Raw genomic sequence first — 288,358 nt, 5'->3', positions numbered from 1 at the left:
AGGGAGTGGTGTAAAATTCACTATTCATTCAATATTAGAATGAGGTTTCTCAGGATCTTTTATTTAATTCACTCATGGGACTTGGGCATTGCTGGTTGGGCAGCATTTATAGTCCGTCCCTAGTTGTTCTTGAGAAGGTGGTGGTGAGCTTCCTTCTTGAACAAGTTCATATGTGGTAGGTTAACAAGCAATTCTCTAAGGAAGGTAATTCTAGGATTTTGACCCACAGACAGTGAAAAAATGGCAATACAAATCAGGATGGTGAGTGACTTTGAAGGGAACTTGCAGGCGGTGGTGTTCCCATCTACCTGTTGCACGTGTCCTTTGAGGTGGAAGTCATCGTGGGTTTAGAAGGTGTTCTCTAAGGATCTTCAGTGGATTTCTGCAGTGCATCTTGTAGACAATACATATTGCTGCTGTTGAACATCAGTGGTGAAGGGTGAAGACACTTACAGTGGTGCCAATCAAGTGGGCTGCTTTGTCAAAAAGTCATAGAGGTGTACAGCATGGAAACAGACTCTTTGGGCCAACTTGTCCATGCCGACCTGATATTCCATATTAATCTAGTCCCATTTGGTAGCATTTGGCCCATCCCCCTCTAAATCCATCCTATTCATATACCCAACGAAATGCATTTTAAATGTTGTAATTGTATCAGCCTCTACAACCTCCTCTGGCAGCTTATTCCATACATGCACCACTCTCTATATGAAACAGTTGCATCTCTGGTCCCTTTCAAATTTTTCCCCTCTCAACCTATACCCTGTAGTTTTAGACTCCCCTACCCTGGGGACAAACCTTGAATGCTCACCCTATCCATGCCCCTCATGATTTTATAAAATTCTATAAGGTCATCCCTCAGCCTTTAATACTCCAGGGAAAATAGCCCCTATTCAGCCTCTCCCTATAGCTCAAAACCTCCAACCCTGGCAACATCCTTGTAAATCTTTTCTGAACCCTTTAATGTTTAACAACATCTTTCCTATAGCAGGGACACCAGAATTGAATGCTGTATTCCAAAAGTGGCCTAACCAATTTCCTGTACATCCACAACATGACCTTCCTACACTCAATGCGCTGACCAATAAAGGCAAAAATACCAAATTCCTCCTACACCACCCTGTCTACCTACAACTCCACTTTCAAGGAGCTATGATCCTGCACCCAGAGGTCTTTTCATTAGGCAACACTCCCTAGGGCCTCACCATTAAAAGTTATGCCTTGATTTGATTTACCAAAATGCAGTATCTCATATTTATCTAAAGTAAACTCCATCTGCCACTCCTTGGCCCATTTGCCCATCTGATTAAGGTCCCATTGAATCTGTGGCAACCTTCCTTGCTGTCCACTATACCACCAATATTGGTGTCATCTGCAAACTTATTAACCATTCCTCCTATGTTCATATCCAAATCATTTATATAAATTATAAAAAGCAATGGACACAGCACCAATCCTTGCAGCACACCGCTGGTCACAGGCCTCCAGTCTGAAAAGCAACTCTCCACCATCACCCTCTATCTCCTACTTTAGATCAAATTTTGTATCCAAATGGCTAGATCTCCCTGTATTCCACACGATCGAACCTTGCTAACCAATCTACCATGTAAAAGCTCGTCAAGCACCAAGTCCATATAGACGATGTCCACTGCTCTGCCTTCATCAATTTTCATCACTTCTTCAAAAAAAACTCAATCAGGTTAGTCAGCCCTAGATGGTGACAAGTTTCTTGAGTGTTGTTGGAACTGCACCCATTGAGTCAAGTGGGGAGTATTCCATTACGTTCCTGACTTTTAGTTGGTGGACATGCTTTGGAGAGTTAGGAAAACGTGAGGACTGCAGATGCTGGAGATTAGAGTCAAGATTAGAGTGGTGCTGGAAATGCACAGCAGATCAGGCAGCATCCGAGCAGGAGGAAAATAGATGTTTCAAGCAGAAGTTCTTCATCAAGAATGAGAATCAGGAATTTTCCTGCTCCTCAGATGCTGCCTGACCTGCTGTGCACTCCCAGCACCACTCTAATCTTGACTCTAATCTTCGGGGAGTTAGGAGGTAAGTGACCCGCCGCAGTATTACTAGCCCCTGACTTGCTCTTGTGGCTACTGTGTTTATGTAGTGCGTCTAGTTGGGTTTCTGATCAATGGTAACACCAAGAATGTTGATAGTGGGAATTCAGTGATGGTAAATGCCATTGAATGTCATGGGATAGCATTACATTGTCTCTTACTGAAGATGGTCATAGCCTGGCATTTATGATGTTTGCCACTTGTCAGCCCAAGCCTGGATATTTTCTAGATCTTATTGCATTTGAACATGAAATGCTTCAGTATCTGAGGAGTCATAAATGGTGCTGATCATTGTGCAATCAATGTCAAACTTCACTACTTTTTGATAGAGGAAAGGTTATTGGTGAAGCAGAAGACAGTTGAGCCTCAGACACGATTTGAAGAATTCCAACAGAAATTTCCTGGAGCTGAGATGACTGACCTCCAACTACAACTGTCTTCCTATATGGCAGGTATGACTCCAACCAGCTTGCCCCCATTACCATTGATTCCAGTTTTGCTCGGGCTCTTAGTGGCACACTTGGTCAAATGCAGCTGTGACGTCAAAGGCATATTACTCTCGCCCCACCTCTGGAATTCAGCTGTTTTGTCCCTGTTTGAATCAAGGCTATAATGAGGTCAGGAGCTGAGTGACCCTGACAGAACCCAAACCAGGCATCATTGAGCAGGTCATTGCTAAGCAGGTGTTGCTTGATAGCACTGTTGGTAACACCTTCCACCACTTTACTAATGCTTGAGAATAGACTGATGGTGCGGTAATTTGCCAGGTTGGATTTGTCCTGCATTTTATATAATGGATATACCTGGACAATTTTCCACATTGTCTGGTAGATGCTAGTGCTCTAGCTGTACTAGGAGAACGCAAGTTGCTGGAATGTTGTTAATGCTGATGGCCTTTGCAGTATCCAATGCCTCTGACTGTTTTTTTAAAAATATGATGCAGAATTAATAGAGTTAGCTGAGGATTGGTATCTGTAATGCTAGCAACCATTCGAGGAGGCAAGACAGATCATCCACTCAAATTGTCCAACTGAAAATTGCTGGGAATGCTTCAGCTTCATCTTTTGCACTGATTTGTTGGGGGCACAGGGATATTTGTGGAGCCTCCTCTAGTGACTTGTTTAATTGTTCACGAATGTTCATGACTGGATGTGGCAGAACTGCAGAGTTCAGATTTGGAAATTATTCAACAACAAAAACATGCCCCTTGCAGCATTCCAAATATAATATAGTTTCCTTACAATCTGCCTTCTCATTGCATATGCACTGCTCCCTTGATGCTCTGCACTTTGTCCCCACCAAAAACCTCTCCCCAATCCCCACAAACTCATCAGCTTCTCACCCTCTTCCCCCACATTCATTCACATTTTCTTCTGTCACTTTGTCATCCCTACTAACTAACTGAGCAGCCCCTCTTCGTGAATCACTCCTCCATCACTGTTGGGTCTGCCCAACTCCTCTCCTGCTCCACTCCAGTGACTGACACACCCCAAGAAGCCCCCCTCACTGACTCATATCTTATTAATGTTGGACTCATCTGGGGGCTCAGGCTCCTCCCCATCCAAGGCTTGCCAGACCCCTACTGCCATCCTAATACTTGAGCTACTCCTTCCAGTACCAGGTTCAAATTCCAAAAATACAAGGGCAGCAACAAGAGGAAACTAGCCAGGAATGTCCCAGTCACTGTCCTGAGAAGCAGTGTCCTGGAGAACTAACCAACAAGACACAGGACAAAATATAAAGTTACAAGAGAAGCCTATAATGGACAAAGTGGTTAGTGACCCTTATTCTAACTCCAACATTGTACAAACATTGCCAAGTCAATAATGTGTGTTCTGGCTTAATCACGATGACTGGATGGATGAAAGCCATATACACAAAGATATTCTGCATGGTGAACTGGCTACTGGATCATGGCTTCTTGGGTATCCATTCCTCCATTACAAGTTCACCTGCAAGCAAGACATGAAGATGGCTGACATAATTGTCATTAACTTTCAGTTGAGGCAGGTTATCAGTCACTGGTGGCTGTGATCTGGAGGCTGACTGTTTGGTCTGGCGTTGGAATAGAGGGGCACATAGGAGAAGTTCAGAAATAAAAACCAGAAGCCATCCACTTTCTGAACTCAATATTTCCCTGCAGCAAGTGCAGATTGCTATGCTGAAGGTCCTGAGCTACGTCAGGCACTGGTTCACACACTGCAGATCCTGAGAACCTACAATTAAAGATCATTGTCACAGAGTCACACAGCCCAGAAACAGACCCTTCGGTCCAACCAGTCCATGCCAAATATAAAGATAGTTCTCCTATAATGTAGTAGTTGCATTACCATACAAAGCCATATAACAGAATGGGGCCTATGGGAAAAACAAGGTTGGGGCAGACCACCAAAAAATTAGTAAAAATTGAAACAAAATAAGTAATTTAATGCAAATGATAGCACAGTCTAAGTAAATCTTTAAATCATATATTTTAATGAAATAATACAGTAGATTTAACACTAAAATCACTGACTACAGCACTGTACCTTTCACAAAGCTCTTCACCAGAAAGTATGCAAGCTGATTGACCACATCAGATGCTTATCTGGAAGTCCAGTCCTCAAGATTCGCCCCCAGATTGAAGTAAAGTTCCTTCTAAACGTAGACTACAATTCCCAGTTTCACGCTAAGTTTCAAGGCTTGCAACACCGATTGCATTCCTGTTTCAGCTGATCACACCGAATTTGTATTTCACAAACAAAGGGTCCTTAGGTTGGGTTTCGCTGTTCAGCTAGTGTCGGGGGTAGAATTGTGTAACAGCGAACAGGAATTTGCTTTATAAATGGAAGTGCACAAATCACAAATTAGGAGAACTCCCTGTAATCCCAAACTAAACTAGTCCCATCTGCCGGCTCCTGGCTCATATCCCTCAAAACCTTTCCTATTCATGTACTTATCCAAAAATCTTTTAAACGTTATAACTGTACCCACATCCACCACTTCCCTGGGAAGTTCATTGCACACGCAAACCACCCTCTGTGTAAAAACAAAATTGCCCCCCTGTCATTTTTAAATCTTTCACCTCACCTTAAAAATGTACCCCCTTGTTTTGACATCCCCCCATCCAAGGAAAAAGACAACTGTCATTGACCCTAACTATACCCCTCATTGTTTTATAAACTTCTATAAGTGATGAACAGTAAAGCCTAACAGAAATGCTTCCAACAACTGACCATCCCACGATAATGAAACCAAATAGCATTTCTCCATTACCAAGATGGCCGCCACCACGTTCGGGCAAATACCACGTGATCCCAATAACACCGTAGCTGATTGGTGGGTACAGGAGGGGGGCGGGGAATAACTCTGACATTCCACGGTGGTGTGCGCGACGAGACGACCGGGCATGCGCAGTAATGTGCAGAGGATGGGCCTCCGTGGGGGGTTGTTTACAGTCGGAGGTCGCGGCGTGTGATTCGGGATGAGTGAGGGACAAAGCGAGCGCGATCGGAGCAGCCAGGGTGCTGTTGCCACCAGCACCACGCAGACGACGGGCGTGTCCCCTCACACCGCCAGCCCCCAGGAGGTGACCACGGTGGCTATGGACGCGGCTCTCTTCGAAAGTAGTCAGGCGAGAGGAGCAGAGGAAGCCGTGCGGGCTCCTGATACTACAGAGAACTCCAGGCAGGCTAACGGGGAGGAGGAGGAGGAGGAGGATGAGGAAGAAGGAGAAGAAGAGGACGATGATGATGATGAGGAAGAGGAAGAAGAAGAAGAGGAGTTGGAGGAGTTAGAAGATGAAGAGGAAGATGAGGAAGATGATGAGGAAGAGGAGGATGAAGAGGAGGAAGAAAGCGGCCACAGTGAGACGGTGATCCGGAAATGTGTGTACCAGGATTGTACTGAAACCACCAACCTGGTGGCTAAACCTAGGAAGCCTTGGATGTGCAAAAAGCACCGCAACAAAACTTACAAGGACAAATACAAGAAGAAGAAGAGCGTTCAAGCTATGGTCAGCAGGAACAAAACTTATATGAGCATAAACTACATATGCTGTGCAAACAGTTATTTTGGGGTTTTATTTCCACTCTGATTCTTTTTTGAAAGGTTACTGGGTTTCTTGCTGAAGTGCAGACCTTTGACCATGAGTAGAGGCAGAAGTGGACTAGTGGAGTTCCACAGGGGTCAGTGGTGAGGCCACAACTATTCACGCTATTCATTAATGATTTGGATGAAAGATTGTTGCTAAATTTGCAAATGAACACTAAGATAGGTGGAGGCACAAGTAGCATGAGGAAGGTGGGAATCTGCAGATGGACTTGGACAAGTTAAGAGAATGGGCAAAGAAGTGGCAAATGGAATACAGTGTGGGAAAGTATGAGGTTATGAATTTTGGTAGGAAGAACAGAGGCATAGACTGTTTTCTAAATGGCAAAAGGCTTTGGAAATCTGAGGACAAAGGGGTTTAAGGTTACTGTGCAGGTTCAGTTGGCAGTTCAGAAGGCAAAGGCAGTCGTAGCATTCATTTCAAGAGGTTTAAAGTACAAGAGCAGAGATATACTGTCTCTGGTCAGACTGCATTTGGACTATTGTGAGCAGTTCCTGAATACTACTTGTCCCTCCAATCACCTGTGTATCATCTGCAAACTTAGCAACAATCCCCTTAGTTCTTTAGCCCTGATTATTAATGTGTAACATGAATAGCTGTGGTCCGTACATGGACCCTTATGGAACTCCACGAGTCAACAGTTGCCATCCTGAAACAAACTCCCTTATCTTGACTCTTTGCCTTCTGCCAGTTACCTGGTCCTCTGTTAATGCCATTACAGTGCCCCAACACCATGGGCCCTGAACTTATTTAGCAGCCTTTTGTGCGACACCTTGTCAAAAGTCTTCCGGAAACCCATACAGATCATGAAATGTGAGGTGCCGTGTTTAGGTAAGGCAAATCAGGGCATCACTTATACACTTAATGGAACAAAGATACCTTGGGGTGCAGGTTCATAGTTCCTTGAAAGTGGAGTCACAGGTAGACAGAGTGGTGAAGAAGGCATTTGATATGTTTGTCTTTATTGGTCAGTGCATTGAGGAGAGGAGATAGCAAGTCATGTTGTGGCTGTACAGGAGCAACCTTTGGATTACTGCATTCAATTCTGGTCTCTGCTATAGGAAAGATATTGTAGAACCTGAATGAGTTCAGAAAAGATTTATAAGAATGTTGCCACGATTGGAGGGTTTGAGCTATACAGAAAGGCTGAATAGGCTGGGGCTACTTTCCTAGAGCATTGGAGGCTGAAGGGTGACCTCAGAGAAGCTTATAAGACCATAGATAGGATGAATGGCTATGGTCTTTTCCCCAGGATAGGGGAGTCTAAAACTAGAGGGCATAGGTTCAAGGTTAAAGATTTAAAAGGGACTTAAGGGGCAACTTTTTCATGCAGAGGGTGATGCATGTATGGACTGAGCTGCCAAAGAAAGTTGTGAAGTTGGTACAATTACAACAGTTAAAAGGCATCTGGATGGGTATACGAATAGGAAGGGTTTAGAGGGATATACACCAAATGCTGGTAAATTGGACTAGATTAATTTAGGATATCTGGCTGGCATGGACAAGTTGGACTGGAGGGTCTGTTTCTGTACATCTCTATGGCTCTATAACTCGACTGAATAATATTTCCATTTCTTTCATCTTCCCGCAACTTTGTTTCTATCTTTCCTACTATTTGACCTGTAGAATACACTGAGTAATATATAGTACCTCTATTGTTTCTTCTAATTATGATAACAGAAACTTTAGTGGCTCCTGCCCTAAAATTAGCAAATTTGTTGAATTCATGTTCTTGCGATAGTGAGAGTTGAACTTGTGATCACTAAACTGTGGTACATTTAAAGTAATTTATTGGCTGGGCTGTAAAGTGCCTTCAGACTGCTAATAAAATGTAATATATATGAAACTGTATAAATGTACATGTTTATCTTTATACTCTTTGCTTGTTATCTGCATGTACTGGAGTAAGAAATTAAGTTAAATATCCCCATCCTTTACCCCTTCCAGCTCACGGTTGTTGAGTCAGCTGTTGTGTATTGCCCAATACTCCAGACAGACCAGGAATTACACTTGGCCAGTGGTTTTGTTAATTGTGATGAGTTCTCAACCTCAATAACTTGGAAACAAAAATGCATAAGCATGAATGTAACTTCAAATAGTCTTGAATAATAAGCTTTAATTTCTTTATTTCCTGTCTTAATTTATAGTTTATAATTTTTATTTGAAAGATTTTTTTTATTCATTGATGGAATGTGAGCATCACTGGCTGACTAGTGTTTATTGCCCATTCCTGCTTCCCCTTGAGAAGGTGGTGGTGACCTGCCTTCTTGAACTGCTGCAGTCCACCTGCCTAGTCCACCAAAAAGGTCCACTTTGCCTTTTACTGTACAAAAAAAAAGGTGTTTGCTGCTTTTCTGAATGCTGTATTCTAATCCAACAACTTTCACAATCATCATATCTTGTACAGCCCACAAATAACTAGATTTATTGAATTTCCAGCTCTTCATGCCAGCAATAACTGTGAAATAAACATTGAACAGTCTTTCTTCTAAGTCAGTTCTGCACCAGATTCAGTAGTCAAAATGAGGCCACAGATGGATGTTGTTATTTATGTTGAAATAATATACACCTTCAGATAAGGAAAAAGGGCATTGTTAAATACAAATAGCTAAATGTTATTGTCTGAGGTGCATCACTCAGCTGTTTGTTTTGTTTAAATGTTTTTTGTGGTTTTCCATACTACTGGTATACATTGAACATCATGCATTTGCCTTTTTAGCTGAGACAATAAACCAAGGTATTGTCTGCCATCTGAGGTGAATGTTTTTAAAAAAAAGGCCATGCACCCATTTCAGATAAGAGCCGAAGCATTTCCCTGTGTCCTGACCCTCACCAACATCATTTTATAATGCTGTTTGAGGCTTTTATGAAAACTGGATGTCCATATGCTACATAATTATCTGTAAAGTATTTTGGGATGTGCCGAAAAGGTGAAAAGTTCTAATAAATCCACATTTGTTCATTATTTATATGTCAGATATTCACCACAGATACCTCAGTCCAGCGATTATAAGTGTAAGCAAACCTTTAAAAGCATTAGGGGTTATTAATTGCCATTTCATTGTCTCTGGCACTAAAAATTCAAATGTGGAGCCTCATTCCTTCAAGTTTAATTGTTGGTGATGTTTTAAACATCCTTCCTCTCCTTATTTTTCTTTCTGCACCAGATTTGACATTGATTTCACTGATTCCAACTTACAGTACCTTCTTGGTCTTTATGGTGTTAATTTCATAATTCTTCAAATTGATTAAAGGGGTTTACAGTGCTTGTCTTATTAATTAACATCCCAGATGCCCTCTCCTGGACAGTGTCACATTATTGAAATTCTGCACTTCCAGCAACTTGTAGTGCAAAATATCACTGCTTTGAAGCCAATTCATTTTTGGTATGTTGAAGACTTGCGTTTTTAAGGATTGTGGTAAAAGAGGTCATGTTGGGTTTTGAAGAGATAAACAGATTGATTCCCTTGAAAGAGATCAGTGAAAGGTCATTATGACCTTGAACAATGACTAAATGGGATGTTTAATGGCAGGTGATATTTTTTAATGTGTAAAGCACTTACGTATTCTCGTTTCTGAACAGGATGATACAGATGAAAGACCTACATCTGCCACCAAACAACGTTTGAGATGTATGACAGTGCATCAAACGAGTCGTAAGGCAAGCCTTCTTGAGCAAGTTTTAAGTCAAAAGAGATTGGTGAGACAGGAATTATTTGATTCTTTTATTTTGAGGAAAATATATGTTGTATTTTTTATGTGATAAATCCTTGTCATACCACTGTTGAAATATGATTCAGTTTTTTTTCCATTTATGGAAGATACTGTTCGGTACATTCTGTATACGCCACAGTTGCTGATCTATTGCGGTTGGGTGAACCCAGTCTGTAAAGACCAATCAGTAATAAATGCTTGAAATTGTGAGTTTTACCACCACAAATTTAAGGATGAACTGATGTGAACTCTGTGGAAAATTGAATATTCTCCTGTTGAGCAGGATAGTTGAATTTTTACAAGGATTCTCCTATTTGTCTGCTGTAACTTTAGCAGTACAGCCTCAGAACCAGAATCACATACCACAACCTCCGGCAAAAGACAAAGCTGGAACATTTGTATCTAATTTCAGCTAGAAATGCTGAGTCAGTGATCAGTCTCAGCCTCCTCAAGTCCCATTGATATAAATGCCAGTCTTCAGCTATGTTTCAATCATGTGATTTGAAGACTTGAGTCTAGGCAATGTATTCTGTAAAAGTTATGGGCCCTGGCAAATGTACTTGAAGTTCTGTGGTCCAGAACTTCCTGTGCCCCAAGCTAATCTGTTTCAGTACAGCAACAACACTAGCGTCTATCTGGCAATGTGGAAAATTGCTCAGGAAAGTCTTGTACTTAAAAAAAGGACAAATCCAAATCATCCAACATTAGTCTGTTCTCACTTATCAGCAACATTGTGCAAAGTGCCATTGACAATGCAATCAAGCTGCACCTGTAAAGAAATAACCTGGTTTTTGATGCTCAGTTTAGTTTCTACTAAAGCTACATAGCTCCTGAAACACTGAAGGTGAGGTGAGAGTGACTGCTTAACATCAAGTCAGCATTTGACTGGGTATGGCATTAAGGAGCCCTACCAAGATTGAACTCAATGGAAATCAGAGGGCAAGCTTTTCACTGGTTGGAGTTGTACCCAGTTTATACGCTTAATAAGCATAGCAAATAAAGACAGACCGTTTTACCTTGGTAATGCAAATGCTTTCAGAAACTATCATCTGGAACAAAATCGTCACTTAACTAACAGACAGGTCTATATTTATAAATGTACGGACATCTTCTAAAGCTGATAATTGGCAAGTAACATTCGTACAACACAAGTACCATCTCCAATGAGAAATGTTGCAGCATTGTGTCTCATTTACGTACTGCTCTGCAACAACTTATCAAGGCTCTTTTGATAGCATCTTCCAATCCTGTGACCTCTACCAGTTGGAAGGAGAAGGACAGCAGATACATGGGAACACCACCAGCATCTGCAAATTCCCTCCAAGCATCCTGACTTGAAACTGTTTCAATATTCTTTAATTCGGAATGAGTGAAAATCATGGCACTCCTTAACAGCATTGCCAATGTATCGCCACCATATTGATTGCAATGATTCAAGAGTGCAGTTCATCAGCCTCTCCAGGGAATGGCAATAAATGTTGGCCTAGTCAGCAGTGCCCACATAACAAGAATGAATAAAATTAAAAAAAAACTATTTATTTCTGATGTGGAAGTCTAACTGCGAACAAAAGACTGTTACTATGTCTAGACATCCATTCTAATGCACACGTTCTAATGGGATGGTTATTGTATCAAATCAGGCTGCTCTGTTCTCCAGCTCACACTGAAAGGAGTTGGACACCTCGTTTTTTTATGTTTGCCTTTTGTTGATGCAATGTAAGGCTAAACTGGGTAAGTACATAAGAGAGAAAGAAATAGAAAGAAATGTTACAATGCAATGAAATAACGTCACAGGTTTGTATAATGTATAGAAAGCTACACTGTTCCATTGAACTGAATGGCCTGTGCAGCTAATTCTTTAAATATATTGTGCACATTATAGGATCAAAAATACTGTCTAAGATGTTTTGGATAGTTTATCCATGAAACTTGTTTCAAGAGTCCATTTGCCATGATAATCAGTCAGTTAGTAAAGAAACAGATATGTCACAATGTATGTATGTTTGTAGGCTGTGTCCCAGCACTGCTTTGATTTGTTCCTTTTAAACAAAAATAATTTTGCTTTCAGAAATGCTACGGAGTACCCAGTTTGAAGAGTTCAATCAGAAATGTGGCTGAAACATTAACATTTAGTTTCTACTCGTGGTCTTCAAGCTTAGCTTTCTGTTGTGAGCATGGGAGGGGAATTTGGTTTGTGCTGTGAAATATAGAATGGGAAGTTTGCAGAACAAAAATTCTACTTGAATTTAAAAATTTGTAATAGAGTACAAAAAAACTTCTATTGCAATAGTATTTGATAATATTGGATGAGTAATGCAATTATATTTATTTTTAGTCATTATTGAGAAGTCCAGAAGTTGTCCAGTTTCTACAACAGCAGCAACGATTGCTGAGCAACCAGGCCCTTGCTCAAAGGCAGCAGTTTCCAGAATCACCAATGTGATGCTTTCTTTGCAAATAGGATGGTAATGTACAGGAGGATGATGCTAATGAAATGTCTGTAAGTCACTGAAGGTTTTCACATTTCAGCTGCTTTACTTCATTACTGTGAGAACAGAGTTTTCTAACACCATTTTGAAAAAAAAATGTTATTAATTAGGCGTGATGATTGTGATATTACCATATGAAAGACTTTTTTTGTATTAAAGGTATACTTGGATATTTTGAATATTCCTGATTGGTAATTTGACCCTGGATGATTGTGCAGATGAGGTTAAGGGATGATGGTATAAAATGGAGCAGTTTACTATTACAGGACCCAGTCTTGTCACTGAACATTTTAAAATTAGGTACAGCAGCTGAGTGCAAAATAAAGCTCTGTTGCTCCTGCGCCATCAATGTACATGAGCCTAAACAAAAACTATCATTTATGTAATGTTGTATGTGAAGTCATCTGAGGAAGTATTGTGGTGGAGGTAGAAAATGTAGTGGATCCTGACTAAGCAAAAATTAGAAAAGTTGGAATAGCAAGTAAATTTTAAAAGAAAAGTCTATATGGCTTCTGAAAGCAGAAGGGTGTGGAAGAATTTCAAGAGTACCTTTATTGTTTGATACTGTATAATGGAAAGTCTGTGGAGTTTGTAAGGATATGTAAGGGTTGTAACGTTACAGAAAAGCACTGCTATAGTTTTAAAGCAAATTGCAATCTGAGCTGATTTCTGCTGTTCAGAAATTAAAGTTTGAGCTATTCATTTTTTTTCTATGTGTCCAAGGCATTGCTGGCTAGGCCAGGTTTTTGTACAAATTGCCCTGAAGATAGTGATGAATTGTCATTTTGAACTACTTAGTCCTTGTGTAGGAAGTACTGTTAGGAAGGGAGTTCCAAAATTTTGACCCAATGAAGGAATAATAATAATAGTTCCAAATCAAGGTGGTGAGTGGCTAAGAGGGGAATGACCATGTGGTGGTGTTCCTCAATATTTGTTCTTCTCCTTCTAAGTGGTGGAGGTTGTGCTGTCATCTTACAAATCCTACTGATGTACATTCACTCCACACTCTTATTTTCAATTAACAAAGGTAAAGTTGGCTGCAGGCACTACATGAATAATCACAATGCAGACATTGTAGGAATAATGCTCTGCAGGATTAAAATTTTTCTTCATCATCCTCTCAATTTTTCAGCAGGTTCTTCCTCTTTTGCCTTCACATAGCCAGCCTTCCATTGTTATAAATTAATAATTATGGCATCCAAATAGAATACAAATGCTGTTTTACAGATGCAAGCATGATTTTTAATTCCCAGATGCCTCTCAGATATTAAACACTGCAGTCAACTGTTACACTTATTCAGTTTGAAATTGGAAATGATTAGGTTAGAGGACATTTGAATTTCTAGAAATGTATGTTTACGAGATTATTAAATGTGTTAAATATCTTCAAAAGTGATTTTGTTTGAAGATCTAAAAGGTGAATTTTAATTACAATGTATTAAGCCTGGTCTTTAACAAATTTTGGAATATTGATTTTCAAATAAAGTATGGATATGTAGCTTTTCGTGTCTGGTTTCTTTGTTAACTTCAAAGAAATAGATTCTGACATTTTAATACTACCCTCTGGTTGTGTTGATGAGAAACTCCATTGTTAATCTGTGATTCTTAAATTGTACTCCAGCCAGGGAAGCCTGGGAAGAATCATTATTCTGCAGACCTTAAAGCAGTCTATGTGATTAGCATAAAAATTTAGACATCATTGTGCCGTTTGTTCACAGTAAGACATAAGCCACAATGTTTCTTCGCTGGAGTCTAATTACCTGCCCAGCCCCAATACAAACACACCCACATCTTGTACAACAGTATATCCCTACTGATTAATAAGATGTTACTTAAGACGGTATATGAATGCAATCACCAAGTTCAATACTGTCTTAAGATATGGATTCTGGAGAGGATTTAGTAGTGGAGAGTTGTGATATTATTTTATTCCCTCTCTCATTTGTAGAGTCCTGGTATCTGATTGTGATGAATTTTCAGGTCTGCACAAATTGGTAACATAACCTAACTGCCTAACAATGGGATAAGTTTTTCAGAGAGTATTGGAAACAATTGTTTTTAATATCTAAAATAAAATAAAGAAATGCAGATGCTGGAGATCTGAAACAAAAACAGAAATTGCTGCATAAACTCAGCAGGTCTGGCAGCATCTCTGGAGCGGAAAAAAAGCAGAGCTAACATTTTGAGTCTGGTGACTTTTCATCAGAACTTCTGATATATACATATTCTCATCCAAACATCAGCTCCTATTAAACATTCTTCAAGAAAAGGGCATGAAAGAATTCAGGAGCAGACTTTGCCTATATCTGAGGGACTGTAGCCATTTGCGGATTGCATCCAACAGTAATACTGACTCAAGGTGATCCGCATTGTTCATGAGTCAAAACATGTGGTGCTGGAAAAGCACAGCCGGTCAGGCAGCATCCGAGGAGCAGGAGAGTTGAAGTTTCGAACAAAAGCTCTTCATCAGGAATGGGGGGGTGGGAAGGGGGCTTCCAAGGGGTCTGAGAGTGGGGTGGGGCTGGGGGGGAAGGTAGCTGGGAATGCAATACGTGGATGATGATGGGGGGGTGATGGTGATAGGTTGGAGTGGAGGGTAGAGCGAATAGGTGGGAAATAAGATGGACAGGGAGGATAGTTCAAGAGGGCAGTGTGCTGGATTGGAGCGTTAGATCTGGGATAAGGTGGGAGGAGGGGAAATCAGGAAACTGGTAAAATCAACATTGATCCCATGTGGTTGGAGGGTCCCAATGCAGAAGATGAGGTGTTCTTCCTCCAGGCATTGGGTGGCTAGAATTTGACAGTGGAGGAGGCCCTGGGCTTGCATGGCCTTGGTGGAGTGGGAGGGGGAGTTGAAGTGTTCGGCCTGAGGGTAGTGGGGTTGATTGGTACCTGTGTCCTGGAGATGTTCTAGGAGCGAGGCTCTAAAATCTTGTGTTTTCAAATAAACCTATTGGTCTATAACCCAGTATTGTGTGATTTCTTTTTACATTATGAAGAAGCCAGAGGACCACCTTGGTTCAATGATGAGTGTCAGGAAGCAAGGTAGGGGCAGCACTATGCATACCTAAATGAAAGCTGCTAACCTGGTGAAGTAATGATACAGGATCACATGCATGCAAAAGAGCAGAAGCACTAAGCTTTGGACAGAGCTATGCATCTTGCAAGTAATAGATCATATCAAAGCTTCACATTCCCACCGTAATCAGTTGTGAATAATATGAATGCAAACAATTAATGGAAGGAGATGGAGCCTGAGGACTGTCTCCATTCCCATTGGGGATGCCCAGCTCATCAGTGCAAAAGATTGTGTCTTGGGCAAGCAAGCTGCAAAAGCATACATAGGAACAAGGACCAAGAGTAGGTCACTTGGCTCCTCAAGTCTGCTCTGCCATTCAATAAGAACTTAGCTGATCTGACCTTAACTTCAACTCTTAAGTTTCTGCACATCCCTGATAATCTTTTATTCTCTTGGTAATCACAAATCTATACTTCTGCCTTCAAAATATTTAAAACTTTTGCATTCACTGCCTTTTCAGAAAGGAAATTCCAAAGATTCTCAACCCTCAGAGAAAAACATTTCCTCATCTCTGTCTTAAATGGGCTAACCCTTTCTTTTTGAATTGGTGACCCCTAGTTCTAGATTCTCCCACAAGTGGAAAAAGCATCCTTTCAACATTCACTTAATCAGGTCCTCTCAGGATCTTGCATATAGTCACCTCCGACTCTTCCAGAGTTCCAGAAGATGCAAGCCTAGCCTGTATCGTCTTTTCACATAAGGCATTCCACTCATTCCAGGTATTAGTCCATTAAACTGTCTCTGTACGGCTTACAACATATTAATATCCTTCCATAAGTACAGTGAACAGTACTGTTTATAATATTCCAGATGTGGTTTCATGAACTGTTAGATTGAGTTGCTGAAATGTACAGGATTATATTTTAAAAACATCAAATTGGTATTTCAAGTTGTTACATAATTTAACACTTAAATCTAATTCATTCAGAATTCTCTTTTTTTAAATCGCAACTTATAATAAATATATGAACAGGTGAGTACCTATCATCCGTATTTTTTTTCTTTCTCAGCTGTTTCTAACAAGGTTAAGATATGTGCATTTAAATGTACCCTGAGGAATAATTGTAATCGCCAACAATAAGACAAAGCATCTCTTGATTTTCCATGGTCAACTAATTTAACAAAAGTTGCTTGTATTTCATATGGAAAATTGCTAGACCATAATTGACAGAACACCATATTAGATATGAAGGTTAACAAGCCAAATGTAACCATGCAATAATTTAAAAGAAATGGCCCATATAAAACTAGGAAAAACCCATATACATCTTACGCATTAGTTTTAACTTGCCAGTTTTATATTTTACGGATCAAGGGAGTTAATAAAGAGCCATACTAAGAGACTGAAGATATGGGATTGTGAGGTGAACCCATCTGTGTTAAAACTTTATCCAGCCATTGTAAGGGTCCATGCAGATGAATCTCTATCCAGCAGGGAGTGCTTGTAACGTCTTGACGATGGTACTCTGCTCCCCATCCCTGAAATGATTAAAAAGAAGTCAGTTTTATATGAGCAGATTTTGTGTTTAATCTATTTAAATTTCATTTTTATAATGTTTAGTTATTTTGATACTTTTTAGGTTTTCAAAGCCATGCAACATTTCTTCATAATGACGACAGGCAGGCAGGCTTTTATGAGGTTCCTGAAAATGGTTCTCCAAAAGCAATCAAATGGAAGCATGAAAATTATTTACATGGGGAATCACTGGGAAATTATTGATCTTCAATTTCACAAGACTGACCACATGTGGAACTTAAGTACTAGCTTATGCCAAATGCTGTATTCAGAGTTCACAAATAAATTGCATGGAAACAGACCCTTTGATCCAACTTGTCTACTCCAACCAGTTCCTAAACTGAATCAGTCCCATTTGCCAGTCTTTGGCCATATCCCTCTAAAACTTGCCTTTTCATGTATCCATCCAGATGCCTTTAAATGTTATAATTATGCCAGCCTCCACCATCACCTCTGGCAGCTCATTCCATACATACACCACCACATGAAAAAGTTGTCACTTGGGTCCCTTTTAAATCTTTCTGCTTCACCTTAAATCTATGTTGTCTAATTTTGTAAATCCCTACCCTGGGAAAAAAGACCTTGGCTATTCACCCTATCCATGCCCATTACAATTTTATATACCCCTATAAGGTCACCCTGAGCTTCCGATGCTCCAGGGAAAAAGTTCCAGTTTATTCAGCCTTTCCCTTTAGCTCAAACCCGACAATCCTGGCAACATCCTTATAAATCTTTTCTGAACCCTTTCAAGCTTAACAACTTCTTTCCGATAATAGAGAGACCAGAATTAAATACAATATTCTAAAAGTGGTCTCACCATTGTCCTGTACAGCCGCAACATGACATATGATCTCCTGTACTCAATGCACTGACCACTAAAGGTAAGCATGCCAAATGCCTTCTTCACCACCTTGTTTACATGTGACTCCACTTTTAAGGAACAATGTACTTAGGTGTCTTTGTTCTGCAACACTCCTCAGGCCCCACCATTAAGTCCTACCCTGCTTTGCCTTAGCAAAAGGCAACACCTCAGATTTATCTAACACCTTGACTATTAGTTTTGCTTTATGCTGTTATGGTCAATTGTGATCTGCATTTTCTTATCTTTGCTGCTGCTTTTGGTAGTATAGCTATCTGCGTATAACATTAGAAGCCATACTACTCATTGACCACTTTCTTTGCAGCTTGTCTTGGCATAATCACTTAGTTCTGTTCTACTTACTCATGTCAATTTACTTTCAGAAATAAGCTCTGATGTTTTTCCTTGGCCTCTGCATTGAATGGCATAGCCCTTAATGATTTCAGCCTCCATCTCAACTCAACTCACCCCAATCTGTGTTCACTGCTCTCCATTAACCTCCAACTCTACAAACTTGCTGATCCACATTCAGGGCCACTCCTTCGATCTTGCAATTTCATGTTTATTCCGCTCATACACAACAACAACAACAAAAAGTCTGATCCCTTCCTTGTAATCCACAAACCCCCTTTGGATGGTAGAATCCCATTCCATGCCTCTTTTAAATGCATTTCTTTCTGTATTCAACCTACCTCACTCACTTACAATGGAACTTTCAAACTTCTAGCTGTCTAGCCTCTCTCCTCTATTTCTCACGGCTGCAGCTACCTATCTGCTCCATTACATTCTTCTCTTTACTGTTGATGCCTCACTCCTAGTAAAACCATTATATTCTCCAATTCTACTTGTCCCTGGCAAAATACCTATCTACATTCTCTTGACCAAGCAATGCAGGTAAGAATTTCTACAGCATACAGTTTGTTACACTCATTATTTCCAGGTCTGGCTTGATTACATTAAGCAGCATTAAGACCAGCTCATCTTGAATGCAACTGCTTAATACTTCTGAAATCATAGAATTCCTAAAGTGCTGATAGAGGCCATTTGACTCATCTGCACAGACTATCCAAAGAACATCCCACCCTATCCCCATAACTCCACATTTACCATCGTTACCCTACCTGGCTGAATATGCCTGAACACTATGAGATAATTTAACATGGCCAATTGATCTAGCCTGCACATCTTTGGACTGTGGGAGGAATCCAGAGCACATGACTGAAACCCATACAGACTCGGGGAGAACATGTAAACTCCACACAGTTTTCCAAGGCTGGAATCAAACTTAGTCCTTGGCACTGTGAGGCAGCAGTGCCACCAGGCCACCCATGAAAAAGCATGTCTTGCCTCTTCCTTAATTCCTCTTCCTTACCTTCTCAAGCCTCACCTCCATTAAATGAAACAAATTGTAAGCTGCCTTCATCTCGATCTCACTCACAATTTGTTCAACTGTCAGTACCAGAAAGCTGAGGTTCCTCTTCTACCCCACCCTCAATCTTTCTGTAGTTTGTCTTCTGTCTTGCCTCAAGCTCATTTTCTCCATGAGATCCATCTCCTTTTTGATCTTATTGATCTTCCTAACCCTAAAGTGCTGAAAAAAAAACTTTGCTACCTGGATCCCTATTTAAAGGATTCAGCACCTTCCACAAATGTAATCCACTCTGCTGCTGGCTCGATATGTTCAAATTCAGAATGAAGTGTGACTGCTTGCAAATTTACTCCTCACCTACCACTGCAGCAGCCTCAAAATGATGGACTGAAAATGGACATTGCTTCAGGCATCAGCCATTAGTTTGTTTGGGATGGGGGTGAATGGGAGTTGCATGTGAGTGAAATCCAAAAATCTACTCTTCTGTTAGTTTGGTTTATTAAAATAAGCTACTGTTAAGTCTAGAAGATCTAATGTCCTAAGATACATAGCAACCACTGAATGAGGATTAACAAGTTATATACAAATTTACATTTTATATAATTAATAGTTGCAACCCACCATTCAGCTTCTATTCCCCAAGCATGTTGTGGTCTGTTCGCCGAGCTGGGAATTTGTGTTGCCGACGTTTCGTCCCCTGTCTAGGTGGCATCCTCAGTGCTTGGGAGCCCCCTGTGAAGTGCTTCTGTGATCTTTCCTCCGGCATTTATAGTGGTTTGTCTAATGGCGGAGGAAATATCACAGAAGCGCTTCACAGGAGGCTCCCAAGCACTGAGGATGTCACCCAGACAGGGGACGAAACGTCTGCAACACAAATTCCCAGCTCGGCGAACAGAACCACAACAACGAGCACCCGAGCTACAAATCTTCTCACAAACTTTGAATTCCCCAAGCATGTTAAACAATGACTAAATACTTATCTTTTCTTAAATAATAGAGCTTCTAGTGAGCAAAAAATAAAATCCACAAAACAGATTAAAAACCACTAATTGTTACTTACAGCTATTCTTTCTGAAAACTAAGCTAAATGGCATCAATGGAATTTTTTTTTTAATGGCATGAATTCCATAGTGTATTAACAGCAGTTAGCAACACAACCAACATTTTGGATATTGGATATCATCAACCATGCATAATTTTTAAAAACCATCGCTCTATAATAACGATTAGGTACTTACTTTCACAAAGCTCATGCGGATTGTACACATTTTTGTCAATTCATAGACCACCTCAAATCCATGATTTACAGATTGTGCTAGAAGCTGGGCAAAGAGCTGATTATTGAATATCTTGAGGCTACAACCACTAGGAATCTTGCAAACAGTAGTTGGATGAAAGCCATGTTGATAGTTGCAGTTGCGACTCTGGACAAAGATACTGCTTTCACTCAAGCATTCGGCGTAAACCTCACCACCAACATAATACAGGTGAACACCTGGAAGATTTTTTTCATGAATTGTTTATTACGTCTGTTTGCATAAGAATCTTTCTTTCAAAAATGAATACTAAGAGAACTCCAAAAACATGTTTTTTACTACGTGATTTGTTTTAAGAGTATAGAGCTACAGCTTATCTAACTCTCTGAACTTTCAGACAATCAGGATAATAGATCAAAAACCCTAATAATAAGCCTATTGATAACTTTTCCCTAATACCATCTGTTCTTATATATACACTGTTTAGAAAGCAGTGGTAACAACTTCCACTCTATTCTAGAGGCTGAATTACATATGGTAGAGTATTGTCATGACAAAGCATGCAATAATTCAGGAACACCTAACACTATCTTTTCAGGACATCTAGCAATTTTCATTGAATGCACACTGATCAGCTATGTCTGCATTCTGGTTAAAGGATGAGTAACAATTTGCAATTTATAATGCAAACAAGAATTGAAAATGGAAAAATATTCCCTTAATTTTAAAGGCTGAATGAAGCAGCCCTGCTTTCTAACTATATATGATATCCACCAATTGCCAACGTGTGAACACACTATACCATGAAGCTGTCCCACTGTATTTGCAATTCTACAGCTAACCCTTAGAGCAATATATAATTGAGAATCAAATCCCTGAATTAAAAGTTTATTTTTCCAGTGAATTTATGCAGTTCTATTTTATGTGTTATATTCTGCTTATATTTCTAGTCAAATTATATGGTGGAATTTATAGTTTAAACTGAACTACCTGGTGGACATTAGGAATCCAACAGATTTATTTGAGGAGGAACAATGAATTCTCCCAGTATGTTCCTCAATCACCATTACCAAGTACATTCATGTCATTGTTGTTTGTGAGGAGTACCTTTTTGTATAATGGAAGCTACATCCACTTCCATAGTAACAGTCATTACAGTTGAAAGCAATTCATTTTATGTGATGTGCACTGGTACAGCTCGAAACACTGCTTCTAACTGCATAGTTAAGTGTGCTGCATTCTTGTGTGTCATCCAAGGCACACATTGTCAGACCAAGTTGTTATGAAGTTAGGATGAGAATTCGTTAGCACTATTTTTCATAACTTGCCCATATTTCTCAATCCTTTTTTACACTCTCCCTGACGAATGCCTGCTGTGATCAAGTTGCTTTTGGAAAGAGTAAGTACATTTCTCAACAGATTTGAAGAGAAAAATCCAAAGAGACTAAGAAAATTCTAGTGTTTAACAACAAATAGCCTTTTAAAGACAAAAAGCATTTATTTATGGACCTGACCTTTTCCAATGTGCCGCCTGGTGTTTTCAATTGTAGAATTTCGATTTACATTTGACAGAAGCCCAAGGCAGAACCTGTTCTTATTATTGGAGGGGTCTGTGAATCCATCAACCAGCAAACTTGTTGCTGATGCATGGAAAGCCTCTCCAACTCTATTGTTTAGTTCATAATAGACGATGGAGCACCAGTGATCTGGCTCTTCATAGCAGACAGGTTGCAAATCTGAAAGGAAATCAATTGACAGGGTTTGACGTATCTCCAGGATCATCTCATCTGTACTTATCAACATTACAGTAATAAAAAATTGTAGTAAAAATAAACATTCTTTGTGAGTGTAAATTAGTATTGTAGCTAGAGACATTTGTGATTGCAATTTTCATTCAGTCGGATTTATATTTTTATTCAAACAGTTTAACAGGATTTTGCCATTGTTTCTAACCCTAGAAGCTGTTGTCCCCAACAGAAATCCAGTAGAGGTCTGGAAGAAGTTATCAGGCAAAAGGGAACAGCAGAAGAACAGGGCAACATATTTGTATGAATAGAATATTAGCAGAGAATAGGCATAAACAGATCATTCTTGGGTCAACAGAGTGTAAATGGGTGGTGTGCCACAGGAATCAGTATACTGGCATCACCTTGTTATTGTTTACATCAATGATTTGGATGAAGGGACCAAATGCATGGTTGCTAAATTTGCAGATGATAAAAGGACAGATAGGAAAGTATCTTGTAAAGAGGACATGAAGATTCTGCAAAAGAATTGGGATAAGCCAGGGGGCAAAAAAAGGTAGATAAAGGGTAACTTGGGAAAAAGTGTATTTGTTCTCTTTGGCAGGAAGAATCGAAAGGCAGTATGTTATTTAAATAAAGGTAAATTATTGAATTCACAGATACAGAGGGATCTGGTGGTCCAGTTCACAAATCACAACATGTTAATGTGCAAATACAGCAGTGATTAGAACGACACATGAAATGTTGCTGTTTATTGCAAGGGGAATGACATGAAATTAGGGGTGCTTTGCTATTGTTGTAAACAATGTTGGTGAGATCACATCCAGTCTACTGTGTACAGTTTTAGTCTTATTTAAGAAAGGATATACACGTGCTAGTTTAGGGAAAGTCCATTTGATTTATATTGTGAAATATTAATTTATAAGAATAAAGTTGCACAGGCTCGGGCTGCATCCATTGGAGTTTAGAAGAATGAGAGGTCATATAATTTAAATATTTGAGATCCTGAGTGTACTTAATAGGGTGGTTGCTGAAAGGATATTAATAATAGCTTCAGTTTTTATTTGTCAGTCAGGATCCCAACACTCTTTTACTTTACATGTACATTATTTTCTTTTGATACAAGTACAGTTCTTTCCTGGATTTTTGATACCCATGCGAAGCACTCTACATTCAATTTGATCTAACATCTATTTGCTCAATCCGTAAAGGTATTTAAATTCCCCTGTAGCCTATTCTGCTCAGCTTTGGAGTCTACCATCCTGTTAGTCATGTAATATATGTACATTTAGCCACTCTATTAATGATTTGCAGCAGAAACTCATGAACATAACTGATGATAACCCCTGTATCACCATCTTGTGGCAGAGGTTGGAACTAGGTGATATCTTTCGAAAATAAGGATCACCCAATTAGAGCAGAGTTGACAATGTTTTCTCTCACAGTGCTTACGAGACTTTGGATAGCTCTTCCTCAGGGATCAGTGAGAGGGCACAGGTAGTTAGAATTTCATATAACAAGAGAATCAATGATTGACGGGGTGGGGAGCTTGGAATATGGAGTTGATGCCGCAATCAGATCAGCCAAGATTATATTGAATAGTGGAACAGGCTAGGAGTGGTCAAAGGACCTGCACATATTCCTAAATCATATGTTTGTACAGCACAATCATCAGTTGTTGCACTTTCAATTTACATCAGTCACAGTTCCTGTCACATAAATTCTCCAAATTTCTCCTTCGTTGTGTGAATGCACTAATTTTTATGGTTTATATCATGACAACAGCCTTTCAATACAGTACTCTAGCAGCCACCTTTCATGTATTGCCCAAGATAATGGCCGAGAAGCATGGAGAGGCACACAATTCTGTAAAATTGTCTTTAATGTGATAACGAGCAGACACTCTGTTTGATGTCTCCCTTTCCTAACAAGCCTGGGAATTTGGACATTGATTGCTGTAATTTCAATGCCTCCTTGGCTGAAATGAATAAGGATACTTGATCAAAACTAAGTGAAATTTTCTACTCCCTTGAGCAGAGTGAGTGTTGGTGAGAAAGCTGGACAACTACAGAGAGAAAGGAAAAATCAGAACCTCAAAGATTTTACGATTTTCCCCTTAGGGAAAATGACATTAGCAACTCTGCAGGTGCTATCCCTGTGGTTGCATGAGGGGTAGTCCTATGATCAAATAGGAACTGGGACAGTTTGGTATCCAGTGAAGCTGTAAGCTGTTTCTGTAAGCTTGCCTTCACAGTTTGGACAGCTCTTTCTGCCAGACCATTAGAGGATGGATGGTATGTAGCTTAAATGTTAAATGCCATTCAATTTTAGGAAATACCCAAATTCCCTGTTGGCAAATGATGGCCTGCTATCCGTCAACAACACTTCCAGGAGTTCTTGTCTTGCAAAACATTTGTGGAGTTTTTCGATCGTTGGCCCTGTGTTTGACGAATGAACTCTATGCACTTCCACTCTGAGTGATGACTAAGAACATTGAGCCTGTGAAAGAACCTGCATAATCGATGTGTAACTGAGTCCACGATTTACCTGACCACTCCCATGAGTGTGGGGGCGCTGCTGGCATAATTTCTGTCCTTGTTCACACTCTGGGCACTGCCCCACCAACGTGGCTATGTCAGCGTTCACTCCTGAGCACCAGACATAACTTGTTGCAAACATCTTCATTTTGGAAACCCCTTAATGACCCTGGTGGAGTCCAGCCAGTATCTGACAGTGACCTTTGCTTGGGGCAAACACTTTTGCTCCCTATAATAATATGCCATCCTCTACTGTGATCTGGTCTGTCTGGGTCCAAAAAGGTTTGAACAAGGATAAAAATTACTGCCAGTAGCTCCCCTACATTCATGGGAATGGGTGGGTAAACCCTGGATTTAGTTACACCTTGACTATGCAGGTCATTTCATGGGCTCAAAGTTCTTAGTCATTGTGGTCCAAGAAAGTTTCAATTCTGGTTCAGATGGTCCTTTCGTTTCACCCATCATCACCAGCTGTTTCAGTTTTGCCAAGACCAGATCTTTCTCCATCCAAAGTGTGATATTGTCAGCTGTGACTGGTTGTGTGTGCAGGAAGTTTTAAAACCATTACTGACTCTTCCAATGGTGGTACCAGCAGCATCATGTCTGCCAGTGAGAGATGGCTCAATACATCCACATTCGCTACTTGGCCTCCTGGACAGTGTTCCAACTTGTAATTATATGCAGTTAGTATGACAGCCACCACTGAATTTGGCCTGAAGCTATAGGTGGCACTTTCTTGTTCTCTAAGTAGACCTAGCTGGGATTTGTGCTCCATTTTTATGACAAATTTACATTCGTGAAACTATTGGCAGCATTTCCTGATTCAAAATATGACTGCCAAACATTCATTCTCTATCCTGCCATATATATGCTCTGCATTAACCAATGCCCTGGATGTATTCACTATTGGGCATTCCATTGGGCCACCTATGAGCTAATACCACCTGATGCCGAATGGGGAGGAATCGCATATCAATACCAGATCTCGCTAGGGCTCATACTATGCCAAGACCTCAGAGGATGATAGCTGTTTCTTCACCTCCCTGAAAGCTGTAGCTTCAATTTATGACCATGTCCAAGGTTTTTTTAAGACTTGATGCAAAGGTGCCAGGATGGAAACCAGGTTATGTAAGAACTTTCCTTAGTTTCACCAGCCCAAGGAAAGATCTAAGCTCCTGTACAGATGTGGGAACTAAGGCAGCTTTGATCACCCTCACTTCATCTTCCAATGGGTATAACCTTGTCTTATTTACTCTGTAGCCCAAGTAGGTCACTTGGGGTGTCTGGAACACACATTTTTCCCTTCTAAAGCATACATCCACCAGGAGGACACGTCTAAGGACTATCCAAGTCCTCTAAATGCTCCTTATTGGCCTTCCCTGTTATTATCACGTCATCAAGAGAAATGGTGACCTCTGGCAAACCTTGCAAAATGTTTTCCATTGTCCACTGAAAAATTGCAAAGGCTGATGACAGTCTTGTATATTGGTACAAACCCCTATTAATTGTAACATACATCTGGAAATCCTCAACTAACGTGACTCTTTGCAAGTACAAATGGCTCCTGTCCAGCTTCGTCAAGGACAGCCCCTCCTACCAGCTTTGTATATAAATCCTCTTTGGGAGGTTCTGGGTATTTATCAAGCTACAAAAAGTGGGTTAGTGTTTGTTTAAAATCTCCACAAACCAACACATCGAGCTTCACAATCAGTACGATCAATGCTGCCCATTCTGCTTTCCAGCCTCTGGATTTCTGCTTCTACTTTTGTTGTAAAGTAAATGGCACTGGGCAGGCCTTACCGAATCATGGAATTGCTACCTGGCCAACATGCAAGATGGCCTTGGCTCCTTTGACAATCCCTTGACCTTCCTGAGAAACTTCCAAGTATTTAATCAGAACTTCACTTAGGCAGTCATTTTCTAATCAAAAATGTTGAACTAATCTAAGTGAATCTTTCTGAACTAACTTCACCCCATCAAGCTTGGGCCCAAACCTTTTACTACAATCAGTGGTAACTGAACCAGCTGCTTCTCATAAAAGACCAGAACCGAAGTTGTATCCTTAATCTGTAAAGGTACCCCTGGTATAGGTTTTCAGTTTAACTAAGGTCTTGCACAAACTTAAAGGTTGGCATCGAGAGCAAATTTTATTAAAGACTGGTTTGGCGATCACTGAAACAGCCTCAACAGTATCGACCTCCATTAGAACCAAGTGATCATTTGAAGAGATATTTATTTTGACTGCTTCTGATTTGGAGGTTGCTAAACAATTTAACTGTTCCCAATCGGATACAGGATGTGCATTCTCCTGGATACTGACCAATGAGTTTTCTTAAGCTTTGTTGGTCCAGTGGGACTCTTTTGCCATTTTGAGTCAGCATACTGGTAACAACTACAATGGCTTGCCCACCCTAGTCATGGTGAAAATGTTAACCATTTGGCCAAGGCTTGGCTTTGTTTTAGGGTTTTGTTGTGGGCTGACCTAGAGTCCCTCTGTTCAGGATGTTTCCTCAGTGAAACTATGCAATTGCCTTCACTCAAGTGGTCTTCCCCAAGCTCAGCTGGACTGGCAAGTGTGTCCATTTCCATCAGAATACCCTGCATCTCATCTGCTCCACTTGCTGCATTTCCAATGATAAAGCCAGTTGTAGCGCCAGTTTGAAGTCCAGTTGGGCTTCAGCTATTAGGTGCTTTTGCATAGTTACATTATTAATCTCACATACCATGTGGTCTCTCTGAATCTAATTAAGGGTTAAACCAAAGTCACACACCTCTGCCAGTTGTCTTAACTTAGTCAAAAAATCCCAAATGGATTCGCTGGTTCTCAAATTGCTGAGTAAAACTGATAGTGTCTCAGAGTTAGAGGATGCTTGGGATCATAAAATTCCATAACTAAATCCGTCAACTCTTGAAAGATTTTAATATCTGGTGCCTCAGGGAAATAACCGATAAAGCTATGGGTCCACAAGCTGTCAAGAGAATTACTCGTTGCTTTTCATCTGCTGCAATGTCATTTGCCTGGAAAAGATAATACGTTCTTTCCATACATTAGGCCTAGTCTTTGATGGGGACCAAATGAGTCAAACTTCCCACATAATGGCATGATGTCAGAAATGCTTACCCCAATTCAAAGCCGACTGTTGTAAGTGAATTCCTTCAGGAGTGTGCTTTACTCTCAGCGTCAGTGAAATAACTCCACAGAGGTTGGCATCCTGTCACCAAGTCACCCTTTATTTACATGTCGATAAGTCCTTGAAGTTGATCCAGTTTCCTCAGAGCCAGCTCTCAGCGTGACAGGATGTCCAAAACTCTTGTTTATATCTGTCAGGCAGGGCTCCCTGATCATGCCAGAATAACAGCCCCAATCAGGGAACTCCTATTCCATGAGGTCCACTTGGCTGATAGATATAGATATAGAATCCCGACAGTGTGGAAACAGGCCCTTCGGCCCAACAAGCCCACACCGACCCTCCGAAGGGTAACCCACCCAAACCATTCCCCTACATTTACCCCAGATTAATACACCTTACCTATACATCCTTGAACACTATGGGCAATTTAGCATGGCCAATTCATCCAACCTGCACATCTTTGGATTTTGGGAAGAAACCGGAGCACCTGGAGGAAACCTACGCAGACATGGGGCGAATGTGCAAACTCCACACAGACAGTCGCCTGAGGCAGGAATTGAACTCAGGTTCCTGGTGCTGTGAGACAAGTGTTATCCACTGAGCCACCGTGCCGCCCATAACAATCATGACATCTCGTTACAATCACTACAATTTCCTTTTAAATGCCTGTCAAAATTCTGTGATTTAGAACCATAGAGTCACAGAGATGTACAGCACGGAAACAGACCTTTTGGTCCAACTCGTCCATGCTGACCAGATGTCCCAACCTAATGTAGTCCCACTTGTTAGCACCTGGCCCATATCCCTCCAGACCCTTCCTATTCATATACCCATCCAGATGCCTTTTAAATATTGCAATTGTACTAGCCTACACCACTTCCTCTAGCAGCTCATTCCATACACCTACCACCTCTGCATGGAAAAGTTGCCCCTTAGCTCTCTTATATATCTATCCCCTCTCACCCGAAACCTATGCCCTCTAGTTCTGGATTCCCCCATCCCAGAGATGACACTTTATCTATTTATCCTATCCATGCCCCTCATGATTTTATCAACCTCTATAAGGTTACCCCTCTGCCTCCAATGCTCCAGGGAAAATAGCCCCAGTCTGTTCAACCTCCCCCATAGCTCAAATCTTCTAACCCTGCAACATCCTTGTAAATCTTTTCTGAACCCTTTCAAGTTTCACAACATCCTTCCAATAGGAAGGAGATTGAAATGCACACAATATTCCAAAACTGGCCTAACCAATGTCCTGTAAGGCCGCAACATGACCTTCCAACCCCGTAATCAATACTCTGACCAATAAAGGAAAGCATACCAAACACCTTCTTCACTATCCTATCTACTTGCGGCTCTACTTTCAAGGAGCTATGAACCTGAACTCCAAGGTCTCTTTGTTCAGCAACACTCCCCAGGACCTTACCATAGGTGCCACACGGCAGGCTGCTGAGCAAGGTGAGGGCCCATGGTGTTCGCGGTGAGCTGCTGGGATGGATTGAGGATTGGCTGTCTAACAGGAGGCAGAGAGTTGGGATAAAAGGTTCTTTTTCAGAATGGCAGCCGGTGATGAGCGGTGTCCCACAGGGTTCGGTGCTGGGGCCACAGCTGTTCGCATTATATATTAATGATTTGGATGAGGGAACCGGGGGCATTCTAGCGAAGTTTGCCGATGATACGAAGTTAGGTGGACAGGCAGGTAGTACTGAGGAAGTGGGGAGGCTACAGAAGGATCTAGACAGGTTGGGAGAGTGGTCCAGGAAATGGCTGATGGAATTTAACGTGTGCAAGTGCGAGGTCTTGCACTTTGGCAAAAAGAATAAAAGCATGGACTACTTTCTAAATGGTGAGAAAATTAATAAAGCCAAAGCACAAAGGGATCTGGGAGTGCTAGTCGAGGATTCTCTCAAGGTAAACATGCAGGTTGAGTCTGTGATTAAGAAAGCAAATGCAATGTTGTCTCTTATCTCAAGAGGGTTGGAATATAAAAGCAGAGATGTACTACTAAAACTTTATAAAGCTCTGGTTAGGCCCCATTTGGAGTACTGTGTCCAGTTTTGGTCCCCACACCTCAGGAAGGACATACTGGCACTGGAACGTGTCCAGCGGAGATTCACACGGATGATCCCTGGAATGATAGGTCTAGCATATGAGGAACGGCTGAGGATACTGGGATTGTATTCGTTGGAGTTTAGAAGATTAAGGGGAGATCTAATAGAGACGTACAAAATAATATATGGCTTGGAAAAGGTGGATGCTAGGAAATTGTTTCTGTTAGGCGAGGAGACTAGGACCCGTGGACACAGCCTTAGAATTAGAGGGGGTCATTTCAGAACAGAAATGCGGAGACATTTCTTCAGCCAGAGAGTGGTGGGCCTGTGGAATTCATTGCCACGGAGTGCAGTGGAAGCCAGGACGCTAAATGTCTTCAAGGCCGAGATTGATAGGTTCTTGTTGTCTAGAGGAATTAAGGGCTACGGGGAGAACGCTGGTAAGTGGAGCTGAAATGCGCATCAGCCATGATTGAATGGCGGAGTGGACTCGATGGGCCGAATGGCCTTACTTCCACTCCTATGTCTTATGGTCTTATGGTCTTATTAAGTGTATAAGTCCTGCTAAGATTTGCTTTCCCAAAATGCAGCACCTCACAGTTATCAAAATTAAACTCCATTTGCCACTTCTCAGCCCATTGGCCCATCTGATCAAGTTTCAAATTTCAGCACTGCATCTGCATTGGTTTGATCTCTAATCTAGTGTGCCAGTTCATTTTCACGTCCATATAGTTGCCCTTGTTTAGGTTTAAATTTCTATAATACTAGGCTTCTATCTCTTTCAAACAGGTGTAACATTCAATCATATTGTGATTGTCAGTTGCGTCTTAGCTCTGAAATCATTAACTAATCCCAACATATTACATAGTATCAGGTCTAATATAACCTGCACTCTGATAGTTTCTTAGAGGACCACTTTCTGGAATGAATCTTGAAACCACTCTATGAATTCCTTATCAAGGCTACTAACCTCAGAGTCTTTTTTGAAGAGATTACAAAGGTGGTGGGCAGAAGTAAATCAATGTATATTGTTTATATGGACTTTCAGAAGGCAGTTGATAAAGTCCTACACAAGAAAGTGTTCACTAAGGTGAGATTACTGATATGGATAGGAAATTGATTGAAGAAACAGAACGATGATTAAGCATTCAAATTGTTTGGACTTGACTATTGGTGTCCTAGAGGGATCTGTGTTGGAAGCTCAATTATTCATAATAAACAAATTAGATAATGGAATAAAAGGTCAAATATCCAAATTAACTGCTGAAAAAATTGGACAGCATTATGGACAGCTTTGGCAACAGCATAAAATTCTAACAGGATATTGATAAATTAGGTGAATGGGCACAGCTGTGGCAGATGGATTTTAATATAAGCAAATGTGAGGTTATCCATTTTTGACCAAAAAAGAATAGATCATAGTTTTTTATGTTAGAAAGAGCAAAATTAAATACAATGGATATCCAATGAGATTTGGTGGTTCAGGTGCATAGCTCTTTAAAATGTCATGAACTGGTGCAGAAAATAATGAAGAATGCTAATGGAATGCTGGACTTCATATCTAAAGGGTGGCACGGTGGCTCAGTGGTTAGCACTGCTGCCTCACAGCGCCAGGGACGCAGGTTTGATTCTAGCCTCGGGCAACTGTCTGTGTGGAGTTTGCATATTCTCCCCGTGTGCGCCTGGGTTTCCTCCGGATGGTCCGGTTTCCTCCCACAATCCAAAGATGTACAGGCCAGGTGAATTGGCCATGCTAAACTGCCCATAGTGTTAGGTACTTCGTCAAAGGGAAATGGATCTGGGTGGATTACTCTTTGGAGGGTCGGTGTGGACTTGTTGGGCTGGAGGGCCTGTTTCCACACTCTAATAATCTAAAGAGCTAGAGTATAGGGAAGCAGACATTATGCAGCAGTTATACAAAACCCTAGTTAGACCCCATTTGAAGAACTGAGGGTAGATCTGGACACCAAACCTTAGGAAGCAGGCTCTGGAGGTAGATCAACACAGGTTTACAAGGATCATCCCTGGACTTCAGGGGTTAAGTACTGAACAGGGATTAGAAAATTTGACATTTATTCTCTAGAATTAAGAAGTTAAAGGGTATCTAATTGAAGATTTCAGAATATGAATCGGGAAAGGCGTGGTAGACAAAGATAAACTATTTTCACTGGTTGAAATTTCTAGAACCAGGGACATAGTCTAAGAATTAGGGCCAGGGCATTCAGGAGAGATGTTAGAAAACACTTCTACATGTAGTGGAGATTTGAAACTCTCTTCCTCAAATGGTGGTTGATGCTAATTCAATTATTAAACTTAAACACTAGAGAGACATTTTTTATTAAGCAAGGTTATCAAGGGATACAGGCCCAAGATAGGTATATGGAGTTAAGCCACAGGTCAGCTATGATCGTGTTGACCAGAACAGCAGTATCGAGGGGCTGAATGGTCTACTCCTGACCCTACGTTTCTGTTGCCAATTTGATTTAAACAGTTTAAATGTTGATTTAAAACAGCCATGTTTATGGCTTCCCCTTTATTGCAAACGCACAATAGTTCTTCTTGTATTCTTTGTACTACATTGTGGTTACTGCTATGGCACCAGAAGATCACTCTCACTAGTGACGACTTCTATTACTCATCAGCTCCGTGATTCTACACTCTGATCTCCTGGACCTCGGTCATCTCTAAATATTACATTAAAGTCTTCCTTGATAAACAGTGCTACCATTCCACTTTTCCTAGCTTCCTACTCCCCTTGAATATCATGTACCCCTCAATAATCAGGACCCAGTCCTTGCCATCCTGCAGCCACATCTCTGTAATGGTTTTCATAGTTACTTGTTGTGTGTTATCAATTCATTTATTTTGTCATGAGATAGGAGAGTGACTCCCCTTGACATTACAGCTGCAGTTGACCAAGTGTGACTGAGAGGAACTTCCTGGGGGTCTTTTGTGTTGTCCCTCCTCCTCCCTGTAGATGCCTGTTGGCACCACCCTCTCTGAGAGGAAGAGACACATGGACTGAGGCCAAGCCCTTTTGTTCCCCCCACTCACCTTGACTCTGATGCTGACTGTCAATGGTTACAGCGATGGAGTTTTGGTCTATGTGTATGTCTGTGTCCAGTGAACTCATGTCTACATGACAGTCACCAACCTGTCCATGAGACAGACAGAGGTAGACAAGCAGGAGGCTGGAAGAACACAGCAAGCCAGGCAGCATCAGGAGGTGGAGAAGTCAACATTTTGGGTGTAACCCTTCTTCAGGATCCTTCTCCACCTCCTGATGCTGCCTGGCTTGCTGTGGTCTTTCAGCTTTCTGCATGTCTGCCTTGGATTCCAGCATCTGCAGTTTTTTTTTACTCTAACATGAAACAGACAGATGGCATGCATCAACCGTGCAGTCCTCCATCATTTGATCTTGTTTACTGACTGCCTTTGGCAAATCTGCCTGCGGTTCATGTGCCTGTCTCTGCATTTTTACAAAGTCCTTAATGGCCAAGACAATGGAATCATCTTCTTACTGGGCCTGAGCAGGTGCCATGTCTTTGGAAGTCCCTTGTGTGCCAGTGACCTGATCTGTGCCATCCTCAACCAGCTGCAGAGACGTGTCAGTGGTGGGCTCACCAGATTGTGCTTGAGTCCAGTCGAGATAGAGAATTCACTGGGGTGGAAGTGGAAGTCTCTGAAGTGGTGCAGGGTGCAGGTGATTGGTGCATCATCTGAGGGTTGTTTGGCGTCCTCCTCAGAGATGGAGGTGGAGCTGAGGATTAGTGGTGCTGGCCTCTTCTTTGCAGTTCTTTGCTAGGTTCCATGAGAGTTTGCATAAGAGAAGAGAGGGAACTCGTTGTCGAAGAGAGCTGAAAGCTTGTACAAGTTAAGGATGTGTTAGTAATGGGAGAGCTGAATGGCACAATGAAGCTTATTGGTTTAGTTCCCATTGACGTTTCTGTGACCCACTGAGCAGTTGTGTTCTTCTTCGGCCAACTGCAGCATTTTCTTCTTCATATGAGGTGAGAAGCTTAATGTATGCCATTGTTCTTCACCCACTCTGATTGGTTAGGAGACATCTTTTCCTGCAATGAGACAAAGAAGGGATTGAATGAAAGTGTATTGAAAAACAGTTACTAGTGATGAAGGAGCAGGAGAGGTGTTGAGGATTCCCTAATGAGTGAGTAGGAAATTAGAGGACAGGAAGGGTTAGTAGTTTGTGAGGCTGAGGTAGGCAAGAGCCATTGAGTGGACATGTGTCATGCATTAGTGAACAATGTGTGAGCACAACATGAGTGCTGGTAAGAAGCTGGTGTGCAGTGTTAGATTCCTAGTGAGTGGTTGCTCTATTAGTATGAGAGACAGCAGAGAGAAAAACTTGGTACTTACCTTTGCACAGCCCAGATAGCCATTAAACTGCTTTCAGCTCTATTGGTTGTTGTGTTTATTCCTGGACACCACATTAACACAGGCTGTTCTCTTCTTCCAGGCTGGTTTTGGTGTGGCCATACAACAGACTTCCTTTCCACCACCCCATCCACTAACTCCTCCAGGTTCCTGTTGGTGAAACAGGGGCCAGCTTCCCATTTTTGGGCAGAAACAGAAAATGCTGGAAAAATTCAGCAGAATTAACGTTTCGGGTCGAGTGACCCTTCTTAAGTCCTTTTCATACAGTTGCTTGGTTACAGTGGTGGAGTAGCAGAGTGGAGGGTACTTTTTGACTTGCAGCATCTGAATTGCTGTAGAGTTGGGGATTAAATATGGCACCAACACTGTGGACATCACAAAGTCCTGGCAGCTTCCACCAAGCCTGCTGCATGAATGCATAAGATGGCGGGGGGAGAAGCCTATTGTATAGTTAATGAACAGAGGATTATATGAGAAAGGTTGACATGGGCTATGACAGACCACTCGCCATGAATCTCACCAAAAAATACTCTGCCAAAATATATGAAAATTCAACCTCATGCCCTTCTTGGCTGCACAGTTCTGTATTTAAGCTACAAAGTTGGTTTATGGTGAAACTTTGAATCACACCATATGGAGAAAACTTTAACCACTGTGCAAATCAGTTCAGGAAAGTTCCCCTCATTTCCCTTTCATATCAAAGCAACTGAATTGCTTTCATGGTTATTAGCACTGCCAAAGTTAATGACAAGTAATCAATACAATATTTACTAACATTTCTCTTGTAGATAGAAAGGCAAACCCAAGCCATCGAAATTGCCCAAGTACAGAAAGATTAAATGTAATCAATAAAAACTGGAAAAATTCAAGAATACCTCCCAATATTTATCATTCAAAACAAACTAAAGCAAAGTAGTCAAGAAAGTAACAGACACGATAACACTACATTTAAAATAGTAAGAGACAATCAAATCTCATTGTAAAAGTATTTGCTCTATGTCGTAATTATCCTGAACGTTAAGACCATATTCTACATTTCTCTAATTCCACCAACTACATTTTATAAAGTAAATGCATATCCCAGATCAGTTCCATGTGATGTTTAGACGTTGTGCTCCACTGTGTTATTATGTGACCTGTATCTGTAGATCTGTTTATTGCTGCTGTAATCTTAATATGATGTGGAGGTGCTGGTGCTGAACTGGGGTGGACAAAGTCAGAAGTCACATGACACCACATTATAGCCTGATGAAGGAGCGTCGCTCCGAAAGCTAGTGTGCTTCCAATTAAACCTGTTGGACTATAACCTGTTGTTGTGTGATTTTTAACTTTGTACACCCCAGTCCAACACCGGCATCTCCAAATCATGACAAACTGGTGTGTCGGCTTACCCTTACAATCAACCAGCTCTGGAACAAATGAGGAATCACTTGAGATGTCCATTGGCTGAACGTCACGCATCACTTGTTTGTCTGTGGGCCCATACAGAGGTGGTGGTGTCTTGGCTGCAAACAGACCATGGTCAACATTAACAATTGGAAAAGTTAACTTTTACTTTTTCGATCAGATAAGATGTACCTGTTGACCCTTTTAAAAATAATTTGGATTCCCCAAACAAGTAAAGTAATGCCCAATAAAAATAGAAAATGCTGGAGAAAATCAGCAACTATGACAGCAATTTTTTAAAAATTCATTCACAGGATGTGTGTGTCACCGTTCAAGCCAGCATTTATTACCCATCCCTAATTGCCCAGAGGCCAGTTAAGCATCAATCAGATTGCTGTGAGTCTGGAGTCACATGTAGGCCAGATCAGACAGCAATTTCTTTCCTTAAAGGATATTAGTGAACCAGATTTTTTTTACCTGACAATAAACAATAGTTTTCATTAGGCTCCTAATTCAGCATTTTTACTGAATTCAAATTCCACCACCTTCTATATAGCAGAATTCAGACCTATGTACCCAGGACATGACCAAGGCGTCTAGATTAATGGTGCAGCGATAATACTACTAAGCCATCACTTCCCCAGATGTGGATAGAGAAGCAGAGTTAATGTTTCACGTCCAATATGATTCCTCAAATGTTCCTTCTCCAAAGATGCTGCATGACCTACAGAGTTTCTCCAGCACTTTCTGTTGATATTTCAGGTCTCCAGTATCTACAGTAATTTCCTTTTATTAAAGTAACAGCCAAATCATGTTAGATCTAACACAGGAAGCGCTAGACAAAAAACAAACAAACATGCATCTATTTCTCTGTCGTGGTAATCACATGATACGACCATAATGGAATTTTGGAGTCATCAGAACGATAGATTGGTCAACAATAAATAAAAGGAAAGAGCAGCCTTGAGCTTTAAGAACCATAGGCCCAAAGACATATGTTCCTCAGAAGCATGCTTTTCTGTGTGGAATTTGCACATTCTCCCAGTGTCTGCGTGGGTTTCCCCCAGGTGCTCTGGTTTCCTCTCACAGTCCAAAAATGTGCAGGTTAGGTGAATTGGCCATGCTAAATTGCCCGTAGTGTCAGATGAAGGGGTAAGTGTAGGGGAACGGGTCTGGATGGGTTGCTCTTTGGAGGGTCAGTGTGGACTAGTTGGGCTGAAGGGCCTGTTTCCACACTGTAAGTAATCTAATCTAGTCTAACCTTAACACGTGCATGTTTCAAATTATGCACTCTGTGACCCTCAATGTAACAACATAAAGAAAATACTAAGAAAGAATACAGGATACTTTTCTCGAATAGGTCAGGCACAGAATATGAAGCAGATAGGTTCTGACAGAACTGTATAAAACACTAGTGATGCCACAGTAAGAGTGCAGCATATCATTCTGCTCTCCACATGAGAGGAAGAATGTGATCACATTAATGAAGGTACAGAGAGGATTTGTGAGGATATTGCTAAGAATAAAAATGACTGAATAACTGAGAGTTCTGAAGAAGGGTCAAGGAACCTGAAATGTTAACTCTGCTTTCTCTCCACAGATGCTGCCAGACCTGCTGTGTTTTTCCAGCATTTTTGTTTTAGTTTCTGAACAACTGGGGTTGATTTTGGAACAGAGAAGGCTGTTGGAGAGCTTTAATTGAGGTGTGTAAAATCATGAAGGGCTGACTGTATAAGGAGGATCTAATTCCCTTAGTGAGAGATCCCTACCAATTTGGAAATAGATTTAAAGTAATAGAAGGATGAGGGAAGACATGATAATATTTTTCACTGAGGAAACTAGAGATCTGGAACTTGCTGTCTGAAACAGTGGTAGAGGCAGAAGCTCTTACTGTATTTATAAAGTACGTAGGCATCCACATGAATTACTAACTTACAATAAACCATTACAGTACAGTAAAAGGCCATTGTGTTTGCACTAGCTATGCATTCTAATCCCACTTTCCTGAATCTAGTCCATAGACATTCCTGGCTACAAGGTTTCAAGTGCAGATGCAGGTTTTGCCTTGAAAACCAAACTAAGAAATGAATTCCAGACACCTATTACCCTTTGGTCAAAAACATTTTCTTCGTGCGCCCTCTAATAGAGTCATAGAGATATACAGCATGGAAACAGACTCTTCGGTCCAACCAGTCCATGACGCCTATCCTTCTATGAATTTCCTGTACCCCCTGGTAATTGACCTCTCTGCCAGGGAAACCAGGTCTTCCTTTTACACTGTACTTAAGCTGCTCATTATTTTTAACACCCCAATTAATTCACCCCTCAGCCTCCTATTCTCTAAGGAAAACAACACTAACCTATCTGGTTGTTCCTCATACCTGAAATTTTCAGACCCCGACAACATACTTTTAAATCAGCTCTGTACATTCTCTACAGCAATTATGTCCTTCTTGTAATGTGTATAGAACTGTATACAACATTCCAGCTGTGGTCTGACTAGTGTCTTGATTGATTCTAATATGAATAATTGAAAATAAAGCAAACAAAGGTGATGACAATCCCTGTACTGCCATTTTATGGGTTGTAATGGTCAACTAAACAGATATCTATTATGAATTATTTTCAATGAATGTCACTGTATTTATTTTCAGTACCAGCCTTAAAAGGAATTATAACAACAGTTCTACTGAAAGCCAAGTCTACTGTTGTACTCTTACAGTGTTTCTTTGTCATACTCTCAAATGAAAGTAGTAATTTAGATTGCTAAGCCTATTGGCTTTCTTTTGGGAATGTGTTTCTAATCAAACATTACAGTACGTTATCTTTCACTCAGACTTCTATAACTTTACCCTCAATAAAGGTTGTAGTTCACTGGGTCACTTTGCTCCCTTTTTAATTAAAAAAGTAGCATCAACCTTTGACTAGGTTCAGTATTCAGTGAATTCTATAAGATCTGTACCAGAGTTCATAAAACATGTTCTGTTATTTCATTAAGACTCCTTACAGTATTTTATCTTCAAAAGTGTTTCATCTACTGTAAAGTGCTTTCAAATGTTCTCAAATTGTGGCAGATTAATTCCCGTTAATATTATTTGAAATGCTACCTGAGAGTTGATATGAGGCTCGTGAACCAGAACTGGCAGGAGAACTTGGATAGTTAATGTTGCTCGATGATTGAGGGAAAGCATTGTTTGGTGAAGGCAGATAAGGCGGATTTATTTGCTGATGAAAAGAGCTTGGGAAAGTAACGTTGTGCGGCATCAATGGTTCATTCTGATGTGACAGAGGCACATTGCGAAACTTGACAAGTAGGCTATGTTGCGGGTTAAATTCACTATGACGTGGCACAAGTACAGGCGGTAGCACTGTAAGAGAACACACAAGTTCAGATGGGCAGTAGACTTTGATCATAGTTTTCTCTTGTATCACAACAAAATCATTGAAAGTTACCTATAAATCTCAGTCTTAATTGCATACCTATGTTCAAACAAAATATGGTAATTTACAACATTAAAGATTTGTGGGTGATTTTAAAATTCTATCACAAATACTTTTTTTTAAATCTTTGCAGCGCCATTGTCCTTTTCAAACACTGGCATTAATGTGCCCAATCGCCTTAAGAGCTAGATAGTAATTCCTTCTTTTAACTGTTTGCCTGCTGGCAGTTTCAGTAAACTTGTCATTATCATCATTGGATACTTGCCATGGAGTAAAACCTATGGCTAGAATCTGTGCATGGAATTTTAATGTGTGGAAGGTGCAGGAAACTTCCACTCTTAATCTCCTGCATTGGGGCTTTGGAAGGACTTATGATTTGGCAATATCATGAACACATCTGTTAGTCAAAATGTTGATAGGGTTGATAGATTAATGTGGAGACAATGTTCCCTCTTATATGCAAATCTAGAGCTGGGGTCATTGTTTAAAAATCAGGAGTTGCCAACTGAAAACAGAAATGATGCAAATTTTTCCTGACGGTCATGAATCTTCAGAACTCTCTTCCTGAAAAGTTGATAGAAATAGACTCCTGGAATAGTTTTTAAGACAGTGGTAGACAGATTCTTGTTCAGCAATAGGCTGAAACATTGTCAGAGGTAAGCGAGAATGCAGATTTGCAGTTACAATTTGAGCAGCTATGATTTTATTGAATGATGGAGCAGTCACAAAGGGCTGAAACAGTCTACTCCTGCTCTTTGTTCACTTATTCCAGGTCATCAAGTCTTGGACCCAAAGAATTCTGGTTCAGAAAAGGAGGAGCCAAAAGATTTCCCCAGGTCAATTTAACTGTTAAGGTTTTAGTTCAGCTAGTGATGCTGAAAGATGACCATTTTATCATCGGCTCAGTTGTAGTTGTTCCAAGCCACCTCAATTACTAGTGAACAGTTATAACAGGCCTGCTTATGTTAATTTCTGAGCAACTGTTTTTAGTTTTTATTTGACAACCATGCGTATTCCTTTATCTCCAACGTTCACTCCTCTTCTTCTACCCTGTGCAATTATTCCCTTTCAATTTGAGTGTTAGCAAGACATCCATAACTACATATTCAGTCCCATTGTACAAGTCAACTTTTACAAATTGTAGAAATTTGAAGCCCCAGCACTGATTTCTGTGGGTCAGTGTGTTCTCCTAATTCAGCTGCAGTGGGGACCATTGTGTAATGATCACAGATGGAAATGTACAGCAGATCTTTCTCCTATTTAGATTAGATTAGATTACTTACAGCGTGGAAACAGGCCCTTCGGCCCAACAAGTCCACACTGACCCTCCAAAGAGCAACCCACCTAGACCCCTTCACCTAACATTATGGGCAATTTAGCATGGCAAATTCACCTAACCTGCACATTTTTGGACTGTGGGACGAAACCGGAGCACCTGGGGGAAACCCACGCAGACATGGGGAGAATGTGCAAACTCCACACAGACAGTTGCGTGAGGCGGGAATTGAACCTGGCTCTCTGGCGCCAAGAGACAGCAGTGCCGCCCATTTGGTCAAATGTAAGCAAACTAAGAAAGTTTTTGGGCAATTCTACTTGGATTAGGAATTCTGGTAAAGAACCTTTTTAATAAGGAAAAACAAACAACGGTGATACCTTGACTATTTGAACAAGATAATTAGGAAATGAATCAAGATCTTCTGATTTGTTCCTCTGTCCCAACAATCTTACTTTTTAAATTTACATTTACAAAACTGACATGTATGTGTAACATGCTGAGTTATTTATCAGTTTTAATCATGGTGTACACCTTCATTACTTACATGCACACAATGACTATTAGTACTGCATATAATTCTGATACAAAAGAAGAGGTTGAAATTAGCTCTTAAGGAATAAGTTGTTAATTATTCTAACTGCACAGAATTACTACCTATTTATCTTAAAAATAAGTTATCATTTGATAACTAAATATCATTTGATTTTTTCCTAAGCACAAGTCACAGCAGTTATATTGGATCTAAACTTTCTCTGATATTTCTAATGCTGACTAGCCATTAAAGTTTAAAAAGAACTGAGTAAAGTTTTATTTTCTTAGCACTCTCAGTAAACATTCAAAATCTGCCCACAAATAATGTCACATATAACAGAATGGAAGAAAGTAACAAAAGTTCATAACAACATTAGTATAAATTCAGCTATAATTCATGTAATGCTTCAGTTGTTGAGCTCTCAATCTCAGCTCGACCATCATGGTTCATAAGGGAGACAACTGTTCTAGGTCATCTTCCATTGGTTACAAAGTGACAGGGGTAAAGACGTGAGAAAAGTTCATTTGCCAGCGCTTTTGACCCTGAATGAATGGTAATAAGAAAGTAAATATATTTAAAGATATGCTAAGCAGCAAGTCCCATTATTACTTAAGAACTATGTGAGCTATGGTGCACCTCACATGCGCATTGCTCATTACACAGAGGATTGCTAGCAACAAGCACGGAATGATCAGCCTGGAACACCTTCCCCCTCCCAGCTAAGAACAGTCCATGTGAGAGTGGGACTAATTGGAGAGAAAAAAATGAAGAGGTAACAGATCCAGTTTTGTGTTTTAAATTATATGTCAAAAATCTTGTTTCCAGAAGGCAATGTAATGTCAGGATTTAGTCCTCAGGAAACATTTGCTTGGTAATAATTTGACATTGGTGAAAGTGATTTCGCCTTAGGGTATCTTTGATAACTGAAGATTAGAAATCAATCCTGGAAGCTAATTGAAACTAAATGATAACATCCAATTTCCCTACCTTACCTGAACCCACCCCACCAGACTGTAACATGTGATTGAGTTTGTGGGCTTCCATCCCCACTCACATTCTGTAGATTTTTGGCCAGTTTAAAGAAAATTTCCATATCTATTGGTCATATCTGCTTTGTCCCATTTCTGTAGCCATGAAAGATTACAGATGTAGGAAGTAAAAAGTGATAGGTTAATCAAAACTCTAAATCAGAACCAGAAATGAGAAGTAAACTAATTCTTTAGCAGCCAAGTGTGTTGTGAAGCTCCTGGTAAATGTGATTGTTTTACTAAAAACTAATTAAGACTGGATACTATTAATTAAATACTCATTTACAATAAATCCTTTTGTGCAAATAATAAAAACAAGGCACAAACAATAATATTTATTGCAGATTGAATTAAGCAAGAACATGATTCAATCCTTAATTGTCATCCTTTGCAATAAAGTATGTTTATTATGCTCAATCTTGGGATTGCTCTGGTAGTTTTTGAAAACAAGTCATTGGAGTTTCAAGAATAATATATTAATTTTCAGTTGATAATGATATTAAATGGGAAACCATTTAATTTCAATTAAAGAAGTGCATATCTTACAAGCTGTTTATTGCAGCCACTTATGATCTGCAGGTATTTAAAATAAACAGTTTTTATAGGAAAATTGGACAAACATACAACTAATCTCACCAGTTTCTACATAAATCCTGGATTAAATAGGAAAGACTCAACTGCAACTCCAAAACAACAGGTGTAAGAAAAACCAGACTTCTATTCAATGAATTAAGTTTTGAAAGGGACACATATTGATGATTTTACTGGGTAAAATAAAAACAACATATTGACTAAATGTTGAGACATTAAGATGCAGAGAGGTTTTATAAAGGACAGATTTTGGGCTTTTGATATTATCAAGTAATAAGTACTCATTATTAAATCTCCAGGGCAACAGGGGAACCAGATTAAATGAACTACCATAATACATACCTGGCATTTCCACCCTCCTGTAATGATATGGGTTAATGCATACTTCTTTCTGCTTTGAACCAAATGGGAATTCACAATACTCGAGAGGTTTTAACTCATGGTGAGACTGTAAATCAGGCCATCGCCATACCCTGCAGTAAATTACATGTGGTAAGCCTTTACGGTGAGATACTTGTAATCTCCCATCCAAAGACCTTGGAATGGTGACACATTTGCTGAGTTGCCCTGGTGAGCTGAGGGCTTTCTCCAGGTCCTCCATGGCCCCTTTCTTTTTTTTCAGCTTTTTCACAAGCGAATCCACAGCCTTTTCTGCCCATTTTTCCTCCTCGTCTCCTTGTTTCCATCCCAGGAGCCTTTTCACTGCAGGACTTGTGAAGGAAAACAAGCTAACCATAGTCATCATTGAAAATACAGAGGAAGAGCTTTTTTTAAACAGTTAGGAAGCACAAAGAAAATGTCATCAAGATCTTCGAAGCCCGTGCAGTTTGATAACTGTCCAGGATAAAGTTCCTGTGATATCTAGAGGTCAGCCACAACAAATCTCTTCAATGCTCTGAATTTAGAGCTGGCCACTGGGAAAGTTTGAGAAGCTTCCAGGAATGGATGCTTTTCTTCTGTAGTCAGATGCCAGCTAGTATTAATTTCACCTGTTAGAATAATACATAGCCATGTTAAAGATCAGATAGCTCTCTCTTTTGAAGGTGTCATTCTTTTCAAATGTAGTTCACATTTCAATGCTACATTAATTGCTATGAAATACAACACCATCTGTTTAGCCTGTGGAATTGTGTTGCAGTGTAAAAAAATGTATATATAGATGTACACATACACCTCCACAGTCAATCAAGATTTAACATATTTAAAATATACAATTTGTGGCAAAATGTCAAATATTTGACTACTAATTTTTAATTTCTGTAATTAGAGGCAAATGATATGAGCATAACAACATCTTGAAACTCTGAAATCAGTTGCACTGAAACCTGAACATTGTAGGTTCCTCATCAGCTATCCTAGGGTATGTTTCATTCTTTCATCATTTTCAAAGCATGAAAATTGTCATTCAACAAAATAAGCCATATTTTCTGATTCATTTCTCAGGGTAATGCCCTGACCAATGTAAACCTACTCGGTTTCAAATCTAAATAGAATTTGGCAGTTAACAATTGACCATAAGACCATAAGATACAGGAGTGGAATTAGACCATCAAGTCTCCCGATCGTTCGATCATGGCTGATCTGCTTTTCCACCCTGTTCTCTTGCTTTCTGTCTGTAACCTTTTATTCCCAATTCAAGAACCTATTGCTGTCTTAAGTACACTCAATTACTTGGCCTCCACAGCCCTTTGCAGCAAGGAGTTCCACACATTAACTACCTTGTGGCTGAAGAAATTCTTCCTCATCTCAGTTCTAAAGAGCCATCCCTTCGCTCTAGGGCTGTGCCCCTGGATTCTCATCTCTCCTGCCAGTTGAAATATCTTCTCCACATCCAGTCTATCCAGGTCTTTCAGTAAGTTTCAATTGCAGAGACCTATATCAACGCTGGGCAAAGGACTCCCAAGCACTGGAAGTAATTTCTTTGATAAAATTTCCTCCACCTCACATTGATCTGCACACTCTGCATTTAATTTGCAAAATAGTTCAGTGTCCTTGTACACTAACTAATGAAAGTAAATTGGAAGGTGCAGGAAGCATTTAGGAAGGCAAATGGTTGACTTTCATTCCAAGAGGATTTGAATACAAAGTAGAGATAAAAGGTGAAAATGAGGACTGCGGATGCTGGAGATTAGAGTCAACGGTGTGGTGCTGGAAAAGCACAGCAGGTCAGGCAGCATCCGAGGAGCAGGACAATCGATGTTTTGGGCAAGATTTGCCCAAAATATCGATTGTCCTGCTCCTCGGATGCTGCCTGACCTGCTGTGCTTTTCCAGCAAAACACTCTTGACTACAAAGTAGGGATGTCTTACTGCAGTTATGCAGGGCCTTGGTGAGACTGCATCTGGGGTATTTTGTGCAGTTTTGTTCTTCTTACCCAGCACTGGATGTATTTAACATAGAGGGAGTGCAGTAAAGGCTCACTAGACGAACTGCTGTATGAGGAATGATTGGCTTGACTTAGCCTGTATCCAGTTTAGAAGGATAAGGGGGAATCTGATTGAAACATAAAGTCTTAATAAGGCCAGACAGGCTAGATGCAGGAAAGACTTTACCCCTGGCTTAAGAGTCTAAAACCAGGGGTTAAAGTCTCAGGAAATGGGATACATTGGAGATGAAGAAATCTTATTCTTTATACAGAAGGAGGTCAATCTTCAAAATGTATAACCACAGAAAGCTCTGAAGGGTGGGTCACTGATTATATTTAAGAAAGAGTTTTTTTTGTTAAAGATATTAAAGGCATCAAAGTGTATAGAGAGAAAGTGGTAATATGCCAGTAAAATAGAAGATCAACCATGATCATATTGAATGGCACAGTAGGCTTAAAAGGACATTTCCGGCCAAAGCCCTTCATCAGGAATGATTCCTGATGAAAGGGTCTGGCCCGAAATATCGATTCTTCTGCTCCTCCGATGGTACCTGACCTGCTGCGCTTTTCCACCATCACACTCTTGACTCTGACCTCCAGCATCTGCAGACCTCACTTTCTCTCAGTCTTAAAGGGTAAAATAGCCTATTCCTGCTCCTCCTTTCTATGTTCCTATGAAAGCTGTCCATCGAGCTTTCCAGTTAGTGAAAGATTTTTGTATTGCATTCACTGGTGTAATGTCAGAAAAATGACAGCCAAATATGCAAGCACCTGACAAGGAGCAATGCAATAATGATTAGCTAATCTCTTTTCATGTTTGAGAGATAAATGTTGGCCCGGACATTGGAAATAACTCTATTGTTTTCTTGAATGCTATGGCATCATTTACATCCACCAGAGGGAGATCAGACCAGTTTAACATCTCATCCAAAACGCAATGCCCTCTGAAAGTGGAGCAGTCACTCAGGTCTGCCCTTAAATATCAGCTTTGATTTTTGTGCCTTGTCTTTGGAGTAGGATTCAACTCCATAACTGTCTGACTCAGAGGTGAGTGCCAACAAGCAAGTGACCACCAAAATTGTTAACATTCCCGTCATGTAATGGGAGGAGGCTGCTGGAAAAGGATTGAGAAAAAAGTCAGAGTAGGATTCAGCCATGAAGTTGTTTGAAAGTGGGGACAAAGATACTAAAATTAGACCATTGGAATTTGGATAGAATGGTTCATTATTACAGAGAATGCCATTTGTGCATTTGATCAGGGTTCTCAGTGCTTTAACTGGAGCAGAGACCTAAATAGAGAGTTTCAAACTTGGATTTGGGGTGGGAAATTCACACAGATTTAGGAGGCAATAACATATTAAAGGAGCTCCTTTGAAAAGGAGAACACAATCAGAGATGCGATTCGTCCTGTTTCCAAGACAGATGGGAAGGAAGCAGTGTACCAGGGTTACAATTGGCTTCAATATTAGTGACAAAGACAAGGTGAGCTCTTCACTTCTGTGGAGAAAAGAAAGGGTGGAAAGGAACTGAGGGGGAAAGTTTGAGTTTGGAGATTGCAAAATTATTTGGAAAAAACAAGCCACAGTTCACAATCCACTTTGAAAATGGCTGTTTGGCAGTATTGGAAAGATGGGTGAAAATGAAAGTCACGTTACAAAGCCAAACAAACAATCTTAACGCTAGTAAGAAGCTGATATCACACCCTCACTGCAGGTCACATTTGGAGAGTTGATCCTCAGCTGTAGCAATAGCCACAGTGCCAGGAACTGACTTGAAAAATATTGCATCCAACCAGGTCGACCTGAAGGCCCTGCTTTCTCTCCTGTATAACTCAGAATGGCGGAGCTTTAAACTACCAAAGATTAAAAAAAACATCTTTGACAACAGGGAAGTCTTGATTGCTCAGACCCCACTCAGATTTCAGTTATCCTCAAATTTCCAACTCATGGGAGACTTTTTTCAAATGTTTTGGCAGATTGAGTAACTCGTTCGACAAAGTAACAAACATCGACGAATCCTTAAGCTGGGGAGAAAAAATCAACATTACTTACAAATAAAACAAACCACATTTATGGTTTAACTTACTGACCCTTCTGAGGTGCGAAGATTCCGTCAGCACGTCTCATGTGACAATCTTATGGACAACCAGAAAAGATTGAAGAGAAAACTTCATTGCGACTTACGAAAAGCTGCGGTGAGTGAATGAGAGACAGACAGATTGGTATCAGGGACCTGGATAACCTTACTTCTCGCACCCAGACAAAGAATTTCTCAGTCACAGAGCACCACTGTCAGAGTCATGGAGTCCGAATCAGTGAAGTGCCAAAGAGACAGTCAGTCTGAGTCTCTCCGCGCATAGGGATCAAGTTGAGAGAATGCCAATGAGGCAAAGCCACAGAACCCAAATGACATTCACAGACAAGTCAGAGTGTCACAGTACTAGCGGGAAGACAGCCAGAGTGCCAGAATGAAAGCTTCATGTTTGAATATCAGTCATAGCTTGCTTTCGCAGAAGTCAGCGTCACTAACATCCTAGCCTTATGCTTTCACCACACTGATTTTGGCAACAGTACAGCACTGACATAGTCATCATGTCAGGGTCAAAAGTGCAGTATTATGTAGCTGGTGCCAGCACAGTCTCATCTGTATTACGAGTGACACCACCTTAAAGAAATTGCCTCAAATACATTTTTTGATTAGTTGTGAAAACCACTCTATGTTATTGCGGTGGGAGAGCTTTCAACAACTGCAGATTAGCGTACAGTGCAGAAGCCTGGAAATCACAATCAGCATAAATGTATCTATGTACACAGCTAGAGCTGGTGGTGTGAACGGCCAGGGCACACTCCCCACAAATAATGCTGACACAAATCATGAGACTCATATCAGTCAATGTCAGCCAGGGACACATTCAGTCTAAATTGGCCTGAGTGATGTGAGAATATTGTGGACTCAACCAGTCAGGTGCACTCTTAGTAAAGTGTCATTTCACACATACATATTACAGGAAGTGTGACGTTTGTGTTCATTGACCTCCAACTGTAAGTGAAATTTCGAAAGTACAAAGAAAGCAGCGTTTCTGGTCAGTTTTTTTCAATCAGACTATCCTATGATTTGATTTTAAAAATGACAGGGCTTCAATTGGGTAAACTGGAATTGGTGTGATTATGGAGACCTCACACTGTTATTAGCATGAGACCCACTCCATTTTAACTTGTCATTTTGATATCCTCAGCTTTTGTTTTGGTAATGACTATGAAAATATCAGCAATGGTAACAGCAACTTCAGGAGTTCTATCATGCATGGAATAAGGTAGAAACCCAGACATTGCAGCCAGTGAGGGTATACTTCTCCACAAGGTAGCCAGGTTATACAGCACAGAAACAGACCCTTCGGTCCAACTTTTCCGCACCCACCAATATCCCAGTCTGAGCCAGTCCCATTTGCCAGCATTTGATCCATATCCCTCCAAATTCTTCCTATTCATATATCCATCCAGATGCCTTTATAAATGTTATAATTGTAACAGCCTTCACCACTTCCTCTGGTAGCTTGTTCCATACATGCGCCACTCTCTATCTGGAAATTGTTACCCCTCAAATCGTTTTGAAATCTTTTCCCTCTCACTTTAAACCTATGCCCTCTATTTTGCCCTGGACGAATACATGGATAGGGAGGGAATAGAAAGGGATATAAATCCTGTAAATGAAGACAGTTTTAATATGGGAGGGCAAAATGTGTCAGCACAGACTTGGAGTGCCGAAGGGCCTGTTGCTATGCTGTATTGTTTTTTATTCTTTTGGACACACCCCATCTTTTGCAATTGTGAATTTGTGAGATGTTGCCCTATAACACTTAGGCTCACCGCAAAAACCCATGAAAATGTTGCATCTTGTTGAAAGAGGGGGAACAGTTTATCAACTGCACAATTACCATAAACATCCTACAACCCTGAAAAACTAATTTTGTATTTACATAATGTCAAATTTCTCCCAATTATATAAATTCCATATTCTTTCTATTTTTAAAAAGCATATTTTTAAAAGACTTCTTCTTAGTTTTCACATCCCTCTGAGGCAGAGCATTCTGAAGATTCATTGCTTTCTGAGTAAAGAAATTTCTCCTTATCTCAATGGGGTTTCCCTTGTTCTGAGATAATGTCCCCCGATTCTACATTCACTCTCCTATCTACATCCACATGCAAGAATTTATCAATTTCAGTAGAATCACCTTTTGCTCTTTGAAATTCTAAAGAATACAGACCCAGTTTTCTCAATCCCTCCTCACGATCCTGCTACCCCAGGAAATAGTTTGGTGAATCTCTGATGGACTCCTTCTGTGTGAAAACCATCCTCCAATAAGGAGACCAAAACCATACACAGTAATCCAAGTTTAGTTTCACCAAAGCCTATACAATCACATCAAATTATCTTTACTTCTGTACTCAAATCTCCTGACACTGGAGGCCAACATATCATTTCCCTTCATTTTTGCTTGCTACACTTGCATGCCAGTTTATAGAGATTAATAAACAAGGTTGCACAGCTCCTAATGGGTACCAACATATTCCAACCTCTCACCATTTAAGAACTGTTCTATCTTTTTTACTACCAATGTGGACTACTTCATGTTCATTCACATTATGTTCCATTTGCCATTCTTGCCCATTCAATTCACCTGTCCATGTCTGCTTGAAAATTACTTGAATCTTCCTTATGATTTAAATTGCTACCTAGTTTTGTGTCACTGGCAAATTTGGAAATATTGGTCCCCACATCTAAATCATTTGTTTAGATTGTGAATAAATGTAACATTGATCTTTGTGGTACCCCACAAGCAGTACAAGTCCCATCTGCTCAGAGGTGAACGCATAACTGAACAGGTTGATTAGAAAAATATATACAGCCTGTCATCCTGAGAATGGCCCATTTATTCCTACTCTCTGCTTGCTGCCTGTTAACCATTTCTCAGTCCAAACTAATATATTGCCCCCAATCTCATGTGTTCTGGTTTGTTTACCAACCTTCTGCATGTGGCTTCATCAAAAGCCTTAACACAGAGGGTGGTACGTGTATAGAATGAGCTGCCAGAGGAAGTGGTAGAGGCTGGTACAATTGCAACATTTAAGAGGCATTTGGATGGGTATATGAATAGGAAGGGTTTGGAAGGATATGGGTCGGCTGCTGACAGGTGGGACTAGATTGGGTTGGGTTACCTGGTCGGCATGGATGGGTTGGACCGAAGGGTCTTTTTCCATGCTGTGCATCTCTATGACTCTATCTACTGTCTTTTCTTTAACTGTGCGACAAGTATCATCCTCAAAAAAACCCAACAGATTGTCAAATATGGAGTGGAATTGAGAAAGGTGGAAAATGTTGCCCCTCAAATCTTCTTTAAATCTTTTCCCTTTCACTTTAAACCTATACCCTTTAGTTTGCCCTGGATGAATACATGAATAGGATACGAATCCTATAAGTGAAGACAGTTTTAATATGGAAGGACAAAATGTGTCGGCGCAGGAGTGGAATTGAGAAAGGTGGGAAAATATGGCGAAAATGAAAAAAATCAAAACCTCGTGCCAAGAAAAGTTTTTGTGATTTTTATCCTCAGACCTATATTGGTGACACCAGAATCTCACCACTTATGTGGTGACTACCTTATTTCCATGATTGTGCATCAAATTAAATTCCCAACTCACGTTATTTATTTGTCACTTCTGATTCTCCACTCTTTCCCTTAGAAACTATGCAGCACAATTTCATGAAATATAACTCTGAGCCAGTACTTGGTTACTGCACCTTACTGAATGCTTGTTCTGGTCATCATCCAACAGTTTATTTACCACAACATTTCTGTATGCTCCTTGACCACTATCCTCTTTGATTATTCATCCTCACAAATCAGCATCAGTAAACTATGAGCCTTAACATGTTATCATGCCTGCTCTGGATCCAACTCACACAGCACTTCAGCCTTTCAATGCTACTTTGGAGCTTAGGGACACCTATCACTTACATGCTTCTCCCAAGTTGCTGTGCATTCAAGCATAGACATACATCTCTTGCATCTGCACATGTGCATCTTATGACGCCTAGCATGCTTTCTTAGCACTCATTTACTTGAAGACAGCCAGCCTATTTCTGGCTGACACTGCTTTCTTATTGCACAGTCACTGACCTCAGCAATGACCTACAGTCAGTTTCTGTGTGGTTGACATTGAATTTCAGCACATAGGGTCTTTATTGCTCAATTACAAATTGCCAGTCTCTGTTTAGAGCAGGTGGAGAATCAGATAGCTGCCATGCTGGGCAGCTCTGTCCAGTTAAATAGAGGGTGAATATATCATTCTGTGATATTGTGCTACATCAGTGTCACACCTGCAGCATGTGCCAGTAGTATACACGCAAATACACTGCACGTGCTTCAAGAGAATGACAATGTGTGAAAGTTAAGGTTGTGCACTCCTGTGGGGTGAAGGGGAGCAATGGTCAATCAGCTCATCCATTTCCAGTTCAGGTGATGCCCACAGTCATTCAGGCACCTACGTCTTACCAAAGTTTGGGAATCTGTATGTGGGTAATCCAAAGAGTAGGCCCAGACCAGCTCTACAGGTCAACTGCTTACAGTTCAAAATGTACAGGTACATTAGTCAGATTTCTGTGGAAAGATCAACCTGGGGGTGCCTACAATGAGACAAAGAAGGGAATTGAGTATGATGCAAGTGGATGAAAGAGTAGTTAGTGGTGGTATAGGAGCAGGAGAGGTGGTGACATGTCCTTAGTAAATGATAGGAAACACAGAAGGAAGGCAGGGTTAGGAAGGAAGGATGAGGTGTGTGACAGCCGTTGAGCGGACATCATGCGTACAATCATAAGAGTTGTGGTCCACAAGCCTTGGTAGGAAGCTCCTGCAGTGGTAGCATTGTTATTATTTTGTGAATTTATGATGTGGAGGTGCCAGTGTTGGACTGGGGTGGACAAAGTTAAAAATTACACAATACCAAATTATAGTCCAACAGGTTTATTTGAAAGTACAAGCTCTTGGAGTGCTGGTCCTTCGTAAGGTAGCTAATAGGGCAGGGTCATAGGACACAGAATTTATAGTAAAAAATAAAAGTGTCATACAACTCATGCCAGTAGTTTTGATTAATAATAATTTAAAACCTGCATCCCCATTTGAAGTGATTAAAGACTTAACAGCAATCTATGTTTGTTCAATTCATCACATCAGTTGTATGACATTTTGATCTTTTATTATAAATTCTGCATCCTATGATCCTGCCAAAGTAGCAGCGCTCCAAAAGCTTGTATTTTCAAATAAACCTATTGGACAATAACCTGGTGTTGTATGATTTTTAACCTTGTGAATTTGGCCACTGTACTTTCAGTCCCCCATCTCAGTCATTTCTGTAAATTATATAAAATTGAAGTCCCAGCACAAACCCCTATGTGATTCCGCACATCGCACACTGTCAATCAGACAAAGACCTACTTATTCATTCTCTGTATTTTCTGCCAGTCAGACAATCTTCTGTCCATGCTAATATGTTACCCCACAACTTGAGATTTCATTTTTCACAACAACCTTTGATGTGGAAAGTTAACAAATGACCTTTGGAAACCTAACTACTGACTCCCCTCTCTGCATCCCTGTTACTCTCTCAAATGACTCCAATAAATTGGCTAAACATGACCTACCTTTGACAAAATCTTCCTGATTATCTTGAGTTTTTATAGAGTCATAGGCGTGAAAAAGTTGCCCCTTAGTTTCCTTTTATATCTTTTCCCTTTCACCTAAACCTATGCCCTCTAGTTCTGGACTCCCCCACCCCAGGGAAAAGACTTTGTTTATTTATCCTATCCATGCCCCTCATAATTTTGTAACCTCTATAGGGTCACCCCTCAGATGCTCCAGGCAAAACAGCTCCAGCCTGTTCAGCCTCTCCCCGTAAGCTCAAATCCTCCAACCCTGGCAACATCCTTGTAAATCTTTTCTGAACCCTTTCAAGTTTCACAACATCTTTCCGATAGACCAGAATTGCATGCAATATTCCAACAGTGACCTAACCAATGTCCTGTACAGCCGCAACATGACCTCCCAAGCCCTGTACTCAATACACTGACCAATAAAAGAAAGCATACCAAACACCTTCTTCACTATCCTATCTACCTGCAATTCCACTTTCAAGGAGCTATGAACCTGCACTCCAAGGTCTCTTTGTTCAGCAACACTCCCTAGGACCTTACCATTAAGTGTATAAGTCCAGCTAAGATTTGCTTTCCCAAAATGCAGCACCTCGTATTTATCTGAATTAAACTCCATCTGCCACTCCTCAGCCCATTGGCTCATCTGATCAAGATTCTGTTGTAATCTGAGGTAACCCTCTTCGCTGTCCACTGAATCTCCAATTTTGGTGTCATCTGCAAACTTACTAACTGTACCTCTTATGCTCACATCCAAATCATTTATGTAAATGATGAAAAGTAGTGGACCCAGCACCCAGCACTGGTCACAGGCCTCCAGTCTGAAAAACAACCCTTCACCACCACCCTCTGTCTTCTACCTTTGAGCCAGTTCTGTAAACAAATGGCTAGTTCTCCCTGTATTCCATGAGATCTAACCTTGCTAACCAGTCTCCCATGGGGAACTTTGTCGAACTTTGTCGAATAGATCACATCTACTGCTCTGCCCTCATCAATCCTTTTTGATACTTCTTCAAAAAACGCAATCAAGTTTGTGAGACATGATTTCCCACGCACAAAGCCATATTGATGATCCCTAATCAGTCCTTGCCTTTCCAAATACATGTACATCCTGTCTCTCAGGATTCCCTCAACAATTTGCCCACCACCATTGTCAGGCTCACTGGTCTATAGTTGCCTGGCTTGTCCTTGCTACCCTACTTAAAGAGTGGCACCACATTAGCCAACCTCCAGTCTTCCGGCACCTCACCTGTGACTATCGATGATACAAATATCTCATCAATGGGTCCAGCAATCACTTCTCTAGCTTCCCACAGAGTTCTCAGGTACACCTGATCAGGTCCTGGGGTTTTATCTACCTTTATGCGTTTCAAGACATCCAGCACTTCCTCCTCTGTAAAATGTCCGTATTACAGAGGAGGAAGTGATGGATGTCTTCTGAGAGCACAGCTATAATCTCTTTAATGATTGATTCTGACTCCTTCTCCATGAGGAATGTCAAGGGAACTGACCCATAGTTTCCTGGTTTCTGTCCCCTTTCATGAATAGAGGATTTATATTTGCTATTTTCTAGTCTGCTGGAACCTTCCCCGAAGGGCAGGAATTTTGAGACATTAACACCAATGCATTTATTAGCTCATTAGCCACGTCATTTAAGCCACTGGGATGAAATTCTCGACCCAGTGACATCTCAGACCGCAGCTCCATCAGTGAATACTTAGAACCATTTCTACCATGGCTGAAATTTCACTCTTTTTCTCTCTCCATTCTGCCTGATTTACAGTTATTATTGGATTTTCAAAATATTTGTTTCTGGGATGTGGATGTCACTAGCTAGGCCAGCATTTATTGTCTGTCCCTAATTGCCAGAAGTGAATTGGGAGTCAGGCACATTGTGTGTCTCTGGTTACGTTTAGGCCAACTGTGTAAAGGTTTCCTTCTCTAAAGGACATTCATTAATCTGATGGGTTTTTATGACAATCAGTAAAGGTTACATGGTTGCTATGAGGGCTAGCTTTTTATTCCACATTTTTTTATTGAATTCAGAATTCACCATCATCAATTTTGGGATTTGAAACCTTGCGTCGAGAGTGTGGTGCTGGAAAAGGACAGCAGGTCAAGCAGCATCCGAGGAGCAGGAAAATCAATATTTTGGGCATAAGTCCTTCATTAGGAATGGGCTAATTTGAAATCTTGCCTCAAGCACATTAGACTGGAGTTCTGGATTATTTGTTCACTATTTTTTATAATGAAGCCAGAAGCAAATTGGTTGTTTTTTCTTCTGCCATTCTCTTTTTATCTGCTATTGATTTTCCATTGTCAACCTCTGGAGGATTTACTCTTAGTATTTTTTCTTTTTAGATACCTATGGGAACTCTTGATATTCCTGATTTACATTTATTGCTAGCTTCTTCTCATACTCTAATTTTTTCCTCCTGATTAATATTTTAATCATTCTCGTCCACTCTTTGTATTCTGGCAAGTTTTCTAACCTGCTATTCATCTTTGCACAGTTGTATGCTTTTCTGTAGGTTTGATGCCTTCCCTAACGTCCTTAGTTAACCACAAGATGTGGGTCCTCTCTTTAACATTTTTCTTGATAATAGGAAAAATGTATTCAAAATATATTGAAATATACACTTTAAAAGTTTTCTACTGTCACCATCAATCTATCCCCTAGCCTAATGTGTCAGTTCACTTCAGCCAGTTCAGATTTCCTGCTCACATAGTTGCCTTTATTCAGGTTTAATGCATTAAACTTAGCCTCATTCTTCTTCCTTTTTAAATTAGTTGTAAAACTCCTCATATTGTGATTGCTGTTACTTAGAGATGCCTTTATTCTGAGGTCATTAATTACACAATACCAACTCTACTAAATCCTGCTATCTTGTCAATTATTTAGAAAGTATTCTATGAACTCTTCATCCTGGCTACTGCTGCCAATTTGACTTTTCCAGTTCAAAGGGAAGTTAAAGTTGTATATGATTATTGCCATCCATTTATCAAAGCACCCAATATGTCTATTGTAGAAGGGGTACTGTAGACAATGCCCCTAGTGACATGTATTTGGAAGGGCAAGGACTGATTAGGGATAGTCAACATGGCTTTGTGCGTGGGAAATCATGTCTCACAAACTTGATTGCGTTTTTTTGAAGAAGTAACAAAGAGGATTGATGAGGGCAGAGTGGTAGATGTGATCTATTTGGACTTCAGTAAGGCATTCGACAAGGTTCCCCATGGGAGACTGGTTAGCAAGGTTAGGTCTCATGGAATACAGGGAGAACTAGCCATTTGTTTACAGAACTGGCTCAAAGGTAGAAGACAGAGGGTGGTGGTGAAGGGTTGTTTTTCAGACTGGAGGCCTGTGACCAGTGGAGTGCTACAAGGATCAGTGGTGGGTCCACTACTTTTCATCATTTACATAAATGATTTGGATGTGAGCATAAGAGGTATAGTCAGTAAGTTTGTAAATGACATCAAAATTGGAGGTGTAGTGGACAGCGAAGAAGGTTACCTCAGATTACAACAAGATCTTGATCAGATGAGCCAATGGGCTGAGGAGTGGCAGATGGAGTTTAATTCAGATAAATGTGAGGTGCTGCATTTTGGGAAAGCAAATCTTAGCAGGACTTATACACTTAATGGTAAGGTCCTAGGGAGTGTTGCTGAACAAAGAGACCTTGGAGTGCAGGTTCATAGCTCCTTGAAAGTGGAGTCGCAGGTAGATAGGATAGTGAAGAAGGTGTTTGGTATGTTTTCTTTTATTGGTCAGAGTATTGAGTATAGGAGTTGAGAGGTCACATTGCGGCTGTACAGGACATTGGTTAGGTCACTGTTGGAATATTGCATGCAATTCTGGTCTATCAGAAAGATTAGATTAGATTACTTGCAGTGTGGAAACAGGCCCTTCGGCCCAACAAGTCCACACTGACCCTCCAAAGCGCAACCCACCCAGACCCATTCCCTGACATTTACCCCTTCACCTAACACAACGGGCAATTTAGCATGGCCAATTCACCTAACCTACACATTTTTGGATTGTGGGAGGAAACTGGAGCACCCAGAGGAAACCCACGCAGACACAGGGAGAATGTGCAAACTCCACACAGAGACCCGCCTGAGGCGGGAATTGAACCTGGGTCTCTGCTGCTGTGAGGCAGCAGTGCTAACTGCTGTGCCACCGTGCCGCCCTAACCCTAACCCTAAATGTTGTGAAACTTGAAAGGGTTCAGAAAAAATGTACAAGAATGTTGCCACGTTTAGAGGATTTGAGCTACAGGGAGAGGTCGAATAGGTTGGGGATGTTTTCCCTGGAGTGTTGGAGGCTGAGGGGTGACCTTGTAGAGGTTTATAAAATCATGAGGGGCATGGATAGGATAAATTGACAAAGTCCCTTCCCTGGAATGGCAGAGTCCAGAGCTAGAGGACATAGGTTTAGGGTGAGAGGGGAAAGCTATAAAAGAGACCTACGGGGCAATGTTTTCACACAGAGGGTGGTACGTGTATGGAATGAGCTGCCAGAGGAAGTGGTGGAGGCTGGTACAATTGCAACATTTAAAAGGCATTTGGATGGGTATATGAATAGGAAGGGTTTGGAGGGATATGGGCCGGTTGCTGGCAGGTGGGACTAGATTGGGTTGGGATATCTGATTGGCACAGACAAATTGGACCGAAGTGTCTATTTCAGTACTGAACATCTCTATGACTCTATGGCTTCTTTCTCCTACTATTCCTTATTTTTATCCAAAACAGGTTTACCACCTGAACCAAGATAATCTCTAACTATTGCACAAATGCAAATTTAGTTAACATTGCTCCCCCTTCACCCTTAGCAAGCTTTCTGTTCTTGTTGAATGTCATAAAGACATCAACATTCAGGCCCCAAACCTTGTCATCCTGCAGTTTCATCTCCATAATGGCCATCAGAGCAGATTTATTTACTTCAATGTATTGTATCAATTTGTTGCTTTATTATGAACGCTCTCTCTGGGTCCCTGCCCAGATTTCTGGAACATTTTTTCTCCTATCCTCATTATGATGTCAGACACAAGCTGATTATTTAGTTTCTTTGACATTTCCCTGTCTCCTCTATAAATTCTCTTGCCTCAATTTGTAATGGATCGACATTTGTCTTGGCTAATCTTTTCCTTCTCACATGCCTAAAGAAGATTTTACAGTCCACCTTAATGTTTCACAATAGCTTCCATTTTAATTTTCTTTTCCTTTTATGAATAGTTTCTTGGTCATGCTTTGCTGGCTTCTAAATTGCTCTCAATCCTCAGTCTACTTACTTTATCTGGCACCAAAATGAAATAGCAAATACAAGAAGCAAAGGGGGATTAAAGAGAAAAAAAAACTGGCAGGTAATATGCAGCAAAATTCTGTAGTCTTCTATAAGAATATCAATAATTAAAGATTGATTTAAAAACAGGGAGTAGGGACAAAATGTGTATCTGCACATGGAGTTAGAAGGCATGGCTAACATGTTAAATGAATAGTTTGCATTTGTCTCTATCTATGAGGCAGCTGCTGCCCAGGCCATAGTGACAGAATAGGGAACTCAGTCACTAGAACAATTCACAGTCAATAGGAAGGGTATATTGAATAAACTTTGACTTCAAGTTGATAGGGCGCCACAACCAAATGAGATATGTTCAAGGATATTGACGGAAACAGTAAAAGTGAAAAGTGGAATTGCAAAGATAGTGGCTATCATCCTGGACTCAGAGCTGGTACCAGCTGACTGGAGATTATGTCCTCATTCAAAAAAAAAAGCAATGTTGGGCCTAACAATTATAGAACGTTCAGTTTAACATTGATGATGGAGAAATGTAAGTTATTTTGGAAAAGTCAGCATTGATTTGCTAAGGGAAAATTGTAATTAACTAACTTGCTGAAATTTATTTGAAGCAGTAACACGGAGAATTGATAATGGTAAGTCTATTATGTGGTGTACATGGACTTCCGAAAGATGTTCCATGTAATGTCACACAGATTTGTGAAGGAAGTGATAGGGTATGGAATAAAAGGGACAGTAGCTATAGGAATAGAAATTTGGCTGAATATTAGGAAGTAAAGAGTACTGATTAATAAATATTCTTCAGTTTGGAGAAGGTTTGTAATGGAATTCCTTGAGAGTCTGTAAAGGGACTCTTGCTTTTTCTGAGCTGTTAAATAAAGCAAACTGTATTCTTGGCTTCATTAATAGAGCACAAGAATAGGGAGGGTTTGCTGAGCTTCTGGGGAAATAAGAACTAGAAACAGAAGTAGACAATTCAATCTCTTGAGCCTGCTCCACCATTCAATGCAATCATGACTGAACTCATCTCTGCCTCAGCTCCACTTCCTTGCCCACTACCCAAAACACTTTGGCCTATTATTAATTGAAAAACCTCCATAAATTTCTTTGGCGTCCCAGTCTCTGCCTTACTCTAGGGTTGCAAATTTCACAGCTGCACAAACCTTTGAGTGAAGTAATTCGTCCTCATCTCAGTTTTAAATCTACTATCCCTTATTCTAAAACAATGCCGCCTCATTCTAGATTGCCTGACAAGAGGAAACATCCTCTTTGCCTCTACTTTATCAATCCCCTTTGGGATCTTATATATCCCAAATAAATCTGCTGTTATCCTTCTGAACTCTAGCTAGTATAGGCCTAAAGTGTTCAATTTCTCCTCATAAAACAAGCCCTTTATCTTTGGAGTTAATCAAGTGAACCTTCTCTGAATGATTAGATTCCCTACAGTCTGGAAACAGGCCCTTCGGCCCAAACCGACCCTCCGAAGAGTAACCCAATCAGACCCACTTCCCTCTGACTAATGCACCTAATACTATGGGCAATTTAGGATGGCCAATTCACCTGACCTGCACATCATTGGACTGTGGGAGGAAACCGGATACACAGAGGAAACCCATGCAGACACAGGGAGAATGTGCAAACTCCACACAGACAGTTGCCCAAGTCTGGAATTGAACCTGGGACCCTGGTGCCGTGAGGCAGCAGTGCTCACTACTGAACCACCATGCTGCTTCTTCAATGCAATTACATCCGAGGACACTTGTTTGATCTCAACTGGAGTATTGTGTACAGTTCTGGTCTCCACACTTTAGGAATGATGGGAATGCATTGGCAGGAGTGCAGAACAGTTTTGGAAGAATGGGGGCTGCAGGGATGAGAAACTTTAGTAATGAGGACAGATTGGAGAAGTTGGAATTCTTTTCCTTGGTGAGGAGAAGGCTGGTGGGAGATGTGATGGATGTTTTTAAAATCTTGAGATGTCTTGTGAGAGTAGAAAGGAATAAACTACTCCCGCTCAAAACAGGATTGAGAAAGAGAGGGCACAATTTTACAAGGTTTTACAATGAAAGAAAATGCAAATTGAGAAAAAAAATGCTTTTACACAGTGAGTGTTCCAGATTTGGAATACAGGCCCTGGAATTGTGGCAGAGGCAAGTTCAATTCAGGCATTCAAGAGGGCATTGGATGATACTTAAATAGAAACAATGTGCAGGATTACAGAGAAAGGGCAGGAGTTTGAAATATGTTAAGATACTCAAGAGAGCCAGAGCAGATGCAATGGACCAAATATCCTCCTCCTCATATAACAATTCTGTGATTCTTACTGTGCACTGTGAAGCACAATGGAAGTAGTGGAGGGTAGTATATAAATTCACAACATTTCTTCATTCTTTCTTTAGCATTATAAATTACTCTCTGTGCAAAGATAATGACACTTATTTTAGCCTCCCTGCCGAAGACGTACAGTAACAAAAGTTTATAAAACAATATATCTAATAGAAAAGAAAGAAGAAAATAATGGAATTGTTAGAGGAGGCATAGTTACAATGTTATCATTTAGATCCTCACTATTTCCTTCAGTTGTGTTCTAGCATCTGGGCAGGTTGAGCTGTTCGAGAACTGTAAGAGGCGTTCATTCTTAATTACTTGTGTTTTCAAGCGACCTTAGTTGAGGTTGCTGACAGTAATGTTGGTGCAAGATGTATATGAACAAAATGGACAACAGTACCTGACATTAGTAAAACAAATGAAATATCTTCTCACCATTTAGTATGCAAGACAAACAGGCATTTGTCTCAAGAACCACTTTGGAAAATATTTTCAATGACACTGTAATTTTAATGTAGCTTCCACATGAACAGTGTTTAACCTGTTCAAAAATTAACATTATTGTAAAGCCTGTAGCAGACTGGCAGACTCCTACTGATGAATCAATCAGTTTTTATTTTGCATGGCGGTTTAGTTACATGAAGCATACTGTAGATTGTATGAGCATTAAGATTTATTTTTAAGGTTATGTTTACAAGAGAGGTAGAAAAGAGTAAACACAAGATGAAAGGATAAGAGCAAGGATAACATTAATTGCACTTCATATTCGGGAAAAGTTTGAACTGCTGAGATTAGTACTTGTGAGCTGCTGTTACTTGTATTTGTTTGTCAGCTGAAATGTCATAGCTTTAGCTTGTGTTGATTGCTGGTACAATCCAATATAGTATATGCCTGTAAGATCATGCTAATGAGTGAATGGTACAGTTTTTCTGTCTAAAATGGAGATTGTTGTTTGACCTCTGAGAAAGTTTTTGGTATCATGGTCTCCAAATATGAGAATGAATGGGTTTTCATGAGATGATGTCTGATAAATCGGAAATATAGATTGCAGAGGACAGAGGGTGAGGGACAGAATCTTATTTGTTCTTTTTTATTCATTCATGGGATGTGAGAATTGCTGGCAGGACCAGCATTTATTTCCCACCCTAATTGCCCTTCAGAAAGGAATGGTGAGCTAGCTTCAAATACAGATGTGTTAGCATGGACTGAGGATTGATAAACAGACAGAAAAGAGAGGAGTAATAAGTCAGCTCTCCACACATCAGCATCAACTCAGAGTGATTAATGTAGATGGTTTTTAACTATTTAAAATTGTCCCTAATGCGTTTTTGATAGCAACATCTTTGGGTTCCCTATCTTCACAATGCTGTCCTTGGGAGAGAGAGGGGTCATTGCATTGACATTTTATAACCATGTTGTTAGGTTAAAGCATCTTATACAAGTACATTCTAACCGGTTAATGATGTCAAAGCACGATTCTTGACAGTATTGTCTTTTAAGTCCTGGTGATCCACCTAGTGCAACCTTAACCATACCTATAACATCCATTGTACCAATTAGAGCTGTTGGTCTTCTTTCCTTTCTTTAAGCAGATGCACATAATACCCAGAATGCAACAGCATAAACAGGTGTTAATAATTGATCAGGACACTTCCTCTTCTTAAAGGGAATTCTGTGTTACTATTTGTGCAATTTTGCTTGGGAGCTTCTTAGATGGTGACTCCTGGGCAGCTCAATTCCTCATCTCTGTCTTCACACATACACACGATAGCTACCTCTTGTTTTGGGAAACAATTCTAACAATATGTTTTGTTGTCTCATTGTAATCGAGTGTCTTTTACCCCACAACGATCTGTCCTAAATTAAACACATCCTGCGAGTCACCATCTTCTCGTTCATTTACTGTCTGATAAAATATTAAGAAATGCCCTTGAAACAAAAGGAACATTCCTATTTCGTTCCAGGCATTAACATATTTTGCTTGTTCATTCTTTATCTTTATAAAGGTAGACTAGAAATACTCAAAAAAAAAACAATCCAACGTCTCTCTCCTTCCTCCAATGAACTCCTTAAGATTCTTAGCTCCTGTACTCCATTGTAAGTCATATTCCAAATGCTCAATCAAATGGTGTTTGATATTTGTCTATGTTCTAAACGCTGTAAATGAGGTTCCAGTTTCAGCCTGCTCTTGATTAGTCTTCAGTTTGCGTTCAGCTCTCAAAGCTAGTTTTAAAAAAATAGCATTTTAGGTATAAGATTGTTTTTAGTGCATTAAAAAAGAAAAATAACATAAGAGCAGGGAAACTTTTAAATTCTAAATGGTAAGTGATTTTAAATAATATCTTCGTTAAAATGGCAGAGGCAGAGTGCTGGACACTTTGCTCCAAGAGGCAGTCACACTCTGTAAATTAGGTTATTCAAATTTCTTGATTCAAATACATTGCTAGTTGTTTTGTAAATAGAATATAAGGAAAAAAAATGTTTCGGCACTTTGAGACATGTGTGAAATCTAAAGTGATACTTTTGCTGGCATTAAGCCTCCGGAGTTGATAATGGTAATGCAATGTCTAGAACTGATATTTTTAGAGCTTACGATCTCAGTTAATACTGTACAGCTGCAAGCTGTTTAAAATTCATTTAGGTTTAAGAGATGTCCTGTAAGTTTTATAAATAGCCGATGACATACATTATGAAATCACACCTAATCATTCAGGCATCTAAACTACATATAATGCATCTTCAACCTGACACTGCTTAAAGCTGTTCTGATATGGGTGCATTGTGAGGATTCTCTTCTATAGGGATAAGCATTAGTCAGACAACATGGGCTCTCGTGTCACAGTGTTAGTGTTCCCACATCTGAAGCAGGAGGCCCAGTTTTAAGACTCAGCTGCTCCAGAAATGTGTAAAGGCATCTCTGAGCAAGTTGAATTGAAAGTATCTAGACAGGACAATAATTATGTGAGCAGTACTTAAACATTGTGCACAATAAAAAAAAATGAAGAACCTAAGTGGACTTTCCAGTCATCTCCTCTGTAACTGTCGAGATAAAGGGAGATGCTGCAGTTAAATAAATCTATGGATGGCCATTGCTGAAGGAGAGATGGGTGAACCACACTGCACTTTAATGTGAAAACAAAGTGACTCTTAACTGAGGTTTGAACAAATACAGTTGTTGTAAAGGGAAAAGCTTGAATCTTAGGGCTGAACTTTCTCATCTTTGGCAAAGGTGAGAATCTCATAGGGGTCTGAATGATGTGGGCTATGGCAAAATATATGGCAGAATTGGGCAATAAGTACAATGAGGCCCATCTCAATGTCAGGAGCAACTCGTGCCACATGTTATACTTTACATAGGTGTTATGGTGAGATTCTCACAAGACAATAGCAAGATGCCAATTAATGTTCATTCTTAAAAACCAAAAGAACTGTAGATGCTGCAAATCAGTAACAGAAACAGAAATTGCTAGAAAAACTCAGCAGGTCTGGCAGCATCTGTGGACAGAACTCAGAGTTAACGTTTCAGGTCGAGTGGCCCTTCCTCAGAACTTTGTCTGATTTACTCTATCCGCAGTTCTTTCGGTTTTAAATTTAGTATTAAACTCACTGCCACTTCTCTTCTAAGTATGCCCATCTTGAAGAAGTTCTGCTCCATTCTCCAATGGGATTCCACTGCAATCTTTTTTTCTTATCTACTGTCATCAATTTCACTGTCATTCCTGGTAGTTGACCAGGTATTTGCTACAACTCATTTCCATAGCCACTTCATATTCCTCACTGACTGCCTCTGGCTCAGACTCACCCCACACTGATTTCAACTCAAGTTTCATCCTTCGTGCTTTGAATCCACAGGATCATAGGTATCTTCTCAATGCTCAACGTTCCACAGACAACTGTTCCTGCTGTATCTTGAGATCCACAATCAGGGCCATTTTGTCATCATATGCAAACTCTTGACCTCTCTTTCCAACATCACATCATGCTGGCCCAGGGCTGCATTACTCCCCAGTTCCACTTCATCGTCGGCTCATTTGACACACTAACAAGAAACTATTTCTTTTCCTTTCAGGCATCAAGGCCCACAAGATGAAACAAGCCAGAGATGCCCATGGTCCCCTGGAACCTTCCTCCCCTCTCCTTCCCTTTAACTCCATCCCCTCTCTCAACCTCACCTGCTGTCGTGAATTCACCATCCCTCCTGACCATCTGCTCTCCAATGTACATTACTGGTTGTTAAACACCTTGTTTAACAGCCCAATTCACTTAATTAATATTCAGCCTCATCAAACTTGTTCAATGTCAAGAAAATTTGACAAAGGAAACCAGAGTGGGTACCAGTCGGATTTAATTCAACACTTGCTACGACTAACCTCCATGGGCATCAACATCACAGGTCACACTCCATAGGCATTGATCACACACACCTCACATCCAAGAACATTGGCATGTGACATGCTCCAGTCTCTGAGAACCCTCATGGTACATCTCCAATTGACCTCCAGGATGCTTCAACACTTCAACGCTGCACCTTGAGCTGCACCACCAGCTATCATTATAAAACTACAGCAAGGACACTCTGCATTCAGGGATATGCACCCAGCTCATGGGCTAGACCAGGCTGCATTTCTGAGCTTTTTGTTTGCTCTATTAATGTTTACCCTTTCTGAGTCTATCTGGACACTCACAGCATCCCTGCCTTGTCTTGCCTTTTAGCACTTTCACCCTTAGACAGAAATACTCGGCTCATATTAGTGCTGTCTAGGATTGTCTAGAACAGCCAGGCCATTTGTCGTGGTTGTCAGCAGGCCTCAGTCATTTCAAGCAGGATAGCCTCCACTCAAAAGTTCCTGATATAGCAAGTCGAGGGCAGCCTTCAGTACCAGTCCAGGGCTTGCTTGGAGAGAGGTTTGGGGAGGAGGGGGCAGAGTCAGGAGCGTCTTCACATAAAGGACGAGCTGAATGTTGGGAAGCCCGACAACAGCTCGGTTCTTTTTGCCCTATTGGGCGCTGTTTTCCTCCTGGAATGAAAGAGGGACAGATTTTATTCATTAATGGAATGTGGTAGACCAACATTTATTGCCCATCCCAGTTACCTAGGACAAGGTGATGGTGAGCTGCCTTCTTGAACGGCTGTGGTACATTTGCTAAAGGAAGACCCATACTGCTGTTAGGGAATGAATTTCAAGATTTTGACCCAGCAACACTGAAGGAACAGTGATATATTTCCAAATTCAGTGTGGTAAGTGACTTGGAGGAGAAATGGTGTCCCCATTTATTTGCTGCCCTTGTCCTTTTAACTGGAAATATATGTGGGTTTGGAAGTTGCTGTCTAAGGAGCCTTTTTGAAATTCTGCAGTGAATTTTGTAGATGGCTCTCACTGCCTGCTACTGAACTTCAGTGGTGGGGGAGTGGATGTTTGTGGGTTTGGTGCCAATAAATCGGGCTTCTTTGTCTTGGATGGTGTCAAGAATTTTGAGTGTTGTTGGACCTGCAGCCATTCAGGCAAGTGGGGATTATTCCATTATACTCCTGACTTGTGCCTTGTCAATGGTGGACAGACTTTGGGGGGGGGGGGGGGGGGTCAGTGGTGGGAGATGGGGCAAAAATTGGATGTGAGGAACACCAGATTGGGTAATTAATGAGGTGGGTTTAATAAGATGGGGTGTTTCAGTGACAAACCTATCAAAAACTTGACGTAACTTGGACTTAGTTTTAAAAAAAATCAGCTTTGGCCCAAAATATTTATTCCTTTGAGATTCAAGAAGGGAGCTCATGGTCCACGTTAGCTTTATTCACACAGTCTTCCAATCCTTAGCTTATTAGTTCTGCAAATGGTGTCTTATAAAATTGTGCTGCAGTAGAGATGGAAGTGCTGTTCACTGCAGGGACTTGCTGCCATTCAAGCTGCTCGTGCCATATTTAAACCCCAGCTCCACAGCATTTCGATTACTGCCAAGCAGGAATTGGCTTTTAAACCCGATTACTCTGCTGTTGTAACCAAAGACATGGCCCAGACAGGGAAGCTTACACCCTGTTTCAATGACAGGGACCTGCATATCCTGGTGGAAGGGTTGGCCAAAAGAATGCAGTGCTGTTTCCTCCAGATGCAGTCAGCCTAAGAGGAGATAGTGGACTGAGTTAGCGTAAACTTTTGGATGAAATGCAACACTTAGCTGCGCTGTAAAGAGATTAATGAACTTGCATGCATCTGTAGTTGCTGTTTGCCAATCATTCCTTCCCTTGCCCATGTGTCAAGATAGAATATTTTCAGCTTGCTGTAATTGGTTTCAGATACTTCAGTGAAATATATCTTGTCACAGACAACGTTACATTTTCAAGTACCTATCCAACGTACAGCAGCTGATTGCAAAACTATTTTTCCATTAGTAATATTAGATCTATGTGTTACAATGTTTAAAAGACATTTGGATAAATACATAAAAAGGAAAGGTTTGGAGGGATATGGGTCAAATGTGGGTGGGTGGGACTAGTTTAGTTTGGGAACATGATCAGCATGGACTGGTTGGATCAGGGAGTCTGTGTTTCCATGCTGTTTGACTTTAAGTTGCACAGGGTATGTGCCACCATTTTCTCTTTGCTACCTCACACTCATAGGGTCATCACTCACTCTGCCAGTGCAGTAACTTCTCACCAAGTTTCAGGGACTACAATTCTCTGTATTGCATGCATTGTGTCCACTCAATGGCTTTCACCTTTCTCATCCTCACTTTTAGCCATCCCTGTTCTCTGCACATCCTACTCACTCAGTGGGGTGGAGACAATGAGGACCAGTGGTACAGTGGCAGACATTAGGCCTCTAATCCCATCTGAGGAAAAATAGTGGAGGTAGCTGAAGAAGAACACAACTGCTCAGTGGGTCATTGTGCTATTCAGCTTTCCCATTGACGTTTGTACTAATTCTTAACCTGTGCAAGCTTTTAACCCTTTTGCACAACTCATTCCCTCTTTTCTCTTTTGCAGACTCTAGTGAGACCCAACAAAGGATCACAAAGAGGCCAGCACCTCTGACCCTCAGCTTCATCTCCATCTCTGAGGAGGAAGCCAATCAACATTCAGAGGATGCACCTATCAGACTATTAACTGCACTCTGCACAATCTTAGAGACATTTATTTACCTCATGACTTCTCCAGCTAGATCCATCAGCACACACCATTACAGACTGAAATGTTGTTCCCACCTTGCTGCCTATGAGAGATAGCATTATTAACACTTGGGAATCTCATGTTGACTAAATCCTAACGTTAGTGCCTCTTGATGTTATTGCACTGTCTCACTGACTGCTGCCTCCTTCCTCACAGTCAGTAAAATCTGTGTAATTGTGGCCATCCCAATGAACTGAGATCTGATGAACCCCTTTGACAGCCTGTGGTTGTACTCTCTTGACTGATCGTTGTCCCCCTTTATCAGCCAAGCAGAGGCTGATAGCCAAGTTTGATACCCATGAGGATGGCCTCAATTGGGACCTTGGGTTCATGTCACACTGCAAGTGACCCCACTACACTATACACTCTCTCTCTTTCTCACTATCTCTCACACACACGCGCACTCTTACATACTCACACACTCACGCAGACCCTCTCTCATACACATACATAAACACCCCCCCACACTCACACCCTCTCACAGGCTTATACTCCATCACACTCGTGCACATTTTACCAAGCATGCACCCATGCAAACATACAGTCTCACATGCACTCACACTCACACGCACACACTCATTTGCAGATACTCTCACTCTCTCTCTTTCTCTCGTGCAAACACACACACATATGAGTCTATGGGGTGAATGTGCATTTGCAGGTTTATATGTGCAGATATATTCTATTTTGCTCAAAAAGCGTACAATCTGCAGGCAGTCAATGTCAGAGAAAGACCCATTTGTACATACTGTCCATTTTCTGTCAGCCAGTCAGTCTTCTGTCCATGCTAGTATTCTATCCTCTACATGATAAGCTTCTATTTTCCATAATAACCTTTGAAATATTTGTGTATAAAATACCTTCTGGAAATCAATGTGTCATAATACATTTATTTACTCCACTTTATACACAGCACCTGTTACTCCTTCAAAGAACTCCAAGAAACTGGGTAAATCTGATCTCAATTTGATGAAACCATGCTGACTTTTCTCAATTACTTTGATTTTCTGTATGTACAGTGCTATAACCTCTTTAATGATCGATTTTACTATTTTTCCATGACAACCATCAAGCTACCTGGCTTATCATTTCCTGTTTCCTGTTTCCCTCTTTTCTAGAAGAGTTATACTTGCTACTTTCTTGTCTGATGGAACACCTAAAATTTTGGAGGGAATTTTGGAAAATTAACATGAATGAATCAATGATCACATTAGCAACCTCTTTAAGGTCCAGGGATGATTTGACAGAGTCCATATCTTCATCAGTTTGCTTAGTGCCACTTGTCTCAAGATTATAATTTTGCTACATTCCTTCCTCTCTTCCACCTCCTGATTTATAGCTTGCATTATAATACCTTTTTTATATGCTCTATCATGAAGACAAAATAAAAACATTTGTCTGTTTCATCTGCCATTTTCTTATGTTCCATGACTAACTCCCCATTCTCACTCTCTCAAACACCAACACACACTTTACCTACTCTTCTTCTTTTTAAATACCCACAGAAACTCTTGCTATCTGTTTTTATGTTCCCAGCTAACTTTCCCTCCTACTCTAATTTCTTCCTTCTGATTAACCTTTTAGTCATTCTCTGCCATTCCTTATATTCTGACCAATGATCTGATCTGCCACTCATCTTTGCATGGTTGTATGCTTTTTCCTTAAGTTGGATACTTTTCCTGACCTATTCAGTTAACCACGGAAAGTGGGTCCACCCTTTAGAATTGTACCTTATAATAGGAATATGCTTCTTGTTGGTATGCTGAAATATGTCCAGAAATGTCTACCATTGCAGCTCTACTGATCTTTCCCCTACCTTAGTGTGTCTGTTCACTATAGCTAGCTCAGTTTTCATGCCCATATAGTTGCCTTTATTTAGGTTTAACATATTAATGTTAGCCCCATTCTTGTGCCTTTCAGATTGAATGTAAAATATTGTAGTTGCTGCTATCTACAGGTGCCTTAACCCTGAGGCAGTTTATTAATCCTATCACGTTACATGTTGGGTACAAGTCCATCACTCCCTGAAAGTGACAACATAAGTGAATAACGTGGTAAAGAAAGCATAACACATGTTTGCCTTCATCAGTCAAAGTACTGAGTATAAAAGTTGGCAAGTCTTTGTACAAGACTTTTGTTCGGCTATGTTTGGAGTATTGGGTGCAGTTCTGGCACACACACCAGAGTCTTAAATATATTCAGTGACCTGTGGCAATGAATTCCATAGATTCCCCACTCTCTGGCTGAAGAAGTTTCTCCTTATCTCCATTCTAAAAGATCTTCCCTTTACTCTAAGGCTGTGCCCTTGGGTCCGAGTCTATCCTACCAATGGAAACATCTTCCCAATATCCACTCTGTCCAGGCCACTATGGTAATTTCCAAAATGTGCTGCTCTAAGAAATTATCTTGCAAGCATTCTATGAACTCTTCATGCAGGCTACTATTGCAAATTTGCTTTTTCCAGTTTAAATTTAGATTAAAGTCACCCATGATCATTGCAGTCTCTTTGAGACAAGCTCCCAGTATTTGTTCTTGTATATTTTGTCCAATGTTGTGGTTATTGTTAGGAGGCCTGTAGACCACTGCTATTAGTGACTTCTTTCCCCCGAGTGTTCCTCAATTGCACCCAAATTGATTCCACCTCCTGATCTCCGGCACCAAGGTCACCTTGAACTATTGTACGAATGCTAAACTTAATTAACTAACCTTACCCAGCTTTTTATTTCTCTTGATTGTCATACATATCTGAATATTCAGGACACAATTCTTGCCATTCTGAAGCCATGTGTTTGATGATACTGCAGATGTGTTTACCCTGGAACTCAATGCAGGAGCCCCCATATGCTGCAGCCTTGACAGGTCACCGGAACTGCCATCCATTATGGAGTTGAAGTATTTAATTATAATATTGACTTACTTTTAAATGGTTCCTTTCATATGTTATTAACTTCAATACAAATTTGCATACTATGTAAAAATTTAAAAACAGAAAAGACCTTAATTTCTTTCCAGAGACTCACCAAATAACTAGGTCTGTTCATTATAGTAGAACACAGACAAATTCCACTGATTTCTGATGAATTCTAGGTCTGACTGCCTGCCATGGGACCCTCAGCTCACCCACTCATCTCAATCTGTTTACTCCTGAGAAAATGAAATCTTGGTCTCTACTTTGTTTAAAAGGCTAGAGTGAAAATATTCACATTATATATTAATTATGGATATCGTCACTATAAAAAAGAAACAAATTAGACTACACAAAAAGTTAGAACTGCATTAGAAAAGTGACATTAAAGACTCCATGGGAAACCACTGAATCATTTATTCTTCTGCATCTGCAATATTTTGGTGGGTTTTAATTTGCAGAGAGAATTGGACAATGTGAGCAGAATCCAAAATGGGTGTCAAAGCAACAACTGGGTGACATCAGTTGATTACTTAAGTGGAGACAAAAAGTCTCCGAGTCAGGACTTTTACGATTATATTAGACACAAGGTGATTTAGAAAGGGTGAGGTTACACTGGTGATTTATAACATGATAAATCTATAGCCAATAATTTAAATGTCTGAAGCATTTCATCCTGTCATGAAGAAAAAGAAAAACAGGTAGTTTGCAGTCACATGCTGTACAAAGAACTTAGAGTAATGATGCCAAATTGAGCTTACAGAGATATTCAACAATCAGTAACAGTAATACTTAATGTGTAAGGCAGGATTGGGATAATCCTTGCTCCAGAAGAATTGCTAGATGGCTGATTAGCTGGTACACTATGCCCATATTAATTTCCTCTCCATTATTTTAATTGTTATTGATAAATTCATTAAAATAGACAAAAAGAGCAAAGAAAAGAATTTCATAGAACACATGAATTTTTTCATTAACAGGGGACATGGATTTTGTTGGCTGGGCCAATATTTATTGCCCAATCCCAATTACCCTTGAGGAGGTGGTGGTAAGCTGCCTTCTTGAACTGCTGTGGACCATTTAGTGTCAATGGATGCCCAATACACTTCAAAAAGCTGAACAAATGGATGATGTATTTCCAAGTCAGGATGGCAAGTGGGGAACTTAAAGGTGATGCTGTTCCCATCTAGTTTATGCTATTCTCTTTCTAGGTGGTAATGGCCATGGGTTTGAAGGTGCTGACTAAGGAGCCTTGGTGAATTTATGAAGCGCATCTTGGAGGTGGTATGCATTGCTGCTGTCTGCACTGGTGGTTGAGAGGTGAATCTTTGTGGATGAGTTGTCAACCAAGTGGGCCGCTTCATCCTAGATTATATCAAGCTTCTTTAGTACTGTTGGAGATTCAGTCATCCAGGCAAGTGTGAGTATTCCATTACACTCCTGATTTGTGGTTTGTAGATGGTTTAGCTTTGGGGAGTCAGGGGGTGAGCTACTTACTGTGTGATTCCTAGTTTCCACAGGAATCTGTTCTTATAGCCACAATATTTATATGTAACTGGAGCAGTTCAGTTTCTGATCAATAGTAAACCCCCATGAAGTTGGGATTCAGAGATGGTGCCGCCAATGCACTGATGGTTAGATTCTCTCTTGTTCCAAATGGTTATTGCCTGATACTTGTGTGGGGTAAGTATTGTTGTATAATAATGGCATATCTAACAGTAATTTTCATCCTTTAATGTTTTACTCTAGGTCTAAAACTGTACAGTTTCTTGACAGTCAGTAGGAGAATTATTGAAGAAATGGAATATAAGGTAACAGCAATAATTACATATTGTTTTGATATGATAGTAATTGTGTCTTCAGACAAAGGAAAAGAAAATTAGGTGAGAATACTTGTGGGAATAATTAAGAAGTTCCACACACTATTTGCACCTAAATTCCTGTCAATCGCACTAAAGTATGCCAAAAATGGTCATTATCTCATCCTGAGGTCTTCATTATCACTGAAGCAAATTTTCTGTCAAATTGGTTCAGAAAAATTGATATTGAGAAACATAAGAACACAGGAAATAAGAGTATGAGAAGGACATTTGGTCTTTGAGTTTGCTCTGTCATTCAATAAGATCATGACCAATATTCTACCTTAACTCTACTTTCTCACATAATGCCAATATTCTGTTAGTATCCATAATCTATCAACCTCTGTTTTCAACAGATGCTAACTCAAATACTCAGCATTCATAACTTCCTTAGGTACTGAATTCAATAGATTCATTACTCTCTAAGTGGAGAAATTTCTCCTCATCTCTCCACTGAATAGACAATCTCATATTCTGGATGTAAATCTTGTTACAGCTTGGCACAAAAATAGACAAAATATCTTGTTATAACCAGGTGAGGAGAGATCAAATTGTCCTCCTCTTTTCCCTCCTCATTTAGAGTCATAGGGATGTACAGCATAGGAACAGATTCTTCAGTCCAACTTGTCCATGCTGACCAGATATCCGAAATTAATCTAGTCCCATTTGCCAGTATTTGGCCCATTTCTCTCTAACCCGTCCTATTCATATACTCATGTAATTATGTAATTCAACCAGCCTCCACCAATTCCTCTGGCAGTCCATTCCATACACACACCACCCTCTGTATGAAAAGGTTTCCCCTTAGGTCCCTTTTAAATATTTCCCCTCTCACCTTAAACCTGGGCCCTCTAGTTTTGGACTCTCCTACCCTGGGAATTCACTCTATTCATGCACCTCATGATTTTATATACTCCTACAAGGTGATCCCTCAGCCTTTGATGCTCCAGGGAAAATAGCCGCAGTCTCTTTGTGTAGCTCAAACCTCTAACCCTAGCCAAAATCCTTGTAAATCTTGTCTGAACCTTTTCAAGTTTCGCAACATCTTTCCTATAGCCGGGAGACCAGAATTGAATGCAGTATTCCAAAAGTGACATAACTAATGTCCTGGACAGCTGCAACATGACCTCTCAACTCCTATACTCAATGCACTGACCAATAAGGGCAAGCGTATCAAACACCTTCTTCACTACCCTGCCTACCAATGACTCCATTTTCAAGGAACCATGGACCTGCACTTCAAGGTCTCTTTGTACCCCAGGGTCTTATGATCCTGTCCTAATTTGTCCTAGCAACATGTCGCACCTTACACTTATGTAGATTAAACTCCATCTCCATTTGTCCACAACACATCTTGTGTAAAATAATAAAAGTACAGTCTGACTTGGATGCACATACACATACACTTGAAATTCACATACCCAAATAGATATTATAGAGTCCAAGAGGTTAGACTTGGCCAAAGTATAGTCCATAAGTATTAGAAGAGGTTTTCACTTTGTACTTGCAGTCTCTGTTGGTGCACAGTGAATCCAATAGTTTGGCTTCTGGTTCTGAGGTGGATCTAAAGCTATAGGGCTTCATAGGAATATAGATAGGTTAAATGAATTGGCAAGAACCTGGCTGATGGGACATATATGGAAAAACGGGATGTGTCCACTTTGACATTAAGAATAGAAAATAAATATTATTTAAGTGGGGAGAAACTGCAGAATGCTTCAGCACAAAGGGATCAAGGTGTCTTTGTACATGGTCCACAAACTAAAACTTAGAAGCAAGTACAGCAAGTTTATTTTATTTTAGCATGGGATGTCGGTGTCACTGACCAGGCCAGCATTCATTACCCATCCCTGCTTGCTCTGGTGAAGGTGGTGACAAACTACCTTGATGAAACACTTCAATTCTTGGGGAGTAGGGAAAGCCACAATGCTTTTAGGAAGGAAGTTCCAAGATTTCGACCCAGTGACATTGAAAGAATGATAATAAAGCTCCAAATTCAGGGTGATGAGTGGTTTGCAGGGATGGTGGGTATCCATGCGCTTATTGTTTTTCTCCTAGGTGGTAGAAGTTACAGTTTAGAAGGTGATGTTGGAAGTGAGTTACTGCAGTGCATTTTGTAGATAGTAAACACAGCAATCACTGTTTGGCAGTAGAAAAGGGACGGAACATTGCAGGGATGAATAAATGCCAATCAAGCGGGATATTTTGTTCTGGATCGTATAAAGCTTCGAGAGTGTACGTGTGCCTTGTACATGATGGAGAGGCATTGGTGAGACAAGAAGCAAGTTACTGATGTTGAGATTTCTTAGCTTCTGACCTGCTCTTGGAGGCAAAGTATTTATATATCTGGTTCAGTTCAATTTCTTGTCAGTGGTAACTAGGATGTTAATAGTCCTGATTCTATGAAGGTGATGTCCTTGAACATCAAGGGGCATTGTTACATTCTCTCTTCTTAGAGATGGTCACTGACTGGTACTTGTGTAATGAGAATGGCATGTGCCACTTATCAGTCCTGGATATTGACTAGGTCTTGCTTTTGACATGAACTGCTTCGGTTTATGAAGTGACACAAATGGTGCTGAATGTTGTACAATAATTGGCAAACAGTGCCTTTTCTGCCCTCCTGATGGAGGGAAGGTCTTTGATGAAACAGTTGAAGATAGTTGGTCTTAGGACACTAAACTGCAACTTCGGAAGTAATGTTCTGGGGCTGACGTGATCGACTTCCAACAACCACAACCATTTCTTTTGTGGTATAACTCCAAACAGCAGAGAGGTTTCCTCTTGATTCCTATTGACTCTAATCTTGTTATGGGTAGTGGGTAGTTGTGGAGAGATGTTTTTCTGACTGGAGTTCTGTGACTAGTGTTGTTTTGCATGGATCAATGCTGGGAGCTCTCTTGTTTGTAATATATATAAAAGATTTTGATAAAATGTATGTGGTTTGATTAGTACATTTGCAGCTGACATGAAAATTGATGGAGTTTTGGATATTGAAGAATGATGTCAAAGGATACAGCAGTTACAAAAGTGAAGGGAGAAAATGACTGATGGAGTTTAATCCAGACAATTTGAAGTGACACATTTTGGGAGGTCAAATGCAAGAGGAAAGTATTCAGTGAATGGCAGGAGCTTTGGGAGCATTGATATACAGAGGGATCTTGGGGTAGAAATCCATACCTCCCTGAAAATGGCTGCAGGTGGTGAAGGCAATAAATAAAGCATATGGCATGCTTGCCTTCATTGGTCAGGACATTGAGTACAAAAGTTGGTTAGTCATGTTGTAGCTATATGTAACTTTAAATCGGCCACATTTAGAGAATTGTGTGCAGTCTTAGTTGCCACGCTATAGGACATATGTGGAGGCTTTGGAAAGGGTGTAAAAGAGGTTTACCAGAATGCTGCCAGTATTGGAGTGTATTAGCTGTAAGGAGAGATTGGACAAACTTCGACTGTTTTCACTAGAATGTTGGAGGGTTGGGGGGGGCGCGACCTGACAGACATACATAAAATAGGCACAGATATGGGGGGTAGCCAGAGTATTTTTCTCAAGGTGTAAATGTCAAATACTAAAGGGATATAGGTTTAAGGTGAAAGGAGGTAGGTATAAAGGAGATAGGTAAGGCAAGTGTTTTTTCTGCAAATAGTGGTAGGTGAGTTTTTAGAAGATTTACAGCTCAGGGCGAGGTTGTGGATGTAGGTTTGCTCGCTGAGCAGGAAGGTTAATTTTTCAGACGCTTCATCACCATACTAGGCAACATGTTCAGTGAGTCTCCAGCCAAAGCACTGCCAATGATTCCTGCTTTCTATTAAAATGTTTGCGTTTCTTTGGGTCAGTGATATCATTTCCTATGGTGATGTCATTTCTTATTCTTTTTCTCGGGGGGTGGTAAATCGGGTCCAAGTCAATGTGTTTGTTGATAGAGTTCCAGTTGGAATTCCTAGAAGCATGGCAATCCAACTGGAACTCTATCACCAAACACATTGACTTGGACTCGATTTACCACCCCCCTGAGAAAAAGAACAAGAAATGACATCATACATTGCCTTGGACAGGAAATGACATTACCAAACAGTTCATTTTAAAAGGGTTTTACACTCAAACACTGAAGTACATAAGACAGGGTATACAGATGCTATTTCAATCACGCCAGCTATCTGCGTTGACTAAAGACTGAATAAAATTTGGGTTTTATAACCTGGAAAGAAAATGTTGACCTTGTAGATATATATAAAAGATAATTTAATATAGAATTCTGGTTTAGTTTTGTAGCCATTAACAGATTAGGATGAAAAAGAGTAAAGGCAACACGGATGTGGTCAGGAGGCTCTTCTTCATGATTGCTCACCTTCAACATTGCGCCTCTTGCTAATTGTTGCTTTTTTTTTACATTTCTTGCAACTGCAAACATTGTTTCTTTAGACATATTAAAGTTCAAATTGAAAATACGAAATTGGCCAGATTTCATGTTAAAATATGTCCATTTCTTGCATTTTGCTTTGAATGTCAACATTACTTTGAAGTATTTACATACTGTATCAGATACTGAACAATACAAGCACTTTGGAAGTAGAGTTTCAGCCAGTAAACCACATGTACATTTTGAAAACAGAAGGTGTGTCAACTTTGTGTAGACATCTGGCTGCCAAATAAGAGTCCGTGGTGTTAGGGGCAAGGTTCTGGCACGGATAGAAGATTGCTTTACTTAAGGGAAAGAGTGGGGATAAAGAAGTCAAGTGGAGTTCCGCAGGGGTCTATGTTGAGACTTCACAACTATTCACATTATACATTAATGATCTGGTTGAAGGAACTGAAGGCATTGGTGCCAAGTTTGCAGATGACACAAAGATAGGTGAAGGCACAGGTAGTTTTGAAGAAGCAGGTAGGTGGTAGACTACTTGGACAGGTTCGGAGAGTGGGCTAAGAAGAGGCAATTGTAATTCAGTGATGGAGAACGAGAGGGAGGAAGAATAGAAACAGAGAGGAGCTTTGGCAATCTGAAGCACAAAGAGACTGGAGAGTCCTAGTTCAGGAATCTCTTAAACTTAACATACAGGTTCAATTGTATTTACCTTCTAACTACCAATGTTAGCATTCATTTCAAGAGGGCCAAAATAGAGAAGCAAAGATGTACTGCTGTAAAAGGGTCTGGTCAGACTGCGTTTGGAAGGATGTGTTAATATTGGAGGGGGTCCAGAAGTGATTCACAAGAATGATCCCAGGGATGAAGGACTTATTATATGAGGAGTGGTTGAGGACACTCTATGTGTACTCGACAGAGTTTATTTGGGGGTGGGAATCTTGTTAAAACTTATAAAATACAGAGATGCCTGGTTGAGTAGATGTGGAGAAAAGGTTTCCACTCTTATGAGACACTAGAACTCAAGGTCACAGCCTCAGAGTGAGGGGTGACCCTTTAGAATACAGACGAGGAGGAATTTCTTTAGCCAGATTATGGCTAAGCTCTGGAACTCACTGCTGCAGAGGACTGGAGGCCAAGTCATTGAGTGCATTTAGCAGAGACAGGTTCTTGATTGGTGAGGGGATCAGGGCTAAGGGGAGATTACAGGAGAATGGGGGTTGAGAAATACATCGGCCATGATCAAATGGCCTAATTCTGCTCTATATCTATGTTGTGTTGCAATTCTTGTATCTGTAGGTATTAAAGCGAGAAACTTAAAATATATATGCATTTGTTAAAAGTACAGAGATAGATGTTTTACAAATGTAACTTTTAATTAAAGTACGTGAATAAAATATTAATTCAAGTTTAAGGACTTCAGATAAGTTCTGGTTTTTCAAATAAAAACTAACTGAATCAACCATTGCAGTAACCCTCCATTAATATAAGTCTCATTATACTGGCTTTCCATCTTAGCCATTGAAAATTGCGCTTAGGAATCAAAACTGCTCCAGAATTAATGATAAAACTGAAGCATCCATATACAAAACAATTGAAAGAAATAAGAACAAACATAATGAGTTAATCATTTACCCCATGTCTCATCAATAACCTGGTATGGCAATTTCCTGCCATCTGACAACCATAAAACACCAAAGAAAGTATTTTTAAGGATAGCCATTAAATACACATCATAAATGTACATTTTGCTAATGTAGTCTCATTTACAGTCTGAGGTAAACCAAAATACTTCCTTGTAATAATATTGTAGACAAAACCAGTAAACCATTACTCAAACATAATCCTTCGGCTGTCTCAATCTGGTCATTCACGACATTTTATCTTCGATTTAACCAAAAATACAACCTAGATAGAAAGTTTTCACTTTATTCACCAGGATGCAATGTAGAAAAGCAAAGAAAATACTGCAATATGTATGCAGAAAGAACAAAATATTTTACCATCCATCATAAAACATTGTGTGTCCACCATGTCCCTTGATTATATTTCAGTAATGATATATGTCCTTTCATCTTCACGAAAAGATACAGTGCAATAATTTAGTTGACTTTTTTGGACATTTCCACATTCCAGGCACCCGTGAGGTAACGTAAGCGAATGAAGAGAAGATCTTTACCCATTTGTAACCAACTCCAGAATGGAACTAACTTTGATCCTACAAGGCAATGTAAAATAAGAGGAATTCACACTAATGCAGCATTTGACCTGCAAAAATATATTGCTACTTTACAAAACACTCAGTAATTTTACAACACAAGACTGTAAAACCGTTAAAAGGTTATTATGAATTTTGTTCACAAAATGTTTATTTATATACATCAGAATAATTTAGTTAAAATAATTTTTATCACTATAAATTGCAACTCGCATCTCTGGAGTTTCAAAAAACATTATGTTTTGTTTTTCCTTTTAGATGTAATCCTGTTCCCGGCCAAGATGACCCAACATCTAACAATGACTGCAGGACTAGGAAAATTATATTTTTCCCCAGTTTGAACACAAATATTCCTAAGTTACATGTGCAAAGCTTCAGATGTAGGACAAAACAACTGACCATCAAAAGGCACTTTCTTTAGACCTACATGTCATTTAAATCTTACACTTGATTATCTTATGGTCAATTAGATTAAGATCAGAAATTTGATTTTCTACTCTTGCAGCAATTCTGACGTTGGAATAGTGCCAGAGCATTAATGGTGCATTTAACTAAATATCTTCAATTTTCTGTCATTAGCCATTTTGTCCAATAGCTATGTTAGCTACATCCATCTTCCACTAGGTTCAAAGTTAGTGGGAAAAGCTGTACCTTGTAGGTCCAAATTGAAGGGTTGTGTGCAACTGAAGAGAAGTGGCTACACATAAGGGAAAATACTATTTCAACCTGAAGTTCAAAACAATTTTATACATACGTCAATCTTCATTAGGGCACAGCTAATAGAAACCAACGGGTTTATCAGTAATGCCACCAAATGGAATGCATAGAAGTACTGCTGCAGTGCTACGTCACTGTGAAATGATCAAGCAGCAGCCACATAAAGATGGCACTGCATATATATTCACAGGGCAGACACAAATGCTAGGAATGCAGGGACGTTCTGCCAGACAGGGAGAATTGAAGATTTTACTCCTTACTGTTTACAATACAAGTAACAGTTCTCATTCTGCCATTTAATTACAGTAGAAACCAGTGTACAAGTCACAATGTCATCCACTTGCGCACACACAAAGGCATACTGGTGCACCTAAGATCCTTGTCACAGGAGACTGAAGTCACTAAGCCTTGCAGATGTAAATGCCTCCTGACGGCCATCGTGAATGGTGGTCTGCATAATGTGGTTAATGCTGGTGTTTGTTTCCACCCTGTGAATAGATGAGTGGTGCCACCTAGAGAACAATTAGCGGTTGCTTGATTGCTTGACATGGCACTACATTGCTCTGTTTGAGTTTACAAACTGAGTGCTCCACCTATCAGTGGCATTACCTATCCCATTCAAAATACCAAATTTAAGACAAAAAAGATATACTTCTGGTGGAGGAAAATAAACAGATTGAGCTGAATATTCAAACTAATGTAACAGTGAGGGTCAGTAACTAAACAGTCAAGTTTTTCAATATTTCAGAATAAGAAAGTTATAGTCTGTCTAGAATTATGTTGATCATTTATCAAGGCAACTCATTGAACATATTGGTGCATAATAAATTGTTTGGACCAGGTCAGACTCTCTCAAAACACTCCAAGAAAGTAGCCTGGATCCTAACTTTGCTAGTTGTTTAAGCAGGTGTAGATGGATATTCCAGGAGAGATGCAGCTGGTCCAACCACTTAGTTTTAAACAAAACAATTTATTTGCAAGGTTACTGAATGAAACACAAACAAAAACGAACAGAATAATAGAATAATTTAACCCTACCCAAAAGACCCAACGGATTATCCCAACTTAAATGATATTATTCCAAATTCCTCCAACAATCCCCATAAACACCCCTTGGCAAAAAGGTGAAATCAAACACAGGGTCTTACAGGAGAGAGAGAGAGAGAGAGAGAGAGAGAGAGAGAGGGGGAGAGGCCAGAGGGACTCAGCATGGGACACCTTCTTCCATGGAGCAGTTTCTTGGACCAGCAGCCTCAAACTGAACTGCCTGTTTCCAGAGAACAGCCAGACTGCTAAAACCAAACCAAACCAGAAAAAAGCTGAGCCACTCCTGTTTCATTGTACAAGTGTTTGTGTTTTAAAAAAACTTGAAAACATTCTCAAGGAGATCAACTCCAGACACTTCGGAGTCTGTGTCTTTACAATCTCCTGGGAAAAAAACAAGGACATGCTAACCTTGTTAAAGGAGCAGCATCATCACAAAACATATACTTGAGTTCTTTACAAGTTTTTTTTTTCAATTAATAGGTAGATGGTATGGGTTTCAATTGCATCATTATTTCATCGAGCAAATAACATAGAACCAATTTCACAAATTTAATAGATGGCTGCATTCATTCCATTGGAGTGCCATACACTTAAACCATCTACGGTTCATTATCTAAGGATATACAAGCATCGGAGGCAGTCCAGAGTAGGTTTCCGAGGCTGATACCAGATATGGAGGGATTGTTTAATGAGAAGAGGTTGAATATATTGGACCTGTACTTGTTGAGATATAGAAGAATGAGAGGTGACCTTATTGAAACGCACAAGATTCTCATGGATATGAAAAGGTAGATGCAGAAAGGTTTTTTCTCCTTGGGTCAGTCTAGGACCAGAGGGAATTCTCTCAGAATAAGCGGTTGCACTATTAAGACAGAGTGCCTTGGCATTCTTCTTAATATGACTTGACAAGGACATTTCATTGCCCCTTTTAGGCTTATTTGTTTCTTTATGTTCTTTCTGCTTCCTTTATATTTTCTAAACCTTACGTATGTTTTTTACTTTTTGACTAACTTTTCAATATTATCATCATCCAGTGTCCCCGAATCTTGACATCCTTATCTTTCATCCTAAAGTTGAACTCTGATCAACTGGCCTTTTGAAGACTCCCACATGGATTTACCCTCAAACAGCCACCCCCAATCTTATTTCTCCAGCTCCTGCCTAATACTGTTGTAATTCACCTTCCCCTTACATGATCCACCTGAAAAAACAAGTATTGCTCACTTCCAAAGCAGATTCTAAACGGATTGCTTGGAGTGGTAAACAAATATCCTTAGATTTTACTTCCACTTTGATACCATTCCCAGATAAAATGCTAAAAACAGGAGCAAAAACCCAGTAATTTCCAAATTAGTGCATGAATGTTACACAGTTAAGCATAAACCACAGCTGCATTTATGGCGTGGCTTAAGTAATGAAACGATATAGCTTCATGCTTATGACCCAGTTGCTAGAAGTGATCCCATGTCCTTGCTTTTTCTTCTCTGGTGTAAATAACTTACCCTCTATTTCTGTCCATTGCACAGCAACTTCGGCAACTGGAATCTTTAAACACTGGGCAATGTAGAGGAGTTCCACATCAAAAGCCCTAAAATGCAAAAACAAAAAGGTTGTGAAAACATTTTTAAGTTCACTGTTTAGGAATTTAAGAAGGAGCACTTTCACAGAATACGCAAAAGGAAATAGTTAAAAATGGGACAATACCATATTTCCAATTTTTCTGCCCCAATTCCTCTTTGCTACCTATCCACCATTTTAAGGCCAAGCAAAATGTTTGCAGGTCTATCTACACAAGTCATGTACAGTCCGTCAGAGAAAATCAGTCACAATATTTCAATTCTCTTCATGTTTGCTCTCCCCCAACAGATGAAGTAATTGCTGCTGTATTTAATCAGACTGAAAAGACAGTATTCCCAGGCACTTACTTAATGAAACAGTCAGTTCACAGGATTGATGAAAGAAAAATGTTGTGTGAAGGGAACAGCAGTTTCTACAGAGGATGTGCTAAGTGTGGTAAATAAGTTAGTTATTAATAGCTATGGAAGCAGATTTATACTTGCATAAAAAGTTGTGTGTAAATGTATGTTCTGTCATTTTTTCATTTAACAATACCATTTGATTAAACACGAAAACTGATCTAATTTCTCTTTCTAATGTGTTGTTTGGAACCCAATCTTTGACACTGTTTCTCCTATTGTACCAGAATACATTTGATGTGCTCCATTTGTTTCTTTGATTAGATGTTGCCTATTGCTATTCAGTTTTTAATTTTTCCTTCAATTTGATATAGACAAGCTCACATTTGGACTAGGTAGATGGTAGCTTTGTTATCCAGGCTAAAAGGCTACAGAATTGAGCTACTCACAGTGTGGTATATCAAATAACTATAAATTATTCTGTGAGATTACAAAGTATTGGCAACACAGTTAAAAGCTACTTGGACGAACAGGATAGTGTCTGTGATTATGCTCCAGTTTATGCTTCAAAAAGAACCTGCAAAGCCTTCCTTAATAACATTTGGGGGCTATTGCCAAACAGCTGTCTCACAAACTAGTCAAGCAAGAGCCTGATGCAACCATACTCACAAGAATCATATTTAACAGACAATGCCCCAGTCACCATCATCACCATCCCTGTATATGTCCTTTCCCACCAGCAGGACAGACCCAACAGAGGCGACAGCACAGTGGTATGCAGTCAGGAGGGAGTTGCCCTGGGGGTCCTCAACATGGCTTCAAGTTAAACATGGGCAAGGAAACCTCGCGATTACCACATACTGCCCTCCTTTGGCTGATCAGTAATCTTGCATGTTGGACAACACTTGAAGGAAGCACTGACTATTGAAAGGGCACAAAATGTACTCTGGGTGGCAGATTTCAATGTCCACTACCAACAATGGCTTGGCAGCAACACTACTGATCAAGCTGGTTGGATCCTAAAAGACACAGCTGCTAGACTGAGTCTGTGGCAGATGGTGAAGGAACCAGAGAAAAATGTACTTGACATATTCTTTACCAATCTGCCAGCTGCAGATGCATCTTTCCATGACAGTATCAGTAAGAATGATGGCTGCACAATCTTTGTAGAGACCAAGTTACATCTGCACAATAAGAATACTCTCTATTATGTTGTGCGGCACTGCAACCATACTAAATGGGACAAAGTTTGAATAGATCAAGCAACCCTCCCAAGATTGGGCATCCGTGAAACACTGGGGGTCATCAGCAGCAGGAGAATTGTACTCCAGCACAATCTCAACCTCATGGCCCAGTAGATCCCCACTCAACCATTACCAGCAAGCCAGGGAATCAACCCTGGGTTCAATGGAGAGTGCAGGAGGGCATGTCAGGAGCAGCACCAGGCATATCTAAAAATGAGACATCATCCTGGTGAAGCTACCAAACATGCATGCCAAACAGCATAAGCAGCAAGTAATAGACAGAGCTAAGTGATCCCACTACTAACAGGTCAGATCTAAACTCTGCAGTCCTGAATATAAATAAGAAAAAGAGCTACAGATGCTGGAAATCAGAAACAAAAACACAAATTGCTGGAAAAGCTCAGCAGACCTGGCAGCATCTGTGGAGAGAAATTAGAGTTAATGTTTCAGGTCCTGAGACCCTTCCTCTGAGCTTTCTGCTCAGCAATAAATCGCTTAGTGACTCTCAGATTAGGCTCGCCAGGGCCAGTCAGCTCCTAACTCAGTACAGACTTGGTTCAAACATGGATGAAACAGCTGAATTCCAGAGATGAGGTAAAAGTGACAGTCCTTGACATCATTGCTGCATTCAACCAATTGCGGCATCAAATAGTCCTAGCAAAAAATGGGCATCTGGAAACAAATTCTCTGCTGGTTGGAATCATACTTAGCACCTGGGAAGATGGCTGTGGTTGTTCAAGGTCAGTCATCTCAGCCCCAGGACATCTATGCAAGAGTTCCTCAGGATAGTGCCCTCAACTCAACCATCTTCAGTTGCTTCATCAATGACACTTTGTCCAGGATAAGGTCACAAGGGGGACGTTCACTGAGGATTGCACAAAGTGCTATTTGCAGTTCCTCTGATACTGAGCAGTCCATGTTCAAATGCAACAAGATCTGGATTGGGGTGACAAGTGCCAAGTAACATTTGCACCATACAAATGCCAGGCAATGACCATCACCAATAAGAGGCAATCTAACCACCACCCTTTGACATTCAAAAGGTGTTACCTTCACTGAAGCCCCAACACCCTGGGGGTTACCCTTGAACAGAAACTCAACTGAACTCATCATAAACACAGTAGCAACAAGAGCAGGTCAGAGGTTAGGAATACAGTCGCAAATACTGGGACGGCACGGTAGCTCAATGGTTGGTACTGCTGCCTCACAGCGCCAGGGATCCAGGTTTGAATCCAGCCTCAGGCAACTGTTTGTGTGGAGTTTGCACATTCTTCCCGTTCTGCATGGTTTTCCCCGGGTGCTCTGGTTTCTTTCCACATTCAGGTGAATTAGCCACACTAAATTGCCCATTGTGTTCAGGGATATGTAGGTTAAGTGCATTAGTGTGGGCGGCACGGTGGCACAGTGGTTAGCACTGTTGCCTCGCAGCGCCGGAGATCCGGGTTCAATTCCCGCCTCAGGCGACTGACTGTGTGGAGTTTGCACGTTCTCCCCGTGTCTGCGTGGGTTTCCTCCGGGTGCTCCGGTTTCCTCCCACAGTCCAAAGATGTGCAGGTCAGGTGAATTGGCCATGCTAAATTGCCCGTAGTGTTAGGTCAGGGGTAGATGTAGATGTAGGGGTATGGGTGGGTTACGCTTCGGCGGGCGCAGTGTGTAGTTGTTGGGCCGAAGGGCCTGTTTCCACACTGTAAGTAATCTAATCTAATCTAATCTAGTCACGAGTTAGTGTAGAGTAATAGGGGAATGGGTCTGGTTGGGATACTCTTTGGAGGGTTGGTGTGGACTTGCTAGGCCGAAGGACCTGTTTCCACACTATGGGGATTCTATGAGTAACTCACCTCTGAACTCCCCAAAGCCTGTTAGATTAGATTAGATTCGATTACTTAGTGTGGAAACAGGCCCTGTGGCCCAACAAGTCCACACCGACCCGCCGAAGCGCAACCCACCCCCCTACATTCCACCCCTTCACCTACGGGCAATTTAGCATGGCCAATTCACCTAACCTGCACATTTTTTTTGGACTGTGGGAGGAAACCAGAGCACCTCGAGGAAACCCACGCAGACACGAGGAAAATGTGCAAACTCCACACAGTCAGTCGCCTGAGGCGGGAATTGAACCCGGGTCTCTGGCGCTGTGAGGCAGCAGTGCTAACCACAGTGCCACCGTGCCGCCCAATCTACAAGGCGCAATTGTTAACAATCTACAAGGTACAAGGTCAGGAATGTAACAGAATACTCCCCACCTGCCTGGCTGGATGCAGCTCCAATAACATTCAAGAAAACTTAACACCATCCAGAATAAAGCAGCCTGCTTGACTGGCACCACACAAATAAGCACCCACTCCCTCCAGCAAAGAAATTCACCAAAGATCCTTAGACAGCAACTTACAAACCCATGACCACTTCCATGTAGAAGGATAAGGGCAGCAAATAAGTTCACCTCCAAGCCAAACAGCATCTTGACTTGGAAATACATCTCTGTTACTTCACTGTCACTGAACCAAAATGCTAGAATTCACTCTCTCAGGACATTGTGGGTCAATTTACAGCACGTGGACTGCAGTGGTTCAAAAGAGCAGCTCATCACCACCTTCTTAGGAATGCACAATAAATACAGGCCAGCCCACAATCTTTGAGAGAATTTTTAAAAACTCCCATCTCTCACAATCTAGCCCAATATGCTACTTTCCCTTTCTGTAGTGTGCATTTATCTAGCTTCCTTTGACTGTAACAAAGCTGACTGCCTCAAACTACCCTCTCTATTAGTAAGTTGTATATTCTAACTACACTCTTGGTAAAGAAGTGCCACCTGAATTCACTGCTGAAATTATTATATTTCAGTCCCTAGCTTGGATCATGCCTGAAAACAAACATTTTGTTTGCATCAGTTAATTAATTTGATACCTCTACAAAATGTTTCTGATGGAGAGCACTGTATAATACAAGACATTTTCTTAAGAAAAAACTTTGAATCAGATAAAATGAATTCGATTCCAAATATAAAATGTTCCAAAGCATACTTTTGTAAAAGTACAATTTTCCACTGTGCATGCTATAAGGTCCTGGTGACTATCTTGAACTGCAGAAAAATGTGCCACAAAATGAAACATCACAAAATATCTATGAAACTACTGTGATCTCCTGTGCTCTATTATTTGTGCATTACTGGATTTTTAAATGGTCTCACAGCAATATATGAGATAATAAATAAATACATCGACAATACACAGAATTATCATTTGTGTTAAATTATGGAACTTGCATTGATGGTTGCAGGCTCCCTTCACCTTTCTCAAATCGGAGTTCTGAAAATTGTGATAACAGTTTGGCGAAGTATCAAGGGGAAAGTGACAGGTAGTTCTGGTATAATGTGTATTTCGGCAGTACAATTTGGCTATAATGTCACTGAAGAATAGGGAACAGTATTTTGGCAATAGCACAATTCTTTTGTGATCGAGTTTTAAAATTTGCACTATTATGCAAAATCTCATTAAAATTCCATTACTGACAATGTGAGTAAAATGCCCACAATAAGCCACAGGTTTAATCATGTCATTACAACTCAGTGGATATATTGCACTACTGGAACTGGACAACTTACTATTTTCAATCTGCTGAAATTCAGGTAGACAAAATCAAATTCATGCAGCAGTTAAAATGTTCATTTTTCACAATTATGTTAATTCTTGAATCGGACAGTCTGAATTGGAACGGAACACAATAAATCAGGTTTTTCAGGGGTGGGGGGGGGGGGTTATCATGGCATTAGTTAGATTGCCTCCTAAGCATATGTGAGCTCACAAAACACCACCCCCATATAGTTACAGAATGAGATTTGATAACGGGGCAATGAGGGAAACAGGTCACTTTGGACCTCAATCAACTAGGCCACTAACAAGCGTACTTCCATAGTTATTGAGATTTAAGGGGGAAAACACAGAAAGGACTGAGAGACAGATAACTAAATCTGATGAAACAAAAGTGAAATTAGGCACATAAAGAAAAATTGAGAGGCAAAGAAACCATTGAAAGACAGCAAGTGAAAATAGGATTTTTTTGATATTACAACTTTTAAAATCTTCTGAAATCTCAAAAGTGATGAAGTAAAACTCTCCAGTTGTAATCATTACCATTTGATTCCAGAGCACTAGGATTGGCAGCCATTAACACTTATCACATTGTTAAAATTATGCTTATAATGTCAACATGAAGTGGTGGAGGTGGGTACAATTACAACATTTAAAATGCATCTGTTTGGGTATATGAATAGGAAGAGTTTAGAGGGATATGGGCCAAATGCTGGCAAATGGGCCTTCATCAGATTGATGGTTGATGAGCATGGATGAGTTAGACTGAAGGGTCTGTTTCCATGCTGCATGACTCTATGTAGCTTTCTGTGACAAGTTTAATGAACAAAATGGAGAAATGTTCTTAACAGGAAGATCAAATACAAGCTGTGATGGTTATAAAGCTCACAGGAGAGGGTTGCAACTCAAAGCAACATTTGATGCTCTGCATGCATTCACCCACTTGCTTCTTGTCTGAAGTTGCTGCAGCAATCATCCAGATTGAATTGCAAGTACTATTTGCCTTTGATCATTTGGAGAACAAATGTGCCCCTCTGCTCTTAGTCAAGTTGCCATGTGGGACTTTTCATAAAGTCATAAATGATGTTTTGATTTTTCTTTCTGAAGCACAATTGTTTAGCCAAATCAAAGGACATTTTCCAGTGGAGAATTGTCTGATGTCTATTCTGTTGGTAATGAAAACTAATTGCAAACTTACATTGGTACAAATTCCTCTACTTCTTACATGAATACATTAGTTCACTCTTGATGTTTACTCACAGGATTTTAAAATTCATTCATGAGAGGTGGGCATCGTTGGCTGAGCAAACATTTATTGCCTGTCCCTAGTTGCCGTTGAGAAGGTGCTGATGAGCTGCCTTCGTAAACTGCTGCAGGCCACTTGATGTAGGTATACCCACAATGCCATTAGGGAGAGTTCCAGGATTTTGACCCAGTAACACTGAAAAAACAGCGATATATTTCATAGTTAGGATAGTGAGTGACTTGGACAGTAAATTGCAGCCGGTGATGTTCCAATCAGCTGCCCTTGTCATGGGTGTGGATGGTGCAGTTCTAAGGAGCCTCTGTAGTGCATTTTAACAGATGGTACATACTATTGCTGCTCAGCATTAGTGGAAGAACCAGTGAGTGTTTGTGGATGTGGTACCAAGTAAGTGGGTTGCTTTGTCCTGGAGGGTGCTAAGTTTCTTTATTATTGTTGAGCAGTATTTGTCCAGCCAAGTGGCAGGATCAGTCTTGATCATCCCTCAATGACTTTGAGAAGCTGATGCAGAACCACTAGGAGAAAGTGAAGACTGCAGATGCTGGAGATCAGAGCCGAAAAATATGTTGCTGGAAAAGCGCAGCAGGTCAGGCAGCATCCAAGAAGCAGGAGAATCGACGTTTCGGGCATAAGCCCTTCTTCAGGAATGAGGAAAGTGTGCCAAGCAGGTTAAGATAAAAGGTAGGAGGAGGGACTTGGGGGAGGGGCGTTGGGAATGTGATAGGTGGAAGGAGGTTAAGGTGAGGGTGATAGGCTGGAGAGGGGGTGGGGCGGAGATTAGATTAGATTACTTACAGTGTGGAAACAGGCCCTTCGGCCCAACAAGTCCACACCACCCCGCCGAAGCGCAACCCACCCATACCCCTACCCCTACATCTACCCCTTACCTAACGCTTCGGGCAATTTAGCATGGCCAATTCACCTGACCTGCATATCGTTGGACTGTGGGAGGAAACCTGAGCACCCGGAGGAAACCCACGCAGACACGGGGAGAATGTGCAAACTCCACACAGTCAGTCGCCTGAGGCAGGAATTGAACCCAGGTCTCTGGCGCTGTGAGGCAGCAGTGCAACCACTGTGCCACCGTGCCGGGAAGAAGATTGCAGGTCAAAAAGGCAGTGCTGAGTCCGAGGGTTGGGACTGAGATATGGTGGGGGGAGGGGGGGGAAAATGAGGAAGCTGGAGAAATCTGCATTCATCCCTTGTGGTTGGAGGTTCCTAGGCGGAAGATGAGGTGCTCTTCCTCCAGGCGTCGTGTTGCCATGGTCTGGCGATGGAGGAGTCCAAGGACCTGCATGTCCTTGGCAGAGTGGGAGGGGGAGTTGAAGTGTTCAGCCATGGGGCGGTTGGGTTGGTTGGTGCGGTGTCCCAGAGGTGTTCTCTGAAACGTCCCACAAGTATGCAGCTTGTCTCCCCAATGTAAAGGGGGCCACATCGGGTGCAGCGGATGCAGGAAATGATGTGTGTGGAGGTGCAGGGGAATTTGTGACGGATATGGAAGGATCCCTTGGGGCCTTGGAGGGAAGTAAGGGGGGAGGTGTAGGCGCAAGTTTTGCATTTCTTGCGGTTGCAGAGGAAGGTGCCGGGAGTAGAGGTTGGGTTAGTGGGGGGTGTGGACTTGACGAGGGAGTCACGGAGGGGGTGGTCTTTCCGGAACGCTGATAGGGGAGGGGAGGGAAATATATCCCTGGTGGTGGGGTCCGTTTGGAGGTGGCAGAAATGACAAATGATGATCCGATGTATCTGGAGGTTGGTGGGGTGGTAGGGGAGGACCAGTGGGGTTCTGTCCTGGTGGTGATTGGAGGGGTGGGGTTCAAGGGCAGAGGAGCGGGAAGTGGAGGAGATGTGGTGGAGAGCATCGTCAACCACGTCTAAGGGGAAATTGCGGTCTTTGAAGAAGGAGGCCATCTGGGTTGTTCGGTATTGGAATTGGTCCTTCTGGGAGCCGATGCGGCGGAGACTAAGTAATTGGGAATATGGGATGGCATTTTTACAGGGGGCAGGGTGGGAGGAGGTGTAATCTAGGTAGCTGTGGGAGTCTGTCGGTTTATAATAAATGGCCGTGTTGAGTCGGTCACCCGAGATAGAAATGGAGAGGTCTAGGAACAGGAGGGAGGAGTCTGAGACGGTCCAGGTAAATTTGAGGTCGGGGTGGAAAGTGTTAGTAAAGTGGATGAACTGTTCAACCTCCTCGTGGGAGCACGAGGTAGCGCCGATACAGTCATCGATGTAGTGGAGGAAAAGGTGGGGGGTGGTGCCAGTGTAGCTGCGGAAGATGGACTGTTCCACATATCCGACGACGAGGCAGGCAGAGCTGGGGCCCATACGGGCGCCCATGGCTACTCCTTTGGTTTGGAGGAAGTGGGAGGATTGGAAAGAGAAGTTGTTCAGAGTGAGGACCAGTTCAGTCAGTCGAAGGTGGGTGTCAGTGGAAGGGTACTGGTTGGGTTGGCGGGAAAGGAAGAAGCGGAGGGCTTTGAGGCCTTTGTGATTGGAGATGGAGGTGTATAGGGACTAGATGTCCATGGTGAAGATAAGGGGTTGGGGGCAGGGAAGCGAAAATCATGGAGGAGGTGGAGGGCGTGGGTGGTGTCCCGAACATAGGTGGGGAGTTCTTGGACTAAGGGGGACAGGACCGTGTCGAGGTATGCAAAGAGGAGTTCAGTGGGGCAGGAGCAGGCTGAGACAATGGGTCGGCCGGGGCAGTCAGGTTTGTGGACTTTGGGCAGGAGGTAGAAAAGGGCGGCGCGGGGTTGTGGGACTATGAGGTTGGAGGTGGTGGATGGGAGATCTCCTGAAGTGATGAGGTTCTGGATGGTCTGGGAGATGACGGTTTGGTGGTGGGAGGTGGGGTCATGGTCAAGGGGGCAGTAGGAGGAGGTGTCCGCGAGCTGGCGTTTAGCCTCAGCAATGTAAAGATCAGTGTGCCAAACTACCACCGCGCCTCCCTTGTCTGCCGGTTCGATAGAGGGGTTGGGGTTGGAGTGAAGGGAGTGGAGGGCTGCACATTGCGAGGGTGAGAGGTTGGAGTGGGTTAAGAGGGGTGGACGGGTTGAGGCGGTTAATGTTGCGGCAGCAGTTGGCTATGAGGAGATCGAGGGCAGGTAAGAGGCCAGTACGGGGTGTCCAGGTGGATGGGGTGTGTTGGAGGCGGGAGAAGGAGTCGTCAGAGGGTGGGCGAGAATCCTGGTTGAAGAAGACAGGCCACCTACTTGCGGAACGTTTCAGAGAACACCTCTGGGAGACCCGCACCAACCAACCCAACCGCCCCATGACTGAATAGTTTAACTCCCCCTCCCAATCCGCCAAGGACATGCAGGTCCTTGGCCCCCTCCATCGCCAGACCATGGCAACACGATGCCTGGAGGAAGAGCGCCTCATCTTCCGCCTAGGAACCTCCAACCACGTGGGATGAATGCAGATTTCTCCAGCTTCCTCATTTCCCTCCCCCCACCTTATCTCAGTCCCAACCCTCTGACTCAGCACTGCCTTCTTGACCTGCAATCTTCTTCCCGACCTCTTCGCCCCCACCCCCTCTCCGGCCTATCACCCTCACCTTAACCTCCTCCCATCTATCGCATTCCCAACGCCCCTCCCCCAAGTCCCTCCTCCCTACCTTTTATCTTAACCTGCTTGGCACACTTTCCTCATTCCTAAAGAAGGGCTTATGCCCGAAACGTCGATTCTCCTGCTCCTTGGATGCTGCCTGACCTGCTGCACTTTTCCAGTAACACATTTTTCAGCTCTGATGCAGAACCACTGCCTTGAATAGAACCATGTGATTTCCTAGGCCATTTTGAAGGATACTTAAGAGTCAATATTGTGTTGTGGGTTGTAGAGTTATAGAGCTAGACAAGGGTTGTAGAGCTAGACAAGGGCAGCAGACTTCCCTCCCTAAAAAGCACTTAGTATGGCAATCTGATACTTTCATCGAAATAACTACTAATACTAACTTGATTTTTGTTTTATTCCTTATTTTTGTTTTAGTTCCTTGTGGTGAATTTAGGTAGCCCAGTTGCTGTGGTGGAATTTGAAGTCATGTCATCAGATCATTAGTCCAGCAACACAGGTCTACTGTACCAACACATAATATCATCGTTAAACTGACACCAGTTCATCACAGATAAATCATATCGAAGCAAGAGTGCTAAATTGTGAAAAGGGTTTGGTTTTATGTGCTTCTCAAGTAGCTAGCACAGATACCACTATAACCTACAAAATCATCTTCAAGACAAGGGAAACTTTGCATCGCTTACCTTTGTTGTAGTCACACTCAGCAATGCTATACATTAAAACCTACACTGCCAAAATGCAACTATACCTCAGCTTCTTGGTAGCAAGGCTTTAGAATATAATTTCAAGAAACACTATGATAATATATCATGGACAGAATTATCTAAGAGTATAAGGCGATTGTCAATTTGGAAACGCTGCGAGATAAAATATACAAAATTTCCACTGTATATCCTATATAAATCTTTGTATTCAATGCGGATACGTCAAAGTAATAATTTACTGAACTGGTGTTTTGGTCCATTTCAAAAATATTGGACTTAAAATAATGACAAAAGAGTTCCCAGTTTCCTTTCTTTCCCTGCCCATTACAGTAAACTCTTAAGAGAATGAACTTGTTTTTATCTTCTTTCCTTTCATTCTTTGAACATAGCTGGCAGCAAGGTTTGTTTTTATGATTCATACACTACAGTATGGCCTTTTTGCCCATGGAGTCTGCACCGACTCTAGATCTACACTGCTCCCACTTTCCAGGATTTGGTCCATAGCCTGAATGCTTCAAACACATATCCATCTATCCTTTCAAGGTTGTGAGGTGCCTTAGCTCAACTGCCTTTCTAGGCAGTGCATTCTGGATTCCCAACATCCTCTGGGTGAAAACATTTTCCTCAATTTGCTTAGTCTTTTGCTTTGCACCTGAAAACATGCCCATTTGTTACTGACTCTTCAACTAAAGGGAACAGCTGCTTTTATCTAAGCTGTCCTTGCCCATCACCATCTTATACACCTCAACCAGAAACCCCCACCCCAGTCTTCTCCACTCTGAAGAAAACAACCTTAGCTTATTGACCCTCTATTCATACCTATACTGTTCCAACCCAGGAATCAATTGCTCTGCACTCCCTCCAGTGCAGTCACACCCTTCCTTTTATGCAGTGACCAGAACTGCACATAATACTCCAAGTGTGGCCTAACCAAACCTAACCTCCCTGCTCTTATAATCTATGCCACAACTGATAAAATCAGGTGTCCCTTCTTAACTACCCTATTAACTCTTATTACTGCCTTGAGGGATGTGGACAAGTATGCAATACTCCAGATTTGGTCTCACCATAGGCCTGTATACATACAGTAAGAAAACACTACTTCTAAACTTAAAGTATTTTGCAATGAAGGCCAACTTACCATTGGTCCTGCTAAATGCTTACCGGACCTGCCTGTCTATTTCATTGATGGCTGCACATGGACATCCAGAACCCTTTATAAATCCACTTTGTCCAATATATCACCATTTAAATACTGAATGACTTCACTTCTAGTAATGTTGTACTGCATCTGTCATGATTCAACTTGTTTAAATCCCCTTGAAGGCTCCTTACCTCCTCACAACTTTCAATCCCACCCAGTTCAATGTCATCAGCAAAGTTGGAAATGTTAGATTTGGCTCTCTTAAATAGCTCATTAGTAGTGATATAATGTTAGAAAATGACCCATTTATTCCCATTCCGTTTCCTGTGTCAACTAATTCTCAACCCATGCTGATGCATTACTCCCTATCCATGTGTTTTAACTTTGTTCAATAATTTCTAATGAGGGATCTTATCAGACGTCTTCAGAAAAGCCAAATACACCAAACCCACTAGTTTTCACCAACCTATTCTTCTAATTACATTCTCAAAACTCCCGTAGATTTGGTAAGCACTTGTCTCTCGTAATCAAATGCTAGCATTATTCAAACCCTTGAAGGCTTCCCAAATGTTGCTCAGAGGATATTTTAAGAGTCAAACACATTGCCATGGGTCTGCAGTTGCATGTGGATCAGAGCAGATAGGATAGCAGATCTCCTTCCCTCCAAGACTAGATGTTTCTCCCCCCAACTGATGATGGTTGTCACGGCTATCAACATTGAGACCAGTTGTTTTCATAACTGAATCTAAACTCCTCTATTGCCATGGCAGAATTTGAATTCGGGAACCCCCGAAGCTTTAGCCTAGACCACTGTATTTCTCAGACATGATACTACCACTATGCCATGATCTCTCAATGCTTCTCATTTGCTTACAAGTATCATTTCTTGTATTAGAACTATGTCTCACCTCTAGCTAAGCTACAATACAGTTACAACCATAGAATCTATCCATTAATGTGGAAAATTGCCCAGGTATGTTTCATATACAAAAAGCAGGACAAATTCAACCCAGCCAGTTACCACCCAGTCTACTCTTAATTGTCAGTAAAGTGATGGATGATGTCATCAATAATGCTTTCAAGCAGCACCTGCTTAGCAATAACCTGCTCACTGACACATGGCTTGGATTCTGTTATGGCCATTCAGCTCTTGACCTTCATACAGCCTTGGTTCAAACATGGACAAAAGAGCTGAATTCCAGAGGTCAGGTGATTAGGACTGCCCTTGACATCAAGCTTGCATTTGACTGAGTGTGGCATCAGGAACACTAGTAAAATGTAAGTCAGTAGGAATCAGGGGAAAAACTCTGCTGGCTGGTGTCCTATCTGGCACAAAAGCAGCTCATAAGATATAGGAGCAGAATTAGGCCATTTGACTCATCGACTCTGCTCTGCCATTCGATCATGGCTGGTATGCTCCTCACCTTCATTTTCTGCCTTCTTTCCATACCCCTTCAACCCATTACCAATTAAAAACCTGTCGAATTCATCCTTAAATTTATTCACTGTCCCAGCATCCACTGCACTTTGGGGTGCCAAATTCCACAGATTCATAATCCTCAGAGAAGTAGTTGCTCCTCAACTCTGTTTTCAATTTACAATCCCTTCTCCTAAGACTATGACCTCTTGTCCTCAAATTGCCCACAAGAGGACGCATCTGCACATCTATTTTATCCACATCTTTTATCATCTTGAATACCTCAAGTTGATCTCTCCTCATTCTTCTAAAAGAATGGTCATGGTTGTTGGATGTCAGTCATCTCAGCTCCAGGTCAGCATGGCAGGAGACCATCAGGGTAGTGTCCTAAGCCCAACCATCTTTAGCTACTTCATCAATTATATTCACAAGGTCAGAAGTGAGGATCTTCACAAACGATTGCACTATGTTCAGTATCATTTGCAACTCCTCAGATGCTGAAGCAGTTCATATTCAAAATGAAATAAGATCTCGACAATATCCAGGCTTGGGCTGAAAAGTAGCAAATAATATTAGCCACATAAATATTAGACAATAACCACTGCCAGTAAGAGACAGCCTAACCATCATTTCTGGATGCTGAATTCCCTATTGTCAACATCGTGGAGGTTATCATTGACCAGAAACTGAACTGGACTTCACATATAAACACAGTGGCTACAAGAGCAGGTGAACTGCTTGAATTTCTGCAGTGAGTAACTCCCTGCCTGAATCACCAACCGACCACAATCCACAAGGCATGAGTCAGGATTGTGATGGAATACTCCCCACTCGTACAACCATCATATCCCTCTGCCACCAAGCTCTGTACCACCTATAAGATGCACTGCAGAAATTCAGCAAATCTTAGACTGCAGCTTCCCATTACTAGTTCCATTAAGGAGGACAAAGGAAGCAGATACATAGGAACACAATTTGGAAATATATTACCATTGGTGTTGTTGGGTTGAAATTCCAGAATTTCTTTCTTAACAGCATTATGGGTATACCTACAACACATTGACTGCAACAATTCAAGGAGGCTGTTCACCACCATCAGTGTGTCATCTGAGGATGAAGAAGAAGGGCTCCTGCCCAAAACATCAATTTTCCTGCTCCTTGGATGCTGCATGACCTGCTCTGCTTTTCCAGCACTACACAGTCTTGACTCTGATCTCCTGCATCTGTAGTCCTCACTTTCTCCATCACCATCACTGACCCAGCCAGCAATGCCCACCACCAACAAGTAAATTTTTAAAATTCTAATAGCTAATTGCATTTCAAGATATTGAGATTGCTGCAATATTCTGGTGATTTGAGACTCTAAATTCACTAATATTGAAGAACTAGAACAGAAAATGGAAATATTTACTCATCATTCCCTCACTAGCTTTTTTTTTATTATTTGCCATGACAGCGAAATGGATAAAGTGTGGATGATTTTTCTCCCTCTTTAGTCCAAGGGAACAGAAGCTAATATTTTTAAAAGCACCAGAAGACGACAATGAAAACTGTATAATTAAAACAACAGAATGAAAAGGACAACATAGTGTTTGCCAAATGCAGCAGGCAGGTTCTATTAATTGCATTCAGAGTGTTATTCATGAGTTAATCTCACTACTATAATGAAATATCTTTCCTTTCTGCTTCCTCAATGTCTGATATCTTAAACATCATGTATCTATTGTGAATGCACTATACAATACTGGCAGTCTCACCATGATATCTAAATTTTGCTCACTAAGTCCTAATTTTAGTGACTTTTTCATTCTGAATACTCTGGGTACGCCCCCAATGAATCTGGATTTGCAGTAAACTTGTATACCGCTAGACAGGTTATATTTATCATTTGGTGTGGATTGTTAAGCGTGCATCTTTAGTACAGTTTAAGATGACAATGGAATGCATATCATATACTTCTTCTATATGATATTATGACATTTATACGGCTGCCATACACACTGGAAAGGTTAGACAAATGAATACCAACTCATCTATCACCAGCACAGCTAACTGCTCTCAAATATCAGTTCATCTGCTTTGGTGGACAAACAATTGATCCTGTTTATAAAATAAATGCACAGAATTTATCACACTTGAGAAAGTTTAGTTTCTTGCCAATTTACTGCATTTCCTGCATTAATGAAAATGCTTGAATCAGATAACACAATATCAAATTCTTGATAGAAATTTCTAACAGGGTTCCACAATAATTTAATACATTATTGCAAAATGCTTATCTTTGAAGTGTGCACTTTCAAAATTATCTCCCTCCAGTGCCAACCATATAAAAGCAAAGCTCATAAACCATTGCTATAACCTTTTTCATTTATCTGTAAAGTACACAAAAAGTACTGTATTGTCAAAATTAAACAATAACAATACTCAATACTGAAGGATTCAGGAAGAGAAAAAGATTCATTGAAGATAATCAATTTCACAGAATTACTTTCTTTTCAATCACTTTCCCCCACCATGCACCCTGTGACTATACAACAGTAGTGCCAAAAAAGGGATAAGCCAACTGTAACAGCATGCTGGGAAAAAAAAAGTGTACCAAAAATCCAGTCAGAAACTGAGAGTGTGATCAGCACAGACATCAATATAACAAATCACTTCATTTCAAATATTGAATTGATAGAATTTTTCCAATAATGTGAATTACTTGAATACAACTCAAACAGGAGATTTATGAAGATAGTCAAGACAAAAAAGACAATTGCTGAGCTCACCTACGATATTGTTTGGTAACAGAGTTGCCTAAGGGATTAATTGTCACTTCAGATGTCCACTATTCTCAAGAATGAAAGGTCATTGAAACCTGTATTCTCGAGGCAGCGTGGAGACTTTTGACACCACACTAAGAAAGACGAGGATGCTAAAACCATTCTAGTTAAAAACGATAGAGAAGGTCGAATACTGCCCAGTCCAAGTATCAAATAAAGCTTTTTAGCACAACTATAATAGCCTAATATGCAACTTGCTGGATATTGCCAACAAATTAGAAGCTTCAACATGTCAGCAGTGGAATCTATTCCAAAAGATTTACAGACTTGAAGGTAGATCCATTTCACTTTAAATTGACCAACCAGAAAATACCTATTAAGAAGCACTGATATTAGAATTATGATATTCCTATTCTAGACTTAAATGATCTATTTAATAATCTTTTTCTCCCTTCAAGCAATGGAGATTTAAAATCAGATTTTTGCTGCTTTCCTGTTGCCTTGATAAGAAGCCCTTTAATTAAACTATTTGAGGGCACCTTTAATGCAGATATTTTCCATTTTGTAGAATTTAGTTGGAAGCAATTAGATATCAAGGTTATTAGCAATTTTATTCAGTTAAATTCGTGAAGTGTTGTGAAAGGTGCCAAAAAAATTTCAAAAAAATAAATGTAGTTAAAAAAAAACTAAGCTGTGTTTGAGAGCATGCCAGCAATAATCAAATCACATCATATTCTGCACTTTATTTTTCTAAATAGTTGACTGATTAAAGTCATTCTTTTGCAATGTACAATTATCTAGCAATAAGGGGAAAGTGGAATAAAATATTGTGATGCCAATTTGATCCATCTCCTCATTCAAATTACTTAATCTCAACATGCAAAACGTAATAGTATTTTTCAATCTTAGTACAATTCACCATTTTATAAAGACACAAAAAAACATACCAGCGATCTACGTGCAATGTTGAGAATGTCCTTTGAGCTGCTTCTCGAGTCAAAAGCTTAAAGCCACACTGTGTATCCTTTATTCCTCTTACACACAGAAACCACACCAAAAAATGGAAACCATACATGAGTAGAGTTCGAAAATAGGAACGCTAGAACAGAAAAATTATGTTTACAATTGTTAGGTCTGAACATTTGTCAAAGTTTAATATTTCTAACAAAATTTACAAGCTAAATTGCCAGAAGCTCTCCTAGCCAATGGACGTGGAAAACTCCCAACCATCAATCCAAATGCACATTGATTCACACTCAGATCCTGGGTTTGAGTGTCATCTACATAAAAAGGGGAATTGAACCTACATCATTTACAAACTCCCTGGTCAACCATCCTGTAGAAAATATGTCAAAGTGACTCTTTTCTCCCAATGTTTAACCATTAAAGAACCTGTTTCTAAATCTCAATTAATCAGTCACTAAGTTGACACCCATATTGGCACATTACCGATGGCTGGCAAGACTGCCTTGACGATTAAGCTCTTTAGATGGTACCAAGATAGAAAAGATGTCCATCCCACTTCAACTTTATATCATCTACCAATAATTGAAAGGTTTGAAACAAGCAAAGTAAAAGCTTTTTCAAAAGTTTGTTTTACATAATTTCAACTGAAATTCACACATAATTAAAATTAAGCAACTTTGATTTGAAGGAATAAATCATATAACAGTCAAAGGTTTTTAAATGTAAAATGCGGCTTTGTTATAGTTTATATTCTAAAAAATGAACTCTACTATACAAGTGAAATTCTGGAACTCAAATTTATTCTTGAAATTCACTCATGACAACTGTCATAATCATTTGCCATGAGCATAAGACCACAATTTTTCAGCTACACTTACTTTGGCTATTGCTTCCTTTTCCAAATGAGCCCTAGACCCACACGAGATAGCCATGTTATCCTAAAGAGAGATCAAAGTAAATTTAATTAGCTGGTTTCACAGAGCAGGATTTAAGTTGCTGAATTCAAGCCATATTAGTGTCACAAGTAGCTTCAGAATAAACATTCATGAATTTCCCTGCAATCATGCAGCAGATTAAATTATCTAAAATAGATGAAGTAGCAGATGTATTAAATAATTTGCAGGAATCAATTATGGCGGTCACAATTCACAAAGTTAAATGGCTGCGTAACAGTTTTAGAACATTTTTCTTGGAATGCTATCATGAGTGCATAAAAAGTATAGAGTTCAGAATTTTGGACAACGGGCATTAAGGGAGGTTTGGAAGACAATGAGTGCGATGCCAGTAATTACAGTTCAGATGCCACTCAAAACACAATCACTTGGGATTATAATGACATTTAAATGCACACTTGCATGGAAAATGTAAATAATGTTTCTAAAATTTGGCTTTTCAATTACTATAATATAGTTTGCTACAAGTAACATTTTCTATTTACATAGGTCAAACTTTATGCCTTTGTCACAATACTCACAGGCCATGGCTGGAGATCTTTCAAACCAGCTTCTACTTTTTCAATATCAGCAAACTTCGTAGCTCCATCAGCATCAGCCATTAAGATGTATTTCCCTCGGCATTTCAACACACCCTGAACAGAATTAAACTGTACTGTGATTTCTGTTATATTACTACATGAAATGAAGCAATAAAATTATAAACTCCAGAATGTCATAGAGAACCTTTTGTGGTGGGGTCATCCTTTGATTAGTCTGTAAATTGCATGCAATCATGGTGTGTTATAACATTTTGTAATTACAATACAAAAACATGCGAAAAACTTGTTTTTTTTTAAAAAACATATTCATAAAAAAACAAACTGGACATAGCTTCACTATAACATAGGATTTTTTTTCATGAATTACATTGTATACTAACATGAAAAAGAATAGGGATATGAATAAGAAGAGGGAAATTGTTAGCACTGCTGCCTCAGTGCCAGAGACCTGGGTTCAATTCCTGCCTCAGGCGACTCTGTGTGGAGTTTGCACATTCTCCCCGTGTCTGCGTGGGTTTCCTCTGGGTGCTCCGGTTTCCTCCCACAGTCCAAAGATGTGCAGGGTAGGTGAATTGGCTATGCTAAATTGCCCATAGTGTTAGGCAAAGGGGTAAATGTAGGAGAATGGGTCTGGGTGGACTTGTTGGGCCGAAGGGCCTGTTTCCATACTGTAAGTAATCTAATCTAATCTAATCTACTTGATTTCAATTTCAGATTTCAAAACTCTGGCAGCTAGGTGTGAATGTTGCAACATGCTGGTACATTATACACAGCAAATCTTCTGCAAAAGTTTGAAATTAATAAGATGATTCACACTCCCTTAAATATAGAAGATTAGGGGGCATCTAACTGAAGTAAATTATGATTAAAGATTTTGAGAGGATAAATAGAAAGAAACAATTCTGTCTGGTTGGCAAGTCCAGAAAAAGAACCCATAGCCTTAAAATTAAAGCCATAGTATCTCACAGGTCAAGCTTTAAGAGGTGTACTTTGTCCTGGTTTTGTTTTTATGAAGAAAGGTTGAGACAGAGGTGCTGAGTAGTCTGCTCCAAAGCCAATGAAAAGTTAACAGCTTCAGAGAGTTGTTTTTTTTTAAAGTGGGAACAATAAAAGCAGCCTGAATCGATGGGGTCAAGTTCCCACAGAACCAGGTTTTATTTTAGATTTAGACTTCAGTTGTAGTTGCTGGGGTCTTGAAGCAGGATGTGGAAGCTCTTATTCCTCTCTCTGTCACAGCTAGAAGCTGGGGGTTCTCTTCCAGCTACTAGAATTGTACGTTAGAATCTATTTTACTGAATTTGCTTTTGCCAAGAGTGCGATTTTGGAATGTTACTACATTGGAACAGTTAATTAGTTAAAATATCTGCTATTTTAAGTATTTCAATAGTTACAGTAAAGCTTTTTAAAATTTTTCTCTGTATTTTAACTGTAGTATAAAAATAAAGTTATATGTCGCTTAACAGCAAGTAGTTAGGCCAATCAAATTGCATCTGGAATATAATGCCTAAGACTTACCTTTAAAAATGAAAAAGTTAGAGTCTAGGCTATCATCTTAATATATTTTGAGGGGGTTCGGTCTGGTCTGTAACAGGCCATTGGGACATCATTCAGGAAGCATACAAAGAGTAATAGAAATTTAAAAATCTCTCTCCCTAAAAGCAGTTTCTACTAGATGTCAACTGAATAGTACAAATATGGATTGATAATATCTTTACCTGTCAAAAATTTAAGGGATTTGGAATCAAGGTGGGTAAATGGAGTTAAAGTACAGAGCAGCTATAATCCAACTGAATTTTGGATCAGAGTAAAGAAACTAAATGCCTTCCTTTAGTTTTATGCTTCTATCTAAGTTATCAAAACAAAATTAGAAAACTGAAGTTAGCTGTATAGAGACAGATTCCATCTTGAGGTTTTACACTATTCACTGTATTAAACATATACAACTAGAATTATTAACTGTAATGTACAATTAGAAATCATGCAGGAGTCTCAGAAGTATACCTTTGCACTACTTCGAAGTTGAGCTGTGAGTGATCTCTAGTTTCCTGGCTAGTATTTAAATATCAAATCAAGTTTTCTTTCTATTTAAATTTTGGTCATCAAAAGGTCTGGTTAAACAAATTTTGGCCCAAAACTTACCATTTTAACAGCTCCACCTTTCCCACGATTTTTGACAAATGTTAATACGCGGACTTTATCAGATCCATATGCCTTGGAATAATTCAGCGCAACCTAAATAAATAGATTTGGGCATTGTATGTTAGAAAAAATTATTATAAAATTCAGCTTCCCTGCAAAAAGAAACAATTTGAGAATTCAGCCACCTGGCGAAACTTTCACATCAACTTCAATAAAATCCTTCATTGCAAGAGATTTAGACTTGTCCATAGAAACCAAAGTCACCATGATGTACAACAATTCTTAATTTCACAATAAATAGAACTTGATTGACAAACAATTTAAATTTAATGCAGCCCGAAGCAATGTAAATTCATTGTTAATGATTTTACTTAAAGGACAAGTTATATAGTCTCTCCAATAATTGTTATTTATTTCACACAGCTGCTATGTTAGAGCTTGGGTTCTAATTATTAATGTTTCATGTCTCATTTTTACTTATTAAACTCTAAAGTAAAAGAGTATTACGTATTAAAGATTGGCTTGCTTTCAACTCAGATTATGCACTGAAATAGTCAGCAAATTTTTCTCAATAGTCAATCACACATTATTCTCTCTTTCAAAAAGGGAACTGCCTATTTTCTAAACATAAAAAGAACCCGAGTCTACCATTCAGTCTGTTGAGCCTGCTCCACCAAAGTTGAGGTTAAGACAACTGTAACTGCAATTCCACATGCTTATCCATCCCTAATTTTCAAGATCTTACTTCTCAAGAATAAATCTAACTGTGCTATAAAAATATATTCAAACACTTACTTTTACCACCTTTTTAGGAAGTTCCAAAGATTAATATCCTCCAAAAAAAAACATTCATCCATCTGTTTTAAGTGGGTAAGTCCTAAACCTTCAACAGTAACACCCAATTCTAGATTGTCCCTTAAAAGGAAATAACCTCTTCATATCTACCCTGTCAAGACTTTCTTACAACCTTATATGTTTCAATCAAGTCACCTCTTACACTTCTAACCCCCAGTAGAATACAAGCATAGTCTGAATAACCTTTCCTCATTAGATGACCCACTCATTACAGGTTTTAGTTTGGTAAACTTTCTTTGGATTGCTTCCGATGCAAAATATAAAAGAAGTTGACAGAGTTGTGAAACGTTTCTTTAAAAACATACTTTGGCTTTGACAGAAATTAATAAAATGGGACATGCCCTCACGATGTTTTTGTGACATAAGGTTTTAAGTCCATTTCTAATTTTGTTTCCCCCTCACTTGGTACTTGCTTAAAAGCTGTTCATCTTCAGATTGATCACCTGAAATCAAAGCTGGAAAAGTTTACTCTGCTTCCCCTCTCCATAGATACTCCCCACCTTGTTGTGCACTTTTGGCATTCTCCTTTTATTTTAGTTTAAGTACAAATTGGTTTAGGGTAATTTAAGGCATTGACAGGCTGTGACACAGTGGTATTGTCCTTATCTCTGGGCCAGAAAGTCCAGGGTTAAGTTCCACTTGTCCTGGAGATAAGTTTTTACATGTTCAAATTGGCTGCCTAAAAGATTTATTTCAATTTAGGATTGCCAATCGGTGCTTCTGCAAATCCCCATATACCAATTTTCCTCCGAACTATGGATCACCATCTTTCTTAATTCCTTCAGTTATTTATTCCATCAAAATATCTAAAATACAAATGGCCATTTAATTGCAAATTAACAATGAACAAATGAAACAACCCATATTGGCACCGCAGTCACTATAGGCAGTTTCAGCATTAAAACGTAATACATTCATATTATTTTCAAATTATAAATGTTTTTAATTTCAGTGAATTCCAACTTTTGGCCGATCTTCAGCATAAATGCACTTTTGCCGTACGAGAAGTTCAGAACACAACCTACGTAAAAAATCTGTTATGAGCTAAACATCAAATCGAGAAGGGGTCATCTAACTACTTTTTAAAAAAGCCAAATATTATTGTGGGTGAAATTAATAGGAAGAATCATTTTATACAAGGTTCCTTTCTGGCAATGATTTATAAAAGAGCATCTGCAGGAAGATATGAACTTACAACACAAATAATCCAAAGCCAGAAACAGAATAGGTCATTTTTAAAGTACTTTCACAGGCCTGCAAACATTTATTTAAAAAATAAACAGACAGTACAAAAATACCATTACACATTTAGCATAAATCTTAAGTACATTACAGCAGAAATTGTTGGAAGGACTTCTGTGGATTTGCTTTTGGTATTTCTTACCTTTGTTGTTTCATCTCTACTGCCATCATCTACAACAATCACTTCATAGGAAAATAAGGAGTCTTTCCTCTATAAAGAAAGTTTTAAAGTATCTCTTAATATCCTGAATATTGCAAAATAGCATACAATCTGGTATATTTGCATCATATAAAAAGGAATTGGAGGTGTATTTAAAAACTAAAGTACATGATTTAATCCTTAAATGCCTTACTTGTGTGTTAGTCACCTGGTTCAGGTATAATGTATAATAAATGCTGAAAGAAGCCAAAGCAGAAATAGCATGAGCATTGGTCAAAATCTTTGAGCTCATTGGATACAAAAAGCATCTTGATGGGTGCTAAATTTATATTACAATTTGAAAAAGGAGAAAGCATGAAATTAGAAAATTATTGGTGAACAAGCCAAACATTGGTGTGATAAGTTATTAGAAAGCAATCTGGGACAAAATATGTTTTCATTTGGAAAGACATGGATCAGTATGAGCACAGATTTATAAAAGGAAAACCATGTCTGATTGAATTATTTGAAAGAGTACCATTTTACTGATCAAGGTAGTAGAGTAACTTTTTTGTATGTGTTCATGGATGTTAGCTTCAATGGGAAGGCCAACATTTATTCCTCATCATGAACTCAATGCTGGAGAAAATGGTGGTGGACCACCTTCATGCACCATTGTGATTAGCGTTTCTTCTTAGCTGTGTGGTCATGCAGCTGCTGGGATGTTCCATGCACATGTGTGCTGAAGAGTGGTTATGTCGCATGGACCTCCAGGGTTCGTGCAGCAGCAAAAAGACTTACAGGAAACATTAACTGTGGTGTATGTATACACACACACACACACACATACTCCTGTTAGATTAGATTCCTATAGTGTGGAAACAGGCCCTTCAGCCCAACCAGTCCATATCGACACTCCAAAGAGTAACCCACCCAGACCCATTTCCCTCTGAAAAATGCACCTAACACTATGGGCAATTTAGCATGGCCAATTCACCTGACCTGCACATCTTTGGACTGCAGGCAGAAACCCACACTAACTCCACACAGACAGTCGCCCGAGGCTGGAATTGAACCTGGGACCCTGGTGCTGTGAGGCAGCAGTGCTAACGCTGAGCCACCATGGCAGTGCTAGGATTTCGATCCAACAATAATTACAGGTTTCAAGTCATGTTGATGTGCATCTTGGAAGGGAACTTGGTGGTACACTGAATCTCCTTCTTTTGTTTTCTTAAGTGTACAGATAATGAGTTTTGAAGGTGTTTAAGAGTTTTGGCAATTTCCCACAGATTATCTTGCTTATGGTACATACTGTTGCCATTATGCACTGGTGATAAGGAGAATGAATGTTTTAAGTGATGGATGTGATGCAATTCAAGCACACTCATCTAAACAAGTCTTCCATCACATTCCTGACAAGGGTTTTGTGGACTCAGCAGAATTCCCAGCTTCTGACCTGCCCTCTTAGATACAGTAAGATTCTTGAACTCAGGAAATGAACTTACAGTTAGGCGCCACAATCCTCTATATTTATACAACTAATTTAGTTAAGTTTCTAATTAATTGATAGCAACTCCAAGGATGTCGATGGTGAGGATTTAGAAGTTGTAATGTTATCTATTGTCAAAGGAAAATGGTTAGATTCTAGCTTGATGGAGACAATCATTCCATGGCACTTGGGTGGCATGAATTTTACTTGTCATTCGTCAGAGATGGTTTAAGAAGGGATGTACTATCTCTGGTGAAATTGGATTTAGAATATTATGAGCAGTTTTGGCCATGTATCTAAGGAAGAATAGTTTGTGTGGGGTGGGGGTGGTGGTCTTTATTTGCAAGAATGAATGATCCCGAGGAGGGGTATGTCAGCATTTACAGGGAATTCTGGCGGGGGGAGTGAAGAGAATGGAGGGTAGTTGTTGGGAGGGGACTTAGCACTTTTCCCTCACTATTTCCTATGACATGTTGAAGTTGCTCAATGCAGTTTAGAAGGATGAGGTAGGAGGTGGGGTCAGGGGGGGGTTGAATCTCATTGAAAATTACAGAATACTAAGAGGCATGGATACAGAGGACATGAAGAAAATGTTTCCAATAACAGGAGAGACTAGGACCTGAAGACACAGCATCAGAATGAGGGGAAGACCTCTAGAACAGAGACAAGGAGGAACTTCTTCAGACAGAGTGATGAATCCATGGAATTCATTGCCACAGAGGGCTGTGAAAGCCAAGCCATTAAGTGCATTTAAGACAGAGATGGCTATGTTCTTGATTAATAAGGCAATCAAAGATTATAGGGAGAAGGCAGGAGAACAGGATTGAGAAATATATCAGCTATATTTGAATGGCAGATAGTCCGAACGGCCTGCTTCTGCTCCTATGTTTTATGGTCTTTGCACTTCGACGCAAAGTGAATTTAGTCAGACGTCTAGTTCCTTACAGTAGCCATACGAACTCACAACCTTTCACCAAGTCCTCGATCAACCTAACTGATTACAAGTTTAAAATAGCTGTCAACAGACTTTTTTCTAATTGGTGTTGGAAGCCTTTAAGGTGGTGGTTTACTGAGTGACAGCAAAACATTCACTGGAAAGAACCACCATAAAAAGGTAAATGCAATACAAAGAAATTAAGATTCTGGAAATTTTAAACAAAAACAGAAATTGCTGGAGAAACTCAGCAGGTCTGGGAGCATCTGTGGAGGGAAAGCAGAATTAATGTTTCAGGCCCAGTGACTTTTCTTCAGAACTGATGGACAGTAGGAAAATGTGGTACGCAGAGTGGGGGTGGGGGGGGGGGCGGGGGGGCATGAGTGTACATAATAGGTGAAGGTAGAACCCAGAGGGAGAGAAAGACAGTTCATGCAGACAAAAGGGATGGATAATGGTAGAAAAAGGAGAAAAGAAAGCTAATAATAGAATCATTAGTAAGTGAAAACTGGTTGACTGCACTGAAAACAGCCCATGAGATGACAGGGCCTGTGATGTAGGGATAGGTAAAGGAATGGAGGGTGGTGTTTAGGCCCTAAGCGGAAAATGAAATACTGTTATTCCAGCTTGCATTCAGCCTCGCCAGAGCAGGCCTGGGACAGAAATGTTGCCCAGTAAATCCAGTGGTGCGCTGAAGTGCCAGGCAATTGGAAGTTTGGGGTCATTTGTGGACAGAACATAGATGTCCTACAAAGCAGTTGCCCCATCTGCATTTCATCTCCCTAAAATGTAAAGGGAATTGCACCATGAGCAGCAAATACAGTAGACTAGATTGAGTGAAGTGCAGGTAAATCTCTGTTTTGTCTGAGACGTGGCTAGAGCCTTGCATTGAGAGGAGACAGGAAGTAACTGGCAGGTGCTACACCTTTCACAATTGCATGGGAAGGTGTTGGGAGTGAAGGGCCAGGTTGTCCCAGAGAGAATGGTCCCTGCAGAATGCAGACAAGGGAGGGGAGGGGCTTGCCCAGGCAGACCCATTGTTTCTGCCCCAAGGTACCCATCTCTTACTACCTTGGTTCTTTTTTTTTCATAGCTCCCTGTGTGCTGTACATTTTTGGAGTCTCTCTCTCTCTGTGTTTAAACAATAGTCTGCTTTTTGATTTTTCCTGCCAAAGTGCATGACCTCATTCCTTTCTACACTGAAGTCCATCTACCATGTTTTTGCCCATTCACAACCTATTTATATCCCCTTACAGATTCCTTCATCACCACATCCTTCCATCTATTTTTGTTTCAGCAGCACTCTGTATCCTCCTCCAAGTCATTGGTACAGACACTAAATAGCTGAGACACCAGGACCGATCCTTGTGGCACTCTATTAGTCGTGCCTTTCCAATCTGAAAAGATCCTTTAATCTGGACGGTCTTCTGTGTTAGCCAATCCTGAATCCATGATAATACATTACCCTCAATACAAGAAATCCTATCTTATAAAGAGTGATGTTTTATTATTAAGCTAATTTTTTTAAATTTACTGCAACATTTACTAGGCTATGTCCATAAAAATAACTTGCAAATGTGTTCTTCCAAAGGACAATGTAAAACATTCATAAAGTGATGCAAACCTTTTTTGTGGTCAAAACAGGGATTTGAAGATAAAAGTTTCAAAACTTTCTAGAGCAAAGCACAATTTCCTGCAAAGAATTCTCATCAAGTTATTGTTTAAAAATGATATATTTTCCCAAAATAAATAGTAACATTTAACATATTCTGCTATTCTAAAGAGAAAACAAAACTAAGAAAGATAATGCACTTTCATGTTGTACTATAATTCAAATTCACAAATAACAGTTGGTCTGAAAGAATAACATTATCAGTACCTGTCTTTGTTCCAAATATTCTAAAGCCTCATCCATCATCAGAGGTACTGTAATTGGGTAAAGCAAAAATGAGAACATGGCAACATTTACACGGTGACCACTGTTTACATGATATCGATATACAAAAGATAGTGGAATATGACACTTTAACTTAAATTACATGGCAACCAAATACGAGCATCTTTCCAATGGAAAGTATCAATGTAGTTTCCCAGTAAATTCAAATATTGTGATAGTACAAAATAAAATAAAATATTTTGGGGGACAGAAGGGAGGAAGAAAAGTGCTGGAAATCATTATCTGTTTAAGCAGCACATGACCAGTTGAATGGCATCAAGTAGTATGGTTCTAGAAGATATAAAATAGAGACCAAACTATGAGGAGGAAAGCACTTGGGGAAAAAAAAAGCTTGAACTGAGATGTGTTTCTGAGTCAAAGGATATCCTGACACCATTGGCTCAAATATGGCAATTTAAAAGATTGAAACTAAAGTACATCTGGTCAAATTGGGGTCTACATTCCAGGAATGAACCTAAAACAAACAAAACCAAGCAAATCACTTGGCAATAAAGACAGAACAAGGAATTTTAGTTGTTTTGATGAATACTTGGCTCGACACTATTAAGACCAGTGTTTAGTTCTGGAGCACGCATTAAAATATTTTAAATTTTATTTAGCAGAGTTTTTTTTTGCAGAAAAGTACAAAGAACAACATTTCTTAACTTTCAAATGTCAGTCGAGACTTTGTGCTCAAGTCTCTGGAATGAATCTTGAATCTACAATTTTCAACACAAAAGACAAGAATGCTTTCCGCTGATATAGCTGACATCAAATTATTTCTATCTTCAGGAAAATATAAACTTGTAGAAGTCAGAAGCTTATATCTTCTGAAAATTGGAGTGAAAGCCCAGTTAAACTCAACATAACTGTGGTCTTGTCAAGAAAACTTACACCTTTCTTCTTCATTATAAGATGGAACAATGACAGACAGTTCTTTTGTGGGATGATCGTGAATACTTGGGAATAACTCCTTCCTGCCAGAATTTGGACTTAAAAAGAATTTTTCTGTCTCTCCAAGACTGACGTTTGGCATTTTAATAGCAGTCACGTGTGCGGTGAACAACAGCTGCAAAAAGACAAGAATACCAAGTATAAAATATACAATGTGACATTACAGATATGGAGGATCTTCAAGTTCAGATAAACAGTTTGTTAGACATTTTTTCATTATATTTTTTCAGTCCTGCAGGATGGTTTCATATTTACAAGAATCAGATCAATCCTGAGATTGATTTCATTTCGGACCAAGTAAAAGGGATGCTAACAATAACAAAGTCAACAATAGGGACTTGCAATACTTTCTGAGCCTTGAGATTTTATTTTCTCATCAAAAGGTCAGAACAATTGATCCTTTTAACATCAGGGATATTTGAAGAGAAATCAGTGTATATTTTGAATATCACCAAATCTCAAAAAGAAATGAAAAAAGCTATCAAGGCACATTTGAACAAAATACTGACAATCATTTACAGATTCCACTCAAGAGAAGCTCCAAATTAATATTTTCACGATAATAAAATACTGCCAGGCATTTTTAGCATTAAAATATTATAGTACTTTAGATTGATTGTGTACCAAAAATATTGACTTTTAGATGAGATTCAAAGAGTGTCTTCTCACTATTACATCACAAAGCATAAATGTTGAGCCATGAAAAGATGTGACAGTTGATAAATTTTGCAATATGTGTTAACTGGTATATTGTGATAATTGAATGAAGTGCACCCATTTTGTTCTGAACACAGCTGTGATCAGCAACATCGCTTTTCAATGGATATCAACATTGGTATAATACATGCACACTGATTGATCTTCTATTTTGTAAGGGTAGTTTGAAAAAAAATTGGGAAGAGTTAGACTAACAATTCACCAATGAAAATCCAGGAATTTTATGGCAGAAATTGGTAAACGAAAAGCTTTTTCATTTAAAAAAAAGTGATTATCTATACATAGCCTTTCATAACTTCAGGATGTTCCAAAAAACTTCATAGCCAATTCACTAATTTTGAAATCCAAAGACCGTGGCTATATTGGGAAATGTGGCAGATAACACAGGCTTAGACATAAACCACCAGTTTCCAGGAATAAATGTTGGTCAGGCCATAAAGAACCCCTTTTTTTTTTAAGAAATAGAATAGTCCAATACAGTGTGATGGATCAAATGATCTGTGTTGTATAACTCTAAGTTACTGAAGCAAGCAACAGATATCTATGTGAGGCTGTTTGATATATTGATGAAGATAACGTGATTAAGGAAAGTTATCAACTGTCATTGCTTTCTCCTGTTCCTAAAAATGTCTTTATTATTTAAGTTACAGTGCAGACTCTTGGCCTCTTAGCAGCAGTTACCCGACAGAACAGAGAACATATGAAGTAACAAATGGAGCATGTAGGAAAGGTACCACCATAATAACAAGCAACTTTAATAGAAATGGAAATTGGGATGAATCAAGTTGGCAAGGATAGTCTAGAAAATTAATTGAGTGTATTTGTACAAGTTCTCACAGCAGCACATTTTAGGGCTCAGCAGTAGCAGGCTATTCTAGACCTGTTAATATGCAATGAAACAAGATTAATCAATAACCTCATAGGAAAGGATCCTATAAGGCACAATAGTGAACAAGAGGCAAGTTATCCCAGTTTTAAAAATGAGGCAGAGAGACGACACAGGTTTCCTGTACATCCCACAAGATGCAGTCACTCTGCTGAAATGCCTCCACATTTTCTCGCTCTTTAACGAGTTTCCCTTGGTGGTCCTTGCAACACCATAACATAAATCACAATAAAGCAACATAAAGACCCATTAAAGTCTGCATTTAAAGAGAGTTAATTATTACTGTTTTGTTAATAAAACTTGGATTGTTTACATTAGAGTGTTGAAGGCTGAGGGTACTTGATAGAAGTATGCAAATTATTATAGGCATGGAATAGAGTGGATAATCTGAATTTTTTTCCCAGGGTGGAAATGTCAAATACTACGTTGAATACATAGCTTTAAGGCAAGAGGAGAAAAATTTAAAAGGAGATGTGCGATGAAGGAGGTGGTAGGTGCCTGGAATGCACTGCTGGGTAGGTGTTAGAAGCAAATACAACACAAGAGGCATTAGACAGACACATGAACAAGCAAGGAATAGAAGGATATGGACAATATGCAGGCACTGGATTAGTGTAGAATGGCATCTTGGTCGACACCATGCTGTACTGTAAGAAGAAAAATAGTGACAATATATTCATTTGATGCAGAAAGTTTCAGTTTAACAGTGTTTGATAGAAGTCCTGTGTGTTACAGCTTACAGCAACTGAAGGTGAAATCACCACCATGACTATGATGGTGTCATCAGCGAACTTGTAAATGGCATTAATCTGGTATTTGGCGACGCAGTCATGGTATACAGTGAGTACAGTAGAGGGCTGACTACGCACCCCTGGGAAGCTTCAGTGTTGAGTGTTAGTGAGGATGAACTGTTGTCCCCCAATCTTCACTGATTGTGTCCTGTGAGTCAGGAAACTGAGGATCCAGTGGCAGAGAGTGGGGCTTAGTCAGAGATCCTGCTGGAAGCCGAGCAACGATCTGAGTTAGTCCATCTTGTTCTCCCGAGGTTGTACATTTTTCCATGGAGCGGAGGCTGAGGGATTGACCTTATAGAGACTTACAAAATCATGGGGCACAGGAACAGTAAATATCCAAGGCATGTTCATAGGATAGGGGAGTCCAAAACTGGAGGGTATACGTTTAATGTGAGGAAAGATTTAAAAGGGACCTGAGGGGCAACCTTTTCACACAGAGGGTGGTGCATGTATTGAATGATCTGCTGGAGGAAGTGTAGGAGATGGATATAATTACAATATTAAAACACATCTGGATGGGTACATGAATAGGAAGGGTTGAAGGTTGGCTAATGGGACTAGCTTAGATTAGGATATCTCATCAGCATGGACACGTTGGACTGAAGGGTCTGCTTCTGTGCTGTACAATTCCCTGACTTTATAAATACACTTGGGTCAAACTTCTGAAGCTTCCTCCGTGACAGTCCTATGGATCCTCCCCTTGGAATCTTACATTATGATAGAAATATACCTATTCTGAGTATTAGGAAATATGCCCTTAGGTGTCTGCAAGTCACAGAGATGTACAGCTAAGTCCTTTTCTATTGACCAATTCCCTAGTGTCATCTCCCAGCTCCTTTCAGCAAGTTCTGATTTCATGGTCACATTGTTGATCGCGAATTCAAAATGCGAACCTTAGATCCAATCCCTCATTTCAAACAGGATGTCAAATTCAACCAGGTTGTGGCCCTGCTCCCTCAACAGACATTCTCTTACACAACAACTAATCCAATAGAACATAGTGTACTCCTGCACCAACAAGTTCTAGAACTAATCTCGAAAGCATTCTAGAAACTCCTCATTCAGCTGGCTATCGCCACTGTGATTCCCCCCCCCCCCGGGTTTCTACACAGATAATCGTTGGACCTTTGTTGCAAACACCTAATATTTATTTTGTATATTTGGCTCTACATTGTGGTTACTGTTACAGGGCCTGTAGACCTCTCCCTGTAATATTGTCCTGCCTCTCAGGGCTCCTCAAATTCACCGAAACCAACTCCATCCCCTGAGCCAAACTGGAGCTGTCTGTCGACTGGGAGAGACTGTCACAGCCAGCGGACTCACCAGGAGCAAGACCGTGAGGGCAATAGCGACCACCGCCAGCACCACTTCACCGGGATCGAATTCCATTCCCCAGGGTCGACAACCGCCAGCGGCTTCTCCCTCCCGCCCTAACAACCGCCGCGAGCCTATGACGGCGGGACAACGAGGCGGAAACGAGCACCCGGCCGGGGATCGACGAGGGTGCTGCAAGCTGCAAGCAGCAAGAGGCTCCCCCCCCCCCCGAGACGCACCATCGGCGGCTCCTCTGCCTGCAGCGCCACCCCTCGGCGCCCGCCTACCATCGCTGCAGCCGAGTCCGTGGTTCAACTTTCAGGGCGTGGGAGTGAGCGGAGCAGGAGCATCCGTGTGCAGTCCGGGCCTGTCGGTGTGACCGATGCTGACCTTGGCCTTCACTTTCCCCCGGCTCCCCGTATCCTCCAAGGGCAGAAATCACACAGGTTATAGTCCAACAGGTTTATTTGAAATCACAGAGACATTTCTAAGCGCTGCTCCTTCGTCAGGTGCAGTGAGAAAGAAGTGCACAGAACTCACAGCCAGAGAGATCAAGGGCAGAGCTCATACAAATTGTGCGACTAGAGTGTTGAATAATAAGTTTCTGCAGGTGACCAAGAGTCTCCAAGGCAGCATCAACTCTATTTCAGACTTGTAACTTGTGTCTTCCAGAGTGAAAACTGAGGCACAATGTTTTTCTTTGCCATTTCCTCATTCTCATGATAATTCTTCCTCCTCTGGTATGAGGGACCAACAGCTATTATTTATTGTAGCAACTTTCTTCCTTTTCGCATACTTTTAAATCCGCTTGCCATGTTTTAAGATCTAGACAACTCTGATTTCCCCATACTGGAGACAATACTTGAAGAGATGCTTATATGGGTCACAACGGTATCAGAATCGAGAGTGTGGTGCTGGAAAAGCACAGAAGGTCAGGCGGCATCCGAGGAGCAGGAGAATCGACATTTCAGGCATAAGCCCTTCATCACACTCAATGCCTGAAATGTCGAATTTCCTGCTCCTCAGATGCCGCCTGACCTGCTTTGCTTTTCCAGCACCACTCTCAACTCTCATCTCTCATATCTGCAGTCCTCACCTTCTCCTCACATCGGTATCACCAATTCCCACAAGCTACAGATACACGATAGATTGAAGTGTTCAGGGACACCCTCCTGCTTAGTTGAGACTTTGAACAACTGCTCCACTGGTCTTAACTGTTCTCTCAAATTAACATAAAAGACGCCAAGGCGTGATTCAGAAAAGTAGAAATCTCCACATGTTAATGCCAAAGTTATTCCCTCAAACACAATGTAATAACAATGCATTTTTCACTCTGTAAGAATCGGATGTGTGGAATGTTTGTTCATGAAGGGTATTGCTTTATACTGTTTTCATTTGTCCATTCATGTAGGTTTCACCAACAAGTCCAGCATTTATTGCCTATCTTGAATTACCCTTGAAAAGATGGTGCTGAGTTGTTATCTTAAACTGTTGCAATCCATTTGTTGTCAGTACATCCACAATGACATTATTGAAGGACTTTCAGGATTTTATCCCAGCAACAGTGAAGGAAACATCGAGAATATTCCTTCATACTCTTGACCTGAGCTCAGCAGATGGTGGACTGGCCTTGAGGATTTAACAAGTAAGTAATTGCAGAATTCCAAGTTTCTGATCTGCTCTTGTAGCAAAATATATAGAGTTCAGTTTCTGGTCAATACGTCCAAATAATTTTGGGGGATTCAATAACAGCAACACCAGCACATTTGGTTAGCACTTCAAACAACAATGCAATGACAATACATTTTTCCCTCTATCAGAGTTAGATATGTGGAATGTTTGTTAGATATGTGGAATGGTATTGCTTTACACATTTTTCACTTGTTCATTGCTTTAAACAGACAATTCTTCCATCACTGTCACATATTGGCAGTAGCGTTTACATGATGCACTGCGACAATTCACGAAAGTTCCATCAAAAGTATCTGCAACATCCACCTCAGAGAAGGATGAAGCCTAAGCTAGAACGTTGTTCAGGTCATGTGTGTGGATATAGTGGGAGCAGGCAGCTTGAGGTGGGTGGCGGTGAGAGTGGGAGCAAGCTATCTGGGGTGGCCAGTGGGAAGAGTGGGATTCATGAGTCCAGGGTGGCAATGGGGTGAGGGGGAATGTTGAGCCTTTGTGAGGAGTGCAAGTCCAGCATGACCAGGCACTTAGGAACTGTGCTGTTGAACTGTTAACTGTGTTTCTTTGTTTTTCCACTTTTTAGTAAGAAGGACTGCAATGTTAACTCTTTACCTTGTTTTCTTTATTTTTCTGGTTTGTACCTAAGAATCTGTACCTAGGTACTTTTGTACCTAAGATAGTGCTGTAAGTGATGACTTGTAAACTTTTCACTGTAATCATGTGAGTATATGTGACAATAAACCTAGTTCAATTGAATTCATGTCTGATTCTCACAAATGAAGATCATGCAATCATCAGGGGCAACTCCACTTTGACCAGAGATGGGAGGAAAGGTATTTGACAAAGCAGCTAAAGATAGTTGGGCCTAGACCATAAGACCATAAGACATAGGAGTGGAAGTAAGGCCATTCGGCCCATCGAGTCCACTCCGCCATTCAATCATGGCTGATGCGCATAGTTGGGCCTAGGACACCATCCTGAAGAACTCCTGCAGAGATATCTTGGGACTGAGATGATTTGTGCTAGTTATGATCTCAATAGTTGGTGCATTCTGTTCTGTTTACAACAGTCAAATGCTGTAATGTTATTTTGTCCTGACATCTTTTTTTTTAAAATGCTCTACTTAGTTTAATGACAGATAATCTATTGTTATCAGCATTATTTGTTGCCATTTCAGTGCAATTAAGGACTACAGTTGGAAAATTCTTCATAAATTGTCTTACATCCAATTCTTTAAATATTATGGTGTTATTTAATTGTGATTTAGTTGGGATACAAACTCGAAGGGCCAAATGGCTTATTTTCTGCTCCTATGGTGTTAAAACGGACCTTTTCTCACCATAAACTTTAGGAAGAATACAGTGTTTAATTTAATCATATTAGATGTGCAGTATTTTTAATAAATACAATAATATATATGCAGCCTGGTTGAAAGGCGTTGCAAAATATTGCTTTCGGAGGCTGCAGACTGCAGTTGTCAATCATCGTGCCTGGACCAACCAGCCACATGGTTTCCATTTCCCTTCAGCACATTCAACACTGTAAAATAAAAATAAAATAAAGCTTACCACGCGGACTGGTCGTCGACAACGCGGGGATTGCAGGACAAGAAGGAAAAAACAAAAGCAGCGCAATTCAATGAAGGAAGAACACTCGTAAATATTCCGGTCTCTTTGAGGAATCTGCGAATCCATATCCCACGTTCACATGGTTCGGAAAGAAGGAGAAGGATGGCGGCTGGATTCAAGTGTGTCAGAGGCAGAGGGAGTGAGGGGGGAAGGGGAGGGAGTGAGGGGGGGAAGGGGAGGGAGTGAGGGGGGGAAGGGGAGGGAGTGAGGGAGGGGAGGGAGTGAGGGAGGGGAGAGGGAGTGAGGGAGGGGAGTGGGAGTGGGGGGGGAGGGAGTGAGGGAGTGGAGGGAGTGAGGGAGGGGAGAGGGAGTGAGGGAGGGGAGTGGGAGTGGGGGGAGAGGGAGTGAGGGAGGGGAGTGGGAGTGGGGGGGGAGGGAGGGGAGTGGGAGTGGGGGGGGAGTGAGGGGAGAAGAAGGGGAGAGGGAGGGAGAGGGGGAGAGGGAGGGAGAGGGGGAGAGGGAGGGAGAGGGGGAGAGGGAGGGAGAGGGAGGGAGAGGGAGTGAGGGAGGGAGAGGGAGTGAGGGGGGAGAGGGAGTGAGGGAGGGAGAGGGAGTGAGGGAGGGAGAGGGAGTGAGGGGGGGAGAGGGAGTGAGGGGGGGAGAGGGAGGGAGAGGGGGAGGGAGAGTGAGGGGGGGGAGTGAGGGGGGGAGAGGGAGTGAGGGGGGGAGAGGAGGAGTGAGGGGGGGAGAGGAGGAGTGGGGGGGGAGTGAGGGGGGGAGAGGGGGAGTGAGGGGGGGAGAGGGGGAGAGGGGGAGTGAGGGGGGGAGAGGGGGGAGTGAGGGGGGGGGGAGGGAGGGGGAGTGAGGGGGGGAGAGGGAGTGGGGGGGGGGAGTGAGGGGAGAAGAAGGGGAGAGGGAGTGAGAGAGGGAGAGGGAGTGAGGGGGGGGAGAGGGAGTGAGGGGGGGAGAGGGAGTGAGAGGGGGAGGGAGAGGGAGTGAGAGGGGGAGGGAGAGGGAGTGAGAGGGGGAGGGAGGGAGGGAGAGGGAGTGAGAGGGGGAGGGAGGGAGTGAGAGGGGGAGGGAGGGAGTGAGAGGGGGAGGGAGGGGGGGGAGAGGGGGAGGGAGGGGGAGGGAGGGGGGGAGAGGGGGAGGGAGGGGGGGAGTGAGGGGGAGGGAGGGGGGGAGTGAGGGGGAGGGAGGGGGGGAGAGGGGGAGGGAGGGGGGGAGAGGGGGAGGGAGGGGGGGAGAGGGGGAGGGAGGGGGGGAGTGAGGGGGGGGGAGGGGGAGGGAGGGGGGGAGTGAGGGGGGGGGAGGGGGAGTGAGGGGGGGGGAGGGGGAGTGGGGGGGGGAGAGGGGGAGTGAGGGGGGGGAGGGGGAGTGGGGGGGGAGGGGGAGTGAGGGGGGGGAGAGGGGGAGGGAGAGGGAGTGAGAGGGGGGAGGGGAGGGAGTGAGAGGGGGGAGGGAGGGGGGAGTGAGAGGGGAGGGGGGAGGGAGGGGGGGAGAGGGGAGGGAGGGGGGGAGAGGGGGAGGGAGGGGGGGAGAGGGGGGAGGGAGGGGGAGGGAGGGGGGGAGAGGGGGAGGGAGGGGGGGAGTGAGGGGGAGGGAGGGAGGGAGTGAGAGGGGGAGGGAGGGGGGGAGAGGGGGAGGGAGGGGGGGAGAGGGGGAGGGAGGGGGAGGGAGGGGGGGAGAGGGGGAGGGAGGGGGGGAGTGAGGGGGAGGGAGGGGGGGAGTGAGGGGGAGGGAGGGGGGGGGGAGAGGGGGGGGAGGGGGGGAGTGAGGGGGGGGAGGGGGGGAGGGGGGAGTGGGGGGGGAGTGGGGGGAGTGAGGGGGGGAGGGGGAGTGAGGGGGGGGAGAGGGGGAGAGAGGGGTGAGGGGGACTGAGGGGGGGGAGAGGGGGAGAGAGGGGGTGCGGGGGGGGAGAGAGGGGGGGGAGAGAGGGAGTGAGGGGGGGGAGAGAGGGGGGGAGAGAGGGAGTGAGGGGGGGGAGAGAGGGAGTGAGGGGGGGGAGAGGGGGGGGAGAGAGGGAGTGAGGGGGGGGAGAGAGGGGGGGAGAGAGGGAGTGAGGGGGGGGAGAGAGGGGGGGAGAGAGGGAGTGAGGGGGGGGGGAGAGTGGGAGTGAGGGGGGGGAGTGAGGGGGGGGAGAGGGAGTGAGGGGGGGGAGAGAGGGAGTGAGGGGGGGGAGAGGGGGGGGGGGAGAGGGTGTGAGGGGGGGGAGTGAGGGGGGGAGTGAGGGAGTGATGGGGGGGGGAGAGAGGGAGTGAGGGGGGGGAGAGAGGGTGGGAGGGGGGAGAGGGAGAGGAGGGGGGAGAGGGAGTGAGGGGGGGGTGAGGGAGTGAGGGGGGGAGTGAGGGGGTGAGGGGGGGAGTGAGGGGTGGGGGGGGGAGTGGGTGGGGGGGGTGAGGGGGGGAGAGAGGGAGTGAGGGGGGGAGAGAGGGAGTGAGGGGGGGGAGAGTGGGAGGGTGGGGGGGAGAGAGGGAGTGAGGGGGGGAGTGAGGGGGGGGAGTGAGTGGTGGGGGGGGAGAGAGGGGAGTGAGGGGGGGGAGAGAGGGAGTGAGTGGGGGGGGGAGAGAGGGGTGTGGGGGGGGAGAGAGGGAGTGAGGGGGGGGGTGAGGGTGAGGGGGGGGAGAGGGAGTTGGGGGTGGAGTGAGGGGGGAGTGAGGGGGGGAGAGAGGGAGTGAGGGGGGGGGGAGTGAGGGGGGGGAGAGAGGGAGTGAGGGGGGGGAGTGAGGGGGGGGGAGAGAGGGAGTGAGGGGGGGAGTGAGGGGGGGAGAGAGGGAGTGAGGGGGGGAGTGAGGGGGGGGAGAGAGGGAGTGAGGGGGGGGTGTGAGGGGGGGGAGAGGGAGTGAGGAGGGGGGGAGTGAGGGGGGGGGAGAGGGAGTGAGGGGGGGAGTGAGGGGGGGGAGAGGGAGTGAGGGGGGGGAGAGGGAGTGAGGAGGGGGGGGAGTGAGGGGGGGGGAGAGGGAGTGAGGGGGGGGGGGAGAGGGAGTGAGGGGGGGGGGAGAGGGAGTGAGGGGGGGGGAGAGGGGGAGTGAGGGGGGGGAGAGGGAGTGAGGAGGGGGGGAGTGAGGGGGGGGGGAGAGGGGAGTGAGGAGGGGGGGAGTGAGGGGGGGGGGAGAGGGAGTGAGGGGGGGGGGAGAGGGGGAGTGAGGGGGGGAGAGAGAGGGAGTGAGGGGGGGCAGCAAGGGGGGGGGAGAGAGGGAGTGAGGGGGGGGAGCAAGGGGGGGGGGGAGAGGGGGAGTGAGGGGGGGAGAGGGGGAGTGAGGGGGGGAGTGAGGGAGTGAGGGGGTGGAGTGAGGGGGGGGAGAGGGGGAGTGAGGGGGGAGAGGGAGTGAGGGGGGGGAGTGAGGGGGGGGAGTGAGGGGGGGGAGTGAGGGAGTGAGGGGGGAGAGGGAGTGAGGGGGTGGAGTGAGGGGGGAGAGGGAGTGAGGGGGTGGAGTGAGGGGGGAGAGGGAGTGAGGGGGTGGAGTGAGGGGGGAGAGGGAGTGAGGGGGTGGAGTGAGGGGGGGGAGAGGGAGTGGGGGGGGGAGTGAGGGGGGGGGAGAGAGGGAGTGAGGGGGGGGAGTGAGGGGGGGGGAGAGAGGGAGTGAGGGGGGGGAGAGAGGGGGGGGGAGGGGGAGAGAGGGAGTGAGGGGGGGAGTGAGAGGGGGGGGAGAGGGAGTGAGGGGGGGAGAGAGGGGGGGGAGAGGGAGTGAGGGAGGGAGTGAGGGGGGGAGTGAGGGGGGGGAGAGAGGGGGGGAGAGGGAGTGAGGGGGGGAGTGAGGGGAGGGAGTGAGGGGGGGGGCAGAGAGGGAGTGAGGGGGGGGAGAGGGGGAGTGAGGGGGGGGGAGAGGGGGAGTGAGGGGGGGGAGAGGGGGAGTGAGGCGGGGGAGAGGGGGAGTGAGGGGGGGGAGAGGGGGAGTGAGGAGGGGAGAGAGGGAGTGGGGGGGGAGAGAGGGAGTGGGGGGGGAGAGAGGGAGTGAGGGGGGGAGTGAGGGGGGAAGTGGGGGGAGAAGAAGGGGAGAGGGAGAGAGGGAGTGAGGGGGGAGAGAGGGAGTGAGGGGGGGGAGAGAGGGAGTGAGGGGGGGGGAGAGAGGGAGTGAGGGGGGAGAGAGGGAGTGAGGGGGGGGGAGAGAGGGAGTGAGGGGGGGGGAGAGAGGGAGTGAGGGGGGGGGAGAGAGGGAGTGAGGGGGGGAGAGAGGGAGTGAGGGGGGGGGAGAGAGGGAGTGAGGGGGGGAGAGAGGGAGTGAGGGGGGGGAGAGAGAGAGTGAGGGGGGGGGAGAGAGAGGGAGTGAGGGGGGGGAGAGAGGGAGTGAGGGGGGGGGGAAGGGGAGGAGAGGGAATGAGGGTGGGGGGAAGGGGGGGAGAAGGAGGGAATGAGGGTGGGGGGAAGGGGGGAGAGGGAGGGAATGAGGGTGGGGGGAAGGGGGGAGAGGGAGGGAGTGAGGGTGGGGGGAAGGGGGGAGAGGGAGGGAGTGAGGGTGGGGGGAAGGGGGGGGAGAGGGAGGGAGTGAGGGTGGGGGGAAGGGGGGGGAGAAGGAGGGAGTGAGGGTGGGGGGAAGGGGGGGGAGAAGGAGGGAGTGAGGGTGGGGGGAAGGGGGGGGAGAAGGAGGGAGTGAGGGTGGGGGGAAGGGGGGGGAGAAGGAGGGAGTGAGGGTGGGGGGAAGGGGGGGGAGAAGGAGGGAGTGAGGGTGGGGGGAAGGGGGGGGAGAGGAGGGAGTGAGGGTGGGGGGAAGGGGGGGGAGAGGAGGGAGTGAGGGTGGGGGGAAGGGGGGGAGAGGGAGGGAGTGAGGGTGGGGGGAAGGGGGGGAGAGGGAGGGAGTGAGGGTGGGGGGAAGGGGGGGGAGAGGGAGGGAGTGAGGGTGGGGGGAAGGGGGGGAGAGGGAGGGAGTGAGGGTGGGGGGAAGGGGGGGGAGAGGGAGGGAGTGAGGGTGGGGGGAAGGGGGGGAGAGGGAGGGAGTGAGGGTGGGGGGAAGGGGGGGAGAGTGAGGGAGTGTGGGTGGGGGGAAGGGGGGGAGGTGAGGGAGTGAGGGTGGGGGGAAGGGGGGAGAGTGAGGGAGTGAGGGTGGGGGGAAGGGGGGGAGAGTGAGGGAGTGAGGGTGGGGGGGAAGGGGGGGAGAGTGAGGGAGTGAGGGTGGGGGGAAGGGGGGGAGAGTGAGGGAGTGAGGGTGGGGGGAAGGGGGGGAGAGTGAGGGAGTGAGGGTGGGGGGAAGGGGGGGGAGAGTGAGGGTGGGGGGGAAGGGGGGGAGAGGAGGGAGTGAGGGTGGGCGGAAGGGGGGGGAGAGGGAGGGTGGGGGGTAGGGGGGTGAGAGGGAGGGTGGGGGGAAGGGGGGGAGAGGGAGGGAGTGAGGGTGGGGGGAAGGGGGAGTGAGGGTGAGGGGAAGGGGGGAGAAGGAGGGAGTGAGGGTGGGGGGAAGGGGGGGGAGTAGGAGGGAGTGAGGGTGGGGGGAAGGGGGGGAGTAGGAGGGAGTGAGGGTGGGGGGAAGGGGGGGAGTAGGAGGGAGTGAGGGTGGGGGGAAGGGGGGGAGAGGGAGGGAGTGAGGGTGGGGGGAAGGGGGGGAGAGGGAGTGAGGGTGGGGGGAAGGGAGGGAGTGAGGGTGGGGGGAAGGGGGAGAGGGAGGGTGGGGGGAAGGGGGGGAGAGGGAGGGTGGGGGGAAGGGGGAGAGGGAGGGTGGGGGGAAGGGGGGGAGAGGGAGGGAGTGAGGGTGGGGGGAAGGGAGGGAGTGAGGGTGGGGGGAAGGGGGGAGAGGGAGGGAGTGAGGGTGGGGGGAAGGGGGGGAGTAGGAGGGAGTGAGGGTGGGGGGAAGGGGGGGAGAGGGAGTGAGGGTGGGGGGAAGGGGGGGAGAGGGAGTGAGGGTGGGGGGAAGGGAGGGAGTGAGGGTGGGGGGAAGGGGGAGAGGGAGGGTGGGGGGAAGGGGGGGAGAGGGAGGGTGGGGGGAAGGGGGAGAGGGAGGGTGGGGGGAAGGGGGGGAGAGGGAGGGTGGGGGGAAGGGGGGGAGAGGGAGGGAGTGAGGGTGGGGGGAAGGGAGGGAGTGAGGGTGGGGGGAAGGGGGGAGAGGGAGGGAGTGAGGGTGGGGGGAAGGGGGGGAGAGGGAGGGAGTGAGGGTGGCGGGAAGGGGGGGAGAGGGAGGGAGTGAGGGTGGGGGGAAGGGGGGGAGAGGGAGGGAGGGAGTGAGGGTGGGGGGAAGGGGGGAGAGGGAGGGGGTGAGGGTGGGGGGAAGGGGGGGAGAGGGAGTGAGGGTGGGGGGAAGGGGGGGAGAGGGAGTGGGGGTGGGGGGAAGGGGGGGGAGAGGGAGTGAGAGGCAGAGGCTGTGGGAGTGGGGGCAGTGAGAGGCAGGGCAAGGGACGGGGGAGAGATGGAATGGGTGGGGAAGAGAGAGCTGTTGATGGTGTGAAAGTGTTGTGCAAATTGTCTTTCTAATATTTTTAATCATGTATGATGCAATGTAATATTGCATTGTATTCCTTTTCCTTTTTTTTTAGAATGGTAGAGCCTTTGGAATACTACAGGAAATTTCTGGTAGGCTATTTCTCATCTCTGGGAAACTTACTTTTGTGAGATTTATACTTTGTGAATTTTTGAGATAAAATGTTGTTGGAAATATGGAATGATCCTACAGTGAAGCTAACTGTACCTTTGTACCGTGATGCGAAAACCTTTTATTTGATATCCTTGTGTGTTTTAGAAAGAAAATTGTCGACCTGATGGAAGGGAGCTGGGAGAATTCAGAACAACAACTCTCAACATAGGTGAGAATTGAACAGTTAATCAAGTGCTTCCATTTGTAAAGTTCAGATTTAATAACTTTGCAACCCTTAATGACCACTTAAAGCAATTTCTCTAAAATGAAAATGTTTTAAAGTAATTTAGCATGGTAGTCTCTACTGTATTTACCACAGAGGAGAACATTGGACTTTTCTGGACCCTGTTTTGTTTGGAACTCTTCACAGCCAGCTCAGCTTTCCATTTCTGCTTATCTCTTTCACTGCCTTTCCAAAGAATTAACTGCAGAGATTATGGCTTCGAGGACTGTCCAGTTGTCAGTGTCAATGTCTGCCATATCTCACCGATGACCTTGTAGAGATATGGACACCAAAAGGTCATGATCATGTAGCCAGTACTGCCTTTAGGAAAGTGGCAGTCATTTATCCAATGAGACCAAAGGGCATAAGGGTGATGAGTAAGTTCAAGGTTTATGTAAGGCTTCCGTGCTGGTTGCTGTGGATGTGGGTATGTTCGTCGAGCTGGGAAGTTGATTTGCAGACGTTTCGTCCCCTGTCTAGGAGACACATTCAATGCATTGGAGCCTCCTGTGAAGTGCTGCTGTACTATGTCTTCCGGAATTTATTTGCTTCTGTTCCAGCTGCTTCCAGTTGCTGGTTCCAGTAGTTTATTGTAGTGGCTGGTCTATTGGATCTAGGTCTAGGTGTTTGTTGATGGAGTCCGTGGATGTGCCATGCTTCTAGAAATCCCCTGGCTGTCTTATGTTTGGCTTGACCTGTGATCATTGTGTTGTCCCAGTCAAATTTGTGGTCCTTATCGTGTGTGTGGCTACTAGGGACAGCTGATCGTGACTTGTATTTTGGTGTTCTTAGTCAGGTTAATGTTGTTTTATGCACTCTTACTCAGTTTGGATAAAACCATTGAAGCTTTTGTAATGCATGTGTTGATTTTAGCATCAAGAAACTGATGGCTAGTAATTATGGAACCTAATACTTGACACTATTAACAACCTCCAAAATCACATTGTTAGTGCTGATAGTTTGGCAGTGTGACATTAACATGCACTTTAACATTTGACTTCCTGACCTTCTATCCTTTGCTACTGCAGATATTTCTCAGAATGGAATGTTAGCATTATCAACACAGAGCAATTCTATTGTTTGATGTGAACCTAATTCATTTTTGTCTTGGATCTCAGCCTGTTCTGATATATAAGTAGAGAACCTCTATACAGGATCTAAAGATAAATGAAAGCAGCAAAAAGAAAAATATGCAAAAGAATGTCAGTGTCAGCAAACAACTCTCTTTGAGCCCACTGCATCTCAGTGGGTACCGATACTATTGCTCTGCTGTAGCTTACCCATTGTATTGCCCTGCTGTAACTTACCCATTATGTCATCATGGAATGAAGAGATCACATTGAACAACTTCAGGCATCCAACTTTCTCCAACAGCTTAAATAGGTCTCTCTTGTTGTCACGAATGTCTTGGTGAGATCGCTGAAGATAATATATCATTTCTTTTGTTCAAGGTATTTTTCTTCGAGCTTCTTCAATACATTAATTCCAGTTCTGAAACTGATTGAAAATGTTTATGAACGTATGAATGAGGAACAGAAGTACAGTAAACTATTCAATCCCCAAGCCTGTTCCAGTATTCAATAAAATTTGTGGCTGATCTGTTTGTTTTGAATTCCACATTTGCATCTTCCCTCAATACCCCTTGACTCCTTTGTCTAACAAGAATCTTTCCACCTCCACCTTCTGAGAGAGAGAGACCTCCACCTTCTGAGAGAGAGAATTCAGAATGAGGGAAAACTTTTTAATTTTGTCCCAAAAGAGCGACCCTTAATTTTTAAAACAATGCTCCTTAATTCTGGCAAGAGAAAGCATCCTTTCCTCCTTCATCTTATCGAGACCATTCCAGCTAGTATAGACATTAATCATGCCACCTCTCTTCTGAATTCCAGTGGGAATAAGCCCAGCCTGTCTAATCTATCCCTTATAAGATAATCTGTTCATTCCAGGTATTGATATGGTAAACTTCCTCTAAATCAACTCCAATGATTTTATATCCTTCCTTAAATAAGATGACCAAAGCTGCACATTGTATTTGAACGTGGTCTCACCAATACCTTGTATAACTGAAGCAAAATATCCTTACATTTATATAGAATTTCTCTCATAATAAAGGATAGGATTCCATTAGCTACCTTACTTGCTGTACCTGCTTAGGAACCTTTTGTGAACACCTTGATCTCCCGGCAGTTTGGAATTCTGCAGTTGTTCTATATAACCATTTTTCCTGTTGATTATAGAATTTTCTTTACCTAGGAAAGATATACTGCCGTTGAAAGTTGTCTAGAGGAGGCTCACTGGTGAACCAGAACAACGTTGTGTTAAGTATATAAGAGATGTTGGCTATTAACAAGATTAGTACCTGGGAATTGGTTCTGGCAAGTCTGGGAGAGACTCTGTAGTCCAGCAGATGACAGATTTTGAATGGCAATTGAGGCGCCTCAGAAAAGATAGTCAGTATATCAGGGCAAGACCAGAGTTGAAGTTGTTCTTTTGATCTGTGGTTTTTGAGCCATAGAATCATAGAGATGTATAGCATGGAAACCCTTCAGTCCAGCACACCAGGAGGAGAGAATTTCTGTTGATGACACAGCATGTTGTTGCCTAATCTCTGTCACCTGATTTTCGAAGTGTAAAGAGTAAAAAACTGAGTTAGAAATATTATTACCTGTACCTGAGTGAAGTGAAAAGGTGACCTTAATTGCCTGTTTTCCTGGAAATGTCAGGGAGTCCATGTCTCTGCTTGTGAAACCATGCATTTAAATCATCTGGCCAGTTTTGTTCGTTTCTTTTATTTATCCCTTTTAACTTTATTTGACTGTTTGTCTTTTGTGTGAGTGGGAGCTGGAAACAAGTGCTTGGAATGGAGGGGAGGGAATGGCCTCTCAGCGGAAAGGAACAGCAGGAGCCAGATAGTGCTAGGATTGAATCTGTTAGATAGTAGGGAGTCTTGAGTGTAGGTGAGTGGTAGTATTAGAAGAGGGGCACAAATAGGCATTTCTGTGGCTGTTAGTGAGACTCCAGGATTGTATGTTGCCTCCCTGGTGCCAGGGTAAAAGATATCCTTTGCCTGTTCAGCGAAATAGAACATAGAACAATACAGCACAGAACAGGCCCTTCGGCCCACGATGTTGTGCCGAACTTCTATCCTAGATTAAGCACCCATCCATGTACCTATCCAAATGCCGCTTAAAGGTCGCCAATGATTCTGACTCTACCACCCACGGGCAGAGCATTCCTTGCCCCCACCACACTCTGGGTAAAGAACCTACCCCTGACATCTCCGCTGTACCTTCCACCCTTCACCTTAAATTTATGTCCCCTTGTAACACTCTGTTGTACCCGGGGAAAAAGTTTCTGACTGTCTACTCTTTTTTTTTAAATTTTTTTATTCTTATGATCAGGGAAATAGGTAGAGTAGACATATTTCAACTTCAGTCACGGCATATATTGGAGATGAAAATCGGGGATTAAATTTAAGGTTCATCATTATACTTGACCTACTCTTTCATCCTACTTCAGGCTATCAGTTTAATCTCCTTCAGCCTTGGATTCTCCAATAACTTGATGTTATTCCACCTCTGACCTATCTCTTTGCCCTGCCACTGGGTGCTGTGCCTTCAACTACCTAATCTTTAAATTCTAGAATTACTTCTTTTTTTTTGCTCTCTTAAGCCCTTTCTTGAAATGTCTTTGACCAAGTGTTTAATCACCCCATCTAATGTTACTGTCCGTTTTTAGTCTGACTACATTCCTTAAAGATTTCCTACATTAAAAGATCTTTATAAATACATATGTTGTATGTGTAGTGATGAGGACTCCAATAATTAGTTGAACATATTAGTAATTTATATCATCTTAACTCGTTTATAAAAGTTAAATGATGCAGTAAAGCTAGGTATTAGTTTAGATCTTAGAAATGATTTTGAGAAGTGTGAACAGTTACAAGGAAGTTAATATTATGTGTGTGTATTTTTATCAATGCGTTTATTAACTACTGACTGGTGAGACTAATAGAAATCTCTTAGATTCTATCTTTGTCGTTAGAATCTCATTCTATAACAATGTGACAAATAATGTAACTTATTTGATGTCCTCTAAAGTGGAGTCACCGCTCATTATTTGCTTGTATGTTTACTCGTTACAATTTTTTGAAAAAGGAATCTGTCTTGAAACAGGAAAAATAACCTGTTTAAAACTATGCTTTTCTGACTTCAGGTCTGATGTTACAGGTTCAATTACAACTGCTGATGGTTCTGCACTGGTAAAGCTGGGGAACACGACAGTTGTTTGTGGCATTAAAGTGGTGAGATATCAACATTCAGCTTTTTATCTTGTGTTTCTTGCAATTTTATTCTACTCAGTTTTTAAAATTCTTATGTAGTCATTATGTTGATTATTATCTAATAGCTAATAAATAGCATTTGTTTCATAGGTTGAAGAAAACAGACGAAGATAACTTGGCGTATATGATTTATTATTTAGTCAGGTACCCTGCTGAGAAGTGACTTGATTGAACACATACACGATCCTGATAGATCTTGACAGGATGGATGTTTCCTCACGTGTGAGAATTTAGAACCAGGGTCATTGTTTAAAGAAATGGGGTCACCCACTTAAGACAGGTGCAGACATAATGAGCCAAATGGTCAGATCTGTACCAGAATGATTCTGTGAAGACAGGGATGATGAGAATTTTTTTCTCTCAGGGTCGAGAGACTTAGGAGCTCCCATCCTCAAACGGTGGAACTCGAATCCTTGAACATTTTGAAGACACAGATAGCTGCATCCTCAGCAAGTATAGAAGGGAAATGTTTGAAAAAAAACAGAAATGGCTGGAGAAACTCAGCAGATAAGGCAGCATCTGTGCAGAGAAAGAAGAGTTAACATTTCAAGTCCAGTCATCCTTCAGAACTAGAGATGCCCCAGTATGTGCAGAGAGTGTGCATTACTTTTTGTGAGACCTTTCTGAGTGTGAAATAAATGCAATATTTGCATTATGCTGATTGCATTTGAAACTAGTCATGTGTGACACTTTTTTGAAATATTTGGGAGTAAACAATAACACTGTCCGGCTCCATAATAAAACTTAGTTTGGACAATCTCACCATCTGAGTTCCAAATGGACATGGGTATATTATTTTTGGATGATTTAGCCAATTTCTCTGAAGTGTGACCATATGATGTTTGCTGTAGGAAATAGGAATCTGCTGTATTGTAGCAGATAGCCTTCTGCACAGAGTTTTATCCTGTACTGGACTATATTCCAGGTTGAAAATACTGCAAACTCATCATTGGAAGACTTAAAGTATGCACCCTAACATCTTTATAACAGTGGCTTCAGTTTTCTAATCATAGAATCTCTACATGTGGAAGCAGGCCATTCAACCCATCAAGTCCATACTGACCTTCCAAACAGCATTCCACCCCAGACCCAGCTCCCTACCCTATCCCTTTAACCCTGTATTTCCCATGGCTAACACACCTAACCAACACTTCCCTGGATGCTATGGGACAATATAGCATGGCCAATCCACCTAACTTGCACACATTTGCACTGTTGGAGGAAACTGGAACACCTGGAGGAAACCCTTGCAGACACAGGGAGAACATGCAAACTCCGCATAGACAGCTGCCCAAGGGTGGATTCAAACCTGGGTCCTTGGCACTGTGAACCATAGTGCGTCCCCAGTAATGTTGATCTTTGCAGACGTAATACTGTTTCACCAGTTAGCAAAGAGGAAAGAAAAGAGAAATGGAAAACAGCAAAAGGCCTTTGTAATTTTGGGATTCGGGAAGCTGAAATAGTCGTTAATGATGACTGAACACTAAACTACCTCTGATTTTATCAAATTTAAAATTGTTCCAACTAAAGAAATGTTATAATGAACATTGAAAATGTGCAGCATTATTCTATCTTGGATTAAAAGTGCTTGGTATTCAGGCTTGTTTTAAGGCCAGTGGAAAAGTAAAGTAGTGTGAATAAAATAATTAAATTACTTTTTACTTTACAGGAATTTGCAACGCCAACTGTAGATGCATCAAATAAAGGATATATAGGTGCGTTACTGCTAAAATTTTAAAAAATCACAGTTCAGCCTGTAAAATTGCAGTAGTGTAATTAAGTTGGCACTTCATTTCAAATGTGGTGCTAATCTCCTGTTCTGAAATGGTTAAGGTTTTTATTGACTTGTTCATGGAATGTGAATGGCATTGGCAGGGACAACATTTATTGCCCAGCCTCAACTGCCTTGGAGAAAGTGATGGTGAACTTAGCTTGCCATTGCATGGCACTTGTTACAGTAAGTCCCGTTTTAAATTTAACTCAGTTGATGTCGGGAGTTTCAGTTACACGGTTCTGTGGCTTGTTTGCTGTCAAGACCTTTTGTCCAATGTTTCTGCTTTCAGTGCCTCTTCACTAGCTCTCAAACGCACCCACTCTTTCCTGCTTCTGCCTTGTGTTCTTGCATTTAAAGTCTCCAGTGTCCGCCTCTGTCCAGACTCATTCTGGAGTTGCATGAAAGCTCTGGCCTCCACCTATACAGATAGTTCTGCCTGCATTGACTACCTTCTGCCAATAGATGGAGCCTGGTTAATTAGAATTATACTCACTGAACTAAGCTTTTGTATACTATTTACGACTACTTATTCTGTACTTTACAATTTATTTTCAGAGGAAAGTACATATTTCACCTTGATGTTTTAAAGATGTTTCCTGTTGAGAAACATCCTGACAGACTTAACTGTTCAGTGTTTCATTTATATTTAATGATTTACTTATGACACAAGTTATTTCAGCTAGGAAATCATAGTATCACATACATGCAGGCCAACCTAGTCATTGCTTTGATTTTCTGAACAAGAAATGTCTGAAGGAACTCAACTCCAGTTGTTATGTTGATTTCTATGGGAGCTTGTGATTAACTTCAACTTTCTTTCACTTCAAATTGCGATTTTCAGGAATGCAACCATAATTTCAAGTGAGGACTGAAATTTATCCAGGTTCTTGGTGAATGTGGGCACACTGCTTCATTAAATAAGGAGTAATAAGTGGTATTGAATGAGTTGCAATCATCAGTAAACATTCCCACATCCAACCTTTGTGATGGAGGGCTTGTCACTGATGACACAGCTGAAAATGATTTGGCTTAAAACCACCACATTATCTTCCTTTTTGCTAGGTACTGTTCCAAGCAGTGGAGGGTTTTCCCTCAATTCCCAATAAGTTCAATTTAACGTTGATGCCACAACTCCAACAAATTCTGCTTTGATGTTGAGGGCAGTCACACCCCATTCATCTCTGATATTCAGCTCTTTTGCCCATATTTTGTCTTGGTCCAAATGGAGTTTGAAAAGAGCATTTATGAGCAGGTCATTGGTGGGTTTGTTGCTTGTTAGCACAACAAGCTAACACTGCTTTTGTTCGCAGTGTTTTTGGTTTTAAGTAGACTGATAGAATTATAATTGGCTGAATCAGATTTGTCCTGCACTGTGTAGAAAAATATCTGTGCAATTTTGCACACTGTTAGATCAGTGTCAGGGTTGTAGCCGCCATGAAATGGATTTGTCGGGAGTTAATTGTGCACCTAGCCATTAGACTTTAGTGGCATAGTTAGAATGTTGTTACATCCCATGTTGTGCCTAATTCACCTAGTCATTTCTTTATTAAATGGATTGAGTCTCATTGGTTTATGACTGGCTTTTGTGATGCTGGGGACCTCATGAGACAGGCAGTCAGCACTTCTGGAGATTGGATGCTTTAGCTGGTTGGTAGAAAGTGAGGACTGCAGATGCTGGAGATCAGAATCGAGAGTGTGGTGCTGGAAAAGCACTGCAGGTCAGGCAGCATCCGAGGAGCAGCAGAATTGACGTTTCGGGCATAAGCTCTTCATCAGAGTCGTTCTTCCACCAGGCGTTGGTCTCCACAAGGATCCTTCCACATCTGACAGAAATTTACCTCTTCCTCCACCAATGTCATTTACTGTATCCGTTGCACTCGATATGGTCTCCTGTACATCAGGGAGAAAGGATGCCTCCATGCGGATTGTTTCAGAGAACATCTCTGGGACACCCGTACCATCCAACCTCATCACTCTGTGGCTGAACACATCAGCATTGACGGTATTAGGCAAGAACTTTCGAAAGCTGATTGGGGTCAGATGTTCGCAGGTAAAGGGACGGATGGAAAATGGGAAGTCTTCAGAAATGAGATCACGAGAATCCAGAAAATGTATATTCCTGCCAGGGTGAAAGGAAAGGCTGGTAGGTATAGGGAATGCTGGATGACTAAAGAAATTGAGGGTTTGTTTAAGAAAAAGAAGGAAGCATATGTCAGGTATAGACAGGATAGATCGAGTGAATCTTTAGAGTATAAAGGAAGTGGGAGTATACTTGAGGGAAATCAGGAGGGCAAAAAGGGGACATGAGATAGCTTTGGCAAATAGAATTAAGGAGAATCCAAAGAGTTTTTACAAATACATTAAGGACATAAGGGTAACTAGGGAGAGAATAGGGCCCCTCAAGATCAGCATTGTGGCCTTTGTGTGGAGCCACAGAAAATGGGGGAGATACTAAATGAGTATTTTGCATCAGTATTTACTGTGGAAAAGGATATGGAAAATATAGACTATAGGGAAATAGATGGTGAAATCTTGTAAAATGTTCATATTACAGAGGAGGAAGTGCTGGATGTGTTGAAGTGAGTAAAGGTGGATAAATCCCCAGGACCTGATCAGGTGTACCCTAGAACTCTGTGGGAAGCTAGAGAAGTGATTTGCTATGATCGATAGTCACAGGTGAGGTGCCGGAAGACTGGAGGTTGGCTAACGTGGTGCCACTGTTTAAGAAAGGTGGTAAGGACAAGCCAGGGAACTATAGACCAGTGAGCCAGATGTCGGTGGTGGGCAAGTTGTTGGAGGGAATCCTGAGGGATAGGATGTACATGTATTTGGAAAGTCAAGGACTGATTAGGGATAGTCAACATGGCTTTGTGTGTAGGAAATCATGTCTCACAAACTTGATTGAGTTTTTTGAGGAAGTAACAAAGAGGATTGATGAGGGCAGAGCAGTAGACATGATCTATATGTAAGGTAAAAACAATGACTGCAGATGCTGAAAACCAAATACTGGATTAGTGGTGCTAGAAGAGCACAGCAGTTCAGGCAGCATCCAACGAGCAGCGAAATCGACATTTCGGGCGAAAGCCCTTCATCAGGAATAAAGCTGTTGCAATGGGAGAGGGACTCTGAGATTCTTGTAGAGAGAGGAGGAAAACTTCTTCAAGGCAGGCATCCTTGCAAGAGGCTTCGCAGTAGGGTTAAAATCAACAAGGTAAAAACAATGACTGCAGATGCTGAAAACCAAATACTGGATTAGTGGTGCTGGAAGAGCACAGCAGTTCAGGCAGCATCCAACAAGCAGCGAAATCGACGTTTCGGGTGAAAGCCCTTCATCAGGAATAAAGGACTTCAGTAAGGCGTTCGACAAGGTTCCCCATGGGAGACTGATTAGCAAGGTTAGATCTCATGGAATGCAGGAAGAACTAGCCATTTGGATACAGAACTAGCTCAAAGGTGGCAGACAGAGGGTGGTGGTGGAGGGTTTTTCAGACTGGAGGCCTGTGACCAGTGAAGTACCACAAGGGTCGGTGCTGGGTCCTCTACTTTTTACCATTTACATAAATGATTTGGATGCGAGCATAAGAGGTACAGTTAGCAAGTTTGCAGATGACACCAAAATCAGAGGTGTAGTGGACAGCGAAGAGGATTACAACAGGATCTTGACCAGATGAGCCAATGGGCTGAGAAGTGGCAGATGGAGTTTAATTCAGATAAATGTGAGGTGCTGCATTTTGGGAAAGCAAATCTTAGCAGGACTTATACACTTACTGGTAAGGTCCTAGAGAATGTTGCTGAACAAAGAGATCTTGGAATGCAGGTTCATAGCTCCTTGAAAGTGGAGTTGCAGGTAGATAGGATAGTGGTGAAGGTGTTTGGTATGCTTTCCTTTATTGGTCAGAATATTGAGTACGGGAGTTGGGAGGTCATATTGTAGCTGTACAGGACATTGGTTAGGCCACTGTTGGAATATTGCATGCAATTCTGGTCTCCTTCCTATCGGAAAGATGTTGTGAAACTTGAAAGTGTTCGGAAAAGATTTACAAGGATGTTGCCAGGGTTAGAGGATTTGAGCTATAGGGAGAGGCTGAATAGGCTGGGGCTGTTTTCTCTGGAGTGTTGGAGGCTGAGGGGTGACCTTATAGAGATTTACAAAATTATGAAGGGCAGGGATAGGATAAATAGGCAAAGTCTTTTCCCTGGTGTCGAGGAGTCCAGAACTAGAGGGCATAGGTTTAGAGTGAGAGGGGAAAGATATAAGAGACCTACGGGGCAGCTTTTTCACACCGAGGGTGGTAGGTATATGGAATGAGATGCCAGAGGAAGTGGTGGAGGCTGGTACAATTGTAACATTTCAGAGGCATTTGGATGAGTATATGAATAGGAAGGGTTTGGAGGGATATGGGCCGGGTGCTGGCAGGTGGGACTAGATTGGGTTGGGATATCTGGTTGGCATGGATGGGTTGGACCGAAGGGTCTGTTTCCTCTATGACACTCCATCAAGGACATGCAGGTCCTGGACCTTCTTCATCGCCAAACTCTTACCAACCGACGCCTGGAGGAAGAACGCCTCATATTCTGCCTTGAGACCCTGCAACAACACGGGATCAATGTGGATTTCAACAGTTTCCTCGTTTCCCCTCCCCCCCACATTGTCTCAGTCCCAAGCCTCTTGGCTTGTCCATCACCTTTCCCATCTATCCGCTGCACCCTCCTCTCTGACCTATTACCCTCTCCCTCACCTTCATCTACCTATTGCATTCTCAGCACCCTCTTTTTTCCTCCCTTCCCCCAACCCCAGCCCTCCTCCCATTTGTCTCTCAGCCCCCTGGTACTGCCCCCTAGCCTTGTTCCTGAAATGTCGATTCTCCTGCTCCTTAGATGCTGCCTGACCTGCTGTGCTTTTCCAGCACCATACTCTTGATTTCTTTAGTTGGTTGAATCATAACTAGCATAAAAGGTGATGGTTGTTGGACGCTGCTTGTATCAACCCCAGGACATCTCAGTAGAGTTTCCCAAGGTAGTGTCCAAGCCTAACTGTCTTAGTTGCTCTATCAATCAACAGCCTTCCATCAGATTTTAGAAGTTGATGATGATCAGTAACGTTAAAGTGGCTAGAAACAGTTGATTTGTAGCTTCTCATCCCAGTGACCAGTTAGGTTCCTATTGTCCTCGACTGGATTTCTAGCATGTTTATGTATTTGTCATCTTTTATACACTTAAAATCCTTTTCCAGTTAATTTTATATTCTGTTTGAAGCTGCAAGTAAGTGTTCCTTTGTTCATTAACACGAGTTGACTGACTTGAAACTTCCAGATATGAAACTCCAAATTACCATTTAGTCTTACTAGAAATTGTTGCAGAGCCTTCAAGTCCTACTAGATAGCCTCATATCCTTCTAATAGTGCAGACTGAAAATATCTCACATTTCAGCAACTTAATAGAATACAAGTCAGCTGGCACTACCTGTAGCACTGCATTAACTTCTGGTTAAATGAGTTAGGGAGTAGTAAAGAGATTTAACTATTCAAGTGTACAAAGTGCTTAAACTTATGTAGAATATAATCAAAAAGGCTGATGAAAACTTAGGGTCCTATTTCAACTGGGTCAGAATACAAAGTGAGAGAATGGTGCCTCAATTCATTTTCACATCTTGGGTCAGATTTTGGGGAGGAAACTCTTGAAATGTAATTGGTAATGAAGGGATACTGTGAACAGTTTGAAGTATAAGAAAAGTAGCATAAACTTGATTTGCATTTCGTGGAGTTCAGAACATATCAAGTACTGATTTAGAGTAGAAATAGGTCATACAACACTTCAAATCTGTTCCACCATTCAGTAAGGTCATGGCTGATCTGTTTGTTCCAAATTCCAAATTCCCATCTGTTTGCTGATAACCTTTGACCCCTTTTGAACAATGGAATCAATCAGCCTTTGCCTTAAAATATTCAGTAACCCCCACCTCCATCACTTCCTAAGGCGCTGTGTTCCAAAGTTGTACAGCTCTCTGGAAGAGCAAAATTCTCCTCATTTCCATCTTTAAAGAGTGACCCTATTTTTAAAAGTGTTCTGCAGTTCTGGGCCCATCCTCAAGAATGAACATCATTTCCATATCCACTTTTTCTGAATCATTCAAGATCTAATAAACTATACTCAAATCTCCCTTTGCTCTTCTAGACTTCAGTGAAAACAAGCCTAGCCTGTTTAACCGTTCCTTATAAACACCCTTCGTTCCAGATATCAATCCAGTAAATGTACTCTGAACCGTCTCCAATGCATTTACATTTTTACTCCAATAAGGAGATCAAAACTGAATGGTATTCAGGATGTGATCTCACCTATGCCCTGCATTACAGCATTATATCTTCAATTTTCTTGTAATAAAGGATAGCATCCCAGTATCCTCTTTGATTATGTGCTTAGCAGTATGCTAACTCTTTGTAACCTGCCTTAGAATGCCTGGATAGTTCTGCACTTTAGAAATCTGCAGACGTTTACCCTTTTAATATTCTGCTTTTTTATTCTTCTTTCTAAAGTGACGGTTCTGGTGATCTAATCAAGGTATTAAAAATGATTTAATTTTGATAGGGGTCAATACAGAAAGACTATTTCTTTGGCTGGACATCTAGAGGAGAAGACCATAATCTTAAAATTGTAGCTAGGCCATTTAATAGTGATCCTTTTATGCACAAGGACAGTGAAAATCTGGAAATCTCTTGCCCCATAAGGCTATGGATTTTGGATCAGTTGAAAGTTTTATGGCTGAGATATGTTGTGAGTAAGGGTAGCAAGGAAAAATGCAGTGAGGTGGCTAAATAGAGTTCAAATTCTGATCAACCATGATCTTAATTCAATGGTAGAATGAGTTTGAAGGTGAATAGCTGACTTTTGTTTCTGTTTTCCTCTGCAAGAGCACATGGCAAAAATAACGCAAGAACCTTTTATTTTAAAACAGTGCCAAATGTAGATTTACCACCATTATGTTCATCGAGGTTTCGACCTGGCCCTCCCAGCGAACAAGCACAAGCAGCGAGTCAATTTATTTATGATGTCATAGAAAAGTAAGAATCTCATTTGCATCAGTAACTGAACAAATTATTTTTGTCCTGTTGCATATTAAAATATTTTAAAAATAGAGCAGTGTGATAAATGTAACATTTGTGAACTTTTTTTCTCAAAAATATAGTTCACAGATCATACAAAAGGAGGACCTCTGCATTGAAAAAGGGAAGGTAAGTAAAATTCAGTGGTAGAGTTTGATGCTAGCATTTTGAATTCTTTAAAGATGCTGCATAAATACAAGTTCTAGTTGCTATTAAGTACTTTGCTCACTAGTGCTCAGTTTTGGTTCTACCAGGACCAATCACTTCATGACTTCAGTGCAGTCTTACTCCACAAAGACAAGTGGTAAATTGTAGAATGAAGTGACAGTGACTGCCATTGATCTAAAGGTAGCATTGACTGAGTATTAGGATGAAGGAACCCTGGTAAAATCTCCACCAATGGGCAGCAGGAAAAACTGTTTACTGGTCGAAGTGACATCTAATACAAAGGGATATGTCTGTCATATACTAATTATCTTGGCCACATGACATTGCTGCAAAGATTTTTCAGGATGGCATCCTTGGCCCTTCAGCTGTTTCACCAATGAGCTTTCCTCTATTGTTAGGTCCATAAGTTGGTTTGTTTGCTGATGATTACATTATATTTAACACTATCACAACTAACCATTAAATTCAAAACAAACTAGCAAATTTTTATACTAGAGAATTGTGTTTAATATTTGAAATCAAGCTTGTGTGAGACGTTAGCTGTCTGTTCTAAGAATGCAAAGACCGAGTAAGAGAGTTCCTATGTTCAGTTTCTCATTACATGGGATTGTCTGTTATTTCCCAGATCTGAACAATAGAATAGAGTGTTGTGGAGAGGGCATTTGAGAACTTGAGCTGACCTCTAGTCACTAGAGGTCTCCATGTGACAGATTGATTCTCAACCTGTATCTTTAGGCAGGACATCATTCCAGGTAAAGGGATTTGAAATGCAAGGTTTAGTTTCCTTTCGATCCTTTGCTTGTGCTGCTTTGACCCATGGATAAGAAGTTGTGTTTGTGCAGCTTGATGCACGGGTGTTTGCCATTCTGAATGATTAGTCACACTCTCCTCCCATCTATTAACATAAATGCTGTTGATTATTTTAAGGGACAGATTTGAAAACAGTGAGTATTTTGAGGTTGTTCGACTGAGAGTTTACATAGGCCAGAGAGCACAGCAGTGATAGGGCAATGGAACTTGCTACAAGACTCAACATGGGAAGCAGAATTTTGGATGACCTCAAGTTGACAAAAGGTAGAATGTGGGAGACAGCTAGAAGTTCCTTGGAATAGTTGAGTCATAGAGATGTCCAGCATACTTTTTCAGAAAGCTTTTGATAAGGTCCTACATAAGAGATTAGCATGTAAAATTAAAGTGCATGGAATTGGGGGTACTGTACTGACGTGGATAGACAACTAGTTGGCGGACAAGGAACAAATAATAGGAGCAAACATCTTTTTGAGTGGCAGCCAGTGACTAATGGGATTCTATAGGGATCAGTGTTTGCACCTGAGCTATTCACTAAATATTGATGATATAGATGAGACAAAATGTAGTATCTCCAGTTTGCAGAAGACACAAGCTGGGTGGGAGAGTGAATTCTGAGGAGGATGTAGAGATGCTTCATTGAGATTTGGACAAGTTGACTGTGGGCAAATGGATGGCTGATGAAGTATAATGTGGACATGTGTGAGATTATTCACTTTGGTAGTAAAAACAAGATGACAGATTGGGAAAGGGGGTGGTACGATGAGACCTAAGTATCGTTCTACATCAGTTGTTGAAAGTAAGCAAGCAGGTGTAGCAGGCGGTGAAGAAGGTAAATAATATGTTGTCCTTAATATAGTGAGAGGATTCTAGTAATGAGCAGGGATGCCTTGCTGCAGTTGTATAGGGCCTTGCTGAGACCATACCTGGAGTGTGCAACTTTGGTTACTTTATCTGAGAAGTGATATTCTCACTATTGAGGGGGTTAACAAAGGCTTATCAGACTGATTCCTGAGATTGCAGGGCTATCATATGAAGAGAGACTGGATTGGTTAGGACTACATTTGCTGGGGTTTTGAAGAATTGGTGGGGGGGGGGGGGGGGGAAGGTGGATCCCACAGAAACCTATAAAAATCGAACATAGCTAGACAAGCTAAACACAGGAGGGGTCTTCACCAGGACTGTGCAGTCCAGTACCAGGGGTCTCAGTCTAAGTACTGTTATGAACTAGGCCAGACCACTCAAAACATTCGTTAGCAGGCAGCCCAGACCATAACTTCGCAATTTGTTTCGATAAGCGTACAGTGAAAATTACCCAGAGTAAGTTAGTGAGGTTGCCTACCACGTTTAAAACAGACAAAAAGATTTACTCACAAAATTACACCATGAAACACAAAGAACAGAATAAAGAACCCTACAGAACTCAGTCTATCCAAACTAGACTTAATTCTGCTGTTCTGAATATAACAGTCCCAATAAGCAAAACCCCAAAAAACCCACAAATGGGACACATGCTTACAGTTTGAGGTTAGTAGGGCAGAAAGAGAGAATTTGCTTCCACGCAGCTCACTGCTGAACTCCCAACTAGTTCTGGACTGAACTAAACTGCTCAGCTAGAAAGTGGACCACTCCCCTTTCATTATACAGGTCACTTCTAAAACATGACCACTTTGGCCTGAAGTCTCATCTGTTCACATATAAGCAAAAGGCCTGTCAAAACCTTTTTCATCTCTATCAAACCAGTCTAATCGGAACCCGGCCTGGTTTATTATGCCTCTGAATAATATCAACGACAGAGTATCCTTGAGCCAAGGACAGCTTATAGAAAAAAAGGACTAACTTTGTGACAGTACATAGGGTAGGCCTTTTAGGAATGAGATGATAGAAAATTTCTTTACCCAGAGTGATCAACCAATGGAATTCTTTACTCTTGAAAGCAGTGGAGGCTAAACATTGAATGTTTTCAAGAAAGTGTCAGATATAGTTCTTAAGGCTAACGCTGTCAAAGGTTATGGGGAGAAAGCGGGAACAGGGTACTGAGTGAGATGATCAGTCATCAGTTAGATGAGCAAAACAGGCTCAAAGGTCTCAATGACCTACTTTTGTTTTAAGTTTCTGTAAATCTATTATCAATGTTGACGGGAATTATGATTTTTGCAGCTAATGAACTGTGACTGGCAAAGCCAGGTGATACTACAGAGCTGGAAACATATAGACCCTATGATAATGAGGGCAGAAAATTATCTCCGGATCAAATGTGAAACTGAGCTTATGAAGGAACTGGCTTAAGTTTGGATCGTCTGCAGGGAGAGGAATGGAGTTGGTAGGGAATGGCATTTGAAATGAGAACTAAAATCATTGGCTTAAATCTTATAGATATTTACTTGGAGGAAATTTCAGCTTATTCCCACTCTGGATGTCAGATACATAGTGGAGGAGTGGAAAGATTATGGGTTGAGCTGGGTATCATCACATGTGAAAACTAATGCAGTACTTTTGGATGATGTCACGAAGGGGCAGCATTGGATGACAAATAAGAGGGGCCAAGAATACATCCATGCAGGATACCAAAGTTAATGAGTGGAGGTTAGTTGGGCATGCTTGAACCAAGGTTCCTCCATGGGGTATGTTTGTACCTTTGAGTGTCCCACTGAAGTGAATGTTGTTCATGTGAGCTTAATGACTTTCAGTGGGATATTTAGGTGTATTTCATAATTTACTCTTGTTTTTTAGATTAGATTCCCTACAGTATGAAAACAGGCCGTTCGGCCCAACAAGTCCACACTGATTCTTCAGCCCTTAGGGGTTTGTAAGAATAGTACCATGAAACCTGGCTGTTTTTATTATACATCACCAAGTATACTGAGAGAAATTGTAGCACTCTTAGCAGTATGTGGTTGCGTCTGTATCTGTGCATTGGATACTTTGTGTGCATCTTAATTATACTACAGCAATAGAGGATTATTTTGGTTCAGCAACACATTATAAATCTGAGTATTGATGTATCTGTATTTTGCTTTTCTTTCAGCTTGCTTGGGTTGTATATTGTGACATGGTGTGCTTAGATTATGATGGAAACTTATTGGATGCCTGTATCATAGCCCTGCTAGCAGCACTGAAAAATGGTGAGGATGCCAATGTTCTTAAAATAAAACACACATTTATTTAATCTTTCCCTGTAAATCAGTTGCCTCCACTCAGCAGCCTAGCCAGATTTGGAAATTCAGCAAGTGGAGACCCTGACTTAAATTTTTTCACATCACTACCTCACCGTGGAACTCATGAAATGGATTCAATATGCAATGTTAATGTTTAATCATTGCAGAATTTAAAGAAGTTTCCACATGAAATATTTGTATTAAACTGCTGTTTATTTTGGATAAGGTAAAGTTACTATAGGGCTGCTCTCTCATTAGAGAGAGACAACTAGTGACGGTTTAACTTAAGGGTCAGCATGCCTCAGGCAAGAAAGGTGGTTGGCAAAATGGGACCCTTTATAGTGACTTCAGCCAGTATGGGAATTGAACCCGAACTGTTGGAGGCTCTGCATCACAAACCAGCTGTCCAACCAAAAGAAATAACCAGTTGTGTATGGCAATAAATGAGAAGCGAGGCATGTGAAAATAAGTATATTATATTTCAGTGTGCTTTTTTTCCCTTTTTCTCTGGGTGTTACCTCTTCTTTGCCACTTCTCGATGCTTACCATTTTATTATTTATGCTGTGGTGCAAACTGCACTTAGCTGAATTTTTGTCTGTTGCTGTTTCGTGCAGTTCATTCATTAACTTGTCAGTGACAGGAGTTTTTAATTGTTATTAGTAAAGATCTGGAACTTTATATGACGAACTTTCCATTCTCTTAAGATAAATATTAAAGCAGTTGGGCATTAAGCATTTTATTTAGCTGGGTGTGTAAGGAAAGAAACAGGTTGGTGGGATGATTAGATCTTTGTGCAGCAACATTTTCTTGAGTTTAACTGGTTTGTACAGCAGAGTGTACATTTTTGAAATGTGTAATATTTGTAAAAGAGCAGTGTTTTCAGAAGTCCAACATAATGAAACAGTTTGCTTTTCACATTAATTTCTAGTAAAACCTATAGCAACATTTTCCGGCTGTTTCTAATTCTGGAAAATTACTCCGAATTAACTGTTCTTTGTCTGCAGTACAATTACCAGCAGTATCGATCAGTGAGGAAACTGGTTTGGCAGAAGTTAACATGAATCAGAAAAATCAACTGAATATCAGAAAGCATCCAGTTGCTACATCTTTTGCAATTTTTGATGAGTAAGTTACATTTGAATGTGAATGTATTGTAACACTGTTTATAACATCATTTTGAGATTATGCTGTATTCTTATGACTGGGTTATCCTTTTTTCAAAATCATCTAGTGCGATACAACCATTATGAAGACAATTTATTGATCATGTCACAGCGCACATTACTAAAGGCAGTCAGCTTTATTTCATCCATCTAGAAATACCTTCCATTCATTACAATGTCAGGGAGGTGGAGGTAGTTTGTAATTTTTTAAAAACTGTGTCCACTGTCCCATCTGAACATCTAATTCACATATTGTTACTTTTTGTTATTAATAACTTCCTGAAATCAGTCCTAAATTTTACCAGCTTGACTTTGTGTACCCTATCTTCAACCACCTGATGAAGGAACAATGCTCCGAAAGCTAGTGTGCTTCCATTTAAACCTGTTGGACTATAATCTGATGTTGTGTGATTTTTAATTCCAAATTTAAAGTATCATTCAGGAATTGTATTTGGCTGTCGTCTAGCTATTCGGTCAAACCAAAGTCTCTCCATTTTTAAAAGTCTTATAGCTTAAAGTTTTAAAATCTTCTAAATGGCTTAAAGTCTTCCCCAATTTGAATGTATAATTTTTCTAATGACCAGAATTGAACAAGTGCATTATACAGTTTAAGCGTGATTTCCTTTGAATTTTACTCCTTTTGTTTTGGCTACATCTTTCCGTATTCTATTGGCTAAGTTGATTCCTGCTTTGCAGTGATTGGAAGTGTTGAACTCTATCTCCAATCTCCTTTTTATTCAAAGATATTAGATACCATCTGTGAATCTGCCCAACTTTATCTCTGTGTGATTGGTAGAGATCATTCTCCATCTTTATTTCACTTGGAATAGAAAAAAGTAGTAAAATTAAAGTATGATAAACAAGTAATGTCTTAAATTTAACCTTCTTGGTTCAAGTTTAGAAATACAATTAATATATAATTTGTAACAAATGCAATGCCTGGAATGCAAAAAGAATTGTTTGAGTATGGCTAACAACAGGAATTAAATGTTACTAATTGATTAAAGGAATAAGCTTATAATATTGCCTGAGTAGTAAGCCTGAGGATTGAGGATTTGGCACAGGTGCCTGTCTGTGTGGAGTTTCCCCATGTCTGCATAGGTTTCCTCCCACAGTCCAAAGATGTGTTTAAATGGATTGGCCATGCTAAATTGCCTCGTATTGTCCAGGGATGTGCAGGTTAGGTGGATTAGCCATGGAAAATGCAGGGTTACAGGGTTGGTGGCAGAGTCTGGTGAGATGCTCTTTGGAGGGTCGGTGCACACTTGATGGCCAAATGGCCTCTATCTGTGCTGTAGGGATTCTATGATTCAAAGGACCGAGAAAATCAAATGGGAATAAGAAAAAATAATAGGAGAGTTGATTGGCAAAGTGTGAAAACAGAAATATTTTATGGATGTAGGAAGAGATTATGGAAAGTAATCATAGGCCCATTGGATTTTCAGAAAATCTTGTGATAGGATACTACATAAGAGCTTAATTCACAAAATTAGGATTCGTGGAGTTGGAGTAGTATGTCGGCTCAGATTCAGGATTGGTTAATAGTCAAACTACAGAGCAGGAACATTTTCAGGTTGGCAATCTGTATTTAGCAGTTTAGAGCAAGGAGCAATACGTGGAAGGCAAAAGTGAGGACTGCAGATGCTGGAAATCAGAGTCTAGATTAGAGTGGTGGTGGAAAAGAACAGTGATGAAGGACTTTTGCCCAAAATGTCGAATTTTTCTGCTCCTCTGATGCTGCCTGACCAGCTGTGCTTTTTCCAGCATCATTCTAACCTAGACTCAATATATGGAATTCAGCTGTTTATGATCTACTAACAACATTGTTGAGAGGATTCAGTGTTACCTCTCCAAGTTTGCTGCAGATTGAAAGTTAGTTGAGAAACTAACCTGAGGATAAATTCAGCATAAATGAGAGGGAAATGTCAAATGGAAAGCAGAGTGTGGAGTTATTTATTTCAGTAGGAAAATGGTGAAAGACTGGGAAAAATGTACATTGAGGAACCTGGCGTGTCTTGTATGTGAAACACAGAGAACTAGCACACAGTTACCACACCGTATTTGCTCTGTTAAGTATGTGCATGCATTTATTATAAAGAGATAGCATATAACAGTAAAGATGTCTAACTACAATTGTACCAGTATTAGTGAGGCCACTCCTAGAAGAGCAATGAAAGTCCAATAGTCAGATTTGTTGCAGAAAGGGAGTTGATCTGAGGAAAGATGATATATACTTAGACCTGTATTCCCTTGAGTTTAAAATAATAAGTAATTCATTTATTATGGGAAGCTTGACCAGATGGTAGGGAAATCTAGGACACAGGGTCACAGTCTCAGAATGGATCAGCAATTTTAGGTCTTTGATGAGGAGAAATCTCTTCATTGAGAAGTGGATAGTACAGGAATGTGGAATTCAGATAGATTACCAGCCAAATTCTTGTTACATGGCACAACAAGCTCAAAGACTTAAGTGACTTACTCCAGCTCCTCTTTATGTTTCTAACAAATTAAACTTGCTCAACAAGAGTGCTATAGAAAGACAACTTTCTGATGTTTGAAGTATTTCTTTTAAAGTCACTTATGAGTGAGATAGCAGTGTATAGTTGCTGATAGTCACCTGAATCTAGATTGAAATCCCAGTGCGATACCCAAAAACGTTTTACTCCTGGTAAATGGAGGTTAGTCAGCTATCACTGGACATGGAGGCAAAGAATCAAAGAGTAGGAGATGGACTATGTGAAGGCAAGAGAAGGTTACAAATTGGAAGTGAAGTTGATGAAATTTTGAAGGCAAAAGCAGGGAATGACTGATACTCAAGTGTTTGGATAAAAAGGTGTGAGGGAATGGAAAGAATGTTCCATTTAAAAAAAAGAGAAGCATAGCCAGAACCCAGACTATGAAATACCTTGTATTTGGAGTGTGTAAGTGGATTTGAACAATAACTCACTCAATGTGAGAACAAGTTCAGCAAAGTGGAGGAGGGTAGTGGTCGTTAGACATTTGATGTAGCCTCTACAAGGGAAGAAGCGGAATGCTTCAGACTGTCCTGAAGGCATTGATTATCCATGAAGGGTGCTAGACAGTATGTAAAGCAGGCTTTTGTCTCATCAAAGTAAGCTTGAATGCTGACCCAAAGACGAATGACCAATATTCAACAGCTTTTCACCAGAATTTTTATTAGTATTATTTTTTAAAAATTGATTATTTAAGGTCTATATAAATAAACAAAATTATCAGTAATTGGAATATTCCAAATGCCACAATTTTAATTTCTTTAAATAATATTTTAATAGAATTGAACTCTAGACCTTACTTCACTGTACTCTTTTTTTTCATCAATGGTAAATGACAGATACATTTGGGGATTATTATAATAATTCATTGTACAATCTGAATGTCATAATGGTGCCAAACCATGTTTTTTTAAACTTGTTTTTCGTGGAATTTTAATTGAAATCTATTGCATACTTGGCTGTATGCACACAGGTATAAATTTGCATTATTACAGAAGAACTGCAGTTTGCGATCTATGCTATTATTGCAAAATACAAAATTGTAATATGAATTACTGAAGCTAGGAAGCAAGTTTTTGTGGGAGAAACTGATAGTTTGAATATTCTAAAAAGGTTTCTCTTTTAAAAAAGCACAATATTCATTGTCGATCCAACAGCAGAGGAGGAGACGTTGGCATCAGGGATGGCTACTATAGTCATTGATGAAGAGGATAGGCTTTGTGCTGTTCATAAGCCAGGTGTGTTAACATAAAATCCTAGTTTGCATAATCTTGATTTGGCATAATCTGTCCTTTTGCATGATTTTGTTGGACTTATGTCCTTTATCCAGTTGATACTGTCTTGTGCCTACTGGAAAATGTCACCACATGCCATCTATCAGCCCTGTTGGGTAGTTAGTTCATTTGCATTTGTTACCTATGTTAAAATTAAAGAACAGGGTAGTACATGTGACCCTGTACAGTTCTGACAGAATATAAATAAGTCTATATGCTCCAGTTGAAATAGAAATGAATAATGAAATGACAAAACTGACAGCAAAGTAATTGTTCCTTCACACAAGCAATAAACCATTATGGCAGTTCAAAAGTACATGCGAAGGCTAATGATGGTGTACTACTTCATGCTGAGTGCAATGTCATTCCACACGTCCAGTCCATTATCAAAAGTTTCTGGTGCTTCTGACCTGATGTTCCATCGATCTTAGCAGCTTCACTTTGTATATGATCCACCCTATCCTTTACAAAGTCCTACCCTAGGCTCACCCCACCCAAACAAAATCTTACAAATGATTTTCCATCAACTGTTTTCCCCCTCATAATACCAATAGTAACAGGGCTTTAATTTCTGGCATTCTCCTTAAGTCCCTTTATTTAGGCCTTCATTGAGGTCACAAGATGGTTCTGATTCATTTTCTTTCCTGTCTACCCCCCAAAATTTCTTGTAACCGATCTTTTGGCAAAATCACAACTCCTGGAAAAAGATACAGTAAAATCATTACTAATAAGAAACCTTGGGTTTAGCCACCATAAAGTACTAGAATTTTTATTCCCCCAAGTGCAATTACTTTAGACATCAGATATTTGTAAGAAAAATGTTAATTGATAATTCCGTGCAAGGATTTATTTTAGTTTTACTGTATTAGAAAGCCTTCAAATAAGACGTGGAAGACACTTGTGAAAAAGACCTGTACTTGACAGTGATATTTCAGCATGTAATGTGAATGTTTGTTTTAACAATGATTTAAATATGAAGAACTGTCCTTCTTTGACTGTATTGTTTCAGTAAGAACATAACCGTTGTTGCCAATCATTCTATCTTTTTCTTTCCATATGGAGGGGGGAGTGGTCTCTCCAGTGAAAAACTCCAGGACTGTATTGTTCGTGCTCAAACAAGACACAGAGAAGTCCATAAACTGCTCACTGAAGTGATGAAGAGTGTAACACCCACAATAAATGTGAAATAGTGAAGAGTTAATCTTGTACAATAAATCAGTTTTTGTCTTTGAAATCATGTACAAGTTATTTTTAAACTAAGTTAACAATGAATTCTTGCTGAAACAAAGACTTATATGCAATGGTTAGGTTTAATTTTTAAAAATAATTTAAAAAAAAAATTCACTTCACCACAAGAGATATGTTCAATAAGTAATTTTAAAGTTAAAAACATTAGATGGTTCATGATTTTGGTGGAGTAGGAGTTCCTCTTTTCCTTTTACTTTTTGACTGGTTGCCTGAATGCTGCTGCTGCTGCTGCTGTTGTTGTTGTTGTTGTTGTCGAAGCTGAACTGCTATAGCCATTTGATGTTGCAAGTATCGTAACTGCTGCCAGGAACGGAAGGGGAACAAAAGAACACAATTTGTAAGACTTAGAGAAAAATGGTCAGATGATCAAATTGCAGGCTTGACAGCAAAGAGATGAATCAGTTTAAACATTTTGGAAGTTTTTAAGGATGGAGACAGAAAAAGAAAATTAAACCCACAAATTTAATGACTACAGTCAAGCAGCACCAGTGGCACAGAAGAGTTAAGACAATTTGACACACAAACACTTTGTTCTTGCAGAGCTAACTGCATGCTTGTTAGTCAACGTCAGATCTAAATATGCTTTAGTATTTTCAGTTGGATGCAGATGTGGATGGTAACAGAACCGCAGCAAGTCAGCAACTTCTAAGAGGCATCTGTGCTAGGCTCAGTATTATAATGGAATGTACCAAGTTAAACAATTGTATGTTTTGCAGTTTCAAGTTATTTCAATTGTTCTATGATTCTCAAATTATTTTGAAAGAAGGCTAACAATATAACTCAAGGTAAATTGCAATGAAATCATATTGAGCACTAGCATCTTATATAGAAAGCCATTTCCATAATGCACAGTTGATGTTGATTCCAACTGCAGGTATGCAAAAAAAGTAGATTTTTAAAAACATTTTTGGGAGGGGATATAACAGATATCCTTTATAACATTGCCTGCAGTGGTTCTCATTCTTTCAATGTGCCACAAGCACTCTTGAGCATAAGTACAAGAGAAAGAGGTGGATGGCTAGGATGTCATTAATGTAAATTCAGTGCTCCAAAGTGATTAAATAATTGCATCCTCATTGCCCAATTTTTTTGACTGCTAACTCTTCACAGATTTAAATAAACAAAACATTTTAGATTTTTGGGCAGCACCTCAGAGACTTTTCTCCATTCTTTATTTTGGAGCTGAGAATTTTTTATTTCATGTAATTGTAGCCAAGTTGCTGGATTACTTGTATCTGTTGCTGCTGCTGCAAGGCTTGTTGCTGTTGCTGCTGCAAGGCAGATGTAAGCTGGAGTCTCTGCTGAGGAAGGCTTTGCCCAGGTCTGTTCACAGCAGAGCCAAGCTGAGACAACACTACAGGGGAGATAGGTAGAGGGAAAAGGAAGGACAACAAGAGGTTCAAATGAGGGAGGGAACCAGGATAGGGAAAGATTGTAACAGAAAGGGGATCAGTAGAATTCACCTATTAGTCTAAATCAGAAACATTGCTAAATAATTTTATGGAATGTAACAAGATTACAGGTCTGTAATTTGTTAAATATACTGAGTGTGCACTTAATTTTTTGCTGTTGAAAATGGTTTGCAAGTTTTCAGTTGGAAATATCTTTGTAAATATTTGTGGAAACTTTAACAGCGTTTCACTTAATAGAAATTCATTGAGATATCTAGTTTCTCAAAGGTCAGTTTTGTTTCAAAACATTTGTTTACTTTCTGGATTTATGGAAAATAGAATGAACATGTCAACCTTTTGACATCCATTGTAACAAAATAATGCACACTCAGTACTCAAGGTTAAATAGCTTCAATTTTAATGGAAATATGCATGCTGATCAATTGATTAGTCAGACCTCCACAATACTCGGTATTATCAGCGACTGGAAGATAAATGGATATGGATTGGTATACTCCTCAATTACTGTGCAAAGCAACAGACATTTGTAGGGTAAGGGAAGGGGGAAAAGCTCAAGGAAAAGGATTATGTGCAACAAAATAAATACATGCATTCAGGCTTTCAAAGAGTTGGTGCAATCTTTTTAATATGCGCACTGTCAAGCAATCAGTGTTTGACTGAAAGTGGCATCACAAGACTCCAAGGGGGGAAAAACAATTATTAGCTGTTCATAGGTGCAAAATATAAGGCTGATAAACTAGTCAGGCATTTCTGAAAGAAAGTTACTCAAGACAGAAATAAGAGGAGGAAAAGACACAAGTATAAAGGTGAAAGCAAGAGTATGTACCTGCAGCCTGTGGAGGCACAAAACCTGCTGCCAGGTTGATGACTGCAGTCTGCTGAGCTGTCAAAGCCTGCTCCTGGCTAGTTGGAGCCTGGTCAGAATTCTGCTGGACAGAAGAGAGTTCCTACATCTGAGTTCTGTGGTATTTGCATCAGTATGAAGTATTATTTATTCATCATTTGAACATTTCTTCTAGACTAGATCTCAAGGATTTCAACTTCAGTGAATCATAATGAAACATCTCAAGGAATCAGTATTTTAATGGATAATTTTAAGAAGCTGATGTAGCCACAAACTATTCTGAAGGATTCTGTATTTTTTGCCAAAGGAAAATTCTGCTCAAATATAAACCTGTCTAAATACGAGATGCAGAGTAATCATCCCATAGTTTGTACGTCATCTCTTCATTTTCCAGAAACCAATGGACCTTAGCTTTATGCTTACAGAGATAACAATGGATTTAATTACTTAATTTACTTCAGTGTTGGCTGATAGAAAGTGATTACATTTTATGTTAAAGAGAACTAATCCTTAATAAGAGAATTATATTCTGAACTGGACTCCAAGCTTGGGGGATAGTCATTCCCAGAAATCAGCCTCAAAAATTAATAAGACATTGTCCTCCACCTCAGAAGTAGCTCTTAGAGAAAAAACAGTATCTTGATATGTTCAATTTACACAAAGATTATTCAAAACTCCAGCAAAGAATGCTCTCTGGGACACACATTGTAACACCTTGTGTATCTGAAGGAAAAGCCTAGTAGGAAGTGAGAAAATTTCATCCAGTATGAATGAAGATATTTAGAAGGAAACATGAAAGACAATCCTAGTTTAGTGCGACATTGAAGTTTGCAAAAAAAAGGGAAGCATCATGCATTTTAAAAAAGCAATACAACAACCCTTCTTACCCAAGCCAACACAAATAAAGCAAATTCAACCATCTGCTGCGAAAGATTGCCATTGGTACTGCTGAATTTTTGTGGATTTAATAGCATGGCTTAACATTTGGCAATAACAGTGAAAATGAATCCTGGAATAAATTAACCACTTAAGTGACTGACTATTTAACTAAGTTATGCAGTATAGTTATTGGCCAGGGTAACCACTGTTTTCTCTAGGATTTGCAGTTGGATGGGAGACATTAATTAAAACTTGTATAAATCTCTTAATTTTTATGTTAATAGGTTTATAAGTATAAATGGAAGTGGCTTGACACAGACCACGTATTGTTCAAGTTACAGGTTTCAACCTTAGATATTCTGTATGGTCCACTTTTTTTGGTGATGCAAGAAACTTTTGTTTTTATTTAAACTTTACTTAGCTACCTTCGGATTTTTTTGGAAAAAAAAATTGAGTGATTCTAAAAGTTTATTGGTCTGAAATAAACTTCATAATTAAATGATTAAATTCTGTACATGAACATTTGTAAAAGGACACGTCTAGTCTTACTAGCTTGACAAGTAATGGAATGCAATGTCATGTCAAAATAGACACCACACAGGCTAAGCATTGACTTTTTATCAATGGATGTCACTATTATAATGCAAGTTAAGACTGAAGCACCCCTTTGGACACAAACAAACAGCGCCCAATCAGTGTCAATATTGTTTTGATATTTAGGAGAATTAAGCAATTGAAAACCAAAATTCACTCCAGTTCTAGCCAGGGAATTACAACAGGGTTGTCTCACTCTAACCATGAAAATGATCACCTCCAGGCAAACAAAAATATGTTTAAAATATTCAAATATTTTATAATATTAGCATTCAAATTTATTTATTGATTTAATGATTTAATGTGCTAACAATATTTATCTATTTAATTTGTTGACCACACTAGATATTAATCTATTTTAATGAAGTAGTATTATACTTCAGCTAGATTGTTTTTCAAAAATGTTTTCAGATTAAAAAGGATTAAACTTTGCAAATCTCAAATGACATGGATACTATAAATTAAGCTTGTCAATGTTAATCATAAATTAGAATATGATATTGTTTCACCATTATTGTAAAGCAAGTTTGAGTGTCTAGGAGAAAGTGAGGTCTGCAGATGCTGGAGATCAGAGTCAAGTGTGTGTTGCTGGAAAAGCACAGCAGGTCAGGCAACATCCAAGGAGCAGGAGAATTGATGTTTCGGGCCAGAGCCCTTCATCAGGAATGGGGGGGGCCGGCAAGAGAAAAAATGGGAGGAGATGGGGCTGGGGAGAAGGTAGCTAAAAGTGCAAGAGGAGGATGGAGGTGGGGGTAAAGGTGATAGGTCAGGGAGGAGGGTTTGAATGGATAGGTGGGATGGAAATTTGACAGGTTGGACAGGTAATGAGGTCGGTGCTGAGCTGGATGGTTGGAACTGGGGTAAGGTGGGGAAGGGGCATTGAGGAAACTGATGAAGTTCACGTTGATGCCTTGGGCTTGAAGGGTCCCAAGGCGGAAGAAAAGATGTTCTTCCTCCAGGCATTGGGCGGTGAGGGAACGGTGATGGAGGCGGCAGAGTGGGGTGGGGGAGTTGAAATGTTCGGCCACAGGGCAGTGGAGTTGATTAATGCGGTGTCCCAGAGATGTTCTCTAAAGCGCTCTGCGAGAAGGCGTCCAGTCTCTCCAATGTAGAGGTGACCGCATAGGAAACAACGGCTACAATAAATGACGTGTGGAAGTGCAGGTTTAAATTTTGCTGTCCATTTTATAGAAAAGGTCAAGGAACATCATATACTGGAAAGTGTGTAAGAGGAATATTCCAGCCCTAGTAGCTTTAGTTTTCCCATATTTTAAGATTTACATTCTTGTCATTTCAAAAGCTGCATTCACAACTGCATGGTTCAGTTGTGTTTTGCAACCTGCTTTTAGTGAGTCAACTTTCTAGCTTTGTAACATGTAAAGAAAATGCACCTGTTCTCCCTGCTGTTGAGGGCTGGAGATTGCAGACTGCTGGGATGACTGTTGCTGAGAAAACTGGGGGAGCTGTTGCTGCTGTAGTGGATTGAAGATCACTGGCGGGCAACTTGAGAGCTGGGATAGGATTAAAAATGTAAAATAAAGACAAAACGACTATCTAAATTTGGATTACACTGTATTATCCTTAGAACTACATCTCTTTTTTGGCCCAGAGGCATTTTAAGAGCTTACAGAGAGAAACATTCATTATCATTTTTCAAAGTCTATCTGAAAATGAAATAAGGCCATTAAGAAATTTTAAATGCATTGCTTTTGAAAAAAAGTCATGGTGACAAGGGCATAATTTTTCCCATCTCGACATGGCTAAACTTGCTTAGTGAATTCAGAAAACATTAGGAGCAACCACAGTGTGGAGTTACATTTCGGGTAGCACAGTTAGGAACAGCAGGTTAATCATTTTCCCCACTTGGCAATCCAAATGACGGAAGTCAGTTTCATAAAGTATCAAGATTGTGTACGATCTCATTTGCTAATCAACATCCTACCCCTCAACAGGATCCTGTGTTAACTTTGTCTCTGTGGATTCAAGTATCCATGTTCAAATTGACACACTGCCCAGATATTTCACTTAGGAGAAGGGATGCACTATCTCACAGCTCTTGTGTTGTCACAGGTTACAAACAAAGTTAAAAAGGTGATGGATTTCTTCAGGGTGGTATTTCATTTTCCTTGGTGAAATATCTGAAGTTTCACAAGTTGGCGATAATGGGAGGACTTGTAATTCAGCCATTGAGACATGTATGAATGATACTTAACAGCTTTGCTGAGAATTGGATTGCCTGGAATTCTCATATGTGTAGATTTGATTTAACCTCCTGCCCCCAAACCCTAAAGGGTACTGAAAGAAATGTAATCGGGTGGCACTCCAACTGCAAGCCAAACTTTCAAAACCAATATTTTCATCTGTTAGACCCTGAATAGAAATGCGTTGACTGCTGGAAATCTGAAATAAACACAACAGGCTATATGACATATTACACACACAGGGAGAGAGAAAGAGTCAATGATGATGATTTTTGATCCTGGTTCAGGCAGACCTCCCATCTCAATGTGTCGGCAATCTGGATGGATAGGCTGCCAGTTCCTGAGGTGGGCAGAGCACGGAGCCTGTCTCAGTGCTCCAGCACTACAGCCAAATATTGAAATATTCCATCAGCACTTACCTTTAATCTCTCAGATTCTCTATGCCTCACCAAAGCCAATCCATGCCACCTAAAGATCTCTACTCAACTCTCATAGCCACTCGTGCTTTATGTCAGTCTATGCCACTTTACTCATTGCTCATGGCTGCTGACTCCCTAGGTCAATTTAGTGCCTACTTCCACCCACCATTCTTTGATGGGCTCATCTATGGCAAATGGAATTAAATCAGGTAAATGTGAGGTGATGCACTTGGCCATTGGAACTACTGAGATTCAGAGGGACCTTGGTGTGTATGCACAGTGGTCCCTTAAAGTATCAGAATAGGTGGTTAAGTGGTTAAGACAGCATATGGTATACTTGTCTTTATTAGTTGAAGCATACAATTTGAGAGCAAATTGATTATGCTGGAACTGTATACAATGTTGGTTAGGCCACTGCTAGAGTAGTGTGTGTAGTTCTGGAATCCACAGTAAAGGAGGGAAATGATTGCATGAGAAAGGGTACACAGATTTACCAGGATGTTGCTTTGGGGGCTGGACAGTTCCAGCTATGAAGAAAAATTGGACAAACTGGGGTTGTTTACCCAGCAACAGAGGAGATAGACAGGGGACATTAATTGAGATGTACAAAATATGTAAGGCTTGCATAGGGTAGACGGGAAGAAACGTTAACTCTTGATGGAAGGATCAATTTGGGAGGGATGTTGCATTGATTTAACATAAAAGGCAGAAGATTTAAAGGAGACATGAGGAAGATCTTTCACCCAGAGGGTGACAGGAATATGCAACTCTCTGCCTATAAAGGCAGCAGAAATGTTCATAACATTTAAGAAGTATTTAGATGTGCAAATCACATATAAGGCTATGTGCCAAGATAGAATAGTTCAGTGGCTGGTTTTGACCAATACAGTTGCAATGGTCCAAAGGACCTTTTTTCTGTGCTGTAGATCTCTATGACTGCAAGGTGAGACTTGGATATCTTCAACATTTTCATCATGGGAGGGTCTCCTCATGGTGAAAAACTAGGCCACTGTTTCAGATCTATGTCCTTTCATCAGAATGCAAGAAGTTTTGAGCAAGCAAAAGGGAGATGGTAGGGGAAAAACAAAATGGAAAGTGTATGATAAGATTTGAGAGATTAATGATGAAACATTTCATGATATAAGGTGCAAGGCCAAATGAATTGGTTCTGGTATGAGTGAAGAGATGATAGATACAGCTAGAAGAGATGTTAATTGTAGGATTATGAACAGTTGCCATTCAAAAACAGAGAGTGTTAAAAAAAAAAGCAAGGAAAAAGAAACTAAAATAGGGCAGAGTTAATGATCTAAAACCGTCACATCCAGGAAGTTGCAAAGTGCTTACTCAGAACACTGAGGTGCTATTCCTCAAGCTGGGGTTGAGCTACATCAGAACATAGCACGACGTTGAGGTCAGTAATGTTTGATTGGCAGCAATGTGAAGGTCTAACATAAGAAGCAAGTGGTCGCTCAGGGTTATGTTTGTGAACAAATTGGAAGTTTTCAAACAGCTTCATTGGAACACTGAATGAGCTCAACCGAGGTACAACACCTGACATGCAGTTTACAGGATTAAATTATGCATGATCATATGACTAAAACACTGAAAGCTTGCTAGGATATGTGGAGCTTTCTTCATTCTATCCCAGCAAATTTTCTTTGTAATATTTATTAAAATATATTTTGTTAGGCAGTTTCAGCCTTTTTGAAGCAGTGTCCAAAAACACATCTAACATGTCAGATCAGAAGGAAAGTCTGATGGAGAGTTAAATGGACAGCTGTAGTGTTAGGGTTATGTTTGTAGCTTGGACAGAGATGATTTGCAAAGTAGTTACCCATTCTATTTGCTGTCTCCAACAGAGAGGCTATTTCAGGAGTAATTCTAAATTTAAAGAAGAACAAGTTTAATTGTTAATAATTTGGGACCTTGGATATTAAGGGAAGAGCATGTGTTGCATCTCCTCACTTACACGGTAAGGTGTTACGGAAGGGGAGGGTGTTGAGGATGACAGTGTCCCCTGTCAGCTGTCTGAAGGGGCTGCTCTCTACATAATTCCCTGGTCTACTCCTTATTTACTCTCTCTCTCTCTCCCCTTTTCCCACAGTACAATTCCATGCAAATCAAAGAGATGTAAAAGCTGCCTTTTATCTCCTCTCTTCCCACCATCATTGTCTGAAACACTGCTTCCAGATGAAACAGTGATTCACATATTTTCAAATGAGCACTGCATTTACTACTCATGACATGGCTTCCTCAACAATGAGACAGCCAAATGCAGACTTGGTGACCACTTTGCAGGATACCTCCAACCAGCTCACAAATCTGAGTTGCCTCTTATGTTAATTCTCCACCTTCTTCGCACTCTGAACTTTCTATCCTGAGCTTCTTGCTGCATCCCAGTGAATTCACGAATTTTAAATCATAACTCTGCCTTTTCATTTTCTTTATATTTTTTCCTGTTTGCTTTACCTTACACATCTTTCTTCTGCTAGCTATTCATAATTCTGTTTCACAGTTTTTCTAGAAATATCTTTTACTTCTTGACTTGCCCCATCATGACTCCCTTCGACTTGTACTATGACCATTTAGACATTTAATCTCTTACACATTCCACATGATCACAGACTTTCCTTTTTGTTTTTTTTCCCATCCTCTGAGCTTTTATTTGCTTAAATTTTACTATATTTCTAACTTTTCCCAGTTCTGATCTACAGTCACAGGCCTAAACAATAATAACTTATCGTTTCTCTAATGCTGCCAAACCTATCGTGACAAGTATGCAGAGCTGAGCTTCAGAAAACTTAAGTAGATCTTTTGAGAAAGGGAGAGATTGTTAGCTATGTTTTATAATATTGAGAGCTTTTAGGATTGCTCACGTCTCTCTTTCACTCATTAGGCAATTGCTTCAATTTATTCCACTCCTTTGCCAATTCCCCACAGCTGTGCAAAGTTTTCCCCTCATCAAATAAATTTTTGAAAGTTATTGTCCAAGCTGTTTCCCCAATATTTCACTCAGTGCACAATCATATAAATCATAAAACGTTTTACCTAATATCAACTCTCATCTTCCCTCTGGTTTCTTTGTCAAATACCTGAAACCTGTATCCTTTAGTTACTTATCTTCCACTCCTGGAAACAGTTCTTCCTTATTTACTTAACAAAACCCTTCATGATCTTGAACACCTCTGTTAAATCTTCCCTTCTAAAGTTCTACTCCATGGGAAACAACCTCAGTTTCTCTTGTCCCTGCATCTTTGCACCATTCCAATAAATTTCTTCTGTACTGTTTTGGAGAGTTTGAAATTCTTCCTAAAATATGATATCCAATTTTTACATAACATCACAGCTGGGACCCAATCAGCCATTTTTAAAGGTTTTGCAGAATCTTCTTGCATTTGTACTCCATGGCTGTTTGTAAAGCTAAGGATGAGTCTTTGTTTTAACAATAGCTTTCTCAATTTTACCTGCCATCCTAAAAAAAAGGTATGTATACCCTAGATCTCTCAAGAACACTCACTAGAATATTACAACCTAGATTTATTAAACAGTAAATTTGATTATATATTAGAGAAGCTAATGCAAACACAACAAATCTATTACATTTCCGGACGGTTTTTTGAATGCAAAGCAGAACAGTGTAGAAGATCAGTGTACAATATTTGGTTCCATCAGTTGACATGTCCAAAAATGTATTGTTCTGCAAAACAGAATCGAATTTATTGAAAAGGCTGGTTGATCATTCAACCTCAAACCTGCTACACCATTGAAGTAGACCATGGTTGATTTTCTCCCTCATATGACATCTTTATGCACTATCCTCCGATCACTCACATCTAGCATGTTCCAGTGAGATCATCTTTCTTTCTGCTAAACCTTTGATTCTTGAGGAGAGAGTTTCCAGTGTCTGTCTGATGAACCTTTGTTGAACACCGTCTATGGCAACTATACCTTTCCTTAGGTAATGAGGCCAGATCTGCACACAATATTTCAGTTTTTGAGTTATCAAGACATTACACATATGAAGGGCTTACATTCCTGTTGAAGGGCTTATGCCTGAAATGTCAATTTTCCTGCTCCTCGGATGCTGCAGATCGCTGTGCTTTTCCAGCACCACACTCTCAACTCTGAAAACCAGCATCTGCAGCCCTCACTTTCTAAGCAAATGAAGCAAGACTTCTTTACTTCTGTACTCATATTCTCTAGCAAGAAAAGGCCAACATATCGTTTACCTTCCAAATCATCAGCAAAGAGACTCTGGTCCCTTTGGACATCAGCATTTCCAAATGTCTCATCATTAAAGAAATACTCTGCATTTTATAGTTTTCCTACTAAAATGGTTAACTTCACATTTTTACCCATTATATTTTGTCACCTTTTTGCCCTTATAGCACTGTGGATTTACCTAGACTATGATTACAGTGGTTCAAGAAGGCAGCTCACTACCACCGTTTCAAGGACAATTACAAATGGGCTTAGCTAGTGATATCCGTATCCCATGAATGAATAAATCCACTTGAAGCTTCTTTGCATTCTCCTCACAATATACATTTCTACCTAGTTTTTGCCATCAGCAAACTTAGAAATCCATTTATTCTTATTGCTTTCCATCTGTTAACCTGCCAGTATATGATCTGAAATCCCTTGAGATCAAAAATAAAAACAGAAATTCCTCGAGAAACTCATCACGTCCAGTAGCAGCTGTACAGAAAAAGCAGAGCTAATGCTTTATGTCTAGTGACCCTTCATCAAAACTCTTGGGGTTCTGAAGAAGGGTCACTGGAAATGAAACAGATGTTGCCAGACCTCCAGCAATTTTTGTTTTGGATTTCCAGCATCCGCAATTCTGTTTTCCCCGCCCCCTCAAATTTTGTTTACTAACCTCTAGAACAAAGGAAGGTATGTTAGAAATTAAAGCATTTTCAAAAGGAATTCAGATTGAAGAAACAACATTACATGATCTTTCTCCTGTCATCAGTACAAACACTCAGTTCTTCACATCAGGAATATGTTCACAACAAAGATAGATGAAAGGTAGGTGCAACTTTTAAGTGAATCAAATCCAAAGGACTGTAGAGAATAGGTAGTTTCTGAGGATCGACATGGAATTACACATACAAAATATACATAAAACACATATGAAATAAACAAATGCCAATCAGCAGTGAAATCAGTATTCAGAGTGAAGTAAAGTGCTATCATGTCAAGTTAATTAATGCCAATTAACAGCATTAAATGCATAGTATTGGAAATTCTTGGTCTTCACAGGCAAAACCAAATGCTTAAAAACATGTGTATACTTTGCTGTTGAACTCCCGTTCTTCAAGTTGGCATTTGCCACAAGTTTGGATCATACGGTCAGAAGAGCCTTGCAACTCGCTGCAGTGCACCTTTTTTGGGTACATGGTGCTGCCACCTTGTGTCAATGGGGAAGGGAGTGAATGTTTAACTTGGTGGACATGATCGCAATTAAGTGGGTTGCTTTGAACAGGGATGATGTCAATATTATAGAATCTTATTGGAGCTGCATCTATCCAGGCAGTGCAGAATGTTCCATTACACTCCTGACTTGAACCTTATAGACTGTGGCAAGCTTTGGCACGTCAGGAGGTGAGTTATTGGGCACAGACTTCCCAGCATCTGATCTGCTCTTAAGACTTCTGCAGCTGACCAGCTGCATAATTTCTGATCAATGGTAACCTCAGAATAACAGTGGGAGATTCACTGGAGGCAATGCCATTAATGTTAAGGAAAGAAATTTCTTTTGGGAGATGGTCATTGCCTGACACAGGTGGTGCAAATCTTACTTGCAACTAATCTGCTCATACCCAAATGTTGTCCAGGTCTTGTTGCATGCAGGCACAGACTACTTCAGTATGTGGTATTACAAATGGGATTGAGCACTGTGCAATTATGTATCCACGTATGACCTTAGGAGGGAGGGAAGGTAATCAATGAGGCAGCTGAATATAGATAGATAGATAGATAGATAGATAGATAGAACATTACAGTGCAGTACAGGCCCTTCGGCCCTCGATGTTGCGCCGACCTTTGAAACCAATAAATATAACTGAATACTTCCCTGAAGAACACCTATAGATGCTCTGGGTTGAAATGATTGATCCTTAACAATTGGAACAATCTTCCTTTGGACAAGGTCTGACTCTAATCTTAACTTTAACTAGTAGAGAATTTCCCCTCAGAATCACAGTTCTGTTACAGTACAGAATCTCTGCATGAGCCCAATGTCAATCGCCTGTCTTCTGTCCTAATCCTGCACATTTTCAGATGATGGTGTAATTTCATTCTGAATATTTGAATTAATTTGCCTCCACCACAATTATGAGGAAGAGATAGCTAGACCTTAATCACTCGCTGTATGAACATTTTCCTTTCGTATCTCTTTTGCTGCTTCCTTTTGTATCTCTTCTGCTGCTTCCTTTTTAATCTACCCTTACACATTCTCAACTGCGCCTTTAATAGAAATGATATTTCCCTATCTAACCTGTCCAAACTCCTCATGATTTTGAATACCATCACCAAACCTCCTCACAGCCACATATTCTTTAAGGAAAACAGTTCTAAACTTTCCAATCCACCTTCAAATTCAAGTTCATCATTCCTGCAACATTATCATGGATCCTTTTAGCAATCTCTCCAAAGCTCTCATAACCTTCCTAATGTGTGGCATGCAGAACTGGATGCAATAGTCCTAATTGTCATCAACTGCACTTTTATTAGGCTTACTTGATGCCTCGGTCAAAGGCTGCCTTGATGTCAACAGCATCTCCTCTCACCTCACCTTTGGAATTCAGTTTTTGTAATGAGTCTGGAGCTTAGTGGTTCTCACAGAACAGTGACAATTGATGAGCAATTACTGAGTAAGTGCTGTTGATAGCACTGTTTGTGACATCCTCCCATTACTTTGCTGAAGATTAAGAATAGACTAGTGGTGATGATTGGACTTGTCCTGTTTTCTGTGAAGAGAACATATCTGGCAATTTTCGACATTGTCAGAAAGCTGCTAATGTTGTACCTGTAATGGAACAGCTTGGCTAGATGCATGAGTTGGAGCACAAAGTTTTCAACACTACAGACAAGATGTTATCAGGAACTAATGCTCAGAGCGTTCAAACTTTTATCATCATCATGTGCAATGAATTGAACTGGTTTATTACTGGGGCCTTTGATGCGGACATCCTGAGGAGGAAGGGAGAGATGGAGCGTCTACTTGACACTTCTGGCTGAAGATGGCTGAAAACACCTAAGCCTTGGCTTTTGCATTACGATGTTGAGTTCTACTTTCATTTTAAATATATTTCTGTTTGCGCCAAAGTTTGATGTGCAATTATTATTCTTCAAGAAAATTTCACTTTGAGCAAAAGCTATTTTTGAAAAGCACAAGGAACTTATAACACTTTGATAAAAAGGAACCATTATAAGTGACTCTTACTAAATTTTGAAACAATTAGATGCATTGCTATGTGCCAATAATGATTACATATCAAAAACAGTCATCATATTCCTTCTGTGCATGTATACATCTCTGCTTGTAAGTTATGTAAAAATTCTTTAAGATAACACATTATAGAACCTTTCAAAGATATACTCTGAATTAAAACGTTACACCTGCCTGCACAGCATATCACTGCATCATCCCAAAAGGGACAGAGTTTTTATTTAATTAGTGGCAGTCAGGATAATAATCATTACCTTAGACAGGAAACAATCATTCAAGTATTTACCACTTTGAGTTCTCTGTCTCAGTTTTAAGGCTTTATATGCTAAATGTTTATAATAACATCATATGCATAGATATGTGTGTATATATGCACAATCTGTCTGCGAGTGTTATTCCGTTGTTACAGCTATGCAGGATATTAGTGAATGCTTTCAAATATGTGTTTATTTTTGAATGATTGTTCAAATATTTGATGCTGTACCACAGACATGGTCTTACTCAATTAACTATTCATAAACTTTAGAACATTTGCCTTAGAAATTTTTACTATTTTCAGATGGTAGTCTTCCTCATATTAAAAGACAATTTTTTTTGTTAGATGTGACAGCATGACCAAAATAGAAATGATGCAAGAACAGAAACACACTTCCATACTATGAATTTGACTGGCACAAGTCCAAGCTGGAATGGAAATGCAAAGTGAAGATTGAGTGGTGTTGTACAAGTACAGAAATACATGGACGTACGCCTAAATGGTTTTCCAAACAAGTTGTGGCAAAATGTTTGTAAAAACTGCATGAAGGATTTTGAAAGCACAAGATGCTGAAGCACCACAGCATGTGTCCTGAATTGTTGGATCAAGAGTATCAATGCGGGTTGCTACCTCAGTGTTAAAAGAAAATAATGGCTTAAATCAAATCAAATTATTATACAATCTTCTTAGCAAGGGACTAGTTGCCATAAATTAGTGAAATTAATAGTTTAATTGTCAAACTAAAATAACATAATAATACACAGCAACTTAATTAATAAAAAGTGATCCATAGCATTTCAACTTTAATCTGTTCTTAGTGCATAGTATTTTAGTTTTCATGTTATGTTTCTTGTATTTGTATGATTAAGGCTAACTAAAATTATTTGATTCTGCATCTGTCTCATAATTTCAATTTAAAATGACTAACGCAGTTATTGCAATATGGTTTCGGAACCTCAAATCAGTTCTAAGGCAGCATTTCTCTCTTAATTACCAACAATTCTGGTTTGTACATGAATGTGAATTGTAACTGCCATTGTTGGGTCCCTTCAATAATTCTAAATTATGCACAATACATCTAATAGGAGGAGTACAAAGCTTTTTCAATTTATTGTATTAATCAAGAGGAACAGACTTGACTCATCTTACTTTAGTCATTAAATTAACTCTCTTACTTTTAGGAATGCTAAAATGTTGTTTGAACAGCTGAACTTGAACTGGACAGATATAGTTTCTATCAAGATAAAGTTATGTTTTGCTCAATAAAGATTAACGTGGCACATAGGATCTCAATAACAAAAGTAAAAGCAATATAGTTAAGTTAGTTGCATGATTTATTCATTTGTATGCATTATAGTTGGGCCTGATATAACATGATGTTTCCAATCCTGTGATATTAGAAAATCACATAATAGCAGCACCATTTAAATTAATGGGACTGAAATCGTGTTATAGCCAATACAGGTAAGGAAAGTTCGCATTCTACAAATAATGCTCTAAATTCTTCAATTGCATTACAGCCAATTCGTGTTGAAGAAATGCACGTTTCAGCAGAACCGACTACATTTGTGTTTATTGTCCTTGAGAGAAGATTGATGTATTCAAAACCCTGAGAGGAGTGGACAGATTTGCCCGGGCAAAATTGCCTCCAGTGGTAGAGAATCGAGAACGAGGGGGACAAATATGTTAGTTGGCAAAGAAAAAGCAATGCAGACATGTGCAGAAACTTCTTCACAAAATGACTGGTTAAGTTTGCTGCCGAAACATGTGATGGATGCAAGCTTAATTGAGGCATTAAAGAGAAACTGAATCATTCTTCGAAAAGGAAGGACGTGCAGGGCCATGGAGAGAAGACCAGGAACAGCACAGATGAATCACCCTTTGGAGAGGCAGCACAGACAGCTCAGACTTTTTTTTTCAAATAATTTCTGATAAAACGCATACATCTTGAAAAGCATCCATATTACAGAAGAGGTGATGATGGAATTCTTAGAATGCATAAAGGTGGACAAATCGCTGGCATCTGATCAGGTGTATCCTAAAACTTTGTCAGAAGCTCAGGCCACGCAGTGGCAGATTGAGTTTAATTTAGACAAATGTGAAATATTGCATTTTGGTAAGGCAGAACTTATACAGTTAATGGTAGGACTCTGGGAACATGTCACTGAACTAAAGGACCTCTGGGTGCAGGTGCACAGTTCCTTGAAAATGGAGTCACAGGTAGACAAGGTAAAAAGAAGGTGTTTGGAATGCTTACCCTTATTGTTCAATGCATTGAGTATAGGAGTTGGGATGTCATGTTGTAACTGTACAGGACATTGATGAGGCCACTTTTAGAATACTACGGTCAATTCTGGTCTCCCTACTATAGGAAAAATGCTGTTAAACATGAAAGAGTTCAAAAAAGATTTACAAGGATGTTGCCAGGGATTGCAGGGTTTGAGCTATAGGGAGAGGCTAAATAGACTGGGAGTTTTTTCCCTGGATTGGCAGAGGCTGAGAGGTGACCTTATTGAGGTTTATAAAATCATGAAGTACATGGAAAGGGTCAATAGCCAAGGTATTTTTCCCAGGGTAGGGAAGTCCAAAACTAAAGGGCAAACGCTTAAGGTAAGAGGGGAAAGATTTAAAAGGGACCCGAGGAGCAATTTTTTTCATGCAGAGGGTGGTGCATGCATGGAACGAGGTGCCAGTGGAGGTTGTGGAGGGGAGTACAATTCCATCATTTAAAAGGTTGGTTACATGAATTGGAAGGGTTTAGAGGGAATGGGTCCAAATACTGGCAAATGGGACCAGATCAGCTTAGGAATTCGTCGGCGCGGCCTAATTGGATCGAAGAGTCTGTTTCCATTTATCCGTGCTGTATAACTATGACTCTATAATACATATGTATACACAGTGCTCTCAATCAGAGTCACATTTTAGCTTAAATTATAGCTTTAAAGAAAAATAAATGATTATTTAAAATAATTTATCTTCAAACTTTCCTGGTGACACTGAAACGTTTAAGAATCCTTACTGCAGTAAGCATGTTATTATTGCATAGTCTGAACTATAGCTTATGTCACATATGGCCTACAAATCTGTAGTTACTTTCCCCCTGGAATCTGCTACCAATGTTTTACTGTTCTGATTTCCAGAGTTACTGTTTACATGGTTGGATTTGCCTGCAGTTTATGGCAGTTAGAAAGCTTTTCATTCACTGATGGAGCATTCTAACAAATGAAGGATAACTATTTCCTCAAATAATTTGTTCATCATTAATTCAGAGTTCCTAAATGGTAGCAACAAATATTAATGTTATAACGGAATGTCTGAATTTAATACAGACCTGAGCTATTGCAAAACAAAAAGCGTACATAGCAGTTTTGATTGGGAAAGGAATTGTGCCTAACAGAGAACTATCTATAATGTCAACTAACTTTGATGTTAAGAAAGGCATTTTGATGTTCCAACCTTTGGAAAATTTACATAGCAAAAACTTCAATTGCTCAAAGGCATGATACATATTTTGCCTTAGTTATTAAAAATCAATTTTGATTTAATTGCTATTAGAGGCCGGAATACTGTGGAGAAGAGGAAATTGGGGCTAAAATGGAGATTCTATGTCTCTATGTAAAATGAATCCTGTTCAGTTTGCACTAACAAATATTCAAATCAAAGTAGCTGTGAGATTGATATTCATGTTGTTGCTGTTTGGAATTCTTAAGTTCAAGTTGTGGGCTGAACTTGAGCAGAATTTAAACTTGACATGCCATTATAAACATGCATGTTCCATATTTCAAAAATACACTGGGTAACAAACATGAAACATCATAGGCAACTGTTATCTCAGAACCAGGGCAGGGAAGTTGACTTTAACTAACAATGAATTCAAATAATACAGGATACTCTATTACAATCGCAATGAATCCTACCTGAAGCAAATTCAATGGTCGGAAACCAGGAGAATTTTTTAAACCAACAAATGAACCACCTATAAGGAAAACAATGACATATTATTTTCTGTGAATAGTAAATCATTTGGTTCAAAATCACTATTTTTGTTCAGGTAAAAGAATTTAAGCGTATCTACATATCTGATATTTGCAATGCATTCATAATGTCACATTTCCAAATAGATTAACATGTCTTGTATCTAGTATATAGTAACACTACTCCAGAGCAAAATATCCTTTTAAAGGAAAAGTCCTGTTGCTGTCCTGGAGCCTACAAGCAGATGCAACTTCTATGATGAAATGAGACAATTTAAAAGTAGCCATAAAATTAAGAATAATACACATATCCCTGCTCTAAATGCCATGATCAACACCATGAACAATTCGCTGCTTTTAACATTTGAGTATGCACAATAATATTGCAGCTACACATTTATTAACATATTGGGACACAAATTAAGTGATCGTCACTTCTGATTTTGAGCGCTCATTACACTAACAAATGTGTTGAAGTGTTACGCTTCTTGACACTAAAATCTCATGTTTAAGATCTCCAACAAATATGAAAAACAAAACAATGATAGCCAAAAAAAAATCTGAATTCAGATTTTGGTCATAATAAGATTAAAATTTTAACCTAACAACTGTGTCAGTTTAGACATGTTATGCAATCTGACAAAGGAATCTGAACAGATTTGATAGCATCTTCAAACTGCATCATTGGCAGGATCAAGTTATAGCACTTCATTTCTGATTTTATTTAGTGCAGATTGAATTTTATTTTGGCTAAGTTAGAAAACATAACTTTTGGATTATTCAATTTCAATACATTCCACATGCTTCATTAGATTGGATTCCATACAGTATGGAAACAGGCCCTTTGGCCCAACAAGTCCACACCAACCCTCCGAAGAGCAACCCTTCCAGACCCATTCCCCAACATTTATCCCTGACTAATGCACCAAACACTCTGGGCAATTTAGCATGGCCAATTCACCTAACCTACACATCTTTGGACTGTGGGAGGAAACCATGCAGACATGGGGAGAATGTGCAAACTCCACACAGTCGCCCGAGGCAGGAATCGAACCCGGGTCCCTGGCCCTGTGAGGCAGCAGCGCTAACCACTGAGCCACCATGCTTACAAGTATCAGATGATTATCCATGTTGGCAATGAACTTTTTAAGAGGTGACAGAGAGGTTGATGAGGACGATGCTGTTTCATGTGGTGGATACAGACTTGCCAAAGACCTTTGAAATTGTGCTATGCAACAGACTTGTGAACAAAGGTGTTGTGGACGTAAATCGACACTAGCAGATAAGAAACCAACTGAGTGACAGGAAACAGGTTAGTGGTTATTGGATGTATTACATGATGGAGAAAGGTTTGAAGTGAAGTTCCCTAGGTGGGGTGTGCTGGGCCCCTTGCTCTTCTAATAATGTATTAATAACACAAACCTTAGCTTACAGGGCACAATTCCAAAGTTTGTAGATGATATGGAACTTGGAAACATTATAAATTGTGTTCAGATTGCGAAGAACTTCAGAAGGACATGGACAAATTGGGAGAATGCACAGACAAATGGCAGATGAAGTTCGATGCAGAGAAATGTAATTAATTTTTGCTGTCAGAATGTGGAGAGACAACATGAAGTAAAGAGTACAAATCTATAGATGAATTGAGTGGAGTGAACAAGGCATATGTTTGCATAGATCATTGAATATGGCAAGAAAGGTTGAGGATGCAGTTAATAAAGCATACAGTATCCTAGGCTTTATTAATTAGGGCATAGAATGCAGGATAAGGAGTTTACGTTGAACCTGTAAGACATTTGTTCAGTCTCAGCTAGAATACTGAGACCAATTCTGGGTGCCACACTTCAGAATAGATGTGAAGGTGCTAGACAAGAGCGCAGAAAAGACGCATGAAAATGAGCCCTGGAATGAAGACACGTGGTGACGTAGTGGTAATGTCAGTGGATGAGTAATCCAGGGTCTCCGACTAATTTTCTGGGAACATGGCTGTGAATCCCACCATGGCAGATGACGATGTTCGAATTCAATAAAATCTGGAATTATAATATAGTCTAAGGGTGCCCCTAAACAAATGGGCTGTAGTGATTCAGGAAGGCAGCTCACCGACACCTTCTCAAGGACAGTTAGGGATGGATAACAAATGCAGATCCAGCTTGCGAAGCCCACATCTTCTGACTGAAGGGATATACGCACTGTTGATTGTTGTAAAGTCCTATTTGGTTCACTAGTGTATTTTAGGGAAGGAAATCTACTTACATTACAAGAGAATGCCAGGTACACAGCAACGTGGTTACGTGGAAACATAGAAAATAAGAGCAGGAATACACTCTTCAGCCTGGTCCACCATTCAACATGATCATGGCTGATATGCAAACTCATTACCCTAATCCCAGACCCCAACACATCCCTTAATCTCTTTTCACACAAGACCTACATCTACCTTCTTCTTGAATACATAACATTCCGGCCTCAAGTACTTTCTGTGGTAGTGAATTCAACAGACTCGCCACTCCATGGGTGAAGAAATTCCTCCTCATCTCAGTGCTATAAGGTTGACCCCTTAAATTATTACCCCTGGTTCTGGACTCCCTCTCCACAGGTAACATCTTTCCTGCATCAACCTATCTCACTGTTAGAATTTTATAGGTTTCTGTGACATCTATTATCATTCGTCTAAATTCCAGTGAATACAATCCTAACTAACTGAATCTCTCCTCATATGTCAGCTTGCCATCAGAGGAAATAATTTGGCAGACCTTCACTGCACTCCCTCTACATCAAAGTTGACCCTTAACTGCCATGTGAAAAGGCCAAGAGAGCCAATCAATTCTCAAGCAATCAGCGATCAGCAACACATGCAGGCCATGTGAAATAATAAAAAGGCTACAAAAACAGATTTGAAAACTTGGGATTATTTTTCTTGGCGATGTGAAGCTTGAGAGGATATTTGTTTGGACAGAATAGATAAGGAGAAACTGTTGCCATTCATGAAAGGATGAAGAATGAGAGGACACAGATTTAAAGTACTTGGTGAAATAAAAAGCTAAAGCAACAAGAGAGGAAGTTTTTCTCATGAAGGGTTCACAAAGCACTTCTTGAGAGTGTGATGGAAACAGATTCAATTGAAGCATTCAAATGGGAATTAGATTGATTTCTGAAAATGAATAATATGCAGAGCTACAGGAAGCAAGCAGGGGAATAGAGTCATTGAGATGTACAAAGTGGAAACAGACCCTTCGGTCCAACCGGTCCATGCCGACCAGATATCCCAACCAAATCTTGTCCCACCTGCCGGCACCCGGCCCATATCCCTCCAAACCCTTCCTATTCATATACCCATCCAAATGCCTCTTAAATGTTGCAATTGTACCAGCCTCCACCACATCCTCTGGCAGCTCATTCCATACACGTTCCACCCTCTGCTTGAAAACGTTGCCCCTTAGGTCTCTTTTACATCTTTCCCCTCTCACCCTAACTCTATGCCCTCTAGTTCTGGACTCCCCAACCTGAGGGAAAAGACTTTGTCTATTTATCCTATCCATGCCCCTCATAATTTTGTAAACCTCTATAAGGTTACCCCTCAGTCTCTGACGCTCCAGGCAAAACAGCCCCAGCCTGTTCAACCTCACCCTATAGCTCAAATCCTCCAACCCCGGCAACATCCTTGTAAATCTTTTCTGAACCTTTCAAGCGGCAGTACTATGATCTACTTGGGAAAGTGTGCTGATTCTGAAAGCCCAGTGCTCTTGGGATTAGCAAAATGTTGACAATATAATCAAAGCATTCAACATCCCAATATACCTATGTGATGGAACCAAGTTAACAGAAAACAGTGACCAGGTTCCTGTACTTAAAAATAACCATTTATTGCAAATAAGTAAATTCTAATCATAAGTAAACAGCTATGAAGTATCAATGTATGGCTCTACTAGTTAGAACTTGAACCCCCTTCTAAAATTCATATACATACATACACAGGCAAACAAAAAAAACGTGGTTTTAGGAATGAAGAGAAACAACTGGGAGCCACAGCTCAATAGCACCATTTCATAAGGCTTGCTAGGATGATCCTTTAGCTTGCCAGGATATTCGGTTCTTCAATCTTTTTTCTCCAGATTCCTTCGCAGGAGGCGCAAGATGATTAGAACATAACTGTAAAGTCCCTTAAGTTACTCTTTAAAGGCAACAGTTCACAGCAAATGGTGGGTGAAAAATAATCGTGTTTCTTCTGGCTTCAGGTAAAACTACTTCAGAATGAAAGCACACAATCTGCCCAATCAATTCAGAGGTCCAAAGGCTTCCTCCCTGTATTGTCCACACAAATTGTTTAGCCACCTGGGAACCAATTTGAAAGTCGCCATCAGGCTGATTATCTTTGGGAGCCACGATTGGTCACAACTGCACAAACCCAATCAGCTGCGTGTTGTTGGTTAAATCTAACCCTACACATATCCCCTGATGCCATGCCATTGACAGTTTCCCCCACTGCTTGAATGCAGAAAAATAAAGCACATACAATGAGTTTCAGTGTCTTGTTTTTTAAAGTGCAGCAATCCCACAATCCTTGGTTCTTAACAGTTATTTTTCCATTTCAGTCCGCAAACAGCATAACAGAAAATAAAATGAAACTGTCTTTATGGTAGACAATGGTTTGAATGACTTTCTTCAGAGCTATAACAATTGTGAGTCAGTTTTTCTTTCCATATCCAAGTTGAAAAGAAAATTCTGGATTTCACACAATTTTAACCAATGTTAAGAGGGATTTCCTTAAGTGCAGATACACTGAAAGCAAAAAGTATACAAGATAAAGAGTAATTGTTTAAAATATTTCAAGAACCTTACTGACCAGGTGTCTTGCTCAGTACTAACCTGCTTGAGCTGCAGATTGCATGGTAGCTGGCAGTGAGCTTGGCACCAGTCCTGCTGGTGGTAGAATGCTGCTTAGATTTAAACCTGAAGGAGTTATGGTACCAGCATTACTCCCCAGCATAGGATTTGAGCCACTCATCAATGTCTGTGCTCCACTAGGGATGGGGTGGGGTGGAGAAAAAATAAATATATTATCCACACACTTCTGTTTTATTTTAGTGGAAAAAACAAATATATTTTATATATGTTTCTGATTTATTGTAACTAGTACGTCACATATTTTTATCAGGATCACTTGTAAACAAAAGGGTTAAAATAAACATGCAGACTTAGCATGAAGCTATAGAATCATGAAATTACATATCTAATATGGTTATAGGAAATAAATCCCAACAGGCACAAAGTTAATGTAAATAAATCAGGTAAAAGACCTAGTGTAAAAGCTGACCAAATAGACTTAAGTGTCATCACAATTAGGATAATTAAAAAGACAAGCAAAAATTTTGAAACATGCAGTTAGAACCACAGAATACTACACCAAGCAAGAAGCATTCAAGAAAGGCAACAAAAATATGCCCATTAATGTTTTAAACTTTTGAAATCTGGATTTACTTTCATTTATTGGAGTAGCAATTTTAATAGACACTGTAATTTTAAAATTCTCAAAACAGATTCCAAGCCTTAACAGACCTTTCATAGTATTGTCAAATAGAATTCTATAATGGCCATGTACCATTGCCATATATGACATTATTTAATATGATATGGTTAAGACACTTTAAAAATGTGTTCAGGTATCAATAATTAAATACTAAGAAAAAAGTATATACTTATACATATATTAACAGTAATTGGAAATAAGTTATTGTTTTACAAACAAATTTTTTTTGTCCATTAAGACTTTGGACTGTAGTGACTTCTGCCATCATTGTGATGTTGGAGGTTAGAGAGATCCAATATATCTTGGCTTGGATGTGTATTGTTGTGCCAATAATTGGTATGCAGTTCATGAGTTTTTAGATGGACATTCATGTCTATTCAAAGCATAATCATTCATTTCAGGGAAATTAACTGCATTCTGATTCTGCACAATGGTAACAGTGCTGGGTGAGAATGGAAGTTAGAATGTTAAGTTTCTGACAGGAAAACTATTTACTAACATGATTCAAAGGGTAATTACTTAAAAACATTAAATGTGTATGATGCATAGTCAGAGGACTATACTTAATACTGGAAGTACTCTTCCTTGGCTCTCCTTTCACATCAAGACAAAACAAACTCAAAATATTTATTTCTGGTTACAATTCCAGTTTTAACATGTAAACTCAGTAGCAGCATTAATTAATTGGATGGGGAGGGTTTAACTATTACTCAAAAAGTTGATCATTTGGAAAGGTTTTGAATTAGAAAGGGTTAAAATAGCAATAAATACATTGAACAGCACATACTGTATTTGATCAGGTATACAACTTTTTCTTAAAAATAGATTTTCAGTGATTTAGAACTGGTGGTTGAGCTTTGTTCTTGTAATGCACGAATAGACAATATAAAGACATTTATTCTTTTTGTTAATACTTCATTCCAATTATAATATTAAAAGTTGTAAGAAAAATTCAACACTTTATAAGGATGTCTTTGAACTTTATCTTTGAATGAATATTTATTTACATATCTGGATGTAGGTTTGCTTGCTGAGCTGGAAGGTCATTTGCAGATGTTTCTTCACCATACTAGGTAACATCTTCAGTGAGCCCCCGGACATAGCACTGCTGGTATTTCCTGCTTCCTATTAGTATATAAATAGAAAGCAGGAAACATCAGCAGTGCTTCGTCTGGAGGCTCACTGAAGATGTTACCTATTATGGTGACGAAACTTCTGAAAATGAACCTTCCAGCTCAGTGAGCAAACCCACATCCAGAACCTCAACCTGAGCTGCAGATCTTCTCAATACTTGCTTATTTATATAATGCCAATGAAAATCATCACCTTTTAAGAATGCCACAGATATAAAGAGAACATTGCACCATTTCTGTAGTACAAGGAATAATATATGAAATGCAATTGTTTTTGAGAAGGGAGATATACAGATTATATCATGAACATTTCTTCTCTAACTGGAGGGATAAAGGGGCTAGATGAAAGAAATTTTACTTCGTGGGGAATGCTTCTTAGTAATGAGGATGACTGTACAAGGTAAGCAGTTTAATTTCCTTCCACAATCAATAGAAAGTGTTTATTCTGAATTATCTGTTATGTTGAATACTGATTGTGCAGTAATGTGAAAAGACTTGGATGTTTGATTACAAGTGCTTGAGATAACTAGCGAATAATTCATCATTTTCTGAGGGAAAAGGATTACTGATTAATTGGAGTAAACCATGCTACTCTGGAGGAAGGTAACATTTTTCTTTACTTATATCAAACACCTGAACGAAAACTAAACTGTCAAAAACCAGTCAACAATTAAAAATTAAATCCAAAAAAAATGGCTTGTAATAGTACAAAACAGGTTCCAGTTATTAAATGTTGTGTAAAACCAATATTCCTGAACTTATCCCATGAAATAATTATTAGTTTTAAAGGAAAAACTCGAGAGGGCCAAGATGATCAAATGATAATTTCAGATGGCACGATAAAGAGAATGGACAAGAAGTATGGCTAAAGAAAATTTCAAAGAAAGCATGACATGAGGTGATTGAGTGATTTGAAAGAATAGAAAAAAACTGAATACAAATCCAAAAAACAATATTCCATGGACGCTGAAATGAACAGAAAATGTAGCAAAACACTCAGGTTAGGTAGTATCTGAAAATACTGGATGAATTTTTTAATGACTTGAAATAATATCTCAATTTTGTTTTCCACAGATGTTTTATGACATGCTTGAGAGCTTTTCAAAGCCTGTTTCCCTAACCAGGGTAAACTGCCTCTCATGAACAATACCATGAAAAATTCCGAAGGGTTTGACAATTAGGTTACATTTTATTCTACATCACTCCAGCTCACATAGGCTTGCTTTCCTCAGTTTCATATCAAAGCATAATCCTAACATCCCAGGAGCTAATCTAGTAGGATCTTTGCTGTATTACCTTCAAGTCAAGGATATCCTCTCTTAGGTAGGGAGACTAAAACTACGCACAATACTCCATGTGTGGTATCACCAAAGCATGTGTAACAGTAGCAAGACTTCTTTACTCTTGTACTTTTGACCCCTTGAAAGAAAGATAAATGTGCCATTTGCTTTTCTAATTGCTTACGGTACATACATAACTGCGTTCCTTATGTGAAGACACCCAAATATCTATCTACATCAACATTTAAGTTTCAAGTCTTTTTAAAATATTTTTCTTTTCTATTTTTATCAAATTGCTGTCAGTTGTCCATATTATACTCCATCTACCAACTTTGTTTCCCACTCAGTTATCTTTCGCTGGCACTTTGTGTCCTCTTCATAGCTTTCATCACCATACAGCTTTATATAATCAGCTGGCTTGGAACACAATAATCTCCATCTCTTCATCCAAATCATGAACATAAATTGCAAATAGCTCAGGCCTCAGCACTGATCCTTGCAGCACTTTACTAATGACAGCTAACTATCTTGAAAATGTCCGAGTAATTCTACTGTGCTTTCTGTCCATTGACCTATCTTCACTCCACGTTAATGTTACTTCCAACTCTATGAGCTCTTACTTACATCTGAAAAGTTAAACCTTTCCTTATGTTTCTGAAGCCATAAAACCTTCAACAACCAAAACAACTGGAATAAACAAGCTTGTGGAAAACTATAAAACTCATCATGCAGAACCACAGTATAAAGAAATCACAGTATAAAGGAAGAGCAGCAAAGAGAAAGGTATAATTTTGCTGTATCTGCCATTATGGCATCAAGGCAGACATTATTTCACCCTGCAATCTGATGAGTTTGCTTCTGCGGTGTATGAAAGATGCTGAATGTAGTGTCAGAACATGTTGTTATCACAGTTAGCAACAGCAAAAGTCAATAACATTGAAATAAAGTAAAAGTACACTTTGGCTTTTATGATTAATACAACAATTAAAATGTTTTAAATAGGGTTAAAAGATTTATAAATATTCTTACCAAACTGAGCCCACTACATTGATGAAGTTGAGACCCGCTGGGTTTGTCATCACCTGGGAGGATGAACTCCCTGTTGTAATGGAAGTTACCATAGTGGAAAGAGGAATGGTCATTACTGGCAGAGCTTGACTGAGAGCCATCTGCTGTTGGGCAAAAGGGGTTAAAAGGGTCTGCGGATTGAGGCCTGATTCTTGTGTTGATGGGGTAGCTGAGGGAGTGGCTGTAGATGCTGGGGTTTGCACATCAGAAGGGTGTGGAGTTGATGAAGGGGTGTTGGTTGGTGTGGGGGTAGATGGCTTGGGAGTCCCAGATCCTGCTCATTAAGAAAACAAAAAGTGCTAGGTTATTACTTTAAAACCGAAGTAGAGGTTTTCTGTAAAACTGACCAAAAAGAAACATTTAATGTTAATGTGAAGGGGAAACAAATTTACTCAAATAAACAGAAATAGTGACTTGCAATTGTATGTACTACTGTCAAGTGGATTGCATGGTCATCTGTAAGCTGGAAATCAAGTCACTTTCCACCTATTTAGTTTGAATAATATTATAGTTTAACACTCCAGCTGCAATATCTAAACAGGAAAACTAGCCTTTGAAGAAGTGCTCCACTGCCTGAGTAGTTATTGGAAAACAAATCTGACCTAGGTCAGTAGCTGTAACTTTAAACCTTTGCCGAAATGTATCAAAATAGTTAAATATTTAATACATATTGTGATATTATACAATTAAATAGTTTAATAGCATATTTTAGCCATACATGGAATGAAGTACCCAGGTGAATTAATCTTTTACTCAGTTCTAGCGCAATAATCTGCAATTGTGATACATAAGTGGCAATTGTCATACATACAAAGGAAACAAGTTGTTGTATTGCAACTATTGATAATTTTTAGAAATTGGAAAACAAGTGAATATACTTTGGGGTCAGCTTGTACCAAAGATATGAATGAAACTTTAATAACTGTTGCACTTTTAAGTGTTTTAAGGCTCTCCTAACAAAGTTAATTTTGAAACGTAAAAACTGTAGTCAAACTTTATCTTGAATAGCCGAATTCCTTGTAAAGCTCTATTAAAAAAAACTAGAGGTCAATTTGAGAGTCCACAAGTAAAAGATCTGACAGAAATTTGAATGTACCATGTGAATGCTAAGTGAAAAAGAACACACACTATCTTAAGTTTAGCACCCAAATCAGTTCAATTGGAACTCTACAAATGTCCTTCACATTTAACAAAGTGGGAAATATATCTTGGTGGGTATCGCAAGAAATCAGTAATTTGTTCTATATTTTCACCAACTATGCAGGGGTTTTTGAAACAAGTAATGGAATAAAAAACAAACTCTACAGTTGTAATCCATCTGTTTAAAAAAAATCTGACAGAACTGATGGGATGTTACATCGTATTACAGCTACGAGGTTTAGGTTCAAAAGCAATGAATTCACTTTTTTATATGCTTTGATGTATCCAGGAATCTAAATTCAGATGAAAATTACTTTAAAATAATTGACAAATATGTAAAATTAATGTAGTTTGCTTTTGCAATATTATGTTTATATGCTTTGTTATCAAACAGAATCCTGCACTTTGATTTAGCTTGTTTCTCATCCTGTAATTGTTTTATCCTTTGAGTCCTCCACTGGTCTTACACATACTCCTCCAATTAAACTTGAGACCTCTCTGTCCCCCTAGATCATTATTAATTTTCTGGTTCAAATATAGATTCCAGCAACTTAATGCTTCAATCATGTTGGTCATTTTCAAAGCTGCTACAAATAATTCTCAACTTTTAGAATCTCCTTCCCCTCTTTTTGTTTTGCATTTTCTCCAACCATCTATTTTCATACTAATTGTGTACCCTCTGCTTATTTCATATTGAAAACTTCTGTTCATTAATTGACTCAAGATCAGTTTCAACATGAGGTTATGATTTCTCTGAGTTTGTGCACCTTCTTGTTGTAGAAAAAGTTTCCTCTCATGCACTGGTCAAACTCAGACTATTTCCAGTGTGCCTGTACCACTAAACCAAATTAGCAGCTTGTCCAAATTTTCAGATCAATTATCAACTTGATCAAGCCATTGTCCAGACAAAAAAATTAGCCACATAGGATTTAAGTCAAAGATCTCTATAAAGCATAATGACAAATAAAAGATCAGTCATGATCATAATGAAGGTGCAGCAGATTCAAAGGCCTTCCTGATCCTAGTTTCTATATTCCCCAAATCTCAAATGTAATAATTCTTGAAAATGAAAAGACTTGCATTTGTATAACTTTCATTCCTGATGAAGGGCTTTTGCCTGTAATGTCGATTTTCCTGCTCCTCAGATGCTGTCTGACCTGCTGTGCTTTTCCAGCACCACTCTAATCTAGCCCCTTGCATTTATATAGCGTCTTTCATGACCAGTGGACATCCCAAAGCACATACTAGCCTGAACCCATCTATGGTTAGATGAGTATAAGATTTGAACGGTCATGATGTGGCTGTACAGGACATTGGTTAGGCCACTTCTGAAATACTGTGTGCAATTCTGGTCTCTTCCCTATCGTAAGGTTGTTGTGAAACTTGAAAGGGTTCAGGAAAGATTTACAAGGATGTTGCCAAGGTTGGAGGATTTGAGCTATAAGGGATCAGACTGGAGCTGTTTTCTTGGAGGCTGAGGGGTGACCATATAGAGGTTTATGAAACCATGAGGGGCATAGATAGGATAAATAGACAAGGTCTTTTCCCTGAGGCGGGGAGTCCAGAACTAGAGGGCATAGGTTTAGGGTGAGGGGGCAAGACATGAAAGGGACCTAAGGGGCAACTTTTTCATACAGACGGTGGAAAGTGTATGGAATGAGCTGCCAGAGGAAGTGGTGGAGGCTGGTACAATTACAGCATTTGAAAGGCATCTGAATAGGTATATGAGTAGATAGGGTTTAGAGGAATATTGGCCAAATGCTGGCAAATGGGACTAGATTAGGTTAGGATATCTGGTTGGCATGGACGGGTTGGACCGAAGGGTCTTTTTCTGTGCTGTGTATCTTTATGACTCTAAGTAAAAGAATATGTTACAGTTAATGTAACAAGCAGGGTATATATACATTGCATCAAATGGTTTTTATTCTGTTTATATCACATTTTAGGTAATGAAAATGGTACAAGGCAGACATAAGTTTTAAATATTGTGAAACAAACCAAGGTACAAATTGCAGAGTATGTAAATTATGATGTCATTTCAAGAAATATGAAAAGTCTTTAGTGATGATGGCATTAACCTCAGAGCTATAAGCTATACATTGTACTGAAATTACTAGTAAAAAGAATGCTAATTTTACTTAACTTCAGATTGCTTTAAGTTCTCAGGCTCAACTTCAAAATCCCCAGTAGATTGCTTGGTATAATGATTATGTGGGTTGTCAACGTATTTTAGCTTTTAGTTATAACTTAGAAATTCTCAGCAAATAATTTCCAGAAATCCTTTGAGCTATCTTGAGCTGCACAGTTTTATCACCAAATGTACATTTACAAAAGTTGAAGACAGTTTGCCTGGAATTCTCTTAACGAAGTGGGCAATCTTATGTGACTGTCCTGGTTTAGATGTTCTGCTAACCATTGCCAGTGAAGAAGAATCAGATTTTCAAATGCATACCATGACTCAAATAATTTCTAATGTAAAATATACGTAAAGTCTTTGCATACTATTTGGAACCAACTCATTCCCATAAGTAGATGTAAAATTAATAAATTTTAAAATTAATTTGTTCCTCTACACTCTCCTAAAGTTTCTCTTTACTGTTAGGTTTACTTGCTCGACCAATATCTCAGGCTTACTTTGTAGCTGAGGCTTCACATGAATAAGATTTAAGACAGTAAAGGATTGGATTTGAGCAGAATGATACCAATAAGCATTTGGCAGTAGAAGATTTACTTTATAAGGAAGATGGATCAATTATTCTTAAGTATTTTAGAAGGTTCAACCACTGAATACTTACAATAATATTGCTTCCAATTTAAATATAGCCACATGTAAATCTATTCAGATCAATTCCACATAGCTGCAGGAATTGCTTTATTCTGCAGATGATTTTAACAGTTATATGCATGTACCCTAGTGGTACATCTAAAAGGTGAAAAATAAATTGTATTGTGGAAAAACACGCACTTGACTTCATCTTGACTCGTGAACCATAACTCAGCAGCTCTAGGGACGCACACACATTGCAAATTAACATGCATTTCCATTAACGCATATACAAAGTCTCTAACAGTTTAAAAACGTGCACTGTGTGCGCATGATAAATTATTTTAAAAATTACTGAAGAGACAAATTCTCTCCACAATCTCACTTACATTGGCACTGAAGTGCTCTTAAGTATTAGTTATTCCTCAGCTTTTTTTTTCAGTTAATTATCGAGGTGTACGATAAAAGAGTTTGATGCAGTTATTACTATTGTGAGACAGTACAGTGACTTACAAGAGTAATTTAAGCAAAAATGTTGTAACAAAAAAAAAATAATTGCTACAAAATATTTATATTGAAATATATCACTAGATTTTTATACAGTACTTTTCATGTCTAAACACTGCGAAGCACTGCATACAGAGAAATACCATTTGAAGTCCAGTAATTGTTATGTGAGCAACACGAAAGCCATTCTGTGCCAGCAATATTCCCAAAAAAGCTATGTCAATCTTTACTGGTACTGATCAAGTAATAGTGACTTCCTTCAAACAATGGAGCAGAACCTTTAACATTTATTCAAATGACCAGATCAGGCAGATGGGAACTGCGTTTAGCATGTTATCTAAAAACAGACATCACTCATCTGACTTGCTTTGTAGTTTTCATCCATTTCATATTGTTAAGTGCTGTTGTGAGATGGGGGGGGGGGGGGGGGGGGGGGGGGGGGGGGGAATCATCTACTCTGTATGCAAGATTACTGCAAAGTAATTCAAGTACCAAGTTCTGTTAATCTGTCACCATTGCGCTTGTTATGAATATCGGGTCTTAATCTGGTGATTTATAATTTTTAAAGTTCTCATCATTATTTCACATCTCCACGTCCTTAGCCCTTGCCATCTCTGTAACTTCCTTGTGCCCTATAACTCTCTAAGGTCATTGCGCTCCTCCAAATTCTGACATTTCTATACATTCCTAATTTCCACCACGTTTTACCACTGGTGGCTGTGCCTTCAGGTGCGTATACCTCATGGCATTAGGAGTAGTCTATTAGTCCAGATACAGCATTAGCTATTTAACAGGAAACCGGATAGTTGGATAACTGAGAATATTTTCAGGTTTCAAACTGAAAATAATGAAGTACCAAAGATATCAGTGTTGAGGCCTTAACTATTTACTAAAACTATATTATTCACTTGGCTGAAAGGACCAATTATTTTGCAGCCTAATCGCTTAGATTACAAATCCAATTTGGAAAGCAAACTGTGAGGGAGATTCGAAGAATCTGTAAAAGGGATATAGGTAGGTTGAGTTGGCAAAAAATTAACAGATGGAGAATAAAGATGAATGTGACATTGTCCATTTTGGCAGGAAAAACACAAAAGTAAATGAACTAAATGGAAAGGGATGGCAGAATGCGTTAGGACATGGGGACATAGGTGCCCTGTGTCCTTGTATATGAACCACAAGAAGTGGCCCATATACAAGTAATGTGAGGGAGAATGAATTAAAGTACAGAAGTCTTACGACAACTGTTCAGGGCACTAGTGAGACTACAGCTAGAGTACTGCGGACAGTTTGGTCTCCTTAATTAAGGAGGAATATATTTGCATTGCAGGTTGTTCAGACAGGATTTAGTAAGTTGATGCGAAGGGCTCATTTTGTGAGGGAAGGTTGAGCAGACTAAGCCTACACTCATGAGAGTTTAGTAGAATAAGAGATGATCAGGCTCAGAGAAAATGTTTCCCCTCGTGGGGTTCCAGAATTAAGAGCTCAGTTTAAGACAGGGATTAGGAAGAATTCTCTCTCACAAACGGTCCTTAATCTTTGGAATTCTCTATGGCAGACAGCAGCAGGAATTCAGTTAGTTGATATATTTGAAATTGATCTAGACACTTTTGTGGTTGTTGATGGTTGGCTATGTTGTTAGAGTTATATATTTAGGTTAATTGTTTTTAGTATGCTAGGACACTCACTAGGTAAGGAGGTACAGATCTGTCATGCACCATTATTGAGGAAAACACCTGTCTTGTTGCTTCATATAGCACTCTCTGGCCTGGATTCATTTGACAAGGTTATTTTGGTTGAATACAAAGGGAGGAGGGCAGAAAACTTGAGTTAAGGCCACAGTCAGATCAGAGATTATCACATTGAACAGCAGAGCGGGTTCAAGCGGCAGTCCAGTTCCCAGTTTCATGTTCTCAAACCCTGAAATATGCCTCTCTTTCCTCCTTTAAGATGCTCCTTTAAAAATACTTCTTTGACCAAGCTTTTGGTCATTGCTCCTATTGTGGATTGGTGTGAAATTGTGTTTGATAGCACTCTTCTGAAGCACTTTGTCCAGATTTTCCTCAAGGCGCTATATAAATGCAAGCTGCTGCTATCACCTATGGTAATTTAACAACTCCAGTTCACATTTCTAACGCATTTTACCACTTCTAAGGTTAATATTTGATGTGTTTCTTTCAGTAATTTTGCTTTGTCTTTTACATCGTGTCTTATAGAATTAGAGTACCTCAAGCATGTAAACTCCAATTCATTGAAATTATCACTATCTTTTATCATCAACTCTTTTACACATTCATTTTACACCAATGCTTGTAAAAGGTTCAATTTGTCAACCACAGCACTCATTTATTTTTACTTTTGACTATTTTGAGTACACAGACATACAAAATGAGGTATTATACAATTATATACATCAAACTTAATTAAATAATACATTTAAATGTGGCACAAATTCAACATTAGAGAAGGCATTTTAGGGAAAAGCCATACTACGCAATTTAGCTTCTTAATGTGTATATACACCACTTACAGAGAACTAGTCACAAATATGTTGCTAGTTATTCCACTCACTTTGTGAAGAACCCACTGGAGACATGGCTGGTGGTGAGAGGATGTTCACTTGATTAAGATCCATAGAATGCTTTCTAGACAGATTAATACTTTTGGTTGGAGGAGGAGGGGGAGTTGTGGATTTCAGGTGGCCACTTGATTGCAATGGACTAAAGACATTTCCTAAAACAGAGCAAGAACATATTTTAGTTCACTATTCTATTTTAAAATTAAATTTACCATCAAGCTCTGAGCAAATGGATGTCTTAATTTTCCACTCTGTGCATTTTTTTAGTCCCGGTCTTGCTCATCCTCCAAGACATTAGGTACACTTTTCTCCACAAGAAAATAGATGGACTTGTTTCCTCGTCCTTGTCAATTTCTTCTCCTATTTTCCATGTTGCTTATAATTGGAGACAAAGGAAAACTTATAAACAGAAATAGACTGCTTGGTCCAACAAATCTGTTCCTTTTCGAATTGATCACCAACTTATTATCTTATTTTTTACTTCCCAATCTATCTTTATTTTTTCCAAAACGTACACCTCCAAGAATACAAGCGACAGCATCCTGTAGTGACTCATTCTTCTTTCAAAGAAGAAACCAGCTTCTTAATGCAATCAGAACATCCTTGACAGTCCACTCAAATTGGTAACCTATATTTAGTAAATTATCTATCACATTACTTGTAAATAATGTCAAACCTTGAGGAGTTTTTCTCTTTAATTATTCCAGTTTCAAGCACACAACAGTTGTAATCTAACAAGTTGGTCAGATGAGGCATGATTGAGCAAATACATGTGTGTATATCTATCTATCTATCTTTGTACTTCTTGGTCCTCAAGATCAGATATATGCTGACTCTAAAGATATTTAACTAATCAAACAACAGCATTTTCGATGATCGTCTGCAACATCAAGTAGAAATGAAGGAAGAACAACATGGAGAATTTTAACAATAATGTTACAACTGGACAAAAGCCCAAATTTTATTTGCACTAATTATGTGTTTTTAAATTAATCACATTACCATTTTAAAATAATCACATTTATAGATTTCTCACTTCAGCAGACAGACAGACCAGTCAAAAGGTGTTTGGCAACATAAGAAAATTATTCACATGTCTTTCAAGAATATCTTTTAATTACTGCCCTTCATCCTATTGGTGAAGAATACAGATGCGAACCTTCACCATTTTTATTTGATTTGTAAAGACAATATATTGACTTTTATCTACACAAAGAATGATTATCATTGGATTTCTAAATCCCTTAATTAAATGCAATCAAAACAGAAAGGATTGGAATGAGAAGGAGAATGGACACTGTACAAGAAAGCAGAAATGCCATTATGAAATAATAAGGCTAGCATAGAATACTACCTTAATCCCAAGAAGTCACAAGATAATGTTACATTTTGGTAATAAATCTTTGCTAGATGTTTCAGTTCCATTCTTCTGAAGAGAAATCATCTTCATTTGTGAATCAACATAGGCATAATCAGAGATGATTGCAGTTGGGATATAAACAATCATGGAAACGTTTACCTGAAGAACTGTTACTGGCGCCACTAGGGAGTTTAATGGGTGGTGGGCGGTGCTTCACACCCTTCCCCAGTATAGAAGATTGGACAGATCCAGAAATTTCTTCAGATTGCTATAAAAAATAAGAACATGGCTAATAAAATAAATATTGTACAGAATATAGAGAACACATTTTTCTTTAGGTCACATGCTATTTTCACTTTTATAATCACAACATAACAATATTTTACATCATAGCATTTAACAAATACACTAGTTATTTTTGAAATGAAAGACCATTTTACACAGGAAACTATTTCCATCCTCTGCACACTTTGTTCCTAACAATATGCAGATTGCATTGTCTCCTACAATATGTGTGAAGGTAACTATGATAGCCATGTAACACGGGAGTATTCCAGACTGAAAATTATAGGCCTTACTTTGTTTTGGAAGATCAATTTTTTTTCACCATTGCATATATTTTACATGTAGAAGAATATAAGCTATAACTATACAGTTTTTTTATTCCCTAATTAAAATCTCATGCAACTTCCATAATGAGACTGCTGACTGACAGTAACACAATTACTATGGGCTATTAATCAACATTAAAATCAACATCAAATCAGTAGCTTTATATAAATATTACCTTGTTTTTAATCGAAAAGGTGCCAGTTTAGGGTTGAAATAAAGAGCAGTGAAGGTTGCATAGTCTCACAGGGACTTATACCAGAGACAGGCATAATTAGTTTATGCTTAAATTCAACTTTGCTTAGAAATCACAACAGTTTGTTGAAGGTGAGTTTCTACTACACAAAAAAAAACTAATTTCAATTAGAATTTCACTAAAGGAACTATCCAAAATATGGATACAGATAAAGAAAATGGACAGAATTCTTCAAAAAAGTAATAGTGCTGAATTCAAATCAAACTTGAACCTTTATAAATTCGAACTTTAAATTGAGAAGCATATACTGTGAACTCACCTCAATTTCTTTCCCAGGAGATAAGTGACTCTGACTCACTGAGCCAGCGGAATTGTGAGAAATCTTCACTGGGCATTTGGTGTCCTGCTGCAAAACCTCAAAATACTGCCTTACAAACCTAAGGTTTAACAAGTTAGATTTTAATCACCACACCCTTATTATGAAAACTGTGATAACCAGTAATGTAGAGGACAGAAAATGCAGCGCACTCACCTGTCAGCTTCTGCTTTTGTACCTATAGGGAACCTGTTGTATAAAACAATGTTTTTTAGTTTGGATTTGTGGATCGGCGATTCAATTACAAACACATTTCTGCAAGTTTGATATGATCAACTCTTATGTTAGAATGCTATTGGTTCAAGCTTTATTTTAAACATCAGCTGAAACTTTAGCAAGTAGTAAGGTGCAATCTTTTAATGCAATGTGCAAATGAGAATTCAGTTTAATTTAAAAGAACGTATGGATATTTAGGAACAGTTAAGTTAGCTCCCGGTAAACATTTTTTCCTGAACTAATGAAAAAAACAGAGTCATTCACTTTGTGCATGTATGACAAGTTGACCATGGACTCAGTGAAAGATAGACATGGTAGGATTTCAAAATTTCATTAACTAGAATACATTTTGGAATGTCCTGACAGGTTTCATAAACCCAAGCTTATAAATTTCTATCTTTTAACATAATATTTAGTAATTACAAAGCATTTTGTTACATAACCAGAATGATGCTTTGATCCTTTTGAATCACACACACCGGACTATTCTTTGTGACATCATTGTCACCGAAACTGAGCACAACAGTTTCAGGACAAAATGATAATTGCACTTTCCAGCTGAATAATTCCCTAACCTGAACAGTTTAAAAGGAATCATTAGAGTAAATTGCTTGCCTCCCTTGCTCACATTTTAAATTGATGCTTAGAGGCAGCCGAGAGCATTCGGTTTATAAATCTTCCTCATGTGACATTGTAGACAACAGTTAAGGATAGGAAGGAAGAGTACAGGGAAAGTAGAGGGAAAGAAGGCAATGGTTGTTTGTGACGGTTGGGGGCTAGAGTACCAGTTAAAGACAGAATGGTTTGCAGGGGCTAAGTCAGGGTCACTCAGATAGGGGAAGGGGCTCACAGCAAAGGATTGAGTCAGCATCAGTAGTACCAATATTGGAGAGGGGCAGATGGGGAAATCTGAATCCGTCCCCTCTTTCTCCACCCTGTTTTTTTTTTAAATACTATAAGGCTTTCCCATTCATAACAACTCTATTTTCTGAAACAATAATCACTACCACCAAAAGCAGTTCCTGTGCAATACTTTGAGAAATATTCTAAATACTTTTAGAAATATTCTGAGAAACCTAAAACTCGCACCAGTGAAGACCAAAATCAAATGAACCTAAGGTGGTTGTACTGTGAGCAGTACATTGGTTGCCTTGGAATTTAAGGACCAACAAAAACAGATTAAACCTTGTAGGTGAAAGAACTTCAAGTAAGTATCGATAATGAGGCTTTAAACATTACAGTCGAGCCTGCCAGAAATAGTATGACATACAGAAATACAAGAAATGCTGCATACAATATTTTAAATTTAGTTAGTATTGCTTCGGGAAGGTCGGTATACTTTATTTTAAATTGAAAATAAATGTACAGAAACATTAATCAGAACTGTTGAAAAGTCGGAGCTCTGAAACATTAATGATGACTCTCTTCACAGATGCTACCTGACTTGCTGAGTATTTCTAAAAGTTTGTGTTTTTATTTTTGTTAGTGAGGAAGTGTTTCTTCTGTATACTATTATAGCTCATGTGCATTAAATTACTCCTTCCACTAAACCTAATACTGTAATTATTAACAGCAGATCACTACACAAATGTGTAACTTCATTATTTCATTGGCAGGAAATACATTAAAAGCTATTCCCTGAAATTTCTTTCAACAACGTTCATTGGTGAAATTACTGCTTTCGCTTTGTGCTTCAAATGTAAGAGCACAAAAAAAGATTTATTCCAAAAACAATTATTTTGCATTCTTACAATTTACAATTCAGTCCCAGTCCTATTTCCTATCCTGTAGCACAGCAAATTTCTACTTACGGGATGTGAGTAACCAAGTGTTCGTTTTCTTCCTCTGGTTTGGGGTCCTTCGTCATTTGTATCTTACCATAAAAGAGGGGATCATCTGATGACTGGTAAATTATTAACTTGGAGGCATGAACTTGATCTGTTCCTTCCCACTCAAAAATATATTCATCATTTGCTTCCTAAAAGGATTCAATAATTAATTCTTCTTAATAACTAAATAAAATGTTACACTTAGCACAAAAACAAATGAGAAGGTAAATTTTACAGGTGGTTAAATCTTTTCTGGGTTCAAAACCCACTCCAGGATAGAGGGCCAAGGAATATTGTTCATATTGTGGCCAAACAGGTTGAGTTTCAACCAGTAAATCTTTTCAACGCTGATGAAGTTTTAAATACACCATTATTTTTTGGAATCTTGGACTTTAAACTAGAGGTAAATGGGGTTATCATTTTAGTTCTGTGAAGGTGGTTTGTATTTTTAGAAAGATCAGAAAGTCATTTTTAACAGCAAGTTCAAACTTGCATTTTCAAAAAACATGACTTAATTTAACTGATTAGGAATTCCTGCTGAAGGGCTTCTGCTCAAAATGTTGATTTGTCTCGGATGCTGCTCGACTGGCTGCACTTTTCCAGCACTACACTCTTTGACTCTGATCTAGAGCATCTGCTGTCCTCACTTATTCCGAGTTGAAGGGCTGATTGGCCTACTCCTCCTCCTATTTCTTATGTTCTAAAGCTTTGAATAAAATACATGGGAAGATAATTGCTTAAGTGTCTACTAAGTTGAGATTGTATGACCTATAGAAAAAGAAGCCAGAAAGTACAAACATGTTCAGTTCAAAAGAAGAGATAGATATATTCCAGCAGAAATGCAACTTCAGTTTACATAAGAATTAGGAGCTGCAGTAGGCATTTCAGACCCTTGAGCCTGCACCTCCATTTAATACAATCATAGCTGATCTCATCGCTGCCTGTTTCCTATAATGCTTCAACCCAATACTATTTAGAAATCTGTCTATCTCCTCCTTAAATTTATTCAGTGTCGTGACATCCACCACATGCTGAGGTAGCGAATTCCACAGATACATAATCCTTTGCAAGTAATAATTCCTCCTTATCTCAGATTTAAATCTGCCATCCTTTAGCCTAAAACTATGAACTATGACTACTCATTTTATATTGCCTCAAGGGAAAACACCCACTCCATCTACTTTGTCAATCCTCTTTGACTAGTATAGGTGATTATTTTCCAGAGTTCAATAGAATCGGGGTCGGTTCCTGAGGATTGGAGGGCGGCTAATGTTGTGCCACTTTTTAAGAAGGGTGGGCTGGAGAAAGCAGGAAATTATAGACCAGTTAGTCTGACCTCAGTGGTGGGAAAGATGCTGGGGTCTATTATAAAGGATGAAATTACGGCACATCTGGATAATAGTAACAGGATAGGACAGAGTCAGCATGGATTTATGAAGGGGAAATCATGCTTGACTAATCTTCTTGAATTTTTTGAGGATGTAACTCGGAAGATGGACGAGGGAGATCCAGTGGATGTAGTGTACCTGGACTTTCAGAAAGCTTTTGATAAAGTCCCACACAAGAGGTTAGTGAGTAAAATTAGGGCGCACGGTATTGGGGGCAAAGTACTAGATTGGATAGAGAATTGGTTGGCTAATAGGAAACAAAGGGTAGTGATTAACGGCTCCATTTCGGAATGGCAGGCAGTGACCAGTGGGGTACCGCAGGGATCCGTGCTGGGACTGCAGCTTTTTACAATATATGTAAATGATATAGAAGATGGTATCAGCAATAACATTAGCAAATTTGCTGATGATACAAAGCTGGGTGGTAGGGTGAAATGTGATGAGGATGTTAGGAGATTACAGGGTGACCTGGACAAGTTAGGTGAGTGGGCAGATGCATGGCAGATGCAGTTTAATGTGGATAAATGTCTGGTTATCCATTTTGGTGGCAAGAACAGGAAGGCAGATTACTACCTCAATGGTATCTAATTAGGTAAAGGGGCTGTTCAGAGAGATCTGGGTGTTCTTGTCCACCAGTCAATTAAGGCAAGCATGCAGGTACAGCAGGTCGTGAAGAAGGCTAATAGCATGCTGGCCTTCATAACAAGAGGAATTGAGTATAGAAGCAAAGAGGTGCTTCTGCAGCTGTACAGGGCCCTGGTGAGACCACACCTGGAGTACTGTGTACAGTTCTGGTCTCCAAATTCGAGGAAAGACATTCTGGCTATTGAGGGAGTGCAGCATAGGTTCACGAGGTCAATTCCTGGAATGGCAGGATTGCCTTACACGGAAAGACTGAAGCGACTGGGCTTGTATACCCTTGAGTTTAGAAGACTGAGAGGGGATCTGATTGAAACGTATAGGATTATGAAAGGATTAGACACTCTGGCAGGAGGAAACATATTTCCGCTGATGGGGGAGTGCCGAACCAGAGGACACAACTTAAAAATAGGGGGTAGACCATTTAGGACAGAGATGAGGAGAAACTACTTCACCCAGAGAGTGGTGGCTGTGTGGAATGCTCTGCCCCAGAGGGCAGTGGAGGCCCAGTCTCTGGATTCATTTAAGAAAGAATTGGATAGAGCTCTTAAAGATAGTGGAGTCAAGGGTTATGGAGATAAGGCTGGAAAAGGATACTGACTGGGAATGATCAGCCATGATCATATTGAATGGCGGTGCAGGCTCGAAGGGCTGAATGGCCTACTCCTGCATCTATTGTCTATTGTCTATTGCCTAACCAACTCAGTCTCTCTTCACAAAACAAGTCTCGCTGGAATCAAACTAGTGAATCTTTTCTGAACAGCAATTACATTCTTCCTTTCGTAAGGCAATAAAAACTGTATGCAGTACTCCAGATGCCATCTCACCAATGCCTTGTACAGTTGGAACAAATATTCCCTACTTTTATACTGCATTCCTTCAGCAATAAATGGCAAAAATTTATTTGCCCTCGATATTTCCTGCTGGACCTGAATACTAGATTTCTGTGACTCATGCATGAGAACACCTAGATCTCGCTGTACCAAAACATTTTGCAGTTTTTCTCCATTTCAATAACTTGCCTTTTTATTCTTCCAACCAAAATGAATAAGAACAAAGAAAACTACAGCACAGGCACAGGCCCTTTGGCCCTCCAAGGCTGCACCAATCCAAATCCGCTGTCTAAAGCTGTTACCTATTTTCTAAGGATCTGTATCCCTCTGCTCCCTACCCATTCATATATCGGTCTAGATACATCTTAAATGACGGTATTGTGCCTGGATCTACTACCTCTGCTGGCAACAGGTTCTGGGTGCCCACCACCCTCTGCAAAAAAGACTTTCCATGCATATCTCCCTTAAACTTTTCCCTTGTCACCTTGAACTCGTGACCACTAGTAATTGAGTCCCCCACTGTGGGGAGAAAGCTTCTTGCTATCCATACTGTCAATAGCTCTCATGATTTTATAGACCTCAATCAGGTACACCCTCAACCTCTGTCTTTCTAATGAAAATAATCCTAATCTACTCAACCTCTCTTCATAGCTAGCGCCTTCCATACCAGGCAACACCTTGGTGAAAAACATAAATCTGTTTCTGCCCGGTTTAGAACCGGGGACCTTTCGAATGTTAGGTGAACGTGACAACCACTATATTCCCTAACCTTGATAATCTCACACTTATTCAAGTTAAACTCCATTTGGCAAATTTTGTCCTATTTGCTGAACCTACCCATATTCATTTGTAAATTTCTTATCTTTTCATTGCAACTTACTTTTCCACCTATTTTAGCATCATCTGCAAACTTAGCAATAGTACATTCTATCCTTGCATCCAAGTCAAAACTGTACACAATGGTCCTGGTGTGATCTCATCAAGGCCCTGACTGAATTCTTATCTATCACTTGCATCTAAAAAAAGCTACGTAGCTCCACAAGCATAGAGAAAGCCAACTAATGTAATCAATGTAAACTAGTATAATCAATTAATAAACGTATTAACAAATCAAACCAATTCATAACTCAGTCAACAAATAATCAAGCTTAAACAATTATGTAACATCTTCTGAACTGAACACTGTCAAATTAAATCCAAAACAAGTTTTTTTTCAGTAAATTTATCCCAATAGTGAGAATAAAGCTCCACATTGTCTGAATCCTTCAAACTCCACCAAATTGTTGCTACTCCATCAGAAATATAGCAATAAGTAGAGTGTTCATTCTTGCATATCCTCTTTAAAAATGGAAGTTTACAACTTTTTACGGACAGAATATAGCTATCAGCATTTGAAACACAGACTTGTACTGAATAAGGTTGACCATCACACCTCTTAACCACAACACACCTTACCAAATATGATTAGATTCCCTACAGTGTGGAAACAGGCCCTTCGGCCTGACAAGTCCATACCGACCGTCCGAAGAGTAACCCATCCTAACTAATGCACCTAACACTACGGGCAATTTAGCATGGCCAATTCATCTAAACTGCACATCTTTGGACTGTGGGAGGAAACCGGAGCACCCAGACGAAACCCATGCAGACACGGGGAGAATGTGCAAACTCCACACAGACAGTTGCCCGAGGCGGGAATTGAACTTGGGACCCTGGTGCTGTGAGGCAGCAGTGCTAACCACTGAGTCATCGATAATGCTACAAAGTTCAGGCAACAGTCATCTTACAAAACGAATACACTTCTTTCCAGCTAATTCTTCTATTAAAACAATCAAACTTAAAACAGTTGTCCAATGCAACAGTTTTGAAAAAATTACAACTGAAATCATTAGCTTTCGTAAGATGGTCAAATTATTTTTGTAAGTAACCAAAGCCATAACCAAATAAAATGTCTCAAACCTCACATATAAAAATGCTTGTAACCAGCGCTCCATCATTATACAAGTATATGTACTTCAAATTTGAAATTTCAATTTTGTAATAAAAGATTACTTTATGAATAAAATAATTCAAAATATTTTCACTTTCAAAACATCCTTACAAATGAATTAGAAATAGGTATTTCTATTTTGTCTCATATTCCCAATGTATAAATCATTACAATTGGAAGAACTGCCACTGGAAGTTCTATTAGTGTGAGAACAGGTTCCACAATGCGAAAGAATAGAGGTACATACGTGGATTGGCCAGACAGCTGTTTGCAAGTCATCAGATTTGCTAGCTTTTTCCACTTTTGCATACTTTTCCACCTAAAGCAAATGCAAAATTTGTAACCAAAATTAGTTGAAAGAAAACAGAACAACTGTAAGAAACCACTGCATTAATCACCTTCCTGCTGCGACCACAAAATTTAAAAATGCTAAAATTCATTCAAAAGCTGTAGTTAGAGCTGATAAACTACTCAAATAGGACCATCAAACTGTATGCAAGTAACTGGCAGTGGCTCAATTTCCCAGCTGTCTACTTGAAGGCTGGCTTTGTGGAGTGCAAACACACAAAAAGGCGGAAATGGTCTGAAAATTAAAAACTGAACAAAAAAATCTATTATCAATTAGTATACTATACATCAACAAGGGACTCAAATTAAAGATTCCGTTGTCAGACTCAGGTAATTTGTTGCATGGATTAGATTGTAAAAATTCAATTTTATAGTCTTCAGGTGTAAAGTCTGCTGCACTCAGCTATCTGACTTCTGCAGAGTTTTAATTTTAATATTCAACAGCAGCAAAGTTGGGGAGAAAATTGACTCTGAAGCAGTCAACATAAGATAGTGAGGAAGTGATGCAGTGGTAATCTCACCAAACTAGTCATGCAGAATCACAGTTTAATATTTTAGGGACATGTTTAAATTCCACCATGGCACATGGTGAAGTTTGAATTCAATAAAATCTGGAATAAAGAGCTAGCCTACCAGCAACTATGTAGCCACTGTCGATTGTCATACAAACTCATCTTACAGCAAAGCTGTTGACTCTTAACTGCCCTCTGGGAAATTAGGGATGGACCATAAAACCCATGAGAATTATTTGCTAGGTATCAGAAAGTACTGAATATATGGGCTTTCTTGTTTGTAGATGAACTTTTTGGAACTGGGAATAATTACTAAAATAAATCTTAAATGTCTTCACAGCACACCTTTAGCTAACCATGTGTAATGGCTTCTGAAAATGGTTCATCTGCGTTTTGGATATTAGTTTCAACACGTCAAACAACAAGTACCGGTTTGTTCTTGGCTGGTGTCACAGAATTCCACAAATAGTAGAGGTGTACATTTTTGGCCTGAGAAGTGAGTTAGTGCCATCTGGCCATTATAACTGAGAGTGTTGCGATTGCTAACGACTGCACTTATCTTTGTTTGTACTTCTACTGTATATTACTGGAGATGTAAACATTTGGTCAATTTAATAATATAAAGCTTGATCAGTAACCTCTTTTCACAACTTTAGACATCCATGCATGTTTTCAAGACAGAAATTGCTGCAATAAAATACTCCCCAGTAGAGGAGTGCTACCAACTCTTGAAAAAGCTCAGATAGAGTTTTTGGATGAAAAAGCAACACAGCCCACCCAATGAGCTTTATTATTCTGTGATCTTATGACAAGTACAATAAATTACATCTTTTTATCTAGCATATTATGTACAAACCACAAATTACCAGCGACAAAAATTGATAATGGCATTGTGCCATCAAAAAGGCATCTCAAACTGTACGAATATCAGATATAATAGTGGATATCCGAAACAAATGAAATTAAAACTCGAGAAAGGAATAGATCCAACAATAACAAAGGCAATAGGTGGAATTAGAGCCAGAATAAAGAATACATCAGGAAAGAGATAGGACACAGAAAGAAAATATCTATATATAAATATTTAGATACTCCAGTTTCATTGTTTTCTCATGAGCTCCAGTGTTGGATAATACATCAGGACACATTAAAGGAGTCTTTAGAACATGAATTTCCAACCTTAAAATGGTTATAGAGAGATGCAACACCAGCAATTTAAATGGTACATAATGCTGAGATTTTTCTTCTGTTTTGTCAAAGCTAATGGGAAGTTGTCTGGCAACCTGTAGCGAAGTAGAAATCATGTAGCTCTTTACTACAAGATGCTGTTTTATTTGATTTTTATTTACACACTATTAATAGCATTTGTAATGAACCTTCTCTCACTAATTTTTCGGGAATTACTGCACAATATTTTCAATTCCAAAGGAAGTATACTTACATCAATTTCAGATGGGACTGTGAGCTGGCATGGATTTTGTTTCCACATGTCAACACACTTCAAAAAAAGGGAAAATAGTTCTTATCAGAAATGTGTGTAACAGAAAATAATAAATGAACACAAACATTTATTATGAAAATTAAAAAAGAAACATACACTTCCAGCTTTTGAAATTTTAAGGTCAATGTGTGGTGCTGGCTTTCTTTCTTTTCTTCTTTGTAGATAATCAAACAGTTTAAGATGAGGTGGTGGTGTGAATTGGGCTATTTCCTGCTGTCTGTTCAGTGCTGGCCGAGAATACCGCTTCATACACCTAATGAAAGTAGCCACAGTTGATACTTATAATGATCCAAATTAACAACCAGTGAAGAGTTTAACAACAAGTCATAGTATGCTACATATGCAAGCTGAATTTAGATTTTTGCACAGTAAGATACTTCTTGTCAGTTTGCGCAAATTATCAGTGACAATGAGTCTTGCTGTCTAGATACAAACAGCCAGTTTTACTGGGTCAATTGTTGCAGCAACTGGTTGTCGATAATTAAAAAAAAATACATTTGCCTTTATTTAAAATGTTAAATAAATCTCTCGTCCAAGCAGAATTTCAAATAGTGCTGAGTTTCAAAAAAAATTGTCAGAGTCAGATTGGTTTAAATAGGAGTAAAAAAAGAGGTTTTGAAGACTGCAGCATTTTAAAACAAAACTTTACTCATAATATTTATCTAACACCCACCTTTTCATTGGCCTAGTATTCATCTTTTGTTTATTGTAGAGAAGTCTGTTGGTTGTGCATGTTACAGTGAAGGAAGGATCTAAGCAAAGAGGCTCTGATGTATGGAGCACCAGCTGGCTTTCAAGGACAAGTTTATCATCCTGCATCATGAGAAAGATCAATTTCAAATAGCACAGCTGCACCTGTACTGATTTTAACTTAAACATTACTGAAAACTTAATTAGTCAATTAGATTTAAAGTGGCTACAGTGAACAAGTGCACTTTTTTTTGCCTGAGTGAAGTCCTAGAAATTGCATTGAGATTTTGTTTCATAGCATTCAGCCATGATAATTATTTACAAAAGATTACAAAATTAATATTTCCAATAAATATACTTACTACAATGGAAAAACTTTGAGTTGGATTCTACGCAATTTACCTGTGTCCATTTGTGGTTGTCACTTGTTATGGCATGTACATCACAAATCAATGTCTGCAGAAAAAACCATGAAGGTTGATATAGTAAAATACCTACATTAGGAAGTTATACAAGTTCAAGATGGGCATCTGGCAGGCAAGCTGAATACTATATTAAAACTAACACAAAAGCATGATAAACACTAACTGACAATAACCTTATACAAGTAACTTATATACCAAAACAAGCATTTTAACTTACAGTTAGGCTACAAAAGAAGTCATAAATTGTCACTATCTTATTTCTATTTGAGAACTGTTTTCATTTGAACAACAAACTCTCAATAAATGACTTCATCTGACTGCAATGACTTAATAACAATATTATAAGTTCTGGCATGCTGACACAGCATAAGCAGAAGAACTGGATGAAATACTTTGTAAAATTCATTCTTGGGATGTGGTTCTATTGCCTATCTCTGGTTGGCCTGGAGAAAGTGGTGTTGAACTGCCTTCTCTGCTACTGCAGTCCATTTGGTGGGGGAGGCAGCAACGCTGGCTTGGAGATGCATTTCTAGGTGGTGGTATTCCCACGTATTTGCTGTCATTCTTCGAGATAATGGTGGTTGAGAGTTTAGAATGTGCTGTCTCAGGAGCCTTCAGCAACATCCGAGACTGGAAGGTTTGAGTTATAGAGGCTGGATAGGTTGGGACACTTTTTCACTGGAGCATAGGAGGATGAGGAGTGACCTTATAGAGGTTTATAAAATTATGAAGTACATAGATAAGGTGAATAGCCAAGGGCTTTTCCCTAGTGCAGGGAATCCAAAACTAGAGGGCATAGATTTGAAGTGGGAAGACATAGCTTTGAAAGGGATCGGAGGGGCAAAATTTTGATACAGAGGGTGGTTCATATGTGGAATGAGCTGCCAGAAGAATTGGTAGAGGTGAGTACAATTACAACGTTTAAAAGACATTTGGAAAGGTACATAGATAGGAAAGGTTTAGAAGGATATGGGCCGAACATAGACAAATGGGACTAGTTCTGTTTAGGAATCTTGGTTGGCATGGATGTGTTGGGTTGCAGGGTCTGTTTCCACGTGACTCAATAACTCTGCTGAAATATAGTGCAAATCCATACTGCAGATTTTGCTACAATCTTCAATTAATGATACTTAAAGGACTATTTGAAAACTCACAGGGCAGAATATAAACTACCACAGCTTATCTTCTCATGATTAAGTAATAATAAGGTTCAATAACTGGCCATAGCTTTCTGGGATCTAGAGAGTGCTGAGGGGAAAAACAAAGGAAAAATAATTTTTGGATTATCCTATGCAGTAAAGTGTATCCACAAAATATCATCCTTAGTTCTACCCGGAAATAGCTCCTGTAGACTGTTATGAAAGGTGTAGAGGTGTACTGTACTTTTAGGAGAGTTGAAAAGCTAGCAGAACTACCTGACACAGTAAAGTGTTCTGAACAAGGTAATAATGTAACATTTGGTTAAACAGCTAGAGTAGATGGGTTGCTTGGATACAAAAACAAATTCAAATTCAGCCAAACAGTTTAAATTATGCTACAAGATACCAAACTCCAATCAAGTTTGAATTTAGTATTTTGACAATATTAAAAGTAATGAAACGATTTGATGTTTTGGCATATAAATATCAGATGTTTTGAACAGTTACCCAGAGCGGCAAAGAGAACTGCCAAAAGGCCAACAGACATAAGCTGCTAGTAAGAACTCTCTGGGAGGTATCTGTCTAGAGAAGGAGTTTGCACAGAAAAAAAAACATCGACACTGACCTGGAGATAAAATCTACAGAGGACGTTACAAAGAGAAAACCAGCTAGCTGGTTTTGAAATTTGAATTGTTTGCAAATCTTAATCGGGGGTTTTATTGGACCAGTACTGTAGAGGGGGAGATAAAAGATAGGCTTAGAGAAAGGAGTTGTAAATATTTGTTAGTTAATATTCGCTTGTTAGACTTAAAGAATAAAGTTCTTAAATTTTTTGTACTTTAAATAGTGACTTTGGGATAGTTCTTTGCTTCTCGAATGTTTACAGATTAAAGCTCTGGGTGAATCTTTTCTGTGTTGCTCGCTTAAACTAGCAGAGGGGTTTACCCTGTGTCATAACAATACTGTCAGTGGTTAAGTGCATTCCAGCACAAAACAAAATGCCTACTGCAAAGACAGTCACAAAAAGTGTGGATTTCAGGAACTTTTTGGTAAGACATAATACCAAACTCATTAAAAGTGGTGTGTATGATGTCAGTGTGAGAGTCAAGGGACATTACACGTAATGTAAGACACAATTCATTACCTGCATTGTGGGCCGAAGTAATATATGTCGGCTTTGGTATGTCGGTGCTTTCGCATGACCAGATTGCCGATAATCTCGTACTTCAGCTACAACGCATCCACAGTGAAAAATGTTCACCTAAAAGGAAAATAAAACTTTAACTAAATAAAAACGTTCAACGTTCATTGAACAAATTAGTGCGAATTTTATATCAAAAACAATTTCGAGGGAAGTCTGATCAAATGACTTGATGAAGTCAATGCGTGGGTTTTGTATTAGAAATAATGGCAATGCTATTGAAACTCATCATTATCAACAGTAAATCAGACAACATTTTCCAGCAAGTGTGTATGCACAAACGTAGAAAACAGGAAGTTGCTCTCTGTATTGACCAGCTCCATTTGAAGCTTCACTTTTACATTATCATGCCAAGAGACACAATGTTCAAAACCATGACATGATGGAAAATGTTAACACAATCAATATCCACTCAACAGGCCAGAAAAGATTAGGATTGTCCAAAAAGTGAATTTTTAAATGATGTGATTAGTCTTAATGACTGCCATGCAACCTTTTTGGAACTGAACATTTTCTTATAATAAAGATTTGAAAACCAAAATGTAATTTTTTTTCTTGGTCTCATCTCTCCCTCAAACACATTTTTAAAAATACTCTTTAGGTTGTTATCGTCACTGAATCAACAATTATAACTATCAGATCCTGGTTCACACACCGTGTCAACTCTGATCACAAAGGCCACAGATTATCTCACAAAGGCAGCATGCTATTTTGGATTTTTAATGATGATTGGCTCCAACACAGAAGTCCATAAAAAAAATCTGTGGGGATCTATAAGGGCAAGAAGTGTCCAGAACCATTTGCCAATCATGGACCACAAAATCCATATCTTCAAGGCATTCTAATTTCTTACCTAGCAGAGGAATCAATGATGCGCAGTCAAAGGAAGGCCCTTTGTCATTCAAAATTATGCCATGAAAGGGCAGATAAAATAACCAGCATAGAAGCAATGATTCTCTTAACTCAGGAACTACCTTTGTATTCGATATGCAAGTTAGGTTTTCGAGGACAATTTTTTTTTAAGCTAAACACTTCTGTATATTGGTGTAGAATTTGCCATGTTATCAGACTAATTTCTGAAAGGACTACCAGAATAACTTTCTGAACCAGCTTGGCATCTAACCTTTTCATGCTACTGAAGAACTATCATTAATTGTCGGACGACTTCCACATCCAGTCCAGCTTAAGCTCTGATCAGCTGCTCACAATGTGGTCTTCACTTTGTATTTAACTGCCGCATATGCACTCACCCTTGTCCCACTACAATGAACTCTCAGGTGCCAGCAGCCAACCTGCTAACCTGCCTGCCAATGGGTCATAGTTCAGGTTGTTAAGTGACCAATTAATGATCCATAAGTTTCTATACGCAGGCTGATGATGGGTATAGGAGGTGCATGGCGACTTCCACCCATAGCTCAACATTACTCCCAATGCAAACCCCCTGCCCCACCGCCCCTGCCCCCCAGCCCTCTATTCCCAAACCTGAACTCCCTTGCCAGGGTCTATCTGCCAATATTGCTTTGGTGAGAGAGAGATCAACACTCATCTCAAATTCAACATTCAGCATTGCATACCTCCTCATTACTGGAGTTCAGTACTGGAAATGTCCACAGCTGGTTACTGGAGAGCTGCCACTCTTAGACATAGGTTTTCCCACCCTGAACTTCTCCCATCCTCAACTTATCCTCCCAAGGTGATGATAGGGAGAAGGGGCAGATTCCCTGGCCTGTGTTACCTCACGGACTGGGTTTGTCTCAAAGAAGCAGAACTCAAAATTATAACCTCCTAATTACCCTTCACTGGGAGGTCTTTTTTGCCATTAGGAAGAACTATTTTGGGATCGACTACAGTTTTATGTTTGGGGTTACTGCAGCTCTGGGATGGAATATACATTAGTGAATCAGATATAAATTGGTTGGATTGCCCAGAAGGTTTTATTCAAAGGTCGCCATGACATGGAGACGCCGGTGTTGGACTGAGTGGACAAAGTTAAAAAATCATACAACATCAGCGGCACGGTGACACAGTGGTTAGCACCGCTGCCTCACAGTGCCAGAGACCCGGGTTCAATTCCCACCTCAGGTGACAGACTGTGTGGAGTTTGCACATTCTCCCCATGCCTGCGTGGAGACACAGCGAGGTTTCCTCCGGGTGCTCCGGTTTCCTCCCTCAGTCCAAAAATGTGCAGGTTAGGTGAATTGGACATCCTAAATTGCCCGTAGTGTTAGGTGAAGGAGTAAATGTATGGGAGGGAGTCTGGGTGGGTTGCGCTTCGGCGGGTTGGTGTGGACTTGTTGGGCCGAAGGGCCTGTTTCCACACTGTAAGTATCTAATCTAATCAGGTTATAGTCAAACAGCTTTATTTGGAAACACTAGTTTTTGGAACACCACTCCTTCATCAGGTGGTTGAGGAGCGACGCTCTGAAAGCTAGTGCTTCCAAATAAACCTGTTGGACTTTCACCTGGTGTTGTGTGATGTTTAACTTTGTTTAGATGTCACCCAAAGCCTAAGTGATACAGGCAGAAGATCTACCCCACAAATCACACTTTCACCGGCCTAACAGGGAACTTTCTAACACCCCTCCCCAAAGCATTGCCTTGGAATTATTCGGATTAATTTGCTTACATTGTTTCTTTTGTACATGTTTTATCTCACCTGAGATTTTTCCAAAAGGTCTACAAGAATTGGTGGCAGTTCCTCTGCATCCAAGTATTCCAGTAACTCTCCCTCCTCATAAGGCAAACGGATTGTTTCCGAATCTAGAGTTAAAAACGATTTAAAAATAAATTTCAATGTAAAAATGTGCAGCTCAGGACACCTTTCTTTACACATACAGGCAATGGATATTCTGCAACAACTGCATCTAGATTTTTTTCTATATCTGCAAGAAAACAGACAAAAGGCAGTGTCTATAGTACTGAAGACACAAAAAATTTTGCAAGGATACTTATAAAGCTCATAATTAATAGTTTACAAGAATCAAACAATCATACCTGATCCATTTTTCCCTCTGAGCATGAGGGAATAGCCTTCATTTCCCGGATATAGATTTATTACAAGACATGACACCCTTTCTTGCATAACCAGTTTTTCCAACAGGTTAACATTTCGTCTTAATTTCTGGGAATTAATCAGAAATATACATTTTGAAAATATATCAAATCCTGTTCAAAGGCAATTAACTGGATATGACCACATACATTATGACATTAATACTCTCCACAAAAGTGATGCAGCTATCTATAAATAGTGAACTGACATACCATCCTATATTGGCATTAAAATGCATAAAGGTAACAAATACCACCAGAAAATCGCTTACAACTCAACCATGATATGACTCAACCATTTTTTTCCCCTTCTCACAAATTGTCTCTATCAATTCTTCTCTCCTGTTGACTTTTTGCAAAGACTCATTTCAACAATCACTGACACTTGTCATTATTTTTAATGACAGCCTTGACAACAGTCTGTAACCCCTTAATCCTGGTCAATTACTTCATAGCAGATGTGCACCTTGAATTAATCTATCCTCTCTGATTCAAAGACCTGTTCCAGAGGTACGAAATCACACCTCTGAACAGATTGATTAAAATAATCTCTTCCTTGATCTCCTATCTTTTAACACCTCTGCCCCGCAAAACATATCAACTTCAGTTTTGACATTTGCAATTACTCTCATCTTAGTAACATTTTGAGGAGAGAATTCTGCATTTCTTTTTTTTTAAGAAACCCTTCCTGACATGACCTCTGAAAAGCCTCGCTCTAATGTTGTGCTCCTTTAGTCTGGTTTCCTCTACCAGAAAAAAACTGCTTCTCTACCCATTCTATCAAGTCATTTAATCATCTGAAACACCTCAATTTGATGAACACTTAATCTTTAAAACTAATGGGATTACAAAATTAGTTCATTCAACCTACCCTTACACAACACTAGGAGAAAATGAGGACTGCAGCTGCTCGAGATCGGAATCGAAAGCATGGTGCTGGAAAAGCACAGCAGGTCAGGCAGCATCCAACTTACATTTCTAACCACAGCAGAATACAATCCTGGCTTCAAAATCTATGTACTCCATGCAAAGGTCCCCAGATAAGAATCAGGAGTGGAAATCCTGCTGATTTTAACTTTTCTGATCCAAATGTATTTTGACAATTGTAGAATCCAAATAGTTGAAGTCAACCAACTCAAAACAGATAAAGAATTGAGTCTGGAATAGTTTAAATTGGTGTGGCTTCATTTATTGAGAGCATTCACTCACAAAACTATTTCATCTGATCACAAAGCTGATTAAGAGGATGCCTATCACACGACCAATCACTGAAGAAAGAAGAAATGTTTTCAGAATTCAAACTTTTTTAAAAGATCCCAATATGAGTTTAGCCATTTCTAAAACAGAGTTGTATTTTGGATTTTATATTTGGAAAGCCAGACCAGTGAAACCATTAAGGTTGAATCTCAAGCAAAAAGAGAAGGCAGATTTAATATTCCTTTCTTCTACTTTCACATACTTAATTTTTATATCGAATTAACAATAAGGTATGAATTTGAATTCTTAAAGGTTTTAAAAATGTTTTCATAACAACTCCCAGCAAACTATAACAGGCTTATGGAGGAATGACAGAGGAATGGATGAAATGGGCATACCTTCAACTCTGGTTCTTTTTCACATTCTTCCATATACAGGTCATACAATTTCTGATGGACTGATTTCCTAAGGTAAGAAGTTTTAAAATTGATGTTTTTAAACTTTTATTCATCAACAAAACATATTAAACTCTAAAATATTTTAATTACAGAACACTACCTTCCACTAGATGAATGCCTTCTTTTTGGAGGTCGTTGTCGGGCACATCCAATAATGTACTACAAAATAAAATAAATCATTATAGATATACACTGAAAAACTGAGTAATAGGTGTAATAAGAGTTGCAGTGCAACGCTACACAGCAAGACAGATGAATTGTCATAGTTAACTCACCTCTGCACGGTCCAATGCATACTCCAAAGCGTGATACTGCAGATAAACAAACAATTTTACTAAGGAATTCTAGAGATACTAAGCAAATCGAAATCCAGTTTTAGGATTTGTTTTCAGAACATCCCATTTAAGCACACGCATACGGTGCCCATCTAAGGGCATCCTAATAATGCATGTATTTCAGTGACCTCCAAAAAGCAATCCAAAGAACAGGTTATTTATGTAGCTTACCTAAATATATATTAACTAGGGAGCTAAAATCCACTACTTAATAGCTTTCCTCCCCCAATTTCATTCACTTATGCAGGAAGCACCCACTTTACAAGTGAGAAAGGAAATAATTGCTTCAACTCTATTACAAAATTATACTTGTACGAATCCAAACAGCATCATTAAAAAGACTATAGATGGCCCAAGTTTCACCAGGAGTTTAACCTAAAATACTACTGTACTTTTCAATAATATTTCAGGTTTTAATATATTGAAAGCATCCATAAAGAAAAGTAATTGTAAAAACATAAATGTAAGCCAATAACTATTCAAGTAAAATAATTTATTTTAGCTGCAGGGAAATAAATTACTTGGAACAATTGTGATATTAAATCATATTAATTTTCTATTCCAAATAACAGCAAGTTTACTTCCTAATCATAAGAATGAATTTCACACTAAACTATCACTGAGTCATTAGTTTGTAAACCCAAGCCATCTTCATCAAAACACAATTTAAAACCTAATGTAGGAATAATAAGTATTAAAGAATATAAACGAAAGTGAGCACATAACATCACAAAAAGAGATGCACAACATAGGTTTTCAAGCATATCATCTGATTACCAGCCAAATAATAGACTAGCTGAAGGAGATATTGCGAAAGTTGACAAATGGTTGGGTCAAAGAGATGGGTTTTAAGGAGGCAGTGGTCCTAAAGAAAAGTTTCAGATGGTCTGAAATGTTTGGCAGATAGAGGGAAATGTAGGTTGGAAATGTGATGGCAACTGAATGTGATGGCAAAATGGGAACTGTAAGAAGTCAAAGTGGAGTGTCTTAGCTCTTTTTAACACCCAGGCTGCCGTGTGTGGTGAGGGCTGGAGGTCAAGAATTATTGTTGCTAATTTTTTACCAGGAGAAACTGCAGCTAGAGCACTTTGCAGCAACAAAGCTGTTGGACAATAAAGAGGCAATGGAGGAAAGTGAAAGCTGTGGTAGAGGATAACTTCTCATATCATGTTTTACAAAGTAAAGCAGGGTGAATATTTGGTATTGAAAAGTGAGAATTGTTTTTGACCCATGAACATAAAGGATAGTTACTTAGGAAATGGAACCAAAAACTCACTTTAAACATAAACGGCCAGCATTAAACATAACTAGATATCCCACCTTTAGGAGTAAGGTCAAACTTGACTTTGCAAATTTAATTTTATGCCTTAGCTTTAAAACCAGTAAAATATCAATACAAGTCTTTCCACACTCTAGGGTAGGACAAGTCCTTTGGCTTCAATTTTTAACATTTTTTTTGCATCAAATAGATATGCACTTGGAACTAGTTTAAGGCATAGCAAAACTATTTCACAAACAAATCCTACCACCAGCAGATGACACTTTCCTCTTGTCAATCTGCACTAAAACTTATGACAAATGCAGAAGTGAAAGATTAGTCTAGCTCCCCATGACACGCAATCTCATTTATTTTAAAAAATTATTTAAATTAATCTTCCCACATTGAACTGCCTCCTAGCTAAGTTGCCACTCTGATTCAAAATCAACACATAACTAAACTTTTGAAACTTAAGACCAGAATTCATTTACATTTTATCTTTTGTGATGTAACTGGTATTACTCAGTGAAAAATATAGCACAATTCCTGACAACTTCTTAAAATATTAAATTCCTGCTCGAAACTAATTTTAAGCAAATATAACTTTAGTGATCAACAAATGGATGTTAATTGGCTAATGTTTTAAACAGGAGTTAGCATGAAATTTCTGAACTATACAAAACTCACCATTGTGGAAGAATCAGGCCTCAGAGCCGAAATCATAAATGCACGCACAAAGTCATGACTCTCCAACAGACAATGAACTCTGTTAAAATCAGAATGAGTTCATTGCTTTGCAGGATTTTCACACAGTAATTTAATGTAGTGAGGCACCTAAGGTATAAGAAAGATCAATTCTTTATATTCCAAATGGGTGATCTACTAGTTATACTTTCATTTAGAGATTTTAAATAAGTTACATTTGAAACTGTTAATTTCCAATCCTCTTCAGATTCCTTTATATCATTCCACAGGCAACACTTCAGCTAGTATACTGCAGGTGTTCAGTAAAGGTGCCACTATACAATTCTTCTGTTGATTTCTCATTCTTGTGCAAAAGCACTTCCTTCACCTTAGCACTTCTCAGTTTTCTGCCACAGCCATTTAGCTATTTACCCAATTATGTCTTTCATCCAATTATAAACAGAAAACCTCAATCTAGATTTGATGCTAGAGTAAATGCCTGTAACATCCACCAAATGTGCTCATCAAGAATTCCTCGTGGAAGTGAAGTTAGTGGGGAGGAGGTTAAACCCCAGTAGCTACAAGTGTAACCAAGTTTTTACACAAAGAAAGATCCTAAATCTCATCTAGTTCAGTATCCAATTGTTATTTCAATTAGTTTATGCAAGAAGAATTTCCTGACATTTGTCAGTCTGAACCCTTTGCCCCACTCTTGGTATTTAGCCCAAGGCAATAGTGCTGCTTGAATTTTTCCATTCTCTATGTTAACTTAGGGCAAAAGTGAGGACTGCAGATGCTGGAAATCAGAGTCTAGATTAGAGTGGTGCTGGAAAAGCAGGTCAGGCAGCATCCAAGGAACAGGAAAATCAACATTTCGGGCAAAAGCCCTTCATCAGGATTAAAGCAATATCAGCCAGCTTATAGTTCAGCTGAAAAGCTTGGGGTTCTCCAGTTTCGTTTTCCTAACTTAGAAACTGGCACAAGTGGCCAAATTTTCGTTACCAAGATAGGTAGCTCAAAATAGGAAACCTTATACCACACCTGGATAAAGGGGGATGTGGTGTTGGGAGTTGCAAGGGATGAAGTTGTGCTCACTAATCCCAGAAGCAGAGTGTAGATAACTACAGGGACCAGTGAGGACAAAGGCTGGCTGGATAGAAGAGTACTTTGGTTGACTGGAAGCTCTGTCGATGTTAGGGCCTCTAACCCTCACCTACTCTGCACCACCTACCCACACATAATGACCCCTCATATCCTCAACGACAATGCATATCCATATCCATCCACATCCCAACTCACCCTGTATCTGCCTATGACCTCAGGAGCCATAATGATTTAGGATAGAGGATTACACAATTAGATACAGAGTTACAGAGCTCAGCAGCCTAAGGACCCAAAGGTGTGATCACCATTAGTGAAGCACATCTAAACAGGGATGTGCAAAAGACCATTATCAGATGAGTACAGACATCTAAATGCTATGAAAGATTGCAGACATAGAGAAGGATGAGAACGTACAGAGATCAGGCTCATAAGCTAAACAGTCCATAAAACTGTGTAGAGAATTGATGGGGCTTTGTAAGTCCACAGGGCATACAGTTGAATCAAAATTTTTGGTTACAATTTGAAACCTATGTAAGAGCGGAATCATAGAGTCATAGAAATGCCCGGCATGGAAACAGACCCTTCAGTCCAACTTGTCCGTGCTGACCAGATATCCTAAATAATTCTCATCCCATTTGCCAGCATTTGGCCCATATCCCTCTAAAACCTTCCTATTCATATACCCATCCGATCACTCTCGTTGTACAGAAGTCAAAGCTAAAACTGACTATTTACCTTTACGTAAAATAATCCTGTTAAAGACATTTCACCTTTATTCATTTCTAGCAAGTCTGATGATTGATACAATGGAAGAGTATACAAATTACATCCATGAGTATGCCAGATTTTGCAACTAGCAGCAACCTTTCGAAATAGGATTTGGCAGATTTAGAAAGCAAAATAATAAAAATCCCTTTGAAATGGAGAATTTCACCTCTGTTCTAAGCATAGGCAATTTATAATCGCTAAAAATGATGGAATAATTCTGTTAAGAAACTCACAGACTGAACACAAAGTGTCATTAATTCTATGATTTCATATGTACAAAATAGTAGAATACAAGCGTTAATAACTGCCTTCAGCCTATAATTCCCTCGGATTACGCTACTAAACCATTTTCTCATTCCAAGAAGTGTAAATTATAGAAATTTTTGACGATGTCTCTAAATGGACAGAAATCTTTTTGTGAACTACCCCAACCCCCATAAGTGATTAACAGCTAAGTACTGTCAAATAGGGCAGATTTGCTTGGTATCTCCCCAAGATTTTTAACTGAAGTGTTTTTACAACAAGAGGCTCTTTGAGCTAAATCCTTTTAAAATTCCCTTTTTCTCCTCAGTCTAACTGAATAAGTTTTGAATGAAATAATCAAAATTGTTAGAGATACCTCCCCAATCCAACACCCTCTGGTCCACAACCTCTCTCATCTGGCATCCACAGTACAGTTCCAGTTTTGGTCTACATGAATAAACCAAAGAACTCCAGATGCTGGCAATTCAAAATGCAGACCGGGTGGCTGCTTTGTGTAACACCTACATTTTGTCTGTAAAAATGACCCCAAGCTTCCAGTTGCCTGCCATTTCAAAACACCACTGTGTTTGAATACCGTCATTTCTGTCTCAGGCCTGCTCAGTACTCCAGTGATGTCCAGCACATGTTGGAGGAACAGCATCTCATTTTCCTCTTGGGTACCTTGCAACCTTCAGAATTCAATTTTGGGTTCAATAACTTTAGTGCCTGAACACCTCCTTCCATGTCTTTTATCTGCTCCCATACACCAGGTCCTGTCATGACATGGGTTGCTTTCAGCACAGCTAAACCATTTTCACCTTCTCATTGATTCCATTATCACCAATCTAGCTTTTCTTCTTCCCTGGCTTACTATCAATAATGCCTTTGTCCGCCTAACATCATTCCCTCTCTCTGGGATCAACCTCCACCTACTTGTTTACTCTTTCTCCCGCACTTTCCCCACCAAAAAACACATTTTTCTAGATGCTATCAGTTCTGAAGAAGGGTCACTAGAGTTGAAATATTAACTCTGGTTCTCTCTCCCAGATGCTGCCAGACCTGCTGGGTTTCTCCAGTAAATTCTGTTTTTGTTGGTCTATGTAAACTTGCTCTTTCATTCATGAGGTCATGATGGATACACGCATACTCTGCACTAACAGTTATTTTACTGAAGTACTTTTTCTTCTGTTTGAATAATTCAGATACTATTTGTTGGATACTTTCGTTAAAAAAACTGTGTTGCTCAGCTGAGTAAGGGAGGTATTAAAAAATGCTTCTACTTTATTTACTTTACTATCAATGTCTTTGTCTGCATTTAGGAACAATTATTTCTGTGTAAATTTATTCTTTTCTAGGTTTTACAGTGTATTCAGGAACATTTATTGTTTCAATTATGATTTACAGCATTAAAATTAATTGAATCTAACAATAAAATATAGAGCTATGAGCATATTGCATAGTACTTTTTAAAAATATTTAAAGACAACATGCTGAAGATGACATGGGATCTTGTGTAGTCAAGCAACTTCTCTGGTTCTAAGGCTGCCAGATTACAGAAGTAGCACTTACATAAAGTCCTGTACAAGGCCAGAATTATAATGGTCAGATTGAATGGCAGAGCAAGATGGACTGGTCATATGGTAAGGTCAGATAAAAATGTATCTTTTGCTACCAGCTGGTGAAACACCACTTAATTGTGGCACATGCTATGTTATTGCTGAGACAAGATTGCTGATAACATTTTTGTTAGCTTTGGCTTAAAGGAAACTATCAAAGAGAAATCTGATGATTGGTAAACTGTGTCTTAACACATCTATTCCTGAAAGGAGGTTACATAGATTAACCCCAGACCATAGATCTGCTGGTTGGAGGAGGCATGTCGCTTAGAGTTAACTGCATTTTCTATATTAGAGATTTTCTCTAGCCAGACGCAACACTCACAAAGGTCCCAAGTTCTCAATGAATATGTAGCAGCAAAGACATTACACTTCTGACCAGGTGGGATCAAGAATCTTTATCACTAAAAATGTTGTCAAATTTAACAGATGCTGAAACAAGCCAGTGAGGTGTATAATCAGTAACTCAAGAGGATAAAAACTAAAGAAAAAGACTATTTCTAGATAGATCAAGAAAACAAGTGCGGAGGTGGGGAAAGAGCTGAAAACACCACCGAAGGCCACATCTACCTTGTAATCCCATTTCAGGGCAGCTGCAGCCATTGGTGATACTTTCCATACTACAACATGCTATACATCCCACCCAAAAAGAAAAATCACAAAGCTATCAGAAATAGGTGATAAAGCGATTTTACTCTCTCCATGGAAAATCAGCTAGAATAATCAAGAGTTGGAAAGTTGTCTAAGAGAAATTGTAGACCCTATTATCTAATGCTTGTGTGGATCTTCAAGATATATGTCTTACCATCAGTCAAAAAGAGTAGAGATTTGATAGAGTAAATTATTAGAGTAAATAGATAAATTATGATAAGATTTATATAACAGAGATGACAGATCAAGGATTAGAGGACACAGATGTATGGTTTTGGGCAAGGCATACAAAAGATAGGATGACAAACCCTTTTACACAGCATGTGGTAATTCCTGGAACATTCTGACTATAAGGGTGATGGAGGGGGAGGCAACTGAATTTCAAAAATAAGCTGAATGGGTTACTTGAGCAAAATACTCTTGCAAGGCTATGGGGTTAGAGCAGGGAGATAGGAGTGATTTCATTGGTCTGAAAGTCAGAAAATGGGTTGAATGGCTTCCTTATGCACAACAATCACTTTACTCTACATTCACACTGACACTACTTTACCTGTTCCACTACCTCAAACCTAAGGTACTTGCTTCTTTCACCTTCAGCTTCAACACTAACATGGGCTACACATTTTCCATTTGCCTCACAACTAAACACCACTGATACAATTTTAACTTATGCAGGTCTCATCTTCCTAGATTTACTTAGGATAACTGGTGCGCATGGACAGATTGGACCAAAGGATTTGTTTCCATGCTCTATGACTCCATCACCTCTCAGTGAAGTGGCTTCTTAAATGATCACCCTCTTTGTCATCCTGAAGATTCCTTAGACAACAACGTGTGAAGTCTGACATGTCCCTTCAGAATGGACGATCAGATGTGCAGGATACCTGCGTACAATCCGATCCCCTTTTTAAATGACCAAAATTAAACTCCAACAGCGCTGATATCTGCGCTGACATGACTCGAATTATTTGCCAATTTATCATCAGGCATTGCGCAAAATCTGTCAAATATGTCATTATTATTCAAGTGCAAAGATTTGGAAGGCTGGATATCCTCCCTCGGGGTGGGGTTTGTGCAATAAGGGTCTGATTCCCCGACCCCAGACACTGGAGGAGAATCAGATGAGAACAGGCAGGGCAGCCCACACCCCCTGCCGGCCCGACCAGGCCCTGCTCTCACAGTTTAATTAATCGAGAGGAAGGAGAAACCGGCGCAACACCCGCCACAAAAACAAAAAGCTGACTTGCCGCTTCCCGTGCCATCGCCAGCCATTTGCGGAAGTATCTCGACACCCCCCTCCCCCCCAGTCACTCGTTTCCGCGTGCTTTTAATATAATGTTAAATACATATATATATTTTTTAAATTTTTGGGCGTCTCTAACCCACCGCTCTCCAGGCGGCCATTTTCCTCCAGTTTACCGAACTTCCGGTCTGGTGCCAGGTGGGCGGGACTAGGTAGCGGAAACAGCGGGTCAGAGGGCAGGAGAATATTGCAAGGTGCAGCCAAGTGTTACCTGAACATTTACAAACGGCAGCTTTAGATAAAGGCATGATCAAGCAGTGCTTTTGAACTGCCAAGAATGGGCCTTACCATTGAATGGCCTGATTTTTATTTTACCAAACCCAGAAACAGCAAATTTTCTGACATTAGCCTATGGGCAGCATCCACATTTAGCATTTCTGGTTACGAAAAGCAGCCTACTTAATTGTTTTCCTGCATGGAAAAGACACCATATTGACTCGCAAAAAATGTTGTTGGGTCTTTTTAGAGAGACATTATGTCTTGATAATAGGGCAGTGGATTTGGCATTGAGAGGGAGGAATCGTTTGAGAATATGAAAGTGCTCAGTACGGAGGTCGAGCAAGGAAGCACTAAAATATCCTGGTGCTTGAATTTGTGGTGGAGAATGTGGGGCTTAAATTAACTGAAAGAGATGGAATAGGGAGTTGATTGACTAGTTGAGTTCTCAGTGCTGGCATTGGGGAGGCATAATGGTAAGGTCAAGCGTGTGATGTTGGAAAAACACAGCAGGTCAAGCAGCATCCGGGGAGCAGGAAAATCAACTTTTGCCCAAAATGTTGATTTTCCTGCTCCCCGGATGCTGCTTGACCTGCTGTGCTTTTCCAGCACCATACTCTAGACCCTAATCTCCAGCATCTGCAGTACTCACTTTTGCATAATGGTAAGGTCACTTGACTAGTATTTCTGATGAAGAGCTTATGTTTGGAACGTCGACTCTCCTGCTGCTCAGATGCTGCCTGACCAGCTGTGCTTTTCCAACACCACACTTTTTGACCCTAGTAATCCAGAGACACCAATTAATCTCCAGTTAGGGCAGCATGGTGGCTCAGTGGTTAGCACTGCTGCCTCACAGCACCAGGGTCCCAGGTTTGATTCCAGCCTTGGATGACTGTCTGTGTGGAGTTTGCACGTTCTCTGCGTGGGAGTGCTCTGGTTTCCTCCCACAGTCCAAAGATGTGCAGGTCAGGTGAATTGGCCATGGTAAATTGCCCATAGTGTTAGGTGCATTAGTCATAGGGAAATGGGTCTGGGTGGGTTACTCTTCAGAGGGTCAGTGTGGACTGGTTGGGCCGAAGGGCCTGTTTCCACACTGTAGGGAATCTAAAAAAAATCTCACCATAGCAGATGGTGAAATCTGAATTCAGTATTTTTTTTTTAAAAATTGAGTAATGGTAACCAAAAACCTATCTGTTTCACAAATGTCCTGCAGGGAAGGGGAGCTGCCAACCTTGCTTGGTCTGACATATATGTTACTCCAAATGCATAACAATGTGGAACTCCTCACTTGTGGTGCTGCTGAGCAAAAGAGCTGCAGGTATCTGATTGTCCGGATGCTCTCAGTAGTCCAGATTTTCTTCCCAAGACCCTTTATAAATCAACATTTCCCAGTCAGTAACCATTGAAATAACATTCTGCCATTCTCTTTTTTTCCTATGGAAATGGGTAAAATCACGCGTAACCACATTTTACTGCATCTGCAATGTATTTATCTACTCAAGCGACTTTGCTAAATCACTTTGAAGCCTCTTTACTTCCTCATCACCATTCACAATTCCTTTTAATCTTGTGTTGTCAGCAACCTTGTAAATATAACATTAAACTCCCTCATCCAAATTATTGATACATTGCGATTAACTGAGTCCCAGGGACTGATCCCCATGGTACTCCACTAGTTACTATTTTTCAATCCAAAAAAAGTCCCATTTATTCTTACTCTGTTTCCTAACTGCTAACCAATTCTCAATTCATTGGCAGTATATTAACCCCAATCTCAATTGCTTTAATTTCACACACTAACATCTTAAATGTGGGATTTTAACAAAACTTTTTTGAAAATACAAAAATACAATATTCCACAGGTGCTCCCTTAGTGACTGTTCTAACTGCTTATTCAAAAATCTCAGGTAGGTTTGTCAAATATGATTTCCCTTCCATAAATCCAGATTCAATTTGTCTGATTTCATTGATACTTTCTAAGCATCCTGTTATCGCAACTTTTATAATAGTCTTCGACGTTTTACCAACTACTGTTGTTAGACTAACCAGTCTGTAATTTTTGTTTTCTCTCTTTTTTTTAAATGGTGGGGTTACACTTGTCACCTTCCAATCTGCCAGGAGTGTTCCACAGTCTATGGAATTTTGAAGATGACAACCAACGCTGCCACTATTTTCTTGGCCACTTCCTTCATAATCTAGGATGTAGATTATCATCTGTGGAGAGGAGAGTGAGACTGAACACTCTGGTGATGATGATTGTGAGGTAATGTTGAGTGATTGCAATCAGCAGGAAGACAATCAAGTTGTTCAACAGTTGGGAAGCTTCCAAAGCATTTCATTCTGAAATGTTACTGTTGTTAACTCTGTTTTACCTCTTTGACACACTTAGCATTTTTATAATTAAACAATGTATAACCATGCATATCTTTTGTGCTAAGTATTTATCTTTGAGTCAAGGGAAATGTCTCATTATGTTTTGTGGTCTGTACTTCAGTGTATCTTTAAGAGGCATGTTCATGACAACATTACCATATTGCAGCATGTGACCTGAGGATATAAAGGCTCACTGAAAGCATGCTGCTCCACTGGAAGCATGTAGCTCCACCTAACCCAATAGTTTAATGTAAACCCTACCACATTTTTGACTGTGAATAAAGTATTTGAACATAATTGCTAGCAGTATTGAATGTCTGTTGGATTCTTCAATACCTCAATTTTCATATTAAATTCTTATAAGGAATAACATAAGCATTGTTGCAACAGGTATAAGACTGAAAGCTCATACCAATTAGTGGGGGCTTTAGTAGTTATGGCTGCAGTGACAGATGATTGGCTCCGAAATGGTCTCATCCACATCCTGAACAAGTATGCCTGTAGAGACATTTTTATCATCCATGAAACTGGTCTGTTTTACTATCTTATGCAGGGTCACTCTTTGATCTCGAAAGGTGAAATGTGTAATGGTGGAAACTGGAGCAAAACGTGCATCACTGCTATGGCTACATGTGTGGCATTGTAAAGCTGCTACTTCTTTTGAAGCCCCCACTGCCTTGTGAATGTCAAAACACTGCTCACGTAGTGTAAGGCGAAACAAATCCACCTGGCTGACCTCTAGCATTTTTGAGACATGGATGAGGAAGAGGGCAGTGGTTAGCACTGCTGCCTCACAGCACCAGAGACCCGGGTTCAATTCCTGCCTCAGGCGACTGACTATGTGGAGTTTGCACATTCTCCCGTGTCTGCGTGGGTTTCCTCCGGGTGCTCCGGTTTCCTCCCACAGTCCAAAGATGTGCAGGTCAGGTGAATTGGTCATGCTAAATTGCCCGTAGTGTTAGGTAAGGGTATGGGTGGGTTGCGCTTTGGCGGGGCGGTGTGGACTTGTTGGGCCGAAGGGCCTGTTTCCTCACTGTAAGTAATCTAATCTAATCTAATCTAATGTTCTTACAGATAAAGAAGATTCTGTATAGACAACTGCCCCACCCAACTTGCAATGGCTGTTTAAAAGGTCAGGCCATTATAAAGTGTGAACAAATTGAGTAGCAAATACATTTTTAATGCATTTACTAGTTGCATTTGTATTTGTATTTTTTTGACATAGAGCATGTTTGTACACAAATCAGGTTACATGTGGGCCTCCTTGGCCAGCTCAGAACACCATTTAATGTGAATTTCTGGGTTGATCAGTTGGAATTTCACTCATTGTAATTTTACTGCATGCTCAATTTTAATTTCAGACAGTTGAGAACACATGGGAAATTGATCTGTCAGACTTCATGTTGCAAATGTTGGTTTGCAGCATTAAAATTTATTTTAACATGTAATATTAAAAGCCCCAGGAGAGGGAGCACTGTGAATTACAAAGTTTTCTATGTTGCAGTTTAAACTGAGCTTTTGTGTTAAGAATGCAACAGCATCATTTACCTTGGAGACAAAACTTGAAGGACTCAGTCGAAGGTGAATATAGTAGATTGGTGTAATTGTGACAGCAAGGCTGCAAATAGCATGATTGTTGCAAGAACCATTATAGGAAGTGTTTCCAAATACAGTTGTCACACAATGTTTAAAATGATTTTCATTAAAGGATACTTCACTCCGAAGACATTTTAAATGTAAACTTCCTCCACTGAAATATTTTGCTGTAAGTACTTTATTTCTTACCTGGGTCCTTTCAAGTACTGAAATGGCAACAAAGGTATATTCCTTTCCTGGATGCTCAACCTTATTTCCTCTACCACCAGTGCTTAATAGCAGCAGTGTGTACCATCTACAAGGTGCACTTTAGAAATTCACCAAGGCTCTTTCCAAACCCATGACAACTATCATCCAGAAGGACAAGGGCAGCAGATACATGGGAACATCACATGCAAGTTGTCCACCATGTTATTCACCATCCTGACTTGCAAATATAGAACATAGAACATAGAAAAATACAGCGCTGTACAGGCCCTTTGGCCCTCGATGTTGTGCCGACCGAAGCCTACCTAACCTAGCCCAATAACCTCCATATGCTTGTCCAATGCCCGCTTAAATGACCATAAAGAGGGAGAGTCCACCACTGCTACTGGCAGGGCATTCCATGAACTCACAACCCGCTGAGTAAAAAATCTACCTCTAACATCTGTCCTATACCTACCACCCCTTAATTTAAAGCTGTGTCCCCCAGTAACAGCTGACTTCATTAGCGGAAAAAGGTTCTCACTGTCAACCCTATCTAAACCCCTAATCATCTTGTACACCTCTATCAAATCTCCCCTAAACCTTCTTTTCTCCAATGAGAAAAGCCCCAAGTGCCTCAGCCTTTCCTCATACGATCTTCCTACCATGCTAGGCAACATCCTGGTAAACCTCCTCTGCATTCGTTCCAATGCCTCCACATCCTTCCTATAATATGGCGACCAAAACCGCACACAATACTCCAGATGAGGCCGCACCAGAGTCTTATACAACTGCAACATGACCTCAGGACTCCGGAACTCAATTCCTCTACCAATAAAGCCCAGTACACCATATGCCTTCTTCACAGCACTATTTACCTGGGTGGCAACTTTCAAAGATCTGTGTACATGGACACCAAGATCCCTCTGCTCATCCACACTACCAAGTAGTCTACCATTAGCCCAGTAATCCATCTTCTTGTTACTCCTACCAAAGTGAATGACTTCACACTTAGCTACATTGAATTCCATTTGCCACCTTACTGCCCAGCTCTGCAACTTATCTATATCCCGCTGTAACCTGCCACATCCTTCTTCGCTGTCCACAACTCCACCGACTTTCGTGTCATCCGCAAACTTGCTCACCCAGCCTTCAAGTCCCTCCTCCAGGTCATTTATAAAAATGATAAACAGCAATGGTCCCAAAACAGATCCTTGTGGAACACCGCTAGTAACTGCGCTCCAAGATGAACCTATACCATCAACTACTATCCTCTGTCTCCTTCCAGCCAGCCAATTCCTAATCCAAACCTCTAATGCACCCTCAATGCCATACCTCCGTAGTTTTTGCATTAGCCTGCCATGGGGTACCTTATCGAATGCCCCGCTAAAATCCATATACACCACATCTACTGCTTTACCCTCGTCCACTTCCTTGGTCACCTTCTCAAAGAATTCAATAGGGTTTGTGAGGCACGACCTGCCCTTCACAAAACCATGCTGACTATCCTTGATCACATTATTCCTATCCAGATGTTCATAAATCCTATCCCTTACAATTCTCTCTAAGACTTTGCCCACAACAGAAGTGAGACTCACTGGCCTATAGTTACTTGGGCTATCCCTGCTCCCCTTCTTGAACAAGGGGACCACATTCGCTATCCTCCAGTCTTCTGGCACTATTCCCGTAGACAACGACAACATAAAAATCAAGGCCAATGACTCCGCTATCTCCTCCCTAGCTTCCCAGAGGATCCTAGGATAAATGCCATCAGGCCCAGGGGACTTATCTATTTTCATCCTTTCCAGAATTTCCAACACCTCTTCCCTACATACCTCAAAGCCGTCCATTCTAATTAATTGTGACTCAGTATTCACATCGGCAACAATGTCCTGTTCCAGAGTGAATACTGATGAAAAGTATTGATTTAGTGTATCACTGATATATCACTGATCCTTCAATATCACTGGGTCAAACTGCTGGAATTCCCGTTTTCTCTAATGGCATTGTGGGTCTACCTGCAGTACGTGGATTGCAGTGGTTCAAGAACGCAGCTCACCACCACCTTCTCAAAGTAATCTCGTGTTGGGCAATAAATGCCGACCTAGCCAGTAGTGCCCATGTCCCATGAGTGAATACAAAAGAAAGGCTTAGTATAGATGGGATTTGAATCACTATAAAAGCTTAAAAAGCTTGTGTGAGACTTGCGATTGTGAACAAACCTTTCTGTTTTGTACTTGGACTGCTGGGTAGTTACTGAGGTGGAATGCATCGTTTTGTGGTGGATAGATTTAGGAGAAGCCAGCTTGAGCGAGTGTTTCTGTGCCAGGAATACATTTCTATATATAGTCTTAGTTTAACAGAATTATTACAGGGTGGGATTTATACTCACACAATGAAATATGGGTATAGTTGACTTATTTTGGGTTAATTGATAGTCTGTTGAGAATACCAACAATTCCACTTGCCACCTGAGTTTAATTTGATTTTTTTGAGCTGAGTACTAAGTTTCAAATTTGGACATTTCTGACATGCATAATGAGCAATTTTAACAGAGGTGGGTGGTCGGTTTCTTGCAAGTTTAGAATTGGCGAGTTGGCCAAAAAATAGAATCTATAGACTTCAGGCTTTCAGTCTTTAAGAGCAGTGGAATCATGAAGTATCACAGAACAGAAGGCAGCAAGACTTTGCTTCTGCAGCTCTCAGTGCAGCAAATCAATTGATCCCATTCCCCCATTCTAGATCTAACACTTGCAAATTTATTTCCCTCAAGTATTCATCTAATTTCCTTTAGAAAGTAATGATTGTCTTGGCTTCCATCATTCTTGAAGGCAGCTTGTTAAAGATCATTAAAATTTGCTGCACATAGAAGATTTCCCTTACATCCCCCGATATCTCTTGTTCAAAATTTTAAATCCATGTCTCCAGTGCTTATATTATCAATTAATGAGACTGGCTCTTCTTTGTCTTATCTGGATCTGGAATAATCTTGTATAACACTTCCATTTGCATCAATGAAAACAACCCCAGTTTCTCTAACTTAAACTTGCAGCTAAAATCCCTCATCCTTAGAAATATTTGCATAGATTTCCCTTGTACTCCTAAGTCATTTATTTGTAAATGCTTCCATTTAGTATACAGCCAATCCAGATCAAGTCCACCTCTCGGGCAACTTCCCTGATGGTGGAAATTCATTGGTGAGCCAACCTGACAACACTCCCTGCTATCTACCTGACCACCCCCACCCACCCCGCTTCCAGGTCTGCCAATCCAAGGCCAGGAACATTTTGTCCACAGTGTCAGATCAATTATCTTTCATCATAACATGAGAAAGCTAGATATCCAATAGACTTTAAACAAATGGAATCAAAGTAGAAAGAGGGAGGAGAGGTTGGGTCTGTACTCAGAGTTTAAAAGGGCGAGAGAGATTCTCATTGAATACTGAAAAGCCCAGATAGAGTGAACATGGAGAAGATGTTTTCATGAGGAGAGATTGGGGGCCAAAGGCACACCCTCAGAGTGAAGGGACAACCCTTTAGAACTAAGATGAGGACAAATTTCTTCAGCCAGAGGATGGCGAATCTGTGGAAGTCATTGCCAGAGAAGGTTGTGGAGGCCAAGTCATTGAGTATATTTAAGAGATAGGTAGATAGGCACTTGATTGGTAAGAAGATCAATGATTACATGGAGGAGGCCGGAGAATGGGGTTGTGAAACGTATCAGCAGTGATCAAATGGTAGAGCACAACTGAAGGGCTGAATGGTCTAATTCTGCTCCTATATCTTAATAAAGTTTAATAAAGAACAAAAAAGGTATAGTAGAAAGAGAGAATGTTAAAAAATATGAAAATGAGGCTGTGTAAAATCAAGAAAGGTGGGTTACAGAACAAGAAGAGAAAAAAGCAAGCCTTTTGAGGAAGATTGAGTTCACCAATTCTCCTCCCTGTCGGATTCATAACAGGGTTCTTCTGGATGTCACATTCCGTTTCCACCAGATTGCAGATTCACAGATTTCACCATTTCTGCCAAAGTGAATCAAATCCTCCTTTCGCCCTACCTGACCTTTTCATTTCGCATAGATTCTTCTTTCAGGGGCACACTGATCCACTTCTCAACCATACTGTAGACTCCTTCACTTATCATACTTTTCTGTGATGGAACATCAGCCTTTTTACCTTCTGTGTTCCTATTATCCAGGGTCCCAAACACTTGATCTACTGATGAAACAGCGAGCAGTTTAGACTCATTTGCTATTTACTGCTGGTGATGCAGTAATCTCCACAGCAGAGAAACCAAATGCAAAAAGAGTGATTGATTTTCAAGAAATCTCCACACAGTCCATAAGCAAAACTCTGAGCTTCTGATCTATCTATCATTTTAGTTCTGTATTGTGCTTCAATCCAATCCTTATACATGGGTTTCCTAAACTTCTCAGACAGAACTTAACTAAAGCTCAAGGAATAGCACTTCATATTTTGATTAAGCTGACTTAACATGGAGTTCAACAGTTTCACAACCTTTTTTAGGCAGCAGCAGTAGCTGACAATGGTTCTGTTATTCCCATTCATAGCCCATATCCTCGGGCCTCTGATATTTGGGGGTCTGGAGATACGTGTTTGGACCTTGTGAAAGTTTTGACATGCTGACCTCCCTGGAAAAGGAGCAGGAAATTTAAAATTCTCATGGGCAATTCCCATGTTTCCCACTTCTCTCAACAAAAGTTTCTGACTTTGAGCTCAAGTTGGAGACTTTGGACAATTCTTGATGTGATTATCTGAATAATTAACCAGGAAATGTAGCACAGTTTAAAACCTCTTGTTTAACTTTTGGGTAACTGTAGAAGTAGCATTCCAATCTCTCATGCTGACTTCCACCACTACCTCCAGATCACCCAATTACATTGCCTGCCCCTCCTGAACAACTGCAGTCCCCAACAATCTGTTATGTTCAACAACCTGACTAACCCTAGACTCACCTACCATTTCACCTACCTGCCACTCCACCTTCACCACCCCTCACCGCTCATACACATATACATCCACTCATCTATTCAGTTACTTTAAAACTGACCTTCATAGAGCAGCTAGTGCTGAAAAAAAGAGGTTTGTCTTGTCTTTCCTATCCACCCATTGCTTCAATTCTACTCTGCTATGATGGAGCTTTTCAAGCTTGGCATTCAGAAGACTGGCAAGAATTGCAGAGGAATGTTAAATGATGGGAATATTTGTGACAAGTGGCAATCCAACAAATCCAGTTTTTTTTATTTATTTGCTCTTCATTATCAACCTTTTTTGTCTTATATCAACATCTTTCGTTCCTTAATTTTTCCTGCCTTACATCCAATCACAGACCTTTCCCTCCACTCTTGCTTCGGCTTACTATGTTCCCCTTCCTCTGAACTTTCTTACAGTTCAGTTGTCACTTCTCTAACATCTTCCAGGTCTGATCAAAAGTCATCAACTTGAAATGTTAATCTTGTTTGTCTGCAGCTGCTGCCCGAGTATAGAGTATTTCCAACATATCATAGGATGAGAGAACACCAATACAAAATTCACATCTCAAACAATATTAGGAAGTTAAAAAAAATGTTTTCCAAAGAATGCTGTCATTGAGTCATTATTGAAGACATTGAGCCATTAGACACAGAAAGAGACCATTTGATCCATTATTCCGTGCTGTTAATGGTAAGAGACAATAATATTGTTTTTCAGGGAAAGTAAAGGATGAACTCAAATTCTTGTCATGTCTGTAATTAGAGACTACAATGCACACCCCATAAAAATAATGAAAAATCCACCTAGCATTTCTGCAGTTTCTTCAAGACTTCTGCATGTCTTTCATATGCGTAATAGTGGAGCCTGAGTCTATCCTGAAATTTTTGTTTCTTACTGTTCTATCTGATGAAGAGTTATCAAGTGAAAGAAAGAGTTTGCTTTAGAATAAACCTTTGTGAACAGAGGTTGATGCCTTGATTTGATGTTTCTCAATCCTGATCATATTGTGCTCTTGAAAATATATTAGCTGTTTCAACACTTAATTAAGCATTTTCTTGATTCATTCTAAACAAGACTTTTGAGAAAAGCTACCTCGGACAATCATCAAGGAGTTAAAAAGAAAGGCATACATTTACATTGTACTTTTCATGACCACTGGATGCTCCGATACATTTTATAGCAAATAAATTACTTTATTAAATATAGTCACTGTTGGAATGTGTTATGGACAAGACCAGACCACTCAAAACATTCTTAAACAGACAGCCCAGACCATAATTTTGATATTTGTTTCGGTAAATGTACAGTGAAAGTTACCTGGAATAAGTTAGCTAGGTTGACTACCAGGTTTTAAGAGCTGAAAATGTGTGGCTGGAAAAGCGCAGCAGGTCAGGCAGCATCCAAGGAACAGGAGAATCGACGTTTCGGGCATCAGCCCTTCTTCAGGAAGGTTCCTACCAGGTTTTAAAACAGACAAAACTTTATTCACAAAATTATGGAATGAAACACAAAGAACAGTATATAGAATACTCACAGAACTCAGTCTATGCAAACTAGATTTAATTATGCTGTTCTGAATATGTACAACAGTCCCAATAAACAAACACCTAAACACAGTAAAAATGAAACAGAGGCTTATAGTTCAAAGTTAAAAGGGCAGAAATAGAGAGAGTTTCGCAGCCTGTTTCCACACAGCCCACTGCTGAACTGACTCAAACAAGACTTCAGCTTTTAGGACTGACCACTCCCCTTTCATCATACAGGTCACTTCTAAAACGTAAAACCTTTGGCCTAAAGTCTCATCTGTTTATGTATAAACAGAAAGGTTTATATGTATAAACCAAAACAGTCATTTTGGAGCTGGACTGTTTTACAACCCCTCTGAAAAATACCAAAGACACAGTATAGTTGAGAAAAGGAACAGCTTTTAGTAAAAAGGACCAACTTTGTGACAAATGTCAGAAATACAACAGCTAATGTGTGGTCAGCAAAGTCCTAAAAGCAGCATTGGATAATCTGCAATGTTAATGAAGAGAGAAATATTAGTCAGAATCCTAAGGATAACTTACCTGCTCTTCATCAAAATTGTGCAGCAGATGACAATCTTTTACATTCACCTGGAGGGGCATTGGTTTAATGTCTCACCCAAAAGGCAACACTGCAGTATTCCCTCAGTGATACATTGGACTGTCAGCCTTAATTAATTAGTGTGCTCGCATCCTGGAGTGGAACATAGTGTCAGAGGTCTGGATGGGGCTGGATTTGTAAGAAGCATCCAGGAGAGTTTTCTAGAGCAGTATGTCAATAGTCCGATGAGGGAAGGGGCCATATTAGACTTGGTGTTGGGGAGTGAGCCAGGCCAAGTAGTAGAAGTTGCAGTGGGGGATTTCTTTGGGAACAGTGACCACAATTCTGTAAGTTTTAGAAAACTCGAAGACAAAGATGATAGTGATCCGAAGGGAAGAATACTAAACTGGGCCAAAGCCAATTATATCAAAATTAGGCAGGAGCTGGAAAATGTGGATTGGACACAACTATTTGAAAGGAAGTCTACATTTGATATGTGGGAGGCTTTCAAAGATAGGTTAAAGATAATGCAATATAGGCAGGTCCCATTGAAAACAAGGGATAGGAAAGGCAAGATTTGTGAACTGTGGATGACAGGAGAAATCGGATGACTAGCCAAGAGGAAAAGGGAAGCGCACATAAGGTCCAGGCAGCTAAGAACAGAATGGGTCCTGGAGGAATATCGGGAGATTAGGACCGGTCTTAAATGAGGAATCAAGCGGGCTAAAAGGGGTCATGAAATAGCTTTATCGATCAGAATTAAGGAGAATCTCAAAGCCTTTTATTCTTATATAAGAAGCAAGCGGGTAACTAGAGAAAGGATTGGTCCACTAAAGGATAAGGAAGGAAGACTGTGTGTTGAACCTGAGAAAATGGGTGAGATTCTGAATGATTACTTTGCATCAGTGTTCACTGAGGAGAAGGACATGATGAATGTTGAGATTAGAGATAGAAGTTTGATTACTCTGGATCACGTTGACATAAGTAGGGAAGTGTTGGGTAGGCTAGAGGTTATTAAGATGGACAAATCCCCAGGACCAGATGGGATCTAATCCAGGTTGCTGAGGGAGGCAAAAGAGGAAATAGCTGGGGCTATCTTTGTAGCATCCTTAAACACAAGTGAGATGCTGGAGGACTGGAAGGTTGCTCATGTTGTACCCCTGTACAAGAAGGGTAGTAGGGATATTCCAGGTAACTACAGACCAGTGAGCCTGATGTCAGTGGTGGGAAAGTTGTTGGAGAAGGTACTGAGGGATAAAATCTATTTATATTTGGATAAGAATGGACTTTTCTGTGATAGGCAACATGGTGTTGTGCAGGGGAGATCTTGTATTACCAACTTAATAGAGTTCTTTGACCAAGTTGATAGATTAAGGAAGGGCTGTAGATGTCATATACATGGACTTTAGTAAGGTGTTTGATAAGGTTCCCCATGGTAGACTAATGGTGAAAGTGTAGTCACATGGTGTGCAGGATGTTCTAGCTAGGTGGATAAAGAACTGGTGAGCAACAGGAGACAAAAAGTAGTCGTTGAAGAGAATTTCTCGAAATGGAGAACGGTGACCAGTGGTGTTCCACAGGAATCAGTGCTAGGGCCACTGTTGTTTGTGATATACATAAATGATCTGGAAGAGGACACTGTTGGTATGATCAGCAAGTTTGCAGATGACACAAAAATTGGTGGAGTAGCAGAAAGCTTAGGGGACTGTCAAAGAATACAGGAGAATTTAGATAGACTGGAGAGTTGGATGGAGAAGTGGTAGATGGAGTTCAATCCAGGCAAATGTGAGATGATGCATTTTGGGAAGTCTAATTCTAGAGCGAATTATACAGCAAATGAAAGAGCCTTGGGAAAAGTTGATGAGCAGAGAGATCTGGGAGTTCAGATCCATTGCACCCTGAAGGTTGCTGCACTGGTGAATAGAGTGGTCAAAAAGGCATATGGTATGCTTGCCTTCATCGGATGGGATATTGAGTATAAGAGCTGGCAGGTCATGTTAAAATTATACACGATGTTAGTTTCGCTGCATTTGGAATACTGTGTACAGTTCTGGTCACCACATTACCAAAAGGATATGGACGCTTTGGAGAGGGTGCAGAGAAGGTTTATGAGGATGTTGCCTGATATGGAAGGTGCTAGCTATGAAGAGAGGTTGAATAGGTTAGGATTGTTTTCATTAGAAAAAAGGAGATTGAGGGGGACCTGATTGATGTCTACAAAATCATGAAGGGTATAGACAGGGTAGATAGAGATAAGCTTTTTCCCAGGGTGAAGGATTCAATAATGAGAAGTAACGCTTACAAGGTGAGAGGTGAAATGTTTAAGGGGGATACATGCGGCAAGTACTTTACACAGAGGGTGGTAGGTGCCTGGAACACGTTGCCAGCAGAGGTAGTAGAGGCAGACACATTAGATTAATTTAAGATGTATCTGGACAGATGCATGAGTAGGTGGGGAGCAGAGGGATACAGATGCTTAGGAATTGGGTGACTGGCTTAGACAGTGGATTTGGATCAGCTCAGGCTTTGAGGGCCGAAAAGCCTGTTCCTGGGCTGCAAATTTTCTTTGTTCTTTGTAAACCCACAAGCTTCTACCTAGAGGTGTGAGGGCTACAAATTGAGTCGCAGACGACACCTGGGAAAACAATGAAAAGTAAAGCAGTTAGAAAATGGACACCATCAGGCCAGTGCTTGATACAGTGCTTCAGATGATGTGCAACATGTTGCATAGCTTAGCATTTGTCATTGAGAAGATTTTAGAGTTGATGATAATGGATGTAACAGCAAAATATTTGGAAATACATAATACAATTATGCAGAGTCAACATGACCTTATGAAGGGGAAATCATGCCTGATGAGTGTATTATGGTTCTTTGAGGAGGTAACAAACAGGATAGATAAAGGAGAACTAATAGGTGCAATATATTTGGATTTCCAAAGGTGTTCAATAAAGTACTGCACATAAGGCTACTTATTAAGATAAGAGACCATGGGGTTAGGGATAGCATATTAGCATGGATAGAGAATTAGACAATTAATTGAAGACAGAGAGTTGGGATAAAGCAGGCATTTTCAGGATAGTGACTTGTGGAGTCTCATAGGGTTCAGTACTGGGGCAATTATTTCCAACATATATCAATGGCTTGGTTGATGGAAGTGGATGTACAATCACCAAATTTGCAGATGAGACAAAAGTAAATGGAACGTCAAGTGGTGAGAATGACACAAAGAATATACAGTGGAAAAATACAGGTTAGATAATTGGGCAAAACCTTGGCAGATGGAATATAATATGGGAAAATATTAGGTTGTGCACTTTGGAAGGAAGAATAAAAGAGTTGAATATTACTTAAATGGGGAAACACTGTAGAAAACTATACCACAGAGGGATTGAGGGGTCTTTATTCCTGAATCATAAAAGGATAGCATCCAAGTTCAGTGGGTAATAGGGAAGGCAAATGGACAATTGGCTTTTATACCAAATGGAATGGAGTATGAAAGGGGGGTCTTGCTAAAACTATAATCATCATCAGCAGTCCCTCACAGACAGGGATGACTCTCTTCCACTCTCAGGGTGAGTCCATAGGTGGCTGTACTGGCCCATGTGGCTATCGCAGCCTCTGTTACACTTGGGGCAGGTGGTAGTCACAGGAAGGAGTGGGTTGGGCACTGCTGTGACATTGTACTCCTTTTGCTTTTTTCACCTGGCATCCATGTCTTCCCAACGGCAAGTCTTGAGGTGCTCAATGCCTTCCCAGATGATTCTCTTCAACTTTGGATTGTGTTGGACCAGTGATTCCTCCGTGACTGTGAGAACACTGCACTTCAGCAATGACGCCTTGAGGTACTGGTCAGACCACAGTTGGAATATTGTGAACAGTTCTGGTCCTCTTATCAAAGGAAATTTGTACTATTGGAGGCAGTTCAGAGAAGGTATGGAAGGAATTTCTTCTGAGCAGAGGTTGAGTAGGTTGAACATGTACTCATTGGAATTCATAAGCATGTTACTGAAATGTATAAGATTCTTAGGGGGCTTGATAGAGTAGATGTGGCGACATTGTTTCTCCTTATAGGAGAGAAACCAACACCTCATAAGAAAGAAGCACCTTTTAGGAAGGGTTTAAAGTGATATGAGCCAAATGCTGGCATATGGGACTAGATTAATTTAGGTTATTTGAGTTGGACTGAAGGATCTGATTCAGTGTTGTACGACACTATGACTCTATTTAAGGCACAGTTGAGGAGGTTTATTTTAATCTCAGAACATAGTTAATCTGTGAAATTCTTTAACACAAAGGCTGTTGAGGCTATCTTATTTCGTACATACAGGCTGAGGGAGACAGATTTCTTATCATTACAGGAATCAAGGGTTGTAGGACTAAGGCAGTAAAGTGGAATTGTGGTTTATTAGGTCAGTCATTTGGGGATGACTTCTTCAACATGATTAGGACAGAAGCTACAAAAGTGTAGCATCATGAGAATTGCAGTAGATTGAGGTACTGAAGTGTCCACCCTTGATGGAGATACACATGTCCAAGAATGAGATTGATTCTGAAGATGCTAAAGAAGCCAACTCCTACGACAAGCCCTGCATACACACTGGATCTGCTCAGATGAGCAGGAACACGAAGGACACCTAAAGATTTTGAAAGACACTCACATAGGAAGGGAACATGATGCTCAACTCATTGATCACTAGTTCTGATGTGCCACAGCAAAAAACTGCAACCACCTCCTCAGAAGACAGACACAGGATATAACCAATGCAGTACCCTTCATTGTCCAGTACTTCCCCAGAGTGGAGAAACAACGCCACGTTCTTCACAGCCTTCAACATGTCATTGATGACGACAATCAACTCGCTGAGATCATCCCTACATCTCCACTTCTCGCCTTCAATCAACTGCTAAACCGTAAACAGACCAAGGTTTGCAACAAACTATCCAACCTTCAGGACAGCATCAACCACAACATTACACAACCTTGTCACAGCAACCTCTGCAAGACATGCCAGATCATCAACACGGATACTACCATTACACATGGGAACACCACCACCATGAACACGGCAGGTACTCATGTGACTTGGCCAACATTGCCTATCTCATATGCTCCAGGCAAGGATACCCTGAGGCATGGTATATAGGGGAGACCATGCAGACGCTACGACAACAGATGAATGGACACTGTGCAGCAATTGCCAGACAGGAATGTTCCCTCACAGTCAGGAAACACTTCAGTGGTCAAGGACATTCAGCCTTTAATCTTTGAAGAATCGTCCTCCAAGGCAGCCTTCAAGATATACAACAAGACAGAATCCCCAGCAGAAACTGCTAGCCAAGTTCTGTACCCATGAAGATGGCTTTAACCACGATCGCACTACATGTTCATGTTGCACTACATGTGACCCCACCATACTGTTCTGTATCGGTAAAATCTTCATTACTGTCTTGTTTTGGCACCATCACCTTGATAAATTGTTATGATCATTCTACCTTAATTAGTTTGTACAATTTTAGTTTGTACAACTTAAGATCACTCATTACTCTGGTTAGACACTTGACATGCAACACTCATACCTATTATGTTATGCCAGCACCATCTTATTTTAAATTTTTTTATAATTATCTCTCTGCCTCATTTAATCATATTATGGGTCATCCCTTTGCTTGTTATTCAGCTGTTGTTACTTTACTCACGCTGTCTGACACTCTTGGTCACCTGCAGAGACCTATTATTTAGCCTGTTGACACTCCTCTCACACCATTTGTATGAGCTTTTGATCTCTCTGCCTACAAATTCTGTGCCTGTGTGCTTCTCTCTCACTTCACCTGACAAAGGAGCAGCACTCCAAAAGGTTATGATTCCAAATAAACCTGTTGGACTATTACCTGGTGTCATCTGACTTCTGCCCTTGAATGTCAATAGAGGAGGCAAATCTAATGTCAGGCAGAGCATTTTGATGTAGAAAAAAGCATTGTGTAACACAGAACAAGCACCTTGGATATCTATTTGCCTATTTAATGCCTGGAAAACAGACACATAGCATAATAAAGCGATATTGTGGTGTGACACGTATGCACACCATTTGAGTTTCAAACAAACTATTGCAGTAAATTCCAGGATACTGGGGATACCAATTTAGACCAGCTGATACTGGGAAATTGGTGAAGAAAATAAACGCTAGGAGTAAAAAAATATGCTGAATGATTACGTCTGGTCAGCCAACAGGATGCATCAGCAGCATTGCAATATTATGCCATTCACAGATTTATTCCAGGAACTGAACTTATTTACTGAAGGTTTATGAAAGGTTAATCCATTCCAGATTATTACATTGCATCCAGACTGCTGTGATTAAATTGGTCCTCCATTGCTCACACAATTTGTCATTAAAAATGTTGTGCAATACTAAATTCTTCCGGGAAATTTGTCTATGGGATTTAAGGTGGTCAGAGTTTGACTTTAAAGTATCCCTGAAGGCCCAGGACTGCTCAGGATTTCTGAGTTGGGACTCCAGCACATTGTTGGGGCAGAGGACTGTAAGCTTTACTCTGCGGCTAACTGTGATCAAAGGATCTTCTTGAACCTGAGGCCGACACCTGGTGAAATGTCTTTTGCTTTCTGAGATTGCAAAATCTGATGATGGAAAATGCAATTAATTAGATGAGTTGTGACTTAGCCAATTTCCTACTGCTTTCCCATCTACAGCAGAACTGTGTTCAGGCGGCAAGATCATAATTGACTTTTCTGCCCCATTGCCAATTGAAGTTCTTAAGTGTTCATTTAAGGAATATTACCCAATAGTATAACAAACACAGCAACAAATACAAGCAATAAAACACCTTAAGGTGCATCATAGAGGATTTGTGAAAGATAATATGACCCTGAAATGTATATTAGGGCAGATGATCAAATGCTTGTTCAAAGAATTAGGTTTTAAAAATGCAATAAAGGAGGAAGTGAAGTATAAAGGCAGAGAAGGATTGGGATTGAATTCTAACTATTAAGTCCTAGATGAAGCCATCAGTTGTTGAGCTTGGTGATGCTCAAGAAGTCATGAACACTATATTGGCAAACTGGGAGATTACAGAGAATAGGAGTTTATGGATATATTTGGGAAAAAAAGGAGAATTTTAAAATGTTTATATTGTTTGACTAGGAATGAATTGAATTCAATAAATGGCAACTGTGTAACCACTGACAATTGCTATAAGAACATTGTTTCATTAATGTTCTTTAAGGAAGGAAATCTGTCTTTCTTGCCTGGTCTTGTGACTCCAGATCCATAGCAATATGATTAACTGTTAACTACCCTCTGAGCAATTAGGGATGGACAATAAATGCTGGTCTAGCCAACAACTCTCACATCACATGAATGAATAAAAGGAGACTGTGGTGAATAGGACCTGGTTCAACTTAGACAGCAGAGAATTGGATGAATTCAGGTTTACTTAAGGTTGAATTTAAGAGTTTGGTCAGGACTCTGTTAGATTTAACAAGTCTATAAGTATCAAAACATGCATAAGAAATTCAGCAGATGAGTTGAAGCAAGAATGGAGTTGAAAGTTGTACAAGTGAAATAGTCAAAATATATTGCTAATTATTAGGCAAATATTAATTATTCTTTCATGGGATGGAGGTGTGACTAGCAAGGTCGATGTTTCTTGCTGGTCCAGAATTTCCAGTGAACTGAGCCATTTCAGAGGGTAGTCAAGAGATAGCCATATTGTTGTGGGACTGGAGTCACGTGTCAGCCCTCTGGGTAAGAATGCCAAGCTTCCTAGTAGACAGGCAGGAGACTGGAAGAACACAGCAAGCTAGGCAGCATCAGGACTTGGAGAAGTGGACGTTTTCAATTTAAGATTTTTATTAGTTCAATTTAACTCCACTGACTGCAGTGGTGTGAATTGAACCTTTGTTCCCAGAGCATTACCGAATACTGATTCAGTGACATTACAGTTATAGCATGTTCTCATGTGGGGTTTTTCAGGCCTTCACTCATTGACATAGATTGACAACACTTCGAGGTCAATCTATGTATCATATCACCTCCCACAGATACCCGAAAGAGGTTCACATAATATACACAGTCCTATTGGTCTTCATCAGGTAGAGATCTCTGACTAAACCTTCCATTCAGAACTCTTTCTCTCGTGGTTGCCTCATACTGTCACAAAGCTAGTCCCTTTTTGTTTCTAAAAACTTGGCTCAAGGATACTCTGTCCTTGATTTTTTCAGAGGGGTAATAAACCCGGCCAGTCTTTGATCAGTCTGGTTTGCTACAGAGATGAAAAGGATTTTGAGAGGCCTTTGGTTTATATGTAAACAGATGAGACTTCAGCCCAAAGTGGTCATGATTTAGAAATGACCTGTATAATGCAAGGGGAGTGGTCAGCTCTCTAGCTGAGCTGAGCAAGTTTAGTTCAGTCTTGAACTGGTTGGAAGTTCAACAGTGAGCTGTGTGGAAACACACTGTCTCTTTTTCTGCCCTTCAACTTCAACCTATAAGCATGTGTTCCATTTGTACTAGATTTTAAAGGTAATTTGTTTATTGGGACTGTTGTGTATATTTAGAACAGCATAATTAAGTCTAGTTTGGATAGACTGAGATCTGTAGGGGTTCTTTATTCTGTTCTTTAGGGTGTTTCATTGTGTAATTTTGTGAAAAAAAGATTTGTTTGTTTTAATATCCAGTAGTCAACCTGGCTAACTTACTCTGGGTAATTTTCACTGTTCACTTACTAAAACAAATTGCAAAGTTATGGTCTGGGGCTGCCTGCTTAAGTATGTTTTGAGTGGTCTGGTATAGTCCATAACAGATTGGGGGCTCTTTGCAGGATTTGAAACAGTGAGTGGTGGGTGCTAGTGTCTTTATTTCGGGTATTGGTTTGGTTGGGTAGACAAGGCTTGGGATAGTAATGGCTCTATCAGTTGCCAAAAGTTTTCTGGATGTGGATGTGGTGACTTTGGAAGTTTTGCAAAAAGTGAATAAGACCAAGTTGCAAGAATTAGCAGAGAAGCTGGAACTGGAACTGCCTGCTGCTGTGAGGAAAGGAGAGATAATTACAGCAGTAGCTCAACATTTAAATTTGCTGGAGAAATCCTCAGAATCTGTAGAGATAGTAAGAATTCAATTGCAAATGAAGCAGCTTGAGTTAGAGGTGAGAGATAAGGAAAGGGCAGCAGAAAATGAAACAGTTTGAATTATGATTAGAAGCAGAAGAGAGGGAAAAAGAGAGAGCAAAGAAAGAAAAAAAGAGAGCTTTTGAACTTCAAAAACTGACACTTAGAAAGGAAAGTCAGCTTAAAAGGCTGGAGATAAAGGCTGAAGGTAGGCTTAGTGGGGAAGAGATTGAGGATGAGCAAGCCCCTGGTGGTCAGAAGCTTAGTGAGAAACTGTTTAAGTATGTTCAAGCATTGCCTAAATATGATGAGAAGGATGTGGAAGCCTTTTTCATCTCATTTGAAAAGGCGGCTAAACAAATGCAGTGGCCAATGACCATGTGGGTTTTTTTGATCCAAACAAAACTTGTAGATAGGGCTAGTCAAGTATTCACACCCCTATCAGAGGAGGTGTCTGGGGAGTATGAGGACGTGAAAAAAGCCATTTTAAGTGCATATGAGCTTGTACCAGAAGCCTATAGACAATGTTTCAGGAATCTAAAGAAGGACCCTGGTCAAACCTATGTTGAGTTTGAAAGGATCAAACAGAGTAATTTCGATAGATGGATAAGAGCTTTAAAAATTGAACAAACCTATGATGCCTTTAGAGAGGTTATTATTTTGGAGGAATTCAAAAATTCACTGTCTGAAGCAGCGTGAACTCATGTAGAAGAGCAGAGAGTTAAAACAGCAAGGTTAGCAGCTGCAGTGGCTGATGATTATGAGCTGGTCCATAAAACATGGTTTGGCTTCTAGAAACGATTTCAGTTCATGAGGGATAGAGACTGGGGCAAAGTGAAATCCTTATGTGGAAAGGGAAAGGCAGATCTCAGTGAAGATCATAAGATAACTTACCACAGGGTAAAGAACAAACCCTTGAGGGGGACAAAGAAATTAAAAAGTCCCAGTGTTTTCATTGTAGTAAAGTGAGCCACACGAAATCACAGTGTTGGTGGGCTAGGAGAAAGCCAGATCTAGGAAAATGAGACAAGCCTGGGAGCTTTGTTGGACTAGTAACAAAAAGCACAAAGGATGTTAGACTACTGCCTCAGAGTGTACAAGATGATCAGAGGTTGATTAAGGGGGATGTGCCAGATCTGCTTAAAAAATATACTTGCAAGAGTAAAGTTTATTCACATAGGCCAGGAGTAGTAGGTAATAGTAGTAGTAGTACAATGTGAAGGGACAGATGATCCTCTCGGTATGTAATCCTAAAGGATGAGGAGATATGCACTCCTGAGGGACTATTGCCAGAAAAGTTATTGGTAACAGGAAATCATGGTGTGACAAAAAGTGCTCAGTTATGTAAAGTGAGGCTAGGGAGTCCAGAGAAGAGTGGAGAATTTGTGGTAGGAGTACTGGACAAACTCTCAGCTCCAGGAATACAATTTGTCCTTCCAAATGATATAGCTGATTCACCAATAGGCGTGCTGCCTACTCTAGTTGAAAAGCCAGTTGGAGACACAGGCAACCAAAGATGTGAAGAATGTTTATCCAGGAATTTTCTCTGGTTGTGTGATCACAAGATCACAGAGGCACAAGTTGAAGCAGGAGAGATCAAAAGGCACAGATAAGAAAGCTGAAATAGTGTTATCCAAAACTTCCTTTGGTGACATAAGTGGAACAGAGAAGGATCAAATAGATAAACATGCCAGTATTTTTAGCTCTGCTAAGCTGATTGAATTACAGCAGGAAGAATAGGAGTTAAAACAGTTATATAAAAAGGCATTTACAAAGAAAGCAAGTGAATACATTCCTATGTGTTATTACTTGACAAATGATGTCTTAACAAGGAAATGGAGGCCTTCACACATTCAAGCAGATGAGAAATGGGCAGAGATTCATCAAATTGTTTTGCCAGTCGGGTATAGAAATGAGGTGCTGCAAGTGACGAATGAGCTACTACTTGGAGGTCATTTAGGGGTGAGGAAAGCACAGGCTAAAATACAAAGACCTTTTTATTGGCCTGGACTACACAAAGATGTTGAAATTTGCCAGAAGTGTCATACATATCAGCTATTCGGAAAACCACAGGCAGTAATAAAACCTACACCTTTAATACATATTCCAGCATTTGAGGAATGTTTCACAAGAGTCTTGATTGATTGTGCAGGTCCCCCACCTCAAACAAAAAGTGGGAATAAGTATTTATGAATAATAATGGATGTTTCAACTAGATTTCCAGAGGTAATCCTATTACACAAAATCACAGTTAAAAGGGTTGTAGAAGAATTACTTAACTTTTTTTTACTAGATACAAACTACCAATAGAGATCCAGTCAGATCAAGCATCAAACTTAACATCCAAACTATTCAAGGAGGTTATGGATAAATTGGGAATAAAGCAATTCAAATCTACTGCGTACCATCCAGAATTGCAGGGAGCGCTAGAGAGATGGCATCAAACACTAAAGACCATGTTGAGGGCTTATGGTCAGGATTATTCAGACGATTGGGATAAAGGAGTTCTGTTTGTACTTTTTGTAATCAGAGGTGCATCGAATGAATTGACCACATTCAATCGGTTTGAATTAATTTTTGGGCATGAAGTAAGAAGACCATTAAACTTATGAAGGAGAAATTAATAAGTCAGAATACAGAGACCACCCATTTGGACTACGTGTCAAATTTTAGGGAATGATTAAATAGAGCTGGAGAGTTGGCTAGACAGCTTTTAAAAGTATTATCGTATACAATGAAACAGGAAGCAGATAAGAAATCACAAATTCACAATTTTGCAATTGGGAATAAGGTATTGGTGTTACTTACAGTAACAGGTCAGTCTTTAAAAGCAAGATTTAATGGACAATATCAAATTGAGAGGAAGTTGAGTGAGGTGAACTACTTAATGAGGACTCCAGACAGGAAGAAATCTTATAGAGTGTGTCATGTGAATATGATGAAAATGTATTTTGATAGGGAAGGAAAGAAAGAGGAGAAGGTGTTAATGATTACAGCACAGGAGGAAGAACCAAGCTCAGAGGATTCTGAATTGGACATTCCTCAAATCAAATTGGACAGTGAGCAAGTTGTCAAAAATTGAGATAAATTATTGAGTTATCTTCCACAAGAAAATCAAAATGACCTGAAAGAGTCATTACTATCACACAGAGATATGCAAAAATAAACTGGGAAGTACTAACCTAATTGTGCATGATGTAGGGAGAGGAGATGCTGTTCCGATTAAGCAACATCCTTATAGGCATAGCTCTCTAAAGTTGGCACAAGTTCAGAAGGAGATAGAGCGCGTGCTCCAAGATGGCATAATTGAAGTGAGTTACAGTGACTGGAGCACACCCATAGTCATGGGGCCAAAGCCAGATGGTACCCAATGATGATGTGTGGACTATCGCAAAGTCAACGCCGTTACAAAGACTGATGCATATTCAATTCCACGGCTGGAGGACTGTGTCAAAAAAGTGGGACAAGCAACTTACATTTCTAAGTTGGACTTACTCAGAGGATACTGGCAAGTACCTCTGTCAGAGAGAGCAAAGGCAATTTTGGCTTTTGTAACGCCAAATGGACTATATCAGTTTAAAATAATACCATTTGGTATGAAAAATGCTCTGGCCACATTTCAGAAACTGACTCATAAGGTCATTGCCCAACTGTGTGATGTATATTGATGACTTGATGATTTCTAGTCACTCATGGAACAAACATTTACAGCATTTATCGGACATGATCGATCGACTTCAGAAGGCAGGCTTGGAAGTAAGCCTAGCTAAAAGTGAATTTGTCAAAGCCCAAGTCACCTTCCTGGGCTATTATTGGACATGGACAAATGGACAGGTATTTTTCCAGGAAGGCGAACGTTCATCAACAGAAATATTCAAAGTTGGAGAAAGAGACTTTAACTTTGGTGTTGGCATTACAACATTTCAATGTTTGTATTACCAGCAATCATATATACTGATCACAACCCATTGACATTTGCAGAAAAAATTAAGGACAAAAATGCCAGCTGTTTAGATGGAGCTTGTAGTTGCAGCCATTCAATTTGACAATTGTGCATGTGGCATGTCATGAAAACGTGATTGCCGATGCGTTTTCAAGACTTGAATAAGATATGGAGGTGTTAGGTGGTGGGTATATCTGAATTTGCATGTGATTGTGCATGTTTGCATGTTTATAGTTAGTATAGTGTATATTTGTGTTTAGACTACTGACCGGATTTTGAGGGGTTAAAATGAAGCCATCTTTTAGTATTGATGGTTCATTTTTTTTAAAGAGGGGAGGTGTCACAAAGTTCATCCCTTTTTGTTCCTAAAAACTGCTTTTGGCTCAAGGAGACTCTGTCCTTGATTTTTTTCAGAGGCGGAATAATCCAGGCCGGGCTCCGGTCTGGTCTGGTTTGGTACAGAGATGAAAAAGATTTTGAGAGGCCTTTTGTTTATATGTGAACAGATGAGACTTCAGGCCAAAATGGTCATGATTTAGAAGTGACCCGTATAATGAAAGGGGAGTGGTCAGCTCTCTAGCTGAGCTGAACAGGTTTAGTTCATCTTGAACTGGTGAGGAGATCAACACTGAGCCGTGTGGAAACACTCTCTCTTTTTCTGCCCTTCAACTTTAACCTGTCAGCATGTGTTCCATTTATACTGGGTTTTAAAGGGAGTTTGCTTATTAGGACTGTTGTGTATATTCAGAACAGCATAATTAAGTCTAGTTTGGATAGACTGAGCTCTGTCGGGGTTCTTTATTCTGTTCTTTAGGGTGTTTCATTGTGTAATTTTGTGAAAAAAAATTGTCTGTTTTAAAATCTAGTAGTCAACCTCGCTAACATATTCTGAGTAATTTTCACTGTACACATACTGAAACAAATTGCAAAGTTATGGTCTGGGGCTGCCTGCTTAAGAATGTTTTGAGTGGTCTGGCCTAGTCCAGAACAATACCACATTACTTTTAAAAATAATGCAAATGCATAAGTACAGCTCTGGGACTCATGCATCTCATTATTCTTAAAGGCAGGCAAAGTGCTCAAACATCAATGCTTGTGCCTCTTAATTCCTTGAGCCTTTACAATAGAATAAATGCACAACAGCATGAGACTGAGGATAGACAGGGGAAGGATGCTTGTTACCCAAGTGCTCATGATGTTTGATTGGGTGGGTGGGGAGGGGGTTGCCGAGCTTACAGGCAAATGTGGGGAGCATTTGTCTGCTGAATGAGAGATTGGATATGTCGGGCCATCTTGTGAGAAATCTTCCAAGGAGCTAACACCTGCTGCCCATCTATAAAATCTCAGGGTAATGATGCTGCATTGACACAAACAAATTTTATGGTTTTCTCTGCAAGCTTAACATCCTGGAATCTGCAAAGGTGCAGAAGATGAAAACCTCCATACCACAGGCCCAACTCTTTGACCTACAGTGATAAATCTTCAAAGGAAACAGCAACAAGTCATTCCACCCCACCTCCATCAATGCAGAACTTTCACTTCAGTGGGTGACTTATCTAGTCAAGTTCTGGTCAGCTCAGTATTGGTACAGGATTTTGTCTAAAAGATAAGAAAAGAACCAAGAGGATGAGAAAACAGCCAAAGCTTCTAACACTTGGAGGATTGCTGGAGGTGCCTGCTGAGTCGAGTATAGATGGTAAGCCCTGGACTCAAGCCTTTAATGAGCAGTTGGAGACACAGAGGTAATAAGTAGAAGATCTGACAGAAGTGCCTAAGCTCATGCACAGATTGGAGTGAAGGACAAAGGAGTTTTCCATTGTTTTTCCGGATATTATGGCTCTGCTTTGTGATTGCATGACTAGCCCATGGATCAGATGGCAGTCATTGTCGAAACAAAAAACAGCCTGGTTGAAACAAAAAACAATATTTGCCAGATATATACTTTGGAGCTTTACTCCATCATAATGAACCATGGATATATTCATTTGTTGGTTTAGTGAGAGGGGTGGAGGGACCCTGATCTCTCTCCAGGTGGACTGTCCCTTCAGGAGGTAAGAAGGGTACCATTGTGCACTACTTGAGATGAAGACAAGAACCCAGGAATTGACCTTTCAGACCACTCCAGAGGTGCTCAGCTGCACATCTCTCCTCTGCCAAGGGAAGAAGTGAATGCCTCCATCAGCTCAGACAGAGAAGGTTGCACCCACAGCCATCAGCAGGTTGGAGCTCTCTAGGCTTCAGGACACCAGGGACACTCAGCAAAATCTATGGATTGACAATCAACAAACTTCCATTAGCTCAGCTACAGCCATTGAGGTAGCATCATGTTGTAGCAAAGAAGAGAACAATCAAGGAATAATGAAGTATTATAAACATTCTGTGCATCTCTACACTTTTATCCAATATATTGCTTTATCGACATTCCTGTGATCTCTTTCCTTTCGTTCACTCATGGGACATTAGATGTCGCTGGCTGGGGCAGCATTTGCTGCTTGCCCATTGTTGCCCTTAAAATTCAATTTCCAAAATGTTTCTTGCAGCATTATTGACTACTTTGAGGGGCCATGATGATCCCCATATACTTACATCAGGTGCAGCATTGCAAAGAGCTCGGAGGCTCTCATTTACAGCTAACATCTGGGAATATCGCAACCTCTCGGAAGTGAGAAAAAAGCTATATGATTACATACAAGAGTCAATCAGTATATTATAGGCCTTCTACATGTCGTTGAAAGATCAATGGCATTTGTAAACTAAGCTTCTACAAATCAGTGATGAACAAATGACCCTTGTAAACTAGGTTTTGTCTCATCTCTGCATCACCCCCATGTGAGCCTCATAAACTCCTTACTTATGCTTCTGCCAACAACCTGAACAGGGCTTTATTGTTTAAAAGGGAGTTAAACAATCTACAGTGTCTGACGAGCAGAGAATCATCACATTTATCAGTTAGAAAGCAAGCGGTCCTTTCAGGGCATGAAGGTTCTCAGATTCTTGATCATCTATGAGTTCTGTGCATCTATGGATGTTCATGCAGAGTTATTGGTTCTCAAACCGAGCCACTAACATGTTACTGCGGGCCTGTTTGCTCATTTCACATTTGACTAAGTTTCCTTAAAGCAACATGCTACAACATGGAGACAGACAGCCGAATCAAATCAGCCTCCTTATCCCTAGATTGCCAACATTAAAATTAAAATACTCCGTGACCCTCAAAATTACCCTAATAATTCCTAACCAGACCTTTTAACTAACCAATACCAGATTTTGTGAATAACTGACACCAGACATTATGAATAACCAATACCAAGTTTAAGCTGAAACAAGATATTAACAATTTATTAATAATGCAGTAGCTTTTGCCGAGCATAGTCAAACAACAGGATGATCTAATTAATGCTCATAATTTAAATCCAATCTTCTTTGATTCTAGCCCCACTCACACAAAGAGCGACAGAGAAACAGATATAGTTAACAGATAAATCAAAAGAAAAAATAAGACAGATGTAACTGGCCAGTTCACTTAAGTCGTCTCTATCATTTGTAATATCATATGCATATGGAATTGTATCTTGCTTGGTTTCTGAAAGCACCACTCAATGCAAGCAGCGTTTAGTCAGCTCGAAAGGGATATTCACTTACTTGTTATAACTGAGATCCTTTTCTCTAAACTTTCAGTAAGTTGATAATGGGAGGGTAGCCGGAGAGCAATCAAATTCTGGTCGGTAGCTTTGGCATGCATAATCCTTCTGGCAAAAGTACACAGTTCAAAATCAATGCAAACTTTGGTTTCTTTTCAGGTCCTTCCAACATTTTCTTTGCTGGACTCATTGGCACTATAATTCCCTGTGAGGCCCTTCTTAATATTCAAATATCTGCCATCTGTTTGAGCATCTACAAAGTTCTTTGAACATGAAGCAACCTGAAATTAACTTCCAGGTCTGGCCCCCTAAAAAATTATCAATTTCTTTGTTCTCTTCTTTTTTTTCCAAAACTGCTGCTCACAACATAAAGATTACCTTCAGCTCTCTGTTCACAGTTCACAGTTCCAAACCAAATCAATTAAAAGTAAAAGAAAACAGTGAGGGTTGTAACAAATAGCAATGACTTCCCCAGCATCAGCATCAAACAATCCTTTCCAATCTTCTATAATTGTGGCCCGTCATTGTCAGTGCATAGCAATCATTATTCTCAAAAAGACACATTTCGTCAATAGTTTTGGTTTTGTACACATCAGAATAGTTCACATGAACAACAATTCAATGGGAAACCAACATTTATACTGCTTGAAAGGAGAGTGCTGTCTGGTTGGCCAGCAGACACTCATTGGTAAATTCATCACCATGGGGAATGCAGCAATTAACTGCAAATTAAAAGCCAGGATTTGTTTAATTTTTAAACCATGAGAGGTTGACACTGATTGGTCAGGAGGCATCCCTGAGAAATGAATCAGTGATCGGTTGGTATCTATCTTGTTGAGTTGAAACACGCGTGCATATTATGGGATCCCAAATGACTTGTCCAATTTTCACATACAACTTGAATGTGTGGCAGTATTGGGAGTCCTCAAGGCCAACCTGGACATACGTATCAGTAAATCTGACATAGTGATCAGAATAGTCATCCTGAACAAAGGTGACCTTATCAATGAAATTACTTAGATTACTTACAGTGTGGAAACAGGCCCTTCGGCCCAACAAGTCCACACCGGCCTGCCAAAGCGCAACCCACCCAGACACATTCCCCAACAGGTAATTTAACACATCCTTGAACACAATGTGCAATTTAGCACTGCTAATCCACCTAACCTGCACATTTTTGGACTGTGGGAGGAAACAGGAGCACCCGGAGGAAACCCATGCAGACACGGGGAGAATGTGCAAACTCCACAGAGTCAGTCGCCTAAGGCGGGAATTGAACCTGGGTCTCTGGCGCTGTGAGGCAGTAGTGCTAACCACTGTGCCACCATGCCGCCCTGGTGTATGTCATTCTTAATGAAATTTGCATCCACTGGACCTGCCACTCAGCATGACTAGATAGCCTTATCTGAAAGTAATCTAAATAAATGTTTTCTTAACTTCTGTGTATCCCTTTTAATGGGCAGCACAGTGATTAGCATTGCAGCCTCACAGTGTCAAGGACCTGAGTTCTAATCCATCCTTGGGCAACTGTCTGTGTGGAGTTTGCACATTCTCACCATGTCTGCGTGGGTTTCTGCAGGGTGTTCCGATTTCCTCCCATAGTTCAAAGATGCGCAGGTTAGGTGGATTGGCCGTGCTAACTTGCCCATTGTGTTCAAGGATGTGTAGATTAGGTGCATTTGCCATGGGAAATGCAGGGTTACAGGGATAGGGAGTGGGATGGTCCTGGGAAGGATGCTTTTTGGAGAGTTGGTGTAGACTTGTTGGGCCAAATAATCTGTTTCCATACTGTAAGGATTCTAAGGAATGAACCAAGACTGGTCTATACAATAGGGTTCAATAACCTCACAGATCACTGTGTTTATGTATGTATAGGCTGCACATGACAAGCAAAGTTGATGTAACTTTTATTCCACCTTATTAACATATAGTTCTGCACTACATGAACTGGCCAAATTATCCAAACAATTGCTACAACCATATGTTGAGCAAGTTTTCAACTGACTGTGAATGATTAATTCATATTTACGAAGGCAATATGGCACTTTCATGTTGATAGCAATGTCCATGAACTCATTGATATTGTGAACCTATTATTATGACACAGAGACAGATAGCAACCAAATCAGCCTTTCTATCTTTGTATTTGCAAAACAATTAAATTAAGCCATTGAGAATCCAGATAATCACTCCGATGGTTCCTAACCAGACTTTTGATCAACCAGTCCCAGATTGTGTGAATAATTAATTGGCTTTATATCTTAAAAACAGACTAAACTATTTATTAAACACACGATAACTTTAGCAGAGACAAAATTAAACATTGATTGATGTTTGTGCTTTAAACCTGAAACAGACAGACAAACAAACACAGACAAGGGATAAATGAAAGAAAACAACAAAACTGGCCAGATTATTTAAATGGTTTTCATGTTGTGTTGTTTCACAGGTATAATTGTGGAGTCCTTGGCTGTTTTTTATTCTGAAACGTTAATCAGGGTCACCTTCTCAGTTCACCCAGGCAAAGGTAGCAGTACTTCTTACTCAGTTTTCTACTCTTTTGGCTTCCAGGAACTGGTGTAATAGCTTAGGCAGGAAGCTTTCAAATCTTCAAGCTGTCTTGTCCGCAGGCCAGGACCATCTTTCAGAAAACAGTTCAAAAAATAAAGTTTAATTCTGTTTATACACTGATAGACTGATTAACTCTTCCTGATGCCTCAATTATCATTCAACAACTGCTGCTTGCTTGAACAGAGGAACTATTCCAGACTTGCTGGAACCAATTGCTAAGTATTAACCTCATTAATAGACAACTTCTACTATCTGTTTAAACACAATGCTCTTTCCAGGTTCTCTGTATCTATTAGTATCCTTTAAATCAAGAGTCAGCCTGCTATTAACTTCCATACATGGCCTCCCAAACAAACAAAGTTTGTTTGGTCTGTCTTTTGATTTACCCACAAGTTGTCCCAAAGTCCACATCATTTCCAGTTCACAATTCAGATTTGATAAAAGAATAACAATTAAAATAAAATTAATCAGCATGTTCTAATGTGATTTATTCAAGTCTTCAGACATACTTAGTTGAACACTCATACTTGACTACTGAAGTCACCGTGACATCCTAGCTCAACACAAATATTCATCTTCATGTTGATAATTCCTTATTTCCAAAATTAGCACAACATAACCATCTCCACATGTTGAAAGGTTTAAATATCATTGCACTCCAGATATGATACGAAGGCTGTAATAGTCTGGTTCAGCCTCAGCCATTGTGAGAGTTAACATTATAATGTGAGACCTCAGGGTATGAAGCAAGTCTGCGGTGCACAGTGTGACAGACCTTGGTAGAAAGTGAGATCATAAGATATAATGACTTGATTTGATTTGGTTTGATTTATTATTATCACATACACTGAGATACAGTGAAAAGTATTGTTTTGCATGCTATTCAGACAAATCATACCTTACATAAGTACACACAGTAATAAAACAGAATGCAGAACATGGTGTTACAAGTACAGAGAAGGTGCAGAAAAAGATCACACTAATATATGAGATGTCCATTCATAAGTCTGATAATAGCATGGAAGAAGCTGTTCTTGAATTAGTTGGTCTGTGTTTGCAAACTTTTGTGTCTTCTGCCCATTGGAAGAGGGTGGAAGAGAATATAACTGGGGTGGGAGGGGGTCTTTGACTATGTTGGCTGTTTTGCCAAGGCAGCGGGAAATTTAGACAGAGTCAATGGATGGAAGGCTAGTTTTCATGATGTACTGGGCTGTGTTTACAATTGTCCACAATTTCTTGCGGTCTTGGGCAGAGCAGTTGCCATACCAAGCTGTGATGCATTCGGATAGAACAGTGTAAGGGGCCAGGGCCTAATGTGAAACTGAGGGATTTAGAAGGAAGGATTTGGGTACCTAATGAGATTGAGAATATGCACAGAAGGATCCGGTTATATATGACACCATAAGGCCCTTTGCACAGTGAACAACAGTGCGAGAAAAAGAAGTGACACATGACCAATTTTGTTTATGACTTAAATTGTTGTTGGCTGTAGGATTTCAGATTTATTTTCTCTCTTAAGATGTAATTTATAACTGAAGCCAAGCTCCCGAATTCAGTACTAATTCCAATCCAAGAGATTTGCCTGGCATTGCTCCTTTGCTCACATTGGACATACAGTGAGGAGGCTTTGTAATTCAGATGACAAGTGCTGTATGTCAACCAAAACTTAATAGTAATTACTTCCAAAATGTCTGCATGATTAGTTTTACAGTCAAAGTTAATAGTTTGTACTCTGATTTCATAAATATGGATCTAGTTTGTCAAAAAAAATTCCTTCAGGAAAATTCTGACACATTGCTGTGTAAACAAATTGATCAGTTTTAAAATCTGGTCATCTTTCACCGCTGTCCTGTTGCAACTGGAACTTAAATTAAAACACTTTATTATCTAACACTCATATTTTACAAGGTACAGTTAAAAAATCAAATATAATTTGGACATGGTTGAGTAACAATATTGAATGCCCAAGTAATGAAAGAACAAGATGAATATTTGAACACATTTTCTATGTTTGGAGCAAAATTCCACCATTTTTCCTTCTGGAGGAAGAGTTATATCGAAAAAGAATGACTGGAAAGTTAGCAAAAACAGTGGAGTTCATTGGATTTTTAGACTTCATATTTTTCACAATTTTCTGGGGTTCACGAGACTCATTTGGGGAAAATTAGGATCACGGACCATCATAAACACCTTCCTTTCTGTCAGAGATAGCTCCAGCATCAGTGGGTTTTCCAGTTCCTCTTACTGATGCTCTCAGTTGAATGCCGCTAAGGACAGCTACTCTGCTCTTTTCCTTTTGAATTTAGCTCCTGCATCCAAGCCACATAGCTATACTGGGACTAAAAGTTGGTGAGCAGGAATTCCATGTGTGGAATGGCAGCAGCCTCCTGGCGATCAGAGACGGCAGAAGTGGATGCAGCTTCTTCTAATGATTGGAGGAGCTGGCAGCAGCAGCAACAATAGCAGTAGCAACCTCAGCACCAGCAAAGATGTCCTCCCAGCAGTCAGGGCTGGTGGCCGCAGCAATGGCAGCAAAGCTCCTCCGGTGATCAGAGGTGGCAGCAGCAACGGCTGTTTCAAGATGGCAGTGCCAACAAGGAGACATCTCAGAGGAATGTGACCAGAGTGGGACTGTCGGTGAGATGGTGGTGGCAGCCTGACCTGGCAGCGGAGAGGGGACTCCTGATTGCAGTAGGTTCCTAGTGTCAGTAAGGCAGCAGCAGAGCTGGGACTCCTGGTTGCAGTAGTCTGAGAGCGGGGACTCCTGGTTTCATTGAGGAGCTCTTGGTTACTGTTGGTGAGGTGGCGGCAGCAGCCTAACCTGGTAGCGGAGAGGGGACTCCTGGTTGCGGAAGGCCTGGATTTAGGGATTCTTGGTTATCATTGAGGTGGTAATGAAGGCAGACCCTGGTTGTGGTAGGTCTGAATCTGGGGTTGTAGGATAACTGGTTTCAGTACAGGACATAGTGTCAACGATGGCGTCTGTGAGGTGGGCCCAGTGATGAAGAGATGGCACCTAAAGCAGGATGACTCCTATGATGGTAGGTCCGGTGCAGGTGATGAAGGAGGGGTGGAGACGTGCGTGCTATTGGTGAGCCAGATCAGGGGTCAGGACTCATAGGGGAGATGGCGGAACAGAGATAGACTCTAATTCAGTTACATCTGTTGTTCTTTTTATTGTTAAACTATTCAAAGTCACACTGGATTGTGGTTGCAATGAAGCTTTTCACTGTATTTTACTGTATCATTCACTGTAAAAGGTAAGTGACAATGAATCATTCAATTCAATTCAATTCAGGTGATTGGCAAGTTAATGTAATTTAATGTGACATTAGATGATTCCTTTCATCATATTACTGATGGATGGGATGAAGTTGTTGGAGAGTTAGTTGTTCAGGATAGATTTGTCATGAACGTTGTGTACTGTCATATGTTGTGAAACTTTCACATTGTTAGGTAAAGGATATGGTTCTAACAGAAGCTTGGGGAATCTTTCTCTTCAGCAGTACAGCCTAATATTGTCAGGGATGAAAGCCTCTTTTATGTCAGGAAATCCATATTCTATGGAGTGAATTGAATTGACTGGACACTGGTGTCTGTGATGGTCAGGAATTTTGGAGACGGCCAAATGGAATCAACCACTTTGTAATTAGTCTGAAGACAATTGCAAATACTTCAATCTTGTTGCTTGTATTCAGTTACTGAGGTCTAACATAGTTGGCAATGCAGATGTTCATACAGTTGGATGTTCACTACATTTTTGGTGGATATGGTAGGGCCCCAGCATGATTCTCTATTCTCCCCATAGAACCAGGGTGGGGCCTTGATTGGATAATAAAGAAGTGGCAGATAGAATAAAGTGTAGGGAGCTATGAGGTTATGCACTTTGGTAGGAAGTATAGGGCTATGGCTCCGGAAATCTGAAACAAAAAGTGACTTGCGAGTCCTACTTGAAGATTCTCTTAAGGTTAACATGCAGGTTCAGTTGCCAGTTAGGAAAGCAAATGCAATGTTAGCATTCATTTCAAGATGGTTAGAATACAAGAATAGAAGTGTAATTGCTGAAGCTGTGTAAGGCTCTGGTCAGATGGCATTGGGAATAATATGAGCAGTTTTAGGTCCTGCATGTGAGGTAAAATGGACTGGCCTTGTAGGGGATCCAGAGGAGGTTTACAAGAATGGTTCTAGAAATGAAGAGCTTCCTATATCAGGAGCAGTTGAGGACTCTAGGTCTGTAATCAATGGAGATTAGAGGGATGAAAAGGAATCTCATTGAAACTTACTGAATACTGACAGGCTGGATAGAGGGGATTGAAGAAAATGTTTCCAATGTGGGACAGACTAGGAGCCGAGGGCAGAGGTTCAGAGTAAAGGCGCAACCCTTTAGGACAAGATGAGGCAGAATTTCTTCCTCCAGAGAGTGGTTAAACTGTGGAACTCAATGCTGCAGAAAACTGTGATGGCCAAATCATTGAGTATATTTAAGATAGAGAAAGACAGTTTTCTAATTATTTAGAGGATTAAGGGTTATGGGGAGAAGGGAGCAGAATGGGTTTAAGAAACATATCAGTCATGACCGAATGGTGGAGCAGACTTGATAGATTAAATGGCCTAATTGTATTCGTATACCTTATGGTCTTACGTTCTTGCTACTTGTTGAAGCTTTAGTGTCCAATCTATAAATAAGGTCGGTGTGGACTTGTTGGGCTGAAGGGCCTGTTTCCACACTGTCGGGAATCTAATCTAATCTAAGTAATTCTCAGGTAAAGTTTCTTCCTTAAGGCTGCTGAGCATCTGTTCAGAAACTGCAAATGTAAATCCTCTAAGTAACCGTCACTTCAGGGCTGAAATGAATCTCAATCAAGATAGATGCATGTTTGATTTGATTTGATTTACTGGTTTATCTGCTGACACCAGACATCCCGATGAAGGAACAGCCGCTTGACTGGCAATCAGGCTATCACTCAGAGTGTGGGGGCTGTGAGTGTGTCACCTTTGACCTTTGCCATTTTGCCAAGCTGAATGTGAAGTTTATGAGCAATCAATTTAACTGAAAAAAGTGGGTGTGCTGTGGAACTGTTTGGCTCATTGGAAATATTGGAAGCCATTGCATCTTTGCACTAATCACACTGCTGGCATTCAGCATGCCTCATGTCTCACCCACTCAGGCCCCATGTAATTTGCCAGCTGGAACATTATTGATAACATGTGTAGATAACATAATACTGAGATATTGCATTTTTAAAATTAGTTGTCTCCAGTATAACTTCAATCTGAATTACATGCAAATGATTCTTGTATTTTTGTAATCACATCTGCACTGCAGATTTCTGCTTTATGTGAGCAGTTTCCTTCATTAAAAAAAACATTTTCTGTCTAGCCGCTACTTACATCATTGCAGACTGCCATATGAAAACATTTTCATTTCGTTTGATATATCTGTTCGATGTCAGTCGCAACATATTCATCCACTGAAAGTTAACTAAGTGATATAACTGCTTTCTAATTTTGTCAGGGTAGCTGAGTATTGATTTCAAACTTTTGGCATACTCTTTTTATTTGTGAAGTTAAACATGAGGTGTAATGAAAGGACTATAAAACACAAATGGTTATTTCAGCTGATGCAATGGTAACATTTAAGATCGAAAATAATAAGCTGTTAAAGAGAGACAAGTTGGATTTGAATATAGCATTGATGAGGAATTAGCAAGCATGAGGGGCCAAGGTACTGGTTTTTTAATGCTGGTTCTCTGAACATGGCACAATTTGAAGATTTGAGACTACCATAATGCTACCCTAATGGGTTTTTGTGGGTGTAATGTTCAGAATGCCAAATGGTAAATAAATAATGAAAATAAATTTGAAAATTTTAAAAAATTAACAAAACAAGAACTGAAGGTCATTTTGAAGGAGGGCTTCAGGTCTCTTGTTGGGACTATTTAGTCTCCACTTCTGCTGATACAAAGGTAGTCTCTTTTTTATTCTTTCAAGAGTTGTGAGTTTCACTGGCTGGGTCAGCACTTGTTGCTCAATTGTCCTTGAGAAGATGACAATTAGTTGCCTTTTTGAACTGCTGAACAATCAAAATGAATTGGAGACACAATCGATGTACTGTTGAAAAGTAAGTTTCAGGACTTTGACAGAGTGAAAATGAAGAAACAATGATACAGTTCCAAGTCAGGATTGTATGGATTGGAGGAGAACTTGTAGGTGTTGCATGTTCCTATCCATCTGTTGCCCTTGACACACTGAGTAATGATAGTCATTGGGCTGGTGGAAGATGCTGTCAAAAGCAGCTTGCTGATTTATTGTGCTGCATAGAGTCATAGAGTCATAGAGGTGTACAGCATGAAAACAGACCCTTCAGTCCAAACTATCCATGCCGACCAGATACTCCAATTCAATCTAGTCCCACCTGCCAGCACCCGGCCCATAACCCTCCAAACCCTTCCTATTCATATACCCATCCAAATGCCTCTTAAATGCTGCAATTGTACCAGCCTCCACCATCCTCTGGTAGCTCATTCCATACACGTACCACCCTCTGCATGAACAAGTTGTCCCTTAGGTCTCTTTTATATCTTTCCCCTCTCACCCTAAACCTATGCCCTCTAGTTCTGGACTCCCCGACGCCAGGGAACAGACTTTGTCTATTTACTCTATCCATGCCCCTCATAATTTTGTAAACCTCTATAAGGTCACCCCTCAGCCTCTGATGCTCCAGGAAAAACAGCCCCAGCTTGTTCAGCCTCTCCCTGTAGCTCAAATCCTCCAACACTGGCAACATCCTTGTAAATCTTTTCTGACCCCTTTCAAGTTTTACAATATCCTTCTGATAGGAGGGAGACCAGAATTGCACACAATATTCCAACAAGTGGCCTAACCAATGTCCTATACAGCCGCAACATGACCTCCCAATCTCTGTACTCAATACTCTGACCAATAAAAGAAAGCATACCAAACACCATCTTCACTATCCTATCTACCTGCGACTCCACTTTCAAGGAGCTATGAACCTGCACTCCAAGGTCTCTTTGTTTAGCAACACTCCCTAGGACCTTACCAGTAAGTGTATAAGTCCTGCTAAGATTTGCTTTCCCAAAATGCAGCACCTCGCATTTATCTGAATTAAACTCCATCTGCCACTTCTCAGTCTATTGGCCCATCTGGTCAAGATCCTGTTGTAATCTGAGGTAACCTTCTTTGCTGTCCACTATGCCTCCAAATTTGGTGTCATCTGCAAACTTACTAACTGTACCTCTTATACTCACATCCAAATCTTTTATGTAAATGACAAAAAGTAGAGAACCCAGCACCGATCCTTGTGGCACTCCACTGGTCACAGGCCTCCAGTCTGAAAAACAACCCTCCACTGCCACCCTCTGTCTTCTGACTTTGAGCCAGTTGCGTATCCAAATGGCTAGTTCTCCCTGTATTCCGTGAGATCTAACCTTGCTAACGAGTGTCCCATGGGGAACCTTGCCAAATGCCTTACTGAAGTCCATATAGATCACATCCACGCTCTTCCCTCATCAATTCTCCTTGTTACTTCTTCAAAAAACTCAATCAAGTTTGTGAGACATGATTTCCCACGCACAAAGCCATGTTGACTGTCCCTAATGAGTCCTTGCCTTTCCAAATACATGTACATCCTGTCTCTCAGGATTCCATCCAACAACTTGCCCACCACTGATGTCAGGCTCACTGGTCTATAGTTCCTGGGCTTGTCCTTACCACCCTTCTTAAACAGTGGCATACTGTGGAAGGTACACCATGTTTCCAGTACTTGTTGGTGGTGGAGCTAGTGAATGCTTAAATTGGTGGATGAGGTGCTGTTCAAGAGTTTTGTTGTGTCCCAGAAAATGTTGAGCATCTTCTGTATCATTAGAGCTGTACATGCAGCAAGTAGAGAATATTCAATCACACTGTGCCTTGTACCTTGTGGACAATGAATAGGTTTTGGGAAGTCAAGAGGTGAGTTGCTCATTTAGAATTCCCAGTCACAGATTCCTGTAGCCATAACATTGACATGCTTGGTCCATTTCAGTTTCTGGTCAATGGTAACTTCTGGATATTGATGGTCATTTTACAGAAGTTGTTGCAATAGTGGATGGATTTTACTTGGGCTAACCTATCAGTTCCAAGGAAGAAAACTTGATGGAATGCCCTTCAGGCACTTAATTAGCCATTGCTGGCTCTCTCCTTAGATTGATAACCCCGTTGAAGGAAGTCCTGCTGTCAACAGTTGCCAGTACTGAAGCTGAAGCTCTTCACTGCTGCCGGTCCCAGTGGAAATAGACATTGCAGGTGGCACTGGATGCACCTGAGGTCTGAGTTCACGAAGTGGTGTTAGACCAAGTGTGAATGAATGTTGTGGGAGGTCCAAAGAGGGTTTCCTGCTGAGTGTGTGGGAACCTGTGCAGCTCTCGTTAGTCCCTAATCACCACTAATTTACAGTGGCCTCATTAATCTCTCAGTTGAATTGCAGCCATTAGCAACCAGGAATCCCATTACAGCACTTTAACATAATTGCAGTAGGATTTCCTGCTGATGGTAGATTAGATGGTAGATTAAGTTAGCCTGATCTCTTTGTTTTCTGCTGTGATAAACTGCATTACACCCAGACCAATGGATCAATTAAGAGCTCCCACAAGTTCTTCCAAATATCTGTATGATTTAGTTTCCCAGCATTTTTGAAAATGTTTGCTAACTGATGCTGGTGTTCTAGGTTAACATACATGTCCCTCTGTGGAACTCCCTATTTTCTGTGATGAATCAGCTTCACTTCTCTCTGGAATCTGTTGTCTTTCACTATAACAGTGAATGGAATGTCTGCTCCATGTCAGTGAATCAACATTACAGTTTGTGGTCTTTAATGGGGAGACATGGAGAGGATGTTTCCTTTTGTAGGAGAATCTAAAACTACGCATTACTGCTCTTTTAAAACTGAGATGAAGTGAAATGTTTTCCCACAGACGGTTATGAGTCTTTGGAATTCTCCTCCTGACTTGGCAGTGAAAGCAGAGTCTTTGGATATTTTTAAGGCTGAGGTGGTAAGCAGCCGATTAAGAGCTTGCCAGGGGTAGTCAGGAATGTTAATTTGAGATTATAATTAAATCAACCACAATCTTAACAATTAGCGGAACAGGATGCAGGGACTGTGTGACCTGTTCTTGCTCCCTGTTTGCATGGTTGCAAAGTGCAGAACCAATCAAAATTATATTTTTTCTGATTTTTAGTAGCCAAAGGGATAAGCCAGTAAAAGCTAAAATAATATTTGGAAAAAAGTGCTTTTGTGGAGCTCCATTGTGAAATCAGGTGACACAGTGTAGTGTTCCAGAAGGTACAAGTCCCTCCTGTCTCAAAGATATCTAGTTTTATTGGTTCTCCGTTCTGGGTAATTAAAGGTTTCTAAAAAGGGAAGTCAAAGCCATACCTGTATCTCAAGCCATTCTCTGAAGTGGTGCAATAAAAGCAGAAATAGATGAAAAATTGTTGACAAAAAAAGGAGTTCTCAGAATCTAAATGTATTTAGCACATATGTATGAGTAATGTTTTTTATTCATTCATGGGATTTGGCCATCATTGGTTAGGCCAGCATTTATTGCTCATCCCTAGTTACCCAAAGGACAGTTAAGAGTCAACCACATTGCTGTGGGTCTGGAGACATATACAGGTCAGACCAAATAAGTATGGCAGATGTCCTTCCCTAAAGGGCAGTTGTGAATCAAGAGAGCTTTTTCCTGACAATTGACAATGATTTCATAGTCAACACTAGACCCTTAATTCCAGATTCTTTATTGAGTTCAAATTCCACTATCTGCCGTGGTGGGATTTGAACCTTGGACCCCAGAGCATTAGCTGAGTTTCTGGATTAAGAATCTAGTGATAATACCACGAGGCCATTGCCTCTCCCATAACAGATAATTGTCTCAAAATATTAATTGGTATTGACAACATAATTTTACATTAAGCTATCATAGAAAAACAAGAATATTCAATTATAATCCAAATAAGCATCAGGTTAAATGTAAAAATGCTTTTTTGATCCACTTACCTATGGAGTTGATTGCCACCTAGTGCATTCAGGTGAAGCATTCAAAGTTAAATTAAATACATTATGATTCAGAAGGAAATGAAGGCTTATAGACTTGTGGTGGAGAACAGATTAAAATCATTACTTTGGACCTTTGAAACAATATAACAAGCTGAGACACTGAAATTACGTATTTACATAATACTTTCAAGACTTCACAATATCCCTCAGCCTTTCACCACGAATTAAATATTTTTCAAGTGTAGTGTCTTCAGTATTGTAGGGTAGAAAATGTGACTGACATCACAGTGCAACTTTACAATTCATATGATTGAATTCCTTACCAGGCTTTTCAATTACTTCTTTCTTCTTTTCAAAATCTTCAAGGAAGTTGTTTGAGGTGGGGTAGCTGTGCAGTGTTCAAAATGGTATTTATCTTGACCAATCTACCACAGAAGCATATTTGGGAAAGGAAAGGAAGAATAGCAGCAGTTGTGAGAATCTGTGCACGGCAAGTTCCCAGAAATAGCAACATGATAAACCTCCAAGTAATAAAAACAAAACACTGCAGATGCTGGAGGTCTGAAACAATAAAAACAGAATATGCTGGACAGCAGGGTTGCCAGCATTTGTGAATATAGAAACAGAGTTAATATTTCAAGTTCAATGACTTTTCTGAAGAGAAGTCAAACCAGAATCAAAATATTAACTCTGTTTCCTTCTCTACAGATGCTGCCAGACCTGATAAGTTTCTGTTTTTAATTCAAATTACTGGTTAAGTTGTTGTAATGGCTTGATTGAAGGGTAAATGTTGGGCCATCAACAGAATTTCTATGCTCTTATCTATTCTTTTATATCCACCTGAGATGACAGTTGGAGATTAATTTTAGCACATTATCCTAATAGGAAATTTTGATGATGTGTTCAGCTTTCTGGAGTGGTGCCAGAATATACAAATCATAGGGAAGAGCATTATCATTAAGTCACAGTGAGCAGTATAGCTTACTTGGACCTTGATACACCCAATGAATGGGTGTTACACATGCACAATGAGGGTTAATTTCAGGATCCAAAGTTCTAGACTAAAGTCTGAAAAACCTCTGACTAAAGGTTGGTTCAGACTGTTTTGCCAGGCATCCCTGACATTTAAAAAAGGCATTAGGCCCTTTACGTATGTATGGAAGGGCATATGAGTTTGTCATCTTTAAGATCCCAACTCTGTCCAATGTAAGGCAACCTCTGACATGGGTTCAGCACTTCATCTCATTGTGAGACTAAGAGCTACTAGAAGCTGTGGGACAGTTGTGTGGGATATAGGTAAATTAATGTAACTTCTGCAATTCTGCAATTCCATTTTACAAAGTAAATGAACTCACACCAGTGTGTAATTGTTTTGGCCAAGAGCTGAGTCAACAAGAGTGGAAACGATGTGGAGGAAATATATAATTGTTTTTGTATTAGCTAAAATTGTATGCCAGAATGAAACGTGACTACAAAACAATGGTAGATATTATGGGCAAATAGATAAGATGTTGTGAGGGGATGAAGTTAAGCTAGATACATCTGTACAAACAGGTGGTATAAACATCTGTTTCCCACTTTTACAGAGACAGAGGAACAAACCCCAATTAAAAGGGTCATAGGGATCAGAACGGCCTCGGGAAAGGCACAGATGGAGGGGGTAGATAATGATGAAGAAAGAATATGCTTAACAATGACCCACAGCAAGATGAGGTCAAATGGCCTTGTGAGGCCAGAAATAAGCATTTTGTCACAGACAAGGCTGGATAAGGCAAGAGATAAACAGGAGTATTGGGTGCCGGTCTTAGGGAAGTGGAAAATGTAAACAGGGGAGGAGCAATGTAAAACAAAAGAAACCAAATTATATAAATATTGTGCATGAATTGAATTTGGGGTGTGTATGTCCTCTGCCTTATAGGCACTGGACATCACACCCACTTGCAAGTGTGAAATAAATGACATTACTGATTCAGATCTTGTCTCGGACTGAAATTATTGAAGTGTGTGAGCTTTGTTTCTCACAATTGGGGGCTCGTCCGGGATGTTCTTCCATCACCGGGGGGAGTGGCTGGCACTGGTCACTGGGAAGACGCGTCCTGTTCCCAATTGAGGAGTGGTCTCATGTCCCGGTTTGGTCCGCTCCCTTGGGCAACTGGTACGAATCCCACAAGAGAGACATCTGAATCAGACAGTGAAAGGAGGTTGATAGAAAACACGGCGAAAAGGGGCCAGGCAATTCTGTGCACAGACCAAGGTAAGAAAATTGACTTTTAAGTATTGCCTTGGTGGCCGGGATTGAGTTTTAGTAGTTAATAAGGGACTAACGAAGGAACTCAATATGGGTTGTGCTGTGGGTAAGGAAAAAGCCTCCGGGAGAACAAAGAGAAGAAAAAGGCAATGGAAATGGAGGCGGGGTCCCTGAAAACATACCTCCAGAAAGTCCTTTGGGCAGGATGTTGTGGAATTGGCAAAATAATACTTGTACAAGGGAAAAAGATGATTAAATATTGTTGCTTCGTATGGAATAAGGAATCCATTCTTTGTCCCGCCGTCTTCTGGCCAAAATACAGGTCGGACGAAGGCTGGGTTTTTAAACATCTGAATTTATTTGTCAATGAGTGAGAGAGAGAGAGAGAATGAAAAGAGCTGTACAGCTGGTAGAAAGTTTAACCCTTTGTGATTTGGTTTGAATGAACATTTGTTTGTTGGTGATTGAATGTTTACGTTTTATTCCCTGGAGCTTGAGTTCCAGGACTGTTTTGAATCTGATTTTTATTATGAAAACTTAACATTATTTCTTTTAAGGTTAAGGATTCTATAGAGATTATGAAAAAAAGAACGATAACTCCTGTTCTTTTTACAGATCATGACTGCCTTACTATCAGTTTCTAACTAATCTCTTTTATCTTTACATAAAAGCGATTTATGGAGGACAGTTGAAGTTTCAGTTCAACATTAGATTGTAGTAAAAACAAAATTCTATGGTTAGTATTTGTGACCTTGGATTTGGCCATTGTTCATGCATTAGAAGTTTTTTTAACTTGAATAGACAAATTCTTTTAAGGCAGCTCTGATTATTTCACGACCTACAGTATTGTAATTGAGCAATGATTGGTCAGGACTACTTAAGAAAACTAATTTTGGATTTAAATTAAGGGACTAAAACTGGGTGATTACAGTAGAGTTCAAAATTGGGAACTGTATGCATTTTACATTTTAAATATTAAATACTGAATAAATGAACATAAATATATAAATATATTTACAAGTTTGGAACAGGCTTTAAAGTTTGTCAAGCATGAATTGATGAATTGGTATTTGAAGTTATGGGGAGCTAGAAATATTGTAATATTTCTTTAAGAAAGAAAAAGGGGACTTATACGGGGAGCAGCCATTAAAATATGGGACAGGGAACACCCGATTGGAGATGGGATGCTGGACAGGGAGAGACGAAGTTTCCCCTCAGAGACCCCCCAGTGGGAACATTAAAACCCGGAGCATTAAGTAGGAATGAGGGAATTGAAAGACCTCATTCTAAAAAGAATAAGAGAGGCAGTTCCAAAGTCACAGAATTTGACTAAAGTCTTTGAAGTTAGACAGGAGAAAGATGAGACTCCCTCAGCTTTCTTGCAAAGATTAAGAGACTCAATGCGGAAATATTCTGGAATGAACCCTGAGGACCCAGTGGCACAGGGTCTTTTGAAAGTACATTTTGTGACAAAGGCATGGCCAGACATACAGAGAAAGATACAGAAGATAGAAGGGTGGAGTGAAAAGCCATTAGATAAATTGTTAAGAGAGGCACAGAAAGTGTTTGTAAAGAGAGAGGATGAGATACAAAAACAGAAGGTGAAAATGATGGTATCTACGGTTGATGAGGTAGTTAAGAAAAGAATGGAACCAATATTGGGCAACCGGAGCAGCGGGTGGCAGCATGTAGGACAGAGAGGAAGGGGGAAAGGGAGAGAGAGAGGGAGAGGACAAGGGGGAGTATTTGATAGAGGGTTTGAGCGACAGGGGCAGAAATGAAGGCAGGATGCTATTATTGCGGAAAGATAGGGCATTTTAGGCGGGAGTGTCCTAATCTACAAAGGGAAGAAAGGGCAATTCCGCTTATGAATTTTGATGAAGAATAGGGGTGTCAGGGGTTCCACCAGGAACCCTTGATAAACCTGAAGATGGGACCCTGTGGGGAAGAGGTAGTCTTCCTAGTAGATACGGGGGCAGCATGGTCATCACTGAATTTTAAACCAAAGAAAGTAGAAATGTCGACACGGTCAATTACTGTTTCGGGGGTAAAAGGGGAAGGCTTTACTGTTCCAGTATTTGAACCTATGATGATAGAAGGTCCTAAGGATAGGGTCACAGGGGAATTGTTGTATATCCCTGATATAGGAAGTAACTTACTAGGGAGAGACTTAATTATCCTTTTAGGACTGGGGATTGGAATTCAGGAAAAAGAATTAGTTGTACAAATGGCAATGTTGACAGAGGATGTGGAGAGAGAGATAGACCCTATTGTATGGGCTAGGGAAGGGAATTGTGGAAAACTACAGATCCCTCCCCTTCTAATAAATTTAAAAAGGAAAGGGGACATTGTCTGTGAGCGACAATATCCCATTTCCATCGAAGGTAAACGAGGACAGCAGCCAGTAATTGAGGGACTGATTAGAGATTAAGTAAGATCCTCCATGACCACAAATGGTTTAGTGTGATAGATTTAAAGGATGCCTTTTGGGCTTGTCCCTTGGCGGAGGAAAGATTTAGGACTATCCCCCTATGAAATCTTATTTACATACCTTACTTGGGAACGAATGGAGAATTGCCAATTCCCGAAACTAAAGATTTGTTCTTAAAGAAGTATATGCTGGGCTTGTCCTCCTCTTTGTCTTTCCTCAGGAAACAGGGTTTATTGGCACAGACTCCACCCCTTGAATTCACCATTCATCCCATCCGGCCGGGCGATTGGATCTTAGTAAAATCATGGACAGAGACTAAATTGCAGCCGGACTGGGAAGGGCCGTACCAGGCTCTTTTGACTACCGAAACGGCAATAAGGACGGTGGGGAAAGGCTGGACTCACTACACTCGGATCAAAGGGCCAGTGGAATCTCCAGTTGAGGAAGAAGTCTGGACAGCCGAATCAACGCAAGACCCGCTGAAACTCAGACTAAAGAAACTTTGAGTAACTGATTATACAGTGGCGACGCGAGTGCGGGATTATTTCTGTAGGATTGTATATTAAGTCGTTTTGTGCTTCAGCATGATGTTTTAAGTACTGGGAATGCTTAGAGTTATGATGCTAGCCCTCTTAGTATTGGGATTTTGTCAAATATCATTTTCATATGTATTTTTAACGGTTCCTGAGTCTGATAATCTACAAGTAATAGACGCTGATGTATGCAGCTTAGTAAATTGTGGGGATGTAGATAATCAGGGACAGTACCGCAGCTTTGAGATACATCTTAAGTCCTATGGGGATGGCCTTGGGGATGGTACTTGGTATAATGGTCTCGTCACAGTACACTGGACCCCCTTCCAACCAGCTCGCGATTGTCCCGATAAAAAGTGTAACCCAATATACCTGACAATAAGGAAAACCACATGGCACGAAACAATCCTGGGGGGGGGGGGGGCACCTATGAGATACAATGAAATGAAACGTTTGGGATAGAAATGAAAGCAAATGGGAAGGATTTCTTGGGCTGTTGTTTTCAAATTAGTGTAGGATGGGGAAAACGGGTAGAACTACTGGATAATAAGATACAACCTTTCACCCCTCCCGATGATCCTAAAGTAGTAAAATTTATAGAGTTAAAGGACATGAAACAGACAATCGAAATAGAAACTGGCTACGGGGATGCAAATGCCTGGGTTGAATGGGTAAAGTATACTGTAAAAAGTCTGAATAAAAGCAATTGCTATGCATGTGCCTCCGGTCGGCCAGTGGCCCAGGTGGTTCCCTTTCCGCTTGGGTGGAAGCGAGATAGGAAGGGCATGAAATGTATGATAGCCCTGTATCAGGATGAGACTGCATGGAATGATAGGAATTGTACCTCCCTATCTCTGATGTTCCCTCCCTTGGAGAAGAAAGATGCAAAAGTCCCCCCCACATTTTCCGCCGCAGTTGGAAATCACATGTCATGTGTGCGTAGACGAGGTACAAGTCGGTCGAGAGATTTGGGGGAGCTGAAACTATGTACAGAGATTAAGAATGTTAGCGAAACGGAGAAGGGAGGGAACTACTTGGCACTGAAGGTTCCCCGAGCGGATCTGTGATGGGACTGTGGAGGCAAAATATTGAGACCCACCCTGCCTCCGGATTGGAGAGGGATATGTGCAATTGTACAATTGGCAATTCCATTTACACTGACATTTGAGAAGGAAAAGATAGTAGGGACAAAGGGAAGGGGTAAGAGATTACTGTTAGACACTTCTTTCGATGACAGGATTTATCTTGATTCGGTAGGAGTCCCTAGGGGAGTACCGGATGAGTTCAAGGCTTGTAACCAGATTGCAGCAGGCTTTGAGTCAGCTCTCTTTTGGTGGGTAACAATTAATAAAAATGTAGATTGGATAAATTACATTTTCTACAATCAACAGCGATTTATAAATTATACAAGAGATGCGGTTAAAGGAATATCAGACCAGCTTGATGCGACAAGTAGGATGGCATAGGAAAACAGAATAGCCCTTGATATGATTTTAGCGGAAAAAGGGTGTGTGTGTGTGATATTAGGAGAAAGCTGTTGTTCCTTTCTTCCTAATAACACTGCACCTGATGGTTCAATTACTCGGGCCTTAAGGGGATTGACTACCTTAGCAGAGGAACTGGCTGAGAATTCAGGAGTAGACACATCTCTCACAGGATGGCTTGAATCCTGGTTTGGAAAATGGAACGGGGTGGTCGTTTCCATCCTTACTTCCCTGATAGCAGTAGTCAGGGTATTGGTGGCCATTGGCTGTTGTATCATACCCTGTATACGAGGACTCACCCAAAGACTGATTGAAACAGCCTTGATGAAACAGGTGCCCCTAAAAGAAAAAGGCAGAAGAACTTTATCGACTAAATAATGAGGAGTTGAGTGAGACCAAGATGGATGAAATCTCCGGAATGATGCTTGCGAATTTCAGGGGTGATGCTTAAAAGAAAAATGCAGAAGATAACAAATGGTAATTAAAGAAAAAGGGGAAATTGTGGGATATAGGTAAATTAATGTTACTTCTGCATTTCTGCAATTCCATTTTACAAAGTAAATGAACTCACACCAGTGTGTAATTGTTTTGGCCAAGAGCTGAGTCAACAAGAGTGGAAACGATGTGGAGGAAATATATAATTGTTTTTGTATTAGCTAAAATTGTATGCCAGAATGAAACGTGACTACAAAACAATGGTAGATATTACGGGCAAATAGATAAGATGTTGTGAGGGGATGAAGTTAAGCTAGATACGCCTGTACAAACAGTAGGTATAAACATCTGTTTCCCACTTTTACAGAGACAGAGGAACAAACCCCAATTAAAAGGGTCATAGGGATCAGAACGGCCTCGGGAAAGGCACAGATAGAGGGGGTAGATAATGATGAAGAAAGAATATGCCTAACAATGACCCACAGCAGGATGAGGTCAAATAGCCTTGTGAGGCCAGAAATAAGCATTTTGTCACAGACAAGGCTGGATAAGGCAAGAGATAAACAGGAGTAATGGGTGCCGGTCTTAGGGAAGTGGAAGATGTAAACAGGGGAGGAGCAATGTAAAATAAAAGAAACCAAATTATATAAATATTATGTATGAATTGAATTTGGGGTGTGTATGTCCTCTGCCTTATAGGCACTGGACATCACACCCACTTGCAAGTGTGAAATAAATGACACTACTGATTCAGATCTTGTCTCGGACTGAAATTATTGAAGTGTGTGAGCTTTGTTTCTCACAATTGCAAGGACAGCAACTTGTAGTTTGGATTAGAAGCACAGTAGCTTAGTTAGGGCAAAGTGGAAACATAATGTCAAGATGTTAATGTTAGGATTAATGATTGGAATTTCTGACACCTTTTGGAGAATGTCTCTTGTGTGAAGTAAACACAATAGATTCTGAGCTCAGTGCATACTTTCAGTCTTTTTGTAGAATCACCTGGATAAATTCACTTGCAAGATAACATCAAAATCAGGAACCCTGTCTAATTGTTTACCCTGCCTTCCCCTAGAAACATAGGTCAGTTGTAACAAATTACCATTGTTTGCTAGCTAATTGCATGACCAGTAAGGCTACAAGACCCTAAGACATAGAAGCAGAGCTAGGCTAAACAGCTCATGGAAGCTGCACCACTATTCAATGAGATTATGATTGATCTGATGATCCTCAACTCCACTTTCCAGCCTTTTATCCATACCCCTCAATTCCCTTACAGTTTAATCATCTGTCTATCTTGGCTTTGAATATACATGACGACCTAAGCTCTACAGCCCTCTATGATAAAGTAATCCAGAGATTCACTACTGTCTGACAGAAGAAATTCCTTCTTATTTAAATGTGTAACCACTTCAAAGTTTGGGAGAAGATTTGTAGCTCAGGTGCTTGTTGTTGTGGTTCTGTTCGCCGAGCTGGGAATTTGTCTTGCAAACGTTTCGTCCCCTGTCTAGGTGACATCCTCAGTGCTTGGGAGCCTCCTGTGAAGCGCTTCTGTGCTGTTTCTTCCGGCATTTATAGTGGCCTGTCTCTGCCGCTTCTGGTTGTCAAAACATGAGCAAAACCAATGTAGTATACAAAATCCCATGCAAGGACTGCACAAAACACTACATCGGACAAACAGGAAGACAGTTAACGATCCGTATACACGAACACCAACTAGCCACGAAACGACACGACCAGCTATCCTTAGTAGCCACACACCCAAACGACAAGCAACATGAATTCGACTGGGACAACACTACCATTATAGGGCAAGCCAAACAGAGAACAGCCAGGGAATTCCTAGAGGCATGGCACTCATCCACAGACTCTATCAACAAACACATCGACCTGGACCCAATATACCGGCCACTACAGCGGACAGCTCGAACTGACAACCGGAAGCGACAGAGACAGGCCACTATAAATGCCGGAAGAAACAGCACAGAAGCGCTTCACAGGAGGCTCCCAAGCATTGAGGATGTCACCTAGACAGGGGACGAAACGTCTGTGTAACCACTTGTTCCGAGATTTTGCCACTTAATTGTAGACTCTCCCATGAGGGGAAACAACACCTACCCTGAAAAGTACTCTAAGAATTCTGAAGCAGGATCACTGAACCCAAAACATTGATTCTGTTTTCTCTCCACAAGTGCTGCCAGACCTGCTGCATTTGTCTAACAATTTCTGTTTTTGTTTCTAAGAATCTTGCATATGTTAATAAGGTTGCCTCTCAATCTTCTAACCTGCAAGGAATACAGGCCCAACCTACTCATCCTCTCCTCATAAGACAGACATTCCATACCTGGGATCAACCTAGTGTACCTTCTCTGGACTGCTTCTAATGCTAATATATCTTTCCTTAGATAAGGGGCCCAAAACTGTTCACACTACTCCATCTGTGATCTAACTAGTGCTTTGTATAATTTTAACAAAACCTTCCTGCTTTAATACTTCATACCTTTATGCTTTGAAGTATAGGCCAACATTCTATTTGTCTTCTGTATCACCTGCTGAGAATGGATGCTAGCTTTTGGAGATTTATGGCTGAGATCTCCCAAATCTCTCATTTCTGTAGCTTCCTGCAGAGTTTCTCCGTTTAAATAATATTCAGTTCTTCTATTTTTCCTGTCAATGTGCATAATCTCATACTTTCTCCCTTTATATTCTACCTGCTAGGTCTTGCCAAGTTGGTTAACCTATCTATGTACTTCTATTGACATTTTAAGTTATCCTCACTATTTGCCTATTTTCGTGTCAACAACAAAGTTGATGATACTGCATTCACCTCCGTCATCCAAGTCAATAATATACTGTATAAATAATTATGGCCTAAGCACTGATCCCTGTGGCACTACACTAGTTACTGGTTGCCATGTTGGAAATGCATCCCATATCCCAACTCTATCTTCCATTAGTTAATCAGTCTTCTATCCATGCCAATATACTACCTCCAAAACCATGGGCTATTATCCTATCAAGTAGCCTAATGTGTGGTATTATATCAGGCACCTTCTGAAATCCAAACATATTATATCCACTCCTCCTTTATTGATTCTCCTTGTTACCTTCTCAAAGAATTCTAATTAACTAATCAGACTTGATTTCCTTTTCATGAAGCCATGCTGACTCTATTCAATCATATCATGTGTTTCTAAATACTCGAATATTATATTGTTTATAATAGACTGTAATATTTTCCCAGACTTGAAGTTATCTGGCTGATTCTTTTTGTCTCCTTCCCTTTGTAAATAATAGGGCTACAGTGACAGTTTTCCAGTCCTCTGATTTAATTTGATTTTGGATACAGGAATACAGTGAAAAGTGTATAATGTTGCCACACATGGTGTCATCTTAGGTATAAGTACCCAGTACAGAACCTTAAGAACAAAGTAGAAAGAAAGAACAAAGTTAAAAGTTAAACATTGTGGGGGATCCAAGATGGCGGCGATCGAGGAGGATTGTGTTGCACCACACCACAGCACAAGCGGGATGAACTTGTAACCCGCCCAACTCGGACCATTGCGATATCCTGGGACTCTGGAAAGATTGTGGAGTCCCAGGAAACTGTAAAAAATCAATTTACCTGTGTTTTTGCCATCCAGAGATGCTTAAGAAAGGAGGAGGAGCGTTTGAGGCCGGGCCCGTGGCCCAGACCGCACGATCCTTGGACTCCATTACCTACCAGGCCCTGGTAAAGGAGTTCGCAAAATCTTGCGAGATGTTGGGTAAGCAGATAGAGGAGAAGCTGGCCCCAATCTCTACCATTCTGCAGAAGCATGATAGCAGTTGGGAGACCTGGAAAAGAGGATGGATGATGCTGAATACAGAGTCACAGTGGTGGAAGCTGATACCAGTTCCTCCAAGGATAGGATCCAAGCCCTGGCGACGTAGGTCCGTAATTTGCGTGATCAAATGGATGATCTTGAAAACAGTGGCAGGAGAAAAAATATTTGGATCGTCGGTCTGCCAGAGGATAAGGAAGGTGGGCGGGCAGCAGAATTTATTGAGGACTGGTTGTCGAAATCCTTAACATGGAGGCTGGGATGAGAGGCTTGAAGATCGAGAGGGCTTATCGGGTCACAGCATGGAGATCAGGTCTGGGTCAATGTCCTTGTCCTCTCTTGGTGTGGTTTCATCGTTGTAGAGATAAGGAGAGAATTGTGGAAACTTCCAGAATCCAGGGGAAGGATCCAAAGGCCCTAATTTATGAGGACTCTAAGATCATGTTCCTCCAGGACTTATCAGCGGCAATGATCCAGAAAAGAAAATCCTATGACAGTGTCAAGAGAAGACTGAGGGAGCTTGGGATTCAGTACTCTCTGAGGTATCTGGCGGTGCCTCGGATAACCTTAGATGGATCCAAATATCTCTTTGACACGTCACAGAAGGCAAGAGACTTTGTGGACAAATTAATCTAATCTGAATAATTTAGTATGTACAAGTAGTAGTGTTGTTTGGGTATGTCTTTTTTTCTCTTTACAAAACAGAGGAAGTCTGGTTGGGGCTTTCTTTTCCTTTTTTTTGGTAATAATCTGGTTTAAACTATGTTTGGCGGCGGTTGAGATGTGATTTTCAATTTCTAAGTTATGTTATACCAAAGAATTGGTGGGGTATTTACCCCTTTATTCTTTAAAAAAAATCCTTATTCACATTGCTATTTCATGGTGTACTTTCTTTCTTTTCTGCTTGTGTTTGCAGTGTGAGGAAGGAAAGAAAATGGTTGGGATGGCTAGATACCTACTTATGGGCAGTTGATACCTGGTTCAGGTATTTAAATTGCTGAGCTGCAGTCTTGGCATCGGGATGGAAAATTGGGCTTTGGGATGGATAGTTGTCCCCTTTGGGCAGGAGTGTGTTCCGCTATTCAGTGCCGTTGGTCCTTTATATGTTGGTTTGTTTTTTGGCTTTTGTTGTATATAATCTTTGATAGTTTTGTAGGTTTGTTAACTGTAGTGGTTTTAATTTATGCAATTTTTATGTTCGATGGATCTTGTGACACTAAGGCTCAGCATTTTGTGGTTTGAGTTCCTTCTCTCTGGAATGTAAATGTTACTGCAGAAGATTATGGCTAATGACTTGATTAAATGGTGCACCTGGAATATCAAGGGGAGTCGCTCACCAATTAAGAGGAATAAGGTACTTTTGAGTCTTAGAAAGGAGAAGGTGGATATTGTTTTGTTACAGGAGACACCTTGGATAATAGGAAACATTTGAAGCTACAGCAGAATGGCTTTGATTGGGTTTACTTTTCATCTTTTAATATCAGAAGTAGGGGAGTGGCTATATTGGTTAGGAGGAATCTCCCATTTAAGTGTGTTAAAGATACACACAGGAGGTTTGTAATTCTCAAAGCCCTGATAAATAGGGAAGATTATGCTGTTTTAAATGGGCGGCACGGTGGCACAGTGGTTAGCACTGCTGCCTCACAGCGCCTGAGACCTGGGTTCAATTCCCGCCTCAGGCGACTGACTGTGTGGAGTTTGCACGTTCTCCCCGTGTCTGCGTGGGTTTCCTCCGGGTGCTCCGGTTTCCTCCCACAGTTCAAAGATGTGCAGGCCAGGTGAATTGGCCATGCTAAATTGCCCGTAGTGTTAGGTAAGGGGTAAATGTAGATGTAAATGGGTATGGGTGGGTTACGCTTCGGCGGGGCGGTGTGGACTTGTTGGGCCGAAGGGCCTGTTTCCACACTGTAAGTAATCTAATCTAATCTAATCTTAAATGTTTATTGCCCTCCAGCCCGTCCTCTCAATTTTTTGGTAGATGCGTTGTCTAAACTGATCAGTCTCGAATCCAGGCATAGTATGATAGGGGGAGATTTTAAATGTGTCATGGATCCCACAGTAGACAGGTTGCCCAAAGGTACCCCCCCCTCCACCCCCTGTGGATCTATGTGTGGAGGCTGGTGGACATCTGGAGGCATCTCCAGATGTGTACAGGTTTTACATTTTTTTCCAATCCACAAAGATATCACACCAGGATTAATTTTTCTCTGACCCCTGTGACAATCCTGGACTTGGTGGCATCTTGTATGTTTGGGAATATTACCATCTCTGATCATGCTCCAGTGTACCTGTTGGTTAAGATTTAGGACGTTACAGTGGGTTTGAGGCACTGGTGAATGGATCCCTTTATCCTCAAGGATAATAAGTTTGTGGAGTACTTCCCTAGGGAATTTCGTGTGTTCCTAGACATTAACCCAGGCTCAGTTAGTAGCCCTTCCATCCTTTGAGAAACTGTCAAAGCAAATACCAGAGGGTTAGTTATTTCCTACTCTGCCAATAAGAAGCGGCAGAAGGCAGCCAAGAAGGCTTACTTTGACAAGTCCTCGTTGGTCAAGCTACAAACGATTACAGCGCTGTGGTCTGCATTAAATTCTGTGCTCACACAGACAGCAAAGAAGGAGCTTACTTTTGCAAAGCAAAGATGATATGAGCATGGTGACAGGCCAGACAAATATTTAGCATGTCTCGCCAGGAAAAGGAGCACCCCTCACGCCATTATGGCGATTAGGGAAGTGTCTGGGAACCTAACATGTGACTCCAAAAAGATCAATATGGCATTGTAGAGATTTTACTCTAAATTATACCAATCTGAGGGTTGTGAAGAGGGATGGGCAAAAATTGAGTCTTTTTTTAAGGATCTGGAGCTCCTGGCCATGAACAAGGGTCTTTTCTCAATGCCCCCTTATCAGAGCAAGAGGTGCAGGAGGCTGTGAAGCACCTTCAGAGTGGAAAGGCACCCGGGACTGACGGACGTCCCAGTGAATTCTACAAGGAATATATATATATATATATATATTATCAGGCCCAATGTTCAACATGTTTAATGACTCATATGGCCATGATTGTCTCCCGCCATCTCTGAGAGGCCAATATTTCACTTATTCCTAAAAAAGGGAGGGTCACACAGGACTGTGCTCTGTACAGGCCTATTTCATTCTTAAAGGTGGACTTCAAAATCCTCTCTAAGACTTGCATTAAGACTGGAGACTGTGTTACCTTTTATTGTTAAAGAGGATCAGATGGGCTTCAAAAAGGGCCGCAGTTCTTCCAATAATGTAAGAAGGCTGCTTAATTCAAGCGTGTCAACAACAGTCAATACAGGGATTTGTGATTCCTCTAGATGCAGAGAAGGCATTTGACAGAGTTGAGTGGCTGTACCTTTTCTATACTCTGGAGCGGTTTGGCTTGGACAAAATCTTTATAAGATGGGTAAAAGTTCTCTACAGTGACCCTCTCACTGCAGTTCATCACCAATGGGGTGTGATCCAGCAATTTTTGACATTTTTGGGGGCAGCAAAGTTTGGGAGAAGATTTGTAGCTCGGGTGCTCGTTGTTGTGGTTCTGTTCGCCGAGCTGGGAATTTGTGTTGCAGACGTTTCGTCCCCTGTCTAGGTGACATCCTCAGTGCTTGGGAGCCTCCTGTGAAGCGCTTCTGTGATGTTTCCTCCGGTATTTATAGTGATTTGTATCTGCCACTTCCGGTTGTCAGTTCCAGCCGTCCGCTGCAGTGGCTGGTATATTGGGTTCAGGTCGATGTGCTTATTGATTGAATCAGTGGATGTTTAGGGGCAGCAGGCAGGGCTGTTCCCTTTCACCACTGCTTTTTACTTTGGCGATTGAACCATTGGCAGCGATTCCAATACATCAGTTCCAGAAGTGGGGTCAAGATTACATACGATTTCGCTGTACGCGGACGATTAGATTAGATTGGATTAGATTACTTACAGTGTGGAAACAGGCCCTTCGGGCCCAACAAGTCCATACCACCCCGCCGAAGCGCAACCCACCCTTAACCCTGCATTTACCCCTTACCTAACACTACGGGCAATTTAGCATGGCCAATTTACCTGACCTGCACATCTTTGAACTGTGGGAGGAAACCGGAGCACCCGGAGGAAACCCACGCAGACACGGGGAGAACGTGCAAACTCCACACAGTCAGTCGCCTGAGGCGGGAATTGAACCCGGGTCTCTGGTGCTGTGAGGCAGCAGTGCTAAATCCAGCAGTTTCGGTGCCTCGCCTGATACTATGCATCAGGGCGTTTGGTGCCTTTTCGGGGTACAAGATTAATCTTTCAAAATCAGAGGCTATCTCTATGGGTAGTTTTATGAAGGTGCTAGGTCCTGAGGGCACATATTGATTCCCAGTTAAGTGGTCACAGGGGGGTTTTGTGTATTTGGGCATATTCACTACTCCAGTTCTGGATTGGATGTTCAAAGCTAATTTTGTTCAATTATTTGACAAAATCAAACAAGACCTTCAAAGATGGGAGGCACTTCCGGTCTCATGGTTGGGTTGGATAGCGCTTATTAAGATAAATATTCTCTCCCGTTTGTTGTACCCTATATGGACGGTCCTCCTGATTTTCAATAAGCAAAGATTCCGGAGACTGAATAGTTGGTTCAGCTCTTTTATTTGGCATCGTAAGTGGCCCCCCCTCATTAAATTAGCTAGACTACAATTGCCTCACAGATAGGGGGGAGGGGATCTCCCAGACATTAAAAGCTACCAACTAAGCTCGCTTTTATTCTATGTGAGTGATTGGGCCTATGGGGACCCTCATTCATAATGGTTAGATATCAAAACCTCCCAGACAAGGTGCCCCCTTACTTTTGGACAAAATGAGGACAGTTATTACCATAACCCAATAGTTATCAATACTGTTAAAGCATGGAGGGCAATTCGGCAGAAGGAAGGCAATATTGGCAAAACATCTTGTGGGTATGCCAGGTTTTCAACTGGGAATGGTGAATTCAGGATTCAAACATTGAGCCGCTAGGGATGTGTCTTGCATGGGCAATTTATTTGAGGGAGACACAATGATTTCCTTTGTTCAGTTAGCACGGAAATACGAGCTATCTGAAAGGGACCTCTTTCATTTTTAACAAGTTAGGGATTTTATTCAAGAAAAGACAACATTTTTGACTGATCCCTAAAAATCCGACATAGAGAGGAGGGTGCTCAGTGCTAAGAGTACACTCTCTGTCAGCACTTTATATCATCAGTTGAGGGGGGGGGGGGGTGCCCCCTCAGAAGAGTTTGATCGACTCTGCAGGATATGGGACAGAGAGCTAGTTATTGAGATCTCCTCAGAGGCATGGGAATATATTTGGGAAAATGCAAGAAACATATCAATTTGCAGTAGGACCCATGCTTTACAGTTGAAGATTGTCCATTTGGTTCTGGATAGTTTGTCAAAATTTAAACCAGGGGTATCTTCAACATGTTACAAGTGCAAGATTTGTGTGGGCACTCTTAACAATTGTCTCTGGTCCTGTGGTAGGCTTCAAACATACTGGAGTGCTGTGGTGGTTGCAATGGAGGTGCTTTTGGGTGTAAGGGTGGAGAAGGACCCGATCTCTCTTCTTCTTGGCCTTCCCGAAGTGTTCCCTGCAGATGCACATAAGAAAAAGCTTTTCAACATCCTCACTTTCTGTGCAAGAAAGAATATCTTGCTAGGTTGGGTATGCGAAAACCCCCCGCGCCTGTCATGTTGGTGGAAGACTGTTATGGAGCATATTCCCTTGGATTTTCTCACAAGTACAGTACACCACAAAACAGAATTTTTATAAGACATGACAGCACTTTTGGAATATTTGGACACAGATTTATCTGCCACACTAATAAGGGCTTATATATAACCACAATGATTGTGTTTTATGAGTCCAATATCTAGGGAGGAGGAACTGCAAATGTATGAGTGTCTTATTTGGCTGAGTTGAGTTATTATTATCTATTAGTTGTTGTTGGTTATTACTTATTTAGTTAAATAGTTAGTTGCGTTTTTTGCTATATATTTTTCTATATACATTTATACATTTGTACATGAGGGCGGGTTGGGTTTAGTTTTACTTTTTTTGTGTTCTTTCTTTATATTGTTTTGAATTGTATTGTTTTGTATTTGTTGTAAGATTTTTAAAAATCTATTTTTAAAAATTGCAGTAATTATTGCACAGTGACACCTTCTTAGTTTTAAGCAGAAAATAAAGAAATAAAGCTGAAAGTTCAAACATTGCAGTCTTTCTTACGTGGTTAGCCATGGCATTACTGCACTTGGAGGAATCCACACTGAGGCCACACCGGGCCAAGAGACTGCCGCGTGCCACTTGAAAGACCACCTTGCCAGGCTGAGAGACCACCCCACTGAGCCAGTAAGAGATTGCCATGCCAGACTGAGAATCCACCATGCCAAGTCAAGCGTCCACCTTGCTGGGCCGAGATTCTGCCTTGCCGGGTCTAGAGACTGCGACGCCAGGCTGAGATTCTGCCTCACTGGGCCAAGAGGCCGCCACTTCAGGCGGGGAACTTTTCCAGAATCTAGGAATTCCTAAAATATTGCTACCTGTGAATCCACTATCTCTGTAGTTAATTCCTGAATCCCAGCTCGATGAATTCCAGCAGGGCCAGTAGAGTTATTAGTCTTTAGTCCCATTAGCTTCCCTAGCATCTTTTCTATTGTAATAGTTACTGTGTTTATTTCCCCTCCTCCATTTGCCTCTTGATTTAATCACTTTGGAATATTATTAGTATCTACTACTGTGAAACCCAATGCAAAAGCTTTTTTTTTTTGGTTTTTCTATCATTTCCTGGTTCCTCATTACTATTACAAATCCTCATTTTTGAAGAGGTTAATGTGGTGATTTTTGAGGTCATCCAGGTGACCCTCATAGAATATGAGTTCCCTGATAGAGTCTGTTAATCTGGTCCAACCAGGAAACCCTGACTGACAGATATAAACAGCAGTGTCAGAGGTTCTGTTTCCTTTCAGAGCTGGTCCATCCCGTATTCCCAATTCCTCCACCTCCACCATATCTGCTCCCAGGAGGACCAGTTCCACCACAGAACACACCAGATGGCCTCCTTCTTTAGAGACTGCAATTTCCCTTCCCACGTGGTTAAAGGTGCCCTCCAACGCAGCTCGCCCACATCCCGCACCTCCGCCCTCAGACCCCACCCCTCCAACCGTAACAAGGACAGAATACCCTTGGTGCTCACCTTCCACCCTACCAACCTTTGCATAAACCAAATCATCCGCCAACATTTCCGACACCTCCAAACAGACCCCACCACCAGGGATATATTTCCCTCACCACCCCGTACCACTTTCCGCAAAGACCGTTCCCTCCGTGACTACCTGGTCAGGTCCATGCCCCCCTACAACCCACCCTCCCATCCTGGTACCTTCCCCTGCCACCGCAGGAACTGTAAAACCTGCGCCCACACCTCCTCCCTCACCTCTATCCAAGGTCCTAAAGGAGCCTTCCACATCCATCAAAGTTTTACCTGCACATTCACTAATATCATTTATTGTATCCGTTGCTCCCGATGCGGTCTCCTCTACACTGGGGAGACTGGGCACCTCCTAGCAGAGCGCTTTAGGGAACATCTCCGGGACACCCGCACCAATGAACCACACCGCCCTGTGGCCCAACATTTCAACTCCCCCTCCCACTCTGCCAAGGACATGGAGGTCCTGGGCCTCCTTCACCGCCGCTCCCTCACCACTAGATGCCTGGAGGAAGAACGCCTCATCTTCCGCCTCAGAACACTTCAACCCCAGCGCATCAATGTGGACTTCAACAGTTTCCTCATTTCCCCTTCTCCCACCTCACCCTAGTTCCAAACTTCCAGCTCAGCACTGTCCCTATGACTTGTTCAGGACTTGTCCTACCTGCCTATCTCCTTTTCCACCTATCCACTCCACCCTCTCCTCCCTGACCTATCACCTTCATCCCCTCCCTCACATACCTATTGTACTCTATTCTACTTTCTCCCCACCCCAACCCTCCTCTAGCTTATCTCTCCACGCTTCAGGGTCACTGCCTTTATTCCTGATGAAGGGCTTTTGCCCGAAACATCGATTTCGCTGCTCCTTGGATGCTGCCTGAACTGCTGTGCTCTTCCAGCACCACCAATCCAGAACCTGGGAGAGCTGGTTCAGTGTGAAGAACTCTCCGCTTGTAAATAAAGGGTGACTTGGTGCTGGATACTAGCCTCTGTGGAGTTATTTCAACTTAAATTCAATTTGGCTTCTGTCTTTCTTTTCCTTCTTGATATTACTTGCATTTTTACCCTCAAAATTTATCTTTTCATTCTTATTCTTTGGTCATCTTTTGTTGGTTTTTAAAACCATCCCAAGCCTCTGGGTTACCACAAACGTTTTCAAAATTATGTGTTTTTATTTCAATTTAATGCTGTCCCAAATTTTCCTGGGTAACCATAGTTGATTCCTCCCCTTTTTAGAATCCTTTTCCTCACTTCCATATATTTTTGCGATGAATTAAAGGTAAGGAATGATTGCTAATGCAGTGCCCAGTGCCACAGCATGTAACATAAAAACTGGATAATTCATAATTGGTTTTGTTATTTTGCTCATGGTTGCTGTTAGCAATAGACAATCCAATGCACAAATTCCTGACATGTTAATACTGTAATACAGATTTCATTTTTCTTTCAATATATTTGAGGTCAGCTATTATCCCATCATAATTTATAATAGGATTTCCATCCTTATTAATCTCAAGCTGTTAGTCATTAATGAACAGGTGCACAGCATCATTCACCCAGTGTTGGGATATTTGATGACTGCCAATTTTCGTTAACAAAATAATATGTATAGAATGTGGTATGAAATCTTTATTAACTGATCATATTGGCGGCTCATTAGTTTCACGATCATTCAAAATACAGCACCTCTCATGATACAGCCTGCCCAATAACATACTGGATGTTGGCCTGGAATATTTTTAAGATCTGAAATAAGGTTTGGAAGCCAAAACATGGACTCAGCCACGACAGTGCAACATTGGGAGATATTAACATTACTACTTTAAGGTTAGAAGTGCAATCTTACACTATTAACACATAAAAATAAACTTATCATTTATGTCAAATACCTATATGTATACATTGAATTAATACTCCAAGAGCATGCATGAAAAAACCCAAGGTTCCAGTTTCTTGACTCTGTGTATAGAAAGCAGAATCAGACGCATTGTGCTTTACAAATACAATCCACATCATTACTTTTGTCATGGAACCAAAACCTCAGCTGATTTTCATGGCTTAAAGCAATTGTTGGAGTTGATTTTGGTTCAAACTGGTAATTTAGGAAGTGAATAAGGGTTTTGATCTTGCTACCAGGCTGAATGCAACAGCAAGCTTCTTAAACTATTGGTATGACCAGACCTCATTATCCTGCAGGACATGAGTTTGAGTGTCAAGACATTACGAGTCGGTAATGGAGGATGGCCATCAAGGTAGTTGAAACGTCTGCTGGAGGTTCCACTGAACCCAGTCCAACTAACTGTAAGTGGAAAATAATTCAGCTAATTTAGCAGCGTCCTGCAGTTTCCTTTAAGTCTCTCCACATTGGAATGCATGTCCTACCCATTACATAGGAAAGAACTGAAACCAACATGATCATTCTAAAAGATGAGAGACTTAACAAACAATCAAGTCTTTTTCAATACATAATTTCAGTTGCATCACACGGTAAACTTTTGTTATAAATTCTGTGTCTTACGATCTTGTACTCCACGACCCACTGATAATTAAGCAGCGCTCCGAAAGCTAGCACTTCCAAATAAACCTGTTGAATTGTGACCTGGTGTTGTGTGATTTTTAACTTTGCACACCCCAGTCCAACACCGACACCTCCAAATCATTAAAATTGCATTGGATTCCTACTACAGGCTCCAATTTAAATATATATAGAAGGCTATTATTTTGGGGCCCAGAAATTAAGTCAGGCAGGTCTTGAGTGGACAATTAAACAGCTGCATATCTGCCACTCAGCTATCTGGTGTAAATAGACAGTGGGAGAAATAAAAATCAATCCTATTGTGTTTTTGGCTGAGGCTGTCTTGTGGATTTGACCAGATTTTCAAAACGTTGCCATTTATTAATACATTCGTTGTTCTGAGCAGTTTGTAAGCATTATTTCTGATTATTTATAAGTACAAAACCATCAAAATTAAATTTCTTTAAACATGTGATGAAGATATAAACAAAATACTCAACAAGGAATATGAAATATCAAACCTCCGTCATTCACTCTCTCGGGGGGAGCTATAATGTGATGAGTTTAAGGGAACTAGACCATAGGAACCGAGTATAGAAGAAAATGAATGCAGCTGGAACTAAATTGGACAATTTATTTACGACAGCACAATCTCCCAATGGTGTACCAGTAGCACATTAAATAAACAATCCGCTTCTAGTTCAAACCTAGCTTAATACTACATCTGCAAACACTCAGACATAAATATTTATTAAGCTGCTTGAGGTCTGTGCTGCCTGTAAGCCCTCTGGAAAATCTGCTGTAATTTCACTATGATCTATGTGTATGTTATAATAGGTACAGAGTGCATTATTCTCGCATTTAAAGATTTCTGGGTCCCTTCTGAAAATCTCTGCCATTTTAAACATCAATGTTTGAATCCCCCATGTTACAGACAAAGGGTAAACAAGGTTATATTTTGACTAGGTTTGAGGAAATAATTCACTTGACATCTACTGTATCAACTAGAAAATGTTTTAGCTGACAGTTGTTAACTCTTGCAGTGATTCACAATGAGAGTCTATCTTTGACGTTAAGAAATAAAGTAATGAAAATGTTTCAAAAATTAGAATCAATTCAGGGAAATCCTGAACTTTAAAGTGAAGAGATTGCCTCCAAAACAAATAGGGATTTGGAGAATCTATAGAAAAGGCTGCAATTGGTTAAAGAAATTGGCCCTTCAGACCTTAATGGCAAAAGTTCATTAAATATCACAGCACTATCTCCAAACTGTCACATGGCCCAAAGATGTCCTCACAATGGGATAGGAATGTGAGCTTTAGTGTGAGAAAGCAAGTGTGTGGGACTAATTAGATAGCTCTTCCAAAGAGATAACTAAGACACAATGGATGGAGCTGCCTCTAGTTTGCACTGTTTTTATTTCTGGCTTTATGATTCTATGTGTGGTAGAGCAATAAGAGAAAGATACTGTTAAAGGTGACTAGACAATTAAGGATAATCACCCCAACAAAAAAGCTAATTTTATGATTGTGAAAATTCAAGAAACATAGAGGTGCAGTCTGTGTTCTTAATAAGCTGATCAGATTTTTTTCTTCAGCTTTTAATGTCTTTGTAAGAGTACACAATTTTACTTATAGTTCTTCTTTGTAGTTCAGCTAAGACACCACGAACATATAACTGAGCAGTCAAAATGAACTGTGCAAATGTTGCTGGATTATGTTAATTTCTAATAGGAATTTGTTTGCAGCAAATAGGATTAAGTGCATTATTTTGACTGTGAATTGGGACAGTTAAAGTATTGGGGAAAGATGTAAAGCATGGAAATGCTTTCCATATTAATGTGGTAATTTAGAATATTCTGGATTATGGGACAAAACAGGGAAATGTATCAAAATCACATAATTTAATTTTGCAATTGAAATCAGCCAACAATACACATTATTTCCCACTCACCAAATGGTGAGTTGCAACCCACAAACCCAAATGGGCTTGCAGCTCACCATGGAAACTGAAAGACGGCTGGTCTCAGAAAACTGAGCAGGTTTGAACTGGTAAATTTACACCTTAGCTTTAAAAAATCAACACACCTTGGCATAGGTGAATGTGTTAGAATTTGGTCATTTTACATCCTCTAATGTCAGGTTATTTTAAGAAAACAACTCACTTTCTTTGCCGAGAAGTTGTGCCATACTTTAAACCAGCAACATAATTTTAATCCTTACACTACAAAGGGAATGGTAGCACAATGGGTGTGATACTGCAGTGGTAATCCAGAAGCCTGAACTGGTCATTTCACAGGCCAAGTTCAAATACCATAGTAACAGCTAGGGAGTACTTAAAATTCAATGAATTACATGACTTTGAAATGACAATATACTAGCCTTAGTTGTGTCGACTGAAAATGCTCGAATGTTATAAAAGCCATAACTGGAAAATTAATGCCCTTCAGGTGATTAAATCAGCCTTCATTACCTGGTCGGGCCTACGTCAATGTGGTTGACTTTAACTGTCCTCTGAACTGGCCTAGCAAACTATTTAACTCGATAAAACTGCTATTGAAAAGTTCATTGAGAATGGAGCTCGACAGCTCAGTTGGCACTGATCTTAGGACAAAGTATTACAAGTTAACTATGCAAAGTCCTTCCCATTAACACTGGGGCCTTATGCTAAAGATGGGGGTTGGACAAGCAACAGCCTGTTATACTCAAACTCATAGAATAATACTTTATGGCAAAGGATTTTGTGTTTGGTGTTGGGAACCTGATGTCACAACTGTTTCCAGATACTAATCCTGCACTGGAGGTGAAAGTAGTCACATTTCCCCATTTGGAGTTGAGTTTGGTGGACAATTAGTGGGGTCTGGCACAAGATGGAGGCAATAGAATGTGATCTGATTTCAAGATATGATGTTGACTATAAATGTGGCAACTGTTTCAATTTCTCATGGAAGCACACACTGCATAGGAGGAGAAGCAGAGAACTGACCCAATAAAAGGAAGAAAAGAAAACTGTCGTGTAACTCCTTTCATGACTGTGACTGTTATAAAGCTCTTTATAGAAAATGAAGTACTTTTTTGAAGTATATTCGCAGTTGTGAGATACAGCCCACACAAACTCTCTTGAAGGCATATACAGAGAGACAAAGGGAAAGAGAGAGATGAGGGCTCTTGTTTCTAGAAACTAGCACTTACAAAATGCATTATCTACAATGTGCTGTGCTCATTGTTCAGCTCTCCTTGTGAATATGACTGCCTAATAAAAGTGATGTATTTAAACAGTAGGATGGTATTTTTATGAGAATAGCCACTGCTCATAATCAAAGGGAGTGATGTAAGCCATATGGAATAAATTAGTTGAAATGTACAAGCAGCGATTATGTCTGTTGGACTTGGCTTTACTATATTAATCAATTCTGAATAAAACGTTTATTCCATTAAACATCTGCACTTTTTTAAACAATTCCAAAGAATTATGGAGTTATATGGAATATAAGAACCAAAGGCCAAAACCTCAAATCCTCTTTCATGATAGCTCATCATAGCCCTGAACTCTCTGATGCTTGAAAAATCTATCTCACTCTTCTTTAAATACTTTCAGTGCTGTAACATATAGAAAATTCCAAACATTCACTACTTTCTTGGAGAAGAGATTTCTTTGCATTTCAAATTCAAACGAGTCTTCCATTTTTCTGTAACAATGTCCCCTAGTTCAAGTTTCCACCACTAATGGGATCATCTTCTCAATGGTTATCCTATTGGCCCAACTGGGTGCTGGGCATCCAGCCCAGTCCACATACCCGGCCCCTCAGAATAGCTGGAAAGGCTGTCAGACCCAATGGGTACTCCTTCTCCATTAACATTGAGGAAACCTCAGAGTCTGGAATGGACACAGCAGATGTTGCAGCCTTGACGCCTTTACAAGAAGAAGAGGATGAATATCTTCCAAGACATTCCAGGCACAAGAGGTGGGCCACAGTCTGGTACATACTGTCCACATCCAAGGTTGAGTCAGAGGAACTGGACCTAGGTGTGAAAATGGCACAAGAGAGGCTGCAAGAAAAAGAACAGGCCTATGTGCCCTGACTTAGAGGAGGAGGACGTAATAATTGTAATGAAGCCAGCCAGGTGCACCTCATAGAATATGAGTTCTCTGATTGGGGCTGTTCTGGGAGTCCTGGCTGACAGATATAAACAGGAGTGTCAGAGTGTTCACTCTGAGAGCTGGCTCTGAGAAAGCTGGATCAGGACTCTCCATGTGTAAATAAGGGGTGACATGGTGACAGGATATCAGCCTCTGTGGAGGTAGTTCAGTTCTAGCCACTGGTGGTAGCAAGTTCCACATTCAGACCCCTTTTCTTGCAAAAACAAATTCTCCTGAATTCATTTTTGGTGACTGTCATACATTAACAGCCTCTAGTTGTACCCTTCCCCACAAGATGAAACATTGGTCCAGATTTCTGTAGGGTTGAATGACTCCACGGACCTACAAAAATGGTGAACAGACCCAGATACAGAAGAACTGCTCCCATTTCTGGCAGGTCAGGTTTAGGTAATCAGGGACGAGGTGGTTCTGGGTTGGGATGTTACTGATGTATGTTACTGATGTGTGATTTAGAGGTGATAGTAACTGGAATCAGTTCGGCTATTTAACTTCATTGCTGACTTCAAACAGGCTCCAATTAATTGTTGTCAGGCCTTATACAGTTTGGGTGGTCACAAATTTATGGAGCAGACATAAATATTCTTGAAGGGCAGATTATGACATAAGGTGAAGTTATTTAAATCCTTAGCCTGTGAAAAACTACAAAAAGGACTACAAGCATTGGTCAGAGGTTACAAAACACGATTCAAGCAGTTTCAATAACTGTTTGTAAAGAATTTCCTCTCGGTTCTTTATGAATATTCGGTGTAATTTTAAAAGCCATAATTATCCCAGCAAGACATTCTGAGTTCAATGCGTGATTGACTGATTAAAAAGCCTATTAAATTTTTAACTGTCTTTGATGTGAGGTACAAATAGAAATGTGTTTGTTTTTATCTAACCTGCACACCCCTGACCATAGACAATTTCAGCATGGCCAATCCACCTAACCTACACAACCTTGGACTGTGGGAGGAAACTGGAGTACCCAGGGGAAACCCTTGCAGACATGGGGAAAACATACAAACTCCACACAAATAGTCATCCAAGGCTGGAATTGAACGAAGGCACTGCTAAAAGTTAAGTTGCCATACCATCAAAAACTTAGGCTGGATCTTTGTCACGAGGTATTTGAGAAGATCAGGTTGAGAAATGTCTCCGCTCAGTCGATCCATTTCTATGGAAATAAACAGATTTTTACCCGCGAGGATATGGTTAGGAAGAATGTGATTGAGTTGGGCTAACACCTTCATGTTAGTTATGAAGGTGGTGAGTGCCAATGTGGGCTGTTTGGAAAGACTGCTTCAGTTCTTTGAGATCCCAGTCTAATTGTTGGGCGCTTTAGCCATTACCTGCCAATATACTCCCATCCACACATCCAACGCCCCTCATGTCCTCCATCCACCTGTGATGACTCTTTATACTTTATACTTCTCATCACTGATGAGAAGACTTCAGGACCCATGTGGAGATGAAACAAAAACTTTTAATAAACTAAGAGTAGTCTAGCTTGTATACATTTGACTGAGAAAATAGAATACTCATTCATGGAACTTATTCAAATGTTTTAAATCTCCTCAAATAATCAATCTGTGGAAACAAGTAAACTTCCATTCAGTATCCATATCAAAGACAGCTAATGTTTTCATAAACTCTTTGCATGATCAACCAAGATGTGAACTCAGCAATCCTATTGGGATAAATGCTTTAGAAGCCTTTGTAACTTAGCAAAGCATTCATAATGAACTCAGCTGTAGTCACAGCCCAAATGGGAAATGTTAACAATGATGCCTATCAAACATTCATAGAACAGATGGGGATAGTTTTGTTTAAGCTTTATCAGATGCCCTGTCAATAAATGCACTCTGGCATTTTTAACCTAAAAACAAACTGCCAATTGCAGCTTTTTTTTATTTTTAAAGGGCTGGTAATTTAAACTGCTTCTGATCATAACTACTTGAAGAGAAATAATCTGCCTTTAAGGAGAATTTATGCCATCTCCATAAATTTGTGACTCTGAAACTGCTGGAAGGACCTTTGGAACATGAGAAATAAAGTTGATTTGAACTTGGAATTAATTTAAGTTGGCCCTGCTGAATTCAAATTTGTGTCTATGATTCATCCTGCCAGTGAAATTGGATATGCAAGAAATGTGGGTGGAAATTCTGCATCTGGCCATATCATTCAGGGATAGACTGATAACCACACCTCATTACAATGGAAAGTGAAGGCCACTGCTATCCTCATCTGAAGTTCAGAGGAAGCTTTTCAGCTCTCCCATAGACTTGCTTAGCAATCAGACATGGAAGTAAAATCTGATTGATATTTTCTAATCAACCTGTTCAGAGATTTCTTAGACTCTTCTTGGGTAGGTAGAACTTCAACCTGGGTTCCTGGCTTAGAGTAGGTCACTATACCTGCACCACAATAGCCCTTCATAAAGCTTGGATACATATACTTCAGCACAATTTTGCAAACTATCGAATTAAACTGAAAGAGCTTAATTATATAATGTGACACTGGTTCTGTGCACACCAGCAAGCATGTGACATACCTAAACGGGAAGGAATGTTACTTCATCAGCCTCTGTGGAAAAATAATGTTATGTTAGAACTAGCCATTATTGTTTTTTTGGAAGCTGAAGAGCCTCATTCTTCTTTGACACGATGTCCTTCCTTATGTGTGAAATGAAAGTTGGAAACAAATTCTTTCCATCTTCCCAAATTGATACTGACTGGTTCAGCCTCTTTCTCCCTTTTGCTTGTCATGCTTCTCTTTCCTCTCCCTCTAATTCACACTGGTATTTATTTCCACTTGCAGTTCATGCTTATGTTCCCATATTTTGTGCTGCATGCAAACTGAGCAGCCTATATTTGCCTGTAGTTTGCTCCATGCTCATTTTGTAGATGACTGCAGGGAGCACTTCTCTGGATTGTCACTGAGGGGCAATGTCTCAGGCATAGTGGTTACACAAAGAAAGCTATGAATGACTGCAGCCTTTATCTGAGTATAACACCAGAGCATGGACAGCACGGCCAGTGGCTTGAAAAGGGTCTGTAACCCTCAGCTTTTATTCCGACTGCAGCAGATGACAACAGTGACATCTCAATTTGCTATTTACAGTTAAGACTTTGAGTGTTTGAAGGTACAACCTACTGCCATCTATCAATCTTATACTTGCAGTCCATCAATTTAAAATGTTTCATTCTTGCTCACTGGGAGAGGAAATAACTCAATGTGTTTGCATCTTCTTATCTCTATAATGTTCTGCAGCTGGATGATCCCCTAAGAAGCCTGTGTACCTCCAGCAGTTCTGGCTTGTGTGGGTAACCCTTCCTTCACCTAACATTCTAAGCTGTAACTTTAACAATCAAGGCCTCAACCTTTGGAATTTCCTCCCTTTCTCTGCCTCTGATAACTTTTAAGATATCCTTTAAACTTGTCCACCTCTCCCACTATCTCCTTTTTGGCACTGTTTCAATTTCTGTCTGAATCCACTTTTATGAAGAGTCTGGGATGTTTTATTAAGCCTCTGCTATAAATGCAGGACATTGTTTATGGCATGGACTGTGCGACATTGATTTGTTATTCTAATGAGATTGCGCAGTGTTTTGTCTCAAAATCCCCCTGAAATTGAAGACCATTTCTAGAATTTGTATGTGCACTTTTCAAAGCAGAAAACTAAAAGTGTGATTCTTTGTTTTCCCACTAGATGTGCTGTTGAACTCCCTGAGACTGCAAGCAAGTAGGAATCACTGAACGGATTCTTCTGCTTACTATGGAAATCTTGATTAATTAATTGAATGTTGAATGAGGTAAAACTAGAGGTTTAGCAGCATAAAACCTGAAAGAACTGTGGATGCTGTAAATCAGAAAGAAGAACAGAAACTGCTGGAAAAGTTCAGCAGGTCTGGCAGCATCTGTGGAGAGACATCAGAGTTAATGTTTTGGGTTGATTGACCCTTCAGGGAACGCTGTTGAACTTTTTCAGCAATTTCTATTTTTGTTTCAGCAGCTTATACATTTAATATATACTACTGTACTGTAAAACCTTTCACTCCCTGAATATCTGCATCAGTGCTTGTGGATTGTGAAATTTCATTACTATGACGACAAATATTCAGAAATAAAATACACTTTACAAGCTTGATTGTGATGGTTCACCTCCTATTTTCTCAGGTCCAAAAGGATTGAGTTGTCAGGTCCAGCAGGATTTGGTTGCAGGTTTATTGGACTGGGGTTGTTGTTGTTGTGTGGCTAGGTCAGGGGGAGAGTCTCAGGTATATGGGTGGGAGAGGTTCATTAGGTCGGGGTTCAGGTTTTGAGTGCACATAGTGATTCTGGTGAGTTTGGTGTCAGATCCTGTGTGGTTAGGAGTGTGGTTTGGCAGAGTCACGAGGGTTTCGGGTTTTTTTTCGAGGATGGGGCAGGAGACTGTAAGAGGTTGGGAATAAGTGTTGTTGTCGGGTTGGGTAAGGTATCAACGATTAGTCAGGGATTCAGATGCATACGGTTGAATCTTCTGGTGCTCATTGCATTGGGCTTTGGTGGAAGGCTGAAGTGACATGCTTGCTGTATATTACCAAACTCACCATTTAATTGGCATGTCAGTCTCCACAGAGAGTATCACATCCGAGTCCCACCCCATTATATCATGCACTGATCTCAAAGCAACTCACCTCTCACCTGATTCCGAAATTGACAAATATTCCTGGGATTGGTGACATTTTTAAAAGGCTGTTGTGCTCCTTAAGCAGTCTCAGCAGTCTGGTGAATGACCAGCTTTGTAAGAAGAGGGTCAAATCCTTCTTCACTCCACCAGCATAAGTCTCACCATTTCTCTCTGATACATCAAACTCACTCTGTCTCTGCTGGTGTGTCCACCTTCCAACAAGGGTCTTTCTCTACCATTCTCAATAATACGTAGAACATTCTCCCTGTTCTGCCTCAGCCACAGCAACCTGCTACATCACTGACCCTACACACCCTGTGTGCTCCCTATTCACTTATTTGGGAAACCTGTACCACCCATTTTTATCTCTGGAATAGCCACCCACACCACACAGTAGGGGAGAAAGAGTCCAAACAAGTGGTGGGCTTCTGTTCATTCAGCTCCTCATCCCCAGAGCATGCTCAGTCAGAAGCAGGGTAAATGATATTGGAGGCTGCCCTTCACTATTGTTCTGGAATTCCCCCAGGTAAATACTATTCTCCCATGGTTGCTGGCAAGCTTCCTGGCTTTATATCCACACGAAGTGACATAGCAAGACAGTAGTGATGTATCTCCAGCCAGTGGGGCAACATTCAAAAACATCAAGACAATGCAAGCCAAAACAGGAATGCTGTGAGCATTCAGGGTATCTCAGAGTGAGTCAATGCTGTGACGGCAAACAGAGAGCCTGAGACGCAGATGCAACATGGAGGTCCTTTGGAGCCAGAGATGGCTTGAACCCACCTAGAATCTGCTCTGGTTTCTATGTTGAGTTTTTCTGATAGTTAATTTGTATGGTGAGTTTGGTAAAATCACAATCCCCCTCATGGCAAGATGGACTGTTAACAAGATGTTTAGCAAGTGATGACGATCATCAACTGGGAACTTGCTGCACCCTTGTGAGAATTTCACCACGGCTGCTTGAGAAATACATTCATGGTGTGGGGAAACAATCTCGATATTGAGTTGGGTCTTGCTGAACATCTCATTCGATTTTACCACTTATCTTGGCATAGCCCACATCACTCAGAGTGATTCTCACCAAGATGAAGCCCATTGTTACCCCAGGAACTACAGTAGATTTTTAATATTTTATCTCTCCCTGGGTAATTAATGAGTTTCTGTGGGAGAAAGCAAAGTTAATGTTTCAGGTCCAGTGACCCTTCTTCAGAACTGTTCGCTGTTAATTCTGCTTTTTCTCGACAGATGCTCCCAGATCTGTGGAGATTTTCCAGCAATTTCTGGTTTCATTGTTTGTAATTAATAAGTGTGACTGATTCACAGCCCTCTGAAATCTCTGACTCTAAGGGACCATTTCGGAGACTTCCAGGTGCAGGGTGATAGCCTGAAAGGAATTCCAATTTTTAGGCAAATCCCACAGAGTCAGCTCCACTCAAGCTTCGCAGTGCATAATTGCGATCTATGTTGCAGACATTATTGGAATGCCTAGGTCAAAACATTTCTGGCCAATTTACTTAGGTCAATGGTGAGCACTGTCATTTAGTCACTAACTGTGACAGTCAGAGGGGGACCTTCTGCCCTCCCTGAGTTACAGAGCCCTAAGAACATTGTAGGGCCTCGATTGAAAAGGAGAATGATATCAGATTGCCAACCTTTTCTCCAATTATTAAATGGATCCTTTTAGACCTAGTGGCAGCTGCATATTATAGTCACGTACAGTTGTCCTGCAGAACCCCAGCCCAGCAAGGAACACATTAAAGCATTTGGATTAGATTCTGACAATGGATTGGCGTGTTAGCTGTTATTGTGTGCACACAAGTCTCCGACTGTAGATGAATGATCATGTGTGAAATTCATAGTCAGCAGGAGACAGTGCTGAGGCTCATATTACTTCAGCAAAAACAAAACTTGTTTCTTTAACTACTCTACAAACATTGGCCACTAGATGGAGGCAGCTTAATATTTTTCAATAATGTTAATTTATCAGTAAGAGAAGAGGAAGGAATGTACTTGTATTTATATAATGTCTTTCACAATCTCAGGATGGCAGAACCTGTTAAACAGCTACTGAAATGCTTTCAAAGAGTAGTCAAAATTGCACTCGAGGGGCATATTGCAGTCAATTGGCAAGGTTCCAATAGCAGCAACATAGTAAAGACCACGACATTGCTTTTCTTCTTCCACTTCTTCCCTGAAAATTCCAGTTCTCAAAGCTTCAGGAACAAACCTTCAAAATTTTCTTAGTTGCCTGCCCTTCCTCTTTGAGTTATTTGTCAATAATCTGAATGAAGGCATTGTCTTTATTGTCTGGAGGTTGACAGACAACATGAACGTGGTGTCGGAGTACTCAACAGGAAGAAAAAGTTGCAATCTTAATCTAAGGTTGACGAAGGATTGAGCCAGCACTTGGACACCAATGCCCCTGTGTTGCTCAATGTAGTGTGAAATATTTTGGTGGGGACGAAGGTAGATGACAAAGCAATAAGTGGCAGAACAGGATACAGGAGTAACAGAAAGGCAAAGAATAATGAACCAGATGATGTGTGGAGCTGCAGGAGCAAATATCAGGTAAGCAGATGGAGCACTACCTCCGAGTTCATGTTGCTTTCTACTTCTGCATGACATCGTAGCCAGATTCCTCACCCAACAAGTCACCTTCCAGCTCATGGCTGCATTGACTGGCAACCTATACTTGCCACCTATAAATGTGAATCACAGTCAATCATGGATCCCTTCACTCCCCATTGGCAACCCACATATAGGGTCATAGAGTCATAGAGTACAGAAACAGACTCTTCGGTTCAAATCATCCATGCCGATCATGTTTCCCAAACTAAAATAGTTCAGTTTTCCTGCATTTGGCTCATAATCCTCTACACCTTTCCTCTCCATGCACTTATCCAAATGTCTTTTAAATGTTATAACTGTATCTGCATCCACCACTTCTTCTGGGAATTCATTCCATGCATGAACCATTCGCTGTGTGAAAACGTTGTCCCTCAGGTTCCTTTTAAATATTTTCTTCCCACTTTAAAAATATGTTCCTTAGTTTTGAACTCCCATGTCCGAGGGAACAGATCTTTGCTATTCACCATATCTATGCTCCTTATGATTTTATAAACCTTTGTAAGGTCAGCCCTCTATCTCCTACCTGCCTATCCAGCTTCTCCTTTACCCAAACCCTCCAGTCCTGACAACATCCTGGGAAATCTTTTCTGAACCCTCTTCAATTTAACAATATCCTTCCTATAGCAGGACAACCAGAACTGCACACAGTACTCCTATATTCAATGGTCTGAGCAATGAAGACAAGCTTACTAAATGTCTTCTTAACTATGCTGTTTACCTGTGACACAACTTTCAAAGAGTTATGTACCTGAACTCCGAGGTCTCTCTGTTCAACAACACTACCCAGGGCCTTACCTTTAACTTTATAAGTCCTACTTTTGTTTGTTTTACCAAAAAGGAATACCTCGCATTTATCCAGATTAAACTCCACCTGTCACTTCTCAGCCCATTGGCCCAATTGATCAAAGTCCCTTTGTAATCTTAAATAACCTTCACTGTCGACTATACCACCAATCTTGGTGTCATCTGCAAACTTACTAACCATGCCTCCTATATTCTCATCTAAATCATTTACATAAACAGTGGACCCAGCACTGATGTCTGTGGAACACCACTGGTCACAGGTCTCCAATCTGATTTAAAAAAAACCTCTGTCATCACTGTCTGTCTTCTGCAGTTAAGCCAATTTTGTAACCAATTAGCAAGGTCACCCTGAATCGCATGTGATCTAACTTTACCAATCAGTCTACCATGCGGAATCTTGTCAAAAGCATTACTAATGTCAATGTGGACAATGTCTACCAATCCTGCTGTTATCAATTTTTATCTGCCGGTGGGTATAGCAGTTAGAGCTATTGCCACATGATGTACCTCCTCCACTGCCTCCTGAAAGAAACAAACAGATCAAACTCAAAGAGAAACAAAAGAGAACAAAAGGAGTTTAACAGAAGTGGGAAACTTGGAGACAAGGAGGAGAAAGAGAGACAGAAATGAAGAGGAAAGCCACAGAGCTGTGTAGCAATAAAATAAATGCCATGTACTGGGAGGAAAAATGCAGTGAGCCAGCCTAACCTCACCTGATTATTGGGAAACTGATGCGATCAGATCCTTCATTTTGTCTGCCAATTTTTCTATCGTAGACAGGTTGGAGGTGTGAAACTGACATCCTGGTTGATTTCACATGTGGAATTTTGTAGGTGATGGACTTTCCTGCCTCACCACCTGATGGGTTGGAGGGGAGTACATCCTGGCCAATGTCCCCTGCCTCGCAGCCATTTAACACATGGGACTGAGGTGGAATTCCCACACATAACTCAGGTGGAAGTCCTATCTCAGAGCACTGCCAACCCATCTGAGCAGCCGGCAGCTCTACACTTCCAGCCGCTCCACTGTGGGTCTCAGAGTGAGCTCAGGAGACCAAGTAAAAGTGGATTTGTTGGATATTTGGTGGCAGGGGTTGAAATGGCAAAGTCAGGTTGAGAGGAGGGCAGTGCGAGGGTGTAGGTCAGTGGAGATGGTACAGACCTTGCATGTTGGAACATTTAATATAAAATAAAAGACACTTTCAGAAATGTCCCTTCCCACTGCCCAAAGCTAGATTAGGGTGATTTATTGGGCATGTCCTGAGTCCTAAACTCAAATGAATCAGTAAGTTGAAATGTTACTAATTTTAAAGCATGAAATAACTAAAACAATCCATGAAGCAGCAAAGAAGATTGGATACTTCATTGTAAGTGTTAAATGTGTATCTCACTTTTTAAGAGGGTTCATTTTTAAGGACTCCATGAGTATATATTGCTGCAACTCTCCCTAGGTGTGAATCTGCAATCTGTCAATTCAGAAATTGGATAGCTTGCCACTGTACTTACAATGTGTTTTACAGATTTAAGTAAACTATCATACCGAGTTGCTCAAATCCTTACGAACAATGCATTGTTAGAATATTATCATTGAAATGATGGTATTCAGGATCAGTATTCCAGGGCACCTCTCTGCTCCCTATTCTAGCAGCACTGAGCATAACCATAAAACTTTAATTATTGCTTTGATTGAGATCAATGATAGCAACAGCAAGAGATACTTATCTAGAACTCCTCACAGAAACTCACTGAACATTCCACAAGTTAGAGATAGCCACTGAGTAGGATAAAAGTAGATTTTTAAGAGCAAACATATAAAAGTATGCTAAAACTTGCTTTGCATTAAAACTAACTATAGCATCAAAACGTGTCCCAAGATGCTTACTTGAGCATAATCAGACCAAACTAGATATGGAGTCAATGCAGGAGACAGTAAGACTGAATATGAAGTCAAATAGGTAGGGTTGAGGGAGCATCTTAAAGGGGAAGAGAAAGCTGGAAGGTGAAAAGGTTTTGAGAAAATTTTAGATTTTGGAGCTTAGATAGTGGAATGTTTCATCTCCGGTGTGGTGCAGCGAGTGAAAAATGCACAAGAATCCATTGTTAATGTTGTACAAATCACTCAGGGATTGTAGAGCTGGAGATGTTATAGAGGTTCTGAGGTCAGCAAGAAGAATTCTAAAACTAATATGGGTTTGGGAGCCAATGTGGGTCTGTGAGCATGGGAGTGATGGGCGAATGTGACTTAGTGCAAGTTAGGATTAGGGCAGCTGAATTTTGGATGAGCTCATTTTTTGGAGGATGAAAGCGAGGAAACTAGCCAGGAGAGGATGGGAATAGTTGATTCCAAAGGTATCATAAGTTGTGACATTATCTCGGCTGAGGCAGGGATATTGGAAAATGATATTAATGTCTGTTAGTTGATTGCCTAGAGAACAGGGAGGTAGTCAAGCTTATCAATGACTTGCAATATAACAATACAGGAGAGGAAGGGGATTGTGGGGGCCAATGAAGAAACTATGGAGAATGCAACCCTTGAAATAATAAAGATCTGACTTATGACTGCAATGGTACTGGGGAGAGATATTGCCATAACTTGCAATATTCTCGGACTGAATGAATATTGTCCTTATTTCAGTTTAGATGTATTATAAATGGCTTGGGTTTAAGTAGAACTTCCAGTGTGTTCAACTGGATATTAACAAACAACGTGTGCTCAGGAATGGTAAATAAATGATAGACTTGCTAGCAATACCCACATTCCAACAAAAAACTTAAAAGTATAGAAATGTACTCCTACAAAATCTCACGTAAGACTATTCTAATTCTTATGTGCAAAAATATTGGAATACTGAAAATATGTTGGCAATTTAACAATGATTATGACAAAGTGCTTTGTAATATAACACATGGTATTATAAAAAACATAGGATCATAAGAAGTAGGAACAGGAAGAGGCTGTATGAACCCTCAAACCTACTCTACTCTTTAATAAGATCATGACTAATCTTTGATCTCAATTCCACTTTTCTGTCTAATTTGCATATCCTTTAGTTCCCTCAGAATTCAAATGTCTGTCTTGTTATCACTTTTTTAGCAATGGATTCAAGCATTTTCCTGAAGACTGATGTTGAACTAATTGGCCTGCAGTTCCCTATCTCCGTTCTCCCTCCTTTCTTGAATAGTGGTGTTAAATTTGCTTCCTTCCAAATTAATGAAGCCATTCCGGCATTGATGGAATGTTGGGCAAATGCAAAGAATGCATCCAATCTCTTTTCAGAAACCAAGTTTAAAACTCTGGATGCAGGCCGCATCAGCTTTTAGTCCCATTATGTTTTCCATTATTGTACTTTTTGGCTACTGATATTGATTCCTTTAATTTCCTCAGTCTATGTAAATCCATGGTTTTCATGATGACATGTTGTAGCATTTCCAACTGTGAATACAGGTATAAAATATTTGTTTAACTTCTTGGTTGTTTACTTAGATAACAACATAATTGCCCCTGGGTGTTGATTAGCTCAATTGACTGGACTGCAGGTGTGGAATACAGACTGATGCCTATAATGTGGGTTCAATTCCTACACTGACAGAGTTCACTAACTTGTTGATCTGAACCCTTGCCTGAGGCATCTGGTTACAATGATAGTATCCCTAACTTTGGGCCAGGAGGTTCAAGTCCCCTGTTTTAGCAATGTGTAATAATATGTCGGAACAGGTTGATTAGAAAATATTTAAACAACTACCAGCGATGGGATAATGGCAAATTTATTATAATTTCTCCTATCTCAATCTTTATAGGATTCGTGGTTACTTTTGCTACTCCCTTCCTTTTCACTTATAAAAGATTTATACTTAAAAACAACATTCCACCTGTTTTCATGTTTCTTGCTGGTATACTCAATTTTCTCAATTGCTAAGCTTTTGAATATGTTATTAATAAAAATGATCAAGGAGAATCAATGGATGCAGTATACAATAAAGTCCCAGTTATCGGAATCTGGAAGTCCATGCAATCAGCACGCAGGATTCAAAAGGGGAACTCTGGATGCTTGGGACCCAGATAATGAGAACTTTACTGGTATTAGCAATTGGAAGTAAATAATGCATCATATGGTTTAATAAAGCCAGTTCAAGACTTAAACCTTATCGATAAAAATAGTATCACCTATTGCAGCCAGATAAACTGATATTTATGTGAAATCCTGGCTGCTTGTTTCTGAAACACACATTCATCTTGTGGCAGTGATGAGTCAAGTTCTCCAGCTGCCTCAACTGTTATTACTCTTCCAATCAGTAGATTAATCTGATCGACACCACCCCCATTTCCTACGCATTTTGGGTATTGGGATTTTCGAAGGAATTTAATAAAGACCACACAGAAGGCTTGTTAGAAAGGTTAAGACACGGGGAACAGAAAGGAATGTACTGGCATGGATTAATAATTGGCTCACAGAAAGAAAACAAAGAGTAGAAATAATTGGGTCATTTTCACATTGACGGGCTGTGACTAGTGGTGTATCACAAGGATCACTGCTTGGGCTCTAACAGTTACCAAATACATCAATGATTTGGAGGTGGGGACAAAATTTAATATTTCCACATTTATAGATGATACAAAGCTAAGAGGAAATATGTTTTGTGAAGAGGCTTGAGGAGGATTTGGAGAGACATAGTAAATGGGCAAGAACGTGGTAGTTAGAATATATTGTGGAAAAATCGGAGATTATTCACTTTTGGTGGGAAAAACAATTGTGCAGAATGTTTGTTAAAGGGTAGAAAGTTTGGAAAGTGTAAATGTTCAAAAGGAGCTCCTGTCCTGGTCAATAACTCCATAGGATGTCGGAGCAGAAGTAAGCCTTTTGGCCTATCAAGTCTGCTCTGCATTTAGTGTCATCATGGCTAATCAAATAAACCTGTACACCACTTTACTGTCTTTTCCCCGTAACCTTGGATTCCCTTAATGATTAAAAATCTATCTATCTCAGCCTTGAATGTATTTAATGGCCCATCTTCAACAAACCTCTGCAGTAAAGAATTCAACAGAATTCCTTTCTCACTTCTGCTCCAACTGAGTTTAACCCACTCCCCTCCTATTCATGCTCCAACGGAGTTTAATC

The 288,358-nt window shown here is 40.5% G+C and overlaps 5 protein-coding genes across 19 annotated transcripts; 2 read left to right on the top strand and 3 right to left on the bottom strand.

The window, feature by feature from the left end:
- The first annotated feature begins 5,450 nt into the window (after positions 1-5,450).
- Positions 5,451-13,853, top strand: rfxap (regulatory factor X-associated protein). Its single transcript, XM_072577200.1, has 3 exons — positions 5,451-6,060; positions 9,740-9,856; positions 12,206-13,853. The coding sequence occupies exons 1-3, from the start codon at positions 5,530-5,532 to the stop codon at positions 12,311-12,313; spliced, it is 756 nt and encodes a 251-aa protein (XP_072433301.1). The 5' UTR covers positions 5,451-5,529; the 3' UTR covers positions 12,314-13,853.
- Positions 13,854-16,525: 2,672 nt separating this feature from the next.
- smad9 (SMAD family member 9) lies at positions 16,526-47,451 on the bottom strand. The gene is made up of 7 exons (XM_072577199.1): positions 47,006-47,451; positions 42,894-43,540; positions 38,791-39,051; positions 35,689-35,802; positions 21,953-22,174; positions 20,421-20,677; positions 16,526-16,917 (listed from the first exon to the last, which is right to left on the bottom strand). The coding sequence occupies exons 2-7, from the start codon at positions 43,294-43,296 to the stop codon at positions 16,774-16,776; spliced, it is 1,401 nt and encodes a 466-aa protein (XP_072433300.1). The 5' UTR covers positions 43,297-43,540; positions 47,006-47,451; the 3' UTR covers positions 16,526-16,773.
- Positions 47,452-77,890: 30,439 nt separating this feature from the next.
- On the bottom strand, positions 77,891-114,168 carry alg5 (ALG5 dolichyl-phosphate beta-glucosyltransferase). The gene is made up of 10 exons (XM_072577198.1): positions 114,003-114,168; positions 110,223-110,397; positions 109,272-109,318; positions 104,973-105,041; positions 102,734-102,826; positions 100,574-100,687; positions 99,978-100,037; positions 99,081-99,232; positions 82,022-82,107; positions 77,891-78,755 (listed from the first exon to the last, which is right to left on the bottom strand). The coding sequence occupies exons 1-10, from the start codon at positions 114,066-114,068 to the stop codon at positions 78,640-78,642; spliced, it is 978 nt and encodes a 325-aa protein (XP_072433299.1). The 5' UTR covers positions 114,069-114,168; the 3' UTR covers positions 77,891-78,639.
- Positions 114,169-117,300: 3,132 nt separating this feature from the next.
- On the top strand, positions 117,301-147,561 carry exosc8 (exosome component 8). Its single transcript, XM_072577197.1, has 11 exons — positions 117,301-117,426; positions 123,707-123,743; positions 123,910-123,973; positions 128,257-128,330; positions 130,039-130,084; positions 137,096-137,201; positions 137,327-137,372; positions 141,247-141,343; positions 142,382-142,502; positions 146,185-146,291; positions 147,390-147,561. Exons 1-11 carry the CDS (start codon positions 117,410-117,412, stop codon positions 147,515-147,517), a joined length of 843 nt encoding a protein of 280 aa, XP_072433298.1. The 5' UTR covers positions 117,301-117,409; the 3' UTR covers positions 147,518-147,561.
- Positions 147,562-147,618: 57 nt separating this feature from the next.
- Positions 147,619-209,668, bottom strand: supt20 (SPT20 homolog, SAGA complex component). 15 transcript variants are annotated; one of them, XM_072577182.1, is made up of 25 exons: positions 209,614-209,668; positions 203,849-203,995; positions 201,844-201,879; positions 201,669-201,727; positions 201,509-201,575; positions 199,857-199,983; positions 199,519-199,622; positions 196,806-196,922; positions 194,500-194,553; positions 194,081-194,220; positions 193,504-193,660; positions 193,348-193,404; positions 191,294-191,365; positions 186,179-186,345; positions 184,308-184,340; positions 184,095-184,212; positions 183,130-183,238; positions 181,604-181,765; positions 174,583-174,895; positions 170,480-170,634; positions 165,554-165,612; positions 152,696-152,815; positions 149,814-149,913; positions 148,805-148,929; positions 147,619-147,875 (listed from the first exon to the last, which is right to left on the bottom strand). In XM_072577182.1, exons 2-25 carry the CDS (start codon positions 203,882-203,884, stop codon positions 147,729-147,731), a joined length of 2,634 nt encoding a protein of 877 aa, XP_072433283.1. In that variant the 5' UTR covers positions 203,885-203,995; positions 209,614-209,668; the 3' UTR covers positions 147,619-147,728. The 15 variants fall into 15 exon arrangements, with proteins under 15 accessions (XP_072433283.1, XP_072433282.1, XP_072433285.1 ...); XM_072577181.1 differs by having other exon boundaries at positions 209,475-209,654; XM_072577184.1 differs by having other exon boundaries at positions 147,619-147,872; positions 209,475-209,654.
- Positions 209,669-288,358: the final 78,690 nt, after the last annotated feature.

This window comes from Chiloscyllium punctatum, chromosome 9 (assembly GCF_047496795.1).
Source record: "Chiloscyllium punctatum isolate Juve2018m chromosome 9, sChiPun1.3, whole genome shotgun sequence".
NCBI lineage: Eukaryota > Metazoa > Chordata > Chondrichthyes > Orectolobiformes > Hemiscylliidae > Chiloscyllium > Chiloscyllium punctatum.
This window is presented reverse-complemented; position numbering and strand designations above follow the sequence as displayed.

What these genes read in the sequence shown, in the direction of transcription:
- rfxap (XM_072577200.1), top strand. Translation starts at nt 5,530, where the DNA reads ATGAGTGAGGGACAAAGCGAGCGCGATCGGAGCAGCCAGGGTGCTGTT. An exon ending in AGAAGAGCGTTCAAGCTATG is followed by an intron (nt 6,061 to 9,739) that starts GTCAGCAGGAAC and finishes GTTTCTGAACAG; the next exon opens with GATGATACAGATGAAAGACC. An exon ending in TTTTAAGTCAAAAGAGATTG is followed by an intron (nt 9,857 to 12,205) that starts GTGAGACAGGAA and finishes ATTTATTTTTAG; the next exon opens with TCATTATTGAGAAGTCCAGA.
- exosc8 (XM_072577197.1), top strand. An exon ending in AACAACAACTCTCAACATAG is followed by an intron (nt 123,974 to 128,256) that starts GTGAGAATTGAA and finishes CTGATGTTACAG; the next exon opens with GTTCAATTACAACTGCTGAT. An exon ending in ATTTATGATGTCATAGAAAA is followed by an intron (nt 137,202 to 137,326) that starts GTAAGAATCTCA and finishes TCAAAAATATAG; the next exon opens with TTCACAGATCATACAAAAGG.
- alg5 (XM_072577198.1), bottom strand. Translation starts at nt 114,068, where the DNA reads ATGGAATTCGATCCCGGTGAAGTGGTGCTGGCGGTGGTCGCTATTGCC. An exon ending in CCCTCACGGTCTTGCTCCTG is followed by an intron (nt 110,398 to 114,002) that starts GTGAGTCCGCTG and finishes GTCTTTTTGCAG; the next exon opens with CTGTTGTTCACCGCACACGT. An exon ending in ACATTGCACGTAGATCGCTG is followed by an intron (nt 82,108 to 99,080) that starts GTATGTTTTTTT and finishes TTTGCATTTTAG; the next exon opens with GGCTTTTGATGTGGAACTCC.
- supt20 (XM_072577182.1), bottom strand. Translation starts at nt 203,884, where the DNA reads ATGATTTCGGCTCTGAGGCCTGATTCTTCCACAATG. An exon ending in ATGCATTGGACCGTGCAGAG is followed by an intron (nt 201,728 to 201,843) that starts GTGAGTTAACTA and finishes TTTATTTTGTAG; the next exon opens with TACATTATTGGATGTGCCCG. An exon ending in AATGTAGTGGGCTCAGTTTG is followed by an intron (nt 170,635 to 174,582) that starts GTAAGAATATTT and finishes CCCCATCCCTAG; the next exon opens with TGGAGCACAGACATTGATGA.
- smad9 (XM_072577199.1), bottom strand. Translation starts at nt 43,296, where the DNA reads ATGATGACTATGGTTAGCTTGTTTTCCTTCACAAGTCCTGCAGTGAAA. An exon ending in AGCCTCATATCAACTCTCAG is followed by an intron (nt 35,803 to 38,790) that starts GTAGCATTTCAA and finishes GTCTGTTTGCAG; the next exon opens with CCAAGACACCACCACCTCTG. An exon ending in AGAGCTGGTTGATTGTAAGG is followed by an intron (nt 22,175 to 35,688) that starts GTAAGCCGACAC and finishes ATTTCCTTTCAG; the next exon opens with ATTTGCAACCTGTCTGCTAT.